The 253,296-nt window shown below is 40.6% G+C and overlaps 2 protein-coding genes across 13 annotated transcripts; one reads left to right on the top strand and one right to left on the bottom strand.

The window, feature by feature from the left end:
• Positions 1 to 43,448: 43,448 nt before the first annotated feature.
• MOV10L1 (Mov10 like RNA helicase 1) lies at positions 43,449 to 144,260 on the bottom strand. Of its 6 annotated transcripts, none has more exons than XR_012691327.1 (26): positions 143,984 to 144,260; positions 141,241 to 141,425; positions 122,949 to 123,108; positions 122,090 to 122,202; positions 121,730 to 121,920; positions 119,307 to 119,450; positions 118,040 to 118,630; positions 110,339 to 110,530; positions 99,626 to 99,740; positions 95,941 to 96,118; positions 90,515 to 90,585; positions 89,865 to 89,956; positions 87,218 to 87,276; positions 80,658 to 80,770; positions 78,814 to 78,907; positions 71,491 to 71,663; positions 61,034 to 61,180; positions 60,458 to 60,579; positions 55,064 to 55,163; positions 54,819 to 54,983; positions 53,989 to 54,162; positions 52,836 to 52,985; positions 51,158 to 51,265; positions 50,595 to 50,735; positions 50,160 to 50,277; positions 43,449 to 43,778 (listed from the first exon to the last, which is right to left on the bottom strand). XR_012691327.1 is itself a non-coding variant. In XM_075208885.1 (26 exons), exons 1-26 carry the CDS (start codon positions 144,060 to 144,062, stop codon positions 43,769 to 43,771), a joined length of 3,759 nt encoding a protein of 1,252 aa, XP_075064986.1. In that variant the 5' UTR covers positions 144,063 to 144,259; the 3' UTR covers positions 43,449 to 43,768. The 6 variants fall into 6 exon arrangements, 5 of the variants coding, with proteins under 5 accessions (XP_075064986.1, XP_075064988.1, XP_075064987.1 ...); XM_075208885.1 differs by having other exon boundaries at positions 50,160 to 50,251; positions 143,984 to 144,259; XM_075208887.1 differs by having other exon boundaries at positions 50,160 to 50,251; positions 52,926 to 52,985; positions 143,984 to 144,259.
• Positions 144,261 to 144,335: 75 nt separating this feature from the next.
• MLC1 (modulator of VRAC current 1) lies at positions 144,336 to 214,758 on the top strand. 7 transcript variants are annotated; one of them, XM_075208892.1, is made up of 13 exons: positions 144,336 to 144,403; positions 161,041 to 161,167; positions 179,504 to 179,674; positions 180,761 to 180,850; positions 182,145 to 182,198; positions 182,635 to 182,736; positions 187,512 to 187,613; positions 189,688 to 189,759; positions 192,249 to 192,365; positions 208,960 to 209,016; positions 210,834 to 210,956; positions 211,550 to 211,717; positions 214,200 to 214,758. In XM_075208892.1, exons 3-13 carry the CDS (start codon positions 179,510 to 179,512, stop codon positions 214,272 to 214,274), a joined length of 1,125 nt encoding a protein of 374 aa, XP_075064993.1. In that variant the 5' UTR covers positions 144,336 to 144,403; positions 161,041 to 161,167; positions 179,504 to 179,509; the 3' UTR covers positions 214,275 to 214,758. The 7 variants fall into 7 exon arrangements, with proteins under 7 accessions (XP_075064993.1, XP_075064996.1, XP_075064994.1 ...); XM_075208895.1 differs by lacking the exon at positions 161,041 to 161,167 and having other exon boundaries at positions 144,340 to 144,403; XM_075208893.1 differs by lacking the exon at positions 144,336 to 144,403 and having other exon boundaries at positions 160,275 to 161,167.
• The last annotated feature ends 38,538 nt before the right edge of the window (positions 214,759 to 253,296 follow it).

The following is a 253,296-nucleotide window of genomic DNA, read 5'->3' as shown; positions in this document are numbered from 1 at the left end:
ATATATATATATATATATATATATATATATATATATATATATATATATATATATATTTATATTTATTTATTTATTTTTCTCTTTTTATTATTATTGATGTTACTGAAGCCTGTCATGGACTAGTGGTAAATAGACACTGACTTACATTTTATATACAGCTTTTTCAAGGAACTGATGATTTAAACCTACAAGTGATTTAAGATTAGTGCATTATTATTATTATCCTTTATTTAGTGCATTAAACCTATATCTGACACCACTCAATACTCTTCTTTGCATGATAATCATCACATTATTCCATAATAAAAGTTTTTGAAGGTTCAGCTGTAGAAGCACTATTGCCATTTTTATACTGGATATTGCTACTTGTTAGAATTGTATGATGAGGATATTTTAATGACACGCATATACTCTAAATTGTACAGGAATACATTGCCATGAGAAAATAAACAGACTTTATATCAGTACAGCAAATATAACCCAGACCATTGTGGGACTATCAGATTGTGAAGATGCAAGTGGCTGCATCCTGATACCACAATTGCTATAAATTTCCTAATAGCTTAATATAACCTTTAATGTCCTCTTTCACTGCTGTTTCAGTGCTGCAGGCAAACATTTCTAGATTGTCGCATGCTTGACTTAAATTTTATTATGTGTGCCCCCACAAATGGTGAGTGTTTCAAATTTCTATCCTTCGACAATTGGCAGATATTCGTTATATAATAATGTGTGAGGCAAATTTTAGTTAATATGAAAGTATATATGTCTTAAATTACAATAGAATGTTTGAACTTTTCAGTTGCAACTGAAATGTAACAGTCGATGTTTGGGAGGTGGCTTTCTTGTGTTCTACTTTCTTCATGATGACGGTGCTGTGTGTGGAAAATTTAAGTCAAATGTCATCTCCCACAAATCATGTATTCATATATTTATACTCAGAATGTTCCCTACATAATAGTATACTAGCTTATTACCTAGGACTAAATATTACACAAAATGCGACACATTTTTCCATTTAAATTAACTTATTGGCAAGTAATGGACTTCGAATAATTTGTTTAAACATTTTCTATGTCTGACAGTACACCACAAAAATAAAATATTACAGATAAACTTTATCAATATAACTATTGCCACCCATTTGTTGGTTATTTTTCAATGAGGTTATGATGGATACATAGTGGCTGATCATCCACCTTGCAAACATTTACTGAGCTATACCGCATGGTGTCAGTGACACAAGTTTTCTGGATGTTTTGAAAGTACTTTGTGGGTGAAAAACACTAGTGGATGGTTTTAAACTAGGTTATTTTTAAATGCATTCCTTTTGACAGCAGTCTTGCCCAATTGTACATAACCCTGTATCAAGCGCAGCTTGTTCTGCCTACCAAAGTTTTTACTATACATTATATAGAAAGAGGAATTGGTGATCATCTAAAAGGTGGTGGTGCTATACAAACAACAATAATATAAAATCTGCACAATATTGGGACACTGTATTCCACAAGTATAAACCAGAAGGTAAGTGAAAACTTGCTTAGTTTTTAAATGGTATGTCTTGTTAGACTAGCCATATTTTTACATATTTTAATACATGATACTAAATTCAGTGTGAACTAGATAAAAAATGATGTTGAAGTACAGATTTTATTAAAACCTATATGCAGAATCCTGCTTTTTGCTGTTTTGGAAAGGTGGATGGATGCCAAAGTAAGAATCACAATACGTTTCTTGGAGGTGTTTAGAAATTAAATTATACTTTTAATACACTTTATTGCAATTTCAATTAAAAAAAACAACTTTTTTTGAAATATTGGGTAGATTTTATTTTTGTGTCAGCAGCTAGAAGTACATATAACCGTGAACATGGGAGGTAACATCTGACCATTCATGGAGTCTTCAAGGAAACAAAATTAACAGTAAATATCATTTATTTCCTTCTCAGACTCCAAGGCAGCCCCAATGAGATGTACACCAACAGTACTAATATAGGGTGGGTTAAAATAAATTAAAACCGATTTAATATAATGCACAAAATAATCGTCGATGCCAACTTTGACTAGATGGCCTGAAGGATCTTCCTTCCAAAGAGGATACATCCAGAAGATAATGCCTAGAAAAGGGGTGAAGCGATGGGCACTCAGGACTCAGTGGACTAAGATTTTGCTACTGCTATTGTGCAATGCCCCCTCAGAATTTCAGGCATATCGCACCCATTTCCTCTCTATGGACTATGTAGAGCATTCTCGATCCATCTTGCAAGAGTATCTTTGCATCAAGCTTGATCTTTGTGCACGCCCCCCAGAAAGGACAAACGGCTTCATCTTTTTGATTTTTTTTTTTTTTTTTGGGGTAGGCACTGGCTTTTTCCTTGCTGACTGGGCTTCAACTCAAACCATGCTATACCAAGGCAGGCTTCACTTTCCCAGCTACTGCTTCCAGTGTCACTGCCAATACATGCACCATGTGACCTGGGAGATATACTATTGCGCTGTATACCGAAACAAACAAGCCTATCTGTACTCGGCTGACCAAGGAGATATCAATTGTTAGGTCTGCTATTGAATGTGATGAGAAAAAAAATAAAATACGCACTCTTTTTGAAATTGCAGGTGTTGGAAGAAGGTCTGACATGGTTTATTTTTCAGACTTTATATCAACCTTTAATGTGACCTTGCAACCAACACAATTCAAGTGTTAAACAAACAGACAATTTTTTTTTTTTTAGAAAGTGAAAATGAAAAACCTGCAGTACTTCGGTGCATGTGTATTTTTTTGGAAGTACCTTTTTTAAAGACTTGCCCAAAAAGACTAGCTACTTTATCTGCATCGCAGACCTCAATTTTTTTTTTTTTAATAAAGTTGCATCAAACTGTGAGGGGGGGATGTCCTTTAGACAGGCCTCTTTGGGCTATTCAATAGGTTTTTAATTGGATTGAGGTCTGAGCTCTCACTGGACCATTTAAAGACTTTAATCTTCCTTTTTCTTTGGTTGACTTGGATGCGTGTTTTGCATTATTATTGCATTTTAGAAGATAACATTTCTCGTCATCTTTATGACAGATGCCAGCAGGTTTTGAACCAAATTATTTTGATATTTGTAGCTATTCATTAGCCTCTATCCAAAACATGATGCTGCTATCATTATGCTTCATAGTAGTTATAGTGTTGTGACTAATGAACTGTAATAGGCAAAATATTCCTTTTAGAATGGAGGCCTAAAAGGTTCAGCTTTGGTCTCACCGGATCATAATACATTTCCCTGCGTGGTTTGGGTGATTTGAATGTATATTTTTTACAAAATTTGTTTGGCTTGTATTTGTTTGCTGTGAGAAATGGGTTCCGTCTTGTCACTATAGAGTTGTGCAGAATATGCAAGATTGTTGTCACATTCAGTAAATGTGACCATTTCTCTTGACAAATTCATGCAGCACCTTTACTGTTGCCATAGGCCTCTGGGTAACCTCCCTGATGAGTTCTCTTCTTGTCCTGTGATAAATTTGGAGCAATGTCCCTGTTAAGACACATTTCCCAATTTATTGATGGTTTTCACAGTGCTCCATGCTACATGTATTAATTTTGAAACTCTTTCTATCTCTCTTTTGTTTGGTACTTTTTAACAATGAGATTCCATAGATGTTTTGAAAGCTCCTTGTGGTCCATGGCTATCTCTGTAGGATGCAACCAAGAAAATCTTAGAGCTGAATTTTATATGTGGGCAGATGTATGCCAATTAATGTGAAGCATAGCTGCAGTGTCATTATGAAAACTTGTGCATACAGCCAGGGTATTGTAATTTATTTTTTTTCCTCATTTCTATTTTTGAAAATTGTCTATTTGTGTTTTTACTTGTATTTTGTTGGTTGCATGGTCACAAAGTTCAGACATGATTTAATTTGATTTTAGGATTTACTTCACGAATACCTGCACAGTCAGTCAGGGGGTGTGTGTATATATATATATATATATATATATATATATATATATATATATATATATATATATATATATATATATATATATATATATATATATATATATTAAATTGCGCTTTTGTTTAGTAGAAGGGAATTTTTTCCGAAATATACTGATATCTCTAGCAAGATTTGACCATATGTCAGGGGTTGCTAGATCCAGCGCTGTCATTTTTCTTTTCTGGCTGTGCCTCCAATGACATCTGGTTCTTGCCCTGTAAGTTAGACCACACACTTTAGCTGTTTAAGTGTGAGAGAATTGTCACATATGAGTTAAGTCTCCTACACACTGGCATTTTTTTTGTGTTAAACGCATATACAAACTTTGAATCTGCAGGTCAAATACAGAGTTTGCGGGCAGGTTTGAAAAGTGGAGATGTTGCCTACAACAGCCAATCAGAGTTTAGCTATCACTTTGTAGAATGTGCTACATAAATGAAAGCTAAAATCTTATTGTTTTTTTCAAACCCGCCCAAAACTCTGATCCATTTACCCGCTGGTGCCTTACGCTCATTATTTGCTTATCTCGTTCCTAGAATGTTGTGCTCCTGTTTGGGGGGGAAAAAAAGATAGGTACAAGAAATAGGAAAAGACAAGCTCTGCGTGAACGCTTTAGCCCCCCACCTCGCAACCAGCCCATGTATGAACATCTGATTTCTGCAGGTTGTCGTAAATCGGCGACTTTGCAGTGAAAATTTAAAGCGGCGATGAATTGTAAAGGCAAGTTTGCCTTTACAAGCCATCGGCGCTAAAAATTTTCACTGCAAAGTCGTTGATAATAGCAACACACTAATACATTTATCATACACATGGACACACATTCATATGGATTATTAGAACATCCCTGGGATGAGAGAGAGAAATTCTATGGAACTGTAAGCAGACTTCATAAAACCATTCAACACACTAGTTAAAGTACTAAAATTAAAATGTGTTCATATGTTAATTGGTTGATTTTTACATTCGACCAATTCCAAGGGAAACAAATACAGTCCACTTTTTTTTTTTTTTTTAAACAAATGTTTATTGATGGTCATGTAGCATAACACAGTGAGAGTCAAGTACATTTTACATCAGGGAGACCTAGGTAAAAGGGAGCGGTACTGGAAGTAGGACATCATGGATCCTAGACTTTGTTAAAGGTTTTGGAGGAATTACGGAAAATGCTGGTCATGTACTCCATGTGGTGGGTTATGCCAGATCCTGTTAGTCACAACGATGAGGGACAAGGGAACGGATTGCCTCCGTTCACTGGCGATTTAACATGAGGCAGCAGAACTAATGTGGCAAGCTAATATTTTTGGTGTCAAGTGCCTGAGGGAAACCCAAGAGGAAGAAGGAAAAACTTTGGACCAAGGGGTAGGGAAACTTGAATCACAGTTTCTATCAGGGATTTAAACTCACACCAGAAGGAGATCAGTTCGACCACAAATTGAACTAGAGGCGGCATTGTCCCGTATTACCAACCATTCCTTGTTGTGAAGTGAGTAGCCCAGGTCCTGTTCCCATGCCCCCTTCTGAGGGTGAAGGGGAGGTCAATTCGGAATAGATAGTGGAAATGAGACCTGACATTGATGCTCGGCGTAGACACAATGCCTCAATGGTAGGTAGTGGGCGAGATTTGATGGTAGAGTGAAGGTTTACAGTCCCCTTTCTTAAGGCTTAATAAAACTATAAGTAATAGTATGTTGGGGAAATGGAAAGCTGAAACTAATGAAAGTTGTGATCCTATTTAGGGATGAGCGCGCTCGGATTTCTGAAATCCGAGCCCACCCGAACGTTGCGGATCCGAGTCGGATCCGAGACAGATCCGGGTATTGGCGCCAAATTCAAAAGTGAAACTGAGGCTCTGACTCATAATCCCGTTGTCGGATCTCGCGATACTCGGATCCTATAAATTCCCCGCTAGTCGCCGCCATCTTCACTCGGGCATTGATCAGGGTAGAGGGAGGGTGTGTTAGGTGGTCCTCTGTGCTGTTTAGTTCTGTGCTGTTTAGTTCTGTGCTGTTTAGTTCTGTGCTGTTTAGTGCTGTGCTGTTTAGTGCTGTGCTGTGCTGTGCTGTGCTGTGTTCTGCAGTATCAGTCCAGTGGTGCTGTGTGCTGTGCTCTGTCCTTCTGAGGTCAGTGGTGCTGCTGGGTCCTGTGCTGTGTCCTGTTCAGTCCAGTGGTGCTGTGTCCTGTGCTCTGTGCTTCTAAGGGCATAGTTATTTCCCCAATATTCCCCTGTGTTTAAAAAAATAAAAAAAAGTTTTTTTTATAAAATACCAAAAACTACTTTAATATTTTTTAATTACCACAAAATTTTCACAACCAATCCTGCAGTATAAGCCCATTGGTACTGCAATATTACCAAGTTCACACATTCAGCAGTAAAAGTCCAGTGGTACTGCAATATTACAAAGTTTACACATTCTGCAGTATCAGTCCAGTGGTGCTGTGTCCTGTGCTCTGTCCTGCTGAGTTCCGTAGTGCTGCTGGGTCCTGTGCCGTGTCCTGTTCAGTCCAGTGGTGCTGTGTCCTGTGCTCTGTGCTTCTAAGGGCATAGTTATTTCCCCATTATTCCCAAGTTTGTAAAAAATAAAAAAAAAGTAAAAAAAAATAAAAAAATTAAAAAAAAAAAAAAATATATAATAATTATAACCAAATTTGCAAAACCAATCCAGCATTATAAGTCCATTGGTACTGCAATATTACCAAGTTCACACATTCAGCAGTAAAAGTCCAGTGGTACTGCAATATTACAAAGTTTACACATTCTGCAGTATCAGTCCAGTGGTGCTGTGTCCTGTGCTCTGTCCTGCTGAGTTCCGTAGTGCTGCTGGGTCCTGTGCCGTGTCCTGTTCAGTCCAGTGGTGCTGTGTCCTGTGCTCTGTGCTTCTAAGGGCATAGTTATTTCCCCATTATTCCCAAGTTTGTAAAAAATAAAAAAAAAGTAAAAAAAAATAAAAAATTAAAAAAAAAAAAAATATATATAATAATTATAACCAAATTTGCAAAACCAATCCAGCATTATAAGTCCATTGGTACTGCAATATTACCAAGTTCACACATTCAGCAGTAAAAGTCCAGTGGTACTGCAATATTACAAAGTTTACACATTCTGCAGTATCAGTCCAGTGGTGCTGTGTCCTGTGCTCTGTCCTGCTGAGTTCCGTAGTGCTGCTGGGTCCTGTGCCGTGTCCTGTTCAGTCCAGTGGTGCTGTGTCCTGTGCTCTGTGCTTCTAAGGGCATAGTTATTTCCCCATTATTCCCAAGTTTGTAAAAAATAAAAAAAAAGTAAAAAAAAATAAAAAATTTTAAAAAAAAAAAATATATATAATAATTATAACCAAATTTGCAAAACCAATCCAGCATTATAAGTCCATTGGTACTGCAATATTACCAAGTTCACACATTCTGCAGTATCTTGTGCTACATATAATGGAGACCAAAAATTTGGAGGATAAAGTAGGGAAAGATCAAGACCCACTTCCTCCTAATGCTGAAGCTGCTGCCACTAGTCATGACATAGACGATGAAATGCCATCAACGTCGTCTTCCAAGCCCGATGCCCAATCTCGTAGTACCGGGCATGTAAAATCCAAAAAGCCCAAGTTAAGAAAAAGTAGCAAAAAGAGAAACTTAAAATCATCTGAGGAGAAACGTAAAGTTGCCAATATGCCATTTACGACACGGAGTGGCAAGGAACGGCTTAGGCCCTGGCCCGTGTTCATGACTAGTGGTTCAGCTTCACCCACGGATCTTAGCCCTCCTCCTCCTCCCCCCCCCTACAAAAAATTGAAGAGAGTTATGCTGTCAGCAACAAAACAGCAAACAACTCTGCCTTCTAAAGAGAAATTATCACAAATCCCCAAGGCGAGTCCAAGCGTGTTGGTGGTTGTCAAGCCTGACCTTCCCATCACTGTACGGGAAGAGGTGGCTCGGGAGGAGGCTATTGATGATGTAGCTGGCGCTGTGGAGGAACTTGATGATGAGGATGGTGATGTGGTTATTGTAAATGAGGCACCAGGGGGGGAAACAGCTGATGTCCATGGGATGAAAAAGCCCATCGTCATGCCTGGTCAGAAGACCAAAAAATGCACCTCTTCGGTCTGGAGTTATTTTTATCCAAATCCAGACAACCAATGTATGGCAATATGTAGCTTATGTAAAGCTCAAATAAGCAGGGGTAAGGATCTTGCCCACCTAGGAACATCCTCCCTTATACGTCACCTGAATAACCTTCATAGTTCAGTGGTTAGTTCAGGAACTGGGGCTAGGACCCTCATCGGTACAGGGACACCTAAATCCCGTGGTCCAGTTGGATACACACCAGCAACACCCTCCTCGTCAACTTCCTCCACAATCTCCATCAGATTCAGTCCTGCAGCCCAAGTCACCAGCCAGACTGAGTCCTCCTCAATACGGGATTCATCCGAGGAATCCTGCAGCGGTACGCCTACTACTGCCACTGCTGCTGTTGCTGCTGTTAGTCGGTCATCTTCCCAGAGGGGAAGTCGTAAGACCGCTAAGTCTTTCACCAAACAATTGACCGTCCAACAGTCGTTTGCCATGACCACCAAATACGATAGTAGTCACCCTATTGCAAAGCGTATAACTGCGGCTGTAACTGCAATGTTGGTGTTAGACGTGCGCCCGGTGTCCGCCATCAGTGGAGTGGGATTTAGAGGGTTGATGGAGGTATTGTGTCCCCGGTACCAAATCCCCTCGAGATTCCACTTCACTAGGCAGGCGATACCAAAAATGTACAGAGAAGTACGATCAAGTGTCCTCAGTGCTCTTAAAAATGCGGTTGTACCCACTGTCCACTTAACCACGGACATGTGGACAAGTGGTTCTGGGCAAACGAAGGACTATATGACTGTGACAGCCCACTGGGTAGATGCATCCCCTTCCGCAGCAACAGCAACAGCTGCATCAGTAGCAGCATCTACAAAATGGCTGCTCATGCAAAGGCAGGCAACATTGTGCATTACAGGCTTTAATAAGAGGCACAACGCTGCCAACATATTAGAGAAAATGAGGGAAATTATCTCCCAGTGGCTTACCCCACTTAGACTCTCATGGGGATTTGTGGTGTCAGACAATGCCAGTAACATTGTGCGGGCATTAAATATGGGCAATTTCCAGCACGTCCCATGTTTTGCCCACACCATTAATTTGGTGGTGCAGCATTACCTCAAGAGTGACAGGGGTGTGCAGGAGATGCTTGCGGTGGCCCGCAAAATTGCTGGACACTTTCGGCATTCAGCCAGTGCCTACCGCAGACTAGAGGCACATCAGAAAAGCTTGAACCTGCCCTGCCATCACCTCAAACAAGAGGTTGTGACGCGCTGGAACTCCACCCTCTATATGCTGCAGAGGATGGAGGAGCAGCAAAAGGCCATTCAGGCCTACACAGCCACCTACGACATAGGCAAAGGAGTGGGGATGCGCCTGAGTCAAGCGCAGTGGAGACTGATTTCCGTGTTGTGCAAGGTTCTGCAGCCATTTGAACTTGCCACACGAGAAGTCAGTTCCGACACTGCCAGCTTGAGTCAGGTCATTCCCCTGATCAGGCTGTTGCAGAAGCAGCTGGAGAAAGTGAGGGAGGAGCTGGTAAGCCATTGCGATTACAGCAAGCATGTAGCTCTTGTGGATGTAGCCCTTCGTACGCTTTGCCAGGATCCGAGGGTGGTCACTCTTTTAAAGTCAGAGGAATACATTCTGGCCACCGTGCTCGATCCTCGGTTTAAAGCGTATGTTGTGTCTCTGTTTCCGGCGGACACAAATCTACAGCGGTGCAAAGACCTGCTGGTCAGGAGATTGTCCTCTGAAGAGGACCGTGACATGCCAACAGCTCCACCCTCATTTTCTTCCACATCTATGGCTGCGAGGAAAAAGCTCAGTTTTCCCAAAAGAGGCACTGGCGGGGATGCTGATAACATCTGGTCCGGACTGAAGGACCTGCCAACCATTGCAGACATGTCTACTCTCGCTGCATTGGATGCTGTCACAATAGAAAAAATTGTGGATGATTACTTTGCTGACACCATCCAAGTAGACATGTCAGACAGTCCATATTGTTACTGGCAGGAAAAAAAGGCAGTTTGGAAGCCCCTGTACAAACTGGCTCTATTTTACCTGAGTTGTCCCCCCTCCAGTGTGTACTCGGAAAGAGTTTTTAGTGCAGCGGGGAACCTGGTCAGTGAGCGGCGAAGGAGGTTGCTTCCTCACAACGTTGAAAAAATGATGTTTATAAAAATGAATAATCAATTCCTCAATGAAGTACAGCACTGCCCTCCAGATACTACAGAGGGACCTGTGGTTGTGGAGTCCAGCGGGGACGAATTGATAATGTGTGATGAGGAGGAAGTAGACACTGTAGGGGGAGAGGAATCAGAGGTTGAGGATGAGGACGACATCTTGCCTCAGTAGAGCCTGTTTAGTCTGTACAGGGAGAGATGAATAGCTTTTTTGGTGTGGGGGCCCAAACAAACCAATCATTTCAGTCAAAGTTGTTTGGTAGGCCCTGTCGCTGAAATGATTGGTTTGTTAAAGTGTGCATGTCCTATTTCAACAGCAGACCTCTCAACTGCAGCTCATCCCTCCTCTGCGGGGATAATGTCTCCTGTGCTCTGACACGTCACTCTGTGTACTCTCAGCCTCAGGATCTGACACTACAGCTACCATGCCTCTTGTAGCAGCCCTCACTCCAGGGCCTCTTCCATGTGCAGTGTCCCCCTCTCTCTTGGGTTCACTATAGTGGCATGGAGTTCTCCCCCTCATCCAGGGCACACATTCCTTGCCCTGGCTCAGTCACCACGCTCAGACTTCCAGGCAATGCTGGGGGAGCCTGGGAGCTTCCACCCCAGGTCCCCAGCTACAACTCTCCTCTCCTGTGTCTTCTCTCTCTTTCTGACACTTGAAAGATCGTGCCTTTAAATGAAAAAGTCAGTCTTGATTGCACGACTATGTGCAAGTGCAACAGGGACATTTTTTTGGGTTTACAAAGTCAAACAGTAACACTACGACCCTGTCTGTCTGGGGTCTGTCAATGACGAATTGTCTGGAGCATGTTTTGAGGAGGTATTGTGGCCCCGGTATCAAATTGGGTACCGGGGCCACCCCACTATGCAGTCCAGATACTTGTTTGGTGGAATTCCGACACGTGGAGGGTTTTTTAATTATATTGTGGCCTCGGTACCAAATTGTGTACCGGGGCCACCACACTACGCAGTCAAGATACTTGTTTGGTGGAATTCAGACCAGTTGAGGGTTTTATTATTATATTGTGTGGACCACTCTATCTATACCACACTACAACTCTATACCACTCTATTTCCTACTTTAATTCTATTTAATTCTATTTCCTACTTTAATTCTATTACTAATTAATTAACATAAAGAGGAACCAAAAAAACCAATTTTACCAAAAGTATAATATGACTTAGACTTACAAACACTACACTTGAAAGATCGTGCCTTTAAATGAAAAAGTAAGTCTTCATTGCACGACTATGTGCAACAGGGACAGTTTTTTTCTTTACAAAGTCAACTAATAACACTTGGACCCTGTCTGTCTTTAACATACTTAATGGGATCTCAATGACGAATTGTCTGTAGCATGTTTGGAGGAGGTATTGTGGCCCCGGTATCAAGTTGGGTACCGGGGCCACCCCACTACGCAGTCCAGATACTTGTTTGGTGGAATTCTGACACGTGGAGGGTGTATTTATTTTATTGTGGCCCCGGTATCAAGTTGGGTACCGGGGCCACCCCACTACGCAGTCCAGATACTTGTTTGGTGGAATTCTGACACGTGGAGGGTGTATTTATTTTATTGTGGCCCCGGTATCAAGTTGGGTACCGGGGCCACCCCACTACGCAGTCCAGATACTTGTTTGGTGGAATTCTGACACGTGGAGGGTGTATTTATTTTATTGTGGCCCCGGTATCAAGTTGGGTACCGGGGCCACCCCACTACGCAGTCCAGATACTTGTTTGGTGGAATTCTGACACGTGGAGGGTGTATTTATTTTATTGTGGCCCCGGTATCAAGTTGGGTACCGGGGCCACCCCACTACGCAGTCCAGATACTTGTTTGGTGGAATTCTGACACGTGGAGGGTGTATTTATTTTATTGTGGCCCCGGTATCAAGTTGGGTACCGGGGCCACCCCACTACGCAGTCCAGATACTTGTTTGGTGGAATTCTGACACGTGGAGGGTGTATTTATTTTATTGTGGCCCCGGTATCAAGTTGGGTACCGGGGCCACCCCACTACGCAGTCCAGATACTTGTTTGGTGGAATTCTGACACGTGGAGGGTGTATTTATTTTATTGTGGCCCCGGTACCAAATTGTGTACCGGGGCCACCACACTACGCAGTCAAGATAGATAGATGCGTATCATAGATAAAGTACATTCAGTGGTGTGGGGCAAATTGAAAAATATTCAAAATGCACTGACATTATCAAAAACAAGAGGTTGTCACATGCTAAAACTCCAACATGTATATGATGGAGAGGATGGAGGAGCAGCCGTATGTGTAGTGTAATGCAGACCTGTTGAAGGTTTTTTATATATTTTATTGTGGTGCCCAGTGCCCACTCCTCTACGCAGTCCAGGTACATTTATTGGTGCGAATCAAACAAGTTGATGGTTTTCTTATTATATATATTGTGGTGACCCACTCCTCTACGCAGTCCAGGTACATTTATTGGTGCGAATCAAACAAGTTGATGGTTTTCTTATTATATATATTGTGGTGACCCACTCCTCTACGCAGTCCAGGTACATTTATTGGTGCGATTCATAAAAGTTCAGGGTTTTTAAGATATTGTGGTGACCCACTCCTCTACGCAGTCCAGGTACATTTATTGGTGCGATTCATAAAAGTTCAGGGTTTTTAATATATTGTGGTGACCCACTCCTCTACGCAGTCCAGGTACATTTATTGGTGCGAATCAAACAAGTTGATGGTTTTCTTATTATATATATTGTGGTGACCCACTCCTCTACGCAGTCCAGGTACATTTATTGGTGCGATTCATAAAAGTTCAGGGTTTTTAAGATATTGTGGTGACCCACTCCTCTACGCAGTCCAGGTACATTTATTGGTGCGAATCAAACAAGTTGATGGTTTTCTTATTATATATATTGTGGTGACCCACTCCTCTACGCAGTCCAGGTACATTTATTGGTGCGATTCATAAAAGTTCAGGGTTTTTAATATATTGTGGTGACCCACTCCTCTACGCAGTCCAGGTACATTTATTGGTGCGAATCAAACAAGTTGATGGTTTTCTTATTATATATATTGTGGTGACCCACTCCTCTACGCAGTCCAGGTACATTTATTGGTGCGATTCATAAAAGTTCAGGGTTTTTAAGATATTGTGGTGACCCACTCCTCTACGCAGTCCAGGTACATTTATTGGTGCGAATCAAACAAGTTGATGGTTTTCTTATTATATATATTGTGGTGACCCACTCCTCTACGCAGTCCAGGTACATTTATTGGTGCGATTCATAAAAGTTCAGGGTTTTTAATATATTGTGGTGACCCACTCCTCTACGCAGTCCAGGTACATTTATTGGTGCGATTCATAAAAGTTCAGGGTTTTTAATATATTGTGGTGACCCACTCCTCTACGCAGTCCAGGTACATTTATTGGTGCGAATCAAACAAGTTGATGGTTTTCTTATTATATATATTGTGGTGACCCACTCCTCTACGCAGTCCAGGTACATTTATTGGTGCGATTCATAAAAGTTCAGGGTTTTTAAGATATTGTGGTGACCCACTCCTCTACGCAGTCCAGGTACATTTATTGGTGCGAATCAAACAAGTTGATGGTTTTCTTATTATATATATTGTGGTGACCCACTCCTCTACGCAGTCCAGGTACATTTATTGGTGCGATTCATAAAAGTTCAGGGTTTTTAATATATTGTGGTGACCCACTCCTCTACGCAGTCCAGGTACATTTATTGGTGCGAATCAAACCAGTTGATGGTTTTCTTATTATATATATTGTGGTGACCCACTCCTCTACGCAGTCCAGGTACATTTATTGGTGCGATTCATAAAAGTTCAGGGTTTTTAATATATTGTGGTGACCCACTCCTCTACGCAGTCCAGGTACATTTATTGGTGCGAATCAAACAAGTTGATGGTTTTCTTATTATATATATTGTGGTGACCCACTCCTCTACGCAGTCCAGGTACATTTATTGGTGCGATTCATAAAAGTTCAGGGTTTTTAAGATATTGTGGTGACCCACTCCTCTACGCAGTCCAGGTACATTTATTGGTGCGAATCAAACAAGTTGATGGTTTTCTTATTATATATATTGTGGTGACCCACTCCTCTACGCAGTCCAGGTACATTTATTGGTGCGATTCATAAAAGTTCAGGGTTTTTAATATATTGTGGTGACCCACTCCTCTACGCAGTCCAGGTACATTTATTGGTGCGAATCAAACCAGTTGATGGTTTTCTTATTATATATATTGTGGTGACCCACTCCTCTACGCAGTCCAGGTACATTTATTGGTGCGATTCATAAAAGTTCAGGGTTTTTAATATATTGTGGTGACCCACTCCTCTACGCAGTCCAGGTACATTTATTGGTGCGAATCAAACAAGTTGATGGTTTTCTTATTATATATATTGTGGTGACCCACTCCTCTACGCAGTCCAGGTACATTTATTGGTGCGATTCATAAAAGTTCAGGGTTTTTAAGATATTGTGGTGACCCACTCCTCTACGCAGTCCAGGTACATTTATTGGTGCGAATCAAACAAGTTGATGGTTTTCTTATTATATATATTGTGGTGACCCACTCCTCTACGCAGTCCAGGTACATTTATTGGTGCGATTCATAAAAGTTCAGGGTTTTTAATATATTGTGGTGACCCACTCCTCTACGCAGTCCAGGTACATTTATTGGTGCGAATCAAACCAGTTGATGGTTTTCTTATTATATATATTGTGGTGACCCACTCCTCTACGCAGTCCAGGTACATTTATTGGTGCGATTCATAAAAGTTCAGGGTTTTTAATATATTGTGGTGACCCACTCCTCTACGCAGTCCAGGTACAATTATTGGTGCGAATCATAAAAGTTCAGGGTTTTTAATATATATTGTGGTGACCCACTCCTCTACGCAGTCCAGAAAGATACCTTGTTGCAACGTTTTGGACTAATAACTATATTGTGAGGTGTTCAGAATACACTGTAAATTAGTGGAAATGCTTGTTATTGAATGTTATTGAGGTTAATAATAGCCTAGGAGTGAAAATAAGCCCAAAAACTTGATTTTTAAACTTTTTATGTTTTTTTCAAAAAAAATCCGAATCCAATACCTTAAATCCGAACCGAGACCTTTCGTCAAGTGTTTTGCGAGACAAATCCGAACCTCAAAAATAACGAAAATCCGGATCCAAAACACAAAACACGAGACCTCAAAAGTCGCCGGTGCACATCCCTAATCCTATTGTGGTAATATGATGGACTGTGTAGTGAAATTTTTTATAGCTCCCACTGTGCATATTTGCAGTGAGATCCACAAATAGATGCATAAATAGTGTCTCCACGATCATAGAAAAGAAAAAGGCAACAAAAAGTGATAAACAGTGTTTTGCTTTAATGTATCTTAACAGTAGTAGTATCTTTTTTTTTTTTTTTTTTTAAGGATTACTATTAAGTTAATACAAACAAATGTCAGTAAATTTGTGGTTTAAGAAAAGCAAAAGCTATTTGGGGTTGTTTTTTTTTTGTTTTTTTTAAAATTAACTAAGTCAGCAGTATTAATACTTTTTCTATATAGTGAGCGCATGGACACATACTAACACATTTCTCATACACACTAATACAATTATCATACATACTGACTCACACATGTCATATACTCTGATACACACACAACCTAACCTCACTCACATTCACTCTCATATACACAGATATAAACTCCCAAAGACTTACATTTTCCTGCAGGGCTGCCTCCTGCCAGCAGTATGGGTAGAGGGTGTGGTTGTGCTCTGGCTGACAGTCTCTCAGCCAGAGTACAGTAGAGGCAGTAAGGGGATCATACATGAGCAGGAATCTCCTCTGCATTACCAAGCATCACTGGTTCCTCCTACACCTCTTCTGTGGGAGGCCCTAATGATCGCATTCCGCCCCCTAATGAGAGGGTGGGGCTATCAGGGATTTCTCCTGTACTCTGTTGGGCCAATAGATGCTGTTTATAACCACTATAGTCTCATACCAACTTGGGGGTTTGAAACATGAGAAGATTTGAAATTTCAATATAGCAGGTAGCAAAGCAAGAAACCTTTTCCATATATCGAAGAAATTTCTAACCCGATACTCATTATGCAGTAGCCAGTCCATTCTAATGCTAAAAAAATGAGATAGCTAGATATCAGGCTCTAGTTAAACATTTTGCCCCCCTTCGCTCCGTTCTCAATGCTGCTGCTCGGCTTATTTTCCTTTCTCGCCGCTCCTCCTCTGTCTCCCCCCTCTACCAATCCCTTTACTGGCTCCCCTTCCCCTACAGAATCGTGTTCAAGCTCCTTACACTTACCTTCAAGGCCCTCTCCAACTCCACCGCTCCCTACATCTCCAGCCTCATCTCCATCCATGCTCCATCCCGCCCTCTGCGTTCGGCCAATGACCGTCGCCTCTCTTCCCCCCTGGTCACCTCCTCCCACGCTCGCATCCAAGACTTCTCCCGTGCTGCCCCCCTCCACTGGAACCAGCTCCCCGCTCCATCAGAACTTCACCCAACTTGTCCAGCTTCAAACGGGCCTTAAAAACCCACCTCTTCCTTATAGCCTTCCAGTCCCCCACTTAACTGCCCTCCTTCCTGTCTCCCACTTACCTTCCTCCTCGTCGCTCTCCTCTCCCCCCCTCCCCTCCATCTTTGCCTCCGCTCTCCCCCTTTCCTCCTCCTCCTACCCTTGCGTCTCTGTCCGTCCTACCCTCCCCTTAGATTGTACGCTCCTTTGAGCAGGGCCTCCTCTCCTCTTGTTCACCACCTTAACTCTGCTCTCCAGCTCCTTGTCTCTTCCGTGAGGCCCTTCTACCCCTCTAGCTACAATGCTGGGGCTCTCGCCTGTCATCTAGCTGTACTTTGAGCTTCAGAGTTACTGTGCTTTTTGTTAACTGTTCCGTGATGTCTCACCCTGTACTGTATTTCTGTCTGTCCCTGTACGGCGTTACGGATACCTAGTGGCGCCCTATAAATAAATAATAATAATAATTTTGGGCATGAAGCCATTCACGAACATATCCGAGGATCCCAGCATAGCTGTATAATTTCCAATTAGGAAAATTAATCCTCCCCTGGAAAGAGGCTGTTGTAGCTTAAATAACCCAATTCTAGACCTCTTATTTTGCCAAATAAAATGATGAAATTTCCCATCTGTCAACTTTTCATCTGCTATTGTAAGCAATACCAGCAGCAATTGTAGCGGATAAAAAAAGTTTGGGGAAAATTGGCATTTTTATTAAATTTGCCCTACCTCAATAGGAAAAGTGGGGGTAAGATGACACCAACCCCAAGCATTCAAAACATTAAGTTGAAAATTAAGCTTGGGCAATTTAGCGAACTGTAAAAAGGAATGATGATGGAAATGTATAATCTCTTGCAATAGTGGTATATCCAAAGTATTATAAAAAGAACAAAATTGAGAAACAATTTCAGATGATGCAACATATCTACTGCTCAAAACCTGATCCCGAATTGCCTCTACATATTTTTCACGTTGAAATTTGGTCATATTCACTAAGACCTTCCATGCCTTATTGTCGCCCCCATGATAATATCTAATTTTAGAATACTCTAACCTAGACTTCGCAGTAGAGGCCAATAAATCTGCAAGAAGTTGTTGCTCTTTCATATAGAAATCAAAAGAGGACACCAAATATATGCCACAAATGCGGCTTTTACAGCTTCATGGAGGAGAACATATTTAACTTGATTTTCTGCTTGGCTAAATACGCAGTAACATGTCCCCTCAGAACCTTAGAGGTCTCCCAGAATAACACAATCATCCTAGTGACCGAAGTGATTATCTACGAATTTCATCTATTTATGATTAAGATGTTCCATAAAATCTGACCAAGTCAAATAGGATGGGAACCTCCAAGATTGGGGAGGAAAAGTATTGGTGCGTAAATTTAAAGTTAACAAAACGGGCATGATCTGAAACAGTCAACAGATTAGAATCCATCAAGTAATTAATACGGGAAAACGTATGATGTATCCCAGCATGGAAAGTATATATTCTATCAGGATTATTATTCTTACATGGGTCAATAAACTCATGGCTATTTTTAAAGAGATCAATACTATCCCATTCAGAACCAAGATAAGAAGCAGGAATAATTGACTTATCTAACTGGAGATTTATCCACTGTATTAAAATCTACTCCAACAATAAGAGTAGGAGCATCTCTTTCAAGCAAAAGTCCAGACCCTTTGATCACAAATCTACGAGTAGGTATGTACGGAGAATAAATATTGAAAAGTGTAAAATATTCCCCATTAATTGATAAATACAAAAGGACATATCTCCCATCAACATCAGTTACCGAATCCTCAATAATATAGTGCAATCGTCTATTCAGTGTATGGCCGCACCAAACGCGCACAGTGAGCTAGACTCCGGGCAAATGAAGTAGCAAGGAGCATTTCCCTCAACTTACCTGCCCATCTCAACTATAAACTCAGCCAGGCCGACAGTCTATAGGGATCGAGAGAAACCCGGTTCCAGCTCTAGCATGATGTCCACAGTACAAATACTGTGCTGTTTTTTTATAATGCAGGCTAAATCTTATCAAAACTGTTATTATAGCGCAAGTGTAGTATACAATGAAATTAATTACCAAAGTAAAGATCCATAATATTGTATTAAGTGCAGTGCTTACATTAATGCCAATGGAAGTTCTGAACTTTTCAGCTTTGGAATCAGCAGAGCGTTGGTGACTTTTACGCACCATGCGCCTTATCAGTCGTTGACCCCGCTCTGTGATTTTAGGTAGTCATTCGCTTCGTGGCCAAGTTGCTGTTGTTCCTAAACACTTCCACTTTCTAATAATATCTACAGTTGACTGGAATATCCAGCAGGGATGAAATTTAACAAATTGTAAAGGTGGCATTATATCACAGTACCACACTTGTAGTCACTGAGCTCTTCAGAACGACCCATTTTGTATCACAAATGTTTGCTAATGGAGACTGCATAGCTAGGTACTTGATTATATACACCTCTGGCAACGGGTCTGATTGAAACACCCCAATTCAATAATTAACAGGAGTAACCAATACTTTTGTCTATAAAAAGGACCACTTATCATGCATGGTTAAAGTGTATATATATATATATATATATCTTGTTTTAATTTACAGTTCCACTATAATGTAGTGCTATAAAAGTCACATTTGGTTACGTGCCTGTCTTGCAGTTCACAAGCCTCCAGCAGGGGGAAGAGCATTACAGCAATTCAATTTACTGAAACCTGAATTGATGTAGCAATTCTTAGAAATCCTACACCACATTTAAATTCATGATTATTAATGTAAAAAGGTATGCTCCTGAATTACAAAAGCTAGTCGTTTTCCATGAGAAATTTAATTTGCTAAAGTACTGGCTTCATCTCACTTTAGGAGAGGCCTCAAAATAAAAAAAAAATTATGTCAGTTATTACTTTAGCTTAATGGATCATTTGCAAGCTTGATAAACCCTGATGAAATACCTGTTAGATTGAACTTTGTTACCCCTGGTCTAACTGAAAAGTGGAATTTGGGTCGATTTACCCGAACCTGTGTACACCTCTAAAATTGTCCCCATAGCATTGCAGAACATGTTGTGTTGCTAATAAAGCTAATATTTGCTTCTTGACATCTTTGATGTTAATACCAATATTTTCTTTTGTTAGTACAGTTTTCTACGTATTTACCTAATTGGAAGTATTAACTACTGAACTGGTGTACATAAATGGATGTGAAAGGAGAGTCTCCCAGTTACATCGTCTATACGAGACATACAGTTTTCAATCTCCGCTGCTAGTTCTTGCATTATAGTTGGTTGCAAATACAGTGATGTAATAGTTAGCAGTACACCACTTAAGCACCAAATATAAACTAGACAACCTAGAGAACATTTACATTATAGAGAATAAAGAGTGAAATAATAGTTTAGGCGCTACAAATTCAAGTAGTTGAGCCTTCAATAGTATAGGGTTTAAAAAAAAGCATTAAGTGATTTTTAGTTTCCGACTAGACTACCCCTTTAAGGAAATCTTCGAACACCCATTTAATGGTATGGTAGATCAAGGCGTGGCGTAAAATACTTTCTCTAAGCCAGTATGAAAGATATTGAATACAGTAGAAGGGGGGCTCAAAACGAGTTCAGCCTTTGGTTAATAAGGTTACAAATTGCAGAAAGTTATTCAGGATGGGCAACTAAAAGTCAATTCAGACAAAGAGCCAACATTTGTTATTAGCATGAATATTCTTACATATTAAACAATCTAAATTATAGAGAAACTTACCAATAAGATGACTTCATAGTGACTATTTATATATACATACATGCACATATGTTGAATGATCAGACAATCCTTTATTAAAAACTAAGCATAGATGAATCCATAAATAGAGTAATTTCACATAGTTACCTTATGCCATTTATATGGCTCTAACCTTAATTTTATATAGCATTACAACATTGAAATATGCAATACAGCTTATATGCAGTACATCAAAATATTAGCTTGAACAGCAAGTGCAATGATATGTTACAAATACAAGGAAACCTAAAAAGTGTAAAAGAGTTCTTGTTTTTTATTTTAATAACTCGCACACCAATGTCATGGTTTCTCATTGTTTGGCAGTCTCTACACTCACATCTAGGCTTCATGCATCACTGAAGTACAGTTAAAATGATATGCACTCAATCTTGTCACACTTAAACCTCACAAGTAGTGTCATTTTTGTTTTTAAGCTAACCAGACAGCACCCAGAAGAACATTAATATTTTGTTTACTAACTGAAGCCTAAAGATATATGCCCATAGATTACCTCACCTACCTTTTGATCAAGATCTGAACCAATGTTTTTATAGATATATTCAGATTGTTACTGGTAAGGATTAGCGCTCACATTTACATATATAGTAAATGTATTGTATGCTAACAGGATGACACTTGATCTCTTCATTTGTAAAGTTATCAGACATTTTATTTGAAAGATCAATACATTTATAGATACATATGTAATAATGTTTTTTTGTGGGAAACACTGGGGTATAGCATGTGGTGACAGAAGCTTGGGCACTTTACATTTACCCGCAAAAGCTCAAGCTTTTACACTATTGACTGCCTGTGAAACCTCATTGTGTTTTCTTTTCGTTCAAGTGCCCGCTGCAGATTATTCTTATCGCTGCCTCTGCACTTAGCTAACATTTTAATTAAATTTAAAAACACAAAACATGCACTTCTTGTAACAAGTATCCCTCAACTGCAGATGGGTATGCCTGGGGTCGGCTGCTGAGATGTCGCAATTGACACCTCCTTCTCCCGGATCCCAACAAGTGATCACCTCCAGGGGATAGCCCAGTCAACTGCAGGTAGTGACCAGGATCCATGTTTCCAGCAACTTCAGGCCGGGCCACCCCTGGAAGCATGGCATTAAGGTGAGTGACTCTCCGCTTCTCCAGGAGCAGGGAGCCAGGTTTCAAGTCATGGTTTCCCCTGGAGCTGGGACCTGTATAAGAATGTGTGTGGGGTGTCGCTGGTACCAATGGGGGGAGGGCAGATTGCTCTCATAGCAGCCGCCTTGGGCACAGGACTGGTAATGGAGGCATCATTTGGACAGCAGCCATCTCTAGGAGCTGGGCCCTGGGGGGGGGGGGGGGGGGGGATCATATAGCTGCAGCATCTCCTCTCTGGCGTGGCTTCCCAGTTAGGCAAGCCCACCAGAAAGGACATAAGTCATCTTGAGATCAACCAGAAGCAGCAGTTCCTTCCCATCTGCCCTTCGGAGTGCCAGTTTCTTCAACCGCCTGTAGCTCTTGCAGTAAACTTTCGTCATGTTCGGACAAGAATTTCTAGAGAGCAGGGAGTGTATGATTTAGTGCATGTCATCAAACAAACACTAGAGATTAAGGACAGGAGGGAATCACAGATTCCAGACAATATGCTGTTCAAGAAGAGAACTATTTTGATTTCCCTCATCTATTCATTTGGAGGACCTTCTTAATTAAGCATGGGCTACATCTGATCATATATTTCAAGTCATACACAGATTATAGTCACTTTATTCTCTCCTTCCTGAAATCCCTAAAGGAGGCCATACAGCACTTTATTTCTACGGGAACAGTTATTTCCATCCCAAAACAGCAGAAAGTATTGGGTTTTCATTCAAATCTCTTCCTGGTCCTATTCTAAACCTGAAATCCTTAAAAAGTTGAGGTCTAGATAAACAGGTTCAAGATGGATTTCTTAAGGTCCATCATCAACAGCTTGGAATAAGGCGAGTTTGTGGTGTCTATGGACATCAGACACTTGATTACATGTTCCATTCATCAGTGCCGCCTCAGATTTGCAGTTCAGTTCCACCACTAAGGGTATTCACAAAGGTCATGGCAGTGGCAGCTGCCCTTCTGTGATCCAGAGGGGAGACAATTATCCCTTACGATGTGCTGAAGAAGGCAATCTCTTTGGCCATGCCTCAGGCTTCTGTTTGGGAGACAGCTCAGATTGTAAAAGCTCATGGTTGGATTATCAATTCCAACCTGACCTTCCTGGAGCTTTGACAACAGTCAACAGATGGTGTTCTTACCAGAGTACTAAATTCTGTCTCCTAGCTACTGGTGAAGTCCCTGTTAGCTTGAAGACAGGTGTTAGTTCATGTACACATGCTTCAATATAGGCTCCAGGGTGTTTGGACTAAGAGGTAAAGCTTTCAATAAATGTACTGCAACACGGGCTAATCCTCAATGCTCTAAATGCAGGGTTGAAGTTCTTGTGAGGAAAAGCCATGAAGATCCAGTCGCACAATGGCAGTGGCTTACCTAGAGTTCCCTGGCCATGAGAGACAACACCAGAAATGTGTGAGGGGCAGAGCAGAATGCTACAACCATTGTAGCACATTTTGTCTTGGGGGTAGCAAACTGGGAAGCAGATTTTATCAGCAGACAGACCCAACAAGATGTTGACATGGTGGCATCTCAGGTGAACCACAAGAGAGAGCGCTTTTGTTCCAGGACAAAGAATGCAGGCATTTCTAGTAGATGTCATGTTGGTTCCGTGGAATTTCCATCTGATCTTTACACAGACATCCTCAGCATGGCCCAGTGTGCCTTCTGTCTCTGATGCAAGAAGGGACCTGACTTTTCTGGTCTTAGAGATTACCTTGGCTGGCTTTAACAGCACAGATGTGGAAGCCATTATTCTTATAGCTAAGTGTTTTCCTGACAGTGTGGTTTAGACCAGGCTCGAGGCTAGGAAGCCTGTTTTGGCTTGGAAGTAGGCTCTACACATCTCCAAGTGTAAATTAAAGGGGTTTCCCACCTTTTCTTTATGATTGGATGATTCCTGTTGTGTGGCCTAGAGGGGGATGTGGGGTTACAGCTCAACTCATTGAAGGTACAGGTCTCGGCCTTCTCTGTTTCAGGGAAAGGTCTTTCACCTAAAGTGCAGATTTCTATACAGGAAATGTACATGTGCAGCCTCCATTCATCCCCCAATTGCTCCATGGAATCTCAACCTGATGCTGAGACCCTTGCAGTACCCCCTTTGGAACCAATGGATTTGGTGGATATCTGCAGCTAGGAGAGTTCTGGGTTTTGGGGCTTGTCTTGTAGATATCCTTATCTTATCTAACATGATGTCAGTGCTGTGCTTGGAGCACACTTTGGGCTGAAAACAAGGTTTACCTCTAAGTTTCAAAATATCCAATTTAGATGATTTTGAACGTAATCCAGGATAAGGCTTCAGAGGTTCTCTCTTCACTCCTTGGATGTGGTTAGGGCATTGAGAATCTCTGTACATAGGACCAGGGCATTCTGTGGAATGGATGGAGCTGTTGGTCTTTTACGATGTCCACAAGAAAGGTTGGTCAACATTTAAACAGACCACAGACCATTGCCAGGTGCATTACTTCGATAGTTCGCCAGACTTACAATGGGGCAAGACAACCTGTCCCTAAAAATGTGAGTGCACACTTTACAAGATCGGCAAGTACCTTTAGGTTGGAATGGCACAGGGACTCTGCTGAATAGCTGGTGGGTGGCCACCTGGTTTTCAGTACGCACCTTCACTTTTGCATCCGTAGGTGCCAGTTTTGGAAGTATGGTGCTGCGCTCCATGACTTCTGAGTGTACCCTCCCTTAGGAACAGCTTTGGGACATACCCAGGCTCCACCATGGATAAATGAGACAATAGGATTTTTGTACTTACATTAAATCTTTTTCTTGGGGGACACTGGATGCCCTCTTTATGTTTTTGTTCTGGTCCTTTGATTTTTCACTGAGAAAGCTTGCCCAAGCTCCTGTCACCAAACCTTATCCCCCAGTATTTCCCATTGGATTCAGAGTAAAGTATGTCATACACTTACTTGTGAGATAAGATCTTATTTAGTTTTTAATTATTTAGAATTGTTAATAAGGAGTCATTCTGATTTACATTATATTAAATTTAAAGTAGCAATCCCATAAAAAACAATTGGTGTGTTTAACACTTATAGCCTGTGGCACGCTATAAAACATGTTATGTTTTCAATGTTAAATGTAAATGTTAGCATTTACCATTTTTGCTTAGTTTGTTTCTTAAGGCTGCGGTAAATGATTTATAATTCTGCAGTTTCATGGACTACTGTGGCAATCACAGAAACATGACAGATGATGTAGTGAGCAGAGAGACCTTGGAACACCCCTCTGAGCTGTCGACGCTGTGTACTGTATGATCCTCTCCATCCTTTTTTTCCCTTTGAATTCACATTACATGCTGAGTCTGTGTTTGTTATCTTTTTTACAAATAATCATCTCATTTAAGAAAAAAACAAAAGGAAAATCAGATGCATAATTAAAAGGTACTTATCTTGTATTTAAATGTGTGTGATTGTCACTTGAAAATTATCAGGAGCTATCTTACGTCTAATATAAGTTTATATTTTAAGTTGTATAAAACATATAGCAGTGCCAAGCCTATTGCATAATAAAATGTTAAGAACTGACTGTTGTGCCCAAATGATAAAATATATGGATAATTAAAATGTATTAATAAATAATTAAAGCACAACCAAATACATTGGTACATATAATAAAATATATTACAATAATAGTTAAAATACTATAATAAAATTCTAAATATATCTTAGAATTCCAAACCTCTGACTCATATGGAGTCACTAACATGGATATTGTCTCCTCTTATAAGAAACCAAGTAGATAAACAAAATCATTCACGGGGGAACTATACAATACAAAGGTGTAGTCCAACATCCATATTCAAACTCTTAATGGTTGTAACAAATGAGAAACTTGGGGGTTAATGTATTAACCAGTGTATTCTACAAGTTGCCAATATCCTGAGACTTTGCAGGTGAAATTTAAAACCCAAATGGCTTTCAAGGCACAACTTGCCTTGAAAGCCATTGCTGTTTCAAATTTCCCCTGCAAAGATGCCAGAAGTTGGCCACTTGCAGAATCTGCTGGTTAATACATTTACCCCTTGATCTCTAATGTCCATGTGAAAAAAAGCGTGCTGTCTGCAAATTGAAATTAATTAAGCACAGTGAGGTTATAATAAAATCACGGCTAACATATTGGGTCTCATTTAGAGTTAGGAGCTAAGCACAAAAAAGGAGCCAATTTTCTCCTGAACAAACCATGTTTCTATGCAACGGGTGCAAATATATTCATTATTTTTTTTTGCAGGCAGGGATAATACTGGCTGCCTTTGCATGCAACACACAATACTGGGCACCTTTATTTTTATGTAATTAGAGGCCATGCCCCCTACCAACTCTAAATGCACCCTCCCCTGCAGTGCAACATGATTTTGCCACAGTACAAATGTGCTCATTTTTTGCTTTGCTCCTAACTCTAAATTAGATTCATAATGTTCAGGAGCCAATGATTGAGGAGCGACGATCTTCCCAAAACTCCATGATAACAGAGTGTTACAGCGGTTTAATGGTGAATTAAAAAACAACAACTGGCAGAAACATAAGCCAGCTTGAGAGCTTTGAAGGAAATGGCATGTAAGATCTTAGCCCTGAACAAGCTTGTGCCGACTGTCAGTGAAGAAGTTAAACCATAGCACTATATTTGCTCACAAGGTTGAAGATCACACTGCATAATTTATGCACGTTTCAGGTCCCGATCAATGTGGGACTCTGCAAGGAACTTGCTTGCTGAAATGTTTCTATCAAACAGCTCCAGTATCCAACGATAATAGCTTATGCAGACACAGACCGACAAAACAGCTCAATAGTATTTCCACAGTAGATTACAATAATACTATTTAAAAGTTATGCTAGAATTGCAATTCTGTATTCATAAAATGTACAAAGTATAAAATAACCTGTTGTGTTTTAACATACAATCCAATTTCTTATGAAATATAAATTACACCATAATGAAAGAGGGTATTTGTATCATAACTAACCAATCACAATGCATGTTCAATCTCATTAAGATCATGAAGAACAGAGCAGGTGAATAATACACTCCAATGATATGAAAAAGCATGTGTGCGTTTAATAATAAATAATAAATATTTATTACACACACACACACACGACAAAATAAATGCAAACATGAAAACAAAGGGTATGGAGGGCCCTGTTCATTAGAGAGCTTATATTCTAAGTAGCTACATGGGTGTCGGGAAAGCCAGATAACAGGAGGTTGCAGTGGTCGAGACGGGAGATGATGAGAGAATGCATAAGAGCAGCATATTAGGTAAGAAAAGTGTGTATACTGCCAATGTTTTTAAGGTGCAGTCGACATGAGTGGGAGAGTGCCTGGATGTGAGGAATAAAGCACAGGGCAGAGTCAAGTGTCAAGTGTGGCACCAAGGCAGCGGGCTTTGGAGACTGAGGAAATTGTGGTGGTGTTATTGGCGGGGAGGAAGATTTAAGGGGAGGTAGTGACTCTGGTAGGAGGGAAGATGAGTTCTGTTTTTAAACATTTTGAGTGTTAAACCATGTGGAGATAGCAGAAAGACAGTTAGTTATACAAGATATTACAAAATGGGACAGGTCAGGGGAAACGATATAGATTTGGGTGTTATCAGCGTAGAGACGGTACTGAAGTCTGAATGAGCAAATTAATTCCCCAAGAAGTGTACAGTGAAATAAGTAAAGGGCCATGAACAGAGCTTTGCCCCAACAAATACTGGGAGGGGAAGATGTCGCAGAAGTAGAAACACTAAAGGAGCAGTTCGATAGTAAAAAAGTGAACCAGGAAAGAATTGTCTCATGAAGGCCAAAGAAGTGAAGGGTATGTGTAGAAGAGGGTGATCAACAGTATCAAAAGCAGCAGAGAGGTCCAGGAGAATGAGTATGGAGAAATTACCCTTAGATTTTGCAGTAAGTAAATCATTGAACACTTTTTGTGAGACCAGTTTCAGTGGAATGTTTCGGGCAGAAGCCTGATTGCAGGGAGTCAAGGACGTAACGAGAGGAGAGAAAGTGAAACTGGCGGTTGTACACCTCAAGTAGTTTGGAGGCAAAGGAGAGGAAAGAAATAGGGGGTAGTTGGAGAAAGAGATTGGATTGAGAGATGGTTTCTTTAAAATTGGTGAGATGAGCACATGTTTAAAGGAGGATATGACACTAGAGCAGGGGTCGGCAACCCCCGGCACGCGTGCCAAACATGGCACGCAGAGCTTTGTCACCTGGCACGTCAGAGCAGCTGTCAGAAGCACAGGAGCTTGCCGAATTTGAACTGCTGCACTTCCACCTGGCTCTGCCATTAAGGGACTGTGACTAATAAACTTTTTGTGATCATAGGTGAGACACTGTAGCTGGCTCTCATCCTGCCCAGGGGTGCCGAGAGGGAGGGGGAGCGGCTACTAAGTACTGCAGACAACAAGCTTATTTCTCCCTCCCGTTCACCAGCCGAGAGGGGGCGGGGCTAATCGGAAGGGGCGGGGCTAATCGGGACAGCAGTCAGTGACAGGCCACTGACCTAGGAGACAGGCAGCCAGGCAACAAATCAGACTGCACTGCTGCCAGGCTGCCTGTCATTTAAGAGCACAGCCGCGAATCTATCTGCCTCTGGAGATGAGGTGAGTACAAGGGACTGGGGGGTGGGGGTGTTATAGCCTGGCTTTGTCTATATATGTAGAATTGTATGTATATATACATATGGCAGTATGTATGTCTATGGCAGTATGTATGTGTATGCAATTATGTATGTGTGACATTTTGTATGTGTATATAGCATGATGTATGTGTATGTATATGGCATTGTGCCCATGTGTGATGTGTCTGAGGGGGGTGACGTGGTGTGTCTGGGGGGTGACGTGATGGGTGATGTGGCAGTGGGTGGCATGATGCGTGATGTAGCAGAGGGGTGGCGTGATGTAGCTTAGGGGTTGCGTGATGGGTATTGTAACTGAGGGATGGCGTGATGTGTCTGGGGTAGTGGCATGATGTGTCTGGGGGATGACGTGGTGGGTGATGTGACGGGGTGGCGTGATGAGTGATGTAGCTGAGGGGTGGCGTGATGTGCCTGGGGGTGGTGTGGTGTGTTTGGGGGGTGGCGTGATGGATTAGGTAGTTGAGGGGTGGCGTGATGTGGCTGGGGAGGGTGTGCTAAATGTAATATTTTATTATAATGTATGTATTATATACTGCATGATCTGTGTTATGTATGGTGCTCACTTATTGCTTGCTTTTCCATATTTACATTTTCCAACAGCTCCCAACATTTCAGGATCCATGCAAGAATCCAGTAGCAGGTTGTAATAGCTGCAATAACAGGTAGGTGAGAGTAACACAATTTTAATACACAATGGGGAAGTTCAATTAGCTGCGAAGTGTCTCCGGGATGTCCATGGGACACTTTGTGGCAGAGATTTGCCAGAAATCTCCTCCCATTTTTCCTCTCACCTCTATGGGGTGCGAGGGAAAATAGGCGGAGATTTCTACTGTAATTGCCGGCAATGTGCACTGCATGATGTCTTCGTGTCACATCGCCGGCAAATGAATTTCCACCAATATGTCATGTCTAAAGAAGTCCAGCCATGCCCATATTGACCACTCCCCTTTGGAGGCGCCGCTCAGTGGCGGCATACAGCGCCCTTGCTGCTCACCTGTGCAGGGGGTGGGTTCAAAAAAATTTTTGTACCAGGGCCCAAAATTTCTCTTGGCGGCCATGATCCTGCCCTACAGCAACGATAATATGCCAGCATAACCCCGTAACATTTCTTATCACATCAGTTCATGTGCCCTGTCAACCTGTCATTCTATACAGAACAAGATGGAATGTATCCACTGTCTACAAGAGGTGAGTCGCATACACTTGCTAATGTGGCGTAACATGATTCGGTGCTCTTATGTCAGGTATACTATTAACTAGGGGCACTTATGTGTGAACAAAAATACAGGTTGCGCTGCTGAATGTGTACAAAATTGAATAATAAATCCTAATGGTGCTCTATTGAGAAATCAGAAGAGACACTGGGTTATAGATAAAACATTTAATATAGACATATTCCGCCCAATGTCCTGACTTACACCAGAAAGTTATTACACACTATAAAAATGATCAGAATAATCACTCTATCACATGAATATAGCAGCCACGGTGACGGTAACGTATAAACCACCGTGGTTGTAAAACAGTATAAAAATAGATAATATATTAGGTTGCGCAACCAAAAAAGTGTGGCCAACACTTAATAAACCAATCATGAATGAAAAGTACTTTTCTAATTGAGACAATAGTAATGATGTCTCAATTCAGTATAGATAAGTATGCATCAATAATATGAGATTTTGTTAGGTATAGATTCCTCCTTAGAGTAATGTAAAGTCACCTGAATCCCAGATGTCCGTTAGGCTCGTTAGAGGTACCTCACACTGCCTAGATCTACCTGTTCACTGTGAAAGTTATCCAGCCCACTCTCTCCCGAGTTAGGGCAGATGAATGGTAACCACGGTCCGTACTCTCAATCCCGTATCCAGCGTGAGTCACGCTCCGGGCAGATGAATGGTAACCACGGCCCGTACTCTCAATCCCGTATCCAGCGTGAGTCACGCTCCGGTGTTAGGCTATTCTTGCCGTATATTCTCGGATATAATCACCGCTTGTGGAAAATTGGGTGGGCTGGAGACGCTATCAGGAGTGGATACCAATAGTGTCCCCGTTGACAAATGTAGATAGAAGAAGGGATTCAGGTATTGAGGCAATCACTCATCGAAAAACCGGTTCACAAGAGACCCCCGCTGATGCGTTTCGTGCCTGGACAAGGCACTTTCTCAAAGCACTTATGTGTGACATAATACTAATTGGGGATACTTATGTGTGACACAATATAAACTGGGGGCACTATTGTGTGGCTTAACCTGAAAGTTTATTTGTTCCCACTACCATTAATGTTATAATTTTAACGTGCTAAAATTAGATTTTATATATATATATATATATATATATATATATATATATATATATATATATATATATATATATATATACACATATACACACATATATACACATACACACTACTGGCACACCTGGGCTTGAAAAGATTTCTGCCGGCGCACTGATAGAAGAAGGTTGCCTACCCCTGTCCTAGATAAAGGATAGCTAGAATCTGATTGGTTGCTATGGGTAACACCTCCACTTTTCCTTTTTAGAAGGTTTGATAAACCAAAAATGGTATTTAATTTTTCAGTCATGATTTTTTTTTTCAGGGTGTCACCTACTGGAAAAGGGTTGTGATCTCACCTATCAGGACGTTGGTCAGGTGCATGGAAAATTAAGAGCGGCTAGTGGGCCTGGGTGAATCGGGGCCTGCCCAGTTTTGCCACAATTTTTAATTTAGAAATATTGGTAGGCATGTTAATCAATCATGTAATATCATCATCACCATTTATTTATATAACTCCACTTATTCTGCAGCGCTGTACAGAAAACACATTCACATCAGTACCTGCCCCATTGGGGCTTACAGTCTAAATTCCCTAATATACACACACACACACAGACTAGGGTCAGTTTGATAGCAGCCAATTAACCTACCAGTATGTTTTTTTGGAGTGTGGGAGGAAACCGGAGCACTCGGAGGAAACCCACGCAAACACAGGGAGAACATATAAACTCCTCACACATAAGGCCATGGTCGGGAATTTAACTCCTGACCCCAGTGCTGTATTTATTCATTTAGATGACCTGTGCAGTTTTTGATCATGTTTGATGGTTAATTAGGGATTCTCACTGTGATTATCGTGGATAGGGAGATACATAAATATAGGTGATTCTACCACCACTACACTCTCATGTGTACTCCCATCTCATTTACCTGTTCCAGACTCCAACATTTTAATATTTCGCTTTTTAATTATTAAATTCATTTTTAATGTATATCAATAAAAAATTTTGGTTTTATGAGTTATGTTTATGTATTATCCATCTTCAACAATCCCCTCAATGATATGGAATAATTTCCCAGTATTGGACTAAATATTTACGTCTTTAGTGTTGCCTTCATTGGAAGTAGTATTACTTTTCTTTCTTTTTTATTCTATTATAAAAAATGCCTCCACAGATCAAGTTGAACCTTTTCACCCCTTGGATATATATATATATATATAGGGCGGATGCTTCACACAGCACTTATGGATTTTGGTGTCCTTTGAATATAAGGAACTCCATGGTTTAACTGATTGTTTAAGGAGAAGCATTCATATATCTGGCCATATAAATTTTAGACCTAGCATAGAGTCTTAGTTGGTATATATTACCTGTAGAGAACTTTTTATTATTCTCCAGTTGAGTCAGTATCCAATATAGAATCCATACATTATTGGGGAAGAAACAGCGCGTTCCGATAGTTTCACTATCGGTTTTAACAGTCATATATTTGTTGGTCAATTATGTCATACACTTGTTTTTAAGATTTCACTTCGTCTAACCACTCATCAAGCGTTACTATTTTTAATAGATACTAATAAAATTTGAATATGTTTTATTATAATTCCATTATCCTCTGAGTGCCCCTCAACACATAAGGTGTTTTTCAGTTTTTCTCTCAGATTCTGCAATTTTGTGTGGGTGCACCTACCCTCAAATGCTGAATAAATGTATGAAATAAAAGATTGATGGTTGATCATAGTATATTTTTTTGCATGTGTGTAGGATTATCCTGGTGCGTAAGGGTGGGTTCGTAATAAATTGTACTCTGAACGAGTATTCAGTACAGCCGGGAACTGATTCAGTAATCGCCGTAGAAGGTTACGTCTAAAAAATGTGGAGAAAATGATGTTTATAAAAATGAACTACATCTTCCACGAGGAAGGCCTTCACCATCAAAGACATCCAAGCACTGACTGTTCTCTAATGGCGGATTCAAGCGGCGATGAATTGATAGTCTGTGATGATGATGTACACACTGATGAGGGTGAGGATGAAGCTGAAGATGATGACGATAACATCTTTTTAAAACTTTCTATTTAAGTGTAGGGTGCAATCTATTCCGCAGCACTGTACAGAGAACTCATTCACATCAGTCCCTGCCCCATTGGAGCTTACCGTCTAAATTCCCTAATGTAGACACACACTCACACATAGACACAGAGAGACAGACAGAGAGGGAGACAGACAGGGAGAGACTAGGGTCAATTTTGATAGCAGCCAATTAACCTACCAGTATGTTTTTGTAGTGTGGGAGGAAACCGGAGCACCCGGAGGAAACCCACGCAAACACAGGGAGAACATACAAACTCCACACAGATAAGGCCATGGTTGGGAATTGAACTCATGACCCCAGTGCTTTGAGGCAGAAGTGCTAACCACTAGGCCACTGTGTTGCATATAAAAAAAATAAAAAATAAAAAATATATATATATGTATTAGCCCCATTGCTAACCAATGAAGTACCATCAGCTGGAGGGGTCAATACAGAATCAGCCAATCAGAAGCTGCTGAATAGCGCTGCTAACAGTCATCATCACATTCACCAGCCTCCAGCACCCACAAAATATACATCCTAAAATGCCTCCATATACAATTGTGTTGCACTTGTGTGAATATGGCCTTGCTGTACTCTGTGTAATATTTCCAGGAGCTGTGTATTCAGCCTCACTGCCTGGTGAGGTATAGAGATGACATCAGTACAATGCATCATAATAGCCACATGCAACAATGCAGCCCCCTGTATATAAAGGTCACCACTCCTGCTGCTGGGTTAGATATTGAACAGAAAAAATGGATAGAGATATAGAAAAGAAAAGTCGACTAAGGAGGATGTGGGAGACCCTAAGTGGCAAAAACACTGAGCCGGACCCAAAATATTTGTGCGTCAACGGCAGCCACACCTACTATGAAAAGTATAAACCTAGGACACCCCGCAGGGGAAATAAATGGTGGCAGCTAGGAAGATACAGAAGCCCAAAAACCAGCAAGAATAAGGAGGAACTGCAAGCAGATCCCCAGGAGATAGAGGTAGATAACATCAAGCAAGACCATCTGTCCCCTCCAGAAACTGCCTCCAAATACCAGCACCTAAGTAAGGAGGACTTGATCCAACTAATGCTTCAACTAGAAGGAGGAGATGAAGAGCAGGCAGCCCATCGACACCACCTGGAGAACCGCGTGCAGGAGCTGGAGGGATATCTGAACCAGCTCCTGCTACGTGTGCTGAACAACGCTCCAGAACTGCTTGGGACATCTTTGTAAATAGAAGACCTCTCGTTTCCCTGACCTCTGCCTGGTCCCTACTTTGCCTAAATAAAGACATTGTACTTTAAATTTCTGTTGCCGCTTCCTGAATTTGCTAGGAATCATAAGATTTATAAATTAATGTAATTTATTAATTGATGTGTCATTTGTAATTCAGAGTTGTTTGGTTGATATCATCATCATCATTTATTTATATAGCGCCAACAAACTCCGAAGAGCTGTACAATTGGGAACAAACAGTAATAAAACAATACTGGGTAATACATACAGACAGAGAGGTAAGAGAACCCTGCTCCCAAGCTTACAATCTATGGGACAATGGGAGTTTGAAAACAAGGGCACGTGCTACATCATATTGCACATTGGACCAACTAGAATGCAAAGGTAAAAGGATTGAGTGGGCTGTGTGATCAGTCACACAGCAATGTTGGTCAGAGGGTTGTTGTCTTGTGTTAGCTGTGTAGAGGGTGGTAATAGGGTAACCTAGTGACATTAAGATGGTGGTAGAAGAATATTATAAGCTTGTCTGAAGAGGTTGGTTTTCAGAGAACGCTTGAAGGTTTGAAGACTAGAGGAAAGTCTTACTGTGCGAGGGAGGGAATTCCATAAAGTGGATGCAGCCTAAAAAAGTCCTGTAACCGGGAATGGGAGGATGTGATGAGAGTGGAAGAGAGACGCAGATCTTGTGCAGAACGAAGGTGTCGAGTTGGGAGATATTTTAAGACAAGTGAGGAGATGTTTGTTGGTGCAGTTTTGTTAAACAAAGTAATATTATTTGCAGGAGGAGTTTATACACCCATTAATCATCTCCAACCTGATACACTTCAAGTGGGGTTCGCTCACCTTTAGTAATAAGTTAAAACAAAACACTTAAAGAAAGAGAGGCCTACCGGTAATAACATGTAAGCAGGCATTTAAAACAAGTGTTACAAACCATAATAAACTTCATCATAAAACAGGACGGAGCTGGGGACCCAAGGTGAAGGCTCGGAGGGCCGTGTGTTGCCCACCACTGCCCTTCAAGGTGAAACGTGTATGGAAATGCAGAAATTGATTTAGCTGAAATAACCAATGAATATTTCACATTCTAGGAAGCACAGGATCTCTTACTAAACAGCAGTAAATCAGGTCTATGTCCCTGCTTCACCATACTATGTTACCCAACGATGATACCGAAAGACAAAAGATATATAGATCTCAAAACCTGCAGTAAAAATAGTACAGAGAATAATCTGTCAATACGCACCACAATAGCGCTGTCAACTGTGTCGGACTGGGGCATGAAGGGCCCACCGGGGGACTGCAACGCTAGGGGCCCACCAAAGGGGTGTGGCCAGCCATCATAGAGGCAAGATCAGACACTACAGGGGGAGTGGTCAGCCCATGAAGGACAGCTAGCACCATAGTATAGCACGTATATAAAAAATGCAGTGTGTATATAAAGAGTACACAGTCTTGACCTGACCCTCAGATTGGGCGGAACAGTCACAAAAAAAAATCGGGATTGTCCCACTAGACTCAGAACATTTGACAGACTGTCCTACCTGTTCTTGTCACTCACCACCTGTGGTTGCTGGTTTCTTTAGTTGCGGCTTGTCTGGATCCTGGAATGTTCCCTATTTGGAAAAAAAATGGGTACAATTAGAAAATTCCAACCAGCCCCGGCGTTAAATCAATAGGATCCACAATTAATACTTAGGCTTTCCTCCAGCCCCACATTAAAGTAATAGTATTCCCATTGAATAAATAAACCTATTTCCCTCCCTCTAGACAGTCCCAGCAATAAATAGCATTTAAGTGTAATAAATATACCTATTTACCGCAACCATCACTGCCATTAAATAATTCATATTCATATTTAATAAATAGACCTCATGCTCTCCTCAACCCCACATTTAAATAATAGCCCCCACACCACCCCATCTTAAATTAATAGTCCCCACTATAAAATTAAATTGCCCCACCATCACCCCACAAACAAAATAGCACCCATTAGTTAGCCACCAACTATCACACACATATTACATTGTCACAAGCCCTCTGTGCCATCACACACACATTACTGTGCCCCTTCATCACCATGCTGTGCCCCCTTATGATCACACTGCACCCTCCATGCTGCTTCTGACCCCCCTTCATCACCCTGTGCCATGCTGCTCTGGCCCCTCTCTCTCATGCCCTTATTGCCCCTCATCTCTCATGGCCTTAATGCCCCTCATCATCTCTCATGCCCTTATTGCCCATCTCTCTCATGCCCTTATTGCCCCTAAGCATCTCGCATGCCCTTATTGCCTCTCATCATCTCTCATGCCCTTATTCCCCCTCATCATCTCTAATGCCCTTATTTCCCATCTCTCTCATACCCTTATTTCCCCTATATCTCATGCCCTTAATGCCCCTCAGCATTTTTCATGCCCTTATTGCCCCTCAGCATCTCTCATGCCCTTAATGCCCCTCATCATCTTTCATGCCGTTATTGCCCCTCAGCATCTCTCATGCCCTTATTGCTCCTCATCTCTCTCATGCCCTTATTGCCCCTCATCATCTCTCATGCCCTTATTGCCCCTCAGCATCTCTCATGCCCTTATTGCCCCTCAGCATCTCTCATGTTCTTATTGCCCATCTCATGCCCTTATTGCCCATCTCTCTCATGCCCTTATTGCCCCTCAATTCTCATGCCCTTAATGCCCTCAGCATCTCTCATGTTCTTATTGTCCATCTCTCTCATGTCCTTATTGCCCATCTCTCTTATGCCCTTATTGCCCCTCAGCATTTCTCATGTCCTTATTGCCCATCTCTCTCATGTCCTTATTGCCCTTCTCTCTCATGCCCTCATTGCCCCTCAGCATCTCTCATGTCCTTATTGCCGATCTCTCTCATGCCCTCATTGCCCCTCAGCATCTCTCATGTCCTTATTGCCCTTCTCTCTCATGCCCTTATTGCTCCTCATCATCTCTCATGTCCTTATTGCCCATCTCTCTTATGCCCTTATTGCCCCTCCTCATCTCTCATTCCCTTATTGCCCCTTGTGACAAAATGAGTTTGATAACCCTGTGAGCATGTCTCATTTCTCACATAATGTGGATTATAGTACTATAGACAGAATAGACAGCTCATCTTCACTCCCCTGTCCAACCCCCCCCCCCCCCCCCAGTCCAGCACTGACCAATGGTTAAGTAGAATAGACACAGAGGTTTGGCCAGGGAGGGGAATGAATGTGGAAATTAGACCTGTGATATATAAGGAACAACTCCAGGGGGGAAGGGTGTTCATTCTGGGATTTCATTCATGAAGACTGCAAGACTTTATTTTGAATTGTCGTTTTCTAACGAGAGTCTATATATGCAGCTGAGAGGGATCCATGGGTCGTGAAGTCTGGACAGCAGGTGACTATATCTCCTTAAATTATTGGGGTAAGGGACGGATGATGTGGTAAATCTGCCTGGCATTTATTTACTGTGTGTATATAATATTCTAGTGTTGTTTGTTTGACAATAAATATACTGTTGTATTTTTATAACTGCATTTTGCCTGAGTGACCATACGAATCCTAGAAGGTACTGGGTAGCACTGGGCCAGATATACCCGGTATCTTCACACCCCTCATCTCTCATGCCCTTAATGCCCCTCATCATCTCTCATGTCCTTATTGCCCCTCAGCATTTCTCATGTCCTTATTGCCCATCTCTCTCATGCCCTTATTGCCCCTCATCATCTCTCATGTCTTTATTGCCCTTCTCTCTCATGCCCTCATTGCCCCTCAGCATCTCCCATGTCCTTATTGCCCATCTCTCTCATGTCCTTATTGCCCATCTCTCTCATGCCCTTATTGCCCCTCATCATCTCTCATGCCCTTATTGCCCCTCATCTCTCCTGCCCTTAATGCCCCTCATCATCTCTCATGCCCTTACTGCCCCTCAGCATTTCTCATGTCCTTATTGCCCATCTCTCCCATGTCCTTATTGCCCATCTCTCTCATGCCCTTATTGCCCCTCATCTCATGCCCTTAATGCCCCTCATCATCTCTCATGCCCTTATTGCCCCTCAGCATCTCTCATGCCCTTATTGCCCATCTCTCTCATGTCCTTATTGCCCATCATCTCTTATGCCCTTATTGCCTCTCAGCATCTCTCATGCCCTTAATGCCCCTCATCATCTCTCATGCCCTTATTGCCCCTCAGCATTTCTCATGTCATTATTGCCCATCTCTTTCATGTCCTTATTGCCCATCTCTCTCTCATGCCCTTATTGCCCCTCATCTCTCATGCTCTTAATGCCCCTCATCATCTCATGCCCTTATTGCCCATCTCTCTCATGTCCTTATTGCCCATCATCTCTCATGCCCTTATTGCCCATCTCTCTCATGCCCTTATTGCCCCTCAGCATCTCTCATGCCCTTATTGCCCCTCATCTCTCCTGCTCTTAATGCCCCTCATCATCTCTCATGCCCTTATTGCCCCTCAGCATTTCTCATGTCCTTATTGCCCATCTCTCTCATGTCGTTATTGCCCATCTCTCTCTCATGCCCTTATTGCCCTCATCTCTCATGCCCTTAATGCCCCTCATCATCTCTCATGCCCTTATTGCCCCTCAGCATCTCTCATGCCCTTATTGCCCATCTCTCTCATGTCCTTATTGCCCATCATCTCTCATGCCCTTATTGCCCCTCAGCATCTCTCATGCCCTTATTGCCCATCTCTCTCATGCCCTTATTGCCCCTCAGCATCTCTCATGCCCTTATTGCCCCTCATCTTTTATGCCACATTTGTTTCTCTCCCCTCTCCTGCGCGCTTTACTAACCTGCTGCTCCTGCATTCTTCGTGTAGCTCCTCTGGGCGGCAGGACGTCCCCAACGTGGGCGGTTCTTCTTCCAAGATGAGTCATGTGACATGACTCATCTGTACGGCGCATGTGCAGAGAGCCGCAGTCGCGTCTGGGATCTCTGCACTTCAATCACATATTCACCTGTTTGGAACAACGGATGAGGCGGGGGCGTGGCTAACCAGCGTCGGGGCCTATCGGTGGATCGCCCGGCTCACCAGCAGGCTAGTCCGACGCTGGCTGTCAACATCAGGCAAATGGGCCAGAACATTATAGAGTGTGTTGCCTGAAAACGAGCACGTTAGACATGTTAGAAAGCATGGCGGGCAGGTGACATCTATCTTTGCCCTGTCATCTTCCAAGCGCGGTGTTGGGTTCCAGTGGTTCTCCAATAGACTGGGCAGACCTTGTCCAATCTCCCCACCCACGTGCCATCCTGTTGATCTACATCAATTCCTTTGTTAAAACAATGCACAATTTACATGTCGGAGGTATTATCGCTGAAAATCGGGATCAGCTAAACTGTAATAAGTGGAATTAGGCGGGTAACTGGAGGAACAGTCACCTGTTTATATCATCTGCTTCCTGATGGCAAATCTTGGGCGTCTCCAATAAAGTGATTGTCTTTTAATATACAGTATGTATGACGAAATTGCACAATACAACCACACTTTTAATTTGCTGAGAGTATAATCCAAGATTTTTTTTAATTAAATCCCAATTTATTTATAGTGTCAAATATAATGTAGCTCTTGTTGATGCATTACATATGTGTTTTAGGAGATTAATGCCCTTTATTCTATTGTTACAATACAGAAAAGGAAAAGTGGAGGTGTTGCCCATAGCAACCAATCATATCCTAGCTATCACGTACTAGAATGTCCTAGATCAAGGGTCGGCAACCCCCGGCACGCGTGCCAGACATGGCACGCAGAGCTTTGTCACCTGGCACGTCAGAGCAGCTGTCAGAAGCACAGGAGCTTGCCGAATTAGAACTGCTGCACTTCCACCTGGCTCTCCCATTAAGGGACTGTGACTAATAAACTTTTTGTGATCATAGGTGAGACACTGTAGCTGCCTCTCATCCTGCCCAGGGGTGCCGAGAGGGAGGGGGAGCGGCTACTAAGTACTGCAGACAACAAGCTTATTTCTCCCTCCCGTTCACCAGCCAGGAGGGGGCGGGGCTAATCGGAAGGGGCGGGGCTAATCGGGACAGCAGTCAGTGACAGGCCACTGACCTAGGAGACAGGCAGCCAGGCAACAAATCAGACTGCACTGCTGCCAGGCTGCCTGTCATTTAAGAGCACAGCCGCGGATCTATCTGCCTCTGGAGATGAGGTGAGTACAAGGGACTGGGGGGTGGGGGTGTTATAGCCTGGCTTTGTCTATATATGTAGAATTGTATGTGTATATACATATGGCAGTATGTATGTCTATGGCAGTATGTATGTGTATGGAATTATGTATGTGTGACATTTTGTATGTGTATATAGCATGATGTATGTGTATGTATATGGCATTGTGCCCGTGTGTGATGTGTCTGAGGGGGGTGACGTGGTGTGTCTGGGGGGTGACGTGATGGGTGATGTGGCAGTGGGTGGCATGATGCGTGATGTAGCAGAGGGGTGGCGTGATGGGTATTGTAACTGAGGGATGGCGTGATGTGTCTGGGGGAGTGGCATGATGTGTCTGGGGGATGACGTGGTGGGTGATGTGACGGGGTGGCGTGATGAGTGATGTAGCTGAGGGGTGGTGTGATGTGTCTGGGGGAGTGGCATGATGTGTCTGGGGGATGACGTGGTGGGTGATGTGACGGGTTGGCGTGATGAGTGATGTAGCTGAGGGGTGGCGTGATGTGCCTGGGGGTGGCGTGATGTTGCTGAGGGGTGGTGTGGTGTGTTTGGGGGGTGGCGTGATGGATTAGGTAGTTGAGGGGTGGCGTGATGTGGCTGGGGAGGGTGTGCTAAATGTAATATTTTATTATAATGTATGTATTATATACTGCATGATCTGTGTTATGTATGGTGCTCACTTATTGCTTGCTTTTCCATATTTACATTTTCCAACAGCTCCCAACATTCCAGGATCCATGCAAGAATCCAGTAGCAGGTTGTAATAGCTGCAATAACAGGTAGGTAAGAGTAACACAATTTTAATACACAATGGGGAAGTTCAATTAGCTGCGAAGTGTCTCCGGGATGTCCATGGGACACTTTGTGGCAGAGATTTGACAGAAATCTCCTCCCATTTTTTCTCTCACCTCTATGGGGTGCGAGGGAAAATTAGCGGAGATTTCTACTGTAATTGCCGGCAATGTGCACTGCATGATGTCTTCGTGTCACATCGCCGGCAAATGAATTTCCACCAATATGTCATGTCTAAAGAAGTCCAGCCATGCCCATATTGACCACTCCCCTTTGGAGGCGCCGCTCAGCGGCGGCATACAGCGCCCTTGCTGCTCACCTGTGCAGGGGGTGGGTTCAAAAAAAATTGCTGTACCAGGGCCCAAAATTTCTCTTGGCGGCCATGATCCTGCCCTACAGCAACGATAATATGCCAGCATAACCCCGTAACATTTCTTATCACATCAGTTCATGCGCCCATGAGACGGCGGGCACATAGCATTTATCAGTGATATATAGCAATGCCACATCTCACCCAGGGTCATAAATTACCTTTCAGTCAACCTGTCATTTTATACAGAACAAGATGGAATGTATCCACTGTCTACAAGAGGTGAGTCGCATACACTTGCTAATGTGGCGTAACATGATTCGGTGCACTTATGTCAGGTATACTATTAACTAGGGGCACTTATGTGTGAACAAAAATACAGGTTGCGCTGCTGAATGTGTACAAAATTGAATAATAAATCCTTATGGTGCTCTATTGAGAAATCAGAAGAGGCACTGGGTAATAGATAAAACATTTAATATAGACATATTCCGCCCAATGTCCTGACTTACAGCAGAAAGTTATTACACACTATAAAAATGATCAGAATAATCACTCTATCACATGAATATAGCAGCCACGGTGACTGTAACGTATAAACCACCGTGGTTGTAAAACAGTATAAAAATAGATAATATATTAGGTTGCGCAACCAAAAAAGTGTGGCCAACACTTAATAAACCAATCATGAATGAAAAGTACTTTTCTAATTGAGACAATAGTAATGATGTCTCAATTCAGTATAGATAAGTATGCATCAATAATATGAGATTTTGTTAGGTATAGATTCCTCCTTAGAGTAATGTAAAGTCACCTAAATCCCAGATGTCCGTTAGGCTCGTTAGAGGTACCTCACACTGCCTAGATCTTCCTGTTCACTGTGAAAGTTATCCAGCCCGCTCTCTCCCGAGTTAGGGCAGATGAATGGTAACCACGGCCCGTACTCTCAATCCCGTATCAAGCGTGAGTCATGCTCCGATGTTAGGCTATTCTTGCCGTATATTCTCGGATATAATCACCGCTTGTGGAAAATTGGGTGGGCTGGAGCCGCTATCAGGAGTGGATACCAATAGTGTCCCCGTTGACAAATGTAGATAGAAGAAGGGATTCAGGTATTGAGGCAATCACTCATCGAAAAACCGGTTCACAAGAGACCCCCGCTGACGTGTTTCGTGCCTGGACAAGGCACTTTCTGAAAGCACTTATGTGTGACATAATACTAATTGGGGATACTTATGTGTGTCACAATATAAACTGGGGGCACTATTGTGTGGCTTAACATGAAAGTTTATATGTTCCCACTACCATTAGTGTTATAATTTTAACGTGATAAAATTAGAATATATATATATACACACACTTATATATATACACACACACACACACACACACACTACTGGCACACCTGGGCTTGAAAAGATTTTTTTCCGGCGCACTGATAGAAGAAGGTTGCCTACCCCTGCACTAGAGTGAGAATGGTTGAAATGGTTGAAGAGGTGAGCAAGAGGAAGGCATGATGTGGGGGAGAAGTTGGCAGGGAATAGTGTCGATGAGACAGGTTTTGAAATGATGAGATGAGTACTGAGACTTTTATATGTATGCATTTAAAAAGAGAGGCAATGAATATAATGTATTAACATCTATACTAACAACCTATCTACACAAGATCAGTAGATAGGTGTCACAGTATTAGAGGCCATGTTTGTTGCACACAACATTTTAACACTAAATAGCAACTTCCTGGAGAGTAAGAGACAAACAGCCAGGAATGGTATTTTTAAGAAAAAAAAACAAAATATGAAAAAACATTAATTCTTCACACAAAGGGGTAAATTTAGGTAAAATGGAGAACACAAATTGAAAGCAAACATTTGGTTGTTATGGGTTACAGGATCTTTTTATTTGCAATGCTTCATGAGTGGTGCAATAATTTCATGCCCCTTAATATATGGCTTGTTTTTTGTAGCTGCACTACTACAGCTGTAGTCGCAGTAATTACAAACAATGACAGAGGGTGAAGCTTGTCAATAACTGCAAAAAATAGTTGCAGAACCCTATTCACATTGATACCTTTGGAATTTCTTATAAACTGTTACTGTATTTGCAGATCTTTTGACATGTTACAATACAATCCATTCTGTTGCTATTACTAAAGTCTATGGATATTGCTTTAGTTACCAAAACGTCTACACGTGATTAAATAAAGCAATTAAGTATGTAAAATTATATCATGTGTACTATCTTTACCAAACCAAGTAAAATACAAATCAATCACACACATTAACTTTTGTTATGCTTTTATTAACTTAAGATATTTATTACTGCTAAAGAAAACAAAAAATATCAATGAAACACAGTAGTGGGCACTCTATGATGATCCAAAATTGACCTCTCTCTTTCTTAATTACCTATTAATTGAGAGAGTTATAAATCTTCCAGCACTATAATTGTTCTACAATTCCAACATCCAGAGAGGCAGTGAACACAAGTCACAAAGTTGTTTTAAAGGACACCGATTAGTTCTTTTAGAGTGTGGCTGTACATGTATTATACTGGTGGATGCTTCAGTCTCATTAGGTGTCTGGATCTGCTGTGTTGTCTCAGTCACACCTGTGTTTAGAAAAGATAACACTTATTAAAAAGAACTTACTGTCACACTTTCTTTTTCTGGGGAGTCTCGACATGGCAGCATCCACCTGTGTCTAGTTACATCCGATGACCTGACATACAAGAATAGGGGAATACAATACCATTGTTTCAACGCTATACTAATAAGTTAAGCTTGCTTAGCACAATTCTAGATTTAGTTAACTGCCAAAAGATGCATCAGAACAGGCCCTAGCATTTACTATACAGTGCGTCCAGAAATTACTGGTTGAAAACGTTACATAGCATACCTGTGCCTTAGCAGTTTATGAAGTGCTGAATGTTATACTTCATGTTAAATCTCTTTTTTGGAGTACATTTGGCGTGATTGAAGGGGTTAAACCCTTTCTCCCAGGGAATAACTGTGCCTGGGAACCATTTGATTCAAATCCAAAAATACAGATTTAATACTGAATACTGAACATACCAATGCAGAAGTGAAGCCTCTAGATTACGGGTTGCTACTGAAACCCGTTGAGTGTGGATGAAAGGAGAACTGATCTTGGCCACCTCTGCATTCTTCACTAATAGAACGCTAGCAACAGATAATAAAAAAAAAAGTCTAGACATATTCTACCGCCATGTTTAAATGTAGCTATATTACTATAAAAATAATAAATATACACACATACATATATGGACATGAGCAATATCAGCTATTATAAAAGAATTTTGGAATATACTATTCCTCATTAAAATTACTATCTGACTACACATATGAGGTGTGCTTTCCCTAGTTAGTATCTCTTTCTCTCCCCTTTTTCTCAGCAAACTACGAATCCATACTACAGGAAGCAGCACTCCCACTAGTTTTTGTAGCAGATTTTTTGTAAGAATATTATTTTACCATAAGTTAGACACCACTTTCTTGTTTGCACCATTCTGTGTCAATTATTCGTTACATAAAATGGATTAAAGGACTCTAGTTTGGAAGATAATCCACTTTGCACAACATTAAGACCACCTGCCTACTATTGTGTAGGTCCCCTTTGTGTCGACAAAACCGTTCTGACCTGAGGTATCAACTCCACGGGTCTCCAAGTTGTCCTGTGATATCTGGCACCAAGATGTTAACAGTAGTTCCTTTAAGTTGCAAGAAGAGGTTTCCATGTCTTGGACTTTTTTCTAGCACATACCGAAGATGCTCGATTAGATTGAAATAAAGGCAATTTGGAGGCCAAGTCAATATCGTCATCATCAATATCTGTCATGTTCCTCAAACCATTCCTGACCATTTTTTGCAGTGTGGCAGGGCACATTATCCTGCTGAAAGAGGCCACTGCCATCAAGGAATACCATTGTCATGAAGGGGTGTACTGGGTCTGCAACAATGTTTAGTACGGTAGTACGTTTCAAAGCAAGATCCACATGAAAGCCAGTACCCAAGGTTTCCCAGCAGAACATTGCCCAGAGTATCACACTGCCTCCTCCGGCTTTCCTCCTTCTCATAGTGAATACTGGCGACATCTCCTTCAGGCGAGGCCATCTTCCTCCTTTGTCCATTTTGGCACTCACATGCCCATTGTAGGCACGTTTAATGGTGGACAGGGGTCATCATGGGTACTCTGATCGGTGTGTGGCTACGCAGCAATGCTCTGTGTGTTCTGACACCTTTCTATCATAGCCAGCATTAACTTTTTCAGCAAATTATCCTACAGTAGCTCTTTGTGAGATTGGACTAGCCATCGATCTCATACGCATCAATGAGCCTTGGGCGCCCACGACCCTCTCGCTGGTTCACTGGATATTCTCCCTTGGACCACTTTTGGTGGGTACTAACCACTACATAACTGGAACACCCCCACAAAACCTGATGTTTTGGAGATGTTCTGACCCAGTCGTCTTGCCATCATAATTTGGTCCTTGTCAAAGTCGCTCAGATCCTTTTTTGCCCAATTTTCCAGCTTAACACACAGCAACTTCACGAACAGACTGTTCACTTGCTGTCTAAAACAGGGTTGTCCAACCCGCGGCCCAGCACGCCTGTAAATGTGGCCCAGAAGTAGTTTTGGTTGTGGCAAGGGGCAGCGCTGTTAGTGGAAAAAAAAAATCCTGCAAAAAAAAAGAAAAGAAAATACTTACCTTGCGGTCACGTCAGCTGGTACTCCGGCTCCCTCCCTTGTCTCCTCCTCCGTGCGGCGCTCGTAGTGAATGTCGGGCGTGATGTCATCATGCCCAACATCCATTGCGGAGCGCAGCACAGAGGAGTCACCCACGCGAGAAGAACAATCAGCAGCACAGAATTGGAGAAAAGAAAAGAAGACGACAGGAGAACAAGCCAATTAAAAGGTAAGTTAAGGGGGATTTTTTTTATTATTTCAAGAAACGCTGACCAGTGAATAAAAGTCACCTGGTCCTGGAGCATCATGGACCTTATCTCCCTGCTACATACTTCTACTTGTAATACTAATGGGGCATTATATATTATTCTCTTTGGCCCATTATAAGTTGTTATCACTTAACGAACATAGTGGTGTAATTAGCAAAACAGGTCACAATTTGGGTTCACAGTGGTGTATATGTCAGGTACCGCAGGCCTGGTCAGGGCACCCTGATATACAATGCCTGGCTTAAATGCACTTTATTGATATTGCATCGAAACAATACAAAAAGTGATTATAGTATAATAACTAGAGAGGATTTTTTGAACAGGGCGAATGAAAGGTAAGTATAAGGGGATTTGAAAAAAAAGTGATTATATATATATATATATATATATATATATATATATATATATATATATATATATATATATATATATTAACTATGTTTTCTATGGTTTTTTGGATGATCAGCTATCGTTATTGTTAGTGTATCTTATGTGCGGCCCAAACCGACTCGTCGTCTTCCAATGTGGCCCAGGGAAGCTAAAAGGTTGGACACCCCTGGTCTAAAATATCCCATCCCTTGATAGTTGCCATTGGAACAAGATAATCAAGGTTATTCACTTCACTTGTCAGTGGTTTGTTATATCTATATCACTAGACAAATTTCTATTCTAATTGTTAAGTATCTTATTTGTCCTCTCTCTTATTCTATTTGAACTCTAAAGACCTTTTGTGATAGTCTCAACTTTCTTTTTTTTTTTTTAATAATTAACCAACATATCTCTCTATGATCTTTAGAAGATTTCAAAGTATTCTTAATTTTTTCTCAATGGCACTTGTATTATTTAATACAGTCTATTATTACAAAATATGAGCAACTGTCCAACGGTTCAATTCTCCTACAAGACTAATATCATCAATAATTGAAAGTTCGTTAAATATTCTTAGTTCAAAGGGAATTTAAGATTATATAGATTTTTTTTATTAATTTTATTATTTATTATTATTATTATTATTTTTAAGGTTGAACATAGCTCTAATTCTTTCAAAGGCAAAATAAGTGGCCACTTGGCAATATAGTTTTGTATATAATTTTTTATCTCGTTTCAGTAAACAAAAAAAATGGAGATGAATCTGATTCTTAACCTTATACTACTAACAAATCCAGTTTTGTTTATACGAAGGCGAAAAGCAAAAAATAATTTCACACCTTGTTTACCTGTAATACCTCTCAGAAAAAGTGCAGATAAATGGTCCATTTGCCATAAATATAGAATGTGCAAATTTAGAGCACAAGACACTGAATTTTTTTTAATCATTCAGTAATATTCACCTTACAGATCACATTTCTTATGAGGTATACCTCTTCTCTTGCCCATGTGGCATGCAATATGTAGGCAAGTCCATTAGGACATTAAAAGAATGTATGAGCACCAAGGGAATATAACATTTCACAGAGTTTCATGACTCTACTCCAACAAAAAGAGCATTGGATTGGATTGTGTGGTTCCTCAAGCACCAGCCTGCCGAGACTGTTCATGGTAGCCTGGGCTTGCTGGAACCTGTAGTTCGCCAATGTAAAATTGCATTTTTTTTTAACCATTTATCACCCCATACCACTGGCTAGGGATGTGACAGGAGCCTTAGTGCTGTCAGCATAGGGGGGGCCCGCATATTTTTGTGGACCCCAACTCTCTAAGGAAACCAGCCCCGTGCTGACCAGCCTGCGTCTGGTTGGCACCATGGCAGGGGGTTCCACTGCTATAGTCCCACCAGCCCTGGCTGGCTAAGCCTAGGGCTGGTTGAAGGAGAATCGAGGGACCCCATGCTGATTGTCTCCCCAATTTTATTCCGATCAGCACTAGGTTGACAGCACGTGTGTTATTATTACTGGAGACTGGAGAGGGGCATGCTTTTTTTTAATTTATTTTTAAGACTGTTTACTGCCAGTGGCTGTATAACCACTGGACATGCTGGCATTGCCGATTTAATGTTGACATTTTCACTGTCTGCAATCACAATGTCAGTATTTTATCAGTGTCGTGGAAATTGAAATACTGGCATTTAGCCTGTTGGCATTTTCATGTCGGCAGGATAAGTGTCGGTATTTCTTCTGTCAGAAATATGACCATCACTGGGATAAAGGAGTCCAACTGGCACATAACTAGCCCCAAAAAGTAAGCCAACGAACTGTGACAGTATCTAACAATAGAGTGCACATGAGACGCCCATCCACGTTTGTGTACACCATACCGAAAGGCAGGAGTTAAGAGGGATAACAAACCAAATCAGTAAGGTTCACCAAGCATCTGAGATCCCAGACCACAAGAAGAAGAAACAGCAGAAAATGGGTACCCAGACATAATGATGGAAGAACTATCTCCCAAGCAAGTGAATCCAAGACATATGAACACCATGGAATATATGCATTCCACACATGGCAGTAATTAGAAGAGGAAAGGATAACCACACCCTAATCGCTGGCTGCCAACCTCGTTGGAAGAAACCCTAGGAACATAGGATCACGTATTTAGCAGCCCTGGCACCAAAATAGACAACATGATAGAGAGGCACCAATGTCAAGGAAGTAACCACAAGGCAGAATATGGTCATCCACAGGGCATCAGAATACCACGGCCAGTCTGGCCAAGATGGAGCCACCAGAAGGCAGTCACCCGCACTGATTGTAGTGTCCATAACACCAGCGGGAGCACGGAAAACGGAAGAAACATGATCCTCCAGCAAAACCTTAATTGGATCGCCACCCCACCCATGTGTTCCGCCCTGGGGTCCGTGGACTTTCTAGAGCATTGAGGAACCAAGAAGAGCAGATTCGAACCCAAGAGAACATCTCTGACAGACCCAAGTGCTGAACCAGCCGAACTACCACCTCCATGTGAAGAGATCACCGCCCTGAAGAATCCAGATGTGGCCAAATTTGCCAACCCCCAGGCCCAAACTCTAGGCCCAATCTCATGGAGAATGGCAACCAATTACCCAGGTTGAACAAAATGCCTGAGGGTGCATGTGCAGATTGAAGGAAAAGTACCCTCTGTACGTGTACTGACCCTGAGTGAGGCTGAAGGGATTATTGTGGTTCCAGAGAGGCGGGGCAACAGGAGAGGAGAGGGATCTTAGCGAGAAATAGATACAAGCTATAAATATATTGGCAATTATTAAACCCAGTCTGATAATTTGTATATTAGAATTAAGCAGGAACCATTTAACGTATACAATCTAAACTTTATCTTTAGCACCAACAAGCAATCACTGTTTCATGTGCATTAAATAGTGGGTAATTTAGGATTTACATTCAGTTGGTCAACTCACTATATGATATGATTTAGTGCATCACTAACAGAAGCAGCGCAGCTATCCAAAACTCAGAAAACATTTTGTTGGGTTATTTAATATGAGTTTTCTCTCTAACCATGGCTACAATTGGAGTAACATTTGTACCTTAAAACACAGAATAGAAATAACTATAGTTATGAAAAACTATTGAGCAACAAGGAAGTAATTTCTTTGTGATATACAGATTCCGTTTATCACTGGGGCACACGTAAACCCTATTTAAATTGGTCATTTCCAACCGTCAAGCTACATAATGGGTAATATTTCCCACCATCAAACTACATAATGGGTAATCTTTCCCACCATAAGGCTACATAATGGGTAATCTTTCCCTCCATAAAGCTACATAATCATCACCATCATCAACATTTATTTATATAGCGCCATTGATTCTGCAGCGCTGTACAGAGAACATAATGGGTAATCTTTCCCACCATCAAGCTACATAATGGGTAATCTTTCCCACCATCAAGCTACATAATGGGTAATCTTTCCCACCATCAAGCTACATAATGGGTAATCTTTCCTACCATCAAGCTACATAATGGGTAATCTTTCCTACCATCAAGCTACATAATGGGTAATCTTTCCCACCATCAAGCTACATAATGGGTAATCTTTCCTACCATCAAGCTACATAATGGGTAATCTTAAAATTACTCACTGCTGAAGAGATTCAAGACCAGGAGGCAGATTACATCCAGTGTACGCTCCATTTATTATGCTGTATTCAAGCAATGCACATGCACAGGGATCCTTGTAATAAAGACAAAAAAGGGAATCTGTAAAAATACATGAGCACATAAAATGTGTAACAATTAAATAAAATACTGTTTACATATGCAAGAGAATAAAATAGTGAAAGCTTTCAATGCAGATTAATACTGGCAGCATACTGCAGCAAATTATGTTTTATATCTGGATAGTATTTTCTTCTGGTGTTTCTCACACACAGTTTATCTTTCCTCTTAATTGCGACTCAATAAAAATACATATAAGAAAGAACAGAATCACTTGTCGCAATTCATAAGGTTACACAAAAGATCATATCATGCAGTACTCCAGCACTGACTACAACTGGTTGATTTTGTGTATATACCTTGACAAGGATATGTGGATTTCCAAGCACAATAAGCAGGGCCTTTGGCCGAGTTGTTGCGACATTAAATCGTTTTGGATTGGAAAGGAATCCTAGCAAACTTCTTTCATCACCATAAGAAGATTCTTCACATGATCGCACCTGTACAACAAACATTCTGAATTTTAATCTGAAAATGCATTTATCCTGAGCTGTAAAAAGTCGCAGACACAACGATCCTTTAGCAATCTGACCTGGCATAATCTGGTTATCTTCACTTTCAGGTTACTCCACAAATAACCCACAGAACTGCAAATTCTAAGGGACACTGCTGATAGTATTGAGAGATCAGATTGAAATAGCAGAGTCCCTCACAATTTGCAATTCCACTCTGTGGGTATTTTGGAGTAACCTTAAAGTGAAAATTACCGGATAATGCCAGGCCAGTTGTGTCTCTAAACAAGGAGCTGAAAAGTCAGAAGCACCCAAAAGACACATCACTTCAACTCTTTAAAGCGTTAACACAGGAAAATAAAAATAAAAGTGAGCAATACCAATGTAAAAGCCAAATATTTAATACATACCATTGAAATAATGATTACCAGGTATTCTTGCCCCTGAAATTCTTCTACTGATCCCACTTTGAGATCCATCAGGTCAACTGTTCGTAGCAGGGTTCTTATTTTTTCCCCCTAAAATGAAATATTGCAGATGTTACAGTATTTAAACACATTTCAATATTCAAAATACCTCCCAAAAATGATACCTGGGATGTGCAGAGGTTACTGTGCAGAATAACCTATATCCATGATTTTACAACGGCAAGAAAATAAAAAGTAATCCCTACTTATAGGGTATATGTTCCCATTCAAATATATTATGTCAGTATACGTGGCAGATAATGTAATGGCTTGCGATAGATTTGTAGTACATGGTCTGATCTCCAAGTGATGTTATTGGTCTGTCCACAGTGCTTAAAAAGTTTCTATAACAAGAACTTTATTGCACAGACAGGTTCATTGTTGTTTCAGGTGGGGCAGAAGCACACAGTTTAAATTAAAATCATTTCTACCTGCAGGTCACACATTTACTTCTCTGTTCTACAAACCTGCACCAAAAACAGGTTGGATGCTCAAATTATTTTTACAAAAATATAATGGCAACCAATATTTACTTAAACCAATTTTCAATCCAACACTATGTTTTGCAATTTATAAAACAGGTCAGGAAAACAACTTACTGGTCGGTTTATTCTGCTCTACAAAACACAACTACAATTTGCAAGGCAATGACAACTTTATAGGATACAAGTTCCCTAACAGAATAACGGTGCTTGGTTGCAATAGGAAACCATTCCTTCAGAAGGTCCAGACCAACCCCGGCTTTAAATCCTGCTGACGTTAGTAACATTCCCATCCCAGCACCAATTAGCTATAGTTATGGTCACTGACTTGGACATGCAGGTTTATGTAGTTAGCATATCAAAGTATCATCAGGGTTAATAAATATCAAGTTTGTAACTAATAAAACATAATACAAATTACACACTCTATTTTTGGACCATGGCATTTTTTTCTTAAAGGTAAATCCACCACAAAATTATTATTTATAATAAAATCATTAGAATGTGTATTACAAGTCAGTAGAGTATTTCCTGAATAGCCCGAGAGTCTGAATGGCCGGATCTCATACAATCTAGTTACTATGTGTCTGGCAAAAAATTGGTTCTGTTACCCAGTGCTCACGCAGAGTGACAGGATCTTCATGTGTGTAACCAGCTTAACCCCACTCAAAAATTGTGTTGTCCAATTAAATTCATTATGGTGTTTACTACAACTTGATTGAATAATTTCAGACACTAGAAACCCGATGTCTGCATAAAATTGATTGTTTAAAATACAAAACACATTGTTGCTGCCATTTCACATATTCGTCCTTAAGGACTGACATTCCTTAGCAACCTCTGCATCCATGGTCTGTGAAGCCAGTACAATTTATTTCTATTTTTACTGATGTTGCTATGGAATTGTAGTCGTTATCAAACCAAAATCAAACCAAATAGCACCAACAATGAGTTTGAGTTTAAAGCAGGTGATTTCAGACTTAGTTCAAACAAAATGAGTTATTCCAGAAAGCTGTAGTAACCAGCTAAATAAGATTAATGTTATAATACTATTTAAGTGGAGTTGCCTGTCAGATAGAATTACTGTAGTCTGTATGTTAGCATATACAGGATGCCATTATTTATGGGACAATAAGCACCTGTTTTCGATATGGTGTAATCACTCCAATATCTTTGGCAGACACTGATGTAGTGACATGTTTAGCAAGTATACAGCAGTATCTCATGACCTGTACAGCTTCAGATGGATTGAACCAGGATGGGTTGCTTCCTTCACGCATCTCTGTTCCCTGTCAAAGAAAGTACAACTAATAAAAAGAGAAATCTAGATCGCCAGATCAAATGTGCCAAAATAAGTATACGAGAACAGAATCGTAAAGGAGAGACCAGACCCTTTATTACAGAAACCTGCGTCCCAAAGTGCCTTTCCTCAAAGTTATAAACAAAAAACCATCACTGAATGGGAAGTACGATAAACAATAGGATAACCTAAAAAATAAAATCGCACAAGATCAAAATGAATAAAGACAATAGGTGGAAGAATTAACGAAAACCATACTATTTTATAAAGATCTATCAAAATCATTTAGGAAGTGCATATGCATAAGGGGATAGATCAAAAGGAGAACAGGAAAGAAAGAACCTTGGATATGTTTTTGCTGTACTAGTAAAATGTCATTTTGTGTATTATTAACTTTACATATGTGATCATGGAAAACATACACTTTAGTGCCAGCTTTATGTTTTTCATCATAAAACTGTTGTTGAAAGCACAATTTAGGCAATAAGGGTTCAGCTTTAGTTAAGTAACACCAATCAGATTACAAAGTGCTGTACAGAGAATATACAGTCGTTTATATTAGTCCCTAGCCCATTGCTTACATGATACATTCTCTAACATACATGTACACCATATTACAAAAAGTCAATGAACCTATGAGTAGGCTTTGGACTGTGAGAGGAAAGCAGAGCATGTGGAGGAATGCCATGCAAACACAGTGAGAACATACAAAAAAAGTGAGAACATACAAAAACTCCACTTATGGCCTTGGTTGGAATTGACCACAGGGCTGTAAAGCAACAATGCTATCCATTGTGCCATCATGCTGCCCATGGTTTACGGTATAATTACATATGGTTTTATTAAGGTTACAATTAACTTATTATTTTAATATATTACCTAACATTTGGAAAACATTGCTAAGAGATCATAATTTACAAACACACAATTAACATTTTGGCAATTTTCCTATAACACTAATACAATTTAGTAAAACAAGATAAGCTACGTACCCTGACACCATGGAAAATTAATGGGAAACCTTTCTTAGGCAGTTTATCCCATCTCAAGAGACGATTCACAACAGCTGGATCTGCACAGACTTCCAGTTCTTTGTGGTAGAACAGCTTGGATGGAAGATGAAGCAAGGTGGCATGTGACCTGTAGTTCTTCATAAGCTTTGTGATCTTTCAATAATAAAATAAAATCAAGAGACACAAATAATTTAACTACAGAATAAAGTTGGTGATTAAGCTAAAAATAATGTTATCAAATTAATTGAATAGTCCATAGCACAGCTTCTGGCAGGCGACAGTCACATATGTTTCTGCTTAGGCACGTTTGCAGTGCAAGAGTATAATCAAAGTCAATGTCATATTGATACTTTAGATTTGGAAACAACAGGCAAATGATAAGAACTACAAAATGATCAATGAGAAACAAGAGGAGTTTCAATTTTTAAAGCAGAAACAGGAGAGAACCAACAAATTTATGCATCACAGTCACTTTTAAAACTAATCCGTTTAGACAGAGGATAAGAAGTGCAGAAAGAGTTACAGGAACAAAAATAAAATAATTAGATATAACAGATTTAAACAGCTTGTGGATTGCACTAGAGAAAACAATTTTTTTTTGCATGAGACACAATAAGTAAATTTATTGACCTGCTTGATTGCTGAAGGTAAAATAATTAAAAAAAAAAAAGTAAAAAATGTTAGCACAATAGTTTGACATTCAAGAAAAAAAAATAAAGCAAATGGCTCTATTCTAGTGCAAGTAGCTGACAGGAGCAGCTTCAGTCTAAGCACTAATGTATCCAACTTCAGGTTTGTGCTCCACATACCAACAATGGATTGTAGTTCCCACAAGCCCCGTAGGTTTCTTCATCCCTTAAATATATTGGCAGAGCCATTAGTCGCTCCAACAGCGATATATTAAGCCCATAAGCCAAAGCAAATCTAGACTTTATCACTGGTCCAAGCTGCATGGGATCTCCTGCAAGAATGATCTGTAAAGGAAGAACATGCATGTGAAAATTGAGACAATTACATAGAAGGCTTAAAAGAATCACTTGGTAAGAATTTGTACCTCTCCAGTTACTTCAGATACTAGGCCCAGTGGTATGAGACACTCGGATTCACTGGCCTGTCCAGCTTCATCAATGAATACGTGTGTAAAATGTCCGACTCTGAAAAGACCAAAGATTATTGCGAGAAATGAATTCCTTCCTGCGATTTTGCATACTACTTAAACAGAATTTATGGAGATTGTACACACAGACATTTAAGAAATCATTACGGCTGAGGGAAATTGTAAAATTTTAGTGTGACAAGAGTGATTCCCAGTAATTCTTTGATATATATAGCTTACATATGTAACATGATAAATGTGAATTACGCTTACAGTTATTTACTTTTCCTCAAGTTTATGCAGAGATAGGTTAAAAAAAAAAAAACCCTCTCGGATGGTATAGAAGGCAGCTCCCCCTCTTCCCCTATGTCTTTGAGTGATTTTTCAAGTTTTGTTCTGAAAAACGAACAAAAATGCAACAAACATAGGTGGGAAATTGCTATGGAGTATTTTGAGGAAAAGAAACAAACGGTAAATATAATTCACAGTTTTACTCTTCAGTCCTCCATGGCATTCCAAGGGGATGTAGCGGGGCAATACAATAGGAAGCGCCACAAAAACATACCAGTCACATAAGTTACTAAATCATGAATTTTTTTAGTGGCTGGTCGGGAACATATTTCCCAAACTGAGAAAATGATTAGTGAACATATGGATAGATGTCCAGCCAGCTGCTTTGCAAAGCTCAGTTGCAAAAGTCTGAGACTTACTTGCCCAAAATGTTGCTCCTGCTCGTATTGACTGGGCTCTAAGGATCTCTCTGGCACCTAACATCCAATTACTCTTGTATGCCTTTACAAGTACTTCTCTGATCGATCTGGAAAGGATCAAACCCTTCCGAGGCCCTGCAGGAATCACAAAGAGTTGCTCAGTGTTCCTGAATGCTTTTGCCTTGGACAAAAGAATATATTCCAGTATACGGAAATTGTTTTCACAGAGTCAAAGGACTGCAGTTTTCTTCCTTTTATATCATTAGGTTGTGAACAAAAAGATGGCAGTACAACCTCCTGATTAATGCGATATTTAGATAGTTACTTTAGCTATAACCTCTGGATAAGTACTACTTTATAAGGAAAAATATTCAACAAAAGTTTCTTTGCACCAGTGCTTTTAATTCACCAAATGACACACAAATTTTAGAGTAATCCATCTCAAAGGTCTTGTAGTGGTTCAAAAGGGTGAGACATCAGAGTGTTGAGGACTAAGTTGAGGTTTCATAGAGCCACAAAGAATCTGATAGGAGGACAGATCTCCTTAACTGCTTGGAAAATACAAATATTTACAACTGCTGAGGCTAACTTGATATCTAAAAATACACTCAAAGCAGATACTTGTACCTGGTGTGTTGATAAAGAAATACTTTTGCTGAAACCATTAAGGTAGTCAAGGACCTGTGGAATAAATGCTGCTGGAATAGTTGGATTGAATCTAGAGTTACACCATGTGCTAAACTTCCTCCCGATCCAGTAATAGTACAGTCATGGCCAAAACTTTTGAGAATGACACAAATATTATTTTTCAATGTCTGCTGCCTCAGTTTTTATTATGGCAATTTGCATATACTCCAGAATGTCATGAAGAGTGATCAGATGAATTGCAATTAATTTCAAAGTCCCTCTTTGCCATGACAAAGAACTGTATTCCAAAAACAACATTTCCACTGCATTCCAGCCCTGCCACAAAAGAACCAGCTGATATCAGGTCAGTGATTCTCTTGTTAACACAGGTAATAGTGTTGACGAGGATAAGGCTAGAGATCACTCTGTCATGCTGATAGAGTTAAAATAACAGATTGGAAGCTTGAAATCATTGTTCTTCCTTGTTAACCATGGTTATCTGCAAGGAAACAAGTGCAGTCATCATTGCTTTGCACAAAAAGGGCTTCACAGGCAAGGAAATTGCTGCTAGCAAGATTGCACCTAAATCAACCATTTATCGGATCATCAAGAACTTCAAGGAGAGAGGTTCAATAGTTGTGAAGAAGGCTTGAGGGCGCCCAAAAAGCGCCAGGACTGTCTCATAAAGTTGATTCAGCAGCGGGATCGGGGCGCCACCAGTGCAGAACTTGCTCAGGAATGGTAGCAGGCAGGTGTGTGAGTGCATCTGCACACACAGTGAGGCAAAGACTTTTGGAGGATGGCCTGGTGTCAAAAATGCCAGCAAAGCCACTTTTCCCCAGGAAAAACATCAGCGACAGACTAATATTATGCAAAAGGTACAGGGATTGGACTGCTGATGTCTGGGGTAAAGTCATTTTCTCTGATGAATCCCCCTTGAAATTGTTTGGGGCACCTGGAAAAACACTTGTCCTGAGAAGGAAAGGTGAGCGCTACCATCAGTCCTGTGTCACGCCAACAGTAAAGCATCCTGAGACCATTCATGTGTGGTGTTGCTTCTCAGCCAAGGGAGTGGGCTCACTCACAATTTTGCCTAAAAACACAGCCATGAATAAAGAATGGTACCAAAACATTCTCCAAGAGCAACTTCTCCCAACCATCCAAGAACAGTTTTGATGACGAACAATGCCTTTTCCAGCATGATGGATAACTCTGATAACTAAGTGGCTCAGGGATCAAAACATCGAAATTTTGGATCCATGGCCACTAAACTCCCCAGAACTTAATCCCATTGAAAACTTGTGGTCAATCCTCAAAAACCCACATTCTGACAAACTCCAAGCATTGATTTGGCAAGAATGGGCAGCCATCAGTCAGTATGTGGCCCAGAAGTTGATTGACAGCATGCCAGAATGAATTTCAGATGTCTTAAAAAGTCAATATTTTCAGTTTTGACCGTTTTTTTTTTGTTAAGGCAATCGGTCCTATCATAAACTTGTAGAACAAGATGAAGAGGTTTTCACCTATAGCAGACGCCTTTTCCGTAGAGCTTGCTATGCTCACAGGTACTCGGATGCCCAAAGGTCTTACACTCTGAGTAGTACAAGTTTATGACCGCACCGTAGCGCAGAGTAAATGAAGCGTAGTCAGGAAACAAGCAGAGGTCTTAGGTCCGAAGCAGATACCATGGTCAGGAACAGGCAAGATGTCAGGGCTGGTAACAAACAAGGAGGGTCCAGAAACGAAGCAATGGTCAGGGCAACAGGCAAAGAATCAAAGTCCAGTAAACAAGGCCAAGGGTAATACACGAGCAATCCAATCCAAAAGCAGATACAGTGCACAGGAGCAGGTAAGCAAACAGAGCAAACAGAGACTGAGAACTATAACTCGGCCTTTTATACACATATGGGCCAATCAGAATAGAGGGAATACAACTGCAGTAATCAGCCCATATGGCTGTTAATTAATTTCCCCCCACTGTGTGCGCGCGCACCCAGATGTCATTCTAGTTGGGCCGTGGCGGTGAAAGGAAAAAGCCATGACGATCGGGACGTCCGAGGCAGACAGGAACGAGCTGCGGAGGCCAGCAGTGGAGTCGCGGCTCGTGACATTACCCCCCCATTTGAGGAGGGGTCGAGGTATCCCAACATCCAGGTTTCCCAGGAAATTTCCTAAAGAACTCTTCAAGGAGTTTGTCAGCATGGAGACGCCTCATCGTTCTTCTGGCCCATAGCCATTCCAATGTACTAGAAACTGAATTTGTCCTTGAATTTTCCTGAGAAAATTTTCGAGACTGGCCTTGGTCTATGTGACCTGTGCCGATTGAGCTTACTTGAGGTGACAACAGGTTTTAAGAGAGAGCAGTGGAAGGTGTTTGGAATTTTTAGGGATGGAGGCAATTTAAGTCTGAATGCCACAGGGTTACTTTTTTTTTTTAATGATTGTGAATGATCCGATGAATCTGGGTCCAAGCCTCCTACACAGTTGTTTGAGTCTAATATTTTGTGTGGAAAGCCACACTTTATCACCAACTTCTAAAAGGCAAACTCTACGATGGTGGTCTGAAAGAGACTTGGATCTGAAAGATGCCGGATGTAACAGAGTGAACTTTCCTCCAAATATTTCTGAGCTGTGAGGCCGTGGAAGTCATTCTGGGATGAGCAGAATCCAAAGAATAGACAGAGTTTGCTCTTGGATGGAATCCGTAATTACAAGAAAAGGAAAAATGCAGGTTGAGGAGAGATAAGAATTGTTATAAGCGAATTCAGCCCACAGGAGTAGAGAAGACCAGTTAAAATGGAATTTGGAAATGTACAACCAAAGAAACTGTTCCAAGCACTGATTAGTTCTGTTTGTCCACTGGACTGTGGATGATAAGCGGATGACAGACTAATCTTTTCCCCAAGAGGATGGCAGAAAGACCTCCAGAAGTGAGCGACAAACTGGGAACCACGTCAGAGATTGCTCTGGTCCTCCTGCTAGGGCAATGCGGATCCTATGGTTTTTCCAACAACTGGGACCTGCGGACTAAGTCAGGGTGAACTAAAGAAATGGAAGCACCAGAGTTCCGCAGGCCCTGACAATTTTGCCCATTCAACTTCACAGGTTGCAGGTGGCCTTACATATTCTTAGGTGTAGCATTCCTCACAGCTGCTACAACCTCCAGCTAGTAAATTACCTCCTCCACCTCTGGCGCATCATGTACAAATATAAATATTTAAATTTATGGCTTGATCTTAGCATGTCAATTGCTTTGCATAGACACCCTGACATCCAAAATATTTTCCAATCTGGGCTTGCTCTATAGAATCAAATGTCTAACTCTCATGGGCCATAAGTGTATTGCACAATTGACGCTAATACCTATTCTAGACTATGGGGATGGTGTCTATTGTACACCTCCTCAAATTTACATTGCCCGTACAAAAAACAACATCCATAACACATGCAGTATATTAATTCAATACAACAACAATATCTTTATGTCTATCATGGACATTCCTTTTCCAAATGCCCAGTTAGATGACAATTTACCAGCCCAATCGCTTCTGGTTTTCTAACTTTCTTGATGGTTGTTAGTGTTTTCTCCACCTATATACTGCCTTGTGCCACTATTACTATCCCATGCCTTTCTCCTGTGCTAGTATTTTACACTTTTTCAATGGTGATTGCGGTTCTCTCCACATTAGAAATGGAAGAAAAAATGCTGCTATTTCCAATGGAATGATGGTGCTTCTATCCAATGAAATCACAGATGGTATTAGCTAATGAAGAAAAGTTACAAGGGTTTCATAAATAAAGAGCTTCCGCTTTCTCTAACACAAAACCAGTAATTTCAAAAATTGAAACAGATTGTTGCTATTTCAGGAGAAAGTGAAGTTAAAGGCAGTGATACCTGTTGGCTTTACAGTCAGCACACTGGGATTCTATGGGATGCAGCTATGTGAGAGGGCATCTTTAACTGCAATAATACTCAACTAACAATTACCAACAGTATGATCAACATTTAACTAACCTTAAACCAATCTGATAAAACATTCCAGTACTACTGCAAGTGGAAATTATAATCCGAAAACGGGTAGCTTTTTGAATATCTTCTCCAGGTCCACAATATGGTTTAACCAGGTCACTTATTGACTAGGAACATAAGAGAGACAATAACGAACAATAAATAACCAATAAATGGGCGATACCTGAATTCTTACACATACTGTAGCGTTTATCATTAAGAATATGTCATCTCTGTCTTTTATTACTTGTGCTTTATCAAGTACTTCACTGTACAAATAGTATATGCTGTACTGAGAGCCACTATCTGAAAAGTTATCTTCAAATAATAAAATAAAAACTTCTTTAAGATATGGATTTGACTGTTTAAAATTTCCAGCTTCTTGCCATTCTGGATTGGACAAGACTGTAATGTTCGGATTATTTTATATAGTATGCTGTGAAGGTTCTTGATGAAACATTACTGTGTGAGCCATGGCATGACTGATGGTATATAGGTCTATTAAAATGTGCCATGTGCAACACTATTTAAATTGAATAAAGCAGAATGTATAGTGTTATTAGTACTATTTTGTAACGTTACCTCTTCTTGACGGCTGGAAGCATTCACCCTCACCATGCTTCCAGGTTCTAGCTGCCCACTTTCATGTAGACGGAGACACACAAGATCAGCAGCGCTGTTAGAGGGAGCACACACCAAAATACGACTGTCTGACAAGGCATAATGAATCTGCACAAAAGAAAAATATTTAGTAATTAAAATAAGTAACTCATTTACCTGTTTTACTTTTAATTCTAAAAATGGTAAAATATATCTGCGTTAAGCAGTTCAAAGAATGTATCACAAACCACCAATATGAAAAAACCCTCTGCACTGCATTTAAATTTAATTAGGTGGTCAGTGCCCCTTGTATTGGTGTCACCAAGTTTCAGTTACGTGCATACTTTATTAGATTATCATTAGCTTACATGCTATGTCAAATATGTTTAAACACATGGAAAAAATGAGCAGGCCTTACAGTAAAAATCAATGAAAATCATCATCTGGTAAGACAGTTTCAACTTACTGAACCCTCTGTGTGGGTTACAGGGATGTGCCCACACGACTTGAGGCAGTGATGGACACCAATAACCACTTGCAGGCTTTTAAGGAAATAAGGATGGTGGGTGGAATCTAGGAGGCAGACTGGCCCCCAATATCTGGGTCCCAGTGTAACTGGAAGGGTCTCAGAAGTCTATCATGCATTGAGAGAAGCAGCTTGCAGAGTGTACAAGAAGGTGAGGAGTGCCCCGCTGGTTCACTTTGCTATTGCCCCCAAGACCTACCAGACCAAGTTCCGGAATCTTGCAAAGAGCGGGAGCAGATCACATGCAGAGTATGGTGGCCAGCTAAAGACAGCTAGTTCCTGGTATTTAGAAGGCAAGCAAGCAATCACCCTGGAGGGTGTTTGACACTTGATCATGTTGGAGCAGTTGTTACTCAAGCTTGCTCTCGAAATTTGAGAATGGGTGTCAGATTGCAGTCCAGAAACCCCAAAGCAAACAGCCCGATTGGCTGAAAAATTTGTGGCCAGCCAATGTTGGTGGTCAGGAGCCGCAGGGTACGACAGAGGATAAACCTGGTGCTTCACCTGCCAGCCTTGGAAATTACCTCACATACCTTAGCCCAATGCACCCTAGCAAATGGAATGCCAAGGAGACTAGCTCTGGAGCTTCCCCAGTCCTGTCAATGCTACCGCTACGACTAATCCAGACACATGCCAAGAAAATGCCCCTGGAGCAGAGACCCGTATCCAGGTGCCCTCCCTGAGCTGTCTAAAGTGGCTTAATGTGCCAAAGCCCGTAATTTGTCCCATAAGGAGCAATACCTCTCTAATCTGAATCAGAATCTAATCATAATTAACCAAGTATTACAGAATTGGAGAGTTTGAATTGCTATTGTTACATTCTTATCTATCGTTTGCAATATAGATTCAGTGATGTGATCACTGTGGTTCCAAAGCACAAAGGTTTTTTTCGTAGTATTACAAGACAGAGTTTGGTATTCATACGCTTGCGCCGTTGGAACCAACACAAGCTTCTATCAGAACGCTCTGTTTCTAAAGCCAGAGGTGAACAATTTATACATTGTACAGTTGTAAAAAGCAGTGATATCACAAAGATAGACAGTTACAGTATTAAAGGTCCACATTCATAGGTTGATGGGTCATGACCTCCAAAGAACTCGACATGCCATTGGTTGATTACTCTGGACATTGTTCCATGAGATGACCAGGTGTCCTTCCTCAGGCTCCCACCTCTAAACTGGTATAAACTGGATCTTTTCTTATTTCTATGGACTTGCTATTTGTTGTATGAAAAGTGATTTTATTTACAACTAGTGTTCACAACGTGCGAAAGCTACATAAATAATACCAGAAACGTTCTCATGCAATTGCGAACAGAATGGTACTAAACAGTAATTAAGATGCTGGAAACATATATTAAAAGATAGGAAATACATGAAACATATTTAAATGATAATTACGCTGTGTATGAAATGCATCACAACTGATTGTAGTGTACAGAAATTATTAACTCCCACCTTTGTTCAATTATTAAATTTCAACACTATGGTGGGTGACAACTCAAGAACATCCACATGTCCAAGAGTGGGGACATGATTAAGGACAGGTGGATGTGGAGGTATAGGAGGGTGTTCCCACTGAAGACATCCTAGGAAATGACTTAGGGGACACCCAGTCAGTGCAGACATCCAGAGGCAGACTTGAGCAACCCAATAGGGTCCAACTGGCTACCCACCTTCAGTACCGGTTGTCCCTGTATATTACCAGCTGAACCTGTGGACTCTTGACAGTTCGTATACCACTATCTGACTTGACTGACCCAGTGATTGACTTGGGGGAAGTAGACAGATCCAAGTTTAGAAGGGCCCTATAGATGGACCAATACCACGTGCAGCTATTAGCCCTAGTCCATAACGTCCATAAATTTGGTCACTTTGGGCTATGCCAGGTTGCAGCATAGCTTCTTCAGGCCAGATGTCACTCAGATGTGAAAAAGTCCAACTGCAGTGGGTGCCAAAATCTTGGGATACCTCCGTGCTGCATAGCCCTCCAGTCCAGTCACTGGCCACGAGTCTCTTTATTTAAGCCCAGTCAGGTAGGGAAGAGTTACATTCTGATCTTAGTAGACTATGCCAGCAGATATTCAAATGCTGTAGCTCTGGCATCCATAGATGCAGAACACCTAGTACAGGCACTAATGTACCTTTTTAGCTTGTAAGGATTCCCCCAGATCAAGGGTCTTAATTGCAGGGTGAGTTAATGCAGATCCTGTGGGAATATTTGGAGTCAGAGCCATGTGCACCATCCCATACCAATACCATCCTCTGAGCAATGGGATATGTGAGAGATTTAATAGTACCTACAAGCAATTACTTTGGACATATGTCCATTCAGAGAGGTGAACTGGGAGAAGTCCCTGCTGTTTGCGTACTGTGAAGTGCTGCAGTTGTCTACCCATTTGAGGTTTTGTATGGCCAAGATGTCAAAGGTTCATGAGAGCTTGGGAATTATAGGGTACCGGAAATAACCATCAATAAGTATGTAGAAAAGTTGTGGGAGCGACTTAGGCGGTAAATTAAGCCAACTCTCTCTAGCCTACATGTAGCACAGGGCAGACAAAAATAGAACTAGGATAGGCAGCTCTGCGAACAAGAGCTAGTCATAGGACAAAGAGTAATGGCATTATTCCCTGCTAGAGAGAATAAGTTACAGGCTACCTGGGCTGGCCTCTATACCGTGGTACAGATACATGGTGATACTGACTATACCATAACCCTCGATAACACAGCCAACCAGTTATGGGCTTCCCATATCAACTGGGTAAAATTGTACCTGGAACAGGAGGTTGTGGCAACATGCAGTTTGTTGCCCATCCACAGAATAGGAAGGCCTATTATTTATTGCTCACTCACCTCATGTCCGAATTTATTAATATTTTTCTTAAGAAATACAAAGTAGGGCTACCTCTTATTTGAAGGATACAAGACAATTATTAAAAAGTTTAGAGGGATATGAGTAGAGGAATGACTATTGCTGGTGGCTATTGATATACTCTATATACATGCACACAGCCAGTGTCGGACTGGGGCATGAAGGGCCCACCGGGGGACTGCAACGCTAGGGGCTCACTAGAGGGGGTGTGGTCAGCCATCATAGAGGCGAGACCAGACACTAGGGGGGGGGGGGGGGGGGGAGTGGTCAGCCCACGAAGGACAGCTAGCACCATAGTGTAGTATATATAGAATATAGTGTGTATATAAAAAGTACACAGTCTTGACCTGCCCCTTAGATTGGGCAGACCAGTCACCAAAAATCAGGATTGTTCCATTAGACTCACAACATTTAAAAGACTGTCCTACCTGTTCTTGTCATTTTCACCACCTGTGGCTGCTGGTTTCCTTAGTTGCAGCTTGTCTGAATCCTGGAATGTTGGGGGCCCTATTTGGAAAAAAAAATGGGTACATTTAGAAAATTCCAACCAGTCCCGGCAGTAAATCGATAGGACCCACGATTAATACTTAAGCCTTCCTCCAGCCCCAACATTAAAGTAATAGTACTCCCATTTAATAAATAAACCTATTTCGCTCCTTCAAAACAGCCCCAGCAATAGATTAATAGCATTTACGTATAATAAATATACCTATTTCCTGCAACCATCACTGCCATTAAATAACTTATAGTCACATGTAATAAATAGACCACATGTTACTCAAACTCAGCCCCGCATTCAATTAATAGCCCCCAGACCACCCCATCTTAAATTGATAGTCCCCACTATAAAATTAAAATTGCCGCTCCATCACCCCACAAACAAAATAGCACCCATTAGTTAGCCACCACCTACCACACACACATTGCCACAAGCTCGCTGTACCATCTCACACACATTACTGTGCCCCTTCATTACCATGCTGTGCCTCCTTATGATCACACTGCACCCTTCATGCTGCTTTTTCCCTCCCTTATTCTGGCCCCCCTTCATCACACTGTGCCATGCTGCTTTTGCTCCCCCCTTCTCCTGCCCCCCCTTCATCACACTCTGCCATGCTGCCTTTGCTCCCCCTTCACTCGCTGCCATTGCTCCCCATTCACTCGCTGCCATGCTGCCTTTGCTCCCCATTCACTCACTGCCATGCTGCCTTTGCTCCCCCTTCACACTCTGCCATGCTGCCTTTGCTCCCACCTTCACACTCTGCCATGCTGCCTATGCTGTCTTTGCTCCCCCCTTGCTTCCGTTCCCTTCACTTACCTTTTCTACCGGCTTTCTTCTTGCGACTCTTCTCTGCATCGCTCTTCACTGAACGTTGGGCATGATAACGTCACGTCCGACATTCAGTGCGGACAGAGCAGAGAGGAGGGCCGCTGGCGCTGCGATCACGTGAACATGGAGGTTTTTTTGTTCTGTTTTTAAAGTGTCCGCTCCCTCCCACCAACGAAGAGGGGAGCGATCAGGGTCGGGGCCTACCGGGAGATAGTCCGGCTCCCCGGCGGGCCAGTCCGACCCTGCACACAGCATGATAAAGATATTGTGTATAAATAAATTCCTGGATGCGGATGAAGGACTTGAGATCATGCATAAAGATTTTATTTGTTAGAGTGTATTATGTCCATTTTAAGATGCAACTATTTGAAGTTTTTCGATACATTTTATATCTTCAAATAGTAGGGACTACTATAGGGACATTTTTGCCCCTAGCTTTGCTGATCTTTTATGAGGGGAGTGAGAGAGTAAGGTGATTTATAATAATTATGAATATAGGGTCAATATTGTTCGATGCAAGAGATATATATCAACTGATTATTGGCCAAGGGAATAAACAAAGCTTTTCTGGATAATATTAAAAATTATTATCCTTTATTTATTAGATGCCACAAAGGATCATAGAACAAGACAAAACAGAACATAGCATTATATGACAAAATAAAAAATAAGCTGTAGCTATGAACACATACACAGGACAATAAGTTATAAGGGTATCCCAGAACACTATAAAACTAGAAAAGTGAAGGAGGAGCGGGTAGGAGAATGAACTAGAGCAAGCTGAACCTGTGCCCAGGAGTGTGGGAACAACAATATCAGAGCAAGTGATTGATGTGGGAAGGCAAGGGAGATATGGAGACCAAGGATATGAGCCCAATGAGGAGGTGCAAAATGAAGCAGAGATGCCACAGAAAAAAGTAAAAATAGGAGGATGACATGAGGTAAGAGGGCCCTGCTCACTAGAGCTTACAATCTAAAGGGAGGGGAGCAGACAGGAGACAGATAGTGGTGTGTCAGTATAAAGGAACTAGATATCTGACGAGAGGGCTACAGAGGAGTGGCAGGTACGAGGAGGGGAGCATGACTGAGGGCGATGAATACTTTGATTTACTGAAAAAGACACAAAGAGGTGGGATAAGGAAGGCAGGAAAGAAGTTAGACATCGGGTTTTAAGGGATTTTAAGTTTTGAAGGCTAGGCGATAGCCTGATAAAACTAGGGAGATTGTTCAAGAGAAGGGGGCATCGCGGGAGAAATCATGAATGTGGAAATGAGACATGGTTACCAGAGGGGAGGTGAAGTGGCGGTCATTGGCTGATTATAGAAGGCGAGAGGGTGTATGAATGGAGAGGAGGTTGAAGACTTAGGGAGCATCGGAGTTAGAGAGGTGAGGGCTTTGAAGATAATTTTGTAGTGGAAAGGGAAACTAAAAAGAGAATATTTTTTTTTTACCTAGGGTGTAGCAATCTACACCCTAGGTTTTCGTCCAAAATAAAACCAATCGCAACACAAAGTATCAAATGAGTAACTCATGCTGATGGAGAATGGCAGTTCCCAAATGAACACAGATTGTGAACAAGTGCAATCATCAATAAATATAATAATTTAGAATATGACAATGTATCCCAAAAAAAATAACAATTTAATTTAAAAATGATTATATGCGATTGATAAATAAGATTATCACGTTTTTTAAAAATTTATTTGAATTCTATATTCAGGTTGCACTATGATGTTTTTATTTTTTACATGCCACACTGGAAAAAAGTGGATTAAATCGTCTTTATATTAAAAGAAGAGATCACAATAATTGAAGGAACTCTGTACTCCAATTCATGGGACAATATGTTGGTTTTTGTATACATTGTCATATTGTAAAATATTATATTTATTGATGATTGCAATTGTTCACAAACTGTGTTCATTTGGGAACTGTTGTTCTCTATCAGCGTGACTTACACTCATTTGATATCTTGTACTGCAGTGGAAAGGGAGCCAGTGCAAGGCTTGACAGAAAGGGGTGGCAGAAGTAGACTGGCGGGAGAGGAAGCTTAGTCTCTTTGCAGCATTGAATATAGACTAAAAGAGGAGCGAGATGAGTGTGGCAGAGGCCATAATGGAGGAGGTTGCAGTAATCAAGGCTGGAAACGATCAGAGAATGGCATTAATCATCAGATATCATTAGATGGACATAGGCATCAGCAGATATTTAGACAAGTAGATACCCAATTGTAAAGCGCTAATTTGTTGGCGCTAAATAAATGTTGATTATGATAGACCTTGTTTTACCTATAAGTGGTTGCTTATGCTATAAGTAAGGTAGATCTGTGTCATAATACTGCCCTTGTGACTCAAACAAGGGAACTCCGATTATTTCGCAGTTTCCAGTTCCATGTCCAGTTGGAGATTAAAATATTGCTCCCGATTTGTCCTTTTGGCTAACCTCAAGTGTAGTATCTGACCCAGTATGGTTGGTTGGGGACACCCTGAATGGGCAGGTCTCCTTGGTGTTTGGAGCCCAAAGTGCCTCTGCCTCTGGGGGACAGGGCCCAGAGGCTATCTGAAAATGCATCAGTGGGACTGGAACCTTCACCTTACACAACCCTGGGGTAAAAAGGACTTGCGGCACTGCTTCCCAATGGTTTTTAATTAGACTAATACAGAGACATGAATAATTTAGCTTTGAATTATTGAGCCTATGGGCTAATATATTTGTGTGCATTTCAGATAGGAGGCATCAGTGTTGGCAATCTCCGGGTAGATGTGTGTTCCAATTTATTGTGGGAGTACCCAGCTATCACCAAATGACTATGTGCGTTCCAAAGGCCAGTGTGTTCCATGGACTGGAAGTGAACACGATTGTTCATCACTCTGACTGTTGCAGATTTGACCAAAAGAACTAGAGGCATATGTTTACAAATTGCATCATATGAATGTATATTAGGATGTACACATAATAAATATCAAAGTACATTTTAAATATGTAGAGGATGATGTTTTAATATTGTTATTTGGATCAGATGTCCTACAATGATGAGGCAAGCAGAAGTGTGGTACATACAGATGAGTAGGGATCATGGCACAAGATGTGGCTCCTGTGATAAAAGTCTTATGGAAATGAAACACATTGGGATATCATGAGAACCTTCTAAAGGACATTTTGATTATAGATAAGCCTATTTTATATTGTCTAATATGTGTTTTTAATAGCAATTATTAAATGACCTAAAAGCTTTTATACTATGTGGATTTTTTTTTAATCTTTTATAGCTGTATTGAATGGCACTGGAAATCTCTCTCTTTTGAAGAGAAGTCCTGCTAGATCAAAGCGATAGGAGATAACCTACGCCTCCAAATGTGAGGTTAAGACTATGCGAGTGCTCAATGTATATAAGCCCTATCCATACATTTTTGTAATTATTAAGGGGCACATTTATCAATATTCACATAAAGTGAAAAGTAGTTTTCAATCCTTATCGCAATGATAAGGATTGAACTACTTCTCACATTTATGTACAGCCCTGCACAGAAACAGCAGTTCCGAAAAACTGCTGTTTCAGTGATAAAAAAAATCATACTTACCACCCTCTTCGGAAGCGCTGTCTTCGGGTCTTCTCTTCACTCTTCAATTGCGCATGTCCAGTTCCAAGAACTGGACATGCGCACACAGATCCCCTCTCTGTCGTTGCAGAGAGAGAGTGCTGAGTGACAGGGAGGGATCATGTGATCCCTCCACACATGCGCTGTCCAGCTCTGCTCTCCGGAGCAGAGCTGACAGCATTAGATTTCTTCAATTAGGATGGCAGCACACTGTCACTACTGAACGGACCTGCACAGTGTGCAGCTGTCAGCAGCAAGCCCCTGGTAGGGGGGGCGATCGCCACCCCCCCTGGACCCGCCACTGCCCTTGATGCTCTCCAGACCCTTACCTATTTTGAGCATATGTGTCTACATATGCTCAAAATAGGATGATCTCTGGGATCCCAGATCCAAAGGGATGATCTCTGGGATCTATAATTGGCTTATAGAATATACTTTTGACACGCCAGGCCGGCATGAGCGGGAATGGAAAAATGACCTGGGACCTCCTCCAGATGACTCTTGCTGGGAGGGGATCAGGGAGGCGATTTCCAAAAGCTCGATTTCTACTTTAATTAAGAAAACTGCCTACAAATTGTACTATAGGTGGTACTATACCCCTGACAAGCTGTCCAGAATGTTTCCCACGGCCACTCCGAGCTGCTGGCGGGGATGTGGCCAGAGAGGTACGATGCTACATATATGGTGGACCTACCCTGGTATAGTTCCTTTCTGGAACAAGGTCCTCACACTTATAAACTCTGTGTTAGAACAACAGATAAATAGGGACCCCTGGTCATTCCTTCTCTCCCGTCCTATAACTGATGAGAGCGTGCCTTCTAACAAGTTTATCTCCCATATTTTGGCAGCTGCTAAATCCCTAATAGCAGAGCATTGTAAAGACCCCAATGCTCCCTCCATGCAGGAACTACGGTCTTACATTTGGCATGTCGCAAGCATGGAGAGTATAACGTACTATCTCCACGATAAATCACACAATTTAGACTAGGTGTGGGCCCCGTGGTATTCACTAGAAAGCTGAAGTTTCCTTTCCAGTATGGCTCCCCCTCCTGTAGTCGGAATATAGTTCTTGGGCCGCTTCAGAATCCTCCAGGCTGAGTACAGCGCGCTGTTGGCGAGTAATACCTGTCTGTTATTTAATCGCTTATTTAATCGTTTGATTTAGTTCTTCCTAGCTATGTTCCCATGTATACTTATTAGCAGGGCCGCCATCAGGGGGGTACGGGGGGTACTGTTGTACCGGGCCCGGGCTCACCAGGAGGCCCGGTACAACAGCGCAGCACATACTTACCTGGGGCCCTGCTGCTCTCCGCTACTCTGTCTTCAGCCTGGCTGCCACTGTGACAGCCAGGCACCAGGATGCGATCGCAGGGGTGGAGGATTTATTCCCCCTGCGAGTGTCCCCCGGGGGGGCCCGTACTGGGCTCCATGATTGCTGAAGGCGGCCCTGCTTATTAGCAATATCGTTAATAGAATTTGTACCTTTCTACCTCCCTCCCTCTTCCCCCTACCCCATTGATATAATGTATAAAACATGGAGACAAATTGTAAATGAATACTCTTGTGTTCAATTTGTTGATTGTATTTTTACAGCTGTTTCCTCTTCAAATAAAGAGTTTAAAGTTTATTTCAAATAAAACGAGGTGAAAGACAACAATCTTGCTGGCATGTGTAAAAACATTATTTGTTAATGTCACATTTTCTTTTTCTTCATTACTTATCTCCGTTCTAATTTTAAATATTTTGCTCATAAATTACTGTTTTTAAATGTACCAAATAAAGGAATAAAATATTTTAACAAAACTAGTGAATCTTAGAGTGCAGCCCACGAGAGAATTTATTTTTTCTTCTTCAAAATGAAATTACACTCTCTCTGGAAGCACCTCCTGTAACAAATTTATTTAATATGCAAATATTAGATTAGAAACATACAGATGGTTCAGTATAGAACAAAAAGTTCTATCCAGTTTGTCAAATTAAAAGTTTTTTCTTAAGTGATGCAGTGTCTCATAACCAAAAGAAAGTCGATAACCACCTCAAAATATGTTAAAGTACTCTATCAAATTATGGCATAGAAAAAGTAAACATAATACTACTTATTGGAAATTATCACCTGCAGAATAGCTTCAATGACAGTGACTGTTTTTCCTGTCCCTGGAGGTCCAAAGAGAATATATGGAGTAGGACGGCACTCTCCACTCAGTATCCGTTTCACAGCCAGCTTCTGGTGATCATTCAACATCGGGTTGAAGAAGTGGCTAATTTTCTTAACTGGGGATCGCTTACCTGTAACACAGACACATGTCAGTGTACTAAACCAACACAGGCAGCCATTTACAAGAGAGGGACAGCATTATTGAATAGAAAGAAAGGAACGAACATTCATTCTAAATTCTTGTATACTTTGTAAACAAAAGTACAGATTATATTTTAATATATATCTATAGGCTTGTCAGATGTGCAATTTATGTATGAAGCCATTACAGATGTAGTAAATATGTTTGTGATATCAATCATCGCCACATAAAAATAGAAGTTAATGAGTGTCCAGACACAGTGAGGAGTGATTTAATACATCTACCCAGCTATCATTATGCAAGTAATGACTAGATTATGACATCTTTTGCAAACATACCTACTCCATCTGTTCTTAAAAGTAACCGTTCTTAAAAAGGAAACAAGCAAAACCCTTCTTTTCCAATGAAGCCCAACAATCTATTAGCAAAACTACAGGGGTCCTATGCGGGACCCCACTATCTGGGAGATGCACAACTGTAGCTAGTGGGATTCAGAGAAAATGATTTAAAACAGTGTCGTCCCAATATCACCTAGAATGGCAGAGAGAAACGTCAACAGATACCCTACAGCTTGAAGAACCCTACAAGGCAAAGTTAACTGTGACCAAAACATCAACGTGACAAACCTTGGAGAAGGTATACACCAACAACCAGTGGATACGTCACAAATCAGTTCCTCAGACGTACCATAAAACAAAGCTCAGGTTAAACTTACCATATAAAACAAAGTGCCATTAGCAAATAAAAAACAGAGGTTCCACACCTACCAACTAAGCCCTTTAAATGGTGGCTCAGATTCAGTAAAAACCAAAATGACAACACCCCCACCTAGAAACATCCAGGGTTGTCAAATAGCAGCATAAATGAGTTTCGACTGTGGAGTCCTCTGTTCTGGTTATGTAATAAACATAGAAGCATATAACAATTAAGAAACTGAAAGCTGCCCTACAGTTGTGCAGGCATACCAATGGCAAAACCAGCTAATTTTTATTGTGTAATCATAAACAGAGTCTTTGGTAGAAACAATGGTATGGCGTGTAGAACCACATTGTCACCATGAAAAATTAGGTAACATGACACACAACTTTGATACTTTGCAATAGCTAAAAATAAAATAGGGGCTCAAATGGGATTGACTGCATGACCTGTCTGACATTTAAGTCACAAGGTGAAAAGAGACCTCAGGGTTACTCCAAAAATGCTCCCGTAACGCCGAACGTCACTGGAGAAAATCCCGCTCCCAGGCTGACTTCCTCCACTTTAAAGTCATCCTTTCATCCTACAGCTCTGCCCTCTCTCTCGCTAAACAATCATTCTTCAAATCCCTCATCTCTGCCCAGTCCTCCAACCCCTGCCGCCTCTTCGCCACCTTCAGCACTCCCCTCGCCCCCTCCCCTCCCCCCTGACCGCCTCAGACTTTGCCTCCTTCTTCTCCCCTAAAATCGAGGCCATCCGTCTTGAAATCTCCTCCTCCACTCTCTCTCCTACCCCTCCCACCCTTCCGCTCTCCCCCCCCCCCACCTTCCCCTCCACTCCTTCCGCCCCACCACGGGCGAGGAAGTCCACGCTCTCATTTCATCCTCCCCCCCCCCCCCACTACCTGTCGCCTGGATCTCATCCCCTCCCACCTTCTTCGCTCCCTTTCCCCCACCACTCCCACCTCTTGAATCTCTCCCTCTCCATCGGCATCTTCCCCTCATCCTTCAAACATGCTCTCACATCCCCCATTCTTAATCTCGACCCCACTTCTCTCTCTAAATATCGCCCCATATCTCTTCTCCCCTTTGCCTCCAAATTTCTCGAGAGGCTCGTCTGCAGCCGTCTCACCTCCTTCCTTTCTGAACACTCCCTCCTTGATCCTCTCCAGTCTGGTTTCCGCCCCCTTCACTCCACTGAAACTGCCCTGGCTAAAGTCACCAATGACCTCCTCTCTGCTAAAGCCAGGGGCCACTTCTCCCTTCTCATCCTCCTTGACCTCTCTGCAGCCTTCGACACCGTTGACCACCCCCTTCTCCTCCCCACCCTCCAGTCCTTCGGCCTCTCTGGCCCAGTCCTGTCCTGGTTCACCTCTTACCTTGCTGACCGATCCTTCTCTGTCACCACCACTGGGTGTGTCTCTCCCCCCCGTCCACCCTTCCATTCGGGGTCCCTCAGGGCTCTGTTCTGGGACCCTTACTCATCTCTCTACACCTCCTCCCTGGGTGAACTCATCAGCTCCTTCGGGGTCAACTACCACCTTTACGCTGATGACACTCAACTATACCTCTCCTCTCCTGATCTCTCTCCCTCCCTCCTCTCTAGGGTGTCCGCCTGCCTCTCTGCCATCTCCTCCTGGATGTCCCTGTCTTCCGCGCCCTCCTTCTTGGGCCACGTCGTCTGCGGATCCGCCCTCCCCCTGCCCTCTCTAGCTGTGCATTGAGCTTACTGAGTTACTGTGCTTATGTTTACTGTACTGTGCTGTCTCACCTTTTATTGTTATTCGTTTGTCCCTGTACGGCGCTACGCACACCTTGTGGCGCAATATAAATAAAAATTAATAATAATAATAATAATAATAATAATAATAATAATAATAATAATTCCCTGTAAAAAAACAAAACAGAACTTTAGAATTTGGTCCAGTTGGAGGTAAAGCTAGACAGGAACCAAATGTTGACCTAAAACAGAACTTAATGACAGTCCATTGTTCAGACAAGACTTAAGGAAAGCCAACCATGAGACAAATAGAAACAAATGGAAACAATCAGGCAACTGACATGATCCTCATACCAAGAGATGTGGCATCTACAAATGCTATGGACAGGACAACACAGTGATAAACACACGGTACTCACATCCCGATACATTATTTGTCCAATTTGAGTTAAGACATGATGCCAGAAGATCTATTACTGGACAACCCCAGCAATCTAGCCAAGGCCGTCAATTAATAGATCTTTTGGATTAGGGACCACTAAGCCCTGCTGAAATGGCTGATACAGACTCCTTACCCACCTCATGTTATGAGAGGTCTCACTTCTGGACAAAAACAAGCAAGTGCAACACTGATGGTTTGAAACACCGTGGTCACAGCATTGTCCATTTGAACATGTTCTCTATGACAAAGGGATCTACACAACAAAAACGATGCAATCATGCAGATATATTGCTGCCCAGGCTCAGTCGATGACAACATTTTTCACAGCAGACCAAAGTGCAAACGAACAGGGTTTCCCATGTGTTAAGACACCACAATGAGAGATGCAATGGTCTCATTTGAGAGATCAAGAGGACAAAACAGGTATATTATATAATTGCTACAAGCCCTGAAAAGAAAATTCCAAAAAGGGAGCAAAGAAAAATGTTTTTTTTTTTGTATACTAGCCCCTGTTCAATTATGCATTTTTTTTCTTTTGGACACAGCTGTGATTTGTGAGAGGATTCTGTTACAAGCTGCTTATTAAAGAGGAGTATGTACAGAGCAGAGATAGCGGTTAACCCTTTGATCTACTGTGTGTGGCGTCTTTAGCTTAGGTAACAAACATCGAAAAAAGACAAGAATGAAGTTCACTTCACTAGGTGAAAGGTCAAGGTATACAGCTACTTCCAAAAAACGAAATGCACCTGTGTGTGTAGATCAGCAGAAAATCTGAAGACACACAATGTGCAAAAGTGTAAACATTTGCAACCTTCAACCACTTCACAGAACAATCCCTTTCATTGACTTGAACTTTTTAGTTTTTCCTCCTAAAACATTAAGTTTGGGAGCGAAGAGACACCAAGACTGTTTTTTATTGGGTCACATCTTTGTATGTGAAGCTTTTTATTACATTGCTTTGTGTGTGCCTAGATACTCATGTCTCATAAGTGTAATATGGTGCAAAAATTCATCCCATTTAAAGTGAGAGGGAAGAGATAACCCAGGTGGAACTGCCAGACAGCGGACATGGTGTTTACCAAGATATTCCGAGTATCTCTGGCCCTAGAGCAGAAGAGCTCCACCTTGTGGTTCAACCAAGACGCCATCTTGTTGACATCCGGTTGATCCCACCTATCCACCATCTTATGAAACATCTCAGGATGCAAAGATCATTCGCTGGGATGAAGAGGCTGTTTGCTCAGAAAATGGGCCTACCAAATTTCCACCCCTGCGATGAGGACCTCTACGATGGCCCAATGAATGATCCTGCACAGCTCCTTGTATCGCCCTGGTGATTGAATTATGCCATGGTTGTGACATTGTACAACTAAATTTTCACAGCCCTGCCACTCAGCAACCAAAATGCGGAACACTGTTCGCAATTTCAACACATTGATTGGAAGATTTGATTCTTCCAGGGTCAAAAGACCCTGATAATGGGCGTCAAGACATACAGCTCCCCAAACTCGAAGGCTGGCATCAGTCATCACCATGGTCCAATACCAGATTGAGAATAGACGGGCCCTGCAGATATTGTCCTTCTGCAGCCACAAAAGGAGCAACTGACAAACCCATGAGGAAAGACGAAATGTCTGTTCCACTTCAATAGATGTTCCAGATGAAAATCCCTCATATGAAACTGAGCAAACTGGACTGCCTAGTAAGTTGGTAGGACCCAAAAAGATGATCCATTGGAAGGAGTCAATTTGGACTTATAGATGCTCAGTATCCAGGACGCCAGAGTCTGTGCAGTCACCTGGACATGGGACAGAAGCACAGATGGTGACTGTGCTTTGTTGAGAAGACTGTCCAGATAAGGGGTGATTGTAATTTCCTTGGACCACAACAGCATCAACATGATCTGGTGAAGACTTGTGGGGCCATGGCAAGACTAAAAGAAGAACTCATTCTTTAATCCTGAGAAGAGAATGTTGGCCCTCTCAGATAGAAATTTTTTAATATGCATCCTTGTCCAGAGCCACAATGAACTCGTCCCATTCCATGCTGTGATTTACCGACTTCAAGCACTCCATCTTGGATTTGGGCACCCACAACTGGGTTTTTAAAGATTTGAGGATAAGGATCAGCTTGAACGAACAGTTGGGTTTTCGAACCAAAAAGAGGTTGGAATAAAACCCCAAGACTCTTTCCTTGCATAGAACTGGTATAACGACCCCTGAAGAAATCAGGGAGTGTATGGCTTCTTTCTGAATAAGATGTTTTGTCCGACCTGCGGAGAGCCTTGTGGAAAAGAACCACCTGGGCAGATACCTGACAGATCTATTGCACTCCTGGGTCCATGATTCCAGTCACCCTGGCATCTGTGATGGAGTGAAACAACTTGTCCCGGAAGAGGAGTAGACAGGCTCCCACCATAGCGGATGCTGGGTGAGCAGAACGCCCCTCTAGCCATTACTTGTTGGCAGACCAGGCCTAGTTTCCACACTGCAAACCACCCCCTGGGAGCGGATAACTGTTCCCTGGAAAGCTGACTTCACAATCTACTGGGGAAGAGAAGGGAGCTAAACCGGAACAACTTCAGTTTTCGAGCATCAACCAAAAGGAAAGCACTTTTTCCTTCTGCACCCTGACTAATAAGGTTGTCAAGTTCCGGCCCAAACAGGACATCCCAGAAAAAGGAAGAGACTCAAAAGTCTTCTTAGACCTCCCAGAACTTAAGCCAAAACGTTCCACGTGCCAGACTGCAGAGGCAGATATCCATGCCCTAATCAATCCTGCGTTCAGGGCCACTTCTCCGAAATACTCCGTTTCTTCCACCAAAAGGAAGCAATTCAGATCAGCCAGCAAGCAAGCCCTCTGCAAGCTGCATGTATCAATTCCTCCACCTCCTGACCATTAGAGATGACTTTCTCCCCAAAATAAGGAGTCCTCCACATCTGAACCAACAAGCACTTTTCCCTCCTCCTGGGAAGAACATTTAGCATCTTACTAATTCTGAGGTTAAGGTACCACAAACCTCTTGCGCTTATGCGAGGAAGACGGCTTGATGGCTTCCAACATCCACTCTATAGAGGAGGAAAATAAAACTAGACCTTGTACTGAATTCGCTAGACCTCTGACCCAAGTCGGTTCCACAGAGACCGCCACCACAGGACCCTGGCCTAGTACTACAGGCACCGACTCCCCGAAAGCCTGAGGTAACCTGGGAAAGACCGCTCATGATTGGAAATTGACTAGCTGATCTCATCCAAATAACTGGCTAGTGACTAACCCAGGCAGGCTTTGCCATGTTAGAACCAAAGCCCCCAGACACACACGTTACCTGATCCTCAGACTGTGCAAAAAGCGTCCGCGCCCAGCTGTCCAGAAGGCAATTTAGCATTGCAGCCGGCACAGATATATTTTGTCTTAGAAGTTATCCGAGCCTTAGCCCTCAGGGATCTCCCCCTATCCGACATTATATACACAGATAGGAGAAATAAGAAACAAGAAAAGACTGAAGCACCACACAATCAGGAAAAATAAAGTGAGCCTGAAAGACAGCCCTAGAGCCCAATAAATTGGAGGAACTAACCACTGAGAAAACCAGCACCACAAACTAGTACCTTACAGATGTAAGGACAAAGAAGGGGAGTAGTGGAGCTCCAATATGGCTGCTGTTCTGGTGTCTGCACATGTGGAGTGAGAAACCATTAGGGAGGAAGCACCTCACCCCAGAGCCTAGAAGTGGAATGGTAGCTGTCCTTAAGGATAGCCCCCTCCACCAATACAGTACCTAGTGGGCGTTTACACATACAAAATAACCCAAACCTGACCCAGTCCCCTAAGGAAACATGAAGGCTGCCCATATACTAATGAGGCAGTCATTCCTGGGGTCCACCGCAACTTACTAAACCTGCCTCCAGAGCGCGGTAAAACAGTGCCTGCAAGTCCTGCAGTCACTGCTTGGGAACCCCACCAGTGGGTTTACTGAGCCAGTGGAATAAACAGAAAAGGGGTATAGAGGGAGAGGAGTTACGTTGAACTTCTACAGACGTCTTAAAGTGCCCATATGACTGGTCCCTATACTATACCCCAATGTACCCGGTGTCCCTATATGGATGTAGGAGAAAATATAGTTCTCTGCAAAATAACCAGGTGGGTATTGGGGGGGAAGGGGGGGGGGGGTGAAAAAAAAAAAAAAAAGCAAAAATTAATGATAAAGATATATTAAGCATTTATAAAAAGAAAAGCATTAAAAAGATAACACTGGTTCTAAGCTAGTCTTAAAAGTACCAACCTTGTGTACTAGTCTGTGTAGCCACCGTCACCATATCACTCATGGATACAGCATTCTTTTCGCGGGTGTGAGACCTGTACTGCTCTACACACTGCTGGAAAAACACAATTATAATATATAGAAAACATAAAATGTCCTTGTGTAGAGTGACTTGCTATACAAGCAGTAAAACTCAAGTGACACTAAAAAGTTTATGAACTGCTAAATTAAGGTGTAAAGTCTTTAGCAGGTTAAAAAAAAAAAAGGTATCTTTAATTGAAAGATGTCCACCCATATTTTATTTTGCCGCTATAAGGTAATAGTGGACACCCTGGAAAAGTGTTAATGACTAAAATGCTAGGTGTAGCGTATTGATAAAGCAGATTGAGGAAATTGGAGATAAAAAAAAAATACAAGGTGCTAAAAAGGGCCGCACAAGCGCTAGGTCATCCAATATGAAAAGGCAACTTGTAAGAGCCACAAATATACATGTAAAAGTCCCTATACTATGACACAAGTAATTAGTCTTGGTATGCAGTTCATTGAACGCTACTGATGCCTAAGATGACAATGCTCCAAATGTTCTTCAACAAGCTAATTGACAAGTTTGTCATTCACAGGAAAAATGCATTCTCTGCTGCCACAATTTTATTTAAGATTTGACCCAGAGCTTCAGATATATATTTTGAATGTTACTAGTATCTCTATTTTTCTCTAAGCCAACTTATATTTTAGGCTTAGCTGTGTTTTAATGTCCTTCTTTTTCTTCTCCTTGCTTTAAAACAAGTAAACACGGCTTTCAAAACTGCACTGACAAGGTGGTGTTTAGTAAGTAAAATATAACATTTCTCAGGCTGAAAGGCATTTAAAATGACAATACATAAGTTCAATATGTTAGGCAACATTACACAGGAAATCAGATTGTATAGTGAAATTGAGATAACACAGGTTTGTTGAAATAATGGAATAAGGAACTACATTTGTTGCGTAATTACATGACACTGAGAAGTGCCAATGTATTCTTAACATTTGCACAAATTACAAGCAAAACAGCAGCACAAGAACTGGAGCAGTAAAAAAAAATGTTTTCTTATAAAAAGGCACGGTACCGAATAATAAAATCCTGGTAATGAAAACATTATTGAGGCACATTGGATGAGTGTGTGCATTTATGTATTGACATCCATATATGTAGCATTTCAGAGCTGCCACAAAAGCCATATGACCCTTTGCAAGGATAAATAAGTCTCCATTCAATGTATATCTCTGTTCCACAAACACAGACAAAACACAAAGGCTAGTCAATAATTTGCCACATGTGGGCTGTAGCTGTCATGGATGATGATTTCTTATTTGTTAGCAGATATCACTCAGTAAACATGTAACTAAAATAAAATCTCAAAAGGGAGGGAGACAGGAATGCAGATCGTATTGTAAGTGCCAATTATTTATAACTCTACAGCTCTAAGCAACAGAGCACAAAAACAATGCAGACACTAGCAATTCAGACCTATTAAATATATCACATTTAAAATGAGCTCTGAACAAGGAAATTACTGTATTTATTAAACGGAAAACAGTGTCTTCTGCCAAAAGTAATCATTTCAGTTTTGTGCTGTGGGAATTTGACTTTCATGGAATAAAACATTATATTGCTGCCATTTTTTTTCCTTTCTGTAGGAGTTTTGTGTCCTGATTATTTAGCATTCTTTTCATCATAGCTCTAGAAACCTATGCACTCTGCTTCATGAACTTAAAGAATATATGATGCAATCTTTTCAATTGTTCTAAACAATGGTGCTAACTACTCATTGTACACTAAATCAATAGGGCTCCATTCCAACAAGAGTTTCTGTTTAATTTACCTCATTTTCCTGCTGGGCGAGTGTCTGTTCTTTTGTGCCCACACAATCCTGCTGGTTGATCCTTGTCGTGAGGACTTGTGGGGACTGTAATATCACAGTTTCTGGAAACAACACTTTGGAAAAATAAATAGAGGAGACATTCACATTAAGCTAAAAGATGTCCTTATACTTGACATTACTTGTAGCTTGGATTTCTACACAATACAGGAGGTCTAAAAACATGTAATCCTACAGTTTGAACAAAATTTTGCTCAATAACCCTTTTCCACAGATCATAAAATCCATTTCTCCGAATCCAATTGGGGGGAGACTGCTGATAACGGGTATAGAGGGTGCTGTGTTGGGAGTAAGGCACAAAACAAAAAACAAATCCCAAATTTATCTTGCCTGCTCATTCCCTTCTACACCCACTGTGCAGAGGTTCTTCAGTTTGTAACTAACAAAGCCATATATGGACAGGGCTAAAGTAAAATTCAAACAAGAATCATACAATGGAAAACAACAGAACATAAAGGTGGGAGAGCAGTGTCCCCTAAATGCATTCAGAGAGATGGATTTTAACGAAAAACCTCTTCTCTCATTCATCTCCATTTGGGAGACACTGCTTTGGGGATGTTTCAAAGCTGCCCCTAAGGATGGTACATTCAGTTACTGCTGCACGCAAAACCTGGAGTCTTTGGAAAGAAAAACGCTGAACATGTAGAATCTGGGGACCGTGTAGAGGAAAGGCCAGGTAGCTGCCCAACACAATTGTTCGACCGAGGCTTCATTCAGCATCGCTCCATTCAGAATCTGGTAGAGTGAGTGGTAATCTCGTCAGGAACTACAGAGCCCTCCAAGAGATGAGCCTGATGGATGGTAGCCTTGAGCCACCGGCCAACTGTCTGGCAACAAAACAGCCATCCTCACTTGTGTGCGTTGTATAGGACAAGGAGACTATCAGTTTTACGTAAGAAGGCCAAGCGGTCAACATAAACCTACAAAGGTCCTAACTACATCCAACAGAAGAAGAGAGTCTTGACTTCTATAAAGGAAATCCCGGCCCAACACAGCAATAACATCTGCTTGATCTGAAATTTGGACAATATCTTGGGCTGGAAAGAAGCCCTGGTGTGCAGAGCAGCTCTGTCAGAGTAAGAAACAAGAAAGGGCAGCAAATTCAGACACTCGTCTCGCAGAAGAAATAGCGAGTAAAAAGGACACCTTCCAGGTAAGAATTCTGAAATCGACAGATTCCACAGGTTTGAAAGGCGACTTCTAAAGCACAGAAAGGACAGAGTTTAGGTTCCACTGTGCTACTGTTGGAATAAAGGGTGGATGCACATGAAGAACCTCCCCTGAAGAAAGGTCTGGACCTCAAGCAAAACAACAATACAGAAATGGAAGTTGCTCAATCAATTTATAGGTTCACAGCAAGTGCTTTAAAGGGTGGGGTTATCCAGAAAGGTAAAAAAAAAAATGGAGAAAGATCCCTCAGTGCACTGCTATGAACTAGTAAAATAGCCGTTATTCAACTTGTACATAAAAATGAAGAATTGTCAGTTACACACATTTTCAAATGCATGATAAGCCACAAGCCACTTAACTGCGCTTCTGCTAATAGGGTGGTCCTAACTCTAAACAATACCACTCCCTTTTTATTCTTCTTGCCCTCTCTGCTGCCTTCGATACCGTTGACCACGCACTCCTTTTGCAAACTCTCAAATCTATAGGCCTCTGCAACACCGTCCTCTCCTGGTTATCCTCTTACCTCAACAACCTCTCCTTCTTAGTCTCTACACATGACTCTACATCCCCCCCCTTTTCCCCTACCTGTTGGCGTTCCCCAAGGTTCCATTCTTGCCCCCCCTGCTTTTCTCCCTCTACACCTCCTCTCTTGGTGTCTCTATCCACTCCTTTGGCCTCCAGTACCACCTCTATGCTAATGAAACCCAAATTTATCTTTCATTCCCTGACCTCTCCCCTTCCCTTTTGTCTCATGTCTCCTGCTCTCTCGGCCAACTCATCTTGGATGTCCCCACGTTTCCTTAAACTCAATATTTCCAAGACTGAACTTCTCTCCCCTCCCCCCCTTCCAGGACTCTCCCACCTCTCCCCCTCTCTATTTCTGTTAATAACACTACCCTCATTTCTGTCCCTCAAGTCCAATGCCTTGGGGTCAACCTTGAATCCTCAATATCCTTTAAACCTCACATTCTGTCCCTCTCAAAATCCTGCTACTTCCACCTTCAGAATAACACCAAGATATGCCATGGTGAAAAATTTTGGAATATGCCAGTTTCCTGGCCTTAATCATGGTCTGAATGACCTTCTCAAATAGACCCTTTTTACTGAGAATCATGGCCTCAACCGACAGGCCAGCAAAGTACTGAGGGGAAAAACGGACCTCTGGCTTAGAAGATAGACTCCAAAAGAAAGTCTCCAGACTTGATCTATTGCCATGCAGAGAAGATTGGCTTACCATGACCTTCTTGGGCAGTCTGATGCCAGCTGAATTACCGGCAGAAGTTCTGACACTCTTTCCCTCTTGACATTTTCCAGCACCCGACTTAACAGAGGTGAAAATATACACTAGCTGGTATCGCCAGGGAACAGTCACGGCATCCACTAGGGATGCCTTTCGATCCCTGGATCTGGCACAATACCGAGCCGCTATGTGGTTCGAGGGGCCATCATGTCGACCTATGGCTGTCCCCACCTTTCCACAATTTGGTCGAACACCTGCATCACAGCCGTGGGGTTGTTGGACTCGAGGATGTTTATGGGTAACTTTGCTTTCTGAAGACGGAGGTTCAGCATCACCGCACCCCATCCTTGCAGGCTGGCAAACGTTGTCACGACAGTTGAGTCCCATCCTGAGAAGGAATGCTCTTGAATGAGATTCTTCGCCTTTGGACACCACAGGAGAGAGAGACGGACATTGTAGACTGAAAAACCTACGCCGCCAATTGAGGATTGGACCTCAGCCACCTGGCGAGGATCTTGTTTTAGAAAGTCCAGGAGTGGAAGCGAATAAACTGCACCGCTTTGAAACAAGACACCATCCACCCCATTAGTTTCATGCATTGGAGGATGGAAATGTGCCTGAGAGCCAAGAAAGCTGTCACCTGTTTCCGAACAGTGAGAATCTTTTCCTGGGGTAAACACACCCTCTGACACCTGAGGGGATATATTTATTAAACTGTGGGTTTGAAAAGTGGACATGTTTCCTATAGCAACCAATCTGATTCTAGTTGTCATTTTTTTAGTACATTCTACAAAATGACAGCTAGAATTACATTGGTTGCTACAGGCAACATCTCCATTTTTTAAATCCCGCAGTTTAGAAAATATACCCCCTGGTGTCGAATAGGAGACCCAGAAAAACGATGCACTGTGCAGGGACAAGGCTGGACTTTTTCCGATTTATGACCTACCATGCTATTCCAGCGTTTCTGCTGTCAAGAGTAAGTGGAACTGAAGAAAAGGGACAGGCATGGCTTTTATCAAAGTTTGCCCAAGTACAGTATTACTGGCACTCCTTTTGTCCGAAAGAGTGCTGCCATCACCTTTGTAAAATACCCTTGGTGCTGTCACCAGACCAAAGGGGTACAGCTCTGAATTGGCAAAGGGACACATCCACCGCAAACCAGAGGAGGCTGTGGTGGCCTTCCCATATTGGGATGTGAAGATATGCAACCTTGATATCCAAGAAAGCAAGAAATTTGTTCCGTTCTGTGGCATTGATCACTGAACGAACAGATGTCATCCTGAATTTGGCCATCCCTCAAGTGTAAGTTGAGGGACTTCAGGTGCAGTATGGGACGAAATGACAAATCAGGTTTTTGCACAAGAAATATTTGAAAACTAGGCCCCCACCACAGAGCTTCTGGGTAGAGGGAGAGGGAAGTCTTGTAGACTGTTTGTCAGCCGAATTGGGTCCAGGGCGACTGCCTGTCCAAGACTTTCTACCTCTTTGAGGAATCTCCTGTGGGTCAAAGGACTGGCACCTTGTGGAAGTTCTCCTCGAATCTCCAAGCCCTTGTCTTTGGGGCATTAACAAGAAGAAAGGAGCTCTTCATTCCCATGGCCTGGGAAATGATCTTATCCAGTTTTAGGCCAAAGAGGACCAATCCCTCAAAGGGTAACGCCTCCAAAGTTTTCTGGAACTCTGAATCTGTCTCATGATTTGAGCCAGAGAATACGTCTGGCCACTACTGCCAGACTGTATGCCCTCACGGAGTGTGCCAGCCCATTTTTTTTTACCACTTTGATCACCCAGGCAACTGCCACAATGGGTCTAAGCGAAGAACCCAAAGAAACAAATTAATTTTAAAATCACCTCGCATTTGCTGTCTTTTAAGGAAGCAGCACTTGGAATAGGAATTGTAGTGGATTTAGCCAGATGTGCAATGGCATCCACTAGGGGCGGAATCTCCCATTTTGCAATGTCTGCTTCCGAGAAAGGGTAGAGGAACCTGAACAGTCTCGGAACCCGAAACCTGTTGTTATCTGGTTTCTGCCAAGCTTTACCCAAGATTTCAGATAACTGTGGGGAGGAAACAAAAGAACAGGTTGTTTTTCTGTTTGAATAGGGAAACTTACAAAACCACTGGTTTTGCATCCTGAATATCCAATGTCTGTCGGATAGCTAAAATGAGATCCTTAACCCTGTCTATTGGAGGAAACGTCTTCATAATCGGAGTCCCCTTGCAGCTCACCTTCTTGTTGAGAGAACTTTTCAGTTTCCGAATCACCTAACAAATGGACCAAGAGAAGGAGCCTGGCGCTTGCGTGACTTGATGGATGACAAAGTCTCCAACAACTTCACCAGGGAAGAAGACAGCCTAACCTGCCCTTGAACCGACCTTGCCAGGTTTTGCATCAAGGGAGGTTCCTGTGCTGTCGCAATAAAGTCTGGGAATCGCTGAGTCACCTCTCCCTGAGGAAGGGTATCAACAGACGAAGGACCCTAGGGAAAGAGTAGGATAAACATTTTTACCTACCACCACAGGATGCGCTGCATCCCTTTTCAGTTCCGCAATGGATCTCTCCCTGCACACGAATGCGGACCTTGATCCTCAGATTCACAAGTCGCACACCGTAGGAAACAATCTATGACAGAGAGATTGATCTAGCAATGGGGGAGGGAGGAGTGCTAACTTATGGAGAAAAAGCCCCTCCTCCCCTATTCACAGCCCCAACAATGGTGGCTCCTTTGCCCTGCAAATAGTCCCTGGTGTGAGCTGTTTCTACCCCAGCCCCCTACCGGACTATTTTCCCCCGGCTACCTGACTCTCCAACACTGTCTGTCCTCATCTGACTTGCTTGTAGAGTCACCTCCTGGTAGCCGGCAGGGACCGCAGCAAGTCCTGTCTCAACCTCACTGGGTGAGACTGGGGGTGCACGCTGTGGCTCCTGTTGGACGACCAATGCTATCTTGGTGCAGCTCCTATGTTTCTGGTCGCTGTAATGCAGCCGACCTTTCACAGGGTGCCCATCGTTGGAGAGCGGGAGAGGTGGTGGCATAGATGCGCCGTCGACACCATCCCCGCTGGTGTATGCGTTGGTCTCCAACACAACACAGCTTGTAAAATGACAGATAAAATAAAATGAAAGAAAACAAAGAAAAAAGTGCCCAACTATGTGGGCACTAAATAAAATAATGAAAACCTCCGTACACGGGGCAAACAGGGGAGGGAGCAAATCAGACAAGTTGTTAGTTATTTTTTTTAGCGCCTAAAGCTGGTTACACACTACAGAAAATTTCCAAATATCTTTAATGATTTTACCAGCGACTGAAAGTTTCTATGAGCATTCATGCGTACACACTTACACGATTTACCTTCAGATCTTCATCTGTCATAACCATCGGCTGAAAAGATTGTAACTCTAATAGATACACTGCTGGTCGAGAGTGCACACACTCTTTAGAATTTGCCAGACATTGTTTCATCGTTCATAGTCATTTTAGTCAGTTTATAAAATCAAATGATACAATGTGCTTTCGTACGATAAAACATGATCGCAGGAGCATACACACTAATGCGTCATCGGACCCAACAGTCGTTTATTGTGTGATTGGCACGATAACTGGGTGAAAAAAAACTGTGCTTGGAGTAAAGCTGAGTACACACTACAGTGTCCTTTATACCCATGGTAAGCAGTGAATGAGAAATATTAGATTTTTCTCTAATTGTCAAGATGAAATAATTTGGATGATTAACCTTTGTTATAAATTGAGGGCTACATTACAATCTTCCCATATTAGTTTGAAAGAATCCATCACTACTCTGTGCTGTAGGGGACCCTGTTCCTTCCAGTAACAAACTCTCAGTTTTAAGAATTTAATATTTTTATTTTAACTTTTTTTTTTTTTTTTACACATCAGCACTGTAAGATCACTTGTAATAGCGACCTAATACTAACAAGAAATATATAACAATTACAATTGACCTCACCATAAAAATTGAACAATACATAAAGCTCCCAGAAGATGCAGAGTAGTAGGATACCAGGGCAGACACACTGCATATCTCAAAAAAACTTTTGTCAATAGTTAATTTACGTTTACAATTTACCTGCTTGCCCAAGGTGTTCTGCTTGTTCCACAGCAAACTGACACCTCCTGCTGGTAACTCTATATATATATATATATATGAAAAAAAACAACAAAAAATATTTAACACTCACAACCTGCATGATAGCCAAATTTGGATCCTAACTACTCAATAATTGCTACAAGAGAAGCAGAATGAACATGGTTGTTTACATCAGAAATCTTTCGGCAATTAAGACTTTGTTCTGAATTAAAATATAGATATAAACCAATGAGGTCACATAATTTTTCCATCAAAGACTATGGGGTAAATGTATCAATATGCGGATTCTTCAACACCCGCGTGTTCAGCCTCTTCCGCGATTAAATTTCAAGCGGCGCTGCATTGTAAAGGTTCCCTTTACAATGCAGCGCCGCTTGAAATTTAATCGCGGAAGAGGCTGAACACGCGGGTGTTGAAGAACCCGCATATTGATACATTTACCCCTATATCTGATTTCAGTATTAAGCACACCAAAACAATGGAAGAGAAAGTGAATTCATAGTAAAGTCCCGTTGGAGCCTTGTGTGATGTGCTCTTTCACGTATTTCCAGGCATTAGGGTACATAAAACATTGTTTATTTTTTTGCAGTAAGCAATGTTTTACTACCCTAATATCTTGTGGTGTTTCATCATGCGAGATTCCAATGGGACTTTGTTTTGAATTGAATCACCCTCAATGTGTCTTATCCAAGGTAAATGGCATCCAGAAAGTCTCTCAGTGCTATGGATTAATTTCTAGAGCTCTTAAAAATTGAGCACTTTCTCTGCTCTAAAAGGACAATATAGATTGCCTATAGAAGTTTGATGTAAAAGATTAAAATTTAGGAAACTGAAAAAACATCTTTTAATTACCGGTAAATCATTTTACTTTCCCTACAAGACACATATCTTCTACCGTACTGGTAGCTGGGATCCTTTACAGATTATTATTTCTATGCCTTTAATCCAGCAACTGTCTGTCTGGTGTACCACTTGGCAGATTACCATGTCCAATATTTTTTTTCTTTTGGCTACATTTTGTCTGGCTCCCCAGTAGGGTTTCCTCCATGCTAAGCATATCTGATCTGTACACAGGCCCTGGAAACAAATTAGTACTGGTAAGCACATTTAGCTTTAAGGAAAAGGGGTCTGTTAGAGGCAAAGGGCACACTAGTCTTTTGCTGCTTGTGTTTAGTATGTAGAGTCCAGGTGCAAAAAGTATATTATACACTGCAAGGAGACCACAACCTCCAGTCTGGAGTTCATTTAAATACAGGAAGGATCAACAGATAATTAAAAATATTTCTTAAATTTTTATAATTAGGATAATGGGGTACCATTCTCGAGATCTCCTTCCTCTGCCCTTTTGGACCCTGCAGAAAATAAAACATCCACAAAGGATACAGTAGACTTACTGTTCCCAATTTCAGGTCTTAAGAATGTAGAGAAATGGTGCCATAGGAGTTAATCCTACAATACACCTAATAAAGGGGCAAGTCAAGTGGCATTTTCTTTTAAGCTAGCAGAAGAGAAAGTATTTTCTATGAAAGTGCCTGCCTCCTGTTGGATATGTGTCTCCCATATTTCAAGCAGAAAAAATTAAATACATTTGCACTAAATTCCAAAAGTAGACACTAGACAAAAACAAACACATTATGCACACGAAACAGAAAGTAAACATTGCACTGTCCAAAAAAAAAAAAGAGGTCTGTGGAATAATTGATACACAAGGTATCGGACTAACATTTGTAGCTGTTGGTTGGGAAAAGCATTATCAGTGACCAATAATAAAGCAGCTATTGGCAAGGAGCATTTTTGTGCAACTACTGGTGGAACTTGAACTGCACCAGATCAATTTGTTATTGTAGAAACACAGTCAGCTACTGGCAACCATGACTGCCTTTGTTACTCTGGAGAAGGCTTTTGCACTGCATGGACACGCACTATTGTGTTTATCTGCAAGCTCAAAACACCTTTGTGCCCAGTATATTTGTTTGGCATCATGCTCACTGCTTGACACAAACCCAGAACACTTATTCTCCTCACTCCAAGAGGTTGTGACGGCAGCTGTTGCCACCAAAGAGGCCCAGAGATCACCAAACAGAGATGGTAAAAGTAATGACAGTTAAATGCACTGGGTCCGGTAGCTGAACAGAGATGGTATTCCAGCAGATAGTCAAATCAACTCAAGGATTATGTGGGAGGTAGAGTGAGTGATTCTCCCAGTTACTGCCTTTTATTATGGGTATAAAAGTGAGAAAAGGAGTCACTTTGACAACTATCCATTGAAGTTAGACACAAGAGCCCCCGAACCCTCTCGCTAAAGAACTTGGAACATTTTAGATGCACCTGGGATTTCCTGCACTGGTTCTGGAAATTTGTAACTATTGGATAAACTGTAATTGACGACAAGCAATTATGTCTCTTTCTGCTTATTATATCTCCATGTCTGTTACTATTTATTCTATACTATTTTATGATTAAACAGCCAAATACAAATTTAAGTCATACTAAAAACATTCACTTCAAGTTTCTAAAGATGTTTCTAAATATTGCAGCAAATTAACACAATACAAAATGTACTGCAGTAGCAATTATAGACTTTAAGTAAACATGAAAGCTATGTTTATTAGTTAAGACACATTGCCTGTTAACTGTGAATTCCACTTCCATTGGTTCGAAGTTGTAGGACTGCTCCAAATTTGAGTTAACACGTAGTGTGACTTCCTCATTGTGTATCTAGAAAAAGGCAAATACAAAACCTTACTAAAATATTACAGAGAATTTGTGAGATGCAGCCATTTAATCACATGCATCTCTTACATCTTACAGAGCTGGTAATGTCACTGAACAAACTGCTATTAAATTGTCTGAACCCCTTTTCTGAATATTTTCAAAGCAGCATATAAGTGCTTAATCAACTAGAAAACACAAGCTTGTGTTTACATTAAAAAACATTAGCAAGATATAATAGTATGCTAAACAAGTAAGAAATACTTCAAAATACATGCACAGAACATATTTAAAATATGAATGTGCATTATGAAGTATTCTGTAGATGTTTTTTTACAATATGTGGCATGTAAATTAACAATTCAGCATATCTGCTTTAATTGCTTGCATTAGTCAGATTAGCTGTACCATCCTAATTGTCTGCCCTACAAGTGTTTTGCTCTGTGGCTTAGAACGATTACACAGGTCATCATTTTGTATTACAATATAAAATAGTCAGTGAAAAAAAGAAAGCTTAGGAAGTTGGACTACAATGGAGGAATTGTGCTATATAGTGGCACTTACTTCAACAACTGTGCCAGCAAATTCTACCCCCATAGTGGTATATGCTTGATACTTCAACAAAACTTTGTCTCCTGGAATGAAAAGCAATCAGAGTATGAAACATATTTTTCAATGAACTCAACTACAATGAAATCATAAATTATTGTTGTTGTAGTATATGTGGACTACTTAACAGTTCCATGGTGGTAGATGTTAGTAGTGTGTTCTAAGAAATGTGTTTACAGTGTCGGACTGGGGCATGAAGGGCCCACCGGGGGACTGCAACGCTAGGGTCTCACCAGATGGGGCCATGACCAGCCATCAAAGAGGCGAGACCAGATACTAGAGGGGGAGTGGTCAGCCCACGAAGGACAGCTAGCACCGTAGTGTAGTATATAAATAATGCAATGTGTGTATCAAGATTACAAAGTCTTCACCTGCCCCTTATATTGGGCAGAACAGTCACCAAAAATCGGGATTGTCCCATTGGACTCACAACATTTGACCATGCTGTCTGTGCTCCCCCTTCACTCTCTGCCATGCTGTCTGTGCTCCCCCTTGCTTTTATTCTTGCACTTACCTTTCCTATCGGCTTCTTTCTTCTCTTCTCCTGTCTTCTCTTTTTGTTGACTCCTCTCTGCGCAGCTCCTTACTGAATGTTGGGCGTGATCCCATAGATTGTAAGCTTTCGAGCAGGGTTCTCTAACCTCTCTGTCTGTATGTATTACCCAGTATTGTCTTATCCACGTTTGTTCCCAATTGTAAAGCGCTACGGAATTTGCTGGTGCTATATAAACAAATGTTGTTGATGATGATGATGATGACGTCACTCCTGACATGCAGTGCGAATGGAGCAGAGAGGAGTCGGGGAGCGCCATGGTCATGTGAGTATTTTTTTTTTTTTTTTTTAAAGTTACCCATTCCCCCCACCAACGAAGAGAAGAGCGATCAGGGTCCGGGCCTACTGGGGGATAGCCCGGCACCCCCGGTGGCCTAGTCCGGCCATGTGTGTTTATATTATGTGCCTAACTGTCATCTTTTGTATTATGCATGACAAAACAAAATACTATATACAAGAAAATAGTGTAAACTCAGAAAAATTTGTCAACTGAAATGCGTTGAGAAAATTTTGTAAAATGGTGGTACGAATAATACAAAAACAACATCAAGCACATTTAAAACAAGAATTGGCACATGACATATGTTTAAGTCATAAATTGAAAAGCTAAGGTACAAATGCACACTTGGGGTAGAGGAGATAAGAAAGACTTCCCCTTGCCACTTACACAATTTTTGCTAACAATCCAGGCATTTGTTGTTGCACTGCACACATCTAGATCCTCTGGGGCACAATTAGTGCAGTTGTACAAAGACCACTAACACTTGAATGCAAATTGCTATTCAACCGCATTTTACATAAGTCCTGATTGACATCGGATATATCATGATGTATACTGGGACAGGGATCTTTCTGGGTTCATACAAACAGCAATCTGCCTCCAAATAGGTCTAAAACATTTGACCAGCAGGTATGAGAACATCTGCCCTCCAACATTGCAATTTTGAACGCAAATTAGGCATTACTATGTATTTATTATACTGGTGGCATCTTCTGCGTTTCGTCAGTCTACTGTTAACATATGCAAGACTAGATGCATTATGTAATTGTATTATTCACATACACTGCCAAATGTACATTAAATACCATTAAAATATTTCCCTCCTCACATTATGTTCAGAAACAGATGTAGCGCTATACATTGATGGAAAGGTAAGAGAAAATAAAAAATTAATACTTTCATATAACATGATCCATTATTTAATCAAACACACTAGAGCCATCTTAATGTGTTTAAACCATTTGTTAACATTTCATGTGTAAGCAAATAATATTTAAAGAAAAAAAAAGGTTTCTATTCTCCACATATAGGTACTTTTTGTCAATTTATAAAAAAACAAAAAAAACAAAAATGGAATTAGATTGTTTGCTAGTATGCCACTGATTGGAATGGCCAACTCCTAGTAGCACACTCTTATTGCCATATGTTGATGCAGTGTATGCGCACTGCAGTCATCGTGGGAGGTCATTTTTAAAGCACAAAGGGCTAGATTTACTAAGCTGCGGGTTTGAAAAAGTGGGGATGTTGCATATAGCAACCAATCAGATTCTAGCTGTCATTTTGTAGAAAGTACTAAATAAATGAAAGCTAGAATCTGATTGGTTGCTATAGGCAACATCCCCACATTTTCAAACCCGCAGCTTAGTAAATCTAGCCCAAAATGGCTATGGCACAGCACAGCATTCTTTGGAGGCACAGTGCTCCGGAGATTTGCAGATAAAGATGACTTTACTTGTGGAAAAGCAGAAGTCTGCACTGACAAATGGGTAATGGAGCAGAGTGAGGCAATTCTTTGCCAAGTATGAAGAAGGTGCACAGATAAACTACTTTTAATGGGCAGTACAAGTAAAACTTTTCATTATGCGGGGAGAGATGATTAGAAAGAGATAAAAAGGGGTGGTGAGTGCACATTTTTAAGGGCATTTTTTTGGCTGGCAGAATGGTGCCCAGCCTTTGCCACTCCTCAAAAAGACTTCAATTTCACACAAACTCAAGAGTTTTTTTCTTAACAACTCTTACCATCATCTTGTTGAGATACAATAAGAGTAGGTACAAATGCATGTTTCCGTATTCAGCATACCAGGGTTAACCCCCAGCAATTGTGGGACAAAAAGACCTACAGGTCTGCTGGCCAGATGCCGGCAGGGCATGATGGGACTCCTCAACAGCTGGAAGTCACATTTTGCCTAAGCCTGCAACATACACTATATGGACAAAAATATTCAGACACTTGACAATTACACCAACGGGGACCGTAATGACATTGTATTCAAATACATATACTTTAATACGGAGTTGGCCCCCCTTTTGCAGTGAAAACAGCTTTCACTTTTCTTTGCACAATATGTTGGATTGTTTCTGTGGGAATCTGTGCCCATTCATTCTGTAGAGTATTTATGAGATCAGGCACTGATGTTGGAGGAGAAGGCCTGGCTGGCAATCTCCATTCCAGTTCATCCCAAAGGTGTCCGATGGGGTTGTGGTCAGGCCTCTGTGCAGGTCAGTGAAGTTCTTCCACACCAAACTCATCAAACCAAGTCTTTGTTTAAGCCTGTCTTAAGATTTTTATATATATATATATATATATATATATATATTTTTTTATATTTTTTTTTGTGTCTTTTTATTATTTAATTATTTTTCATTTTGTTTCTGTCTCCTTTTGCTTCAACCATCCTAATATTTATATTTGAATATTGATATTTAAATATATATAAAAATACATGGGTTTTTTACTCATTATATTTGTTGTTCAGACTACTATGAACTATGGGAAAAGGGTTACATCCTTACTGGTGGTAGACATTAATAACCAATTAGTAATTAATTTGGCATAGAAAGGAAGCTATGAACAGGTATCACTAGGTCTCTGAGGAAATCGCACAACAGTGATGAAACGCGTCAGTCAAGGCATTTAGTGACATGTGTGATTATTATACCATTTTATTCCTGCTGGAAAAGGAATCCATCTGCCAATTAGGCTCTTATATTGGGTGGTCTTGTGTGGTCTCTCCACGTTTGTAAGGCCGGTTAATCACATCCTACCGGTGAAGTTACTTGTACGTGATGTTACAGCTTTCATTTCCATCCAGAGTGGTGTCTCTTACAAGAGGCTGGAACCAACTTTCGTCTACATTGTTGCCAGAGGAAGTCAGTTACAATCACTCCCCTCACAGCTGTGGAGTCCGCTAAGGGATTGCATTGCCTTACCTGCTGATCGCTTTCTCCGTGTTCATATCCAGGACTACATTTCCAGACATCTGGTAAGGAGTTCAGTGACCCTACATGCTTAATCATCCCACATAACAATCGGTGGGCTTTATTTTAGGCAAACTGTGGTTCCCATCATCATCATATAACTCAGCTGATTATATTTGTCCATGGTCAATTTCTACTATTTACATCCTTGGACTGCTGGATTTTTACTGATCAGGTGACTGTTTTTGTGCACATTTTCAGGAATCCATTCCCAAAACAAATAACTCAATGGTTATTTTCACACATGTAATCATATTTATTAATTATCCATTGTCATTCTTATTTTTATCTGTTCTATTGTGATACTTTTTATGTATTATTGAACATTTGCCACCAGTGTTTGTGGTTTTTATTTATGCTGTTAGAATAAATGTTGTCAGTTATTCATCTATCCATGGTTTCTGGTTGTTTGGAAACATACACTATTGCATATTTTTCCTCTATCATTTATTTTGGGTCTGGTACTGAGAGAAGTTTGGAATAAAAAAAACTGATCCTAGGTAGTTAGAATCAAAGTCTATAAAAATGTTAATATTCTGCCATTGGGGATTAACTGGTCTAAAGCTACCAACTGCCTCTGGAACCACAAAAGGGTGGCCTAGGCATATAAGTACCAAAATGTCTAAAGTATTGTACTTTTCTTAATTGTTGACAATCTGATGGTGGTCTCTGCTTGTCTTGAGATAAATGTTGTGTCCTTCCTCTGGTCACCTTCTGGACCATGGAATCTAGTTGGTCTCCAAAGAACAAAGAACCTTCAAGAGGAAGCGTTATAATTTATTTTTTTTAACAGGTTTCAACTAATCATGGACAAAGCGAAAGCCATAAATGTTAAAGCTATTGTCTTTGCTGATAGCGCAAACATATCTAGGGAAGCTTCACATAGAAAATCAATACATTTTATCATGGTTTCCATACTTCTTAGTAGAAGCTATTGACCTTGTCCTGTGTACCTTTATACAAGACTTTCATTCAAAATTTAAAACAGAGGCCACAGTTATACCAGACCTAATTGCAGCTCCCAAAGAAATATATAACTTTTGTGAAACATTTTTCCATCTTCCTATCCCTAAAATCTATTAAGGGGCCTCCATCCTCCAGTGAATAGTAGCTTTTGTGGAGCGATTAGCTACTACTGAATCCACTTCAGCAACAAAATCCCAATTTTCCCCCCTCACTGTCTACAAAAAAAGAATACATTCTCCTAATTCTCTATGGATGCAACAGTTAATTTACAAAGTACATTAAAGTCCAGAACACATATGATAGCTAAAGTTAACAGCATACAATTTTTGGATCGAATATGACACCACCCTTGGCAGAAACACTGGAACTTTTGTGATGCTCAAAATTATATGTTAAGCCTACTTCAGAAAAATAAAGATGGTCATCTTGTTCTAATGTTGATCCTATCTCTCCTTAATACTAAATGGGGCCAACTCTCCTACTCCTATGTTAACATAGGTTAAGCAATTGGGGGAGAAAAAAACCCCTCAAATTACAATAAAAGCTTAACACCAAAATAAATGTAACAAGAAGCAACCATTTTATAGGCAGTAAAGCACTTACCTGGGAATAGAGAGGGTCTTCCCTCTATGATACCAGGCACCTGTAATAGGAGAAACCCACCACGCTTCTGCAGGCAAACACCACTCAGGCCTAATTCTTTCAATTCTATCTCATTGTGGATGTCCTCGAGCCAAAGTAAAGTTGACATTTTCTTACGATAATTTGATAATGTAAGGATCTGTAAATAAAAAACGAAAAAAAGTTCTGTTATGTTATACAATGGCTATAAAGGTCTACACACCCTTACTGAAATTGCACACATTTGTGAAATCAAGATAAATCATGTCAGACCATTTTTCACATTTAATGTGACCTTGAAACAACAAAAAAGTGAAAAACAGCCCTAAACCAATACTTTGTGACAGCCCTTTTTTCTTTTATTATAGCAATCAGTCTTTTTTTTTAATAAGTTTATCAGCTCGTTATGATGTTGGAAGGTGAAATCCATCTTCAGCATTACGACAAAGGCCAGCAGCTTTTGTGCCAAAATAGCTTATTATTTGGAGCTATGCCTTATGTCTTCTATCCTGACAAGAACCCATGTCCCATCTGAAGAGAATGAGCCCCCCAAAAAGCTTCACAGTAGGTATGGTGTACTTTGGGAGATGAGCAGTGTTGTCTTTATGCCAAACATATCCTTTAGAATTAAGGCCACACTGTTCAACCTTGGTCTCATCAGAATATAATACATTTTTCCACATGGTTTCTGGTAACTTATTATGTTTTTGCAAAAAAGCAGGGGAGAGCGGTGACGGTACAGAACTAGTAAGAAGCAGAGTTCAGTGTTCTAGCCTATCATGCTTTCAGCTTTGTTGTCTTACATATGCATTTAATTATGTGTAAACGCCACCTAGTGGCCAATTTAGAATCCGCTTAACTGAACACTCAGGACTCCATAGTTCGTTCTCAATGCACCAGGGGTAAATGACAGGAGGTCACCTTCTTAGTTCCAACATGCCACGTCAGAGATGCAGTATATTTCTCCCTTTAGCACTAGCACAACATCGATTGTAAGATTTCTGTTAAGTTATGCAGTTGAACCATGTTTTCATTGCATTATATCTGTTTATATTTTGATTGCATTCTACTATCTATTTATTACAGATTTACCACTTGATCTCACATATTCTTTACTACAAAAATAAACACCATTCTTCAGATCAGAGTAAGAATACACAAGGATCCTTAGCCACTGGGGTCTCAAAAAGGCTGTTCAGAAGTCTGAACTTTATCCCAAAAGGGAGTTATTACAAGGCAATATCACCATATATGAAGTATGGTGCCCCTGTTGTCGCTATCTCTCCAGCAATCAGATGGAACTCAAGGAAACATTTTGTATAGTTTTGCTGGGTATAGTACCACTGATAATACAGTTCGTAGGAAGTTCCCTTGATCTTCATTGAGATGGAGCTTTTGACAATTCCCTATCTCATGTCCTCCCAGTCCTCCTTGTCCGGTGTAGGGCCAAAATCCTTTTCCCATTCCACTTCATGGTAATTCTGCAAGGGGATAGCAGCTTCAAGCAGAATACCATAAATATAGGAAATCATGCCCCTGCTAGTTGGATGGTGTTTGCAGATATCCTCAATTCACTTTCTCTGAGATCTCTCTGAGAGTAAGGAGTACAGGAAATGACGAATTTGGAAGAATTCAAAGGGGCGCAATACTTAGTTGGGGAACTTCTGTTGGAGTTCCGTTAGCGATAGTCACTGACCACATCTGCAAAAATCTACTGGAAAATGTATGTCAGCTTGGCTCCAGTCCTGGAACCTGGCCGTGGACAACCCTGGACTGCTCCAAATGGGAGCCAGATGAGAGATCAGAGAGGAGATCTTCAATTCTGAGGAGTATAAATCCCAAAGCTTAGTTGGAAATTTAAGAGTTGAAGTCAAGTACATTTTAAACATGTATCTGATCTCATTTTTCTTAGATGTCCTCCCAAAAATCATTATGTCCTTTTCAAAATCTCTCTGGAGCTTGCTAAAAAAACGTGGCTGTCAGTTACAGACACAGGCTTGCAGCATGCCACGTGAAAGTGGAGGGGAGAGGACGAAGGAGAGGATTTTACAGTACAAAAAACAGACAGAGCTAAGATGGGAGTTCCGAAGCCTCTCCTCTCGCTACATTATGTGTCGTGTAACTATGGTTTCAATAGTGCATGACACTGTGCATGTAAATTATTCACGGCAGCCTGATTTATGTTTAAAAAAAACAAGATAAAAAAAAAACAACTTATTTTTTCACGGGATTGCAGCTTTAAGTACATTTCAGAAATATGCATTAATTATAGTGTGTGCGCAAAGTTATTCCCCGGTAATTTTAAAGGATCCCCAATTTAAAGAGATTGGGGATTAAATTACTCAGTGCAGTGACCTCATTTAAGTGACAACTAGGATAACTATACCCCAAAAGTTGGCATTTTTATATATCAAACCTGAAAGTAGTTCTTTATAAATAGTTTGGTCCTTAAGTGCAGCTTGCTCATTTAACCACTCTCCATTAAAAAACAAAAAGACCCATGCCCACAACCTTATCTAAAAAAGAGGCTGATATAGAGATAACAAAAATCTCAAAATAATGCAAAGCATGTCAGTTATGTATGCTCACTGATAGTGCCGTTCTGCATGAATCCACAAGTCTTCTGCCCTTGCTGAACAATAAATAGTTATGACTTGTTAGCCTATCACACAAGCTCTGACTTTCACTACTACAAGACAGAGAAGCACCATCTCTAGCAATATATATGGGCTCAATAGAGACATGCTGTATAGATTTAGTTAACAAAAACATCTGTTATTTCAGGCATAGGTCATGCAGAAATACAAGGGTCTAATGCTGAGCGAGTACTATGCCAGTTGGCGTAGTGTATCTCGCGTGATTGCACACTGCACATGCCCAGAAAAGTGCATGCATGCATATATTTCATGAATATTTGTGTAATTCTGCCAATTAGCCAGCTTGCACCTGGATAGGAGGGATGGGGACATTTTAACGTAGGTAGAGTACAGTAAGGGCCTGTTTGTGCAATTACGAACAGATGCAGGCTGGGGTTAGATAAAAAAATGCATTTACGCATTAGTCGTTATTTGAGAGTGGTCATGAGCAGGTACAAATACCCAAAGAGGATGATGGCCACTGTCACTAGCAAACCACTTGTGATTAGCGGTTTTGCAAATGTTCCACACACTCTGAGCTTTCTGGACCGCATGGGAATACAATATGCTTTTGTGTGTGTGTGTGTGTGTGTGTTCTGTTCACGAGTTGTTTTTGATATATCAGACAATTTTTAATTTTTATTGATGGCTAATAGCAAAAGCATTTGTTGCACCTAAAAGAAATGGTTTAAAACATAAGTGCAAGTAGGATGATGTTTGTTGGATGTAAACCACACGCATATCTTGACCTGCTTGCATTGTTAGATAGTTGCAACTTTGTAGATCCATGCAATTGCAGGGTTTTTGCAAAAGCATTTTACGCCTGTGATTTGGGACGCAACTGCGGCCAACTCCAAGGTCTTTAACATGCAAAATTGACTTTACTAGCTCTTTAAGGTTATTGCAGCCGATTTTCTTTTCTACAAAACATTACACATGAAACTATAGTTATGAAACCACACACCGATTCTTAAGATACTTCAGCTGGTGTGGTAACATGAATAATATGTTAGTAAAGAAGTTGCACTTACTTCTCCTAGACAAGGCTCTACTGCCAGTACATTCAAATTTTGCTCCACACATTTCCGAAGTCTTTCTGGTATGGGATATAGTGGAATAAAACTTGGAAGCTGTCTTCTTGATGACCTATAACAATTTATATAATGCTTTTCTTAAGAATAAATGTAGAAATATAGGATTCTTTTCTGACAAAATAAGAAGACAGAAAACTGATTTTCATGCAGCAAAATATACCGTGAAATTTGTGAGCGGTTAAAAGGGCAATGGAAATATATTATAGTTTGTTCTGTAAAAAAACAAAAACAAAACGTTTTTGTGAAAAGTATGAGGGTCTCGGGTGACATGTAAATTTTAAAATAAAGGCAATAAAAAAAGCAAATCTTGGTAAAGAAACATAAGAGTACAAAAAGCAAATGAAAACATACTCAAAACCAGATTAAAGCACACAACTGCTGCATCCTCCATGCAAAAATGCATCAGGGCATCTGGTTGTGAAAAAGAATGTGCATGACTCCTAGTGACACCATATGTAGTTCGTTGTTCCAGAAATTGACCATTATTAAGTTATATCTAGTCTTCTTTATTAAGTTCTAACAATCAGTATTCCTGACGTCCTGTTGATATTTTAGAGTATTTATAGAGGAGATATTTTTGATTTTGCCTCCCACCTTCTACTGGGGTTGATGAGAATAGGCTGAATGGGGGGTGGGAGAATGTGCTTCAGCAATCGCTTTGTGCATTTAGATCTATGTTGTACAAGCAAGCTTAATGTTGTTGGTAAACATACAGCCAACTCCCCAATTACTCTATGTCTCAATTTTCTCACCACGAAAGAAACGTTCAACCTCTGTGTAGTCTATAAGCATCATGGCGAGTGCTCCATTGTCCACAAGCCCTGATTCACTGCTCCTTCAGGCTCTCTATTTCTACAAGCCCTAGCATGCCCAGTCAATGTATTGTTTTATAAACAGAATGAATAAAAATGTTTGCCCTCCCCATAAAATAAACAACCAGCACCAATGTCATAGATGTGATGTTAATCACTGTGAAATTATTATGTTGTCACTGGAGCCATTCTAGGAATAGTCTTCCTGCCAACTGCAGCAGCTTTTTCTTTTCTACCAAGGCCTCTGGTCTGCTCTTGGAGAACGGGCATTTAGTTTATTAAAAGTCTTCAATTCAGTAATCATTACAGAAGGATCTTGCTACTGAAACTGCACCAAGCTTGCCCCCAGTAGTCAAAATGAATATGGATTTCTCCATAGCATCATTTGTCAAAGTTGATGCCTCTTCAGTTGACGTAGGAGCTATTTGATCTCAGCAATTATCCTGTAGCAAATTCCATACGTGTGGGTTTAATTCCTGGAATATTTTTCCTGTATAAATGAAGTACCCCACTAAGGATAAAGAATTGCACGCTATAAAATTGGTGCTGGAGGAATGAAGGCATCTCCTTGAAGATTCTCATTAATTTTTGATAATTTACATGGATCACAAACACCTTTTATATGAATATTTAATATGAATACTACAGAATACTCAGTCTCTAAATCACTGCCAAGCTCGGTGGTAACAGATTTTTAACATGGTTTGATCTTTACATCACCTTTTGCCCAGTGAATAGAAATAAGAAAGCAAATGCCCTCTATTGAAATTACAGATTCCAAAAAATTCTAATGTGAATCACCCAAACTTTTGTGAAGTTTTCTTTAACTTAGAAGATTTTTTTAGTGAAATTATAAAATAAAGCAAAACAGACAACAATGTATAGCCGTTACAGTCAATAATATCGGACATTTGTACAAATAACATTTTTGACATTTAGCAAGACACCGTACAGAAATAAAAAAAAAAACATAATCCAGAGATAGATTGGGGAAGAGACAAATTAGAGATAAGTAGCATTTCGAAGGGGCACATTTGGGAACATCCGAACAGTAAGGTTTCCAGAGGCTGCATTAGTTACTAAGGATCTTGTAAAGGTTAATGCTCCGAATGGTATTCACGGGAACCACTTGATGACTGGAGAGGGCACAGCAGTGGAATATCTGAAACCAATTGTTTCCATCTCATAGCTGCACTGTATTTTGGCAATAATTTTTTAAAGGGATGGAGGTAGTAGTGACTTCCAATGCTGTGCTATAGCTGACCTAGCGGTAATGAGTATATACCCAGTAATGTAGTGGTTATGATGTTGGAGATTAGGCGGGTATAGGTTGAGTAATGCTTCAGCAGGGCTAGGCAGGATATTGGATTTAAGAACCTGGGATATCAGATAGAAAACCTCAGCCTACAGTGACCTGAGTTTGGAGCATGCCTAAATGTGTATGAGGGTGTCAACATCACCACATTCTCTCCAACAGTGTTTAGATACTGAGGCCCAGATTGTGTGAAGATTATCTGGGGTAAAATATATGCTGTGTACAAACTTAATCATCATCTCCGAGTGGTTGATACACTTGGGACATTTTACAGATATTATGAATTTTTCTTCTAAGATACTAATCCCTAAGTCCGATTCCCAGGTAGCTTGGACCGGGAGGTCACGAGTGTCCATGGGGGACAGAAGGGTCTGGTACCATATTGAAATGCCACATGCATGGGAGAAAGAAGAGGAGAATGACATTCCTACACAGGAAGGGGGGGGGGCAGGCTTCAGTGTTGGTGGATGTGAGGAGTAAGATTGCATTCAGTGTCTGATCTGGAGATATTATGATAATCGTGAGCTGATATGTCATATTTAGCTTGTAGGTGTGAAAAGGGAGGGAGTGAGCCACCCTCCAGAAGATCCTGCATTCGTCCAGCTCCCTGTCTGTGCTCGAATCAAGGCGGAGATCTAGGATCAGTTGTGACAGGGCAATGGTAGAGATAGGAGGAGGGGAGAGGTGTATCTGGTGACAAGAGCATCATCTTATCCTAAAGAATGAGAGAGTCCTTGATACTTCGGAGAGTAGCTGTAAAAATAGGTCTACTGGGCTTAACTAACCAAAGGAGGTCTGCTAACAGGAATGGGGAAGAGTTGTGGTGTTCAATGGGAACCCAAGGTTTCAGAGAGGAAGGGGCCTGCCAATCTCTGAGTTTGTCTAGTAGAGCTGCGTGTTGATATGCTTCCAATTCATGTGGCTAAGCAACCTCTCAACCTAGAGCGAAATATTCAAAGGTCTATTGCATTTATTGCACCAGATAAAGTGAAATGCTATGGTATAAAATTTATTTAGGAGGGACCCGGGAACTAGGTAAGGGATAGAGCGGAACAAATACAGGATCTTTGGCAGTTGCATAATTTTCAGGGCAGCCACTCTCCCTGGCCAGGAGATTTAGTAGTGTCACAAAGTCTGAGTTTGGAATAGAAGCACCGCTCTAGATAGAATTACTCCCAATGAGGTGCAGTGTGTACGGGAGAGAGGTATTCACCAGGGATTCCTGCAAGGGAATATGGACTTAGCTGCTCTTTAGCTGCAGGTCGCAGTCCTCTAAGGTGGATTAGAGCAGTGTGAGAAGGAACTGTAGAGTGGAGCAGGACTGCCGGACAATAAATGCAGAGGTTCAGGTGAACGGCAGTGAACTGAAGCGTTGAGGTCTTTAAAAAGCGAATAGCCGAGAACAGGACTGATTACGAGGTTCTTGCAACAATACCACAGGTCTTGATCGTGGAACAGGAAACACAGAAAACCAAATGAGAAGTGGTGAACTGCAGAGAACTGATGCATTCAGATCCCTGGAAAGTGAAGAGCTTGAGAACGGAACCTATGATGAGACACGAGGTTCTTGCAATAAAACCACAGGTGTTGAACGTGGAACAGGTAACACAGGAGGGTGTGGTAGGGTAACCCAGCACTTACAAACCCGATACACCACACTGACAAAAAAATCACGATGAGTATAACACCGATAATATAATGATATTGCCTAACCATGTAACGGACAACTAGTATTTTCAGCAACTCAAATCGCCTTCAATAGTAAAATGTGACTGCAAAACCCATATAGTAAAAAATCACGTCACTTTTAACTGCGTTTTTGAAGTTGCAATGGGTGGACCCAGAGCCTGTATAATGTAATCCAGGCTGTGGGTCCACCCGAATCAGATTCTCACCTCTACAATCTATTTTGCATGCAGTGGCTAGATTTATTTTCCTTGCAAGTCTTTCCTCCTCTGCTGAGCCCGAGTCTCTACATTATTTACCTGTGTTTCACTGAATCCAATATAAAATACTTCAAATAACATGCAAGGCCATCAACAAAACTGCACCAACATACATCTCCTCGCGTGTCTCAATATCTCCCAACTAGACACCTCCGTTTCGCACAGAATCTGACGCTCTCATCCACTCTCATTACATGAGCTCATTTCCGGTTACAGGACTTTTTTCAGGCTACACCCTCCCTTGTACAATAAGACTTTCCTCTAGTCTTCATCATCATCATCGTCATCTATTTATATAACGCAACTAATTCCTCTGCGCTGTACAAAGAACACACTCACATCAGTCCTTGCCCCATTGGAGCTTACAGTTTAAATTCCCTAACATACACGCACATAGAGAGAGCTGCCAATTAACTTACTAGTTCAAGCATTCTCTGAAATCCTACCTGTTCAGACAAGCTTATAAAATTCCTCAAACACCCTCTTAACCACCCTATGTTACCCTATTACCACTCTCTACACAGTTAACACAAGACAACAACCCTTTGACCAACATTGCTATGTGACTGGATCATATAGCCCACTTAGTACTTTTTATCTTTGTGCAACACCCAGTTACTCCTGCTAAGGGTGTGTACATGTAAAATCACCGTGTCTGTACCACTTTTTCATGTGCAGCGTCTCCACCAAGTATTCTTAGTCTGTGTATGTATGGACGTGGGTGTAATGTCTACCAGGTGTGACTTCAGGACCCCCTGTAATCACTCACACTTTGCACAACTCTGACATAAAATAAGATTGTTCTTTTATATAATAATATTTACTTTGAAAATATATATCTTAAATAGATGTACAATTAGGGAATAAATAAAAAGTTAAAATCAATCACTTTTATGAGGTTGAGTATTATACTCACTATAGATATACTGATAAAACTGTATATTATAATATCTATGTATTTCTGATATTATGCTACTAGTTCTAATAGTCAACAAAACTCCCTTTATAAACTATACCTAACTCACTATAAAATATTGCTATGTCTAACACCTACATATAGATCATGTCACACTAAATTACTTTAGAATATCCTAAAAGTAATACTAAATTACATTTGTTACTTAGAATAACTATTAAGTAATATTAGAACACACTTAAAATATCACAGTATTGATTCCTGCAATATCCCTCACTTCCAGGATAGGCTGTCGTTGGTGCATATGCAAAATAGAAACATAGAATTTGACAGCAGATAACAGAATGACGCATCTAGTCCGCCCATTTTTTAACCTATGGTAACCTCAAACCCTATTAGATACTTTATTCATTGTAAGGATATCCTTATGTCTATCTCAAGCATGTTTAAATTGCTCTACTGTGTTAGCCTTAACCACCAATGATGGGAGGCTATTCCACTTCTCCACTACCCTTTCTGTGAAGTAGTTTTTCCTCAAAATTTCCTCTGGACCTACTTCCCCCCAGTTTTCATGCATGTCCTCATTTTTATAATACTTCTCTTTCTCTGAAGAATGTTTCCATCCTGTATCTTGTTAAAACCCTTGATATATTTTAAAGTTTCTATCATGCCCCCCATTTTCCTTCTTTGCTCCAAACTATACATATTAAGATCTTTTAGGTTTTACGAGTAAGTTTTAAGTTTTATAGTCCATGCACCATTTTAGTTGTTGTTCTTTGTACAGTCTCTAGTGTATTTATATTCTTCTGGAGATATGGCCTCCAGAACTGCACACAGTATTATAGATGAGGTCACACCAATGACATATTGTGGAATTATTTCTTTCTGCTACCAATTTCACTCAATATGCAACCAAATATCTGACTTGCCTTTCTCCTTGCTTACCTGCCTTGAAGTCACCAGAAATAGTGACTCCGAGATCCCTTTCCTCCTCCATAGTTTCCATTATAGTGCCGTTAATACTATATTTAGCCTTTGAGATTTTGAGACCCAAGTGCATGATGTTGCATATCTTTGCGTCATCTGCAAAAAGGCATACGCTCCCTTCAATACCATTTGCAATGTCATCAATAAAGATTTTAAAAAAGCACTACTCCAAGTACGGATCCCTGAGGTACTCCACTGGTAGCCACTCACTCCTGCGACTGCACTCCATTTACAACAACTCTCTGTTTTCTATCGTGCAACCAAGATCTTATCCATTCAACCATCTTAGAATCCAATCCCAAGCTTTCAAGTTTATTTAACAGTCTGCGATATGGGACGGTGTCAACAGCCTTGCTAAAATCTAGATAAGCTACATCTACACCCTTTGATCTATAACTTTAGTCACTCAGTTAAAAAAGTCAATAAGATTTCTTTGACATGATGTCCCCCCAGTAAAGCTATGCTGTTTGGGATCCTGTAAGTTACTGGATTTGAGATATTCTACAACTCTTTCTTTTAACAGTGTTTCCAGCAATTTCCCTACTACTGCTGCAAGTCTCACTGGTCAGTATTTGCTTGCCTCTTCCTTGCTTCCACTTTTGTGCAGTGGGACTACATTTGCTCTTTTGCATTCCTCTGGAATTACTCCTGTAGCTAGTGACTGGCTGAATAATTCTGTTAATGGTGTTACCAGCACCCATTTAAGCTGTTTTTGTATCCTTTGAGGTATCCCATCTGGCCCCATTAATTTATCCACTTTCAGTTTTGAGAGTTCTGTAAGGACCTTCTCCTCTGTAAATGTACTTGTATCTACCTCATTTTATGAATATACTTGCAACTTAACTGTGTCCCTTTCCCCTCTCTTTCTGTAGTGAACACTAAGAAAAAATTATTAAAGATGATTTACGATTACCTTGTCTCCATCAACATGACTCTCACTCTGTCTTTAGTCTTATTATTCCTCCTTTTGTATTTCTCCTTTCACTTATATACCTAAATAAAAAGTTTTGCCCCCTTTACCTACTGACTCTGCCATTTTCTCTTCAGCTTGTGCCTTTGCACATATGATAACCTTCTTAGCCTCGTTTTGTCTAACAAGGTACAGCTCTTTGTATTATTCGGAGTCTGCTTATATTTCCTAAAGGCCATCTTTTTTGCTTTCACAATACTTGCTACTTCTTTTGCAAACCACACTGGCTTCCTTTTCCCTTGTGCTTTTCCTAATCCTTTTGATACAAAAAGGTCTGTTGCTTTTAGTATTGCACTTTTTAATTTCTCCCACCTTCCCTGCACTTCTTTCAAGTTCTTCCACTCTGCCAAAGAGTCACTTAAACATTTTCCCATCTCTACAAAGTTAACCTTCCTAATATCGAACACCTTAATTTTTTTGTGGTATGAGTCGGTGTGACGATTATGTACTATTGTTATTTTCCCTTAATATTCAGGTATGACAATGTAGATTGTATGTAACCTTGTAATGTAATCTCAACTGCTTTGCTAAATGACAGGAGTCTGAACCTATGCAAGTGTCAATCTTTTGACATTAGCCAGACCCAGTAATAGATAAGCATCTCTGAGGAGTTTTTTTTTGTCTACAGAGGATGCGGACCTGACCAGCCAAGCAGAACGAGCAGTGGTGAGAACTCAGGCCCCGTGAGCATTTCAGCTTTCAGGACATCCATAACTCACTTTGGAAAGCTCTGTCATTTTGGGAATCAATCTGACCTAATTGAAAATATAATTCCTAAGGTGGGGGTGAAGAGCCTGTAAGAAGGGTTTAAAATATTCTGCTTTAGTGCATTTTCATGAGGAGGTCTGTCAAGACTGAAATGTCCCATATTTCTTAATGGTGTTCCCTCACACACGCCAAGTCTTAACTAGTAAGTAGTGACTCTGGTTTTATTTCCCATTTTATTTCTGAAATTTATTTGTGCAACTTATTGTATGTCGTTAACTTTTTGTAACAGCCCTGGAAACATTTTTCGGATTAAAATACATTTAATCTAGCGTATTCTCCGTTATTCTTTGTGAATTGCCCAAGAAGGCTCATGCTACATGTGTATGTGATTTAAGTGTGGAACATTAATAAGTGGTTTTGGTGACTGTAAGGACATCATAGTAAATCCTTTGTGATGGCAGAAAAGGTGTATTCATTGGTAAGTGACTAAGGTGACGCCAGTCACGGCCAGCTGTTCAGATTGTTGTATCTGGGACAGGCTAGGCGTTCATGACAGTCGGTCTATACTAAACCATACTGCTTGATGGTCACTGGATCCTAGGTTCTCTGCCACATTTACATCACATATTCTGTCACCATTTGCAAGTATTAAGTCTAATATTGCATCTTTGCAAGTGGACTTCCTCACCATTTGCTTGAGGGATGCTCCCTCAAGGAATTCTGAATATCCCTACCTCTAGTGGAATTTGCAAAAGACCCCTCCTGGTTCACATCAGATGAGATTAAAGTCTCCCATGATTATTACCTCTCCTTTTAATGCCATTTTAGTGACGTCCTGCAATAGGTTCTTGTCCAGTTCCACTTCCTATCCTGGTAGTCTATAGATCACCACAGTACGAAGAATAGCCATCTGCCTCATTTCTATGGTCACCCAAAAGGGCCTAAATTTTTTCTTCAATACTCTGTATTAAAGTAATATTTATGTTTTGGTTTTTTTCTCCACATACATTTCTACCCCTCCACCAATTCTTCCCACGCTGTCTTTCCAAAATTAATTACCTGGTACAACCCCTGGCGAAGACTGGGGGTGCGTTAGACCCCGCACCTCCCTGTTCAGTTGCGAAAAAAACAGCCAGTGGCTCCTGCGGCAATATTAACCGTGACGTGTCCCATTCATGGTTTTCATTGCACCACCACTCCGTAATAGTCACAATACCCAGATCATCCCTTGTCATAATCGCAATGAGTTCTGGGATTTCCTAAGCTCCTAGCATTTGCACACAGAGCTCTAAGAGTTTTGTTTGTACAGCTCCTATTCCTAGCCATGTTCATCTCTCTCTCTGTTTATTTTGTTTTAATCTGCATTGTCTTCTGTTGCTGTGGATATGTTTTCTGGTCCATTAGCCTGCAGAAATGATACCTCTTGGTTGGGGGAGAAGATTGCTTTATTCCTGTTTAGTTCACTGCACCCCTCTGCTAGTTTAAATAGTTCATGAAAAAGCTGCCAAACTCTTCACTTAGTATTCAGAGTTCTCTTGAAGATGCGTGCAGGCCATCACTTTTGTATAAGCCCATATCTTGCCAGATGGCATGACTATGGACTATTAATCCAAATCTTTCCTCATAACACCATTTCTTTAGACATACTTTGAAGTTTCTGATGCAATGAGTTCTGTCTTCTTCTGTGTACTGGCAATGCTGCTGAAGAGGTTACAGTGATTGCCACATGTTTTAGAGCTGTTCCTAGCTTTCTAAATTCAGATTTTACGGCCATGACTTCAGCATTAGCCAGGTCATTTGTCCCTAGGAAGACAAAGACATCCACCTCCCTATCGTTTCTTGCTGCCTTCACGATTCTGAACATGAGCTCTTTATCCCTGGGAGCTGTGGCTCCAGGTCAGCACCTTACTTGTTACTCTACATCAGTAGCTCTTCCCAGATGTATGCCTCTTATAATGAAATCACCCAAGAGAAGTATAGCCCTTTATGGAGATTTAATTTTCTTGTTCCTATAGTTAGAAGTCCCCATATCCTCATGTTCTGTGTTACCTATATTTGTACATTCCAGTCCTGCAAGTGGAACTGCAATGAAACTATGAATTCTGGATTGTAGCAGCAAATTCTACAGGAGAGTGACAGTGTAACCCTCAATAGAAGATCTTGCTGCAAGATAAACATATCAGCCGGTCTACAAATAGTGGTTGAAACAGAAGAAATTTCACGTTTTTTTGAATGTCCAATTCAAAGCCCAGATGGTTGGACCTGAAGCAGTGTGTTATTGCAAGAAAGTGCACTAAAATCAATGAGATGAAGCAGTTCTATAAGGAGGAATGAGTAAAATTCCTCAAAGCCGATGTGCAGGACCGATCAATAATTACCATAGACATTTCACTGAAGTCATTGGTAATCAATATGGTCACACCAGTTACTGAAAAGTAAAGGCTCACATAATTTTTAAGAACAATACATTTAACATTGGATCAATTTGATCCATAAATGATTGAACAGGTATATCCTTTTGTGTGTTATTTGATTTATTGTATTTTCTACCCATTTTTATGATGCAGATCACATTTATGCATGAATTCAGAAAAGTCTAAATGGTTCACAAACTTTTAAGCAAACCCTATTTCTTCTTCTTTTCCTTATATAAAAGAAAAAAAATATATAAAAAAAAATAATATTCTGTGTGTTTTGTTAAAAGGCAGAATAGAACCACCACTTCCCTGCTTAATCTCTGCACCTGTAACATGAAATGCCAACTTGTGTCAAGTCACTCATTTTGCAAAGTTCCATGATAGAAAGTACAATAGTTATAGAATAAAACACACACAACAATGATATGATAAGCTATAGAAAAAACATGGTTAACTTTTAGTTTCAAGTATAAAGTTAGTAGGCTCATTTGTTTTCAATTAAGTGGTTAAATATAATTACATTGTTAACGGGTTGTGTGTGAAATTTAGAACAGTTTAAAATTATATTCCAATACATGCCTTTTCTGTGGTGCAGACAGAACAACGGTATTACCCTTTGGCACCTGTTGAATTTTATTATTTCTTGAAGTAAATTCTGTAGGGGGCAGCAATAAGTATTCCTCTTCGCTTTCAATTGTAGCTTCAATGTAGCGACCAATAACAAAATCTTGAAAACAGAATAATACAAGTTCTTTGCTGCGACCAGGGTTTCTGAAGAGAGAAGAAAATAATATCTCATCAAAAATGTGGAGTAGTAGCTCATGTAAAATGAGGTGCGGTTCAGAACAAATTAGTATCATGAACTCTGATAAACCATTTAATAAAAGTGGGAGTGTCAGGGGTAGTGTGGAGATATACAGGGGTCATTTTTAAATGTGCATTTTTTATTTTTATACATTTTATGCATGGTGCTCCAAATAATGGAAAAAACCCTTATATATAATTATTACTGTGAAACACAGCAAGTGAAACTTGTGTGTGCCAGAGAGAATTGGGATGGTGTGGCATGAAACTCTGGCATTTAAGTACTTTGCAAAATAATTATTTCCCAATTATGGCGAGTGCCATACTACTAAAGCAGGGTGTATAGGAAGTGCTCATTTCTGCACCCCAGCAAACAGTAAGAGGCTCACATGCAAAGGAGGAAACATTTTCAAATATAAGTAGCTGTTACACATACCAAACAAACAAAACTGCCTTGTGCCAATTGTAAAAACAGTCAGTGCAGTTTTACTACAGGTGTCCAATGAGAATAGGGAGTTAAAGTCATAAGCAAAGCACTCTGTCCCCGCTAAGACTGTCCTACAGTCTGTAGTCATCAGGAAGCTCCTGTAATATCCTACAACCCAGCTGGGTTCCCTGCTCCACTCACTTGCTTTTAGCAGGTAACCCACCCCCACTCCCTCACCACTAGTTTACAGCTACAAGGGTAAAAACAAAACTATTGTGCTGGTGAGCCCCCCCACAGCACACATGTAATGTAATGCAAGGGAGCTGCGAGATGAAATTAAGCGAGTAATTACCGTATTAACGGTAATAGTTTTAACGCGCTCGTTCCGGCGGCGCCTGGAGGAACAATTGAATACCCCCCAAAGAACGTGAACGTGGCAAGAAGGTCGGCACAACAATCTCCAGGTTGAAATGAAAACGTGAGACAACTTTTGGAACAAATGAGAGCTTGGTGTAAAGAAAAGGGGGGGGGGGGAACACCACAACACCCCCAACTCAGACACTTGGATATGTGAGGTAACAGCCAATTACCTTCCAGGTGATATACCAAAGATCAACCCATTCAAAAGGTTCTTTAACCAGGGCCCTAAGCACCAAATTTAGGTCCCAAGGCTCCACCGGGTGTACAAATGGGAGACGAACATGAAATACGACCTGCAGAAAGGTTTGAACCTCTGGATAACTTCCAACTTGCACTGGAAGAAGACTGACAGCGCCAATACTTGCAGCTTCAGAGAGGATAAGCGCAGGCCTTTTTCAAGACCTACCTGAAGAAAGGCGAGCAACCTGGTTGAAGCGAAAAGTGTAGAATTTAAGACCCTCGCACCAGAGAACAAATGCCTTTCATGCCCTGTAATGATTTGCAGCAGAAAGTGGTTTTCTGGCCTTAATCATGGTGATCAGCAACAAAGATAACCTACGGGCCCAAAGTATCAGGGTCTCAGTACCCATGCCATCAAAGCCAGCTGACCTAACAAGTGGCAGCAAAGGGGGCCTTGCACTAGCAGGTGGGGACGGAGTGGTGGTCTAAACGGAGAACCTACGGCCATCCCAAGAAGATTCCAGAAGCATGCACGGCGGGGCCAATCTTTAGCTACCAGAACGGCTTCCACCCATTCCCGCTTCAACTTCGTGAGTGCCCTCAGAAGCATAGGGAGTGGTGGAACAGGTACACTAGGTGAAACTGCCATGGGGTCACCATGGTATCCACGAATCCTGTGGTGGGATCCTGGGATTTTGAGCAGAACAGAGGTACTTTGAAGTTCAGACGGACATAAGGTCTATATCTGGGCAACATATCTGGGCAACACCAACGTTGAAATAGAAGTTCGAACACGTTCCTGTGCAGGGACTATTCTCCTGAATGTACCTTGTTGTGACTGAGAAAATCGGCCTCCCATTTTTCCACCTCTGGGATGAAGGCGGCCGAGATCACTAGAACGTTATGTTCCACTAACATCATTAACTTGGATGTCTCCTTCATGGCCAAGGCGCTGCAGGTGCCACATTGTCCGACTGGACCCAGAATTTTCTGTTCCTGGACAATCACTCCATAAACCGCCTGAACCTTCAGCACATTTATGGGTAGAAGTACCTCCTGGGGGTCCCAAAGACCCTGAAACCGGATTATGGCAAAGACTCTTCCCCTCCCTGAGAAGCTGACATGCGAGGTCACCAGCGTCCCCTTCCAAGCCTGGCAGGAGCGACCAGTGGATCGATGCAAATGGTTTAGCCACTATGTGAGAGGCTGGTGCACCGTCGCAGACAGCTTGATCATCTATTTGTCCAGATGAAGGTAGGATATAGGCCACTTCATCATCACCATTTGTTTATATAGCGCCACTGATTCCGCAGCGCTGTACAGAGAATTCATTCACATCAGTCCCTGTCCCATTGGAGCTTACAGTCTAAATCCCCTAGCATACACACAGACCGAGAAAGAGACTAGGGTCAATTTGTTAGCAGCCAATTAACCTACCAGTATGTTTTTGGAGTGTGGGAGGAAACCGGAGCACCTGGAGGAAACCCACGCAAACACGGGGAGAACATACAAACTCCTCACAGATAAGGCCATGGTCGGGAATTGAACTCATGACCCCAGTACTGTAAGGCAGAAGTGCTAATCACTATGCCACCGTGCTACCCCACTTCAATAGCAGTTCCCTCAGGAACATCTGTGAGTGAAATTGTACAAAAAAAACGCCATGTCAAAAACAGAGGCCATGGTGCCCAACAACTTCATGCACCGAAGGAAGAGACATGCTACCTTGCCAAGAGGTCCCTGGTCTTGGACTAAACCAAACAGAGATTGTCCTCCAGGAGGAACACACTCTGGTGCCTGGTGTCTACGTCGAGACCTAAAAAAAGAATTAAAAAAAATAGAAAAAATAGACATCCTCCGAGCCGGTGTTAAGGACTTTGGTGGTTTGATGATGATCATCATCATCATTTATTTATATAGCGCCACTAGTTCCACAGCGCTGTACAGAGAACTCATTCACATCAGTCCCTGCCCCATTGGAGCTTACAGTGTAAAATTCCCTAATATAGACACACTCACACACAGACAGACAGGGAGAGACTAGGGTCAAATTTGATAGCAGCCAATTAAACTACAAGTATGTTTTTGGAGTGTAGGAGGAAACCGGAGCATGCGGAGGAAACCCACGCAAACACAGGGAGAACATACAAACTCCATACAGATAAGTCCATGGTCGGGAATCGAACTTATGACCCCAGTGTTGTGAGGCAGAAGTGCTAACCACTAGGCCACTGTGCTGCCTGTGATCCAGCCGCGTGCTTCCAGTAATGACACCGCGAATTAAAGATGGTGGGTCAGGACTTTGTAGGATGGTGTCTTCAACAGTAATTCATCCAGGTAAGGAACAACGGTGACTCACTTGGAGTGAAGAAGTCCCGCCATCAGCTTTGTCAAGACCCTTGGGAAGTAACTAGGCCAAAGGCTAACGCCCCAAACTGGTAATGGGTGCCTTGCACCACAAAGCAAAGGACATGGAGGTACACATCCTTTATGTCCAGAAGCAAGGAACTCTTTGGGTTCCATGCCCAGGACACATACCAGTTTGTTGAGGGGTTTTAAGTTGAGGATTGGCCTGTAGGATCCATCCAGCTTTGGAACTAGAAAAAGGTTGGAGTAGAACCCCAAACCTCTTTCCAGCAAAGGAACTGGAACAATTATTCCGGAATCAAGCAGTTTTTGGATTGCCTCTCTGAGTTCTCTGGGAAAAAAAATAACAAAATGCAGCAGTGTTGGGGCTGAGGGAGCCCTCAGGCTACTCACCCCAGCACAGAGACCATGGGTGAAGGAAGGCTACAGTCTATCCACCCCTGGGAAGCAATCCCTGAGCCCAGCACAATCTGTAAAAAAAAAATTAAATTGAAGATAAATCAATAAAAATAAATTAAAATTCAGTGAGGAGCCCTGAGGAACACGTCCAACTCCTAAGGGCACTTAAGCTAAACTGAATACTGCTTCTTGTTGGAGGAATATAATAGGGGTGGAGCTACACTCACAGTTTTAGTGTTTAAGTACCTTGACTCCAGGACCACCTACTATACCCCAATGTGTTGCAGTGTCCCCCAATAGGGTGACAGAGAAAAATCATCTTGTGAGGAGTATATAAAAGCACAGCTATACTTAACAGCAATTATAGAAGTGAGCCATAATCTGTCAACAAATATAGAATCTATGACATGCACAGAAAACTACGCCATAATGAAGGTATTCACCTAATCACACGACAAAGTCTCCTGCCATGTTATTGAGAAACTGTTCTCTGTACCCCCTACATTCTTCTTAATTCAGTAACTCCCATCGGTGCGGAGGCACCATAAGCCCAGCACTGGCTAATGGTACTCCTTTCCTTCCTGCCCTGATCTCAGACAGCCTACCAGCCAGTAACATAGTAACATAGTTGATGAGGTTGAAAAAAAAGGCACCAGTCCATCAAGTTGAACCTATTTTGTATCTCCTGCGATCCTGCACTTATATTTGAGATTAATCCAGAGTAAGCAACCGCCAATCTGTTTCAATTGTGAAAATCCCCCTAGACTCAATATTGCAGTCTTATTTCTACCCTATATCCACTACTATCCTTCATTTTAAATTAACGGTCGTATCCCTGGATACACCTTTCCACTAAAAATTTGTCTAACCCTTTCTTAAACATATCTATTGAATCTGCCATCACAACCTTCCCTGGCAATGAATTCCATATCTTGACTGCCCTTACTGTAAAGAACCCCTTTCTTTGCTGGTTGTGAAATTTCCTCTCCTCTAACCTTAGGGGATGACCACGTGTCCTGTGTATGGTCCTTGGGGTAAAAAGTTCCCATGAAAGCTCTCTGTATTGACCACTAATGTATTTGTACATAGTAATCATATCTCCCCTTAGACGCCTCTTTTCTAAAGTAAACATGCTTAAACTGGCTAACCTTTCCTCATAACTTAATGACTCCATACCCTTTATCAATTTTGTCGCCCTTCTCTGAACCCTTTCTAGTTCCAAATGATCTTTTTATAGAGTGGTGCCCAGAACTGTACTGCATATTCAAGATGAGGTCTTACCAACGATTTATACAGTGACAAAATTACACTGTCTTCCCTTGCATCTATGCCCCTTTTTATGCATGCCAATACTTTGTTTGCCCTTGCAGCTGCTGCTTGACATTGAGCACTATTGCTAAGTCTACTGTCTACGAGCACTCCCAAATCCTTTTCCATTATAGATTCTCCTAAATTTATTCCATTTAATTTATAGATTGCGTTCTTGTTTTTGATCCCTAAATGCATAACCTTACATTTATCTGTGTTAAACCTCATATTCCATTTGGCCGCCCAATCCTCCAGTTCATTTAAGTCCCTCTGTAGAGAAGCTACATCTTGCTCTGATTTCATTACCTTACAGAGTTTAGTGTCATCTGCAAAAATAGAAACTTTACTCTCTAAACCATCACCATGGTCATTAATAAATATATTAAAAAGGAGTGGTCCCAGCACGGAACCTTGAGGTAGTCCACTTAAGACCTTTGACCAATTAGAAAATGTTCCATTTATCACAACTCTCTGTTCCCTATTCCCTAACCAGTTTTCGATCCAAGTACAAATTTTGATTCCTAGACCCAGTTGCCTTATTTTGTAAACCAACCTCTTGTGTGGCACTGTATCAAAGGCCTTTGCAAAATCTAAGTAGACCACATCTACTGTCCTGCCCTGGTCTAAGTTCCCACTAAGTAATAGACAGGGACCTAGAGAGAGATCTCTTTAGCAAAGGAAGGGGAGAGAGTGCACACATAGTGCACAGACACTTTGTTCAGAAAAATACTACATAAATACTGTGGGGAAAACTGCTGCAAAGATGATATAAAAACTAAATACCTCAAATAGCTCAATTTTTTAAAAAAAAACTACACTTAGGGGCACATTCAATTGGCTGTGATGTGCCGCAGAACCCATTTTTTTTTTTTTTGTATTTTTAACAGTAGTACAGTAAAAATGAACACTCGTTTTTGCTTTCACACCTAAATGAGCAAAAATGAGAGATTTGTGCAAAAAAAAAAAAAAAGTGTCTCATAGACATACCAGACACACATTGCGCTGATTTTTTCTTAATTGAATCTGCCCCTTAATATACCAATGCAGTGTTATGGAATGAGACATGGCTAGGTTTATTTGGTTTTCCATAAAATAAAGCACAATGTCTAGAATACAGAAAATTTTCTTTAAAATGATCACATCTGTCCTCAACACTGCCCCTGACATTTTCTTCCTTATTTATGTGCTTAGCATTGCTCCTTCCAGTGACTGTATATGGCATTATTACTGAAAAGCAGCAATAATTGAGGGCTTTTTTTCCCTTTTGGTTTTCACAACTTTCTGGATAATATGCTTTTAGAAAAAATCCCATAAATGTATTAAATTTTTCCTGAATTACTTTGACAGTTGGAAAAATACATTTTTGTCTTCTCGGGTCACAGGTGCATTAAACTTTAAAATGTTTGTCTCCAAAAATCGATAGTGGCAATGTAACTATTGAACACCAATGTTGCATGTCAGATTCCCATATTTCCAAATACTGCCCACAAAGGGAACTTTGTACTCTGGAGAACTAAACAAAATTATCCAGTACATTATATTAATGGAAATAAACAGATGTAAATAGTTTTGTTTGGCGTAACGGTGCAGTCTGGAAACTCCAAAAGACTGAGTTCAACAGATCACACTACAAACACCATCCCTAAATCAATTCTACATCAATGATAGGGTGGAGGGGTTAAATGTGTGAACAGTGCAATAGTTGCTGTTGGTTTGGTGCTTTATCGTGCCATTTGTCTAAACAAAATCTGTTTTATCTGTAAAAATACTATACAGAGTGTATGACTACACATATGCAATAGAATTAAAATATTATTTAGCTGCAACCATCGCAATTTTGTGACCAAGTCTCATTAAAAGTTTTAAAAGAACAAACAAAACACAAACCAGAAAATAAATCTTAAAAAAATCCTTTTTTCTAGCTTAATAACGGCATAAAAACTTCTGTGAAGGATACGTATTTGGAATCAGAAAAAGTAGCAATTACTTTTGGGGTAATTGTGTGAAAATAACTTTTGACAAAATCTTGAAAATGTTTCTCTCACTATTTTCCCTGTATAAAGACATTAATTCCAAAGTGCTATCACAAGCAGTCTTATTGTCATGGGTTTACTTGGTTAAAGCAAGAAAAAAAAAATATATTACTTGTGAAACCAACACAGTTATTGAGATACAAAACATCTCCAGTCATTTATTGTATATTTTTAATCATTTGCATTATTCCTAAAATAGAATTGAGAATAAAAGGCGTGTCCTTATGCTTATATATACAAACATTTGAGGCGCTTTACCTTGGTACTCTGAGGCAAAGAGGCCAGACTGCATTGCTATTTAAACAAACATTAAAATGACTGAGTGAACTTCTGAATATGTACCTTGCTTCACAAGTGATTGCAATAAAGGTCTTCTCCCCAGGAGGAATCACCATAGCATCACTAATGCCAGCTTTTGAAGATGGAGGAGTTTCCACATTATTTACATCCAAGTCATTGCAACCATTGCAAGCAGTGATGTTTCCAGATGTCAAATGTGCATTGCATGTTGTCAGCTGGTTATCTGTCACTGATTGTACATCCAAAGGACTCTTTAAAGTGCCATTATAGAAATATTGTCCTGCTTCTAAAGGTGCAACAGAACCGCTCATGCATTTCGAATAGTAACCTGAAGTTACATAAGGCATGTAACAACCCATATGATAAAACCTAAGAGGTAACCGATTAGATGTCATTAAAGTAGGAAGCAGAGGTTCATTTTTCTCATTCTCATCTTGTTTTGCATTGGTTACATTACATAAGGATGGCGTCATTTGTCCTGGTTTTAATGAAGGATTGAATGATTTTAAAGAAGGTGATGTGGTCTTACTGAAATTCGGTTCTGAGATACACATTTTAAACTTGAATTTATTTTCTTTTTCCAAACCTGCCACTTTGCAAGCAACCAATGAATGAGCATTATTTCCATTATTCCTGAAACAAAACATTAACAGATTAATAAAATATATTTTCATTCAAATATAAAAACTTAACAAATCAACATAAGCCTACTTAAGAAACATTCAATTACATATTCTATTAATACACTATATAAAATATTTGTTTATTGCAGATTGACACTGAAGCTCAAAATTACCTTTATTAAATTAAAAGAATATAATTTCAAATGGTTTCTCCAAATGACACAATTCTCTTTCTTTTCACCAACTTTAGTAACTGCTTCCATATAAAACAAATAATTGGGGGTAAATCTTCTAGCTTCCCCTCCTACCTTCCTCATCAGCTAAGTTGTGCCACTTCCATCTGATTACTGTGCTTTACAATAACTGTACTTTCCATACCTGTCTCACACAAAGTCTGGGTAATTTTAATGTGCACCATCCTGTCCATCTGTCCATACAGATAAAACATTCAAACTTATAATACTTTAAAAGTTTGTTCTAAATTACCATTTGAAGGAATAAATAGATTAAAATTTAAAAATCAATGACTACAAGTATATATGTAATTTTTCACCATGTCGATTATATATTATATTATATATCTCTATCCATCTATATATATCTCCATGCCAAACAGATCTCAAAAAAAGACACGTCATTGATGGATCTATACAAAAAGAACTATAATAGGTCTACAGTTTACATACTCAATACAAATTTGCAGAGCTTTACTCTGTCCTTGTTTGATCACTCCAAAGTGAGTCATCCTGGAAACCTCCAAGCCTCCTTTGTTCATCATTAAAGCAGCAGAGTACTGGCTGTCCAATTCCCCATCATCAGACGTCGACAAGCTGAAAAGGCATCAAAACCAATTTGTTTCTTGTTTTGTTTTTTCTAAAAAAAAAGATGCATCTTTCAGACATTATTAATGAAAAATATTCCCTTTTCTTAGAAAACAGAACATATAGGCTTGTGACATTGACAGTTATTACTTGTTGGCATTGTAATAAATACAATTTTGGCCACAATATTTCAAAATCAACCAGTCATTTTTTAGAGCATTTTCAGGACTCCCTGCACCATCAACAGAATTCATTGTGGATCTGCTGTCAGTGGGAGGTTTTCAATGAGTGCATACATTTTTTCTAAATGTAAAAATAAATAAAAATAACCTATTCTGGAGCTGCTGCACATTCTAAGTAGATCAAGCACTCCGCAAATACATCATGCGTTCCAATTTGGATATTAATTATTATGTGTTTTCCGCACTGGGGACATGAGTGAGGTTGAGGATCCGTTGCTACTCTTGGTTGTAGTTTCAGTTTATCGAGTGAAACAGGTTATCAAATGCTATAGATATTTTTCTAGTGATAGCAAGATCATGCATTCTAGGCTGAAAAGGAAGAGTACGGAGAGTATAGGGGATAAAAATACAAAAGTCAGTAAGGGGTCCTTAATGTGTAGATATTACTTAGAAAATACCTCATCTTCTGCCCATCAGGGCGGCAAGTTTTTAGGCTAGTAGATCATTTAGCATTGTTAAACAGTGGGGAGGCCTTTGTCCTATCTACGCTTATGCTTTCTTTTGAAAATAATTATGTCCTTATTGAATAGTGGACCCTCTTAAGAGACAGCGAGAAACAATAGACTGTGAGCGAAAAAGTTAGGGAGGCCAGACCTTCGGCATAAGCACGCCTCTTGAGAAAGTACCAATCAAAAAAAGAAGATTTGGTTAATGACTTCTACTAAGTGAAGAGGATGAACTGTGTGTAAAAAATATCTAAAATTTAAATTTATCTTATGCAATTTTGTTTGCTTTCCTGGAAAGTGCATTTTAGGTTTCTGTATTTTTTGGCAAAACCATATTGTGCTGGGACAACTTTCATAATGCGCACTGGTACTAGGGGCACAGTATAGATCAAGTTTTCCCAAAATCCTTTCCTCAGGAAGCCCTAACAGTGCATATTTTCCATATCTCCTTGCTGTAGCACAGGTGCACTTATTACTGACTGACACATTGTAACAGATCCACAGGTGGTATAATGATTTATCCGGTGACCTGGAAAACTGCAATGTTAGGGGTCCCCGAGGACCGGGTTTGAGACACACTGCCCTAGATCAACTCATAATTAGTGTAAAAAGAGACAAACAAAAACATCTGCTCAATATCTGTGGGCTATATGCAAAAACAAGCAATATTTTCCCTGCATACGAAAAATTGCATGTGCACCCCTTGCATCGTAACAAGGCTTATTCAGGTACAATGTATGAATAGATAAGAAAAACCCACCAGCGCTCTATATTCCAGTGCTGCTTAATATCTATCATTTTAAATGTACAACTGAAATACCTGTGTTATTAATAAGAAGATTTGAACATACACAGAACGCCAATATAAGTATTTGTTTGTTTTCCATTACCCTGACTAAGGGTTCTGTCTGGTCTCTTTGGGAGATATCTGGAGCGCTGGATTCACTTCTATCTTCTTTTTAATCAGGTACAAGTTTGTACCATTTAGCTGAATTTGTCCACAACTTTAAATCAGGGTCTTAGGAGCATATTCAATTAGCCGCGATGTTCGGAGTTATGCACAATTGCAGGTACTGTGGTACATCAACATTGCGGATTCCTCCTCGCACCTCTATGGGATGCGATGAGAAATCCACAATGTTACATCGCCGAAGTGCCTTTGCAACGGTTCCAGAGGTACTCTGCGGCTAATTGAATATCCCCCTTAATGTGCACATTGCGTTGGGTTATGGTTCTCTTGTCCACACCAAGTGGACATTCTCACATGGTTCCATTTCAAACTTCTGACAGATCTTGTTTTAGTTGAATAAATTTCAAAAACTGAAAGTATTCAAGATAAGAAAGTAGTAAGTCATGGCTTTGATGTTAAAGGACACTTGAAAGTTGTATAATTTTTCTATGGCTTTGAAATGAGAGTCTAACAGCAAGTTTTGTTGAAGATACTCAGAATTTAGAAACCCATGTCTTAAAATAATTCTCCCACATATATAATAATAATAATAATAATAATAATAATAATAATAATAATAATATACTATACATAATATACTGTGGATTTTATAAAAAACCTGATCTAAGAGGAAGACAGGAGATTTGTTACCTATTTCTTTTAGCTGGCGCAATGCACAGTGCTCTCCAAACATAACATGACTGGCTGCTTTCTACTACTACTGTGTTAACCAGGTCATTTCGCTGAGGTTTATAGCCTTCAGGAAGTCTTACGGAATCCATTGTGAAGAATATGCTTTCATCAATTACACCAGTCATTCCATAGAAAGCAGAGACTTTCACCTGGATAAAAAAAATAAAACCATCAGCAGTGTGAATTTAAAAGAGGTTTAGCTAAACTTCAGAGATTCAATTATCCAAGTAGATTACTTTCAAATTCTCTTGAAGGATACAACTTCAAACACAGATTTACCTCCTTTAATAAACAAGACAGACCCTGAAATCAACATACCTTATCTACCCGTTTACACCTCAGTGGCTTTACAGAACATGCCTCACTGTTCCATGTTGATGGATTGATGAAATACTCTGCTTTTACCCAGTCTCCTTTGTAAGGAATATATCCTAAAATAAAAATGGGAAATAATTTCCTGTAACCACCTTCTTCTATACCAGGAGCACCTTAAAAGACATTAGTCCAAATCAAAGAAAGAGCCTATTTGTGGAATTTGCTACAGAAGAACCCATCATCCTGCCTACTTTTCACTGAGACACATTGTCACTTCAGTCCAACATAATTATACTGTGCCAATAGTTACAATTAAGGTCAGCAGGGTAATAATATTGGCAAGAGGCCGTGATGGTGTCAGGCTCAACATTAAAATCTGCTGCCTTCCTTTTAAAACCATGAATTTGGCATGGTTCCCTCTAGCAAAAGGAAGGCTGTCACAAGAGTGGGACCACTAGCACGATTCAGGTACTTTATTAAAAAATATATTTATTTTTTTTATTTATTTTTTTTGTAAATAAAAAAAAAAACATGTTGAATTTTGCTTTAAATCTGGTTGGTTCCTGAAAATTTTCAAAATATATATATACAAAGCTTACAAGTAGTGCCTTTAAAGGAAACACCTTGTTTGAGGTAACTTAGGCAGGTATCATGCCTAACATACTGGAGTGAGCCACCTGCCTGGTTAATCCCTCATTTATGGAACATGTGAATCTATGCCCCTATTGGAAGGGTCTCTAGATATTGGCCACTCCCATACGCAGGGGGACAGTTGCACACAATTTGGCCCCTCTTCCATACATAGCCTCAAATCTAGTCAAAGGTAGACTTCTTACAACACTAAAACATATACACAAATTACCTTCACATGCATCACAAGTGGAAAAACAGGTTGTCTGATTAATTTCTCCTCCATCTTTATTGCAAAACGTAACGGTGCCAACTAAAACTTTTATATCAAGGTCCAAAGCATTTGAATTTGCAGGAGTGTCAATTTCCCATTTGTCAGACATGCACTGCACCTAAAAGGCAAAAACAAAGTCACAAGTTACTACACAGGGCCTGAGACTCATTCAAAGTACATAAAAGTGTCTGATGAACAGGCAGCCCTCCAGCTGTCACCTGCAGTCAACAGCTCCTTCCTGCTTTATTGCCAGATTTGTTTGTTAGAAACATGTGTTACAAACTATCTTTCATTAAAATGCATGCCGATAGGTGATTAAAGATAAGTATCTTTATTTGATTTGTTTTAACTTATTATTGAGATTAAGGGTAGTTTGTGGTCCTTATCAATGATAGAGGGCCCTGCAGCCCTTGTAATCATCATCATCTCTATTTATATGGCGCTACACAATCCGCAGCTCTGCACAATCAACAAAAAATAAACTGAAAAAACAAAATGAATACAGATTAGCAAGGGACAAGAGAAACAAACGAATCAGTAAAAATCAATACAAGAGACTATAAAGAAAGCAACTACTTAAGACACAACTAGACAACATTAAGAGTATTAGGGTAGCAAATATAGACAATAGAGGTAGAGTGAAGTGGGCAGGTGGACTGTGTCAGGATTATGAGCTGGATGGAGCTGCTAACTGGTATTAGCTCAACTGTACAAGGAGGCGCAGAGTCTAACGCACCCCTGGTATTCACAAGTGACCCCCACCACAAGGAGGTTTGGACTTCGCTGCAAGAGGTGCGCAGGTCACGGTTCTTCAGGACAGTTACCAGTGTAGTAGTGACGAGGGTGGTCAGCACAATCCGGGTCGAGCCAATAGGACAATGCAGTACCGAGGAAGATCCAAAAGGAGAGGTCAGAGAAGCCGAGTTCAAACCAGGAGAGCAAGTCAATAGAAACAGGATCCAGAAGCGTAGTCACAAACAAGCCGGGTCAAAACAGGAGGAATAGCGGAGATCTCTAATCGAAACCCTGGAGGCAGGAATGGATCTGATACTCTGGCACCCTAATGGTGCCAGAGACAGATTTAAATAGTAGAGCCCTGAATTTGATAGGTCGGCGGCCAGTGATGTCACAGATCACCGACCAAGAGCCGAAAGTGCCTAACAATGGGGAACGCTACTGCGCCTGCTCGGGCGGCGCTCAGACGGCCAGGGGAGACTGCTTCTCTGTTGCCTAGCGACAGAGCTCCCTGGCCTGGAAGTGACAGGTAGCCGTCCCTGCTCCATGGTCGCGATGCGGAGACGGTGCCTGACAGTGAGGAGAGAATAGCCTTAGGATGGGGCCAGGTAGACAAGTGTGAAAACATTCGAATTTGGCGGCAAGTTTGATTGGACTGGGCGTTCCAAATGTGGGGAGTGGTGCAGGAAAAGTCCTGAACGAGGTAGCGTGTGGTGGTGGTAGGTGTTGAGCAGATGCGGAGGTCATTGACAGAAAGTAATGTGTGAGTAGGGGAGTATTTCTTGACAAAATGGAGATTTAGGAAGGGGAGGCTTTATAAGAGAGGGCAAACAACTTGACTTGTACTCTTGAGAGAATGGGAGCCAATGGAGGGTTTTACAGAGAGACATAACAGAAGAGGAACAAGTGGGAGAGGAAGATTAGTCACAATACTTCATTCAGCATAGACTTCAAGAGGGACAGAAATTTGTCAGGCAAGCCAGAAATTAGTAGATTGCAATAATCAAGATGAGAGATGACGAGCATGGATGATGCTCTTGAAATGTACCATGCTGCCCATCACTGACTTATTCAAATACAGTGTATGGGCATGATTTTTATTTTAATACTCATCTGGAGAAATAGATGTACATCGCTCAGTCACAACATTAAAACCACTGACAAGTGAAATGAACAACATTGATTAACTTGCTACAATGGCACCTGTCAAGGGGTGGAATACATTAGGTAGCAGGTGAACAGTCAGTTCTTGAAGTTGAAGTGTTGGGAGCAAGAAAAACAAGCAAAAGTAATGATCTGAGCAGGTTTGACAGGGGCCAATTGTGAAGGCAAAGGGCCAATTGTGAGGGTTAGATGACTGGATCAGAGCATCTCCAAAACGGCAGGTCTTGTGGGATGTTCACCGTATGCAGTGGTTAGTACCTACCAAAAGTGGACCAAGGAAGGACAATCGGTGAACTGGTGACAGGGTCATGGGTACCCACGGCTCACTGATGTTCATGGGGAATGAAGGCTTGCCCATCTGGACCAATCCCACAGAAGAGCTACTGTAGCACAAATTGCCTAAAAAGTTAATGCTGGCTATGATAGAAAGGTATCGTTACACACAGTGCATTGCAGCTTGCTGCTTATGAGGCTGAGTAGTCGGAGAGCGGTGACAGTACCCCTGTACACCACGGAAAGCACCTACAATGGCATGTGAGCACCAGAACTGGACCATGCAGCAATGGAAGAAGGTGGTCTGATCTGATGAATCACGTTTTCTTTTGCATCATCTGGACAGCCTGGGAACCTGGGGAAGAGATGGCACCAGGATGCTCTATGGGGAAAAAAGCAAGCCTGCAGTGGCAGCGTGATGCTCAAGGCAATGTTCTGCTGGGAAACCTTGGGACCTGGCATTCATGTGAATGTTACTTTGACACATACCATCTCCCTAAACATTGTTGCAGACACTACTTAATGGCAACTGTACTCCCTGATGGCAGTTGCCCCTTTCAGCAGGATAATGCATCCTGCCAAACTGCAAAAATTGTTCAGGAATGATTTGAGGAAAATGAAACAGTTCAAGATTTTGACCTGGCATCTAAACTCCCCAGATCTCAATCTGATTGAGCATCTGTGAGGTGTGCTAGAAAAACAAGTCCAAGCCATGGAAGCTCCACCTCGCAACTTACAGGGATCTTAAAGGATCTGCTGCTAAAGTCTTCGTGCCAGATACCACAAAATACCTTCAGAGATCTATGCCTCGAAGGGTTAGAGCTGTTTTGGGGAACCTACACAATATTAGGCAGGTGGTTTTAATGTTGCCCTGATCGGTGTATACATACACAAACACACACATCACAACCCCTTTTTCAGCTATGTGAAAATTCTCCTAACTTTTGGTGCTGGTCCCTAGATTTGGACAAACTTGTTGAGTCAAATAAATTTATTGTAACCACACTGAAGGGCCCTTATTTATTAGTCATTTATTTATATAGCACAACATATTCTGTAGTGCTTTACAAATGGGAACAAACACATAGTGATAAAACTTAAAAAGACATGTTATCAACAGACAAAACAGGCAAGAGGGCCCTGCTCGCAAGCCTAAAATCTATAGGCCCTAAAAGGCACATTTAAAAACATAGAATTTGACGTCAGATAAAATCCACTTGGTCCATCTAATCTGCCCATATTTTAACCTTTGGTAACCTCAAACCCTATTTGATCCTTCATTGTTTGTAAGCATATTCTTATGTATATCCCAAGCATATTTAAATTGCTCTTCTGTATTACCCTCTACCACCTCCGATAGGAGGCTATTCCACTTATCCACCCTTTCTGTGAAGTCATTTTTCCTCAAATATCCTCTGGTAACCTTTCCCTCCTGTGAATGCTGTATTACAGGTTCCATTCAAGAATATAATGGCTGATGCATAGGTTGTTAGTTGTTAATTATATGGCATCAAATTGAATCCAGCAGCTGTTGTTCTTCAGACAATTCTTTTATCTTGAACACTCTTCACCTCCACCACTCCTTGAGAGGGCTACCATTTAATTAGCAAGTATGGTTGGGTTATTTCACTGCAGAGATGCAGGCCTCAGAAGTCGCACTATGGGTTCCCTACTCAAAGTTCTTCCCAGCAGCTATTACAAGCACCATGACTACTGAAGTGAAAAACAGGGTCTTTGGGGGTAAGGGAAACTCAAGTGAGCAGGGCAGATGTTTGGTGGCACCCATGGCCTCCAAAATACTGCAATATGGTTAGGGAGGCACTTAAGTGCTCCTTTACAAGTGGCCCTTATAATTAACAAGTGGCCATAGGATTACAATTATTTATAGTACACCACCACAACTCTACAGATTGCGTGACAAGATTTTAAAAATAAAAAATACACATCAAACCAGTTACAATAAAAGGCTTTGTTCACTGGGAGCTATCATTAGCACTTTAACAGAGGGCAGTATTGTGCTGTATATACTGAAAAATAGTTAAAGGAACATTCCATTATCATTTTGCCTTTTTACTGCTGTTTATGCATTGCCTTTTTTCTTTAGTAGTATGTCATGTCCTCAGATAAAGGCTAGCATCATAGGACATCTTAACATTACTGACCCACTCAGCTGGGTGATAAAACTAAAAGCATTTGCTGAATATCACCTGCACTGAAAACATGGAAATGCATCAAAGAATTTTGTGTAACTAATCAGTAAATTTATTTTTAGGTAAAATTTAAAAGGAAAAAAAAACCTATGAAAAATCAAACACATTCATGTCTTCAAATGGAAACTTTGATGCCCTGAAAAACTTAATTAGCAATCATTGTCAATAGTAACATTCACGAATATTCACATACAAAGCTATTCACGTAATACAGCATTTTACTTTTTTGCCTGCCGATATGCTATGACAGATTGGTGTCCCTCTTTAGCTAAAAGTAGTTTTAAATTATTACAGTCCTTTTAAAGGTTAGAGTATAACAGGTTGCACATTATTTAGGGCACATTCACACCTATCCTCTGTTCCATACATTTACATCTAAAAATAACACATTAAAAAAACAAAACATAATTATTGGTTTCTTATGGGCCCATTCCCACCATTGCCCTCTACAACTTTAACACAGCGTATTTCTTGTTTATTGGCAGATGCTACCAGTGCAATTGATTGTGTTGGCAAAAGTGCAACCCTTGAAAATTGCAGAGAAAAGTAGTTAAAACACATTACTAAAACAGATCTAAAAGTGTGGTTTTCTTAATGTGTCTTTCCAACTTTCCCGACACATGTGTGAATGAGTCCTTATCCAACATTGCAGTTTACATGCATTTGTTTCACATACTAAACATGAAACCAGATTAAAAAAAATAGATAATGTGTTAGTACAGTGTTGACTGTGTTTATCACATGTGATGTATTTAGTAACCAATGGTCACGGGCCCGGCATTAGAGAAAACATGTCAAAATACTGTGCATTTTTCAGCATAACACCCACCTGATTCAGATACCAGTAAAACATAGCTCTTCTCATATTAAATGAACACATAAGCAAGGACACAAGGCTTAAACCACTTCAAGGACAAAAAGAAAGCAGCTCTTTGCAGAACCAATTTATCAGCTATGATCCTGAGAAGAGCCTGTTTGAAATCGCCTGTCTGTTGTAAACTCAAGAAGTGCAAAGTAATTCCTGCAAGACCCCACCCAGATATCAAACACACAGGTTTTTTCAGGAGCAAGCTAAAGCAATTATTTTTGTTTTGTTTACTGTGCCTTTAAAACCAATGCAACTAAAGATACATTATCACATGATGTTTTGTAGAACAGTTAACTAATAACAGAAAAAAAAAACCTAGTATACATTATGAGCATGTGTCCAGAGGGAACTTTCCCCTGATTGTAAAAAAAGACTTTGTTTTTTTCTTTTTCTGTTTATCAGGAGTGTGAAAATGAGCAAGTCTTCATTTTCCACACCTGCTTTATTGAATGAAATACAAAAAAAATGCTCATGTGGGTTTAAAAGTTTGCTTGTGTTCAGAACTCCAATCAAGTGAATGGAATTAGTTGCATCTTAGGAACATTTGTAGGCATCAAATCACCTGTCTGGATCTTGTTATGCAGTAAAAGAAATAACTTCTGTCTACAATTGATATCTATAATATATGGGTTGTATAGAAAACACTCTCTCGGAATATACTTGTTTTAATTTAGATTTATATCTCTAGAGTGCAGTACTTAGAATAAGCAGTCTCAAGTATCTCCATTATGCTTTGTGGCTGCATTTAATCACACACACATGTGCATTAACCTAAATATCAGTAATTATCCCAACTGTATCTAATGAAGGAAAGCCTCAGAACTAATTCTAATGGGGGAGAAGGTACAGAAAGCTAAGACTAGGACTATATGGGGTATTTCCAATCATGAGATTAAACGTTTAAGGGAAAAAAAAAAAGAATGGGATTAGATGATTTTTCACGAGTTAACAACTGCATGAGATTTATAGTCTAAAGAAACCAGATGGAAATATGAACTGTGAGCCATTTCACCAAGAAGAAAATGCTTTGCTCCTAAAGATTTCACTTAATTTATTATTGCAGTTATCTGTTTAAAAAACCTTTCACATCAATTATTTAATTCAGCATTGATGATGATGCCATTAGAGTGTTTTGATATTATGCTCCATCAGTTTATAATGAAAATGTATGGTGAATGCCACAGCAATTCCACTATCAAGGAGATGCATGCAGTGTTTAGCAAGGCCTCACTGAATTGAATAGTGTCATGATGAATATATAAGAACATCTAAGGCAGGCCTGTCCAACCTGCGGCCTTCCAGGTGTTGTGAAACTACAAGACCCAGCATGCTTTGCCAGTAGACAACCAGTTGATAGCTGAAAGGGCATGCTGGGACTTGTAGTTTCACAACACCTGGAGGGCCGCAGGATGGACAGGCCTGATCTAAGGCCTCATACCAACTTGCATGCATTTGTGTTAAATAAAAACAGTAAAAATGCATTTGCATACATTTGTTCATTGCGTTTTTAAGGTTATTGGTGGTCACTTAAGCAAAAAGTGAATGAGACAAGTGTCTGAAAAAATGTACTCTAAAACATCTCACCCGAGCGTGAGTGGGTATGGGATCATTAAAAACAAAACAAAGCTTTATTATTAGCTCTGTTTACATGTATTATACGAATGTAGAAAACTCTAATGCAACTAATTACAATAGTATAATTACACAGAATGTAGTCCTGTCAAAGCATGCAAACAGCTTTCCCATTGTGCATGCACTGTTCAAAAATCAGGACATCTTACGGATCACAAGCTTCAGATTTAATCCAATATGTGTTCAAACAGTAGTGCAATGTGGCTAAAAAGTTTCCTGTGTTTTGCATTTCAAATGAGCATCAGGGGCCACATTAGAGCCAAATTGTGGGCAGGAGAGAGTGAATGCGCAGACCGATCCTATGAGGAAGTGTTGTCACACCATCTAGTCATACCTGCTTTTGACAAAGCTTAGCACTCAGCCTGGGGAGAGCAGTCAGTACAGCAGAGTGCATATGCAGGAAATGTGCACACATCAAAAGAAGCCACAGCATCAAAGTCTATCACTATCTGGCAGGGCTGTGATTGGGTGTAAAGAGCTCAACCAACTCTGCTCAAGGCCAGCCCCCACCTCTAAATCTCTGAAGATGCGCTGTCAGGCAACTTATAGCCCAAGAGCATAGTTCAACCAAGTTGGCAGGTATGTTCCAATGCCAGATGTTAAGTGACCACGTTACAGTGGGGGCTTGTCTAGCACTAGACTGCTCTCCAACCCCCTCCCTCTCCCTTCACACACTGGAGGAATGTTCTGCATCCATCTGCAAACCAGACAACTTCCCCATAAATGCACCATCTCTACCTGTTCGTTTTAATATGTCTTCCTGCAAATCAAAATATATTTTTTGTACGTGGATGTTAACAATAGGAGCACAAGTTTGCCCAACCCACATTTACTTTTCAATGATCTGATCACCCAGACCCTTCCTTCAGAATAAGCTGCACCCCTGCAGACACTGTCAGTTTCATATACAATATGAATTTGTGTTGATCTAAATCCTCTGTCTAACCTGTCTGCTGGTTGCTACACTGGCTCCTTGTTCCCTACAGATTACACAACAAGCTCATTCCCACCTATAAAGTCACTCCTCAACCCCCTTATATCTCCAACCTCAGTGTTCTCCCTAGCACCCCGGGTGCTCCACCCGGCTGTTTTTACTTGTCACCCAACTCTTGGAGACCAACAGTGTCCTATTATAATAGAATAAACCATTATTTCTCCTATTAGAACAGGCACTATGTGAGCACTACGGTCAGCAGTGTGTGTTAAGACTACTGACCACTAGTCTGACCAGTCCTGGCAGGTGTGGGCAATAACCTCCAACATTTTACAATATTATTGCAAAGAATTATGCTGGCCCCACCTGGCTACCTCTTAATGCACTGGAAGCTTGTATAATATATAAGGATGGACAAGTACACATGTCCACATCAGCAGGATTAAATAAAGCTATAGCTTTCGACACCTATATGATGTTAATGATTGACAATGAGACAGGTCTAGAGCCTCCCGGCCCAAGTGATATAATGTTACCAGTACTAAAACTAGTACCACCTAGTGAATGGGCAGTGGGAAAAGTTGATGTGGGACTTAAGGTAGACCCAGCACAAAGACGACTAAAAGCAAATGTGACACCAGTTAAAATTAAGCAGTATCTGTTGAAACCAGAACAAAATGAGGCAATGACTAAACAAATAAAAGACTTTGTACAGGCAGGAGTACTAAAGCCCTGACGATCTCCTTGGAACAATCCGTTGTTTCCCGTAAAGAAAATAATCCAAACCACATGAACCAGTGTCCTACCTGATGATTCATGATCTAAGGGAGATTAACAAAAGAATGATGGTAGACAGTCCAATTGTTCCAAATCCACAAACACTGCTAAATAAAATACCTACCTCAGCTTCCTACTTTACAGTAATAGACCTTGCAAATGCCTTCTCAGTACCAATAACAATAGACAGTCAGCTATTACTGGCCTTCACACACCAAGGGAAGCAATATACATTGACTAGGTTGCCTCAAGGGGGGGACACTTTCACAAGTGAATTCTCAGAAGCTATGACCCAGATATTGCAAGGGTGAGCCCCTGGAGAAATATACAGTACTCATACAGTATGTTGATGATTTACTGTTTTGCACAAAAACACAAGAATGCTGTGTAAAAGAAACAAATTTCATTACTGACATTTCTAGCAAAGGAAAATTACAAGTCAATAAAGACAAGATGCAGTTAGCTCAAACGCTTGTACAGTTTCTAGGGCACTGCCTATCACATTAGACAAGACACATTACCACACATAGGAGGGAAGTAATATTTAAAATGAAACCCCCTAAGATATTGAAAGAAATGCGGGCTTTCAGAAGTGTCATCAATTATTGCAGAGACTGGCTACCTGCAGCCTCTCTCAAACTGCAAGTCTTGTATGACACCCTAAAAAGAGATAAGGAACAGGGACCACTCCCACTCTCCCCTGAGCAGGAACAAATGTTTAACCAATTTAAAGCTGATGTAACTTTAGCGCCAGCCCTGTCTTTGCCAGATTATAACAAGTTGTTTAATCTGTTTTACCATGAAACACAAGGGCATGCCCAGGTAGTACTCACACAAGCACATGGAGGAAAAGAAAGACCTTTAGCATATTACGCTACGCAGCTGGACCCTGTAATCAGGGCAGCACCAACATGTGTTAAATCAATAACAGCAGCTAGCGGTGGTAAATGTAGAGGCACACACTCGGAAACAGACCACAGGCAATGCCCTAGCAGATGCAGTTGCACAGCAAGCTGCTGTAATGCCACGGAACTCTGTGAACATACATGTTGTGGCCCTACCCCCAATCCCAGACCTAGACACACTCAAAGTTTCAAGAACAAGCCCCACATGTTGAGAAATAGGCCTGGAAAAGGCAAAGGGCAGAGAAAAAAGGAAATGCATGGCGTTTGCAGGATAGCTATTGTTTTCCAAAGGTACTGTTCCCAGTGATGGCACAAGTCCTGCATGGATAGGTCCAGGTGTCCAAGGACACCCTGGTAAAGGACCTGGAAAGGAATTGGGTGGCTCCTGGATTTGCACAAGCATATGTATCTGGATATGCGATATGTGCTTTACACAATCCTGGCAAGAATGTAAAAGTCCCACCCAAAAGTACCCCACAGACTCTATACCTTTTCCAAATGCTGCAGATTTACTTTATACAGTTGCCAAAAATAGCTGGCTACGAGTATGTCCTCGTGTGCACTGACCTGTTTGGCCATTGGGCGGAGACATGGCCTTGCAGGGCAGCAACTACTGTGGCAGTGGCAAAGAAATGGATGTCAGAAGTGGTGTTTCGATATGGGGTTCCAGAAGTGATTGAAAGTAATAGGGGTACACTTTACACAGACAAGGAACTACAACAGGTCCTAGAAGAACTGGGTATCACGTCAGCACTACACACCGCCTATTACCCCCAGAGTAGTGGGCGGGTAGAAAGGCTGAATGGTACATTAAGTTTTAAAATGCAGAAACAGGGAAAAATTGGCTGGACTGCCTACCTTTAGCCCTACATTCCGTCAGGAATACTCCAGGAGGGAAGTTAAAACTGATCCCCTATGAGATTCTTTTCAGGGCACCTTATGGATTGGGATGTTATTTTCCCCAGCAATTACAGTTCATGGTGATTTGACAGCATATATGGTACAGTTACACAAGCAATTGACTAATATCCACCACAAGGTGTTCTCTTCCATTCCAGATCCAAACCAAGATCCCAATACCCATTGGTTAGAACCTGGAGACTGGGATGTCATAAAGAAACACGTGAGAAAAACTCTTGAACCCAGGTTTGAAGGACTATACCAGATCTTATTGACAACTCCCACGGCAGTGAAAGTACATGGAAGAGACACCTGGATACATTGCCTTGAAAAAGCATGTAGCGAAACGCGCGTTGGCATTTACCCTGCTACTGTGTCTAATCACTCCTTGCTATTTTGCCTACATTTAGTAATCTTTGATACCAACCATACCCTGTATGGGTTAGATAAGAGCATGAATGTGTGTGTGTGTAGGACTGTAAAAACGGCAGGCTTCCAACTTAGAAGGAGCTGCAACAGACACATCAGATGCCTGTCTGATAACAGAGTAATTAAACAATCAAATATACGAGTGGAACTACTGGAGCAGTAAAGTGTCGGATTATAAAACTAAGCCAAACAATTGCTAGGCAGAGACCTTATTCAAATCCTAGTAATCCTATTATAAATATATACACAAGCTCAAGTTTTTACTGAGCTTTATACAATAGAGTGTATGTGGATTAGTGAAATCACATTGAGAATGTGTCTCAGATTTATATGGAGCTCTCATTATCTTAAGATATCCTTTTATTGACAAATAAAGTTATTTCAAAGGATTATTGGGACATCAGATCGATCAAATAACTGCCAGAGAGTCCAAATAACTTCATCCACATACTGTTGCTAATAAGATTACATGACATTCAGTCCAGTTTACACTATATATACTTAAACCAATCTTTGATTTGGAGTGATATTCAACTGTTAGACTGGTCTAATATAGGAGTGATTACTATACTATATATTGAACAGCTATACATACTTATATCAAGTAGCGGGGTATAGCAATTTATTTTGCTATTCTAATTCACTTTAATCACTTTGGTTTTAATATTTCGCTATTCAATTAGGAGGGATTCTTTTTAAAGCATACCAAATAAAATACAGATATTTTAATATATTATTGACATCGCGGAGTGCCTTCGAATACACATTTTCTCTCTATCCTCTCTTCCTCTACCTGTACACCTGGATACATGCCTCCGATTGCAAGATCTTCAGACAAGTGGAGTCAAAGTAAAATGTATAAGCAAAAACTGGCTGTAGTGACCTGTGCTGGGCTAATGTCTTTTGTAGTTGCAGATTCAGTTTGGTCCCTTTTTCTGAATTCTCTTGTGCGAGAAGTGGGTGATAAACCAATACACTGAAATCTTAACATAAGAGAATTACATAAACACCTACTGGACCAACAGGACAATAGATTGATCCAAATGCATTACATGCTTAGAGGGGCAGGGAAATTCTCTGACTGTTGGATATGTACTCACTCTCCCATTTCATCATGCCCTTTCTAGCTACACCAGAAGAATTAAATGTCAATGGGACATGGGGAAGCCCTTGTAATTTAACAATACTAAGATTGCTCTATATGTTCTGGGTGGACACAGGCTCCCTGGTTGGTAGTAAAGACAAATCAACAAGACTAATGCCCATGTAATGGAATGCAATCTGGACAAGAGTGATGACACTCAGTGTGCCACTGTCAGAGTTAGAATCATTTTCCTGGGAGAAAACCCCTTGACTAATGAAACCATCATCCTACATAGTAACCTGCCCAAAAATGAAGTAGGTTTACAGATTACTGGGAAAGCTGTAATGAGACTATGGCAAAGTAATGATAAAGTGACTCAATGTACCAGACATAAATGTGATAATGGTTCAGCATGTACACAGCTCATATTTTGTTTCTCCCAGCTTGGCTCCTTGGATATGGTAGACTTGGGAAAAAGCCAAGGGAGATCATCTTCACCTACTTGAAGGGCTGTATTATGTATGTGAAAAACAGGCCTATAAATTTCTACCTGAAGAAGGTACTGGACCCTGTACACTTGCTAAATTTGACCCAGCAATGTGGTTGAAGGAAACCATTGATTTAGCCCATAGTCCAGCTAGTCACCGAATGAAGAGAGCATTAAAGGTCAGAACAGACAAGTGTCATGATTTATCAACCCTGGTATACCAAGACGGGATATTCATTGAGCGTAATTGGAGGACTTGTTAAAAATGCTCATAACACAGAAGCTTTGGCTAAACTATTTGATAATGTCACAGACCAGATCCTGAACATACCAGAAGTTCAAATTGATGCTCTATGTTTTTATGTCAAGGTACTCAGGCAGCATCAGCTGGTACTCACAGCAGCTCAGGGGAGCATGTGCCAAATAGTAGGCCCCACTTGCTGCTCATACATCCCTGACAATTTCAGTGACCCCATTGCAGATCATATTGCTGAAATTCACAGATTAAAAGAGAAGTTTACGAAGCAACATAATGATCCTGAAAATGATCTTGATACTGAAGGATGGTTTTCAAGGCTGAACCTGGACAATTGGTTCAAGGGCATAAGAGGATGTATCAGGTCTGATACATATTGTACCTCAGGTTCTGTTACCAATCCTTATTATATATTTACTAATAAAACTGATGATCTAGCTTATTAACAAGTACACTAAAGCTAAGTGTTTCTCTTCCAGAAAAATTAAAGCTACCACACCTGCCTTAACCACTGTACTGTACACCTCATTGGATGAGTGTGACCTTTCCAAAACTCTCAGTACTACTGCCATTTGTAATCAGTGCAGAAACCAAGAACCTTTTCCTTGGATTCCATATGCTCATGACTGAAACCTATCCTTATGAAGATATACAGCACAATGGACAATCCCTCCTATTGTGAAATAAGTGGCATATAATACCTGGCAAGCGCACTGTGTGTCTTCTCCCTCCCTTTCCGTTTTCCTTCCCCATGAAATCCATAGTTAGGGTGAGATGTTATTTGGTACCACCACTGAACCAGAATAAATCTATAAGATTTCATTATATAAACAACCCTTAGGGAATTATATAGTGAAGTCAGGTCTAAACAGGAGCCAAATAGGACTACAGGCAGGGTATAATTTAGAGGTTATAGATTAAATTTGAATCAAAAGTGGGGACTGAAAAATGAAAATATAGAAGTCAATTAATATTGTGTGTTGTGCCTTTAAGATTGCTTCAAATATAATTTAGTACAGTGGTTCCCAAACTGTGTGCCTAGGCTCCCTGGGGTGCCTCAGCGATCTCACAGGGGTGCTTCGACCAGGGCCGGTGGTAAGCAAGGCGGGGGACTAATTGGTACTTACTTTGGCTTAAGGGTGCCTTCAAAAAATTATGGAGACCCTAAGGGTGCCTTGAATGGAAAAAGTTTGGAATCCACTGATTTAGTAGTTAACAAGAAAAATAATGAGTATGTGGCAAGGTTCCAAGAAATGTGTAGTACATACTTAAAAGTAGAAGATAACAGGCGCTAGTAGAGGTAGTTTATTTTAGATAACAATGTAACTCTTAAGCTCCTTGGAATTTGCTCTATAAAAGGTTAAAACCACATAGTAGCAGATTTATAGCTCCAATTATTTTAGATATATGATGTCAGTTGTTATCTCTTTTCATGCTAGCAAATAGTTTCAGAACCCTATAACAATGTGTAACTTTGATTTGAATAAACAGAACAGTTTCTTGAGACAACCAAAATCATGTGTTGTGTGTTTCTGTTCTCCGGCCATGAATGCAGTGAAGTTTTCTCTGTTTTGTATGGACTCTTTCCACATTGTAGCACACATTGGAATTGACATATTGCACATTCAAAGTTCTCCCACCTGTCTAACCTTTTACAGTACATACTATCTGGATTTAAAAGCCCCTTCCTCTGAGTATTGCTGTAATCCATCATTCCCCTGGATTACCCCACAATTCCTTGAACATTTCACAACCTGGCTCACTCATTTCTGACCCTCTGAAATCCCCTGCATCATCTACGTTTATTTCAACATCCCAACTGATGATATACACTCTCCATCTGTCTCCAAACTACTATCTCTATACTCTTCTTTCAGGCCTCTCCCAGTCTTGATGATGGCTTACTCAAACATACTTATCACTCCTGCCCAAATGGTGTGGAAACTACCAGATAAATATACAAATCAGTCATCTCCGCCCAGGTTTCTAAATGAAACACATCTCTTTAATAAAGTTAAAAAGCTAAAGTAAAAAAAAGAAAGTAAAAATCTCTTCTCAACCCTCCCACTCCAATGTCTCTGATAACCATCAATGCCCAAATCTTGCTTCCTACTTCAAGGACAAGATCTGATATGATGCTGCCTAGCAACCAACAAGACGACGGCAGTAAAAGAGAAAATACACTGGTTGCCATTACTAGCTATAATTGAGGCAGCGTCTGCAGAGTCCTCTTGGCAATGGGACGCTGGTTGCCTGAAAGAACGGATATTAACAGGCACCTTCTGTTCATTTTATTATACAAATGAAGATTATTCCTCTTCCCACTACTTCTCCTCCTACTCTACTGCCTGTCCACCAGACTCTATCACCTTACAAATCAGTCACTTTCTGTCTCCTATCATAATTATTTAAACAAGCAGCAAATTTTGATATTCTGAATAAAAAAACTTTTTGACCCAAATTCGCTCTCCGATCACTGCCCAATTTCTTAACTCCCATGCCCCTCCATATGACTACGAAATTGCCTACAATTGCCTTACAAGCTTCCTTTCCTCACACAACTTAATGGACCCTTTTCAGTGAGGCTTTTATTGTTAACATTCTACAGAGACTGCAATAATGAAGGTAGTCAATGATTTAATCACTGCTAAATCTAAAGGCTACAACTCACTTCTAATTCTCCTTACAGTCTCCTCTGCATTTGATATAGTCAACCATTCACTTCTCATATAAATAATGCATTCCATGGGGCTACAGGACACTGTGTTATCCTGGTTCTCATCCTACCTATCAAACCACTCCTTCAGTGTTTCTCTGGTCCTGTCTGCTTCCTCAAACAGTGGAGTACCACAAGGCACAGTCCTAGGTTCTTTGCTCTTCAATATTTTCACAGGTGTGACTCGTATTTTAGTCAATCAAATAACATACTAGCAAGGTCAGGTAAAGTAAAATGAAAATGCCTATAAATATGTTAGATGAACTGCAAGAGAATAACTCAGTGACACTGAAAGAGGGATGATTGGGGTAGCACGGTGGCTTAGTGGTTAGCACTTCTGCCTCACAGCACTGGGGTCATGAGTTCGATTCCCGACCATGTCCTTATTTGTATGGAGTTTTATGTTCTCCCCGTGTTTGTGTGGGTTTCCTCCAGGTGCTCCGGTTTCCTCCCACACAAAAACATACTAGTAGGCTAATTGGCTGCTATCAAATTGACCCTAGTCTCTCTCTGTCTGTCTGTATTATAGGGAATTTAGACTGTAATCTCCAATGGGGCAGGGACTGATGTGAGTGAGTTCTCTGTACATGCTGCAGAATTAGTAGCACTATAAAAATAGCCGATGATGATTGTTGGGGTGCAGTTGATAGAACCTTCATTTACCAACACTTGCTAAGTGTATCATGAGCAATAGTTTCTAGGGCGATATCAGCATGAGAAAAACATCATCAGCAAAAGGAAAATAATAGGCAGAATCACATCTGCCAGGTTTGTGATATCAGTGCAAGGAAAAACAGGTGGACAACTGCAGATCAACTGACTAACATTCCGAACTGTAGTGTGAGCAGAAGTTTCAACAAAATCAGGCCGATGAGAACTACACAAGGCAGGATACGGCTTTAGGCACGCTTATCAAATTTCCTTAACCTATTCAAGCTATTGCAACTGATTACCAGCCCTCTATACAGTGCACGCAAAACTTCTTTCTATGCTCAAAAACCTGATTTACCCCAAATCAGCACTGCTTTGTGACGGAATCATATAGTCCAACTAAGCACTTTTTTCAACTGCAATGTGGCTGGGCAAATAATCAATATGTGGAATTGAACCTTATCTATCAAACTCCTATTACCCTAATGGAAGTCTCCAGGCAGCAAATGCAAAGATTAAACAAGAAAGAAGAGATGTTTCTTGCATAATGTTTTAAATTAAAGGTTTTAGTTTTATAGTTTACTTTAAAGTAAATCCATCCCAATACATATTTTAATATGCAACGTCACTGAACATGGCAATTTACTTTATTAGTACAACCACTATTGTCCCTCCACTTTACTTCTATTTCTGACATCTCAATTTGGCCACTTAATTTACCAATAGGGCAATGGCATATGCCTCTGAACATTGTTTAGTTCTTGTGTCTTGTAGTTGTATCAAGATAACTGGTTGGCATAGAAACATGTTTACATTCAACCTGAAGAGTGCACAGACTCCAAAATAGGGCTGGACTTGAACGTTTTCATGATAAACAAACACATTTATTTAAACACGTAAAAAGAGCAAGAGATAAAAAAATATATATTTTAATAGGTTCCTTGACTCATAAATGATTATTTAGGCATACTATATAATTTAAAAAGCTATCCCATTGTAAGTGACATAGTTCATTTATGGGATATTTGGTTAACTTAGGTGCACATTATCTACAGACCTCTAGCGAGGAAAGGGTTAAGTTATCAAGCTGCTTTAACTGTGCATATTTTGAGGCTCCTCTCCCCCAGAGACTGAAGGACAACACCCTACTTACTGCTGTTGTGCTAATCCAGTCTCCAGCAGCTAGCTAGGGCCTCTCATTGCCTGATTGCACAACAAAACTTGTCCTCATTTTCTGAAAGATGCCCAGAAGGATACAGCTACGTTTACACAAAGACTTCTTTTATTTAATCCTGGAGCTAAACTGAGGCAGCACAAACCCAAAGATTAAAACACAATTATTTAAATCACTCATGTGGCTTCTGCAGCAACCAAATAGATGTAAACTGCTTTAATACAAACAAGTGTAATTCGTGTAGTCACATTTTATCAACAGATTACATGACCCTGATCTTGCTAGAAAAGCTGAAAACAAAAAAGGGGAGCAATCAAAAGTGGTTATTTTAAAATATTAAAAGATATTAGGTACCAAACTAGTTACTTCCCCATTTACCTTCAGAACAAATTTGGAAGGTAATGGAAAGAACTAGGTGTTGAAACAGCGTGCAACAGATGCTTATCCATGTTAGCTAAAATATGTCCAGAAATTGTATCACATTAACTGGAGGTGGACCTCTAATTCTATTTAACAAGTAGATGCTCAGTTGGACTGAAATCTGATGACTACAAAAACCATTATCTTTCTGAAAAAGCCCATTTACAAATGAGTACATTGCTGTCATGAAGCAATGCACCAGATTGCTCAGATAACATTTGGCATTTAAGCAGAACCAAGAAACCCAATGTTTCATCGAGTGTCAACAGACTACCTGGATTAATTTTTTTTTTCCCTATAACCTGGTCCTCAAAAAGCAGAAACTGGCATCAATCAAAACAGGCAATGTTTCTTCAATCCTCTTGTGTATAAAGCCTTTTTAATACAGGCAAATTTGGCACCCACCTTACTAGCCTTTTGAACAGCACAGCTGCCGGCATGTCAGCCTGTCAGTGCAATCTAACTAAATCCAGTGATAACAAAGTATAAATATCTGGATTAAACTTTTTTTTTTATTTTTTAAGAGACTAGGACCAAGGATCAGGTTTTGAAGTCAGTGATAACTGGTACCTCCAGAATGCCCATACAAGCATTGGTTGACAAACTTGGTATACTTCTATTTGAATACATGTTACCTTAATGGCTTTCCATCCGCCAGATGTCTTGTCCTCTTTGTAGGCAACACTGACTTTTTGTCCAATGCTTAAAGGTTCTCGACCAATCACAACATCATTTGTGAAGTAAATCTGGTCATTTATCATTCCATAATCATTGCAAAAACGAGTAACTACTCCATCTGTATCCCTTACAATCTCAGAACCTGCATAAAGATATGAATTATTTGACATTTTAGAGCATTAGGATTGCAAAATATAATTTAGTCCAAAAATTCTGACTTCATTTGGCATACAAACTATTTCAAGGTTCTTTTTTCTGGGTTAGTGTCAAAGTTTCCTTCCTCCCTTAAAATAATCATTTCTACTTCTTTCTGCAACCTGCTGTATTTTGTTATGTTTTATTCATTTTTCCTCTTGTCCCATGTTAGCTCCTTACATTCTAAATGAAAGAGCGCAAAGCTGAAACAAGAGGAACAAATGTGGCTCAGAGTGGAGATTGGGACAGTTGTGAGGGTGTATTAGGTGAAGTGTTATCGAGGAGAGCGTTGCCTTTGAAAAAAAAAAAAAAAGAGATGGGTTTTCAAAGAGCATCTAAAGATTTGAAGGCTTTGGGAAAGTCTGATTGAACGTGGAAGGGAATTCCATAAGTGGGGAGCAGCACGGGAGAAGTCTTGTAGGCGGGAGTGAGAGGTGATTACCAGAGACAAAACAGGAGGGAGAGTATTTTGATTTGAGATAGTAGATTAGAGATGTATGCAGGGGTAATGTTCTTGAGGGCTTTGTAGGTAAGGGTGAGTAATTTGAATTTGATTGGTATATATTGATAGAGGTATGGTAACAAGCATCAGCCCAATGAGCCGCATATCAATGGTGGCTTGTCCAACATACTCAGACGTTTCACAGATATGCTCCACCAGAGTAAGCAAATTTGAATTTGATCTGTCAGATTCCAGACCATCAGCCAACTGCTCTGCCCACCTCTCCACTGCCTTATTGACCCAAGCTGAAGCTAAGCTGGGTCTAAGGGAGGCCCCTGCCACTGTGTAAAAATTGTTTTAAGGGTGGCCTCAATTTTGCTATCCGTGCTACCCTGTAAACTAGCAGTATTCAGAATCAGAATGATAGTGGTTTTGGATAGGTGAGCTATGGGAGCATCCACCTTAGGCAGGGATTGCCATTTTCCCATATCCTCAATAGGGGGCAGAGAAAGGGACTACAATCTGAGTGAGATCTGAAACATATGACAATGTCTGGTCCATGCGTCGCTAAGCAGGTCTTCTGATTAAACATATAAGACTAAGGAGACAATCTGCTTCTTATTCCACTTCAACGTTGCATTGTCTAGAATCTGTGATTTCTCGTTGTCCTTAATCTCTAATGTCTTCCTGACATCACCCACTAAATCAACCACTCCCTGCTTCCAGTATGAATTCTGTCAGGATACGAGGAATCCTCACGGTCAGATCCTTCCACCACTCCCCTTCATCCCGGGAAGAAAACTCAGAATAAAAAAAAGACTGACGCTTCTGTGATGTGGTGCCGGATGTCAGAATCCTCTCCAAGGAAGAGCATACCCGAAATAAGTCCTGCCAGGCCCTGAGTGCAGGCAAACTCATCAGGCACTGTAAGGGCAGAACTCAATGGGTCCTGGGAAAGCATCCCTGTTTTGCTCCCTAGGGCTTGCAGCGAGATGCGTCAGCTCTGAAACAGGTGAGTGTTCTCCGCCTCGTGCGGAGCCCAGAGCATCCACCTTCGACTGGGTGCAAGGCAATTATGAGTGACATTTGGAACAGTCAAAAATAGGAAAACAGTAAGGGAAGAAAAAAAAGAGGACAGACGCAGTTGAACAATCCACAAGGTAGTGGAATTGAAAAAGACAGGCTGAAGGAAAAAGGAAAGAACACAGTAAAAAACAGGACCCCAATACCTCACCATTACTTTCCTACAGCTGAGAAGACAGACAGGGAGGAGAAGAAACTACTATTTCATGGACTTGCTTAACTAGGAAGCCACAACAGGGTGCTGAAGGGATCTCCCCTCCTCCCAGGGCACAGCACCTAGGGATGACTGCTGTCCAAAGGACAGTCCCCTTAGCCTCCAATTAGACCCTTTGTGCCTTGTGTGGGGCTGCTGTGAAGGGCAGCCCTGACCTGACCCCTCCTTTGCATTGCGGATTATGCACCAGCTTCTCCCATGCAGGTCCTGGCACCGGGTTAAGACTGCAACTAAAACAAAGTAAAATTCGGAGACACATAATAAACATTCAGAGACTGTTCATGGGAGGAGGATGTTGAGGTTTTGCAGTAATATTTAAAGATCCAAAGCTCCAGCACTCTATATCCCAGTGTTCCAATGTCCCCCAAGGATGATAGAGAAAAATAAACACTATTATAATATGATAACAATATGGTCATACTTACATTCTTGAGAGCTACACTATACTTTAATGCACATAAACAGCAGTTTGAAATTGAATTCAAAATGTGTACACTAAGTATAAAAGTACAGAACATGTCAAAAATAAGCACATTTTATACAATCAAGTGAGGTACGAAAATAAATCTAAATAGCTAGTTCCGTCATGACAATGTGGATGACATAACCAAGATATAAACACGGTAACTGTATTGTTTGTTGCAAAGATGCTGAAACACCATAGTAGAGAAATCAATGGATTTATCAGACACATTATTTTTAGTTTGCTAGGTAGTGATTGGCTTTTCCAAATAGGAAACAATAACAACGACGATTCCTTACATACCTGTGTAAGGTTTTTGGTCATCCCATGTATCTGCTCTCCTCCAGAAAAAGGAGCCCAGTTTGTTGAGTAGACTAAGCATTCTCTATCAGTCAAGCTGACATCTGTATGCAGCCAATATGGTGCGTGTCACTGCGCACAAAGCTACAACACAAGTTTCCTCCCTATATCTAAGTGGCGTTCTACACACGTTACTGTTTAACTCTAACCGTTCTTTCCTCAGCTCTCCTTTCCGTCGGCCAAGTGACGAGCTCTACTAACTGCGCTTATAGGGTTAATAAAGGGCGTTTAATGGATCCGTGCGAGTAGAAGCGCTTTTCTTATGTCGTCATCACCGCTTACCGCGCTGCCCATGCGGGATACACTGCACGTATCCTCTATGCAGCAGAGCTTAGCGCTCATGAGCTCACTGTAGCCTTGAAGGTTTGTGGTCTAAAGTTTGAAAACAACTTTACCTTTAACCAGACTAGTCAGATCGACCAATAGCGGAGATATATTATTTATTTTGCATGCTTGCGAAGTAGGATAGATATAACTCATCTGTGTAACAAATGCAAGGTTGCAGCACGTGTATTTTCTGTGGCAATTTTAAAATCTGCTTTATAAAGTCTACAACAGATTATTCCAGCATGGTTAAATTGGAAGGCGAATTTATGTTCATGATTTTAGTGTTCATGAATTTTATGGTGTTGAAATGTATGACTTTAAACTTCATTTATGATTACATTTACTCCTTGTGTGTTCTCCTATCTAAATGTACACCATTTGTGATGCCCTGGCAATCTCTGGTCGCTTGTTGAGCAGGGACATATGAGGTTATAATAACCAATCACTTTAGGCTGGGGTTAGTAGTAACTTGTTGCATTGGTTAATATGTCATTTCAGCATGTTACTATTGCGTGCATTTTATTTTTGGAAGGTTATATAATGTATAGACTTTAAAAGTTTTGACAGCTGTCAAGAATACTGTTTGGATAACTGCAGCATGTGCATGTCCACAGCCATTTTGATAGATCACGGCAACAGTTTGTACAATTAAATCTTTAGTATGGGTAGACATCTGTAAATACTTTACCATTATATAGCTCCTCTCAAATTCCATGTTAGTAAGTTTCTGAAGCTTTTGATTGCATGTTTGTGACTATTATAAGGCAGTATTTAGTTTGAGCTTAGTTGTACTTTAAAGCCATCCTTTCATCTGGTCTACCATTTTTGCTTTATACTTGGGTTTCCTTGGTACTCAAGAGTGGGCATTTTATCCAATGCACTATACACTCTCCAGTGCAGGCTTCCTCAAGCCCACACAGTAGTAAAATTGTGATGTGTAGAGACAGCGACCACCAGGGGAGGGTTGGCAAATTTTAGCATGGGGGGGAGGCAAGACTTGACTCGACAGCCTATTTAAATACATTTTAATTGAAAAAAAAAAATGCAGGTGACCCGGCCCAAGGTAGCCCACTATGGTACTGCCCTAGGGGGCAGATGCCCCCAAACCCAGTCTGGTGACCGGCATACTGCAGACAGTGTGTGCAGATGCTGCGTCACACTAGAGTACTTGCACCCAGACAAGCTTTCTCTACGTTTCACAGCACAATGTAGTAAAGTCAAAAACATAATACAAGTGCACCTAGTTAAAATATAGTGATGAATGTTGCGATGTGAAGAGGAAGTCACCCTGGAAGCATTCACAAACACTTATTTTGAAAGACTGTGCCAGCTTACAAGTACACCTATCATCCTCCATTATTCTTGCTACTTTTCTGCTTGCTCTACATGTTAAGCACTATTGCTGTCTGGGTTTGAGGAAGCCATGTATGCTGGATACAATACTTTTGTGGGTTCACATTGAATATGTGGTAGTGATTGCTGCATGTTAGCCTCATGCTTCGTATATGAAAAAATACAAATATTGTTATCCTTTTATTTATCATGACACAAACAAATTATATAAATGACATGAAAACAGAAGGTAAAGATGGCCTTGCCCAATTGAGCTTAGATAGTGAAATAAAGCTGGGTTTATGGTAGGGGATTCCATCTCCAACGCCCAATTTTATTTTATTTTTTTCATACTTCTCCGACCCATCATTCGGTTCCACTTGGTATTCTGACATTGAATCATAAATATTTTTTTACTCAGTGCATATTTTCAACTTGCACAAGATGGTCGAAGTTTGATGTTATACGATTTTCCACAATATAAGATGTAGTGACTTTGCCAATACACAATTTATGTTAAGAATATGCATTATAAATATTTCTATTAATGCTGTATAATTGCAGGAATAAATAGAATTGAATATGAATAACCTAATGCACTGCAGTCATGTCAATGACTGATACTATGGGAGATGTTCATTGTTATTATCGTGTTTCCACCGAAAACGGTTTGACAGACTCCCTATTCTGGTTTCAGGACAGAATGTAATAAAGCTGCTCTCAGTTCTGAAACTTCAGGATGGAACCACAAAAACTATGGCTAAGGCAATGGTGGAAACCATAGATGAGTGGGGATTGCGAGACCACATCCAAGGGCTATGTTTTGATACCACAGCATCTAACACTGGAGTGAAAGGTGGGGTATGTGTGCTGCTGGAGTCTGAGATTGGCCGACCACTACTAAATTTGGCTTGTCGACATCACATCTCTGAAATAATGCTGGAAAAGTTCTTCAGTATCCATGATGTTTCTAAATCTCCAAACATGAAGCTTTTCGTCCACTTCCGAGTAGAGATGAGCGCACTCGGATTTCGTGAATCCGAGCCCACCCGAACGTTTCCGATCCGAGTCGGATCCGAGACAGATCCGGGTATTGGCGCCAAATGAAAACTTGAAACCGAGGCTCGGAGTCATAATCCCGCTGTCGGATCTCGCGATACTCGGAACCTATAAATTCCCCGCTAGCCATCTTCACTCGGGCATTGATCAGGGTAGAGAGAGGGTGTGTTAGGTGGTCCTCTGTCCTGGTAGATCTCGTGCTGTGCTGTGCTGTGCTTCGCTTCTAAGGGCATAGTTATTTCCCCAATATTCCCAAGTGTTTAAAAAAATTCAAAAAAAGTTATACAAAAAAATAATTAAAAAAAAAATTAATTACAACAAAATTTGCAAAACCAATCCTGCAGTATAAGCCCATTGGTACTGCAATTTTACCAAGTTCACACATTCAGCAGTAAAAGTCGAGTGGTACTGCAATATTACAAAGTTCACACATTCAGCAGTATCAGTCCAGTGGTGCTGTGTGCTGTGCTCTGTCAATTTTGAGTTCAGTGGTGCTGCTGGGTCCTGTGCTGTGTCCTGTTCAGTCCAGTGGTGCTGTGTCCTGTGCTCTGTGCTTCTAAGGGCATAGTTATTTCCCCATTATTCCCAAGTGTTTAAAAAATTAAAAAAAATACCAAAAAATAATTAAAAAAAAAATTAATTACAACAAAATTTGCAAAACCAATCCTGCAGTATAAGCCCATTGGTACTGCAATATTACCAAGTTCACACATTCAGCAGTATAAGTCCAGTGGTACTGCTATTACAAAGTTCACTGATTCAGCAGTATAAGTCTAGTGGTACTGATATATTACAAAGTTCACTGATTCAGCAGTATAAGTGCAGTGGTACTGCTATTACAAAGTTCACTGATTCAGCAGTATAAGTCCAATGGTACTGATATATTACAAAGTTCACTGATTCAGCAGTATAAGTCCAGTGGTACTGATATATTACCAAGTTCACTGATTCAGCAGTATAAGTCCAGTGGTACTCTCCTGTGCCGCATATAATTTTTAAAGGCTTTGCCGAGTGTGTGTGGCTTTCTTGTGCTACATATAATGGAAAACCAAAATTTGGAGGATAAAGTAGGGAAAGATCAAGACCCACTTCCTCCTAATGCTGAAGCTGCTGCCACTAGTCATGACATAGACGATGAAATGCCATCAACGTCGTCTGGCAAGCCCGATGCCCAATCTCCTAGTACAGGGCATGTAAAATCCAAAATGCCCAAGTTCTCAAAAAATAGCAAAAAGAGAAACGTAAAGTTGGCAATATGCCATTTACGACACGTAGTGGCAAGGAACCGTGTTCATGACTAGTGGTCCAGCTTCACCCAAGGATCTAAGCCCTCCTCCTCCCCCCCCCCCCTTACAAAACATTTAAGAGAGTTATGCTGTCAGCAACAACAACAAAACAGCAAAGAACTCTGCCTTCTAAACAGATGACATCACAAATCCCCAAGGCGAGTCCAAGGGTGTTGGTGGTTGTGAAGCCTGACCTTCCCATCACTGTACGGGAAGAGGTGACTCCATCCAGCATTTGCAGCACGCCCTCTGCATATGCTGGAAGGATCACCCACAGTCCAGTTACAGATTTGGCTAATGAAGGTGTGAATGTTGTACACTGGGAGAAGGATATTGATGTAGCTGGCGCTGAGGAGGATGTTGATGATTATGATGCAGACAGATACCAAATTGCCTTTCTCAATTTATATTCTAGATTATATAATGGCTGAATAGTTTTCTATTTTACTCCTAGTGGAGAGGGGATCTGATGCAGACAGATACCAAACAGCCTTTGTCCATTTCTTTGTATATTTGAATTTCTAGTTCTACAGTCTATGCAGGCTGCTTTTTTTTATATTTAACTACAAGTGTAGGGGGGGGGGGGCATAGATAGCCACCAAAGTAACGTGGTCCATTTAATTTCACTTTCTAGCTCCACAGTCTGTGCAGCCTGCTTTTTTTTAATCTTCAAAGTATTTACAAGCCTTGCAATCTAAAATAACTAGAGGTAGTGACGTGCTAGAACTCCACTTTCTATATGCTGCAGATGATGGAGGAGCATCAAAAGGCCATTCAAGCCTACACAGCCACCTACGACATAGGAAAAGGAGTGGGGATGCGCCTGAGTCAAGCGCTCTGGAGAATGATTTCCGTGTTGTGCAAGGTTCTGCAGCCATTTGAACTTGCCACACGAGAAGTCAGTTCCGACACTGCCAGCTTGAGTCAGGTGATTCCCCTGATCAGGCTTTTGCAGAAGCAGCTGGAGAAAGTGAGGGAGGAGCTGGTAAACCATTGCGATTCCACCAAGCATGTAGCTCTTGTGGATGAAGCCCTTCGTACGTTTTGCCAGGATCCGAGGGTGGTCAGTCTTTTAAAGTCAGAGGAATACATTCTGTCCACCGTTCTCGATCCTCGGTTTAAAGCGTATGTTGTGTCTTTGTTTCCGGCGGACACAATCTACAGCGGTGCAAAGACCTTCTGGTCAGGAGATTGTCCTCTGAAGAGGACCGTGACATGCCACCAGCTGCACCTTCATTTTCATCACTGTTTGTGCAGTTCCAAAAAAGAGGAACTGCCATTTCTATTGCTACCTTCTTTCTTTCTCTATTCAGAAAAAAAAAAAATAACTGCCATTTCTAGTACTACATTCTTTCTTTCTCTATTTAAAACAAAACAAAAAACTTATTTCTATTACTACGTTAATTGTTTGTGCAGTCACAAAAAAGAGGAACTGCGCCCTTAACTGCTATGTTGGTTTTAGACGTCCATCCGGTGTCTGCCATCTGTTCCCTGGAATTCTGACCAGTTGAGGGTGTATTTATTATATTGTAGCCCCGGTATCAAATTGGGTACCGGGGCCACCCCACTACGCAGTCCAGAATTTTTTTGGGGGGAATTCAGACCCGTGGAGGGTTTTTTATTAATTTTATTGTGGTGACCACTCCTCTACGCAGTCCAGATACATTTATTGGTGCGAATCGTATAAGTTCAGGGTTTTTAAATTATATTGTGGTGACCACTCCTCTACGCAGTCCAGGTACATTTTTTTTGGTGCGATTCATACCAGTTGATGGTTTTCTTATTATATTGTGGTGACCACTCCTCTACGCAGTCCAGATACATTTATTGGTACGAATCATACAAGTTCAGGGTTTTTAAATTATATTGTGGTGACCACTCCTCTACGCAGTCCAGGTACATTTTTTGGTGCGATTCATACCAGTTGATGGTTTTCTTATTATATTGTGGTGACCACTCCTCTACGCAGTCCAGATACATTTATTGGTGCGAATCATACAAGTTCAGGGTTTTTAAATTATATTGTGGTGACCACTCCTCTACGCAGTCCAGGTACATTTTTTGGTGCGATTCATACCAGTTGATGGTTTTCTTATTATATTGTGGTGACCACTCCTCTACGCAGTCCAGATACATTTATTGGTGCGAATCATACAAGTTCAGGGTTTTTAAATTATATTGTGGTGACCACTCCTCTACGCAGTCCAGGTACATTTTTTGGTGCGATTCATACCAGTTGATGGTTTTCTTATTATATTGTGGTGACCACTCCTCTACGCAGTCCAGATACATTTATTGGTGCGAATCATACAAGTTCAGGGTTTTTAAATTATATTGTGGGGACCACTCCACTACGCAGTCCAGAAAGATACCTCGTTGCAAAGTTTTGGAGTAATAACAATATTGTGAGGTGTTCAGAATACACTGTAAATTAGTGGAAATGATTGTTATTAAATGTTATTGAGGTTAATAATAGCATAGGAGTGAAAATAAGCCCAAAAACTTGATTTTTAAGCTTTTTATGCTTTTTTCAAAAAAAATCCGAATCCAAAACCTTAAATCCGAACCAAAACCTTTCGGCAGGTGTTTTGCGAAACAAATCCGAACCCAAAACATCAAGAAAATCCGAATCCAAAACACGAGACACCAAAAGTCGCCGGTGCACATCCCTACTTCTGAGACTTCCAATTAAGCTTCATTCAGCACAGCAATTTAAGATGAAAAAGCATCAGCTGTGGTTGCTCCCTGGAAAGATGACATCATTGAGTTTGCAGTTGCTTATTTGGAGAGACTCCAACCAAGAGATGATTACCTCACCATCATTTTCTTGGGAGGCATACATTCACGTGGAGTACATTTCACGTTTCCTGGAGCTATCCATCGGGCTCGCTGGATGGCCTTGCAGTTACTTCATCAAGATGTGGCTGTTCCGCCACCAGTACAATCCACAGCAGCCAGGGTTCAGTGAACGATATTTCGCGAGTCACGGAAGACTCGCGGGATATCGTACTGTGATAAAGTTTGGCATCATCTGCAGGAAGTTTGTCTGTTCATTACTGCCATTTTTGTAAGAAACTGGTTCCAGAGCTCATCACCAACTGCAGCGCCAAGAAATAAACCTCGCCTTCTTGCATGCACTATCTGTGTATTCAAACAAAGAAGTTGCAACGGTAGCCAAAAATGCATTTAACAACCATCGGTGGTATCTTTCAGAAATACTGGACGGTTTCAGTTTCTTTGAAGTGTCAACAGAAAAAGAAGATGGATCTGACAATTCTCTGAAACGTATTCCACCAGTTCTTCAGCCAGCAACAAAGGGTTTACATAACTTTGTCAGAAGATTAACGCTGAGTTTGTTCAAAATTCTTGGTCTGTCTGAGGAATTCTTGGAGTATGACCCGGCGGAATAGCAAAACCTTGAATCAAATCAAAACAGTCAGAAGATTGCAGATTCAGTGAAGATAGTAAATGACCTTGCTGAGAAAGGTGTGGCGCTAATCCAATAATTCAATGCTTCGATAACACAAAACGAGGAACAGAAGCCGTTCCTTTTGCAGGTCGTGAAGGAGCAACGTAGTAAGTTCTGCACGTCAACAAAAACTGTTGCCATCAAGAGATCATTATCAAAGTGACTAACGTAAACTTGGTGATTGTTTAAAATATTTGATGAATAAAACATTAATATTTAATACATTATGAAACAAATTACTCTTCTGCATTATTGCAATGTAATCGTCATATTATAAACTTTGGTTGAGTTGTGAAAGTTCTAAATATAATATGATTTCAAAATAAAAATTACTGTCTGTTTTTTTCACATAATGGCACATTTTGGTGGGTTGGTGGTTGTCATTTTCAAACAAAGTTTTTTTGGAATCACCCTAGTTCGGCGGTTCCCAAAGTGTGCGCCGCGGCGCTGTCACTGGGGTGCCGCGGGCCAGCCCTAGAAAAAAGAAAGCAAACAGAAACTTACCAATCCGCGCGGCACTAGGACCCTGCAGCATCCTCTCTCGCACAGCTGTCACTGAATATCGACGTCCGTGACAGCTGCGCGAGAGAGGAGTCCTAGTGCCGCGCGGATTGGTAAGTTTCTGTTTGCTTTCTTTTTTTTCTATAGCTGGCGCCTGGTGCGGGACAGAGGAGGAGGGCAGATGGCAGAGGAGAAGGGAGAGAGAGCAGAGGAGGATGGCAGAGGAGGGGGACAGATGGCAGAGGAGGGGGAAAGATGGCAGAGGAGGGGGACAGAGAGCAGAGGAGGATGGCAGAGGAGTGGGACAGAGGGCAGATGGCAGAGGAGGGGGACGGAGAGCAGAGGAGGAGGGCAGATGGCAGAGGAGGGGGACAGCGTGAGAGAGGGCAGAGGAGAGGGCAGAGGGGGCAATGTGAGAGAGGGCAGTGTGCCTGGTTGCAGAGGGGGCAGTGTGCCTGGTTGCAGAGGGGGCAGTGTGCCTGGATGCAGAGGGGGCAGTGTGCCTGGATGCAGAGGGGGCAGAGTGTCTGGATGCAGAGGGGCATTTTTGCATACAACTAAATAAGTATTTCTGTCCTGACCTAAATACTTATTACAATTTTTTGACCCAACTACTTCTAAAACAGTAATACATGGAAGAGAAAAGAAGGAATAGTACTGAAAGGAGCACTCTTTTAATCAGATAATAGAATTTTTATCATTTGTATACATTAAAATGAACAACCTTTATTAGTAAATTTAAAATAAATAAGCGAAATATTAAAATACGGAATTTGATACTAATTGACCTGAATATTACATCAGTTAAAAAAGGTAGAAAACTACCACGTTGGCCTGTTGCTATGTATATTCCCTCTTATTACTTAGTAAAGTGTATTCATGATATGTGGTAACTAGGGTTAATTATATGAGGGGCTGTGGTAAACCTTATTATTTTGAATCCACCAGGAGGCAGGCTTGAGTCCGCCTACTGAATAGACTTAGCTAGTCCACATATATCATTATTACCACTCTCTGATCGTTATCACTATTATAAGGAGTGAGGTAATGGTAAATCTAATGATTCATGAATAAGGAAAGTGTTCCCTGTCAGGGTATCACTACTCACTGATTATGGGGGTAAAATCTGATATACTATAAGCCTAGTCTCAGGAGGTCCACTGGTTAATATGCTCACCAGTTCATAGAGCCCCTTAGTTCTGGACTAACTGTGTGGATTATTGTAATTCACCATGATACCTTCTGTCTGCTGTATTATAGCGCTGGATTATCTGGCTAAATACATCGCTAACTAGTGTCAATGAATCTTGGACTGCTAAACCCTAAGTCTCATTTCATGGATGTAACAGAATATAATAATATAAAACACCGCTGCTCTTAATTATTAAATAGTGAGGACATAGCACACAGGCTCAGCGTGAACGCCGACGCGCGTTTCGCTTATGAGCTTTAACGAGGCAACCAGACTGACGGTTCCAATTGGCTTTATAAAGGGATAAGCCCGCCCACTCTATGACGCTCGTGTGTCACGTTAGACTGGATACTGTGCATTCCCCGATATTTGCAAGCGTTGATAGGACATCACATGACTCCGTCATGTGTTCAATGGTGTGGTTTGTTGATATTGTCGTTTCACAAGGGGAGGCCTGTCATAAATCAAGCAGTGTAATTGGTCCCCTGCTATATCGATGGTAACAAAATTCTAATGGTGTTCTGACATATTCTCATGGTAAGTATATATCTTCCACTTCGCCAACAGTATATAGAAAATGACTGCACAACATTAAATAGATGGACTTGATCACTCGTTAATGCGCCACCTTCATATTGTTTCATTGAAAATATAATTATTAATTCTACGTTTAACTATTAATTTAGATGACCTGATATTATTATGTTAAGGATATAGGCTTTCTGAGCGCTGTTGAAACATCGAGTGTATGTAATAGGTGATATAGATTATAGCTCCCTCCTACTGATTTCACATGTTTTGAAATATTTTCTTAATAAGGATATATATACCTTCCACCGCGGCAACCTTATATGAAAAGTAACTACTTATTAATGACTGAAGGAATATTTGTCACTCATTAGTGTGCCATTTTCATGCCATTTCAATAAGAATGTAATTAATAGTTTTGCATTCACCCAATAATTATTGAGATGATCTAGTGGTATTATAAATATAGAAATTCTGACCAATATTATGCATCAGATATGTAAAATATTTGCTATGGATCATGACTCCCTCAAAATAGTTGGGGTAAATTGCTTACTACATTATAGCAGTATCTAGGTATGTATTCAATATATACATCACTGTTCCTTAATATGAGCCCAAACCCCTATTATTAATGATCTTCATTTATATTAGAACGCACTAATATTGGTCATCAAAAGTTATTTATATATATATTAACCTAGGACTGGGTGCTGACTCTTAATATCATTATATAGTGTCCAGTGGGTCCGTGAATCATCATAGTACTGTAAATCGTGTATTTAGATTATAATTTACGAATGGAAATCGTCTGTTTATTCAGGTAACTTAATCCTAATTATTTTCTTGTGATGATGTGACAATAGTGATTAGAGATGTGAATGACTGTAATTTTGTAAATAACTAAAACGTGATGTGATATTAATTAGTTAGGGTAAGCTTACAACGCTTACTTATTAGTGATTGTACTTAGAATCTATAATAACCATTGTGTTGTGTATTTTATTATAGGGTATTAATGACACTAATTGTCAGTCTAATTCCCAGTCAGCTAGGATTTCATTAGGAGTTTGGTACATTAATATTTAATGTTGTATATGTGTTAAACATGGAATTCTATATTGTCATGTGGTCGATGATATACACAGGTCTAAACTGATCTGATTAAGATCAAATTGCTCCTAAAAATTCAAGAGAACACCATAAAATTACTGTTGTCATTAAGGCCTTTAGGGGTGAGACTTCCCATTAAAAAAATTTTTTTGGTCTCATGTTTCAGAAGCTCAGTTTTAATATCCCCTCCCCTTAGACCTAACGTGATTTTGTTCCATCGCGTATGCTTTAAGATGTTTGGGATCATTATCATGATGGATCAGGAAATGCTTTGCCACTGTAGTCAGTGGTTTCATATTTGTTCTATCCCTATTGGCATTGCGTATATTCCCAGCGTGTTCCAGGATTCTTTTCTTAAGCAGTCTGCTGGTCATTCCTATATAGTTGAGTTGGCAGGGGCAAGTTAAACAATATATTGTATTAGGAGTATTGCAGTTAAGAAACTGATCTATAACCCCTTTTTGTTGGAATTTGTCTACATATTCCTTTGTTGGAATTGCATATTGACATGCTTTACAAATTCCACATCGGAAAAAGCCTTTTGGCCTAGTTGACAACTGTTTACAGGGTGACTGAAGTGAACTATGCACAAGTTGGTCCTTAAGATTTTTGGAACGTCTCCACGTAATTTGTACCCTGTTTTGTAGGGTTTGACTAAGGTCCTCGTCTGTCATGAGGACATGCCAATGATTCTGGAAAATAGATAAAATATCCTTCCATTCTGTACAGTAAGTACCTATCATTCTGGTGTCATCATATTTGTTTTTCTTATTATTGAGAGAAGGATATAAAAGAGATTCTCTGTTTCTCCTCCTAACATCCTGTTCTGCTTGTCTGATGATATTTTTACTGTAACCACGGTCAAGGAATCTCTGTTTCACTTCATTAGCTCGTTTTATAAATGTTGCTTCATCCGAGCAGTTCCTCTTCACTCTTAATAGTTCCCCATTTGGAACCCCTTTAATGACCGGGGGGAAGTGTGAGCTTGTAAAGTGAAGAAGACTGTTCGTGGCCGTTTTTTTACGATATATATCAGTATTTAGTCTTCCGTCTGAGGTTTTTGTGATCGTCAGGTCCAAAAAATTAATCGTGGTTTCGTTGATTTCAGAGGTTAATTTAAGGTTTATATCATTAGTGTTTAATACTGTTACAAATTCATGGAATAATGAGTCCTGATCATCCCATAGTACTAACACGTCATCTATATACCGTAACCACAAACTTATGTGGTTCGTATATTTTTCATGTTGAGAATTGAATACATATTCCCTCTCCCACCATCCTAGGAAGAGGTTGGCGTATGTGGGGGCACATGCCGTCCCCATTGCTGTCCCGCGTATCTGTAGGAAGAATTTATCTTCAAAAATAAAATAATTTTTGGTCAAAATGAATTGTAATAGTTGTATGAAGAAATCATTGATGCTACTCTGTTTTTCCATATTAAGAAAGTATCGTACAGCATTGATACCTTGATGATGAGGTATATTACTATATAGAGATTCCACATCCAGGGATGCCAACTTCGTAGAGTTGTTAACTGACACATTGTTTAATTTGACTAGAACGTCCAATGTATCTTTTACGTATGAGTTTAAACTTATTACATGTTTGCGTAGCTGAAGATCTAAGTAACTGCTCGCCTTCTCAGTAAGACATCCTACCCCCGACACTATGGGTCTTCCCGGGGGGTTGGACTCATTTTTATGCACTTTGGGGATCAAATATATTGTGGCTATTTTGGGGTTGTGTACCTCAAGATATTCATAGTCACCTTTCGTTATTGTTCCCCCATTGTATGCTTCCAAAATGAGTTTTTTATATATTGCTAAGTAATTGGCTGTAGGGTTAAAGATAATGCGTTTATAACAGTTTACGTCATTCAGTTGTTTGTGCATTTCTATCAGATATAATTCCCTAGGCCATAACACAATATTACCCCCTTTGTCTGAGGGTTTGATGATGGTGTCCTCCCAAGTTTGTATCTCTTTTAATGCTTTCCTCTCTGTTGTAGACATATTATTTCCTCTTACTTTTGTTTGAAAAGATTTGTGATATAATTTGTCCAGATCTTTGGAAACTAAGTCCCTATAGACTTTAATTTGGGGACATATAGTTGTATCCGGCCAAAATGTTGATTTCTTTTTAAATTTAGGGCGTGTATCCTCTGTACTTAGGGGTTGATCGTCTGTATCTAAATCTTCCAGTATTTGCAGTGCATTCTGTTCTGCTACAGTACCAAATAAACTTGTCGTTGTTGTATCAGGTTCATGGGATTCATAAGAAGAAGCGATGTTGGATTTATTTGAATAAAACTTTTTGAGTAGTAGTTTTCTCGAAAAGAGCATTAGGTCCTTCTCCCAAGTGAATCTGTAAAATTTATGGGAAGGGGAGAACGAAAGACCTTTACTTAGAAGTTGAATATGAGTTGTACTTAATTCTCGGTCTGTCAGATTAATAATTCTTAATTGATCTTCTAGAGTTTGGTTTTTTGGTAATTCCTCCGTTGTCAACTAGGCCAAAAGGCTTTTTCCGATGTGGAATTTGTAAAGCATGTCAATATGCAATTCCAACAAAGGAATATGTAGACAAATTCCAACAAAAATGGGTTATAGATCAGTTTCTTAACTGCAATACTCCTAATACAATATATTGTTTAACTTGCCCCTGCCAACTCAACTATATAGGAATGACCAGCAGACCGCTTAAGAAAAGAATCCTGGAACACGCTGGGAATATACGCAATGCCAATAGGGATAGAACAAATATGAAACCACTGACTACAGTGGCAAAGCATTTCCTGATCCATCATGATAATGATCCCAAACATCTTAAAGCATACGCGATGGAACAAAATCACGTTAGGTCTAAGGGGAGGGGATATTAAAACTGAGCTTCTGAAACATGAGACCAAAAAAATTTTTTTAATGGGAAGTCTCACCCCTAAAGGCCTTAATGACAACAGTAATTTTATGGTGTTCTCTTGAATTTTTAGGAGCAATTTGATCTTAATCAGATCAGTTTAGACCTGTGTATATCATCGACCACATGACAATATAGAATTCCATGTTTAACACATATACAACATTAAATATTAATGTACCAAACTCCTAATGAAATCCTAGCTGACTGGGAATTAGACTGACAATTAGTGTCATTAATACCCTATAATAAAATACACAACACAATGGTTATTATAGATTCTAAGTACAATCACTAATAAGTAAGCGTTGTAAGCTTACCCTAACTAATTAATATCACATCACGTTTTAGTTATTTACAAAATTACAGTCATTCACATCTCTAATCACTATTGTCACATCATCACAAGAAAATAATTAGGATTAAGTTACCTGAATAAACAGACGATTTCCATTCGTAAATTATAATCTAAATACACGATTTACAGTACTATGATGATTCACGGACCCACTGGACACTATATAATGATATTAAGAGTCAGCACCCAGTCCTAGGTTAATATATATATAAATAACTTTTGATGACCAATATTAGTGCGTTCTAATATAAATGAAGATCATTAATAATAGGGGTTTGGGCTCATATTAAGGAACAGTGATGTATATATTGAATACATAACTAGATACTGCTATAATGTAGTAAGCAATTTACCCCAACTATTTTGAGGGAGTCATGATTCATAGCAAATATTTTACATATCTGATGCATAATATTGGTCAGAATTTCTATATTTATAATACCACTAGATCATCTCAATAATTATTGGGTGAATGCAAAACTATTAATTACATTCTTATTGAAATGGCATGAAAATGGCACACTAATGAGTGACAAATATTCCTTCAGTCATTAATAAGTAGTTACTTTTCATATAAGGTTGCCGCGGTGGAAGGTATATATATCCTTATTAAGAAAATATTTCAAAACATGTGAAATCAGTAGGAGGGAGCTATGATCTATATCACCTATTACATACACTCGATGTTTCAACAGCGCTCAGAAAGTCTATATCCTTAACATAATAATATCAGGTCATCTAAATTAATAGTTAAACGTAGAATTAATAATTATATTTTCAATGAAACAATATGAAGGTGGCGCATTAACGAGTGATCAAGTCCATCTATTTAATGTTGTGCAGTCATTTTCTATATACTGTTGGCGAAGTGGAAGATATATACTTACCATGAGAATATGTCAGAACACCATTAGAATTTTGTTACCATCGATATAGCAGGGGACCAATTACACTGCTTGATTTATGACAGGCCCCCCCTTGTGAAACGACAATATCAACAAACCACACCATTGAACACATGACGGAGTTATGTGATGTCCTATAACCTATCAACGCTTGCAAATATCGGGGAATGCACAGTATCCAGTCTAACGTGACACACGAGCGTCATAGAGTGGGCGGGCTTATCCCTTTATAAAGCCAATTAGAACCGTCAGTCTGGTTGCCTCGTTAAAGCTCATAAGCGAAACGCGCGTCGGCGTTCACGCTGAGCCTGTGTGCTATGTCCTCACTATTTAATAATTAAGAGCAGCGGTGTTTTATATTATTATATTCTGTTACATCCATGAAATGAGACTTAGGGTTTAGCAGTCCAAGATTCATTGACACTAGTTAGCGATGTATTTAGCCAGATAATCCAGCGCTATAATACAGCAGACAGAAGGTATCAGGGTGAATTACAATAATCCACACAGTTAGTCCAGAACTAAGGGGCTCTATGAACTGGTGAGCATATTAACCAGTGGACCTCCTGAGACTAGGCTTATAGTATATCAGATTTTACCCCCATAATCAGTGAGTAGTGATACCCTGACAGGGAACACTTTCCTTATTCATGAATCTTTAGATTTACCATTACCTCACTCCTTATAATAGTGATAACGATCAGAGAGTGGTAATAATGATATATGTGGACTAGCTAAGTCTATTCAGTAGGCGGACTCAAGCCTGCCTCCTGGTGGATTCAAAATAATAAGGTTTACCACAGCCCCTCATATAATTAACCCTAGTTACCACATATCATGAATACACTTTACTAAGTAATAAGAGGGAATATACATAGCAACAGGCCAACGTGGTAGTTTTCTACCTTTTTTAACTGATGTAATATTCAGGTCAATTAGTATCAAATTCCGTATTTTAATATTTCGCTTATTTATTTTAAATTTACTAATAAAGGTTGTTCATTTTAATGTATACAAATGATAAAAATTCTATTGACTGATTAAAAGAGTGCTCCTTTCAGTACTATTCCTTCTTTTCTCTTCCATGTATTAATGTTCCTAAACAGTACTGGAGCACCTCCCCGAGCTATATTGGGTAACAATTATACCAATTGATACATAAGGGGTTTATAGCCTGGTGCTGAGTACACCCCAAACTACTTCTAAAACAGGACTGCTCAGTAATTATTTTGGAGGGGTGCCTTGAAAAAATTTTGGAGACTCTAAGGGTGCCGCGAACTGCAAAAGTTTGGGAACCACTGCCCTAGTTTATACCTACGCAATTATCGTGCAGTTCACACAATTCACGATCATTTGGTCAGATATTGCAAAGGTGTGTACGGTCCCACAATCAGATTTTAGCGTACCAAATGTCCTCTTTTGATTTGGTTTTATAAACTTTCTAAAACCTTGATCAACGATGGAATGATGTCTTTTACGCAGATGGTAATGAGAGATGATCACAGATCTGAAGTTAAATTGTGTCGGTGTGTGCACATGAATCGGAATGCTCATCAGGACTTTAAATTGTTGGCGAAATCGTTAGAGACATTGCATCTGAAGTAAGATTGCATAGATGTGTACCCAGCTTAATAATTGTAGCCGCTGAAGGGGAAAGCGGATATTGTAAGGCAGCATCATTGTCAGCCACCAATATTAAAGCAGCCATTGCCAAGTGGTATTTCTGTGCAACTATCTGTGGTGTTGTGTGGTATGGTATAGTTTTAATGATTAGAGATGGTGGGAGCTGGAGGTATCAAACAGAAACTAGTTATTGTAGAAATATAACAGTTATCTGGTCTTAACCACATCTGTCCTTCACCATTTATCTTAAGTAAGCCACCCTCCTCTTTTGATTCTAGATAAGGTTGTTGCTTTTGGTGCACTGGCACTCTTGTGGTTATCTGCCAGCTTGGGGTAATTGTGTGTAACCTGTTTTTTTTTTTTTCTTTTCTGTCATGCTCGCTGCTAGAGACAGTTGTTCTCTATGCTCTACGGCAGCTGCTGTGATCAGGGAGGCAGTGGAGATCACCAAAGGAGAAACCGCGATGACAACAGCAATGACAGTGGAAGTTTCTGGGTATAGCAGCTGAAATGAGGTAGTATTCAGTTGACCTTGTAAATAACGCTGTCCTTGGTGTGATGACAGCATTACCAGTTAATGTCCCACTTCGTTTTAAATATGTAAACTGTTTATTTTTGTGAGAAAATAATTAGTGCACAGAGCTGAACATCAGTTATGACTAAATTGGTGTTTATTAATCGTGAGGTATATAACCCCTGCAAGAGTAAAAACACAAGTTGTCAAAGTACTTTAACTCATAAACTTTTAGTTTGAATAAAGTTGTTTACGTGATCCGTGTTTTTGCAGTATTAGCGATTGTTGTCCATGCAAGTTAAAAAAATAAAATCTAACCAAGACTTTTATTTTTGTCAAATACTACCAAATTACATTATTTAAACAAAGCCCAAATATAAACAGTCATTGACATCAAACAAATCAACTGTAATTTATACATGTAAACAATTGTATATAGTGTTTATAGTTTTTGTCCTGGTTTATTCCAAATACTGTAATTGTAATTCCCTAAACTCTTAGGGCTAGATTTACTAAGCTGCGGGTTTGAAAAAGTGGGGATGTTGCCTATAGCAACCAATCAGATTCTAGCTATAATTTTGTAGAAGGTACTAAATAAATGAAAGCTAGAATCTGATTAATTGCTATAGGCAACATCCCCACTCTTTCAAACCCGCAGCTTAGTAAATTTAGCCCTTAATCTCCTGTAGAAATGATCTTGCGCACAGAAAGACACCTTTTTTATGTAATCTCACACTACTGTATATTAGGTGATGTTTCCAACCTCTGCCACCCACATCTTGCTCTTATACCGTCCCATTCTCAGCCAGCCATAGCAAATTACACACATACACTCACACTCGTATCTTGGCACTGGAAGAAATGACTTGGATGGTCATTGCCACGCAGCTACTTTCCAGTTCTCCAGATTGCCAGCCTCCATTGATATATTATATATGCGCAGCAGTGAGCTTTGTTATCTAGCCCCAAGAGCCAGAACTCTCTGCTTCTTCATTATTGGCTTCATGCTTTTATACTGTGCAGGAATTTCGAAGCTGCTGTACTGTGCACCTACTGTAAAATGAAAGTGTTGCAGTACTTGGGATGCCAGCAAAACGTGTAATAGTGGCAACTATTATACTATCGATGAGAGGACCTGGAGTAGTAACATAGTTGATGAGGTTGAAAAAAGACACTAGTCCATCAAGTTCAACCTATTTTGGATCTCCTGCGATCCTGCACTTATATTTGAAATTAATCCAGAGTAAGCAACCGCCAATCTGTTTCAATTTTGAAAATCCCCCAGACTCAATATTGCAGTCCTATTTTTACCCTATATCCACTACTATCCTTCATTTTAATTAACGGTCGTATCCCTGGATACACCTTTCCGCTAAAAATTTGTCTAACCCTTTCTTAAACATATATTGAATCTGCCATCACAACCTTCTCTGGCAATGAATTACATATCTTGACTGCCCTTACTGTAAAGAACCCCTTCCTTTGCTGGTTGTGAAATTTCCTCTCCTCTAACCTTAGGGGATGACCACGTGTCCTGTGTATGGTCCTTGGGGTAAAAAGTTCCCATGAAAGCTCTCTGTATTGACCCCTAATGTATTTGTACATAGTAATCATATCTCCCCTTAGACGCCTCTTTTCTAAAGTAAACATGCCTAAACTGGCTAACCTTTCCTCATAACTTAATGACTCCATACCCTTTATCAATTTTGTCGCCCTTCTCTGAACCCTTTCTAGTTCCAAATGATCTTTTTTATAGAGAACTGTACTGCATATTCAAGATGAGGTCTTACCAACGATTTATACAGTGGCAAAATTACACTGTCTTCCCTTGCATCTATGCCCCTTTTTATGCATGCCAATACTTTGTTTGCCCTTGCAGCTGCTGCTTGACATTGAGCACTATTGCTAAGTCTACTGTCTACGAGCACTCCCAAATCCTTTTCCATTATAGATTCTCCTAAGTTAATTCCATTTAATTTATAGATTGCGTTCTTGTTTTTGATCCCTGAATGCATAACCCTACATTTATCTGTGTTAAACCTCATATTCCATTTTGCCGCCCAATCCTCCAGTTTATTTAAGTCCCTCTGTAGAGAAGCTACATCTTGCTCTGATTTTATTACCTTACAGAGTTTAGTGTCATCTGCAAAAATAGAAACTTTACTCTCTAAACCATCACCAAGGTCATTAATAAATATATTAAAAAGGAGTGGCCCCAGCACGGAACCTTGAGGTACTCCACTTAAGACTTTTGACCAATTAGAAAATGTTCCATTTATCACAACTCTGTTCCCTATTTTCTAACCAGTTTTCGATCCAAGTACAAATTTTGATTCCTAGACCCAGTTGCCTTATTTTGTAAACCAACCTCTTGTGTGTCACTGTATCAAAGGCCTTTGCAAAATCTAAGTAGACCACATCTACTGTCCTGCCCTGGTCTAAGTTCCCACTAACTTCCTCGTAGAAACTAATTAGATTAGTTTGACATGATCTATCCCTCACAAATCCATGTTGATTCCCACTAATAATTTTATTGCGTACCAAGTAATCCTGAATACTATCCCTTAAAATACCTTCCAGTAGTTTCCCCATTATTGATGTCAGGCTTACAGGTCTATAGTTCTCTGGTTGTGATCTCGTCCCCTTTTTAAACAACGGCACCACATCTGGTATTCGCCAATCCCTTGGTACTGGGCCTGATGAGATTGAATCTCTGAAAATTAAGAATAGCGGTCTAGCTATTTCCGAGTTTAACTCCATAAGGACCCTTGGGTGTATGCCATCTGGACCTGGAGCTTTATTTATCTTAATATTCTTCAGTTGCCTTTGGACTTTATCCTCTGACAACCAAGTATTAATTAATGGCATGGTTTCATTTCCATTTTTATGTATTACTCCTGCCATTTGTTCCTCTCTGGTAAATACTGAAGAAAAGAACGTGTTTAATATCTCTGCTTTTTCCTTATTATCATTTATCGATTCACCCATCTCACTTCTTAGGGGTCCTATATTATCTTTTTTAATTCTTTTGCCATTTATATACTTAAAAAACTTTTTGGGGTTTGTCTTTTTCTTTTGCAACGTGCCTTTCATTTTCTAATTTAGCCAATCTAATTTCCTTTTTGCATGTTTTATTACATTCCTTGTACCTACGGAAGGACTCCTCTGACCCTTCAGACTTAAACAATTTAAATGCACACTTCTTCCTTTGCATTTCTTTCCTTATCTTTTTATTTAGCCACATTGGTTTAGACTTAATTCTTTTACATTTATTTCCCATAGGAATGAGCTTATACGTGTGTGTTTCCAACAACATTTTAAAGACAGCCTACTTTTCTTCCGTATTTTTTTCCTTCAAAGGCTTTGTCCCAGTCTATGCTCTTTATAGACTCCTTTAGCATATTACAATTTGCCTTTCTAAAGTTTAAAGTTCTAGTTGATCCCTTATACCGTTGTTTCTGGAAACTAATTTCAAAAGAGACCATATTACGATCACTGTTTCCCAAGTGCTCCTTTACTTGAATATTTGGTATTACGTCTACATTGTTTGTTATTACTAGGTCCAGTATAGTCCGGTTCCTAGTTGTTTCCGCTAATAATTGGGACATGTAATGGTCTTTTAGCGTGCTCAGAAACCTATTTCCCCTAGCTGTACCGCAGGTCTCGGAACTCCAATCAATGTCCGGATCATTAAAATCCCCCATAATTAAAATTTGACCTAGTTGTGTAGCCTTTTCAATTTGCTGTAGAAGTTGGGCTTCCTCAATCGTACTAATATCTGGCGGTTTATAGCATATCCCTATCAGCAACTTCTCTGATGTCGAATTGATTCATTTATAATTATTCATTCATAATTGAATTATTCATAAGGAATGCAGTCCCACCCTGATCCTTGTAATAACATTTCACCCACCCATCCCTGCCACCGTCTCACATACACTACGTGCCCGTTGCGTTCTTATAGGCATCTAACTCTACCATCACTCGACAGAAATCTAAAGAGGATGACCATAACCTAAAGCAAAAGATAAAATAAAACATTCAGATTGCAGAAAAGTTATATGGTTTTAGGAAATAAAAAGGCCTGTATCAACTGAACAAATGATATTTCTCCATCACACTGCTACCATGGGGTTGTATGAGGGCGCATGGAGTTGGCACTTTAATAGCGAACAACTAAATTTGCTGCTGCTGACTCTTCTCTTCTGCAACCCCATAGAATTCAGGTTTGTTTAAGCGCCCAAGGAGCTGTGCTGTGTAGATACTGCTCTGCAGTATTTGTTGCTAGCTTAGTGTTTTATTGTTTTATTAGAGCTGTTATCTAGGATAGGAGAGGAAGTGTTTAATTATTTACACCAGTGGTCTAATTGGAAATTTAGAAGTGGCGTTATGGAAAATCTAATGGGAATGTAAGTGAATGGAATTTTATAGTATTACATTGAAGGCAGTAGGAGAAATGGCGGTATGGCATAACTCTGTATACACCCCCACATCGACCACTGATTTACACTATTCCTGTTAGTTTGAATGGAACACAGCTCAGTTTTTTTCTTAAAAAAAGAGGAAACTTATGTGAAGTAGTTCAGCAGTGACAGCCGCCTAAGCGACTGCCACTGCAGTCTCCCGGTGGGTCCGGCGCTGCCTTTGGCATCGGTCATTGGAGCAACCATGTTGGAAGAGTCCCTGAGGCAGAGGGGGACTTGTATATTTTTTGGCCACAAGAGAAGCAGCAACGTAGGCATGAGCATGTAATAAGAGAAGCTGCATGTTGGATTGTGAGCGTCAGATGGCGGGCATCTCAGTCGGCAGAGTAAGAGGGATCTTCCCCAGAGATGCAGAACCATCCAGGGAGGGGAGTGTGTGAGACCCCTACCTTACCTGTTTGTATGCCCAGAGGCGGGAGAATCTTGCGCCAGAATCTGCTCCTCAAATGGACTCGCTGCCACCGGAGTGCACTGCATGCTGCTGGCTCCCTTTCCCTGACTCTCCTGACAGGAAGAAGGCTGAGTACTCTTTGGGGACGCTTGTTTTATTCTGGACAGCAAATCATATTTAGACTAGGGCATATGGGTCTCTGTACACTTGGTCTGCACCTAGGGTTCTGTCTTGCACTTATTTCATATATGCTTTCTTAACACAGGCACTTCCTTCACTGTTTGGGCCATAGGCCAGGGTCAGAACAAGTAACTGTTTTACTGTGTTTATCTGTGGTGCTTGCAGATTCTGCATTTTCTTTTTTGTAAAAAAAAAAAAAGATATTTATATGTATGTGTGCATAGAATACATATACATTTTAGACAGTTACCCAAGTACTATTTTGAGACTATTAGCCAGGGTCAGATCAAGTTATTGAACTACTGTGTTTATGGTGCGTTTAGTTAACTAGTTCAGTGCCAATTCTCACTGTATTGTTTCTTTTTAAAATAAAACAACAAAAAAAAAAAAAAAATGAGGAGAACTAAGAATGTCTGAGAAGCGCAAGATTTCTTGTGTTAAAATGCTCTGCCAAATTTCCTGTCGGGCAGCACGACCAGGGGGCCTTTTGTGCACAGTGTAAAGCTTGGGACCAGGGAGGGCAGTTCTGGGGGCTACCCTTTGACTGACGCGGAGGAGGCTGCCTGGGTGTCTTTGACAGTCAGTTTCTATGCTGGCACAGTTTATCAACCGCCAAGCAGAAGTTTCTACCGCGTCTAATACAGTCTCCAGCGAGGCGATTAATCCCGTAGATTCTGAGGATTCAAGGAATGAGGTTCTACTGGCCCTCTCGTCTCCTTCCCAGGTTACTCAGGCTGAGCAGGGCCTTTTTAAGCGTAGTAAGCCCAGAACGGTTTGTTTTCCATGATCGGGATTTCGGATTCTGCCTGATAGCAGCCGGACAAGAAGTTTTCGGTTTCTCGCAGGTATACGATGCTTTATCCTCTGCAGGAGGTAGCTCGTTGGGAGCGTCTACCCAGAGTGGATACTCCCGTTGCCAGGTTAGCCTGGCATACTACTTTGCAGGTACCAAGCTCGATGTCCTTCAGGACCCTCTGGACCGCAAGATAGAGGGGTTTCTTAAAAACATCTTCCTTTTTGGCCGGTACGTCTTCTAGACCCTTGTTCTCATCCACGTAGGTGTCCAGAGTTATGGAGTCTTGGGCCGACCAATTGGCAGCGGGGCTGCAGGATTCCGAGCTCCTTTTATTGGCTCTTCACTTTAAGGTGGCTTCAAGGTTACCTTTATGAGGTTGCTCAGAATACAACTTACATTTCCTTTTCTGTATCCGAGTCAGCAGTGGCGGTTAGGAGAACAGTTTGGTTTCGTTCCTGGGATGCCGACGGGGAATCCAAGAAATCTTGAGGCCTTATCTTTTTCCAGCTCTGCCTTTTTTGGCCCCAATTAGATAACATGATCAGTCAGTTGACTGGAGATAAGAGTACATAATTGCCGGTGAACTCTTCTAAGCCTAGAATTCCTAAGTTGAGTTCCTTTCAGCAGTCCTTTCGTGGAAGCACGGGTCCGAGGGGTCAGTCTTCCGGTAAAGGTAGAACATTTGCAGCTAGAGGTTCATTCTCCAAGCAGCATCCCAGCGCCAAGGTCTCAAAGAAGTCTCCCACATGATGAGATTCACCCTCTCCCCACGGCTGCGGGGGTCGCCTACAGTTGTTCAAGGATCAGTGGGCGGCGTCCACAAGGGATATTGGGAATAATATCCAGGGGCTATAATATAGACATAATGGGACCCAATCTTTGGAGATTCTTCCAGGCTCCATTGCCTCGCGATTTGATCAAGAGACTTGCAATGCTCCAGTCGGTTGCTGGGGTCATTTGCCGGGTCCCGGATGCTCAAAAACGCAAGGGTTTTTATTCCAATCTGTTCTTGGTGCCCAAGCAGGACTGATCGTTTTGATCTACCTTAAACCTCAAGAGCCTCAATTTACATCTTCAGGTGGACAGGTTTCGGATGGAATCAGTCCACTCTGTGATCCAGGGGTTGGAATCCTAGGAGTTCCTCGCGTCCATAGATATCCAGGATGCTTACCTTCATGTTCCTATTTAGGAGGGACATCTATACTTTCTTCGATTTACTGTAGACAGCTCCCACTTTCAGTTTTCCTTTGGTCTTTCTACTGCTCCCAGAGTTTTCACAAAGATTATGGCAGTAATGGCGGCAGGTCTACGTGCCCAAGGGGTGAACATAGTTCCATACCTGGATGATTTACTCATCAAGACCTCTTCAGGCTCTCTCCTGTTCCAGCATCTGTCTCTGACTTTTCGTTTTCTGGAGCAGCATGGGCGGATAATCCTAGTTGGAACCCTCCCAGAGGACTTCTGTTGGACAACTCTCCAGCGAGTTTACTTATCAGAGCAGAAGATTCGCTTGGTTCAAAACTCGGTCCGGCTACTCGTACATCTGTGGCTTTCTATGTGTTTGGGGATGCGGGTCCTGGAATTAATGGTGTATACAATAGAGACCCTTCCTTGCGGTCTGTTCCATTCATATGTCTTCCAGTGGGAACTTCTGAGACAGTGGTCTGAATTTCCTCTTCATTGGGAGACCCAGTGGATTTGACTCTCCGAATAAGGCCCGTCTGGCGCTGGCATGGTAGCTTCCACAGGAGTATCTGATGATGGACAGGTCCTTTGCTCTGTGGACTTGGGTCATAGTAACTATGGATGCCAGTCTGCGAGGATGGGGGCGGTGGTTCTCCATCTTCGTGGTCTATGGACCGTCAAGAAGGCTTTGCTACCGATCAACATTTTTGAATTACGTACAATGTTAGCTCTTTAGGGAGCACAAGCTTTCCTTCAGGGAATGCCGGTTTGGCTCCAATCGGACAATGCCATGGCGGTGGCGTATGTAAACCATCAGTGAGGAGCCATGCAGGTGGCGGAACAGATTCTGGCTTTGGCAGAAGCCTGTGTTCCAGCAATTATCCTCAATTTTCATTCCCGAAGTAGACAACTGGAAAGCGGATTACCTCAGCAGGCACGCAATCCTTCCGGGAGAGTGGTCCCTGCACTCTCAGGTTTTCCAACAACTGGTGAATAGATCTGATGGCATTCAGAAACAACCATCAAGTGCCAAGATTTTGCGCAAAAGCCAGAGATCCTCTGGCTGTGGATGTGATGTCCATGTGGTGGGAGTTCAGTTGGGGTACCTCTTTTCTCAAATTCCAATAATTTTGCGGGTTCTACAGCGAGTAAAGCTGGGGAGGTCTTCTGGTCATTCTGGTGGCACCAAATTGGTCCAGACGAGTTTGGTTCGCCAACATCTTGTTCATCGTCAAAAGACCGGGTTGGGCTCTTCCCCCCCCTCAGACACAATCTTTTCAGTCAGGAACTCTTCCAGCACCCAAACTAACCTCGGCGTGGCTGTTGAGGCTGGCCTCTGGAGATCTAGGAATTTCTTTTCTAAGGTAGTGGAAACTCTCATGATGGCTCGGAAGCCGATGCCGGCCAAAATCTATCACAGGGTGTGGAAGATATATATACAGTGTTGCGAGAGAAGGTATCCTAACCCTGCATCTTTCAGTCTAGCCTGGTTTCTGGCTTTTCTTCAGGATGGGTTGGAGATGGGCCTTGGGCTGAGTTCGCTGAAGATCAGGTCTCCGCGCTTTCTATCTTTTTAGGCGCCGTTTGTACTTTTGTTCAGGGAGTACTGCGTGTTCAGCCTCCTCACATTCTTCCTCTAGCTCAGTTGGACCTGAATTTAGTCCTTGATGTCCTTCAGCGGCCTCCATTCGAACCACTGGAATCGGTAGTTGGCTCTTATAGGAGAGGCCTGGCCAGCTACCAAGAATACCATTTCTCGTTTGATCCATTCCATGATTAAGCATGCCTATGTGTGTAGGAATCGAACTGTGCCTCACGTTTTCATGGCGTGCACTACCTGGGCAGTGGAGGCCTCCTGGGCTGCTCACCACAGGGCTTCTCTAGATCAACTGTGTAGGGCTGCGACCTGATCCTCTGTCCATACCTTTACTCGGTTTTACCAGTTCAACATTTTTGCGTCTTCAGACGCCAGTTTTGGCCGCAGTGTTTTGCGTGCTGGTAGACCAGAGCATTCCCTCCCTTAGGGGCTACTTTAGAGGGTACCCATGGTAGCAGTGTCCCCCAGAGTGGATGGAGGAGAAAAGATTTTAATCTTTCTCAGATTCCACCTGGGGGGACGCTGCGTTCTCACCCTTTTTTCTTTTCTACGGGTTAGTTTGTATTATGTACCCTTTTCTTGGGACTTTAGAATTACTGAGGTCTATGGGGTTGCAGAGGGGAGGAGTCGGCAGCAACAAGTTTAGTTAACTATTCAAGTGCCAACATACATGGTAGCAGTGTCCCCCAGATGGAATCGGAGAAAGATTTTTAACGCAAGTACGAAAATCTTAAATTAAATGTCAATTTGAGTCACCAAGTTGCTATATGTATTAAGTAGCGATTTTTAGTCTAAAATAGCAAAACGCTGTTAATCTGTCGTGATTTATGGTGATTTAAACCCGCCCGTGTTTAACTGAAAATCGCCACTTTCAAACCAAAAAGCCTATCTGATTGGTTGCAAGTCTTACAAGCAAAACTCACATGATTTGACCTCCCTAACATTCTAAAAAGCAAGGTTCTTATTTGAGCAGGTGACAGTGTAGCAGAGAGTTTAGTTTGTGTTAAGGAGTGCAGAAAGTGTAGTTAGTGTGTGTGTGGGGGGGGGGGGGTGGGCAGGGCAGTCTTATTTTGTTTAGTTGCCTTTGTTTGTCTTATTGTCTGTGTATTTATTCCTTTGGTGAGTTTTTGTTTTTGGTCTTTACTGTATTTTTTTTTGTTTGTCTTACCCCCTGTGTGTTTTGTCTGTCAGGATGGTGAGAGGCAGGAGGAGGAGGCAAGCCCTTCTGTGGGCAAAACTAAGTCCGGACACAATGTGCACTTTAGTTTTGCTGAGGATTGTGCCCTCATACACAATCTAGTCCCAGTGTATGAGCGCATTTTGGGGAGCCTTGCTGCAAAGACCACCTTTTGAAAGAAAAAAGCAGCTGTAGTCACAAGTTTGTGACGCTGTGAATGCAGTGTGCTCCATTAAGAGAACAATAGAAAATGGCAGATAAAGAATCTATAACATCAAAAAGAGAACGTAGGAGAAGATGGCAGAGGAGAGGCGAGCAGCAGCAGGAACTGGTGGTGTGCACGCTCTCGTGATGACATGCACGTTGTACGAGTGTACGAGGAGGAGTTTAAACAGCGCATCCCTATTGAGCTCCTCAAGTGCATAAACGTTCGGGACGCCAACAGACCTGTGTCTCAACCTAAGGCTGGTGAGTACTGTATAATGGTGCAAATGTTTGTCTTTAATGTTCAAACTGGTATTCCTGCAGCATGTAAATATTTGATTGTTCTGCACGGTGCAAACAGCAGTTGTAACCTAGGAGGAGGATGACTCCTTAGAAGGTTAGTCCACCTATGTTGTAGTGGGCGGGAGGGAAATGCTATTAATATTTTGCTTGTAGTAAAAAGCAACTGTAACTGCTTTTGTCCTGATAATGGTTATTAATGGGGTTTTTTTTTCCATTTTCTAAGGGATATCACAAGGCGCCAGGGAGGCCAAAGTGGCCACATCAGAATCGAAGAAAGCAGATGTAGAATCTGAGGCTTAATTTTAGAAGCCGTCTGTACATTACCAGAAGTTGCTGAGTCTGTGCGGCCTGCACCAAGTCACCCAATTTCATCACCTACACAATCTTAACCTGCACCAGACCCCAATATTGCTGAATCAATTCAACACTTTATCAGGGTACAGGAGAATTTGGTGCAATTTCAGCAGGACTTCCTGGGAGGGATTCAGCAACAGCTGAATAAAGGATTCCGATGTATACGGCCTATGGAGGATAATTGGCAACAGATGTCCACTTCGTTGGAAAGAATTGATAACAGTCTGTTTAAGTTGAACACTGGACTTAATAATCTGACGGGCTTTGCGTAAATTGCCCAGCCATTTGTTAACTGTGTGTGGGCAATTATCGGCATAGCTATAATCTTCAGTTGGCAGCACCGAAAGCACTACTCTAAGCCCCTCATTGCCAGCTACTCCTGTGTGTTGCAGTGGAAGGACCAGGTTTGTCAGATGCGCATCCACCAGCAGGCCCAAGTCACCTGAGCCTGCAGCAAAGAAAGAAAACCATTAAAAAATGTTTTTGTGATTTGCATTTATGGAAAATTGTCTGTGCTAAAGCATCAAAAAAAGCAAATGACATTCTGCAGCCTTTGCTATTCATGTTGATTTCAATTTAGTTAGGAAATATTTTCTTTATGTACATTGGTGGTGTTTACTTGAGTAATCTATGTACAGTTATATTGCTTTTATCTTCCATTAATACCTAAATGATTATTTCAACAAACATGCACATACCCATAAAATACGGTTATTGGTGTTTAAAAAAAAATACCTGCGCGTATGATATTGGTAAGGATGTTGGTTCTACAAGAAAGTTAAAAACAAGGTTACTGGTCATTACACAACGAATCACACTTAAACTATTCTCACCTAAAAAATAAGTCTGGATGATTCTTTCTATGACCCCTTCCCCTCTGAATTATGAACATCAGCTGCTGTAATGAGCTCACATAGTTCCTTACGGTATATTGCTAGTGTTAGCGGTATACTTTTGTTTAGGGCCAAATTATACAGCACACAACACCATATCGGCCACCTTACCTGGGGCACAGAAGCACACTGCCAGATGTATCAAGGCACATGATTGTGGACTCCTAAAGACCAAAGGTAAGTTCTATGACAGAGGTGTCATAAACCAGGATTGACACCCATATCCACATTCGCCTCCAGTTAAAAATAAATACATGTAGATGATTGCAACACAACTTAAAAACACAGAAAAAACGTGGCCTGCGCAGCCTAAGAGGAGCCTGGTGCTCTGGATGTTTCTATTCCCTGTAGGCCTGTGCAATCACTTCTTTGATCCACTTTGCCAATGTGGGTTTGGATGGGGCCTGTCCTTTGCGAGGACCTTCCGGAAGCACAAATAGTTGCTTTGTCTTCCTCAGATTTTTTGTTCTGATGATGTACGCAGTGGTGGATCCAGGGGCCCGATCGCCCCCCCTAGCAAACATTTGCTGCCGACGGCTGCACAGTATGTGCAGGTCCGTCCAGCCGTGACAGGCAGGGACAGTGTGCTGCCCGGCTGCTCTGATTGTGTTTAAAACACAATCAGGGCAGCACACTGTCCCTGCCTGTCACGGCTGGACGGACCTGCACATAGTGTGCAGCCGTCGGCAGCCTAAACTGTTAGAAAGGGGCGGGGCCTAAATGCCCCCCCCCCCTAAATCGCCCCGGGTACAGTAGTTTTCTAGATCTGCCCCTGGATGTACGTAGATATAGCCTAGGTCTAGAGTGTGGAGACATGTTTTGTCACTTTTAGCGGGATGAGGATAGAGAGATGGCAGAATCAACTCCTGATTGATGTGGAATGAGGATACCACCTTGGGTAAATAATCCGGATTCGTCTTTAGCACCACTCTATCTTCATAGATATTCAGAAAGGGTTCTTCTCACCATAAAGCAAGTATGTCTCCTATTCGACGAGCAGAAGTGATAGCCACCAAAAAGAGTACCTTTAGAGTGAGGCATCTCAGAGATATGTCTTGCAACAGCTCAAAAGGATCGACTGTTAAGGCATCCAAAACAATATTAAGGTCCCAAGGGGCTAAGAATGGTTTCCGTCTTGGGCGTAACCTCTTTAGTGCTTTAAAAAACTGGAAGATTAGACTCTGGGATGCCTATTTGATATCAAGAAGGATGCTAAGGGCAGATATTTGTACCTTTAACGTAGCAGGTGCTAGTCCTTTAACAAAACCATCTTTGAGAAATTCTAACACAACGGGCACACTGGCAGACATGGGATCCTTCGCCATGTCCCCTGCCCAACAAATACATTTTTTCCAGATTCTATAATAAATCATAGAGGAGTTCTTTTTCCTGGCGTGAAATAGAATGTCTATTATTTCATCTGAGACCCCTTTGGATTTCAGTAATTGCCTCTCAGTCTCCATGCCATCAAACTCAGAGAGTTTGGATTTGGATGTAAAACTGGACCCTTATGTACGAGGTCTGGCCTGATCGGTAACGGCCATGGATGTTCCAGCAACATTCTCTGTGCTGCAGCGAACCAGGGACGCCTCGGCCACGCCGGGAGGATCGCTATCCCCTTGACTTTCTCTTTTCTTATTTTCCCTGAGTATCTGAGGGATGAGTGGAAAGGGAGGAAACACGTACCCCAGTTTGAAGTTCCACTGCATTGATAGGGCATCTATCCCTAGGGCTCTGATGTCTCTGTGACGGGAGTAGAAGAAGGGTACCTTGGCATTGCTTCCTGTGGCCATAAGGTCTATTTCTGGTGTTCCAAATCTGCATTGTACCAGTTGAAAGACTTCTTTGGAGTCTAGGGACACCAATGTATGATCCCACTGCGCAAAGAGGTTTGCTTGAAGAACTCTCATATGTCACCTCGCCCATGGGAGTATTCCTATTGTTGAAGAAAACATTCCTAGGAGGCGCAGACATGTTCATGCTGACACAAGAGGTTGGATTTGAATTAGGTGTGCTAAAGACCGGATTTTGCCAGCCCTTTATTGAGAGAGGCAGACTCTGTCTGTACATGTATTTATTTGCACTCCTAGAAATACAAGCTGTTGTGATGGTATCAAATGGCTTTTTTCTATATTTGCCAGCCAACCGTGTCGATGCAGAAACTGGATCACTTGAGATGTCGTTTGCAAGGCTGCTGCTTCTGATTTTGCCAAAATTAGAATATTGTCCAGATATGGCCACAAGGTCACTCCTCTTTCCCTGAGTGCCGCCATGAGAACTACAAGGACCTTGGTGAATGTTCTTGGAGACGTGGAAAGGCCAAATGGAAGACAAGTGAACTGGAAGTGACGCCCTAGAATGCAAAACCTTAGAAACTTTTTGATGGGATGTGACCGGAATATGGAAATATGCATCTTTTAAGTCTATTGCCGTCAGAAAATCTCCTGTTTCTACTGCTTTGAGAATTGTGTTGACTGATTCCATCCTGAAATGTTTTGCTCGCACATAGCAGTTGAGCCCTTAAATCTAGCACTGTCCTGAAGGCACCTGATGGTTTCTGGATGAGGAACAGTCTGAAGTAGAACCCCCTTTTTTCCTGACCTGACGGTACTGATACGATAGCTCTAGTTCTCACCAGGCCTCTTAGACCTTCCTCCAATGCTTGTCGTTCTAGGGAAGGCGAGGGACTTCTTGACTGAATGAATTTGTTCTCTACAGGGTATGTATGGAATGCTATAGCATATCCCTTGGTGACTATCGCCTGGACCCATTTGTCTTGTGTGGTCTGAATCCAAACTTTTGCAAAGTGTGATATCCTGCCACCCACTGGAGTTAGTGGGGACTTGATCCGTAGATAGTCATTGGGGTCTTTGCTGTCCTTGCTTCCCCCTTCTTGGTCTGAAGGGCCGAAAGGACTGTCTTGCCATACTATCCTTTTGTCTAGAATATTGTCTCTCCGGCCTATAGGTACGGGCTTCCTTAAACTGCTGCTTTGGAGAATAAGAAAAGAAACGTCTCACCTTTCTGTCCTGTGGTAACCGATTAGCTTAGTTTTTCGCCAAACAAGAAACTGCCTTCATATGGAAGCATTGTCAGACGGCTTTTAGATTGATGATCTGCCGCCCACGGACATAGCGCCCTTCTCGCTACTACTGCCAAAGTCATGCTCCTAGAAGAAAACACAATCGTATCCAACGCAGCTCCACACAAGAAATCAATGCTTTTCTGCATAATCTCTAAGGATTTGAGAAGATACACTGTATTTATCTCATCCTCGATATCAGTATATAGAGTATTGGCCCATAGTCTCAGGGCTCTAGCTACCGAAGCCATGGCTACCCCAGATTTTAGGGTTATTCCTGAGGAGATATGTAGTTTCCTGAAGGAAATCTCCAATCTCCTATCCATAACATCTTTTAATGGACCCCCATCATCCCATGGGAGAGTGGTCCTTGAGGATAAGCCAGCTATAGCTGAATCCACTTTAGGCACCGAACACCATTTCAGCATATCTTCCTCCTGAAAAGGGTACATGCAATTTAGCCTTCCCATGTTAGGATTACTTTTGGCTAGAGCCTGACATTCTTTAGCAATCAAATCTATAACTACTTTATGCGTATGGAACACTCTAGACTTTACTCAGTGCTCTGCAATTAATGCATCCTGCGGTTTGATTGGTGCTGCTGGCTCTTCTATACCTAACGATTTGTTAATATGCTTCAGTATAATATTTACATTATCCAATTTAAACATTCTGGGCTCCTCTTTCACCTCAACCTCACTGAGTCCGAATCCCATTCCTGAGTAGAGCTGAATGTTTCAGAGGAAGGCCCTGGCCTTATTTCCTCCATATCTTTCATTGTAGGGACCCTGGCCCTTGTAGCTCTCTGTTCTGGGGCCTAAAACTCCTGCTTCGCTTTAGCCATCCATGAAAAGAACTGCCTGAATTGTTCAGGGGGGGGGGGGGGGGCAGGCTCCTCTACAGTTTCCGGGGTGCATGATACACATAATGGGTCAGTACAATCCTTCGGCAATCTGCCATCACAAGCTGCAGACACACACACACGATTGTTCACTTTGCATTTCCTTTTTCCCTGCACAAGCTCCACAGAGGTACTGTAAACACATAGAAAAGGAACTAAGTAACCTATCTTTAAGAGTAAAAAAGACCCTTTACTAAGGGCTTACCTTGGGGTGTACTTCAGCTTTTTTGGGGTGGGTTCCTGTTCCATAGTGCACTATCCAAATGGCTGCCAAATCCTGCAGCTTCCAACACCAAGCAAAGACAACCTTATTAATAATGGACTGCAGCTGCTTAATATGGTGCCTGCTCTCGAGTGAGTCTTAGCATAATTGTCACCTGATTCCTTCTACAGGTGAGTCTGCCAGAGAATCAGCTGCTGGCAATGTATAGCGCATGTGCGCGCGCGTGTCCTCCGTTCACAACCCCCGGGAGTCTCATAAGATTCAATCAAAGTGAACACCCGTGCCCAGCTGAAACTGCCATCGCAGCCAGCCCAGAGGAAAAAGCCAGAAACTCCTCAGGTAAGCTCTCTCGGATAACATAACAAACAAAAACAACAAACACTACACTACTAAGACTGCTGAGACAGGAAAAAAAGACACTGAGGAAGAGGAGGAGCCGTCTTATATAGGGGCCAGGTAGGACAAAATTCTTCCTTTCTACACTAGCTGATCAGGGATTAACCCATTGTAAGGGCTGCCATGGAGTAGGGAAAGGAAAGAAATACACAATTCCTCTACCGAACTGCACTTGTACTTGCCGAACGCGGCTCTCCGGCTTGAAATGAACTTGGAACACACGTTGAATGAGGTGCGCACCACTAAATCTGTCTGAACAGACAATGTATAGTCAGTTAGAAGTCCTTCATAAAATAGTTCCTTCCCGGATGATTGGTACTAACACCGGTCTCTCGGATCCACACTTGAAGCAGGCAACAGATAATCATCTGACATGTTTCGTCAACTTATAGTGGACTTCAATCCTGCTAGAAGTCTGATCCGGATGAACAATCTTCCCAGTGGCAACCTTTAGCCTGTTGGCTAGTACCTTGGCGAGGATCTTGAAGTCCACATTCAGGACAGAGATAGGATGACAATTATTAAGGTCCTATCTCTCCCCCTTGCGCTTATACTTTTTCACCAGAGTGCAAATGTGGTGTCTAATTACATGTGTATAATGGGACGTTGTAGCCATGGTTCTATAGGAGACTTTTTTCCTTTTATGTTACCCATTGTACAAATGTGTTTGTTGTTATTGCAGTGTTGGTGTTATGCATTGTTCTCAAATTGAAGCCAGGTGGGTTATGGGTAAGGATCAGGTGGTGTCCAGTTCCAGGATAGGGGTGAGGGGGCTGTAGCTGCATTCATCCTCCCTTCCTTTGCAGCAAGTCCTGATCAACTGGAAGCTAGTTCTGGCTGAAAAAGCTTGTAAGGAGTTAATACTAGGAATGTCATTTAATCATCTTGGCCTTGCCCCTTAATTTACCTGAGTTGTCCCAGTAACCCCATTGTCCCAGGTTGTATTCCGCCAGACTCCTTGGAGTCATCCCAGCAGGGCACCAAGGGATGTATTGGGATGAGAAGGGACAGCCCTGTAACAGCGTCGTTTGACAGATAGCGACTCTCAGGCCATCCCTTTCCCATCCCCTGGAACGTGGGGAAACTACAGGTTATAGAGGAAAGAATAAGAGCCAGGGATGCTTGTTGTTTTCTTTTTGATTTGAGCATGGGAAGATCTACAGTGTTGAAGTCTAGGCTTCTGCTGGACTGAGCATCCTGCTGGTACATCTGCAGCTCAGTAGAACTCTATGGGTCTTTGAATGCTGCAAGTCAGGACATTCAGGTGACTAACTCCTTAAGCTAGTGTGGTAAGGGACAGATAATGTAGTAAACCTGAATGGCATTTATTTACTGATTGTATATAATATGCTAGTGATTATTTCTATTATAATAAATGTACTATTGTACTTTCTTGAGTTATTATAAGAACACTAGAAGGTACTGGGTAAGCTTCCCTGGAATAGGCACCCCTGGGTGGCCAGCCAGTGTGAAGTGGGTAGAATTTGGTCAGATAAACCCGGTATTTTCACAGTAGCCAAACACCTTCTAGCCTTTTCTCCTCATTAAAATTCAAGAGGCATTTGTGTTCCCTGGCTAAGTACAGCTTTTTCTCTGCTTTTGTCCTGCATGTGAATAGATGCACTTTCACAGCAGAGCAGGAGAGAAAACTTTTCCAATATAGCACAAATTCCTGAGCAGAGTACAACATACTGCATGTGGGGGTACTTAACACTAATTCTATCTGACATCCATCCAAACTGGTATGTATCACTGTTTAATGTGATTAGCACTTCATAATAACTTGATGTGGTCTTAATATATAGTTGAACATTTCATGTTTCAGCATTAATTAGTATTACATTTTAAATAAAACCAAAATGTTCTTCAAAAAGTGTATTTCCGTTTATTGTTTTTACTATGCAAATCTTTTTTGTTGCCTTGGGAAAGACAAATTAATGGTGTGCTTCACTGTCAACTGCTACATAAAATGTGTGTTTACTTGTAGTTTTTAAAGAAAATGTTTTGCATTCACTCGTTTTTAGTTGTGGTTTATTACATGCTGAAGTAAAAGAACATTATTTCTTTATGCCAGTTTTGAAGATTGAGTAGAAATTTCAGTTTAGTGAACATACTAAAATAAAGTTGGGTAAGTGTTACAAAGATCCATGAAGCTGTTTATATGATTTTAGATCAGTATGACAAGAGAAGAAGCGTATAGTGAAGAATATAGTTGTGACAGAATGGCCCCTTTGGAACTTGGAGTGCCAGAAAGTAGGAAGTACTATGCAGATCTGAAATCATATGATGATAGGCACCCATGTGTTAAGTACAAAACCAGCGTGATTTCTCTGCTGATTGGGGTAGGTGTAAATAATTGTCATTTTTGGCATCTATTCATAACGCATATCTTCCTTTGAATGATGAAAAGTTCACACTCCAAATATAATCGTCCATCTACTTCACCTACACAAGCCGTCATGTGCCCTTATCTGCATAATGTATTTATATGAAGCTCAAAAAATAATTAACTCTGAAGAAATATAACACACAAGAACTGCTGTCTTCATTTACATGTATAAAACAATCTCTATACAATATCTGCCACACTGCTTCAATTCGATTTTATACTAAGGCACTCTGAGCCTCCTGCGTAGGCAGTTAAATCATTGACTGTGGTATGTACACTGTAAAATAACTTGTATTCTGTTATATTAAATATGCAATATGTTTGCTTCATTATATTGGATCAACATGTGTTATTTTGCACGACGGATGGCTTTTTTTGGAGCTCATACCCACATGAGTTTTTTTTATTTTATTTCTTTTTATACAATTTACATGCATTCTTAATGTATGTAAAATGCATATACACAGGTATGCCACTTTCTATTTGTTTTTTTTGTATTCCATTAATGTTTTTTTTTAGAACAATACTTCTAATTTTTTTTGCATTCGGCACGGGTTAAGACATTGGTAATGTCTGCAGTGATCTTTTTAATGCTAGTAGAAATTAGCAAAAAGTCTAAAATGTAATTATGCATATTAATGAATTGCTTATCTAGATTGTAAGTGATCACAAGCGAGAGCCACTCAAACCTCTGTCTCACTTCCACACCTTTTTTCATCAACTTCTTTATGTGTGGGGCAGGGGCTGATGTGAATGATTACAGTTTCTCTGTACAGCAGTGTGTAATATGATTGGCGCTATATAAATAGAAAATAATATTGTATGATGTTATACTGATTGTCTGCAGCAGAATTTTGTGTCTCTCTACAAAGAGGCAGTGATGATTGTTCCCAAAATACTTCTTCTCTTAATATGAAAAGGAGTGCTGTTTTATCAGTGGCCCACCTACTGTACATGTGCTTTGTCTCCATGTCATTTGACACTTTTTATTCAATGTGTTTGCTATTACTGAGCATTTTTCTTTGATATGTCACTGCAGAGTTGTCTTCTTGCTACATCAGGATTTTCACTTTACCTGGGAAATATTTTCCCCTCAGAAATGGACTACTTAAGGTGTGCTGCAGGATCTGTAAGTGTCCTTTGTAGTAAGCAGACATGTCATCTACACACAATTGCACTTTAAACAAATGTCTGAACATAAAAAAATACAATGTTAACCAACAACTTATTGCATCACACTGCTGATAGTAGATATAGAAAATATCAGCTCCACATAAAGGGAACTTGACCCTTAAAATCAAACAGTATTTAAAATCACCATTCACCCGATACATAGGCATATATGTAAAGATTAAAAAATGTGCTTATCCATAAATATGGCTTTGATTAGATATTATATCACATAAAAATATGAATGATCTCCTATCTGGGGTGCAACAGTCCCAAGAAAACTGTCATTTTAGAACTAATGTCCCTGCCTAAGATGGAGCTGAACAAGTCCTGCTAATTGGAAACTTTTATTCTTATGGTGTACATAAGGATAGCAGTTTCCAGTTAGCAGGACTCCAAACACCTATGAAAAAGCTGAATATCAATATAGAAAGACTCCTATTAGTATGCCTCTCCAACACATTACTTAGCAGCTGATCTGCAACTTCTGAGGATGACTGTATGATCGTTTCTGTTACTGCAATTAAAGGCCTTAGTTTTTCTGTGTAAGCTACAACAAAATCATTCAGTTCCTTTCCTCAGGTGGAGATTTCATTCAGAGCCAAGAAATCTCTCCAGAGCATAAGCACTATTAGTATACTGAAACTACCTGATACGTATCTGCTATCCACCAATGTGGTTTCTTCATAAGGTAGTAATATCTGAACAGGCAACAAAAAACTAAATCTATGTTTACATTCACTGTGTGTTACAGCCAGGGCCGGTGCTAGGGTCCATGGCGTCCTAGGCATTTTGAAAAAAAACCCTCACATCCGCTTCCTGTGCTTCATTCCTTCACATTTACTATTGCCCCATTTGCACCTGCTGTCTCCCATTTCCCCCTTCCCTCTAGATTGTAAGCTCCCATGGGCAGAGTCCTCTCCTCTTCATAGCTGACTCCCTCTTATAATCTTGATGTGATATCTTAAGCTGAATCTTCTCCTACCTCATGCTATTAATCCAGTCTTGAGACCATCTACATAGATGATTTTCTTGATTAATTGATCTATATTTGTCATATTACCTATTGTACCCATGTATATTAAATATGTAAGATAGCTGTGCTACAGAATCTGTGGCACCTTATAAGTAAAAAAAAATTATCATGAGAGAGAACCAGCCACTTTACATACATGGGTCATTTTACAATAGTATTTAAGTAAACCATCCAGAACAATGATTGACATAAAATATATTGTGTATTTTACTTGCAGTGTATACCTTCTGCTGTTGTAAATTTTGCAGTATTGAAAAACAAAGACTTTGTGGTAAGTAAATCTGACCAACAATGGCTGTCTACATCTTTTGTTTTGAGTATCTAGTTTCATTTAAGAGTAATATAAAGCACACATTATTAGTTGACATGTGGTTGAAAGTGTAACACCCAAAAACAGCATGGTACATTTTGGTCACTTTTGATCTTTGGTCCATTGTCAGATATAGAAGTGTGAATAGACAAAGACCTATACTAACAATATGGCCGCTCAACTCCCTTTACTTGTACCAGAAAATATATGTCTCAACACAGGATCAATAATATGTTCCAGGGAACATGGATGTTGGTATAATACAAAGATTAAAAGCTTTTTGCAGTTGTCCTATAGAATATGTTGTGCAACCTGTACACTAAGATGTTGTAGACTCTTCTGCTTTCACTTAATTTTGCTAAATTAAATAACACCATTTCTTTTTTGTGTTTTTTAGATCGCTCATTACCAGATTATGTTTGTGTCAGCATTTTCAATTACTACAACCTGTCTGATATGGTTTGGTTGCAAACTTGCAATTAATCCTACAGCAATTAACGTGAGTAGCACATTTGCAACATAACCTCTTATAAAAAAAATTCACAATGTCATCAGTAGTGCATAAAATAGCTAAGCTTGCTCTAGTGTTAATTGTGGAGATCAAACACTGCAAATTAATGGTTGAGTGAAAGATTATTTAGTAAATACTAATTTTTAAAAAAAAACATTAGTAAACATAAATTCAGTACATCCTAAATAGGGGAAGAGTAGAAGTAACATTTGTATAATCACACAGTGATATGTTACATAAAGCACGTGTGTTGCCTTTAACTGATGTAAAAATATAGAATTCCTTCCAGAAATTGGACCTCTGACTTTCACCTTGGTTCTTGTATATTTGTGGTTCTTGTAATAAACCAGTAGGAACTGATTTCCACAACTGTGAAAAGCTTTTTGATTGTTTTATTTTTATTGTGTAATCAAATAGCCATGAACCTAATGATTAATACCACTGGGTAGCTCTGAGCCACACGATTTGTATAGTGATGTATATGCTTATGTGATACTAATCTTTTTTTTTTTTTTCTATTTGTGGCGACGCTAGAATAGGATATTCACAGGAGTGCACTCTATTAATTCAGTAGGAACAAGTGCCTAATTAATTTCATGCATATTAGTCATGACATACTCTAATTAGATCACAGGTTCCTAATTAATAAGCTGCACTTTCATGCTTTTTAAATGGGTCCATGTGACCAAAATAGATTTTATATATTAATATATAAGTATTTATTCTCTGTTATATATTCATCGCATATGCTCTAGGTGACTGCTCTGTGTTTAATTATAGCTGCTGCACTTAAACAGTTTAATCCTGTTCTGCAATCTGTGACCCAATATACAATCTTTTGTAAAATATATTTTTATGGAAAAACGTAAGCAAAAACCGTATAGATACAACATATATAAATGTGCCAAAGCGGTAAATGGATAAAGCAAGACCAAGTTACAGGATGTCTTGGTATAACATCATACACTTAGAGCATAGAAAATAATGACATCATATAGTGTAGCAAAGTGTCCTGACATTAAAACACTTAAACCTTAAATTGCCGGTAGCATCCATAGCCTTCAAACAAGAAACAGTACATTGGAATGGATCACAGAGTATTGTGAGAGAGTGTATAAGAAAACACAGATATAATTACAAACTGGGGAGGAAAAAGTAGGGGGGTGGTTGGTAACCTAGGGTCCATGATATCTTGAAGACCTCCATGGGACCTGGCATAGGTAAACGAGAGCAACAACTATGGTCAACGCCAGTGTCGGACTGGCCTGCCGGGGAGCCGGGGTATCCCCCGGGAGGCCCTGTTGCCTGATAACCCCGCCCTCTTTGTTGGTGAGGCAGAGCAGAGAATTACCGAGTTGCGGTCAGTCTACATATGAAACGGAGACTGTCAAACTAATCCCTGCCTACAGCCAGCACGTGAGAACACTTCCTGCTCCTGAGACAGAGAGAGGCAGAAATGCTTCACAGTGACACAGATCTCAGATTACTCCTTCTGCTGTAGTTGCAGGCGTCCTGTAGTCATAAAGTTGCCATCCTAACTGCAGTGTGAGTCCGTGTAATCAGTAAGTAATAAATCGTGCAAACTTCTCTAGAGCTCTCCACTGTGTGACCTCGGAGGGAGGGAGATAAATTAGAATGGCTTCATTGCAATATACGTCTTCAGTGCCTCTATAAAAGGATCCTATTGCAGCTGACCAATGAATGGATTCCTAATAAACTAGTAACCAAATTCACTGTTTATATCATGTTCCATGTTTATTTGTTTTCAATCAATTGTGGGACTCTATTCCCTATAGAAGCATATCTTAATCAGAATAAAACACATTCAGACAGTTAGGTCCTTATAGGATTGCATCTGCTATATGCTTTAATATTAATGTTTTGCTTTTGTCCTTTGTAGTGGCATTGGATTATTATTGAGTGTACATTTTGTGGGTAGATCATTTTTTAGAGTCCTGTTTTTATTTGCCAGTGTCTAGAGTGTAATTAGATTTATGTAATATTTTAAATGTGCATATATTTTTATGCTAATAATTTTGTGGTCTCCATAGTGCTTCATGGATATATTAATTTTTAGTCTATACCCTTATATTGTGGTTTTCATATGATGAACGGTTGATCTCTAGTACTGTAGTATAGCATTTGTTTTCTGTGTACACTATGAGGGGAGAGAACACTAACCACAAAGAATGGACAGCACACAAATAGCTGATGATGATTGATTGTATTCAATTCATCCCTCCCCTTTCCCTGTCTCCCCTGTTTCACACAGTGCCCTCCATGCTGCATTTGCTCCCCTTCACTTACTTTCCTATTGACTTCTTTCTTCTCTTCTGTCTTTTCCTTCGCGGCTCCTCACTGCAAATGTCCTCTTTTTCTTTATGGACCATACTAAGGTGCTATACGTTGTCCTCCATGGCCTGACCCCATCCCCTTTAATGACTGACCACAACCCCTCTTACAGTTGGCCACACCCCATTGTAGTGGGCCCCTACCGCTGCATTTCCCCCGGTGGGCCCTTCATGTCCCAGTCCGACACTGGTCAACGCCACTAAAAGACGGTGTTGGTTGAATGGAGTTATATAGCATAGAGTCAGTGAATTCTATCCAACTGACCCATGTGGCGTGATAATTTTCAAAATTGTCAACAACAAATTTAAATGTTTGTTAGTCATATTGGATATGCAGTGTGGAGAATTGTCTGAGGACCAGTCTGTGAGACACCCTACAACCGTGGGTGGGATCCAGACCCTATGGTGATGAAAAGGGGAGAATAACGGGGGAGAGGCAGAGAACAGTGACTGAAGGAGGGAAGAGGGTAGAAAACCGCTTCTGGGAACTGAGAGGGATGAGACCACTCTCGTTCTTAGGATATAAACGGTGGTCACCAGAGGTCAGTGACAACTACTGAAATTAATTTAAGCTTCAGAAGAAAATTAAAAAACACAATGCACAAAGTAGGACAACAGAGTAATTATGAGAAATGTAGTAAATATTAGTTGGGGATATTTTGGAAATCAAGCTAAATGAACCAGAAGAAGGACATTTAAATAGTAAAAAAAAGGTACAGGTGAAGGAAATGAGGGAGTGAAATACACCATTTGTTTCTATAAGTAACTGTAAGTGGTGTATAGGAGACATAACTCACCTAGACTATGTATGAACTAGTAACAACCTAGGCGGGGTTAGGGTGCTCACAGCAGGTTAGATTAGGTTATGTTAAAGTCCCTAATCACTTGGTGGGAAGGCTGAAAATAAGTAAGGCTATAAACTGAGGGCATTTGAATAGTAAAAAAAAAACAAACAAGCGATCAGGTGAAGAATATGGTGGAGTGGAATATACTGAATGTTTCTATAGGTGACTGTAAGTAGTGGGTAAGAGACCGATCTTGCCTTAGCTGTGTGTCAACTATTAACAACCTGGATAGGGCAAAAGGTTCTTTCAGTAGACTAGATTAAGGTCCTAATCACTTGGTCGGAAAGCTAAAAATAGATGAGGCTATCCATTAAAAAGGGGGGGGGGGGGGGAGGAAGACAAGCTATCCTATCTTATGACCTTCTAGAGCATTCAGACAAATAAATGCTGGATTCAAGCTCGTCCTCTCCAAAGACCTAGACGAGAGAAGGATAAAAGAGAGAGGAAAGGCACAAGACCTCAATCAAATAATCACCTGGCCATGAACATTCAGTAAACTAGATAAGTCACATATGAAGTTACTTGCAAAAATATTAATGCGATCAATTAAAAGCATTGCAAGATATTCAAATGTCCCTGTTTCCTGGGGAGTTTTATCGTTGCTTCATCGATTTTTGGGAAGTACCAACTCCTTGCTAAGCTTCATTTTCCTGAAGAGGTACTGTCACAGAATGATCCTGCCACCCAGGCCTCCCCTGCCGCCCAAATCCCCACCCGCCCCTGCTGCCCAAATCCACTTTCTGAATATTAAGGGCTGAACAGAAATTATGTAAATCTGAAGACTCATTCAGGGTAACCGTTTTTCCATTGTGATTGACCTGGAGATTAAACGAAAAGCCCCATCTATACTTGATGTTGTTTTCGCGAAGAGCCTCTGTTAGTGGTATGAGCACCCTGCGCAGTTGCAGAGTGTGCCAAGAGAGGGTCTGGAAAATATGAATGATATGGGCATCATAATCGATTAAGGCCAGACGTTTTGTTTTATTAAGGATCTCTTCTTTCCGCATGTAATAGTGCAGTCTTCAAGAATCTCGTTGAAGATTTTGGTGAGGAATTCAATGAGACCTTGCATTGGGATGTTCTCCAGAGTGCTTCTGATACGCAAATTCTTCCTGCAGCCCATTGTCTAAGTTGTCCACTCTGATTCTCAGCAGCTGTAGCTCTTAAGCGTGTTGTGACAGAGAGATTTGCATTAGAAGATGAAGCTACTCCAATATCTCCTTGTTTTCCTCCAAGATCGATAATCTAATCGATAAACTCCCACTCACAGTTAAGGCAGCCACTTTCTGATCTGAACCAATATTCATTAGACCAGCAGTTCCCAAACTGTGCGCCGCGATCCTACACTGTGTTCATAGCGCGAGTAGAGAGGCTATGGTGACAAAAGAGACTCTTGGAATTATAGGTAAGTTCTTCTGATACAAAGGCTGTGTTAACAGGGGACCTGACAACATGCTTCTTATCAATATTTGTCTTTGCAAGCTTATTAATGTTAAACCATGTTAAACCATGAATACATTTTGTGTCTTGTTCTCATGTCGTTACATAAATAATGCCTTTTCTCTAGATACATTTCAATTTGATACTTCTTATTCTGATGGAAATTCTTATGGCAGCAACAGTGATAATTTCTGCAAGATCAAATGTAGACTGCTATCCTGTGAAAAGTGTAAGTATTGACAATCCGTTTTTTGTTTGTCACAAAGTGTGGTGGTGTTATGATTAGTTAGTGTACACTTTTTTTTAAACTCTTTACTTAAAGAGGAAACAACAGGAAGAATACAATCAACATATTGAAAATAAGAGTATTAATATACGAGGTGTCTCCTCTATGTTTTATACCTTTATATCGGTGGGGTAAGGGGACGTGGGGGGGGAGAGGGAGAAGGGATGGGAGGTAGAAAGGCACAAATACTATTAGTAATATTGCTAATAAGTAAGCATGGAACATGGCTAGGAAGAACTAAACCTAGTGTCCACTTTTTAAGATAATTTGTCACCTATACACTGTGGAGACAGCCATTTGGTGGGCTTAATAAGTATTTATGTGAGTGCAGTATAACTATTCACTTCATGTTTCAATGATGTAATTGGTTCTTTGTAAATAGGCTGAATAGTGCAGTATATTGGTTCAGCCGATAACTGTCTCCCTTACCTATGTTTCAGCCACGGAAATGTACACAGGTTTTAGTGACCGCAATATTTAGAGATTGTGCAGCAAAGAAAAGGGTCATTACCGTCAGACTGTATTTTTTAAATTAAACTATAATATAGACGTCAAACCAAATTAAAGAGTAGGGAGAACTGGTTATTGCCCTATAGATAGGAAAGTAGACCAGGGGGTAAATGTATCAAGCTGGGTTATTATTATTATTAATTTTTATTTATAGGGCGCCACAAAGTATCCGGAGCGCCGTACAAGGACAAACAATGGCACAGTACAAGGTGAAACAGCACAGTACAAGTAACAGTATGCACTATAACTCTGGGGGCTCAGGCACAGCATGAAAGAGAGGGAGGGAGGGACGGATGACAGGTTGAGAGTCACTGAGGGGAGCGGAGAGAAGCGAGAGGAGACAGAGGGCAGAGGGACTGAGAGGAGGTGAGCTGAGTAGCTGGAGAGCGCAGTTAAAAGTGATGGAAACAGAAGGTAGTAGAGCCCTGCTCAGAGGAGCGAACAATCTAAAGGGAGGGGAAGACAGACAGACACATGGATGAGATGGAGAGACAGGAGAAACGGAGACGGAGTCGAGGAAGGGGGAGAAGGGAAGAAGGGATGAGAAAGAGAGGTAGCCGACCGGTGGAAGTTTAGGCATGAGACTGGAAGGCTTTAAGGAAAAGGTGGGTTTTTAATGTTCGTTTGAAAGAGGACAGATTAGGGGAAGTTCTGATGGAGCGGGGGAGCTTGTTCCAATGGAGGGGAGCGGCGCGGGAGAAGTCTTGGATACGTGCGTGAGAGGAGGTAATCAGAGGGGAAAAACCTATCAGATTCTAGCTATCATTTATTTAGTACATTCTACAAAATGATAGCTAGAATCTGATTGGTTGCTATAGGCAACATCTTCACTTTTCAAACCCACTGGAAAACTCTCAGCTTGATACATCTACCCCCAGAGAACAACCTCTATAACTTAAAATGTTGTAAGCCCTTTTGAAATTGTAATATATTGTATTGACATCCGCATAAGTTATTCTAGGATACATGTATATGTAAAGAAGTTGTTCTTGTACTTTTGAAAATGTAAATTAAACATAAAAAAATACTAGATCTACATTTAATAGTTGCATTTGAGGGAACCGCTTACAACTAACACCTTCTGAAAGAGCCAGTTGTTAGTTTTCTGAAGATATAGTTGGCAATCGCTGCCTTTAAATATAAACATGACAATCTATAGATTCAATATAATAAAAAGTGTTGTAGAAGCAGTATGCCAAATAACAGTAATAACAATTGGTTTTATGAATGTTCAGTATCTGGACTCCAAGGACTGTATTACTGATGCCACGTGGACTCTCTGGCATTATGTTTGGCTGCATATATGAGTTCTGTAAACATACACAGTGTGCTTTACTAGTATTTAATGTATATCTGAATATGTAGTCTGTATTTTAATAAGTCTTTAACTTGCCATGAATTAGAAGTGCATGTCTTTTTCCTATAGTGATATCACAATGCATTCTTATATTGTTCATTTTGCAGATATTATTTAATTAATTATCCTCTTTATCCTCTTATTCTATAGGGCACAGTTTGTGGAAGCACAAGTAGTCTAAGACATGTCCAATTTCCTGCCCGATTGATAAAGTCTTATTCAGTAAGAAACAAGACCTTTCCATGATAAATGCTTTCTCAGAAATCAGTTATGCGATGGGGACAATGTATAGAAACGTATTTCTCTTTCTTTTCATGTATTGTGATTTTATCAATACGACCTAATTAGCACTTTAACACATGAGATATAGGGCATTCTGTGATCTAAAGTTTTAAATGTGGAATTACAATTTTGCAGTTGTATGATTGGTCTTTATTTGTGCTTTTTGTGCATTTATTAATGTGCGACAAGTGCAAAAAAAGTGGATAGATGTGAAGGAACCCTGAGATTCCTCATCTTCTCTGGCATTAGTACATACATAATACATAGAGTAAGCTGAAACATTGAGCAAGCAAATAAAAAATGTAACCAATCTTCTTATTTACTTAATTTACTGTATGTAGTGTGCAATACTTCTCGCTCAGCACAATAAACCACAGCACAACTTCATTATATATTAATTTTTTTGTAAAGTCGTAAGTCTTTCGTGCCAGTTACACTTTTCACAGATTATGTCTATCCATACACTGTATTCAGGCACATTTAAAATAATTGCATTACAAACTTGTCACTAAATATGTGCACATTCCCTTTTAAAGTTTCAGCTCGTTATGATGCTCAATGTAATGTTAAGCAAGATTCCATATTCATTTTTCTTTCATTTAAAGGTTTGGTGAAATTATGTAGTTTTGCACTGTCTTGCTGAGATTAGTACATTTCATTTTTACCCAGTTAGAGCTCTACAACAACTATGAAACTTGGCAGTTGGGTAACCATGCAGAATAGGTTCTGTAACCCACAGCAACAAATATTTGCTTTCAATTTCTATACCGTAATAAAATGGATCTGGTTGATATGGGTTACAGTTTCATTTTTTAAAATACCAGTTTTCACAATTTTATTTGAGTAACTGCAGGAGAATAATTATTTCCAAATAGGGATTAGTTTAAACTTACAAAGATAGCATTGTGTGTAACAATTTTATTAATACTGGTAGTGGGCAAAAAATGGCCACCAATTAAGTCACATAGCAGGGGCACCAGATGTGGGAAGAGTAGCCTGTATGCCTGAAGTCTACCAATGTCTGGAATTGGTTAGGTGGGATGGCAAAATATTCTTTCACAACAAAGTCACTTAGCTGATGCCTTGTTGAAGGTGGTGGAAAAAAGACATATGTCCAATATTCCATAGATGCTTGATTAGGTACGTGTATGAGAAGGCCATGACATATGACTAACGGCAGTGTCACGCTCTTCGAACCATTGACCAACTGTATATGCTTGGTGGAATGTATCGATAACATCCTGTAAAAAAACATCCCTCCCATCAGGAAATAAATGTCCATTTTGGGATGAAGATAATCACTTGGTACTATTAAATAGTGCTTAGCATTGATCTTGCATTCTAAACCAATGCTAGGAAATTGCACCCACAACTATGCAGAGCTCTTTGTTGTTGGAAACATGCATGCAGGGATGTAGAGTTTTAGTTTGGTGCCATATGTGCACTCATCCTTTTGCCAAGTACATAGTGAGGGGTAATTCATCTGAAATCTTGGCTGATTCTTGTCATGTCATAAGCATTGTTGCATACAATATGCACAGACGCAGTGTATTTATGATTATGAATAGCCAAGGTCGCTCTGACCTTCCACTATATTGATAAACATTGAGGCCTTTTTTTCCAGATAAATTTATATATGCTGGGATCAGTGTAAATTCATTATGTGATTAAATGAAAGCAAAAGCTTAGTGAACAGACTTACTACTTGTGGAGCCTTTTACAAAATGTATTTATAACCTGTGTCTTATCTACGGCTTGGAATCTTTTTTTTTTTTTTCTTTTTTTTCTTTTAACAACCCTATTTTGACCTTATTAATCAACTGAGTTAGGATCTCTCTCATTTGAACAACTAATAATGAGATGGCCTGTATGGATTAGTCTTAATTGATACATTTGTAGTCTGAGATTATGTTTTATGTTCTGAATATTTCTGCATTTTTTTTTAGTATAAAGATCAATCTTTATTTGTATATTGTGTGATTGTTTTGACTGGTTATTTGCTATGATTATGGTAAAAAAAAAATCATGATATTCGTAAATGTAAAATTTAAAGATTTTGATAATTTCATCATATTGACAATGTGGTCATAAAAATAGTCTGTCGCACCAGAACACTATTTTGCGCTCTTATATCAGTTCGAACTTGTATATAAGGTACTTGTTTTCAATATGCCTGGAATCCTTCAGTTATCAAGGTGTTTACATATTTTTGCCCACTATCTGTATGTAGTTTAATCAAGCTTTATTATGTAACAGAGATTTCTTGGCAATGCTTCTCTTCAGTTTTCGGCCACTGCTTTAACTGCATTGCAGAGACCATATCATAATGTTTTGGTATTTGGAGATAAATGCTTGTATCTTTTCTCTTTTGCCTACTTTCAGCAATGCGTTTGTGTTGTTTTGTGTTTTTTTTTCATTATGTTTTTCAGATTGTTGAGGTGGTTGTGGGAATGTCTGCGTTGTTTGGAGGCGTTATTGCATTACATATTGATTCCCTATTATACAGCCCTTACTTATATGTGTCCATCTTTTGGGTACTAGCAGCTGTGAGTATATGAACAACATATTTTTCTTCATGAAATGCATGAGTCCATAACAGACAGCTTTTGTTAAAGTTAAGTTTACTGTGACACCTGCATGCCTATCCTACGTGAGCTTGAATAACATGAACAAAACCACTAATTACTCACTAAAATATAAGAAACAGACCTAAATCTTATCCTGCTTTGTAACTGATGCTGTTTTTCTGTTTAGCACACATACTTGTAAGAGCTCTATTTACCTTAAAGATGTCTATTGTACATTATGTGCTGTCTTTTTTTTATTTTTTGCAAAGCTCATATTTCCTTCTTATCTTCTGGAATTCAATTATATAGTATCGAATAACTCCCTGCTCGTTATTATGGTAAAATAAATATGTCCTGCCAGTAATTTTAGTGATAAGTCTGTCTGAACTTGTCTATGATAACGCTTAATGAAAATTTGATAAATGGCTAGTACTGCATGCCTCAAAATATATTTTCTAGTGAGATATAGGTACACACATCTGCCAGCCAGCAAAGAAAGACCCAATTTAAGGCTTGCATTTAAAATACTAATATATGCAGAAGTGCTAGTTGTATACATATATAAATATATGACTCACACATCACTTACAAGGTGATTCTGCAATAGGATGGTCCTAATTCTAATCAAGGAGCACTAGCATTGAGTCACACAGATTTTAAATTTAGTACGAAGCCTTCAACTTTGTACCCATCCCTTCAGAGCGAAATGCCTTATGTGGAATACCCAAACTTAGTTATACAGCTGCAGGCTGCTTCCCTAAACTGCTACAAAAAGAAAAAAAAGGCAAGTTGCTCATTTCATGTAGGAAGGGGCACTTCTTTAGAAGTGCACATATAGTGGGATGCTCATGCACTCATTTGCCGGCCATCAAAAAAGACTTGGAGGGTATTCCATTCCCCCCAAAGTACCACCGCGTTAAAGCTATTACCATAATTATGGTAAGTTTAACCTGGCTTTCTGCTCGCAGCTCAGGCGAGCAGAAAGCTCGCCTGATAAAAAAAAGTCGGCGTTAAAACTACCGTAATAGCGGTATTTACGCGCACTATTACTTTAATAAAGGTAATAGTTACTTGAAAAGGTAACATGGGCAATTGAATTCCCCCCTTTAATGTATAACCTGTTTCGGATTAATAAAATAACATCTAACCTAGTAATAAATGCATACATTTGCAAATATTTGTGTAAGCCACACACCTCTTGCAAGGTGCATCTGCTAATTGGATAGTCCTAATGAATGAGTACCAACATTGGGTCATATATACAGCTTTTGAGTTATACGTGACTTAAATTAGCAAGAACTTTATTGTTGGTTGTGAAAATATGGCAAAGTCAGATTGTAATTGTTATTAGTAGGTGTGGCAGAGTTCTGCTTAAGGTTATGTACACATTTGATCTGTATATAGCAGCTAAGGTCTTTTCAACATATGGTGAAAGAAGCAAAAAAAACATTGGCAATAGAGATTATTTTTCCTTTGTAAAACTCATGATGAAGCACAAATACAGACAGCTGCTTTCTGTCAAACAGTTGCTAAAATTAATTCTCTCCCACGGGGGTCTATGATCTGATCTCTATTTTTACTCTGTATGTGTACCAGAAATACTTGCACACGGCAGGGGTGTCATCTGTATAAACCCTTTTACAGGTTAGGATTTAATTAAAGGGACTGATCAAGGAGGAGACAACAGATAGACAGCCATATGTGTTAGTTGTTATACATGAATGTGTGACATTTCAAATAATGTGAAGATTTGGGTAGCATCAGCATTAATCCTGCTAATTGTTTCCAAGCAGGTACATACAGAGAGAGACAAAGGGTCCCAACACTCATTCCTGGGGCACCTCAACTAATAAAAGCCAGGTGGAGGCAGAACCAGAAAATCAGTTGCTACAATACTAGCTGGAGAGGAGGGATGAAAACCAGGGTAGAGCATTGTCACTTAAACTAGAAGACCACAGGGTTAGAATGATAGCTGAAAGATTAACTGGATCAGTGGCAGCAATTGAATCCAGAAAGAAAATAATGAGTAATAGCCCCTGGATATAGCAGACAGAAGATCATTACAAGCATTTAGTACATAGATGGAAAAATTAATGTAGAATTCACAAGCCAGTCAGTCAAATCAAGGAGTCGTCGAAGAGGTAGTTATTTCTGTTTGTCTAACTGTAGACATATCAGTATAATTTAGGTGTGTTGGTTGTCTGAATCCTGGGATTTATTCAGTCCTGCTTTAGGGAGACCAACTTCAGTGGAGGGTTGCACTTAAGGAAGGAGCACAAGCCTTTCTGAATAGGGGACTGAAGGAGGAAGGAGAGGAAACCAACAACCCTATCCCAAAAGGAGGAAATGACAGGGCATGACCACCAGATATGGAAAAGGGTGGTACCTCTATGGCCGCAGCCCCGCCAACATTCAGGGGAGGCAGCTGGATACATTTAAGCTAATCTGTTGGGTGTAAGGTACCATCTATAGTAGACCTTGTATGCATTCTCCTTAATTAATATAGATATGGAACTGGAGGCCACACTCAATCTGATAGTCTCCCAGCAGTCCTCCTCGGGTGGGGGGAGCCTAAATCTCTTCAATTCCCTTTCATGACCACTCACGGGGACCAGCATATCATCTGTAAGCAAGTTATATAGAGAGGAAATCATGCCGCTTCGTAACAGGGAAGAGAGACAGAGGGCTTCAAATGGGGAGAGCAGGGAATTGGGGTGCCTGACAGGAGAGAGTGAAGAAAGTGCCAAACCTGCTGGTATGGATAAAAAAAGCATATGAAGTTTGGGGAGTCTTGAGTGGAGGACATCATAGGCTATGGCTTTTACCAGCAAATCTTATGCCCAAAGTGGTCCATTGCTGAGAAAAGGGATGGGACAAACCAGAAGAGAAGGCAAGGTTGTGCCACAGGGTCTGAGGGACAGAGGAGTTGGTGGGACGTAGAGATGATGCTTGTAGGTCTCCCAGGTCCGAGCAACAAATAGTTCAGGGCTGTTCTGAAGAGTTGAGGCAGGCCCCAAATGCTAGAGAGTTGTGGCAGAGAGAGGTAAGCAGCTTCTATGTCAGGCCAAGAATGGGAGGCAACAGAAGCAAAGGAAGTTGCTATTGAGCTGAGATGGGCTGACCAGTAGTAAGCCTGGAGATCAGGGTTTACCCTGCCCCCTAGGGTTGTGCACGTTTGATTCTGGGAGACCTACCCTGTCATACAAATTTAGCTGAGTGTCTTTGCATAGTATTCAATTCAGAGATGCCATTTCTGTACAGGCTGCTGCTCTCTCCTGTTGCATTCCTTCAGTTTGTTGCCGTTTTCATGCTATTCTTGTATTTTTCACACAATCTACCTTGTTAATCTTGTGTAGTATGTGTGTGAGCTCTTATATGTGTATATATACAGTATATCTATAAGTTACAATATAGGTGTCAGTGACCAGTCTGTATTATACAGCTTCTGTGTTTCCTGTACATCTTCATTTCTGTAATTTCACTGGTTTTTATATACCACTATGGCTGAGAAAAAGACTTCCAAGATTAAAGGAAAAGTCTGTGCTGCATTATACTTGTACAAAATCTAGCACTAAATTGTCTTGTGAACAATCTGACACAGATGTCCTGTGTGCAATGTGTGAGGCAGAATTCCATTATCAACGGTTGCCTGCATTTGCAGTGGCAGCTGTGGAAGAAGCTTCTTGACTTAAGTCTCTGACGGCATCCATTGCTGAACTCTCTCTGGTAATGTCTCACAGAGAAGTAGGTGACTCTCTTCTCTTTCCTTTACTGCAGGACACATTCCGTCTTCACAGCAGGTACAGTAAACTAGTGGGGTGCTCGAAGCTGAGACTGGTTTGACGTCTCTTGCGGAGTCTGCCCAGGGTCTTGCTAGGGCCTCTTACTCTTTGGCACGACTACTTAGCACCCCCCATAGTATGATGAGTAAAGTTCATGTTCCAGAGACTGTTCAGACAATAGTCTCTGACTCTGACCTCTCTTATGGTGATTAGCTCACACCTGGATACTCAACCTGCCCAAGTGTTCCTTAATTCCCACACACAGGATTTTCTTGGCTTCGACTTTTGACACAGTGTGTTAGCGGGTATTCCTTACAGAGGACAAGATTCTCTTGGTTCTATCAAGATCAAGTCACTCCTGGCCAGATGTCAGGTGTCCCTTCTCTGAATAAAGCTGCTTGGGACCTTGGTATCTGTGTTCAAAGCAGTACCCTTGGACCACTTTCAGAGAAGCTCCCTCTGAGGTAGCTGAGAATGAAACTGGGCAAAGTCCTCCCTTTATTTGGAAAAGCCGTTCATCTGGTTGGCTGCAAAAGTTTCAGTCCCTCATGTGATGGTTGACCATGTCCCACCACAGGTAGGTCCTTACAGTCATGGAAATGGAACTTGGTTACTAAAGGCACCAGTCTGTCCAAGTGGGGAAGTGCTGATTGGTGTTTTCTGATTCCATCAATGTGCTGGAACAGAACAATATACAGAGTGCCTGTCCAGGTTCAAGGGATTCTGGCTGGCAAGCCCACTGAAAGTCCAGTCAGGCAATGCAACTGTGGTGGCTTACCTGAACCATCAAGGGGGAACCCACAGCGCCATAGCCATGAAATAAACGTTGCAGATCATATCCTCAGCAAAAATGTCATGAGCCGCAGTGCCTCGCGTCCTCGCTTCTCGGTCTGCATCCTGGCTGTCATGGCAACAGCCGGGACTTCACTTCCACCTTCTTTTGTGGCGGTCATCACCATGGCAATGGCCAGGACGCTTACTTGACAAGACGTGGCGTTCATTTAAGTGGCAGCCGTACACGTGCACATTAGGAATATTTTCATTAAACTATATCTGGGGCTCATTATTATGTTTGCTGATGCCTGGCTCCTGATTGCCCACTTCTAGTATTTGAGGCTGAGAGGACTTAACCTAGTTGTTCTCTAACTATTCAATCACCTATTTTTTGCTGTTTCATTCAAATACTTGATTATATGCTACAATTAGCGGCTTTCCTCTCCGCTCATCACATACAGGAACTGACACTTTTGGATCCATCTGGAATTGTACGAACAGTGTCCTCGTTGGATTTTTCTCTATTTCCTCCTGACCCCTCTCTTTGGAGCTTACTCTCATTACCATCAAGAGTAGTGTGTGAGGCGGTTACACACATTGCTGTGAACCGCGGATCACACTAGCCCCCATCACTCAGCTCACCGCTCGTACTTATGAGTCATTACCCTGCTAAACGTTTAAAAGGCTCCGGATATCATCTATATAAGGTCTTAGTCCGCATTATTAAGGATTCTTCTTCCGATTACCAACATCGGACACCCAGCCAGACATAGGAGACAAGTCTCCAATGGAGCTACACTTCAAGCGGGTATGTGGAGCGGCGTACTAAATCATAGCCAGAGACAGTGAGTAGCCAATATCTATTACTTACGTTTGGGCTTTCTCTTATCCATTGGGGTACGGAGTGGACTTCAAATTTATTTGGAACATATACTAATAAGGAAGTTTGAGCATAGGCTCTAGATTATCCATGCTCTATATAGAGCTATACACGGACACTTAAATATCATTATATATCGAGATGTGATTCATTACTATCTGTGGATTGACGATCGTGGCAATTATCAGCATTATCCTTTTGGGGAAATTACCCAGTAAGCCTTTTTTTTATAATTTAACATTTTTTGACCACAATATAGGCTACACGGGAGACAGCTATCATCATTTCAATCAGTAGCGCTGTGGTTTTTTACCAACACTCATGAGCAACGTTTTTAACATATATTTTTTGTTTTAGTATATTGTTACTATGTCACAGTGCACGGTGATGTAGTTTATGCCTACTTTTTCCCCATAGCATGTTATTTGTAAGCATTAGTAGGTTATTTGTACACATGTTTATGATTGTAATAAAATAAATGTTATATATATATGTGACAATTCGTGATCTCCATTTTGGTTTTATCTCTGTTTGTTGGTGGGCGCAGACACCTCAGCTTTTGCAGCAGCTTGTCCTTGGTCTTATATTACCTATATTTTGGTATTTGATTTTTTTTCATTTAGTATCCAAAATCATAATTATTATATTGGTTGATTTACTATATTGGCGCCATATCGGGGTATTTTTTGTTTAAAGTTGTTCGTTCGGTATGATGCACATAAGTGTGGTTGGCCAGCCTCTTGCTCATTGGATCACTTCAACTATTCGGTTGTCTTACGTTCAGTTGACTAGGCCAGTGCCACTGGGCTTGAAAGCTCATTCGATCAGGGCTGCCTTTGCTTCGAGGGTGGTGCGTTACGGTGCTTTGGCCGAACAGTTGTGCCAGGCTGCTACGTGGTCATCTGCCCATACCTTTTCCAAATTCTAAAAGTTGCAGGGCTTTGCAATCCGGGATGCTAGCTTTGCTAGCTTTGGCTGCAAGGTTTTACCCACTACTGTTTCAGAGCAATCCCTCCCTTAGGGGCAGGACAATGGCATGACAGAGAAAAGAGGATTTTAACTGACTGTAAAATCTATTTCTCTTAGTCCATTGGGAGACACTGTGCTTCCTCCCTTTGCTCTGATTGCTTGTTGCCTGTCTCCTATTTTGGTGGTTTTTGTTTTGCTTTTGCCTTTGTTAGTTTACTGAGCTTTGTTAATAAAAGAAAACTGAGGATGGTTCCATCTAGGAGGGCATTGTCAACTTAATACTTTTTGAGATGTAAAGTGCCTTTAATCCAAGTCCACCCCAATGTCGCAATGTCCCTCATTGGACTAAGAGAAATGGATTTTACAGTGAGTAAAAAATTCTCTTATATGAGAAAATAGCAAAAAATGAAATTGACATCCTAGACCTAATATTGGATAGCAAAACCCTTGGTCAAAATAACTGCTGTGAACGGCTACCTATAGCCATGGTTGAGATTCCTATACATGTCTACTGGCAGTTTAGTGCACTGTCCTTGTGTAAACTGCTTCAGTTCTCCCAGATTTGAAGGGTGCCTTCCTCCCAACTGCTGTTTTCATATCCCAGGCACCCAGGAAATTAGTTAATCCCTATGAAACTGGCACAATTCCAGAAAGTGGAAAATGATCTAATCATGAGCGTTCGATGTTGGATAAATACTACAGTATGCAGTGGTTGAAGTGGGGGTGTATACAATAGTATGCCATATTGCCACTTCTCCTATTGCCTTCATTGTAAACTATCAAATTCCATTCACTTACATTCCCATTACCTTTTTCATATCACCTATGAGGACCGTGCGTCCGAGTGGATTCGTTCAACAATCACCTAGGCGAATTGTTGCAACCAAACAGTGATTTATTCAACAGATGGGAAAAAAAGGCAGAGTAACTCCTTGGAAGCACAGCGAGGCACATGACGGAAGTGCAGTTCATAGTCACGACACAAGATACAGTCTCAGACCCCAAAAACACGTTTATATAACACAGATAAATCCTACAGTCATGAAGCTAATGGGTAGTGTATTAGAGCATTAACTTTCTGGTGATTGGTTGTAATATGACAGGCTGACCTCAGAGTGTCCTTCCCTGCTGATTAGTGACCATTGGTTCACCGGGGAGAGGGTGCCTAGGAGTCTGGGCCAGAGTACTACCATGCAATGTCCCTGTTGACTAGAGCAGTGGTTCCCAAACTTTTGCAGTTCGCGGCACCATTAGAGTCTCCAAATTTTTTCAAGGCACCCCTCCAAAATAATTATTGAGCAGTCCTGTTTTAGAAGTAGTTGGGTCAAAAAATTGTAATAAGTATTTAGGTCAGGACAGAAATACTTATTTAGTTGTATGCAAAAATGCCCCCTCTGCATCCAGACACTCTGCCCTCAGGCACTCTGCCCCCTCTGCATCCAGACACACTGCCCCCTCTGCATCCAGACACACTGCCCTCTCTCACACTGCCCCCTCTGTCACGCTGTCCCCCCTCCTCTGCTCTGTCACGCTGTCCCCCCTACTCTGCCCTCTCTCACAATGTCCCCCTCCTCTGCCCTCTCACACGCTGTCCCCTCCTCTGCCCTCTCACACGCTGTCCCATCCTCTGCCCTCTCACACGCTGTCCCATCCTCTGCCCTCTCACACGCTGTCCTCTCCTCTGCCCTCTCACACGCTGTCCCCTCCTCTGCCCTCTCACACGCTGTCCCCTCCTCTGCCCTCTCACACGCTGTCCTCCTCCTCTGCCCTCTCACACGCTGTCCTCCTCCTCTGCCCTCTCACGCTGTCCCAACCCTCTGCCCTCTGTCACGCTGTCCCCCTCCTCTGCCCTCTGTCACGCTGTCCCCCTCCTCTGCCCTCTGTCACGCTGTCCCCCTCCTCTGCCCTCTGTCACGCTGTCCCCCTCCTCTGCCCTCTCACGCTGTCCCCCTCCTCTGCCCTCTCACACTGTGTCTTCCTCCTCTGCCCCTCTCACGCTGTGTCTTCCTCCTCTGCCCCTCTCACGCTGTGTCTTCCTCCTCTGCCCCTCTCATGCTGTGTCCCCCTCCACTGCCCTCTCTCACGCTGTGTCCCCCTCCACTGCCCTCTCTCACGCTGTGTCCCCCTCCACTGCCCTCTCTCATGCTGTGTCCCCCTCCACTGCCCTCTCTCACGCTGTGTCCCCCTCCACTGCCTTCTCTCACGCTGTGTCCCCCTCCACTGCCTTCTCTCACGTTGTGTCCCCCTCCACTGCCTTCTCTCACGCCGAGTCCCCCTCCACTGCCCCTCTCACGCCGTGGCCCCCTCCACTGCCCCTCTCACGCCGTTGCCCCCTCCACTGCCCCTCTCACGCCGTTGCCCCCTCCACTGCCCCTCTCACGCCGTGGCTCCCTCCACTGCCCCTCTCACGCCGTTGCCCCCTCCACTGCCCCTCTCACGCCGTGGCTCCCTCCACTGCCCCTCTCACGCCGTGGGCCCCTCCACTGCCCCTCTCACACCGTGGCCCCCTCCACTGCCCCGCTGTCCCCCTCCTCTGCCCCGCTGTCGCGATCCCTCTCACTCTGCCCCGCGCCAGGCGCCAGCCATAAAAAAAAAACGCAGAAACTTACCAATCCGTCATGTGCCGGGACCCAGCAGCCTCCTCTCTCCCGCAGCTTGTTACTGACGTTGATATTCAGTGACAGCTGCGGGAGAGAGGAGGCTGCTGGGTCCCGGCACCCGACGGATTGGTAAGTTTCTGTGTTCTTTTTTTTTTTCTTATGGCTGGCCCGCGGCACCCCAGTGACAGCGGCGCACACTTTGGGAACCGCCGGACTAGAGGACAAAGTGGCTAATATAGAGTTTGTTTACTCTCCTTGTTTAGCCCAGACCTCTTGTGCTGTCTTTGATTAACTCTTTCACCTGGCAACATTTAAGAATAAACCTTTCTAACACACAATCAATAATCTAAAATATGCAGGAAGTCACATATATATTATAGCACATACATGTGAACAAAAGTACAATAAGCTTACACAGCCCAATGAGAAACAGTTCAGTAGGCAGAAAGAGGCAATGGAAAGCAAATGTTCTTATATCCATGTTCACATCGTGGGTTCTCACACCAACTATTCTAAATTTCCATACCGCCACTTCTATGATCAATATACTGTACATTCTTTTCTTTTTCTTTTTTTTTTAAAGTATATTTTATTCACAATTTTTACAGTTTCAACAGCATACAGGTTAGACTGTAAACAAACAGTTTGTTAATAAAAGTAAACTAACAAGAACATTATTATAATGTTAAATATCAAGTGAATTGAAGATGGAAAAAAAAAGAAGACAGAAAGAGAATGAAAAGACAAGGGGGGAGAGGGGGGAAGGAGGGAAGGGAAACTCAGCCCGGCATCCTGTTGTCAGCTAAGTGTTCAATAAATCCTTTTGCAATCGAGGTCATAATATCTTTCTTTTTATTTAATTTAAACTTTGAGTTTGAACGGTCCCTGGTTGGTCTGTTCCATAGATAGCCAACCAAGGCTGCCAGGTGTTTTGAAATTTAATGGGTTTATCATTTATTATACTACTAATATGCTCACAACGATAAGTCTGCCATATTCTATTTATGATTTCAGTTAAAGTGGGAGGTTCTGCTTTTTTCCAGTTTGCTGCCACTGCAGTTTTAGCTGCGTTAAGAATATGGCCCACAAGTGCTGCTGTCTGCTTACCAGTGTCTGGGTCAGTTCTGTGCAGGAGTGTGTAAGAAGGACAGGGGGGTATTGCAGCATGGTGACTCTGTGTATTATATTATGAACTTTTTGCCAGAATCCCACCATCTTAGGGCATGACCACCATATTATTATTATTATTATTATTATTATTATTATTATTATTAATATTTATTTATAAGGCGCCACAAGGCGTCCGCAGCGCCGTACAGAGACAAACAAATTACAATACAATGGGAGACAGCACAGTACAGTAAACAGTAAGCACAGCAACTCAGTAAGCTCAATGCACAGCTAGAGAGGGCGGGGAAGGGGGAGGGAGGATCCGCAAACGACGGGGCCCAAGAAGGAGGGCGCGGAAGACAGGGAGACCCCCAGGGGGGAGGAGGGAGCGAGAGTGGACGTGGGGTGGAGGACCCTCGAGGAGGAGGGCTAAGTAGCTGGAGAGCAGAGTTAGAAGTGGTGGAAACAGGAGGAGAGATGGCCCTGCTCAGAGGAGCGTACAATCTAAGGGGAGGGGTGGACAGACAGAGAGACGCAGGGGAGAGAGGGAGAGTAGGGGGACAGAGGCAGAAGATAAGGTAGGAAGTTAAGTTGGAGACAGAAAGGCTTTAAGAAAAAGGTGTGTTTTTAGGGCCCGTTTGAAACTGGACAGATTAGGGGAAGTTCTGATGGAGGGAGGGAGCTTGTTCCAGTGGAGGGGGGCTGCGCGGGCGAAGTCTTGGATACGCGCGTGGGAGGAGGTTATAAGGGGGGAAGAGAGGCGAGGGTCAGAGGCAGAACGGAGAGGGCGGGATGGAGCATGAATAGAAAGGAGGGTGGAGATGTAGGGCGCAGTGGAGTTGGCGAGGGCCTTGTAGGTGAGTATGAGGAGCTTAAAGAGGATTCTGAAGGGGAATGGGAGCCAGTGAAGGGCTAGGTAGAGGGGGAAGACAAAAGAGGAGCGGCGAGAGAGGAAAATAAGCCTAGCGGCAGCGTTAAGAGCGGATCGAAGGGGATCGAGATGAGAGTGGGGGAGGCCAGTGAGGAGGAGGTTGCAGTAGTCCAGGCGGGAGATGATCAGAGAGTGGATAAGGCATTTGGTGGCATCTTGGGAGAGGAAGAGCCGGATGCGAGCGATGTTGCGCAGCTGGAAGCGGCAGGATTTAGCAAGAGAGAGGATGTGGGGGCCAAAGGAGAGGGAGGGGTCGAGGATGAGACCAAGGCAGCGAAGTTGGGGGACAGGGGAGATAGAGGTGTTGTCGACAGTGATGGAGAGGTCAGAAGGGGATGAGGTATGAGAGGGAGGAAAAACTATGAGCTCAGTCTTGGCAAGGTTAAGTTTGAGGAATCGAGAGGACATCCAGGAGGAGGTGGCAGAGAGGCAGGCGGACACAATACAGAGGAGGGTCCCAGAACAGAGCCCTGAGGGACCCCGACTGGAAGGGTGGACGGGGGGGAGAGAGACCCAGAGGTGGTGACAGAGAAGGATCGGTGAGTAAGGTAAGAGGTGAACCAGGACAGGACTGGGCCAGAGAGGCCGAAAGACTGGAGGGTGTGAAGGAGGAGGGGGTCGTCAACGGTGTCAAAGGCTGCAGAGAGGTCAAGGAGGATGAGAAGGGAGAAGTGGCCCCTGGCTTTAGCAGAGAGGAGGTCATTGGTGACTTTAGCCAGGGCAGTTTCAGTGGAGTGGAGGGGGCGGAAACCAGACTGGAGAGGATCAAGGAGGGAGTATTCAGAAAAGGTAGGAGGTGAGACGGCTGCAGACGAGCCTCTCTGGAATTTTGGAGGCAAAAGGGAGAAGAGATATGGGGCGATAGTTCGAGAGAGAAGTGGGGTCGAGATTAGGTTTCTTAAGAATAGGGGATACGAGAGCATGTTTGAAGGAGGAGGGGAAGATGCCAGTGGAGAGGGAGAGATTAAAGAGGTGAGCAAAGTAGGAGCAGGTGGTGGGGGAAAGGGAGCGAAGAAGGTGGGAGGGGATGGGATCCAGGGGACAGGTAGTGGGGGGGAGGATGAAATGAGAGAGTGTACTTCCTCGCCGGTGGTGGGACGGAAGGAGTGGAGGGAAAGGTGGTTGGGGGAGGAGGACAGAAGAGTGGGAGGGGTGGAAGAGAGAGTGGAGGAGGAGATTTCAAGTCGGATGGCCTCGATTTTAGAGAAGAAGGAGGCGAAATCGGAGGCAGTCAGGGAGGAGGGATGGGGGGAGGGGAGTGCTGAAGGTGGCAAAGAGGCGGCGGGGGTTAGAGGACTGGGAAGAGATGAGGGATTTAAAGAAAGATTGTTTAGCGAGTGAAAGGGCAGAGCTGTAGGATGAAAGGATGAATTTAAAGTGGAGGAAGTCAGCCAGGGAGCGGGAATTTCTCCAGTGACGTTCGGCGGTACAGGAGCATTTTTGGAGGAAGCGGGTAAATTTGGAGTGCCAGGGTTGGGGTTTGGAGCATCGGGGGTGGACGGAGTGGGCAGGGGCGACCGCGTCCAGAGCGGAGGTGAGGGTGTGATTGTAGAGGGAGACCGCCTGGTTATGGCAGGCCTGGGAGGAAAGGGGAGAAAGGAGGGTATCGAGAGAGGAGGACAGAGAGGCAGGGTCAAAAGCGTCGAGGTTGCGTATGGACAGAGTAGGTTTGGGCAGGGGGAGGGGAGCAGGAGAAGAGGAGAGAGAGAGAAGGATAAGGAGAGGAGATGGTGGTCGGATAGAGGAAAGGGAGAGATGGAGAAGTCGGAGAGACTACATAGGTAGGAGAAGACAAGATCAAGGGAGTGACCAAGGCAGTGGGTAGAGGAGGAGGTCTATTGGGTGAGACCAAGGGAGGAAGAGAGGGTGAGCAGTTTGCTGGAAGCAGGGTAGGTGGGGTTGTCGATGGGGATGTTAAAGTCACCGAGAATGATCGAGGGGAGATCGGAGGAGAGGTGGTGAGGAAGCCAGCTAGCAAAGTTGTCAAGGGAGGTGGGGCCAGGGGGGCGGTAGATGACAGTGACGCGGAGGTGGATGGGGTAGAAGAGGCGGATGGAGTGAGCTTCAAAGGAGGAGAAGGAGAGGGAGGGGAATGACACGAAAAGTACAGGTGGAGGAGAGGGGGAGGCCAACTCCACCGCCTGGGCGGGCACCAGGCCTTTCGGAGTGGGTGAAGGAGAGGCCACCATAGGAGAGGGCAGCGGGGGAAGTAGTATCAGAATCGGAGAGCCAGGTTTCAGTAACGGCAAGAAGGTTAAAGCAGTTGGATAGAAAGAGGTCGTGGATAGCAGTCAGCTTGTTGCGGACAGATCTGGCATTCCAGAGGGCACAGAAGAAAGGGGGAGAGGAGAGGGGGGAAATGGGGATGAGGTTAGCAAGATGAGCAGCGCGCGGGGGATGGCGGGGAGGAACGGGAGAGGTAGGGTGGGGGGAGAGTATGGGTATGGAGTGAGAGCGGGGAGGCATAGTAGGGAGAGAGAGTAACAAAACAGTGAGATAGTGGGGACAGTGAAAAACGGGTAAGAACAATGGCAGGAAGACAATGAAAAGGTGGAAGATAATAACGAATTAGGGCGTGGAGGGCATGGAACAACAGTACAGTGAGATAATAAGGACAATGAAAACAGGTAAGAATGATAGCAGAACAGTAAGATAATAAGGACAGCGGATAACAGATAAGAATAAGCAGGGAGACAATAGCAAGATGGAGGACAATAACCAATTAGGGCGTGGAAGGCAAGGAATAATAGAAGGAGAGGTAATAAGGACAATGGAAATAGGCAAGAATAATAACAGGTAAAAGTAGTTGCTGGAAGTTGCCGTCCTGGAAGTCACAGGCGGCCCACAGGACAGTGAACTACCACACATGCAGAGTGCAAGTCAGACCTCATTATCCAAGATCAGTGTCCGACCTCAATAATGCTCATGGTTGCTGAATGGATTGACTTGAACTTTGGAATGGAGAGCAGGCAATTCTCCTGCAACTTGCTCGTAGGGAGCCTAAATGACGCAATTTACCGTGGCACAATTTGTCGCACCGTGATGGAAGGAGCCCTCTTGCCCGCAGTTCCTCCAACATAAGTTAGAGGAATCTGAATAAATGGCTTTTAGGCGAGTGGGGACCAAATACCACCTATACAGCAACTTATAAGCGTTCTCCTTGGTCTTCACACATACAGAGCTCTTGGCGACACGTGCTCTGATCCTAGCCCATTCCTCCACCTCTATTACCTCTCCCAAGTCTTCCTCCCACTTAAGTTCATACCGATCCTTATCGGGTTGACAAAATGCCAACAGGATGCTGTAAAATTTCGAGATTAGGCCAGTAGGGAGGGAATTGCTTCTACAGAAGGATTCTAAGGGGGGTATTCAATTGAGGGCGGGATCGTTGAAAATCCCGCGCTCAAAAAATATTACCGTTATTACGGTAATACGGTAATTTACTCGCTGAATTGCAGCTCGGAGCTGCGAGCTGAAATCCAGCGAGATATTTCCGTATTAATGGTAATATTTTTTGAGCCCGGGATTTTCGGCGATCCCGCCGTCAATTGAATATTCCCCTAAGGGTATACGATGATGAATGGTTTTAAGCGCTGGAATTGAATGATATAAGTGTCTTAGCTGTAAGTATTGGTAAAAGCGGTTATGTGCAATGCCGTGCCGACGTTGAAGATCCGGAAACTCTGGGAAAACACCCATAGGGGCTATGTCTGATAAGAGCCTAAATCCACATGAAGACCAGAGCTGATTAAAAGGATTGTTGTTGTCCAGGAGGGAAATCGGGATTATTCCATAATGGAAGCATAATTTCATTATGTGCTACCAAGTGGAATGCTCGGGTACAGTAGTCCCATATCTGGAGTGAGAAACGGGTAGTAGGTGGGAGTGAGGAAAGAGGCGGCCGGTGTTTGATCGATATCCATAAAAGGGTATAGGGCGAGAAAACATGCATAATGTTAGCCTCTATGTCAACCCATAACCTCGTACCCAAAGGAGAGTGAAACAGGACTAGTTGAGTTAGGTGTGCGGCGATGTAGTACTTAGAAATATTTGGGAGGCCCACTCCCCCCTCCGAGGTTTTACGATGAAGAACGCGGGCTTGCACGCAAGGCCGTTTCCCCGCCCAAATGAATCGAGATTTGCTTCTGCAAAGTCTTTAGTGCCAATGAAGGGACTCGAATAGGTAACGCCTGGAATAGATAAAGGATTCGTGGTAGTAGATTCATTTTTACCGCCGCTATGCGGCCTAGCCACGAGATGTATAAGTTGTCCCATTTCTCGAGTTCTCTGTTAGTGCATTCAAGAGCCGGGGGAAGTTGGCCGCATATAGCTGACTATATTGGTTCGTCAAATAGATCCCTAAATATTTAAGTTTATCCGACTGCTATCTAAAGGTTGTTTGACGTTTAAGAGATTCTAATAGTTGAGGGGATATATTAAGGGGAAGGATTTCAGACTTATCCATATTAATTTTAATGTTAGAGACTTTATGTATATTAACTGTTGTGGTATAGAGAGGCTAGCGCACACATGAATTGCCCTCTGAATCCCATTTTTTTGAGAGTAGCTCTCATGAACGCCCATGAAACCCTGTCGAAAGCCTTTTCTGCATCAAGAGAATCGTGATTGGTTAGCTGCTTCGATTAGAGCAATTGCACGCTTTGTGTTATCTGTTCCTTGGCAGGTAGGAATAAAGCCCACCTGATCAGGATGGACCAGCGCGGGTATCACTCGGGCTAGTCTGTTCGCTAAAATCTTGGCAAATAGTTTTAGATCTACGTTCAGTAGAGATATTGGTCGGTAGCTCTCACAGTGACTAGATTCTTTGGCAATAACAACAATGTCCGCCCTGGCGGTGTCCCTTTCAAATTTTTTACCGTTCAAGTTTGCATTGAAGAGGGAGACTAGCATAGGTGTCAGTTCGGCTCTAAACTTTTTATAATATAATGCTGTAAGGCCATCTGGACCCGGTGCTGCTGAGTTTCTAAGGGATTCAATGGTTACTTTAACCTCCTTTGTTGTAATATCAGCATTTAGTATTGCTAATTGTGTTTCTGTTAGGCGAGGTAGAGAGCATGCTCGGAGGTAGTCAGAAATTTGTGTACGTCTAATATCTGGGGGGTCTTCAGCGAAAGGGAGGTTATACAATATATTATATAATAAGTTCTAAATCTATCCGCTATGGCCTGTGGGTCGTATAATAGTTGTTGTTACTGTACATTTTTTTAATCTAGTTTTGATGAGTAAAAACCAGTATTCTCTCAGACATAAAACATTTGTATGGCCTCTGTGACTTTTAGTGTGACATAGACTTCCTAGAACTGATCCATCACTGACTGCCTGCAGCAGTTTCACTCGGGGTAATCAGTCTCTGATTATAGAAATAAGGAGTGGATCAGTAGATTAGCTTCTTATAGTGAAAACAATGACTCCTCATTATAAATGTCATATAGCTGATTAAATCTGCTACATAAACCTATAATATGCTTATGTTTAAGATTAACCAGAACAATATGTTGGCTTTCAGTGTTTCCCAAGTGCAATTGCCAGCCATGTTGCAGCGGAACACCCAAGTAAATGTTTGGTAAGAATGACAGAAAACTAAATGTTAATATTTATCTTAATTGTTACTTCTGTATATATTTAATTTGGTGTTTGAGTTTAGCCACAAAAAACGAAAACGTTTAGAATTAACTTGTTTGTTCTAAATTTAGCAAAAACTAAAGTTGTTATTGCAAGCTAGTATTCTTTGTCATACATACAATACTGATTTGAAAGGCTGATGGCACTTGTATAAAAATGCATTGAATAAGTTAGCCTTCTATATGGCAGTCATTTTGAGCAGTATATGACATAATCTGGTTGTACATCTGTGTGCACAGTATCTATATATGTTATGATAAATCAATAATCTAAAAAAGTTCAGCACTGCCCCCTCCCCATATTCTTGACCAGCAGTGATGCTAGACAGCCTGTATTTGTTTTGAACTATAACGGAAACCATGAGCGTGAGGTTTCCCTTCAGGGAGGGGGCATGTCATAATGTATATGCTTTAAAGGCTGTCAAGTGCGTGGGCTGCTGCCTCAGTTAGATGGGGCGCCAGCAAAAAGACACTTTGATCCTCTTCCAATAAACAAGGTTTGAACCCTTGGAGTGGCATCTTTGGCACCCCAGTGGTGCCTGTATGAGAAGACTTACCAAACCTTTGTTCACTATTTGTTAAATATAAAATAAATATATATTATTTTCTTGATCAGTCATAGTCCAAATGGGGATAGGTTATCCCATAAAAATGACCGCTCATTACCACCGATAAATGACTGTGAACAGGAGCAACCAGTACTCCCCACACTAGTCACTTGTGATTGGTTGCAGTCTTAGGGGAGTTCTGTTCTGGATACTTTCAGTTATTCAGCAGCAGTCACTCATTGTGATTGGGAAAATCTATTTTCTGGGGAATGTTTTGTTTTATATTTTTTGTTTCTTTGGGTTTTTTTTTACAATTTTTACTAAAAATGGATCAATATGGTGATTGATAGTTTGATGTTTGTTTTAGTGATTGTATTAAGTTTATTTTAATATTGTGTTTTATGTTTAATTTGACTCTCTTTAATGCATAGGAGACCTAGGCAACCCTGTCCATTATAGGTACAATTCCTGGGGTCCCTAGGTTGTTAATTAAAATTGAATCCACAGCCCAGGGAGGCTGGGAAGAGCTTCAATGCTTTTTAGCACAGTGCTGGAAAGAGAGACCTGCTGTTTTTTTGCAGGTGCTTTTCTCATTGAATCAGCAGCCCTGCATCCAGCCTGGGACTTGTTTTTGCAATTCCGGGGGGGCCTCACCCTCCTAGTCCTCATGACCCCCCTGTCTAGCATCAGTGCTGGTTTTAGAAAGTGGGCTACACTGTCAGTTTATTTAGTATTATTATTCTATCAGGGCACTAATATAGCCTTCCTATAGGTCATTAATTGTTTAACTGTCATTAACTGTAATTGCTTTTAAAAATAAGAAACACATATGAGGTTTAACAGGGTCTGTCATGGAATCCGTATTGATAGCAAGCTACTGTACAGAATGACAGCTGTGCATAGGCTATGTGCTGTGTACTGCATCATGTCTGATGATTAGCAGCATGGCGGAAGAGCATGTTGATCTGTCTTATGCAACAGAGGGGTCTGTGTTTTGATACAGCACATAGAACATAGCTGTGTGATATCATTCTACACAATCAGAATTTTAGGTGTTTTTATTATGCCACATGCATCTCGTAATAGGAAGTGTTTTGTTTTAATCGTGCAAATTATTCAATTATTTTAATCATTCAAGACATGATTATTTGTTTTCTGTTTTTGTCTTCTCTTAATTATAATCTTGTTGACTCTTATGTGTATTACACTAGGTGGAAGTTCTGATTGCTACTAGCAGTATTACATCTCCATTATTATTTACTACATCAGCTTACCTATCTTACAGTATCGTACGGACAGTTGATATTTTCAAAACTTACCCACCTGCTGTTACTGTAAGTTGTACTATTTTTGTAATATACTGTATATCTATAGAGCTAGATGTATATCAGGAAGTAATATTCGACATATCCATGCATTGACTTGGGAGAGAGGTTTATCATATTTTTTCTGTGTGGTCTTCAACTTTATTTAAGTAGCTCTGTAACTTAATGTGAAAATATTTTCTTATAGAGAGCCACTGTATAAGCAGGGCAATGGTGCTTTCATAACAGTAGGTTAATGACTGAGTAGATGATATTATTTTATTTGTTTTATGCCATGAAAATTTTTCTACATGTTAAAGTACTTGTCAAAGTATTCTAGCTTAGTGGATATTTAATATTATGAACCTTATACTATTGTTAGTGACACAGTAGTCTGAGCTGGGGTCATGAGTCTGATTCCAACCAGTGCCGTATCTGTGTGGAGTTTGAATGTTCCTCCCACAGTCCAAAAACATACTTGTATGTTAATTGACTACTGGATTGATGTGAATAAATACGTAATATGACAGACGCTATGTGTGTAATAAATATATATATTATAATTAATATAAAATAAAATGTCTTTCTATCTATAAGACTTCTTGACATTCTCCTATTTTTAGCATTTTCATGAAGTTTTGCTCTTACTTCTGATGCTGATCCTGCTGGTACAGGCTGTACTGACGAGTATCACTGCCATCCAGTGTGTACATTACAAGTCGCAAATAAGAATGCGGGATTCCTCCTGGAATGTGTCACATTTGGACAAGCCTGATTACAGAAATGATGACGTGAGTGCCATATGAACTGAATAATGTTTACAGTTTAAATCCTTTAATTAAAAAGAATACCTGTCTGTCTCATTTAGTATACAGCATACTGAGACCTGACCTCAATTGCTGAACAGGGAGCTATATACTGGCTCTTGTTAGATTCTTGTATATAAATAAACAAATGTGAAAAACCTTTGGATCACAGACATTTTCCTTCCCACCTATTCTACGTTGATTATACATATTATCATCATCATCATTTATGGAACACATTTGCAAATATGATGTATAGATAAATATTCTATTATATCATACTTCTGGTATCTTAGGGGTTTTTGTAAGTGAAAAGCAAAGAAAGCGAATGTGTGAAAGGAGTTGTTTAAACAGCGCATGAGATTACGCTAATAACAAGACTGCGTCTGAGTGTGTCATTAATAATTTGAGTATAGAAAGTGCATAATCCATTCATAAAAAAACCAGACCAGTTAGAAAAAAAGAATTACAGGATTCTGAATCATATTTTGGGGCTTTACTACCGCTGTAACAAACACCATATACTATCCTATGTGTATCTGCCCTTAATTACAAATTCATTCAGATTAAATTCATATTCATCATTGCATCTTAAGGTTTCATTCTCATCAAACCCACAATTAATATTATAGCTAATATCAATATCCCGCTGACACCAATACAACCCATCCTCTCTCAGGGCATGCATTAATATACTTAATCTGAACTCCAGTGATCTAACAATTCTCATCGCTATTTCATCTGACCTTTTTAGTTTATTTGAAATTTTGGTTTCCCCATTCAGCACAGGAAATCCTGTGATGTCACAATGGTGATGTCACCAATTATTTCCCTATAAAACGTTGAAAATAGGAGCCACAAAAAATGAAAAAAAAACGAGAAAAAAATTATGGGAAACATTTTGTTTGTTTTGCTTTTAAAATGCACTTAACATAACATGTATTTATTAACAAGAAGAAATTCCTCTTTTGCTTAATACATTTTATGCTTTATAGCTATTTTAAGATGTACTTTATATTAAAAAACAAAAATGTTAGTTCCATAAATATTGAAACATATTCAGCTGACAAAATTGCACCAAAGTCCATCTCTTCAACATGAATTGAATCATAATTTCAATATATTTATTGCAAAGCTTTTTATGGTATGAGTCTTGCATGAGTTTTTCAAATACTCCCCAAGCAGTAGTGGCTTTATTGAACACCATGGGAATCATCTGTCAAAAGCTGATGGGGAATGGGGGCTTACAATAAGAATTCAGTTTAATACTTCATATTTAGCAAAAATAGGGGCATGTTGTTCTCACCACAGCTGGTAAAACTTGGGTGGAATAAAGATGTTGCCACAAGTTACAAGCAAGAATAATTTGATCCTCTGCAAATTTACAAAGTAAACAAAGCCGTTAAAAATTTGTCTCCGTTTAATCAGCACATCGCAAAACTGTCACATGTGGTCTGATCATGAAGGTATGAAATACACCCTAAAGGAGTTTAAGAAATTCATCAAAACATAAACCTTTTATTCTATTCTACGAAGTTCACCTAGTGAACCCCTCATCCTCACTCTTTTGTTCTGATCCAACATAGTCCAACATATTAATAAGAACCCTTAAATGAATCCCAGAACGCCTACTAATTCCAACCAGGACTAAATGGAGAAATCTGGAATTCTTCTAGACTCCCATTTTCCAGCCATTTTGGAAGACCAGTCCACCAACTGACTGGGGGAATGTATAACAACCTTCTCCTTGGAGAATTAACTATCATTTTCCTCTTAGCTGGGGCCCATTGGAGAGCAAATTAAATTGGAGGATCTGGACTGGACATTTGTTTTTGTTTTTTTGTTTTGTTTTTAAAGAAACTTCACAAACCTTTCCTTATTGAATGGAACCTTCTGTGGGTAACCTCGTTAATATATCCTGATTTTTGCCCTAGGGCTGAGGTAATATAGTATTTCTTGCTGTAACTAGCTCAGTCAGATGAAAGTGAGAACTCAAGGGGTCCCCACTGGTATCTCCCTTTTTTAATAGGGGAAGACTCTTCTGAGGAAGAGGAACCTGCCTTTTATGGCAATGTTTACTTCACAGCTTTACATTTCTTCATAAAACCGGGTAGAGGAGAGAAAATGCTGTAATCAGCTACTGACCTAGCATCCTCCAGCTTCCCCGCTGACAAAATCTGAAGGATCTTGGCAGCTGGTTCTGCTGATCACATGATACTGTCATTAAAACTCGTGACACAAAAACATATTTTTTTATGTTTCACATAATTTTTTCATGTCATCGTGTCCTTTGGGAGCCTGTCACCACTTACTAGCTGTTGCTAGGTTGCAAGCCCTCCTGAAGAACAAATGTTATAAACACACACACACATTACTCTGTAATTTTATGTCACATGTAAACTATGCAGAATATTTCTCCTGATTAATAACCTTTTATGTCACAATTTGTACTTCTGTTTATTTGCAGGTTTCCAACAAAGCTATGAGGGATTTCGACAAAGAGGGAGCTTGGAAAGCTGTTATGGTACAGATGAGCCAGTAGTCTGGTTTCTGGATATAGATATATATAGATCTAGATATATATATATATATATATATATATATATATATATATATATATATATATATATATATATATATGTGTTCATATAAACAGATTTCTAGTTCTTTCAGTAACTAGTGACGTAATACGCACACATTTCTTCATTTCTACAGAATTGTACATTTTTAGCATTTCTTAGTTTGACCTTTAAAGTTATTCCTGTGTCATATAAAATATTATTTACAAAAATGTTTTAGGTAAATGTCTGTGCTATTTCTGTACAGTTTTATATAGGCAAACTATTAACAGCCTATAAGCATGTTCTATAAAACTGGGCGCTGTTCTTGCGCACTCATATTTATAAGTTGAATTCTCTGAAAGCCCTGAAGAAAACAAAATTCCTCTTTTGTTATCCAGTGTGATGTATTTATTTCAGCTCCTGCGAGAGATCACATGTAATAAATATAGTGAGTCGTCGTCTTCATCTTTTCTTTTATAGTATTGATCTACATAAGGGAAATTTTAAACAAAATAACTAAAGCATACATAATGGCATTTATGTCTCTTACATTCATTAACAATTATATTAAAAATATTATTGACAATATTCACAGTAGTAAAATAGTTAAAACTTGCGCATGGAGCAGAACAGGGAAAATGTATGGGTCGGGTACGATCTGGTGATGCTGAATCTGTTGACAGACTGTTGTCTCAAAAATGGCGACAGTCAACCTGTTGACATGGTTAAAATGGAGGTATGGTGACTGTTGACAGGTAGTAATGTCAACAGTCACAATGTCGACATTCAAACGGCAATGTCAATACAATACAGTCAATAATACAGTAAACAAATAATAAAACATGAGCACATAAATAAAAAATTAAAATGCGTGTCTCTCCACAGGGGGAAAAAGCGTGGAGTCCCCCTGATTTTACTAGTACCAGCACAAGGCTTTGCCAGCTAGGGATGGTGCACTATAGTAGGGGAAGCCACAGTGTGGGCTCTCCCTGTTATAATGAGACAACCAACTAGATCTCATCCATGTTCCCATATTGACTATTTCAATTTCTCCAGCAATAAACCACATTATTTCAAAGTTTTCCATTACAAACTACCTTTTAACAATCTGACCATTTCCTGAACAATACTATCAATGAGCAGTTCTTAAACCTCTAGTAATATACTTGTAAGTCCAGCACAAATATCTATTTTACACAAAGAAATTAGTGCGAGCCAGCAAGGTATATTATACAAAAGACATCTATTCCTAGTATCTTTTGCAACAGACGCAAAGTCTAGCATAGTCAATCAACAATCCATCCCAACATTACAGGAACTCCAGGGGGGCTTGTAAAGGCAAACTTGCCTTTACAAGCCATCGTCCCTTTAAATTTTCACTGCAAAGTCGCCAATTTCCGGCGACTTGCAGAAATCGGACATTCATACATTTACCCCCAGAAGTTGTACAGCATTACAGGAGTTAGCACATTGTCAGCCATCTTAACCACATGTGTTTGTAATGGCCTAATTTACTGCTGATGCACAGCATTGCAACACTATTACAAGACATGCAGTTATGTAACACAATCCATACCAAACCAAAATCTAACTTTTGAATCCAACACAAACTCCAAATAACTCTTGCACTAACTCCATTTTATCTGACCTGAGACCATTCCATTCACATTTACCATCTGTATACAAACTCCCATATATCAGCTATATTCTAACCAAAGACAAATGTTCATTCATTTTCACATCTCAGACAATTCCATTCACATTTACCATCTATATCCGGATTCATCCACCTTCCATTCAATCTGTTCAAAACTCCATTATATCATTTTTCCTGCTAGCCAGGGCCTTCCCAAGCCCCCATATACAGACCACCATTCCATTAAACTTAGTTTCCAGCAACCGGGAGTTGTTTCTCCATGTCCTACCCAGTTCAAAGCAGGGAAGAAAAGAGCCAGCTGTGTGTGTCTTCTAGTCAGAAAGTTCACTCACAAGTGGGCAGAGTTTACATACAGGAAGTGCTCACAGCATGTAGCCTGCCTCTATAGCAAAAAACTGTTTTTTTAAATTATGTTGGGAGAGGAGAGCTTTGTGTCCAGTGACCATATAATACAATTATGGCTAAATTTGCTCATATGTTATAAATAAGGAAATAAAAAATAATAGATTATTTTTATACTCATCAGATTCCCTAGGGAGATGGGGCCCGCTAAGACCTATAGCACCAAAACAAGATGTATATAAATTACACATCTTGTTTTAAACATAATTTTATTTGAAATAAATAAATAAAAAAACACTTACCTCTGTAATACTCACAATGCCAGTATTTTATCACTGTCGGGCAAATTGAAATACTGGCATTTACCCTGTTAGCATTTTCATGTCAGTAGAATAAGTGTCGGTATTTCTTCAGTTGGGAATTTGTACCCAACCTGTCGGTGCTATACCATGGATTTTTGTAAAGAGCTTGACATTGTCTTGGACTTTCAGAAAGCTCAAAAAGTTGATGTGTTTTCCTGATGTCCTTTTTCCTGGTGAGATGCACTGATTTTGTTCAAACCAGATCTAATCTATGGAATTTTTCCTTCTTATTAACTGGCTATGGTTTGCAAAAGAAATTATGATAACAGGATACAGAGCTTTAAGTAATATTTCTTGTTTCATATGAAATTTGAAGGTTAGACAAGAATGTAGGATTTGTTTGCAGCACCACTTTATTTGAGAGTATGTTCAGAAAAGGTTCATTGTTCCTGAAGTTTTCCCACTCTTCTAGCAGATGTGATGGCTATAAAAATATTATTTGAGTGTGAGCCATTTGAGTTATACCTTCTGAGTGGATCTAATGCTAGAGCCTTTTAAAACCAAATTGAGATCCCAAGGTACCACAAAGATTTTATGCACATCATGTTAATTTTTCTGCTTTAAACTCTTTATTAGATTGGATTGTGAGATATTGATCTTTGGTCCAGAAATACTCATTGTTGATACCTGTACTTTCAATGTACTAAGAAAAATAACTTTCTATAAACCTTATCTAATAAAATGCAATATCTGAAGTAAGCTAGCATCCAGTGCATTTATTGACTTGGACATGGACCAACATCTAAATGTTTTCCTAACTCTGTATTATGGTATTGAACAATTCTTCTTTCTTCCATGTAGTAATACTTCAATCACTTTGTCAGATATGCCTTTACGCTTCAGCAGTGAACACTGGCCTCTCATGTAGAAGGTCTAGCCTACTATGAGCATCTCCCATGCTATCGGAAGCCTTTGTCTGTGAGGCCAAAATAGGATTGCAATTACTTCCTACTGCTTCCTTCTTTATTCTCTTAAGTGTACTGTATGTGCAATCAGAGGGGCAGTAGGGAATGCATACCTCAGGTCATACTTGCAAGTCTTTGTTAAGGCATCTATTCTCTCTGCTTTTGAGTCCTTATGAAGAGAGTGATATCTTCTTACTTTGATATTTTGGCTTGTCGCCCATCAGATCTATCTGTGGGTGCCCAGATTTTTCTGCTATTTGTTAAAACACTTCTCGGTGCCTATTCTCCTGGATAAATCTGATATAAGATGATATAATGTGCCACCTTGTTGGCCTTTCCTGCCTCATTAAGTGCGGATAGGGATTTTATATTGTTTGTTTTCTGACAATTATTTGATTGATGATATGTCTGCATTCATGTGAATGCTCTTGGTGCCTTTTTGTTTATGAAGGCTTTCTCTGTCCGATTGTCTGAAAAAATCCTTAGATGTTTGTGTTGCAATTGTGGCATAAAGTGTTGGATTTCATGACACTCCAGGGTATAGGCATGTAATCCTCCTTCCTTTTGATCCCATACGCCCTGTATTACTAATGTATTCAGATGAGCTGTCGAACCTTTGGCCTAGAACCTAGAAATTTTGGTGTTCTTTGTAAGTCTTCAATGTTCGAATTGTGTAGTTGTAAGTTGTTCATGTACCAGCTTGCCCATGTGAGAATAACTATGGTTAAGGAAAACATTCATAAGAACCACTGACATTCCCTCACAGAAAGCTTTTATTGAGATTGGATTAAATACATCAATTGTTGAATCTTTTGTATCTTCTCTTGTGACATGGATGCTTTGAATCTTGCTGTATTTGAATCTATTTGTATTCCCAGGAATTGCAGTTGTTCAGATGGTGCAAGATGCTAAAGTTTATGATCTAGCAATGTTCCTATATAAACGTAATTACCTTGAGTTTCTTGGTTTTAGCAATGTGTTCTGATTTTTCTACTATCAGAATATTATCCAGATATGTTAACAATGCAATTCCTTATTTCCTGAGAGTAGCCATCAGGACTTCCAGCACCTTTGTGAATGTTCTGGGGCCAAAACACGTAAACTGGAAATGGTGTCCCATACTAAAAAGTCTGAGGAAACTATTACGTTGAGGTGCAATTGGAATGGGAAGGTAAGTGTCCTGAAAAATCTATTGATATTAAGAAATGTACTGCTCTGAGAAAGGAGTTTAGAGCTAGAACAGTTTGAAAGTCTCCTTACTGCCTCTCTACCCAGAAGAGTTTGAAGTAAAAGCTTGTTCCCCTCTGATTTTCGGGTACTGGACAAATTAACTGTTATGTTTCTCTTAGGCACTCCCTGAAATTTTATTTTGTATCCATTGCTTACAATGTCTTGGACCTAGCAGTCCTGTGTAGTAAATGTTCAAGCCTCCCCGTACCTTGAAATCCTGCCACCCACAAGGGTTCTTAGAGACTTGATTAGTCCATAGTTATTGTGGGGTCCTTCCCTTGAAAAGAATAAAAAAAGGGCCGCTTGGATGGATTACCCACATAATGTTTGTTGTATGTTTTTTGCCCTTACAATATGTTGTTGTTTCTTTGAACTGTTGCCTTAAACAAGAAACAGAAAATTATGATTTTCTACTAGTCATAGGTAACTGATGTAATTTGCTCTCTGTACGTTTTTGAAACATCAGATCTAGCTTTTTATCAAACCGAAACCCCTCCTGAAATGGGAGTGCAGTTAAACGGTTCTTAGGCTGCTGATCTACTCTCCATGGTCGTAGCCAGAAGTGTCTATATCCAGCGATACCTGACATTTAAAGCCAGTTCCTTTTCTCATAACCTCCATATTTTAGCAAGTATTGTCTACTTACTTTTTAAGTTTTAGGTCTACTTACCTTTTACTTTTTCTTGCATATCCTCATATAATTTGTTCATCCAGATTCTGTTTGTCTTGGAAAAGGACGCTTTAAGTTCAGCCTTGATGGGAACATGCAATTTTTAAAAAACTTTTTTATATTTTCATATTCATGTCATCTTTAAATGAGCCTCCATCTTGTTATGGCATATTTGTTGGTTTGGACACTGCAGAACCCACATAAGGTACTGCATTTCTCCTGAATGTGATACATAGTGTCCAACATTCTCACATTACTATGTTGTATCTACAGCTGATCCCATTCTTTATCCTGCAATTTCTTAATCTCTCGGTGTACTATCATTTATGCTGTTGTTCTCCATTAAGATCATCCTGCAAAGTGGATGGAGACTGACTCCTGTGTTTGATTAATGTATCCACTACTTGAAGACTCCTCTTTAGTTTACCTGTATTCAGCATCAGATGAGCTTGCCCCACATGAATCTATAGTTGTCTGAAGTTACTCTTTAAATGTAACATTTTCCTCATCCAATTAATGCATTATGGTCTGGTCTTTTTTTTTAAGAATCACTTCCCTAGTCCTTGCAATTAATTGACAAATACATTTGTGTACTATGAACCAAGATAAATCTCTAATATCTAAAATTAACGAACACAAAGCGATTTACTAATAAGATTCTCACCTATAATAGGGGAGTACAGAAATCTTTGCACAAAACCACAGAGATTTTATTTTTTTATTGTACACACTATATTATTTTCCTTTTATTTTGAGACTGTGCTGGAGTGCTAAATAATCAAGCAGCCTCTCAAAACTCACTGAGACACTGCTGCATACCATGCTGGCACAAGGAACCTCATCACCTCTCCCTATTCTGATACCGCCACTCCCTTACTGCTTTTAGGAATCCTGTGACACCTTGGGTCCTGCATCACTGCCCACACTCAACATGGTGCAGAACAAACAGAAACTATATAACAATATGTGATTATGTAACAATCATATTAGTGCAATTTAGCAACAATAACATATTTTGCAATTAGCATAAAACTGTAATATCAGCCCCAGCCTCCCCTATAAATATTCATACATTCCTATTTGCAAATTAACCTTCAGAGTCCTCTTTTTGCCTTTGTATTACAATGCAGTTATAACAGTCTTTGTAAATGTAAGCGCAACATCCTCAGCTCTAGAGTTATCTTTGTATAAATGGGTAGTCCTTGACGCACACAAAGATGTAGCAAACTTTTCTCTCCATTCCCCCGGAGGTGAAAGCAAGGTTAAACATATGAACTTTCTCAAATTGCATTACATTGTTCTGTTTCTTGGAATAGTTCAGGGAGCAGTCTCTGATTAAGTAAAACCAGCAATTCCATGAAAAAATGTATTCCAAAAGCAATGCCTACATATCTTATGTTTCTCTGATTAGCCAATAGACCAAGTATATGGTCATTCTTATTCCAAATGATATAGTGCCAAAATGTACAAAGGAAATACATTGCACATAGCCGCTGAGCACATACCACAACTTCAGTTGATTCATTTTAACTGACATAGTATGAAACAATCTAACTGGCAAGTCAAGTGTGCTAAATTCTTCAACAAACACACATTGGGGGAGATTCAATTTGAAAACAATACACGTAATGTGTCTCTGGTACGGGCGTGAAGACACTGCGTGTGTATTTTTTTTAGTGAAAAACCCGCTCACTTTTGTTCGTGCCCCGTAAAGCTGCGAGCAAAAATGAGCAGATGTTTTTATCGTACTAACGGTAAAAATGCACAGTCACAACGTTCTCAGGAATAGGCTGTATCTTCCCCATTGTTTCCTACAAATTTTGCAAAATGCTTATTAATTTAAAATGCTATTCAGGTCTTGATGATTTGTGTATAAAATTATTCTAAAGATATTAAAAACTTAAAAAGTGAACACTGCTTCCACAATATTAGTGTCAATATGGTATAATCAGAGCCAACCAGACTGTCCCATAGTACATACATTTGATTCCCCGTAGGGCACAAGGAAAGTCTGCCCTCTCTCTCCCCTCATCTTTGTGTTGGCCATCAAACTCCTTGCATTGTGTTTTCACTCCAATACCATATTTTCCCACATCAAATTAAGTCGAACATATAGTTGCCCTATATACGCTGATGACATTCTCTTTGCAGTTACTCACCCACATCAATTAATTCCTGGTCCTCTTGAGGGAAATTGAAATCTATGCTTCTATTTCTGGGTATAAAATTTAATGCACAAAAAAACAGGTTTTGCATTTTCATCTCATATCAAATTCTCTCTGAAGTTTCCCTTTTAGTGGACATATGCAAAAGCTCAAGTACCTTGGTGTTTATATCAGTAAAAATTATCATTAGTTATGTAACAACCTTTTTCCCACTTGGGTGTGTGTACAGATTTGTGTGTCCAGTATGTATGTAAACTTACCTTGTTTGCTTCATTGTTTCAGTAGGATCTTCATGGGGTAATGTTCTTGGAATGAGCAACACCAGAGGGAGGCTAAGGAACCTCTAAATAAGACCATAGACACACACACACACACACACAAATGAAATGGCAATACACCAGGCTGTTTGTTAGTGAGGTATGGACACCTAACCTAAAGGTTTTGTAAGTTTTATATATCTAAATATTTCCCTTTAAATCAAACAGTGGTTTAAGGGTAACTTTAGGTGCAACAAACCTAATAAATACACAGCAATTTAGATGCAAACGTTTCTACTATATCAAATGAACAGGACTAACTAATACTTAACAGTTTAAACGTGCCTCACTTGTTATATACCACTAAGAGGTACATTTAACTTTTTTAATTGCCATCTTGCAATAGTACTATAGCTACAATACTTCTCACTAGCAATATACATTAAACTCTGTAACAACTGCTTCAATTTCATTAACACATATAATACAAAACGTTTGTATAATAAACAGATGAGTGCAATTATGCAGTCTTTTTAGCAGATAGTACTAATGCAATTTTCTCCTTCTCAGAGCAAACAGGCATTACACTTGCAAATAGCACAGAGCAATGTCAGTTATCTGTATTCCTCAACATCAGCTTAAAACATCTAATTTCACACAGGAGCACTTTGTAATTTTCCTCCTTTCCACAAAACATTTTTACTTTCTCCTGATGATTTAGAAAAGAACACTCTCTTGACTTTCTTTACTCCAATTCATTTGGAATGCAGAACACATGTAATTCACACGCTGTTCCCTCTTACCTCTTATGTATAAGCATACAGTTCCCTTAGTAAGTGCTGACTGCATAACCCACGATTATAGTGCTTTCCCGCAGATAAAGAATATGATCCTAGAGTTTGGTATAAATTTTCTCCATTTATGCTCAGTTTCTGTCACCGAACTACTTTTCCCTACACTTCACCCTCGTCACTAGATCACAGTCCTGCAAAAAGGATCTTACAAATATTTGTCAGGACTCCCCACCTGTTCCCTATCTGACTAGAAACAAAAATACTCAGTTCAGGTAGATCAATAACAAGATAAACATGGATGTCATCTCCAGATGGCTCCTCTATGCTCAGGTATCTGGTAAGCTCTCCACTGTAAAGTCTTCTCCAATCTCTCAGGATGTCTCTTCTTAACGCTAGTGAGTCCTGATCGTGGTGATGGGTTAAAGCAGCATCAGTGGGAGTACATACAATAATCATGTATTGTGCAAATTACATGACAAGTACATGGCAACGCGTTTTGTCTACTCCTTTGTGGACTTTCTCAAGCCTCAATAACTCCCCTTTGGGTCATATGCTATAATTACAACACCTTAACTTTAATTGGATTTTTCACATCTGTTACCTAACTTAGGCAACCCATCACAACGATCAGGACTCACTAGGAACGTATTGTGTGAAAGAAGGTTGCTACACGGATCATCAACAGGTGTGCACCTGCTTCTTTCTTTAGAGTCCATAGATTGGAAAGATTGAGGACGGAGGAGATTAACTGGGACCTGTTCCAGCACCGTCGAGTGTTAAGGGAGACTGTAAGTGAGAGACATTTTGCTAAACCTCCTGATATTTTCAACAAGGTTCAGAATATACTCAGAACTCCATCCAATAGAACACTTATTTAAGTCTTTCATCAGATTCACGTTAATCTTTCAACTCAGCAAAAGGGTTATTTTTATTGACACAGTGTTGGATTTTGTTTGGACGTATGGAGCACGTCTAATGCTGTGATTACCCCTATGATAATTACATGATTAATATCAATATGTTTTTCTAGTGGGGTCAACTTGTTTTTGTTTAGTTTGTGGATCAACCCTCAGTCCAGCTCTAGCACCCTATGTTAGTAGAGCATGTAACTGTACTCAACTGTGCTGTTGGTAAGGAAGCCTATTGGGTTATTCATGACTACTTTGAACCTAAAATATTTAAAGTGTGTTTTGCAAAGGGCTCACGATGGAAATCCTGAGTTCTCTTAATATTTGCATTGCAACAATAGCTATAGGATGCAATTATCATATAGCAATTTATCAAAATTAAAAATCCTGTGAATAGCCGTACAGATGAAACATTAATTTAAGCATTTGGTCTTTCATCTGCACCCAGAGTTTTAATAAAAAATATTTCAAAAACAGCAGCCTACTTCAGGAAATAGGATATATTGATTATTTTTTACATGCTCATTACAGTCATTTCAAACATTCTAATTAGCAAGAAGGTGGAGAATGTGATTGTTCAGCAGCTGGGTTGGAAGATAAATTAAAATAAGCAAGAGCTGAGCATTTTTCAGTCAAACACCTTATTTATGGAACTGGATTTAACAAGGCAAACTATCTTCCAGAACTTAAGATCAATGGCTTGATTCAAGAAGTCATACAAAATTTCCAAATCAAAACTGGGCATCTATTAATAATTTGGTGTAGATGCTTGGATTTCTTACAGCACCATATGCAGTGGTACAGTGGGCATAAAATAATTCAAGGCCTCTATACAAAATTTCACAGGCACAACAAAGTAATTAGGTTTTAGGTCAAACTGAAAATGATTCCATGTTAATACAGTACCTGAATTGTTGGAAGAAAATAAAGAACTTTTGTCTCTGGAAAATCTTGGTCAATGAGAGAGTTGTCAGTTACTACAAGCACCCTAGGATGGGGAGCTTCATCTAATTTCAGTGAATTGTTCCACCTACCAAGCTACCTTGCTAGCAGCTGGCTCTGAGGGCCGTGACCTGCACGGCCCATGCAGCTTAAACCAAACCTCTTTGTGGTACCCAGTAGCGTCATTAACTAGCAGGAAATGCATCCACTTCCCAGTGTAGCATGACACCATATAAGTTATGTGACAATCCAAAAATGGAAATAAAGTGATTTAATACATGTAAGATTATATATAATTTAATATGAGGAAAAGCCAAAAACTTGTGGAAAAGAAACAATTGGTTGATCCTGTTCCATGGCCTTGCAGAGCCTGCTTACTGGCATAAAACGCTATAGAATGGAAAGTCCAGCAATCAGACAAGACAGGCTATTGGAACAAAATAAAGTAAATTTATAATTATTCTTACTGGTAATTCCTTTTTCATAAATTCATCATGACATCCCTCTCATTAATGCCATCCCTCTAAATAAGGTCTTGTAAAGCAAGTTATTCAAGCAACACTGGCAGAAGTGTGGGTTGAGTTCATTAACTGTTTATTTATTATTCTATACAAAGTAGTGAAGCCATCTTAAGAGTGCTGTTGTGGAAGATTCATTTAAAAGGAATTGCATGTAAGCACAATTCTTAGTTTTTCATTACGGTTTGTCTCTTACTGGTTCACTGTTCATCCTGCCTACCACAGATATTCCAGTACTAATTTACCTGAAAATGATTTAATCAAGAATCAGCCTCTTTCCACTCTATAAGATGCTTCTACAATATATTTACTATTTCTCAATATTTGATTTATTGCTTGAGCTTTGTCTTCCCTGATTGACTAACTGCTGTTGCCAAATAACCATTGTAACACCCCCTTTCTTTGGCTAGGGTGTGTGTGCTAGTCTTTTTGTGCCCTGTCTGCAAATTCTCTCTTTACTTGTATTCAGTATCACTCAGTGCCATGTAGGCTCTTCATGGGGATGTGTCCTGGAGTTAGCAACACCAAAGAGTGAGACCAAGTAACACTCCGCTCTCCTGTACTGGACCACAGGCATACACAAAGGAATTATTACAATTTTAAACTCCATTACTGTCCCCTAACTATCTGTCCCTACACTTCACTCTTGTTGTTATATCACAGTCTCGCAGTATTATACAGTATTATTCAGGTCTCCCCACTTGTTCCCTACCTGACTAGTATCAATACTTAGTCCAAGTAAATCAATAATATGGTAACATGGGTTTCTTATGTAGCACTGGCGACCCGAGCGGGCAGAACATGTAGTTTAGATACCTCCCCTACAGGCAGAGAAAAGCATCTCCTAGCATGCAGTGGGAAAGAAGTGCTGGTAACGAAACAATTAAAGAAAGGCAGCAGTTGGAACCAGGCTGCATCAGTGAGATAGGAGTAAGATAGAGACTTACAGGAAAACACTGTCAGCCTCTAATGAGGAAAAATAAAAGCCCTGAGGAGAGCCATCTGGGAGGGGCATCTGAGGAGCTGGGCAGCCGCTGAGAACCGAGTAACCAAGCGGGACTGACAGGAAAGAGGACCCCGTCCGCACTAACAGAAGAGGGAGAGCCTATCATTAGCAAGACAGTCCTGTGAGGAAAAACAGCTGCAGGATCCTATGAGAGATTCAACTGAAAATTCCTGTGAGAAGATCTGATAAATAACCATTTTTTTGTTTATATAACTATTAAGGATGAGCGGGCTCGGATTCCGCTAATCCTAACCCACCCGAACAGTGCAGATCCGACGGGATCCGAGCACTGTTCGGGACATCCAAGTCTCGCGTCGGGTCTCGGATGTCATAAATACTAACCCTGTTGGCGCCATCTTCATTCTGGCTGTGATCACTCGTAAGGGAGGTTGTAGTTAGGGAGCTCCTGATCAGTTTAGTGGTTCTTTGTGCTTTGTCCAGTCCTTTGTCCTGCTGAATCCAGTGGTGCTCTGTCCTGCTGAGTCCAGTGTTGCTGCCTGTGTCCTGTGCTCTGTTCTGCTAAGGGCATTGTTATTTCAAAATTATTCAAAAGTTATAAAAAATGTAAAAAAAATTTATAAAAAAACCTATACAAATATAATTTTAAAAAAATTAGTTAAAAAATACTAGGTACTGATATTTCAAAGTCAAACTACATTCTCTGTTGCTGCTGTACCCAAAAATACTAGGTACTGCTATTTAAAAGTCAAACTACGTTCCCTGTTGCTGCTATACCCAAAAATACTAGGTACTGCTATTTCAAAGTCAAACTATGTTCTCTGTTGCTGCTGTACCAAAAAATACTAGGTACTGCTATATAACTCCAGTCCAGTGGTACTCTCCTGTGCGGCAGATAATTTGTAAAGGCTTTGCCGACTGTGTGTGGTTTAGGGGTACGCTCTCTTGTGCTGCATATAATGGAGTACCAAAATTTGGAGGATAAAGTAGGGAATGATCAAGACCCACTTCCTCCTAATGCTGAAGCTGCTGCCACTAGTCATGACATAGACGATGAAATGCCATCAATGTCGTCTGCCAAGGCCGATGCCCAATCTCTTAGTAGAGGGCATGTAAAATCCAAAAACCCAAAGTTGACTAAAATTACCAAAAAAAAGAAAATTAAAAACATCTGAGGAGAAACGAAAACTTGTCAATATGCCATTTACGACACGGAGTGGCAAGGAACGGCTTAGGCCCTGGCCCGTGTTCATGACTAGTGGTTCAGCTTCACCCAAGGATCTAAGCCCTCCTTCTCCCCCCCTCTAAAAAATTTAAGAGAGTTAAGCTGTCAACAACACAGCAAACAACTCTGCCTTCTAAAGAGATGTCATCACAAATCCCCAAGGCGAGTCCAAGAGTGTTGGTGGTTGCGAAGCCTGACCTTCCCATCACTGTACGGGAAGAGGTGGCTCCTTCCACCATTTGCATCACCCACAGTCCATTTACAGATTTGGCTAATGAAGGTGTGAATGATGTACACCGGGAGGAGGATATTGATGTAGCTGGCGCTGAGGAGGAACTTGACGAGGAGGATGCTGATGTGGTTATCATAAATGAGCCACCAGGGGGGAAGTTGTTGTCCATGGGATGAAAAAGACCATCGTCATGCCTGGTCAGAAGACCAAAAAATCCACCTCTTCGGTCTGGAATTATTTTTATCCCAATCCGGACAACAAATGTATGGCCATATGTAGCTTATGTAAAGCTCAAATAAGCAGGGGTAAGGATCTTGCCCACCTAGGAACATCCTCCCTTATACGTCACCTGAAGAACCTTCATAATTCAGTGTTTAGTTCAGGACCTGTGGCTAGGACCGTCAGCAGTCCAGGGACACCTAAATCCCTTGGTCCTGTTGGATACACACCACCAACACCCTCCTCGTCAACTTCCTCCACGATCTCCATCAGATTTAGTCCTGCAGGCCATGTCACCAGCCAGACTGAGTCCTCTTCAATACGAGATTCATCTGAGGAATCCTGCAGCGGTACGCCTACTACTGCCGTTTCTGCTGGTAGTCGGTCATCTTCCCAGAGGGGAAGTCGCAAGAACGCTACGTCTTTCACCAAACAGTTGACCGTCCAACAGTCGTTTGCCATGACCACAAAGTACGACAGTAGTCACCCTATTGCAAAGCGGATAACTGCGGCTGTAACAGCTATGTTGGTGTTAGACGTGCGTCCAGTGTCCGCCATCAGTGGAGTGGGATTTAGACGGTTGATGGAGGTATTGTGTCCCCGGTACCAAATCCCGTCGAGATTCCACTTCACTAGGCAGGCGATACCCGGGATGTACAGAGAAGTACGAAAAAGTGTCCTCAGTGCTCTGAAAAATGCGGTTGTACCCACTGTCCACCGAACCACCGACATGTGGACAAATGGTTCAGGGCAAACGAAGGACTACATGACTGTGACAACCCACTGGGTAGATGCATCGCCTTCCGCAGCAACAGCAGTAGCAGCATCTCCACAACGGCTGCTCGTTCCAAGGCAGGCAACGTTGTGTATTGCCAGTTTTAATAAGAGGCACAACGCTGACAACCTCTTAGAGAAACTGAGGGAAATAATCTCTCAGTGGCTTACCCCACTTAGACTCTCCTGGGGATTTGTGCTGTCAGACAACGCCAGTAACATTGTGCGGGCATTACATATAGGACGTCCCATGTTTTGCCCACACCGTTAATTTGGTGGTGCAGCATTACCTGAAGAGTGACAGGGGTGTGCAGGAGATGCTTGCGGTGGCCCGCAAAATTGCTGGACACTTTTGGCATTCTGCCAGTGCCTACCGCAGACTCGATCAACATCAAAAAAGGCTCAACCTGCCCTGCCATCACCTCAAACAAGAGATTGTGACGCGCTGGAACTCCACCCTCTGTATGCTGCAGATGATGGAGGAGCTGCAAAAGGCCATTCAAGCCTACACAGCCACCTACGACATGGGAAAAGGAGTGGGGATGCGCCTTAGTCAAGCGCATTGGAGACTGATTTCCGTGTTGTGCAAGGTTCTCCAGCCGTTTGAACTTGCCACACGAGAAGTCAGTTCCGACACTGCCAGCTTGAGTCAGGTGATTCCACTGATCAGGCTGTTGCAGAAGCAGCTGGAGAAAGTGAGGGAGGAGCTGTTAAAGCATTGCGATTCCACCAAGCATGTAGCTCTTGTGGATGAAGCCCTTCGTACGCTTTGCCAGGATCCGAGGGTGGTCACTCTTTTAAAGTCAGAGGAATACATTCTGGCCACCGTGCTGGATCCTCGGTTTAAAGCGTATGTTGTGTCTCTGTTTCCGGCGGACACAAGTCTATAGAGGTGCAAAGACCTGCTGGTCAGGAGATTGTCCTCTGAAGAGGACCGTGACATTTCAACAGCTCCTCCATTTACATCAACACCTGTGACTGCGAGGAAAAAGCTCAGTTTTCCTAAAAGACCCGCTGGCGGGGATGCTGAGAACATCTGGTCCGGACTGAAGGACCTGCCAACCATTGCAGACATGTCTACTCTCGCTGCATTGGATGCTGTCACAATTGAAAAAATGGTGGAGGATTACTTTGCTGACATCATCCAAGTAGACATGTCAGACAGTCCATATTCTTACTGGCAGGAAAAAATGGCAGTTTGGAAGCCCCTATACAAACTGGCTCTTTTTTACCTGAGTTGTCCCCCCTCCAGTGTGTACTCCGAAAGAGTTTTTAGTGCAGCGGGGAACCTGGTCAGTGAGCGGCGAAGGAGGTTGCTTCCGCAGAACGTTGAAAAAATGATGTTCATAAAAATGAATTATTAATTCCTCAATCAAGAACAGCACTGCCCTCCAGAGACTACAGAGGGACCTGTGGTTGTGGAGTCCAGCGGGGACGAATTGATAATGTGTGAGGATGAGGAAGTACACACTGAAGGGGGCGAGGAATCAGAGGATGAGGATGAGGACGACATCTTGCCTCAGTAGAGCCAGTTTAGTTTGTACAGGGAGAGATGAACAGCTTTTTTGGTGTGGGGGCCCAAACAAACCAATCATTTCAGCCACAGTAGTTTGGTAGGCCCTGTCGCTGAAATGATTGGTTTGTTAAAGTGTGCATGTCCTATTTCAACATCAGGGTGGGTGGGAGGGCCCAAGGACAATTCCAGCTTGCACCTGTTTTTTGGCCATTATGTGCTCTTTGGAGCCTAGTTTTTCAAACTGCCATCCTGTCTGCCACTGCAGTGCCACTCCTAGATGGGCCACATGTTTGTGCCACCCACTTGTGTCGCTTAGCTTAGACATCCAGCTACCTCGGTGCAACCTTTTGGACTAAAAACAATATTGTGAGGTGTTCAGAATAGACTGGATATTAGTGGAAATGAATGTTATTGAGGTTAATAATAGTGTAGGAGTGAAAAAAAAACCAAAATAATTGATTTTAGCACTTTTTATGCTTTTTTAAAAAAAAATCAGAACCCAAAACCCGAAATCAGAACCAAAACCTTTTGTGGGGTGTTTTGGCAAAACAAATCAGAACCCAAAACCTCAAGCTAATCAGAACCCAAAACACCAAAAGTGGCCGGTGCACACCTTTAATAATTATGTATTGGGACTAAGTATTGTATTTTTTCTGCTATAAGGTAGATAGTGAAAGACAGGGAGCAAAGACTTTGATAAATTGTGAGAATTTGACATAGACTACAGAATTTATCTCAGTACTGTGAAGTTTATCATATTGGAGTATTGTGGGACTATAATCTGCTCCGGGACAGTGCTTTTGTGATAATCGAGGAAAGAGAGAAACGTGCATATATGTTACTTCATGTTATCACTTCAAAATCTAAGTTTACTGAATAGTGAAAGTTTAGCAAAGTGTCACAGTGTAGAGTAATATATGTCTTGCTAAAGTTTAAGGAAAACTGACAGCCGTGAAATCATCGTTGGCCGTTTGTACTTGTGTTGCTGCTAGCGGAGTAAAGGAGCGGAGGAGATCTGTTTCATTATTACCCAGAAAAGACCACTCGATTGCATCCTTCAGGCAAATGTGTATATGTTGATTTATGATCTGTCATGCTAATTGAATTATATGTTACTGAAGTGTAAAGTGTAGTATGGGTTAAGGTTATTGCTATTTGTAGAGTAACAGCAGGATAGCATACCTCTTAAGCTGGTAAGATATTGTGTGAGTGTGTATATCTACACAATGATCTAAACTCGTCCCAAAGTACGGATCATCGTTTCATTTAGTTGGTCATACTGTATAATATTTTCCGACCAATCACCTTCCAATCAACTTCTGATCTTGCAGTGTGTATGAGTTCACATGACTGTCGGCCAATAGTGGATCTCAGAGTGACAGGTCTCATTCACGTTGTCTGCCTGCTGCTGATCTTGTCATGATCCACAGTCTGTCAATTGTCTGCAGTTGTCAGCGGAGATCCCCAGTAGCTGTCAGAGGAACTCTGGAGACAGAGCAGGTAGGAAAAGGGGCTTGTAGCATGGCAAAATATCCTCCAAGGTTTTGCTTTAGAGAAGAGACTGATATTAATGGTACGGACTGCGTCCCCCCTCTGCTCCCCTCCACATGTCCTCTTAACCTTATGTGTGCTGGCTAGAATGGATGAGATTAGTGCAGCGTCCGTTCCTGGGTTTAAGCTTCACACCGGAGATAAAGCTGTCAGACTGTATTTACAGCTAGCGACGTCCCACACTATATTGGAGTATCATAAGCAGGGTGCATGGGAATCGCAGTATGAGGAGATTAGAGCAGCGTCTGTTCCTGGGGTTAAGCTTCAGATGCCAGAGATAAAGCTGTCCCTGTATTTATAGTCATCTTACAGTTCTTACTGTTCTTACAGGTCTGCTGTGCCAAGACAGGCTGGCCAATACAATTGCCGGGGTTGGATGTATCTAAAGTGCATGTGCGTTCTAATCGGGTCGCTGGAGCCACATAAAGATTGCGTGAATGCTGTGTAATTCTGTTAACTTGCCAGAAGATTTAGTCTGTAACTCGGTTCTTTCAATAATAATAAGGTATTTCAATACGGATTGAGTATTTTCAGCGCTCCTAAGATCTGCTTCCCAATATGTACGCACTTGAAAAGGGTTCCCTCATTTCTACAAATGACACAATATTAAACACAACAATGGTGTACATACATTGGGCGCCAATCTTTACACGCAGCAGGATTAAGGTACTTTTCTTCAGTATAACGACAATCAGCAATCTGGTTCTTTTTTACTAAAACTCAAAAGGACATAACACAGTGTAACATGTCTCAGTCACATGATGTTCCCAATATTTAACCACAAAGAAAACACCATGTGGTTACTGATGTGAAAACACCAAACAAACAGGTCTGTGATCCTTCTGTGACACCTTGACCCCAATAGACATATGCTTACAATGTTTCCACTTTCAATGAGCCTTCAAATGTACATCAAAACTCTTTCCTCCTTCCTTCACTGGAAAATCACTTTGTTCAGATGGAGATGGAAAACAGGCATTAATGACAAAAGTCTGATTCTGTTGCACATTCTGTCTGGTCCCCGTTGCCACCCTTAATCCTGCTGCGTGTAAAGATTGGCGCCCAATGTATGTACACCATATTTGTGTTTAATATTCTTTCTATAATAAGATGAACTTGTGTAATCCGGAGTTACATATACTGGGAGTTTTATATATACAAGTTGTAGTATTTATTTTAAAACTGGCAACTTAACTGACTGTTAGTAGATACATTGCTCCTCATCCTGTTGATGGAACATCACCCACTTCATATCACTGTGATGTTAGCGTCTGGGTAAACTGATTTTATCACTGTCCTATTCTATACTTCCTTCAGTACAGTTAATAAGTGCTGTTCACCAGTATATTGATCCTTAGTACAAAGCTTTTCTGGTCTCACTGAAACTACTCCTCTTTCATTACCCTCATATCAACAACTGATTTTTTCATGTATGTAAATAGGAACAATCAACATTATTCCCCTTTAGTGAACCAATAAGCTATCTACAATACAATCCATGATACTACACTGTCTGTTTAATCTACTCTACTGTTGAGTTATGTGTAAGCCACATTACAAAAACACTGATAAGTACATGACAGTAAACTGAATAAGCCTGTGGTTTTATCAGTAGGGGGCGGAGGGTTAAGCCTTATGCATCTACCAGTGTAATGTTAGGCAACAAGTATAACTCATTTTTGCAAAAGATGCATCTAGAAGCCAGCAATATTACAATATATCTTTTTATATCTGAGTCTATTGTCATGTTCTGTGAATGATGTGTTTCAAATGCTCTAGCTCTATCTGCTAACCAAATAACATATAAATGAATGGAGGCACCATGCATTTGGTGTAGAATTAGGCACTGCACATTATGGATTTTTGCAATGATTACAGCCATAAAACATCACTACAATATATTGTGGTGCAATATTACAGTATGTCAGTAACCCTGCTGATTGCATGCTGTGCAGTCTTAATATGTAGATGACACTTCATTATATTCTACTGCTTATAAATATGGTAATGCTACATTAGTAGTGTGTATTATCTGTGTACTATAGCTAATAAATGGAAATAAACTTTTCTCCTTGTGTGTAAAGACCTTATTAAGTGTGTATTACTGGTATTCTCCAATATTGACAGATAACACTTGTAAACACGTTTGGTGGAAAAACACTGCGGCCAACCCCAGTGGGTTGCACGTTAACCCTGCAGTTCTCTTCGGGTCTATTTGACTTATTTTTTTGGGCAAAAAGTTATGATCAAAAAAAAAAATTAGTTAAATTTTTTTTCCAAGTTCTGAGTAGTTAGTACTAATATACTGTTTGGGTCAACATGCCCCGATGTGCATATTATACTAGGCAGTGGCCGTAAATGTTTCGAAACACATTACTTCAACAATAAAAAATTAGGAATATATTGTCAGTTCATTGGTTTACATTTTGATTATGTCATCTTTTCACACATTTATTGACAAAGTTTCAACAAATCTCAGGAAGTCCGCATGTTGAGTCAGATATTCATGCTGAACTTCAAGTGTTTGCAAGTCTTCTTTTGATCTCATTGCCTATAGCAACCAATCAGATTCTAGCTGTCATTTTGCAGAATGTACTAAATAAATGATAACTAGAATTGGATTGGTTGCTACAGGCAACGTCTCCGCTTTTTCAAACCCGCAGTTTAGTAAATCTAGCTCCATATGTTCTGTCAAAGAATGAACAAATATAATGGAAACTTGATCCTCCTCGACATCCTACTGGTAGGTTCACGAAATGCAATATTGTCACGAAAATTCCTGGTGTAACAAGATATGCTACAGCAAGAATCCATGACATGGAACGTGCATTCAGTGTTCTATTTAGTTCCATTGAAAAGGAGATCATAAAATACACAAATATTGAAGGACACTGTGTTTATGGCAAAAAGTGGCAAAACTTGGACAATGTTATGTTTCAAGCTTATGTTGGACTATTATTATTGACTGGAGTGTATAAATCTCATGGTGAGGCAACAAAAAGCTTGTGGGATAGTGAAACTGGTCGCAATATTTTCCGAGCAACCATGTCACTTGACATGTTCTGTAAAATCTTGCGAGTGATTTTGGTTTGACGATAAATCTACCCGTAATGAAAGAAGGCGCAATGAACAGACAAACTTGTTGCTGTAAGAGAAATATTGGAAAAATGGGTCGAAGTTGTTTCAAAATTATTTAACCCTTTTGAAAATGTGACTGTAGATGAGCAATTAGTTGGATTTCGAGATCGCTGCTCTTTCAAGCAGTATATTCCCTCCAAGCCGGCAAAATATGGTGTAAAAATCTGGACTTTGTGTGATACTAAAATATCATATGTTCTGAAATTGCAAGTGTATACTGGAAAAGAGCCAGGAGCGAAACCAGAAAAAAAACCAAGGGATGAGATTTGTGACAGAACTGAGTGGGCGACAACTTTTTCACCTCTTATTCAAATTCTATCCAGATTCTACGCTGATGGCTACAATAATAAAAGTTGCTGTTGGCGTGTGCTGATTTTCTTTATTTTTTTTAAAATTATTATTATTATGATTATTTTTAAAGATTTTTGATTGATTACTCCAGTGTACATCAAGAAATAGTATATAAAAAAAATTACCAAATCACATTTACCTATAACGGGGTTACATACATTTTTAAGAAAAGACAAGAAGATTAATTGTTCTTGATATATTTATTGTGAAATACGAAGAAGTGTAGATGATATCACTATGTTTTTATCTTAATTGCATAATAAAATAACAATAAAATCAAACAATAATAGAAACAAAACCATAATTATTGAAAAAATTATTAATATCTTGTTTTTTTTTGCCTTTAAACTTCGTTTTGTTGCTTTTCACTTATAAGTTTTTTCTGTGTCATCTCTGTATCATCCAGCAGTAGTCAGCCATCATGCTGACGTCCCAACGACCCTGGTATCCTCTTTCTACATCTTTAACGTCTTGGTGGAACCGTTCACCCTGTTCTTCACTGTAGTCTTCGAGATTATTCTGTAACTATTAAGCATTTCCCTGACAATTCCTTTGTAGTTTGGATCCTTGACATTGCCTAAAAATTTGGAAATCACTTGTTTGAAACAAGTCCACGGCAAAAGTTCCACAATATTCATTACACGCCCGAAATGTTCATCTTTTGTTAACTTTCTAATGTCAGGGCCTGTAAAAATGCCTTCCTTCAGTCTAGCATCGGATATTTTAGGGAATTTGGTGCAAAGATATTTGAAAGTTTCTCCATCTTTAGGCAATGCTTTTACAAATTTTCATCAGTCCTAATTTTATATGTAGATGTGGAAGTAAAACTTTATTTGGATCTACTAAACTGGATTTGATGACATTATTTTTTTCCAATTTCTAAACTTTTTCGAGCTTGCCAATTGTTTTTTTGCCAATGTAAATTTTTACCTCTGCTATCCCATTCACAGAGAAAACATGGGAATTTGGTGTAACTTTGTTGCTGGCCAAGTACCATGCATAAACTTTTAAGATCTCCACATATTAACCAGCTTTGTCTTGCATATCCAATCAGTTTCAAAACAGTTTTCAAATTTTCATGTTTCCTTAAGATAGACTCAATGTGCTAATGGTATTGACACGTATGTGTTGCCATTGTGCAAAAAAACAGCTTTTAAACTTCTTTTCGAAGAATCTATGAATGTGTATGTACTGTGTGTGTGTAGTGTGTACTGTGTGTGTGTATGTGGTGGTAGGCAGGGGTTAAAATGAGTAGGCACAGGGCAAAACTCTGTTGCATCTGTTGTATTTGGTTCCACCTTCGCCAGCTCACCTTGTAGTTGTTGTTTGTGTGCAATGTTCCTTTAGACGGTATGGGGTTTAGGCCCTTTGTAAATTTCAGCTCCAGGCTCATGTGGACCTTGATCTAGCACTGGGTGGGGGAAAGTTTTATGACAAGAACTAAATTACAACATTCTATACTACCGACTGAATTCATTTAAGACAATGTTGTATAATAAGTGTAAGCAGAAGACATTTATTATTTTAAAGAATATGAAAAAAATGACATTCATAAATACAAGTTGTGCAGAAAAACTTGATGTGATATGCAGAATTGGGAGTCATTTTCGTGTTCAGAAGCCAAAAATCTATAAGTATCACATAAATTCTTTAAGAAAGCTTTTTCATCACAGACCGTGTAATTAATCTTTTTCATACTAGGTGTGACTGAATTTTAAATTGTAATAATTACTGTTAAAATATTCCATAAAATGATTAATAGAATAATCATCACCACCCCAAATAAATAATAGGTCATCTGTGTCATGGGGCTGCTTGGTGGGATAATAAGTGATTTAGGATTTTTTTTTTGTAAGATTATAATAAGTGGGTGTGTTGGGCTGTTTATTTTTTCATGTGTCGCTACGTGTATTTTGTTTGTAAACAAGCGTTGGGAACCATGTCCGTTTCTGATTGTTTGCATATAATTTCCTCAAGTCCTACATTATGAATACTCTACAGAATGAATGGGCACAAATTCCCACGGAAACACTCCAAGATCTTGAGGAAAGCCTTCCAAGAAGAGTGGAAGCTGTTTTTGCTGCAAAAGGGTGACCAACTACATATTAAAGTTTATGTATTAGAATACAATGTCATTACAGTCCTTGTAGGTGTAATGGTCAAATGACTGAATACTTTTGTATATATAGTAGGTGGCAGTAAAGAGCTATAACACAACAGATAACTACTGAAATGTATGTGATCTAACTAGATGTTACTATCTATATATACTGTGTGTGTGTGTGTGTGTGTGTGTGTATATATATATATATATATATATATATATATATAATCTATACAGTACTGTACTAATGTTTTAGGCAGGTGTGGAAAAAATTCTGCAAAGTACAAATGGTTTAAGAAATAGAAGTTTTAATTTATTTTTATCAATTAAAATGAAAGGACAGAAGAAATATCTAAATCAAATCAGACCACCCTTTTTCTTCAACACCACATCAATTATTCTAGGTACACTTGCATACCGTTTTTGAAGAAACGTGACAAGGAGGTTGTATCAACCATCTTGGAGAACTGATGTAGGCTTGCTCAAAATCCTTCTGTCTCTTTATGTAATCCCAGACAGACTTGATATTGAGATCAGGGCTCTGTGGGGGCCATATCATCACTTCCAGGACTCCATGTTCTTCTTTACAATGAAGATAGTACTTAATGACATTGGCTGTATGTTTAGGGTCGTTGTACTGCTGCAGAATAAATTTGGAGCCAATCAGACGCCTTCCTCATGGTATTGCATGATGGCTAAATACCTGCCTATATTGTCTGTATTTCTCAGCATTGAGGACACCATTAATCCTGACCAAATCCCCAACTCCATTTGCTGAAATGCAGCCCAAACTTGCAATGGAACCTCCACCATGCTTGACTGTTGCTTTCAGACACATTATTGTAGCGCTTTCCAGTCCTTCATGTATTGTGCGTGTGTGTGTGTGAAAATATAGATATATATAGGCATAAATTAGAGATGCTCAGGCTCGGTTCCCCGAGAACCGAACACACCCGAACTTAGCAGATCTGAAGGCTCGGTACTTTAGCGCACCCTCGGAAATTAAAATGAGGCAAAACGTCATTGTTACGTCGTCGGATCTTACAATTTTTTAATTCTGTAAGTACCCCCCCTCCACGGTGATCCAGCGCCATTTCACAGAGGTACACAGAAGAGTTAGCACAGTTCTAGGTAGTCTCTAGTGTAGTTGTGCAGCATTATAGGTAGAAAAGAAAGAAGAGGGGTAGCAGTGTTCTTCAAAGTCTCCAGTGACATTGCTAATTGTCATTGCTGAAATAGAAATAATAGGTCTGGCAGGCTTGGTCTTCTAAATCTGCAGTCGCTGTGTACTGTGTTATATAGGTAACACACAAAGAGGAGAGTTCCATTGCTCCATTGCTAATTGTCATTGCTGAAATAGAAATAATAGGGTTGGCAGTCTTGATCTAAATCTGTAGTCACATTGTACGTGTTATATAGCTCACACACCCAGAGGACATTGTATTGTGCCATAGCCACTCAGAAATAGGAGAGGTGGCAGTGTTTAATGCTGAAGCAAAAATTCAAATAATAGGGATGGCAGTGTTATTAAAAGTCTCCAGTCACATTTTACTGTGCCATTGCTCATACAGTAACAGGAGGGGTGACAGTGTCCTTGTCACTCTTCAGCCTTCAGATACATTGTTCTTGTCACTCTCCAGTCTCGGTCATGATGATACTAATCACTCTACCTCATGCGCTAAAGCCTATGTTCAAGTGCATAGTGGTTTTAAGTTAGGGAAACAAAAATGTAAAGAAAAGTTTACTGTAGAAAAACATAAAATTGCCAACATGCCATTCTACCCAAAATATTACCAAGAATACCAGTATTATCTAGCTCAGCACCTGCAATTTACACTGTCATCATATTCACCCTCATCAGTGTGTACATCATCCTCAAACAATGCTAATTTATCCGTTGCTGAAATCCACCATCACAGAAGTCTGTATACTTTGATCAATTTACAGAAGAGCTGTCATGATTTTTAGGCAATTCTTTTAGACCAGACCAAATGTTAAAATGTTGTGCAGACTCATCTGCTTCACCACTGGGTGTCTTGGGAAAGCCAAGTTTTTTCATAGCAGCAATTTCCAGAGAAACTGAAGGAGGAGACGTCATTGTGTCATGTACCACTTAAGCTGTCAGCTTGCTGACCAGGAGCTCATTGCATCTCTTGAGATCTGGGTCAGTTGGAAAGAAAGAAAAGACATAGCTCTTAAACCTAGTATCAAGCACAGTTGCCAAAATGTAATGATCAGATTTCAAGATGTTGATAACTTTTGGATCCTGGCAAAGCGAATAAAGTACTTAATCTACAAATCCATCATAATCAGTGGAATTGCTTTGTTTCATTTCCTCCTTCAGTTTCTCTTGCTGCTTTTACAAAGTCTTATTAGGGGAATCACTTGACTCAAGCTAACAGTGTCTGCACTCTCTTCACAGGTGACTACTTTGAGTGGTTTCAGCACCTTGCACAACACAGAATGTATTCTCCACTGCTCTGGACTAAAGTACATTCCCCCTAAATTCTATTCTTCTTGCAGCTGCTGCATTCTCCTACATGCTGTTGCAGAATCCCGAAAATGACCCTAAATATTTCGGGACACAGACAATCTCCTGCATGTCATTGTCATTTTTTAAAAAGTCCTGTACCACCAAGTTGATTGTGTGAGCAAACCAGGTAAAGTGATGGAATTCCCTCCGATGTAATGTTCTAACAATATTGGTGGCATTATCAGAAATCACATATCCTCAGGAGAGTCCAAGCAGGATAAGCCATGTTGCAATGACATCCCTTAGTTTTTAAACAGGTTGTCGGTGGTATTACTTCTAACCTGTGCCTTGTCTCGTCTCTGATAACCACCTCTCACTTCACAACTTCTCCCATGCTGCTCCCCTCTTATGGAATTCCCTACCATGCTCAATCAGACTTTCCCCCAGCCTTCAAATCTTGATGCTCTTTGAAAATCCATCTCTTTTTTAGAGGTGACCTTATCCTCTATAACACTATTCACACTAATGCACCCTCACAACTATCCCAATCTCCACTCAAACACAGTTACTCATCTTGTATTAGCTGTGCACTCTTCCCTTTAGAATGTAAGCTCTCTAATGAGCAGGGTCCTCCATACCCTTTGTTTACATTTTTGTCTCCATTCATTTTGTCTGTTCTTGTTTTACATATTTCCAGTTTTATGCATGTCCTTGTTTTCCCTACTGTACCACACTGTGGTGCCTTACAAATCTACAATAACTATAATAATATGCCTCTTAGTGAAGCAGATGATACACAGAGTAGCCTGCCTCTGAAAATGTGACGTTCTTGGGTACATGCTGCTGCTTTCTCTGCTGGTGAAGGCGAATCACCAACCCAGTGGGCTGTCACAATCATATAATCTTTAGCTTGCCCAGTTCTGCTTCTCCAAATATCGGTGGTTAAGTGTACAGTGGGTGGAATGGCATTTTGTAGGCCAAAAATTTAATTTTTACGAACCTTCTGGTAGAGGTGAGGAATACCTTTTCTAGTAAAATGGTGTTGTGATGGAATTTGGTAACTGGGACAGAAGAACTCAAGTAACTGTCTAAAACCAGCTGCATTAATAGTGGACATTGGACGGAGATCTAATATTATCATAGTCGCCATGGCGTCTGTGCTCCGCTTTGCGACTGGGTGAGCGCTTTCATACTTGCTTAGTCTTGCAAAGGATTGTTTAACAGTCAATTGTTGTAAACTACAAGTAGTCTTCTTGGTCTGCTTCTGGGTTGAAGATCCACCCCGAGCAGTAGGAACAGCAGCAGTGGGCCTAAAGCTCAATGATTTTTCTGAGGAGTCCTGAATAGGGGAGGAATCATCTCACCTTAGAAACTTGGATGCAGGACTAACTCTGATTACTTGTGAGGATATTGATGATGAAGGTGTTGGGGGTGTAGATTGCGGGTGCTGGGATCTAGCTGAGAGAAGGGAGGTAGCTGATGCTGGACTACTTATTGTTATTTTTTAACTTAAGTTTCTGATTTTCACAAAAGCTTTCCATGAACTCGCTTCAAATGGCGTAACATGGATGAGGATCCTAGATGGTTAAGATCCCTACCTCTACTGACTGTGGCTTCACAATGCTACAAATGGCTAGACAACTGTTGTCAGGATTTGTATAAAAGGCTAGACAATGGCTAGACTGCAGCCTGGTTGCTGCAGTCTTTGTTTGAAAGTGTAATAAAATAATATAATGACCTGTGAGGTGGTCAAAATTGACTGCAAATGACTTGAAATTAGTGTTATTGAGGTGAATAATAATGTATGGGAAAAAAGCAAAAATATGTGATTTTAGCAAAACAAAATAGGGATTTTAGAAAAAAAAAAAATCGGGATCCAAAACACACAAGGGTGGTTTTGCCAAAACTAAAACACAAAGTTAATCCAGATCCAATACCAGTACACGGGAGTCAGTAAACATCTCTGGTATAAATATAGATCTATCTATATAGATAGATATATGACCATTACAACAACAGGCACTGTATTGACATTGTTTTCAAATACATATACTTTTAATATGGAGGTTATCGCCCTTTTGCAGCGATAACAGCTTCCACTATTCTTGGAAGGCTTTCCACAAGCAGTTGGATTGTTTCTGTGGGGATTTGTGGGCATTCATTCTGTAGAGCATTTTGAGGTCAGGCACTGATGTTGGACAAGAAGGCCTGGCTCACAATCTCCATTCCAGTTCACCCCAAAGCTGTTTGATGGGGTTGAGGTCAAGGTTCTGTGTGGGCCAGTCAAGTTCTTCCACACCAAACTCATTAAACCATGTCTTTGTAGTCCTTGCTTTGTGCACTGGGGCACAGTCATGTTGGAATAGAAAAGGACCTTCCCCAAATTGTTGCCACAAAGTTGGAAGCATAGCATTGTCCAAAATTACTTGGTATGCTGATGCATTAAGTTTTCCCTTCACTGGAGATAAGGGGTCTAGCACAAACCCCGAAAAACATCCCCATACCATTATCCTTCCTCCACCAAACTTCACAGTTAGCATAATGCAGTCAGGCAGGTAACATTCTCCCTGCATCCATGTGTGTATATATATATATATATATATATATGTGTGTGTGTGTATATTATACCGTTGTACTTGGCAGCTCTCCAGGAATGTCTGGGAAACTCCCAAATTCCGGGAAGGACTCCCAGTAGAGTAGCGCATCTTCCCACTTCCTAGTGAAGTCGGCAGGATTAGTGCCGACTTGATGTGACTCTCAGGGAATCGCGTCATTTCTGACTCATCCACTGCGGTAAAATGATGTATTCAAGTAACGATATCACACGGTGCATGCAAAATGCTGCAATTCACCAAGTCTCACCCCCCTCTGGCCACATACACACCACCTGCCCTCCGGGAACTCCCGGGGGGTAAAATCAAAAAGTTGGCAAGTATGATATATATCTATATATAGATAGATATTGTATGTATGAGCGTTAACCTTCATTTACAGTCTATTTTCTAGTAATCTCTTCACAACTGTCCAAATTTGGATGCCTAAAATTAGTAACACTGTAGCTGCAAAAATGCATGACAGTTTACTAAAAGATACAATCACCATTTCTGCTCTCATTTTCTTTTAATTGAATTCTATATCTCACCTTATAAGTCGACGGTTCGGTCCTACATTTGGACCTTTAACAACATCGAACCACAGCAAAGACAAGCATGTACTTACCTGACTTTTTATGCAATCCCAGATTTTCTTCAGTTGCAGCTCATGATTCATCAACAGGTGATAGTCTGCATATCATTGCAAAATATGAGACAATGCCTCCCTTGTGTTCTCCATGAGGTGCGCCAAACAATATGTATTCCATCCCGAGAACGCATAAACCGGAAGTGTCAAACCAGGAAGTATACTCAGGTTTTAAGTATAACAACCAAGCAATTCCTAGGACACCTGCCTAGCAGGTGTGTATTCCCCATGAGTACCTAAGACATGTACTAAGGAGGTGCAATACCGCACCTCCACTAATCAGCAGTATGCATTCCAGCTTGAAACACATTAACCAGAAGTGCAATGACACATTTCCTATAGAACAAGTGTTTTCATGTAATATTTTCCTGGAAATGGCGTTTGGTTTCTTTTTCAGATCCGATTTTTGGTGCAAACAATACATTTGTGTTTCATATCTGCTTGGAACCCCAAATCTTGGATCTGTCAGATTTCACTAAATCCAAACGGCTCATCTCTAATAAATAATAAATATAATTATTAGAGATGAGCAGTATATATATATATATATATATATATATATAACACATATATGTCTATGTATCATATGTGTGTATATACTGGGCTGCATACTTATGAGCACTTGTGTTGTATCTCTTCTGTCCAACCTGCGGCCCTCCAGGTGTTGTGAAACTACAAGTCCCAGCATGCCCTTCCAGCTATCAACAGGTTGTCTACTGGCAAAGCATGCTGGGGCTTGTAGTTTCACAACACCTGGAGGGCCGCAGGTTGGACAGGCCTGTTTTAGAGTGTAATAACTTCTGTGTAGTGAAGGAACAAGGAAGAACATCAGCACTATATAGAAGATACGATTGGTGTCACAAATGATGGAATGGGAAGAATTACTTCTCAGAGTTACTTCATATTTTCACTTATCAGATATCTGTGTTATTTATTTTGTAAACCTGACTGATAATAACTATCACTGTGTTATTTAATTGCACTGTACTTCCTCTAAAAATAGCAATAGGAATGCGTATTTATTTCCAAAACAAATACTTCTGCATTCTTTTATTATCATAATTCCTGAAACACTTATGTTTAGTTGCGATACTAGACCTCATTCATGTTACAACAGTGTACTTTTTAAAAATAGAGACTATATCTACAGGCTCGTTTTCCTAATTAAAGTGGACCTCACTCTCTCTGTAATATTGTATCACATTGTTGTGTTTTAAATATCAAATATCAATGTGATATGGATTGCATGCTAAAATTAGACATGAATATAGTTAAATGTCACATCATCCCTCCAGTCAGATCCAATTCCAGGGTTTCTATTTATTTCTAACCTATTACAATAGCTGCCACACCTGTCTTTTTTGTCAAGGTGTGTTACATTTAGAAAAACAAATATGTCATGGTCTGGTTGGAGGAACGATGTTGGATTTTAGGCCAGCTATTCTATTTTCCGGAAAATCAATTTGAAGATCTCTTATTTCTAGTTCTAACAGAAAAGGCTTTTTTTTTTTTTCTAAAAACAAACATTATTTAAAAAATTTAATTTATAATATTTGTTTTACCTTCTACTTTTTAATTATTTTTTATTACACTAATATCATCACCATCATCATTTATTTATAAATGCGGCGCTGTACAGAGAACTCAGTCCCTGCCAAATTGGAGCTTACAGTCTTAATTCCCTAACATACACACAGACACAGACAGAGAGAGAGACTAGGGTCAATTTTGATAGCAGCCAATTAACCTACTAGTAGGTTTTTTTTTTGGAGTGTGGGAGGAAACCTTATCACATTTACTAAACCCACGCAAACACATGGAGAACATACAAACTCCACACAGATAAGGCCATGGTTGGGAATTGAACTCAAAACCCCAGTGCTGTGAGGCAGAAGTGCTAACCACTTAGCCACCGTGCTGCCCATAATAGTTAGTCATATAAAATGGTTAGCCCTTATAAGCAATATTTTTATATATTTGCTTTTGTAAATGTAATCGCTACCCCTGAAATGGCCATAGTCCAACATATTCTCAAATGTATCAAATAATTTTGCTAGTCTCTTGTCATATGCACATGAGGTGCTAGAAAATATGGTATGTATGTGTAGATTTATATAAATGTGGATATCCAAAGTAATCATTGATGGAAGAAATTGATGGCATTATATAGGTAAGGTCTGATGTATTATGGGATGATGTTAATTTATGGAGAATGTATGGGATCTGGTCCACTTTATGTTACAGTTTGTACAAGACAGGTGTATACCAAATATCCATTCATTTTGACTCATCTGTTAGAGCAGGGTTTCTTAAACCTGGTCCTCGGGACCCCTAACAGTACATGTTTTCCAAATCTCCTTGCTTTAGCACAGGTTTATTCATTACTGACTGGCACATTGTAATAGATCCACAGGTCGTATAATTATTTCTCACCTGGAGAACATATACTTGTTGGGGGTCCTGATGACTGGGTTTGAGCAAACACTTTGTTGGAGCATAACTGGTAACATCAGGTTCAGTAAGGCCAAGGTGAAATCCATCCAGTCACGCCCTAATTGGCCCAGTTCATATTGGAAAGCACTGTATGTATTAGTCGATGACTGCAATGCTTTCCCACCAACTGTGCCTCCTCTGTAAGGAGGGAGAGAAAAGTTAGTGATTAAAGCAGGTAAATGGAAACATCAATGATACTAAAAGAGAGGGAGGGATTTTGTGCAGCAAAAAGAGGCCTAGTCACCACCAGGGAGAGACTACAGAGGAACCAAGGGCCCATCTTGTGGATACCGTTAGCTAAAACCAACATGAAAAACTTTAACCCTTTACCTTTAACTGTTAACTCCTAATAGGTAAGTGCCATGGCAAAAATGCACAAATATGAGTTTAAGTGCATTCGGCTTTATGCCCTCTTTTTATGACTAAATTAAGTGGTTTTTACTATAGATTGAACTATAATAAACCAGGAACTGACAAAGTCCACTAATGGTATCCCCTATATTTAAGTCAACTATATGGCATGGCAGGGTGTTTTCTGATTGATTACTAAGATATGCAAAATGAAAAAATGTAACCTCTTTGAAAACATAAAGCACAAGTCCACTGTTCTATTATCATGTATTAATTGTTGCGTTAAACTTTTGAAGTGTTAATTAAAACAAAAACTCAAAGTGCACACAAGGCCTGATTCAATATAAGTCCCTTTGCACAGCCTCGGACTGGCCTGCTGGCCAGCCGGGCTATACACCGGTAGGCCCAGCTGCAATTAAGCCCCGCCCCCTCCGACGTTGGGGAGGAGCTTGCAGGGAGCACCTCATTGACGTTCCCGGACGTCTGCGGCGGCAGTGTAACAAACACACTACCGCACAGGTGCAGAGAGCCGTGTCTGGGCTCTCTGCACCTGCGTGGTAGTGTGTTTTAAACTTCAGCAGGGGAGGAGGAGTTGTCTGCCTGTCGCGGATGCCCAGAGGAGCAGCATGCCGGAGCATTTCACAGGTAAGAGACTCATTGCCAGACAGCCTGTTTTGTTTGTTTTTTAAACACAAAACGGCAGAGAAGTCCTAGGCTGAGGGAAGCGGGGGATACAAACATACAGCAGACCCCATCTAAATGGCCCCTGAATGTAGCAAACTAAGTACTTGATAAAGGATGCATGTAAATATATATATATATATATATATATATATATATATATATATATAATGTGTGTGTGTCTGAATTGGGGACACTTGCGTGGCATACCATTGGGGCACTACTGTGTGGCATAATATTGGGGCACTACTGTGTGGCATAACATTTGGGGCACTACTGTGTGGCATAACATTGTTATGGGGGCATTACTCTGTGTCATAGGGGGCTGCCTATCTATACTAAACTATAGGGGGGCTGACTATACTAAACTATAGTGAGGGGGGCTGCACAGAGAACACTATAGGGAGAGGGTGATGGGACTTTAATGCTGAGGTGATTTGGGTCTATAATTAAATGTGGGGCTGAGTGTGGGGAGGAGGGCTATCTATTAAATGTGAATATTAATTATTTAATGCTAGGAATGGTCATGGAAAATGGATGTTTTAAACTTAAATGCTATTAATTTATTGCTGGGGCTGTTTGGAGGGCGGGTAATAGGTTTATTTATTAAATGGGAATACTATTAATTTAATGTTGGGGTTGGTTGGACGGAAATAGATCTATTTATCACATGTGAGCACTATTACTTTAATGTTGAGGCTGGAGAGAGGCCTAATTATTAAATGTGGGTGCTGTTGATTTAATGGCAGGGATGGTTGGCGTTTCTAAATGTACGCATTATTTTTTCCAAATAGAGCCCTCAACATTCCAGGATCCAGACAAGCCGCAACTAAAGAAACCAGCAGCCACAGGTGGTAAAAGTGACAACAACAGGTAGGACAGTCTGTCAAATGTTCTGAGTCTAGTGCAGGCTTGGCTAACCTGGGGTACTCCAGGTGTTGTGAAACTACAAGTCCCAGCATACCCTTACAGCAATAAGCTGCCATATATTGGCAAAGCATGCTGGGGCTTGTAGTTTCACAACACCTGGAGTGTCACAGGTTAGCCAACCCTGATCTAGTGGGACAATCCTGATTTTTGGTGACTGTTCTGCCCAATCTAAAGGGCAGGTCAACACTGTGTATTCTTTATACACACACTGCATTCTTTATATACCACACTAAGGTGCTAGCTGTCCTTCGTGGACTGACCACTCCCCCTCTAGTGTCTGGTCCCGCCTCTATGATTAACCACACCCCCTCTGGTGGGCCCCTAGTGTTGCAGTCCCCCGGTGGGCCCTTCATGCCCCAGTCCGACACTGCCTTTGCATGCCATATCTTGCATGAAATAGCTCTGCGCATGCTCTAAAACTGGACTTACGGCAATGAACACAATTGCATGCAATATATGTCTGAACGCTATGACATGTCTGCTTACGACTTAAAGGGCGGAATGGGGATGGGAAGAATTGTACAAATGTAGGCAATGTACAGTAAGGACGTGCCTAGGGCTTTCCAAGGCAGATGTGGCCAAATCAAGTCCTGGGGTAAATGTATCAAGCTACGATTTTCCAGCAGGTTTTAAAAGTAGAGATGTTTTCAATAGCAACCAATCAGATTCTAGTGATTACTTTGTAGACTTTACTAAATAAATGATAACTAGAATCTGATTGGTTGCTATAGGCAACACCTCCACTTTTCAAACCTGTGGGAAAATCGCAGCTTGATACATTTACCCCCTGAGCTTCTCTTAAGTATGCTTGGTTTCTAACGTATCATTTGCACCAGATACAAGACAGGTGCAAATGCCGACTAATAGAGATGACTGTCATGGCATAGACTTTGTATTAAAATCTACACGTATGTGTGCCACTAGATAACACAGAACATATGTATGCAAGAAAGATAGACTATATGTACAGTATGCATTAAAAACATTCTGGTTTATGTATTCACTGTTAAAAAAATTTTTTATTAATGATTACAGTAATAAGAGTTGTTCATTTGTTTTATAATTTTTTTTTGCATGTGTTCTGATGTGCCGTTATATTGCACATATGCATGTATGTGTCCTGCAGTGTGTTCTGTCTGCCTATATGCAACAAGTAATGTTTAGCCAGAGTGTACTTATACTCCAGTTTTCAATGGAAACGTATATTGAGTTTCAGGATTATAAGGAAGACAACACATACATTACCTGCACAGCATAATTACCATTTCATCAATAACATTAACCTTACACCTGCTGCAATGTGAAGTGAGCTACCTATGTTAGCTCTGCAATTGGTTCTAATGTGGCACCATCTTATGCAAATATTTTTATGTTCTAACAAGAGAGAAAATTGTCTTTATCTGAGCCTAAAATTTCGTCACAGATTTTTTTCTACACTAGGTATAGAGACAATCTCTTCATAATATGGGTCTGCAGCAACAACACATTGAAGACCTATTTAAAGCTATCAATATCTCTGACTCCACCATCAAATTTACCTATGAATATGACTTGCAGGAGATTCACTATTTAGATATTACAATACAAAAATAAGGACACAAATTAGCCACCACTGTATACCATAAATCTACACATAGAAACACTATATTGTTGGCTAATAGTCACCATCCTATAGCCATTAAACAGGGTTTACCCTATTCACAGATGTTGCAAGTACATTGCATCAATGGAGGATACTCTAATAGAGATGGATTAGATGATTCAAGAATTTATCAAACGGGGATATTTTAAACAGCTATTAGAAAATATTAAAGCGAAAGATTCCAAAATCTGATACATTTTTGAATAAGAAACTGGCAAAATCGTTTAATAAATTACCGTGGGTACAGTGTTATAACACAAAAAGCCCAAGTACAGCTAAAACAGTCAAGTCTTTGTGACCAATAATCCAAACAGATCCAGAACTGTCGTTGCTAAGAGAAGCCTCTATTATGCCCTATTATGGACGGGTCCAAAGCATCAAAGACCTAGTGATGCGCACAGATGTTACAAACATCAAATCATCTGAAATTATTAATAGATTTACAAAAGTACGCACAGGTTGCTTTAAATGTCCAAACTGTAAAACATGTCGGTATATGGAGACAGCAAATACCTTTAAAAATCCTCATTTAGACAAAGAATACAAAATTAATTTTATGCTATCCTGTACCAGTACATATGTAGTGTATATCATCATGTGCCCATGTGGCCTTTACTACCTGGGCAAAACATCTGGGCAATTCAAGGAAAGGATGGCTCTTCACAGATCAGCTATAAGAAAAACACAACAGTTGCTAGACATTTGTTGAATGCTAGACACTATATGGCTATGCTCCGGTATAAAATTATTGACCATGTTCCACCATTGCTTATTGGTGGAGATAGAGATAATAAATTAATGCAATTGGAATGTACTTGGATACATCGCTTGAATACAGTAACTCCATATGGGCTTAATGAGAATCTCCCACTAAATTGATTCTTGTAGATCTGAATGCATTCTCCCTATGAAACTTCCCAGGCCCTTTTATTTGAGCCTCGGTGGTCTCCATGGGCAATCATTCTTGAACATTCATTAAAATACATGATGTATTGTTAGTGGTTTATAGCTGCTTTATTTAGATATGATCATACAAATAATAGATGATGTATTTATATAGTATCATTATATATAAAAATCCAGGTTGCAACTGTTTTTTGTAGTATTAATGGTTAATATATGTATTAATAACAGTAAGAGTTTTCTTCACTAAATATAGCTTATATATACATGCAGATATTGGTAAGTCACACTGATATATTGTATAATGTGTGGCTTTGCCATTTGTATGTATGTATATATATATATATATATATATATATATATATATATGCATTTTCCTTTTCCTTTTAAATGTTTTCATTTAGTGTAGTTTTAAATGGTTATGGCACTTTAGGTGGTTATCCAGCGATCAGTGGGTAAATAGATGCTGGTTTAATACTTTTGCATTAGAATATTTGTGTTGCATATTGACAATTCGGGTTGCCATGCCTCTTATGATGATGCTCTGCATTGTTTATTCATTGGCAGTTTTGATCTAGTGGGTATGCTATTCCCTTGCGATGCATGCTGGGATGGCAGAGCTAACATAGGCAGCTCATTTCACATTGCAGCAGGTGTAAGGTATGTTAATTATGCTGTGCACTATATGTGTTGAGTATGTTTGTCAGACTCACATGATGTCCCTGAGGAAAGTATTATACTGAAACGTTGGAATGGATTAAATACACCCTTTTGATACAAACTACAATTTGTCCTTAATCCTTGAGTGCCGCCTCACCTGGAATCTATAATATAAAAGCCTAGCGGCGTTTGTTAGTCTGTGTGTGAAAAAAAAAAAAGCTGCAGCGCCACCTGCTGGGCGGAGTTATACACTGACCTAATAAATTCTTAGCATTATCTATAATATAAAATTCTAGCGGCATGTGTTAGTCTGTGTGTGAAAAAAAAAAAAGCTGCAGCGTCACCTGCTGGGCGGAGTTATACACTGACCTACTAAATTCTTAGCATTATCTAATATATAAAAGTAAAAAAAATATTTTCTCAGAAAGGGCTCATCCAATTGACCTGAAATTTGGTATACTAACATTATTTGACAAAAAAATTAGAATAGTGAAGTCAGTTAACTTCCATCATCCCCCCCTCCCCCGTGGGAGGGGTAGTAAAGGCTAAATTTACGAGTTGAGGGGTCAAACTCATTTCCGTGAGGTAATTTTACCTCATGAACACACATTAAAAAGGGCGCTTGCATCGGGAAGTAACGCTCTTCCCCTGAGGAGGCGTGGACTAGGCCCAAATGCATGCCAAGAACCTTTTTAAGACCTTAAGTAGCTTGATTTGACTAGAATGCATGAGTATCATGCAGGGGTTAACTTGTCTATTTATATGTGTATAAATATTATACGGCTTGTAAAGACAATATATTGTTGGAGTACATGACACACAGTCTCAGGGCAGTGGCTATATCTTTAAACCTGTTAAATAGTATTATGGTTCTGTATACCGATCCTTCAGCCAAGGATTTCATCAATGGTATCCTGTCTTATCCTGCTTTTAATGAACCAAGCAGGGATTCTCTTGTTTTTTGCCCTGGTGATAGAGCCACTAGCTGCTCATAGGTCAAAACTTTCACTATTTATGAATGATATTCTCCTAACACTAATCCATCCAAAGATTTAAAAAATACATTTGGCATGTCATAGGCATGGAAAAAATAGCATACTATCTCCATGACAGGGGACATGTATTTGGACAGGTCTGCATCCCATGGTTGTTCAGAGAGAGCCAACCCTAATTATACTCCCGTGAGAAAACTTCTCCCCACTTATCTTACCAGTTAGGATTCCTGTTCAAATTCGTCAGACGGCATATGCCACCTTCAACATATATCGCATATGAGCCTTTTCCTTCCCCTTCTTTAATAATGTGCCTTGTCTCCTCTAATACCCAGCTCCCGCCTCTCTTGCTTCCCTTTCACCTTGTTTTCCCCTTATATCTGTTGTTTTAGATTCATGGTTGTAAATGTTGAGTCAAAATCCTAATAAGGTTTAGTAGTAATTTTAGATTTACTTTATCACAAGATAACTTCAATGACTCATAAAAATATGGTCTCATTTGTTGTTTTGCCTGTTGATAAGCAGTAATACTATTACAAATAAAACAAATAATTTAAAAAACAAAAACAAACATATGCCCTAGAAAAGTTTTAAAGACAAAACACATATCTCTTTACTCCAAGAGAAACACTTTAAACACCAACACACTGGTCTTATGAATAAATTATTTACCTAAGATTATTATGCCTCTGCAGAATAAATGTCATTCTGGTGGCCTTATTACAAACATCCCCTTTAGAATCGCTGTGCTAATGCAGGTCCGCCTCAAAAGACCTCATTTATTTTGGAGGCCATGTGGTCATGTGCATTCTGCCCCACATCTGGTGAAACTGTTCTAAGAAAACCTAACTATGGAAAGAGATACACTGTCTTAAAGAACCATTAATAGGAGTACACATTCCTCATTCTCTCTCCTACTCTCTATTACCGCAACCCATTCCAGGTAGTTCCACATAATCAGAAACTAATCCCGCAGATTTTAAATACAAGAACAAAATGCTTCATTCTGGAAAAAATCAGATTCCCTGCCGCTTATTTTATTAATAGAGTATGGCAAGCTTATTGCATGGAGTATATCAAACACATACTCCATAGTACCTTCAGAAAATTTAGGAGCACCTGGTCAGCCTGGACCACATTTTAAAATTTTTGCCTCTATGATTTCACTCATGACACAGCTAACATGAAGGTTCACGAGATTCAAAGTAAGCCGGATTGTTACAACATTTACAGTATTAGGATAATGAAATGATTAACATAATTTTTAGGAAATCTCACCTACTTACTAGGTTTAGTTATAGCCCACCAACCAGAGATGAGTAGACTCTAACAACCATTGCTTACAGCTCCCTGCACTAGGGAAGGTTCTACAATGCCTTGAAAACGTATTTAGCCCCATTTCCATTTTTTACATCTTAATCTCAGAACCTGTGGTAATAATATAATAATATCAAGTTAGACACACAATAACACTGTCCCTGAAATGTAGTCAGGTGGCAGCCATCCTTTAAAAACCAGCTGTTCATTCAGGTCACATCAATCTATAAAAACATAAAAGGTGTTGACACCTTGTAGTGTAGTATTTATAAATTGCTTACAATGTGCTGTTAAACTGTACCAAATATTATACATATGGAGGCTTATCTCCAGTCAATATGTCCAGAGAACATTTATTGTTGATTTCTTCAAGTCAGAGTTTAAGTTTATAATATATACATTATTCATTGTAACAATAACCAATATGATATCGGTTTTAGATGACTTCAGAAAAAACGTGTATCTTAGAAAAAAGAGTGTCTTAAACTTCATTGTTC

Source organism: Mixophyes fleayi, chromosome 4 (genome assembly GCF_038048845.1).
Source record: "Mixophyes fleayi isolate aMixFle1 chromosome 4, aMixFle1.hap1, whole genome shotgun sequence".
Taxonomy (NCBI): Eukaryota; Metazoa; Chordata; class Amphibia; order Anura; family Limnodynastidae; genus Mixophyes; species Mixophyes fleayi.
The sequence above is the reverse complement of the archived record's forward strand: the minus strand, read 5'-3'. Positions and strand labels throughout refer to the sequence as shown.

Bases quoted from the DNA above. Each gene is read 5' to 3' on its own strand.
- MLC1 (XM_075208892.1), top strand. From the start codon at position 179,510: ATGACAAGAGAAGAAGCGTATAGTGAAGAATATAGTTGTGACAGAATG. The intron at 189,760-192,248 runs GTAAGAAACAAG...TATGTTTTTCAG, and splicing joins GATTGATAAAGTCTTATTCA to ATTGTTGAGGTGGTTGTGGG. The intron at 211,718-214,199 runs GTGAGTGCCATA...GTTTATTTGCAG, and splicing joins CTGATTACAGAAATGATGAC to GTTTCCAACAAAGCTATGAG.
- MOV10L1 (XM_075208885.1), bottom strand. From the start codon at position 144,062: ATGCTTAGTCTACTCAACAAACTGGGCTCCTTTTTCTGGAGGAGAGCA. The intron at 60,580-61,033 runs GTAACGTTACAA...TTATGTTCCTAG, and splicing joins CTTCCAGCCGTCAAGAAGAG to TCAATAAGTGACCTGGTTAA. The intron at 51,266-52,835 runs GTGCTTATTGTC...ATTTCATTTTAG, and splicing joins TTACACCATATCGAAAACAG to GGGGAAAAAATAAGAACCCT.